Below are 275,450 nucleotides of genomic sequence, written 5' to 3'. Positions count from 1 at the left end.
AAGCCAGCCCGTTGCCTAAGCGTCAGTGGATGAATTTCGGTTGATTTCCGTGGCCCAATGCCCTCTGGGGAATACTTTATGGTAGGTATTTGTGATTACTGTAGATATACAGTGGTCGAAAACCTCAACAGCGTAGCTGCACAAGCCGTCATCCTATTGCTAGAGAGAATATTTGGACAGTTTCCATACCAAACGTTGTCAAAACCGACAACGGATCGCCGTTCAACAGCCATATTCTCAGAATTTGCCACTCAGCTCGGGTTCAAACACAGGAAAATAACACCCATTCACCCAAAAGCCAACGGTACAGAAGAGGCTTTTATGAAACCTCTAGTTAAATATATGAAAACAGCACTGGCGTCCGGACAAAAAACTACAAATCAGCACTTACCAAATTTCTTTTACTACCGAAGCACCCAGCACCCAAGCACTGGAATTTCACCATTTGAACTAATGTTCAACCGAAAAATGAAAACAAAACTCCCGCAATTTCGGTACCGCAAGTCGTAACCGAAAATATGTCGAGGAACGGGACACGAAAGTCAAGCAGAAAAAACCAAATACTACGCAGATAACGGAATAAAGCAAAATCATCGCGTTACGGCCAGATAACAAGGTAATTGTCAAACAGCAGGTGCGAAACAAACTCGACACACCGTTTTCGCCAGTTCCGGGAAGTGTCGTGTCGCACAAGGGTTCCATGGTTACGGTTCGACATAAGGATCGAATTCTAACACGCGACGCCTCTCACCTCAAGCCTGTGCTGGCTTTACCTCCATCTCACGATGACATCGTACGCCAGGAAATAGCCGCCCATCAACCCGTGCAACAACCGCGAACCGTTCGAGTCGTGAAAGAAAGCCGCCGCGAAAATACGACAATGACTAACAAACAGCAAAATGTGCCGCATGGTACTACAGTATGTGGGAAATAACGTGCGCGCTAGTGTATATTCATGAATGGATTTATTAATAATGCTCATTTAAATACAGACCGAACTATAAATACACGTGTAATAACTGCATTCATATGATACACTCTGCGCCTTATACACATATGTGTGTAATTAAAGTGATACAGGTAATAATAACTCTGTTAATCATAGAAATTGATGTAGTCCGTCAGAAATGCACTTGGAAATTTCAGCAGCAAGACTGAACATTTTGGTTGCCCTGGGGCTCAAAAGTAGATATTTATTGGACACAAATACGGTTGATGAATGTATCAAGTTGGTTATATTTATACTTAGATACGTATTTAATCCGTTAGCACAAAGATACGTATTTAACCCTTTACCAGTATCAGAATTAAACGGCTCAACGGTGTCTCTAAAGTGAATCTGTACAAGGGGTTCCACTAGCTGGAACTCTCCGAAAAATCAAGAAATATGACAGTGTTGCTAACCATGTAGGCCTACGGCGCAATAAAAGTCTCAACTTTGGAGTAAGCTTTGCGCCAGAAATATTCCGGAACGAAATCCGACAGGCTCTGACGAAACGTTAAAATATCAGTGACGACATAATAGTGCACGGCAAAACACGACAAGAACACGACACAAATCTGGAGCGCTTCTGCAAAAGTTTGCAGGAGAAGGGTCTCACCCTCAATAGACGAATGTGTGAATTCGGACAATCAAAACTCAAATTTTACGGATACATATTTTCCGACTCTGGAATCTCTCCAGATCCAGGAAAGGTCGAGGCAATCCAGAACATAAACAGGCCGAAAATCAAGCAGAAATCAGGTCGTTTCTCGGCATGACAAACTATGTTTCGCGATTTATCCGCGATTACTCAACAATATCTGAACCGTTAAGACGCCTCACTCAAGATGGTCGCGTTTGAATGGACAAATAAGCAAGAGACCGCGTTCAGACATCTCCAAAACGCACTTTCAAGTGATCAAGTGATGACATACTTCGATCCATCTAAGGACACAGAATTATGGGTAGACGCCAGTCCTGTCGGTGTTTCTGGAATACTTATTCAGGACAGTAAGATAATTGCATACGGAAGTAGGTCACTCACCCCAGTCGAACAGCGCTACAGTCAAACAGAACGAGAAGCTCTTGCCTTTGTTTGGGGATGCCAACATTTCCATTTATACTTGTTTAGCAAAGCATTTACCTTGATCAGCTATCATCGGTGTCTGGAGTCCATTTTTAACAACACAAAGCAGATCCAGTCAGCCCGTCTTGAACGATGGCGCTTAAGATTGACCACATTCAATTTCAAAGTGAAGTACCGTGCTGGAAACCAAATGATCGCCGACTACTGCTCCAGACATCCGAATCAAAAATTCAAAGCAGACAACGTAGCAGAAGAATACGTTAATTTCGTTAACACTTGGGACAAACAAATTGCTCGCAGACAGACAGCTATCGCCGTTATCTAAACGTTCGCGAAGAACTGACCGTGGTATCACTCTCAGATGGACATATTTTATTGCGTGGTACCCGATTGTGTATTCCAGAATCATTGCAGCATAAGGTCATTAACCTGGCACACGAGGGTCACCAGGGTCGTGTCCGTTGTAAATCATTGCTGCGTGAAACCTGTTGGTTTCCATTCATGGACAAACTCATAGACGCCAAATGAAAACAGTGTATACCCTGCATGTCCGCATCAAACGAAACAGTACAAGAACCAGTTAAGCCAAGCCCGTTGCCTAAGCGTCAGTGGGATGAAATTTCGGTTGATTTCCGTGGCCAATGCCCTCTGGGGAATACTTTATGGTAGGTATTTGTGATTACTGTAGATATCCAGTGGTCGAAAACCTCAACAGCGTAGCTGCACAAGCCGTCATCCTATTGCTAGAGAGAATCTTTGGACAGTTTTCCATACCAAACGTTGTCAAAACCGACAACGGATCGCCGTTAAACAGCCATATATTCTCAGAATTTGCCACTCAGCTCGGGTTCAAACACAGGAAAATAACACCCATTCACCCAAAAGCCAACGGTACAGAAGAGGCTTTTATGAACCTCTAGTTAAATATATGAAAACAGCACTGGCGTCCGGACAAAACTACAAATCAGCACTTACCAAATTTCTTTTTACTACCGAAGCACCCAGCACCCAAGCACTGGAATTTCACCATTTGAACTAATGTTCAACCGAAAAATGAAAACAAAACTCCCGCAATTATCGGTACCGCCAAGTCGTAACCGAAAATATGTCGAGGAACGGGACACGAAAGTCAAGCAGAAAACAAATACTACGCAGATAAACGGAATAAAGCAAAAGCATCTGCGTTACGGCCAGATAACAAGGTTATTGTCAAACAGCAGGTGCGAAACAAACTCGACACAACCGTTTTCGCCAGTTCCGGGAAGTGTCGTGTCGCACAAGGGTTCCATGGTTACGGTTCGACATAAGGATCGAATTCTAAGACGCGACGCCTCTCACCTCAAGCCTGTGCTGGCTTTACCTCCATCTCACGATGACATCGTACGCCAGGAAATAGCCGCCCATCAACCCGTGCAACAACCGCTGAACCGTTCGAGTCGTGAAAGAAAGCCGCCGCGAAAATACGACAATGACTAACAAACAGCAAAATGTGCCGCATGGTACTACAGTATGTTGGAATAACGTGCGCGCTAGTGTATTATTCATGAATGGATTTATTAATAACGCTCATTTAAATACAGACCGAACTATAAATACACGTGTAATAACTGCATTCATATGATACACTCTGCGCCTTATACACATATGTGTGTAATTAAAGTGATACAGGTAATAATAAACTCTGTTAATCATAATTATATCATTGTGAAACAAATGTGCCAACAACGATCTGCTGCAACTATATTTTATAATTGGTTGAAAAATGCCTAAGATTTACTATAACCGATTAAGTCTGTTCTCATACCTTGCCAGAGAAAATCAACACAATTTATTGCAGAAAGCCTGTTCGCACATTTGTTAGTAATTCGTGCTCAATCGCTTGTTCATATCGGATAATGGTTTGATCAGCGCCGTTCCCGTAAATTCAAGACAATCTGACCGAAAGCTGACCTATGTCATCAAGGAAATAAACTTTTTATCATCTCGGATCAGCCGCCAGCTCGTGGATTAATGACTGTTTTCCCAACAAGACTATCAACGTGTTAAATTAGTTTCATTAACCTCTTGTTTTGATAAACAATTTGATAGCGCGAGAACTGCATTTCGAAACTATTTTTTTTTCACGGGAAGGAAAGGACACTCTCATCTCCCAATACTCTACTTTTCGAATTTAAATTTACTTTATGTATTTTGAACAATGCATTTTTTTATTTTGAAGATAGAAGGGATGTTATTTCCAGCCGTCAGTCATAATTATGCTAAACTTCGGTTAACCCCTCCCTACACCAATCAGCATCCAGCGTTGCAGACGCAGCGTGTGTGGCGCGTGGTCGGGTTCGCTCGTAAAGATTCTCTAGTAAAACGCTGGACTGTATGTACATGTATTTCTGTGTGTGTGTGTGTGTGTGTGTGTGTGTGTTGTGTGTGTGTGTGTGTGTTATAAATATACATACAAACTCCGTCTATATATTAACCCTCCCTATACGGGTCTGAAACATTACAATATTATTATCTATTTCACTTTGTACACCAGGATCTTGTTATTACACTGTCCAACAATAATGAAGCAGTATTGCTGTTGTAGCAGACTGACCATGGTTCCTGAATCCCATCCCTCCCTGTAGCCAGAGTGGCCAGCTTCCTGATTCCCTTACTGTCAATCTGTAGGATAGTGTGGGAATCCCCTCCACTTACAAGAACCTGACCTGCAGGTGTCACATGTACACTAGTTGGAGATATCAGTTCAAGGTCAGCGAATATGGCAATGACACATCCATCCCTGGCCAGGGTGAGCAGCTTGTGTTTGGAGGGGTTTGTGACGTACAACTTTGTCACCTGTCGGGCTCACAACACATCTGTGTACTGTAAAACAGAAAACACGATTGCACTCTTTTGGCATAATTAAGAGTTAAAATGACAAAAACATACCGTATACATGTATGTATAAAAAATGATGACTGTAATGTGTTTTTAACTTTTACTTAAAGACAAAATCATTGATAAACAATAATTAAACGTTCATGTCTAGTTCTTTGTCACCAATTACAAAAGCAAGTTGATAAAATCAAAATTACACTTATTAAGTGCTTTTTTTGTTTTTTGTTTGCAACAATTTAAAAACAATTGATTGAATATAATGTATTGTTTTATTATTTATATAGCATATTAGGCTTGTTTGTTTATTTGATAACAGCAATATGAAGAACAGGTCAGAACGTGTGTGTTTCGCAGCAAATGACTTGCTCTTTATGGACAATTCCTCAAATTGTTTACACAAAGCACATGTTTATGGCCAAAGGCAATATATGTTAAAAGGGGGGATACAGTGATATGTATATAACCCCAGTAGTGTTACTTTCTGGTCGTTATTTGGAACGTCTTTGCAGCAGTTTGTTGGCTTTTTATATTTACCATACCTATCTTTCTCTACAAGGAACCTCTCCACAACAAAATGTGACCTGTTACTTAAGATACTGACGCATTAAATCCTCGCGGATATCTTGCATGTGCTGCATAGATGGTTTAATTGAAGTTTGCGACGTCACATCATGAATATTTCAGTATACAGTTACCACATTGCTTTACAATTTATTAAAATTTTATTACGGCAAAAATACATAAATATCAAACATCTTTTGTTGGAGATTTTAGGAATATTAATAACTGGGATGACACCAATGGTGTGTTTTTTTAACTTACTAACTTAAACTTTACAAATCAGATGTTTAGGTTGTTAAAACACCAAAGTTTATAGTAAAACAATGAAAAGACATTTTTGGACAAATCCCATGTTGAAAACATATCAGTGCAGTCGAAATGCCGCAAGATCTCTGTTTTGAGAAATATTTAATGAGATATGTTTGTGAAACATTAATGCCCCCCCCCCCTATCAATGCCCCCCCCCCCTTGGACTCACAAACATGCATAACTTTGTAATGATGTCTCTTTCAACATATATATAAATCAGTAAGCAATTGAAATCAATATTTTTTTATGGCAAATTTACCCTGGAGCCTAAGTGTGACCTTGACAACTGAGGCGGGGAGGTGGGTACTACACACAACACTTTGTCATCGTCAATTGTGGTAATTTATTTTTATTTTAAATGATTGACAGAGTCTAAGTCTAGAGAATCTGTTGTATGGCAAAATTTCAGTCTGATGAAGAGATTTACCTTTGGTGCGAAGTGACTTTGAAATCCATTAATATATATGGCAAAATTATAGCTGAGACAGGAACTTTCGGCTGTTTAGATGTCAAGTTTGGCGTTTTACCCCTAAGTATGACCGTGACCTATAAGGTAGAAAGACAGCTGTTACACCTGAAACGTCTTATGATAGTTTTCATTAGTTCCTACTAAAACAATCAATCAATACAAAAAAGTTATTGCCAAGACAATAATGTTCGGACAGACATCCCGAGTATAAATGGGCAATATGATTTCTATATGACTACCTCTTTCAACTGGGGGCATTAAAACTTACTTTCAGTTGAAGTAATCAATTCGACAACTCTTAACAATACCTCACTGTATATAAAGACAAATCCACCATGATTCTTACCTGTTTGATGTATCTGATTTGTCCTGGTACAGTTTGCAGACCAGGTTACCGCTCATTGTGTTACTTGTACAAGGTAGTACTGGATGTGACAAACAGGTTTTCCTGGTGGTAGGTAATACCAACACAGTTATGTTTTAACTTCAGCTTCCTGCCTGTGACGACCTGGTTGTTGATGACGGTAATAAACACGACTTCATGAGTGTTTTCTATTGCATCGACAGTCACTGCAAACTCACTGGGTGCTATCTGACATATGTCCTGTGGCCAGGCAGATACATCACAGTGATTCACCACGCGGTACTGCTCGTCCAGCCAGCTTAACTTTATTTGTGCTGTTGTCTGCAACCAGGACCAGTCTGTTGGAGAACACAGAAGGCTGTTATAAAGCATGTATCAGAATGACTTGGGATGCTCATATCATATTCAGACTTTCAGTTCAATCTTATTACTGTGTCTTGCTTTCCTTGCGCAGTCAATGTCTGGACATTGTGTTCAATAGTCCCGAGACCTGACAACTTGGAAGGTAATGCTCAATATCACTGTTAGGCTGAAAGCTATTGATGATAGTGTTTTATCAAATGTCTTCTTCTTATAGGTTTCAGACTGTTTGATCTTTTCCTGACATTTAATGTTTGCTACAAAAGATAGTTCCAGGTTGCTTTTATCAATTATGTCTTGTATGCAATCACCAAGATGTTTTTAATTCATCTTGAAGTGAGGCACATTTGTCAACATCACCCCTTAGAGAGGCTTGCGTTTGGTCAGTGCATCTTTCATTTCCTTCAGTGTCTTTTTTTCAAGCATGTCTAAGGTTGCATTTATTTTCTGCGTGTTTTCTGTATTATTTTTAACTGCCTATCGTATAAACTTTGTACAGACGCCATGCTAGCCTTCTGTTTGTCTCGAAGAATCTTCATTTCTCCCAGAATAGTTTGGATAGTAACTAACAGCTTATTCAGGTTAGTTGAGTTTGTCTTTACTATGTCCGATACAAGCTTCACCTGTTTGCATTGTCTGTAAGAAAAAATACTTTTTTTTATTAAAACAGGTAGTTTATAAATTATGCAAAAGTACAAACTTTAAAAGCTTGAGGCATGCAAATCAGATAAATCTTTTGGTAAAAATATAATTTGTGATAGCCTATATGAATTGGAAGTAATGTATATACATTATACTATTGGGCCCTACCAAACCGAGTAGTTTTTTATGTAGCAAACTTTACATGGCTATTAAGGCATCGTTGTTTGATAATTATGAAAAGAGACATGAACTCTCTAACTTTATTTTTTTTACCGAAAGTAATGCAGGATCACATAACTAATATACTATACCTTTAACAAGACTTCAAACTTGGTTCATATACATGATTATAGTTTTAAACTAAGCTTTTGAAATCAGCAGAAGATTTGCTATTGCAAAAATTAATGAATGGCATTTAAGGAAGTTTAAAACTGCGATCTTTTTTTATTCATTTGATAACAAATGTTGGTTTCTTTTAAGAAAACAACATCTGATCATAGTATCAACTTGATGTTTTGCTAAGTATTCAATTTTATTTCAAAGCAGTTTCAAACCCTATACTTTTTATCTTTTATGGGTTCTTTTACCAAAATGATCACAATACCTGTGATTGAGAAATGCACAATTAGTGCAGCACAGCTGGCTATGGTCTTCGCAATACATGTTCAGGTATTCCTCTTTATGAACACCACATTTAAGAATAAGATCTTCCACCTTTTTGGCCACTGGCCATTTCTTCATATCAACCCGTCCATGAGGAAATGTTCTTAATAAACAACTCTCCATGCATGCGATACATTTTTGGCAATAAAACTTCACGCAGGATTCAGCCGATTCAAACAGTTTTTCGTCCTTGCAACTTGAACGCAAGAAATCTTGAACCGTGTCAGATCCTTTTTCAATGGTGGACTGCGAAAAGGTCGCCATTTTGTAAAACACTGAAGCTTTGAATCTCTGTGTCTTTTATTTAACGCAAATAATAAGGTCTCTAGGCTGACTGGTTATTAAACAAAATAAAACACACCAATCTAGCTATTATTCAGTCTATCAACACATACTTTTCAGCTTATCGAGTCAAATAAAAATCCACTTCAAGTTTGTTTCAAGGTTATATCTCTAGTCAACAAAGTAACTATCAGGTATTTAACATGTCATTTGAGAGAATTGACTTAACCATACCACAACAGGGCAGTTAACAAAAACAAACAGGAATAAATTATCAACTTAAGATATGTACTCAATAGGTAATTTGATAACATGGGCTTTCAAAGAAAGCATTCATAGTGATCAGCTTCTTCAATTTGATCATTCAACCAAGAAATCATTTTTCAAAGTTGTAAAATAAAGAGATCATGTTACTTGTAAAAGAATTAAACAAGCAACAAAATAGGATAAGGTTTTATATTATTTGTACCACACAGCCGACAAATGGATGATTGTAATGCCGGACATACAAGTATGATGATGATGACTTAAAAAATAGCTGGTTTAGCTAATTATAAAAACCAGTTAATTCACCACTTAACCAGAAACCTACAAATCGACATAAAGTGCAACTGCTATATGCTGCCTGCTTTAAAGGGTTGCATGAAAATAATCTGACTTCGAGAACAATAATAACAATAATACAAACAAATAAACTGAACAATCATGGATAACATTACAGTCCAAGGGGAGTAACTGAGTAAATCTTATATCCAGTATTAATAACAGTTGTCTCATATGGTATATTTAGATAAATACAACACTGCTTTATTTAAGAACAAAGTCTTATCTAGCAAATATATAGAGGATTGAAAAGGGAGATAATTCATATCGTCTTGATATCCTGTGTGCGTTTCTTAATCGTCTATCTTTAAAATCTATATCAGAAATATAATATTAAACTTAATAAGAACAATAGAAACATCTATCAGAAATACCTTTTTTACTTGCCACATTCAATAAAACTAAATGAAATCTTCAAAATATCTATGAATCATTATTTCATACCTTAATTTTAGTTTAAAGCTAATTTTCTGACTACGATCCTATGTAGCCAACATGATTGAATACTTAATATTTATTTTAGAAAAAAAATCAATAACACAACATGGAATACCAAATTGATTGTAAGGTCATCACACGAAGATACAGACAAAGTTAGAATCGGTCTGTTGGTTTGGTTATCGAAAACATACTATTTTCAGGCTTAAGTATAAAGAATAGAGTTTGATGGATTGTTTTCTGTAGGCAAATCAATCTAAAGTGTAACATGAACAATGATTGTGAGGTACCTTTTCTCTCAGCCAACATTTGAATCTTATCCTCATAACTATTTATCATCAGTTGCGGTATTATAAAAGCGCGTGTGAAAGGGAATATGTCAGCAAGACAACTTCTAAAACACAGAGATTATTTTGCCCAAGACGGAAAGAGTAACAACCCTTCGAAGAGGTGAAAACAGAGAAATTATTTTGCCCAAGAGTAGTATCCCTTTGAAAAGAAGGAAAATTTGGCCCAAGAGTAACATCCATTTGAAAAAAGGATACACAGAGATTCTTTGCCCCAGAGTAACATCCATTTGAAGAGGAGGAAACAGAGAGATTATTATGCCCAAGAGTAACATCACTTTGAAAAGGAGGATCTTACATATCCAAACATATGCAGCCCTGTAGCCAATATCAATCTGAATCGTGCTGCTGTCATAAGATTAACATTTAATTGATTAAGATATTAAGAACCGTGAACCGTGCTTTAAACATTGATAATTTATGTACTTATAGCAGTATCAACATCGTTATCAGTGGAATATGAATTTATTAAATCTCCTCTAAACATTTTTTTTTTCAGAGAATAACCTTATTTAAAGACTGTATTTTTAGGATTAAAGGGAAAATGGGTCATTACGTTCATATTTCATAGAGTTATAGGAAAACCAGTAAAAAAAAAGCATGCACCCAGTTCAGAAATTGCTGCGAAATAGTTCAATATTTAAATTTGCAGAATCCTTGAAAAAACATTTTTCTTTTGATGTTATATATTTTTGTTTTTTAAAATTGGCATTTAGACCATCATACTAATACATACATTGTGTGTTATAACTATCAATATCCAGTGATATTATTCAGGGATAACATTTTTATATCTGAAAAAGTTAATTCACGAATATGTTACAGCACTGTATGAACTCAGTCAACCAATTGTTGTTACAGTTGATTGCCCAGTATTGCTCACCTGATTCAACTTGATAAATGTGTTGCATTTCTACTTGTGATGTTTTATCACTAGCTACTTATATGAGCCTTGCTCTGGGCAAACATGGCTTTATGCATATGCGCAATGTATTGTCCCAAATTAGCCTGCGCAGTCCGCCGAGGCTTATGAGGTACAGCACTTTCCGCTTTTATGGAATTTTTCATTAAAGTCTCCTTTAAATAAGTTCAAGTTTAGACGGAAAGATAAGCCTGTGCAAACTGCACAGGCTAATCTGGGATAATAATTTGTGCACATGCATAAAGCCCAGTTTTCCTAGTACGAGATTCATATATTCCATTTTGATGTCTAAGAATCTGTCCATAGGACACCAATTCGCTTTACTCACTCAACGCAAGACAGAATGTTGTATAACAGACACTATGGAAACAATACATAAATAAGTAAATAATATAAAGAAGGAACATTCAAGGACCTTACCTTCACAATTGTTTTTGTTACCATGCCTTATTCCTAATTGTGACAATCAGCGTTGGGCAAGCGAAATCAGGGCAATACATTAAAGACTCAGTTGATATACATTTTAACCAGATGTTTTCAAAAGAGTAATAATTACTAATGATAGCATGTTAATTAACAGTCTGAGGTCACTATGGTCCAATGTTTATCCTGTTCATAATGAAGAAACTGCACATTTATCGCAGTCTGATATGTTGAAATGATTTTTTAGCTTAAAAGTTTGTCAGCTATGAATAAAAAATGCAATAAACAAACACCAACAATCCCCTCATAATATTTTAATACAAACCTTCAATTATTAGTACAACAAGATGTGTTTGTGAAACACTATGTCCCCCATATATTTGACCTTTGACCTTGAAGGATGATCTTGACCTTTCACCACTTAAAATGGGCAGCTCTATGAGATACACATGCATTCAACATATCTAGTTGCTATCTTCAATATTGCAAAATGTATGCCCAAGATAAATGTTGACGCAAACAAACCAACAAACCAATGAACAGACAGACTGCAGTTGTCTCAAAAATGCTTGAACATTTAGTTGTCTCTCAAATTATGAAACATCTAGATGGTAACAACATACTTCATGAAAATCAAAACGGGTTCCGTGCTAAAAGATTATGCGAGTCGCAATTACTGCTGACAACTGACGAAATTTCCAAATACATGAACCAAGGCCTCCAGTTGGACATGGCGATACTTGATTTTGCAAAAGCCTTCGACAAGGTACCTCATCGTAGACTAGCCGAAAAAATGTCTTACGGCAAACGTAACAATACATTGTCCTGGGTGAGTAACTTATTAAATGGTCGCTTACAACAAATTGTCACAGATGGCGAATCTTCTAACTTCTAACTTACCCCGGGTAATGTCAAGATTACCGCATGGAACCGTTCTAGGATCAACATTATTTATTCTGTTTATAAACGAAATTGCCACCAACATATCTTCGTCCATTCGTCTATTTGCCGATGATTGTGTCGTATATACACCGATAAAATCCCAAGATGATCACAGATTGCTTCAGAAGATTGTAAACACCCTGGTTGATTGGAGTACTACCTTGCAGATGCAATTCAACATTGACAAATGTGCAATTATGAATATAACTACAAAGAGAAACCTCTTTAAATATGACTATAAAATGCAAGGAAAATCTCTGGAAATTTTTAAAAGCCACCCCTACTTAGAAGTTGAACTCAACGAAAACTGAAATTGAACCTGCACATTGAGAATATCATATCAAAGGCTTCTAATGCCTAAGGATTCTTGAAACGCAAGCTAAGTCATTGTCCTAAACAAGTTAAAGAATATGCCTACCACACATTAGTGAGACCTAAATTGGAATACAGCTCTACCATTTGGAATCCTCAACAGTATCGCAAGTGTCTCACATTGAACAAATACAACGAAATGCTGCCAGATTCGTCTTGGTAAACCTTTTAATTACCAAAACCTTAGTAGTGTAACATTAATGATCCAGGAGTTGAATTGGCCTTCTTTGGAAAAACGAAGATATAACGCTGACATAATACTTATGTATTGGTTGTTCACAGCCTAGTAGCAGTACCAACGTCGATTCTGCCCGTCCCATCAGCTCGACACCATATGAAAATCATCCCTTACCACTGTTAGATAAATGCGTACCATCATTCATTCTTCCCGCGAGTTATTGTTCCGTGGAATCGTCTACCTTTCCGCTCTATGGTTTTTGTGCTTGTCTGTTTTTGTTTCTTTTCAAGCTCGCAGACGCCGAAACAGTTTTTGAAGGAAAACCTAAACTTACACACTATTTTCAAAATATAAAAGAAAATGATACTTATGTTCATATTTTAATACTTATACAACAACAACAAAAATCCTACAATATTCTGTAAGGATTTTCTTGTGATGGCAGAGATTGTATGTGATAGCATGGAACGACAACTCTGCATGGAGATTTACAAGATGTTACAACCCTTAAAACAAAGTCATGCAAATGGATAGCTTGACATCATAGAGCGCGTGTTGGAGACTAAAATATCGTGCTTCATAATATTAACAGCAGAACAAGAATGAGCGGTTTTGAATGGGGGACCTTGATACACCTCAAATTACGTTCCAAAGGGAGATTACTGTAAATGACTGAAAACAATCACTCAGCAGATAGTTGATATATCCGACTGCAATAAATTGTCACACTGTAAGAATAATTGATTTATGTCATTACACTGGGATGCCAATTATAGAAATTTAGTGTAGCCCGTGGGACATGCACTTGGAATTTTCAGCACAGCAAGAATCAAACTTTGCCCTGGGGCTAAAGACTATTGATTTGTTGGACACTAAAATGTTAGATAAATGTATCAAGCTGGTTCTGTTTATACTTCACCAGGTTAAAGAGAGTTTACTTTTCTATTGCAATTCCCCAGTTCAAGAGACAGCTGCAGCCCATTGTATAAATATGGATAATTAGAGCCAATCAAAAAGATTACCTTTTTTAGGATTAAGATAACTGAAGTCAAATACTTTGGCTAAATGGTATTAAAATGTAACCAAAAGGTGGACTTATTCAGATATATCTTTGTTTATACAATCGCCTGTAACCAAAACAGATAGTCTCAGATTGAAGATAACCAAAAGTTATCCGCTGGAAAAGAGTAATCCAGATTTATACAATTGGCTGCTCGCGATCTGGACCTTTACCCAAAGTGATTTACTATAATTTTACTTCTGCAAATCTTGTGATTTGGACATTTAGCCAAAGTGCTTGACTATAATTTACCTTCTGCAAATCATCTCCATCAAATTAATTTTCCATGAACATTCTTTATTGGTTAAAGGAAATAGACAGCAACCTTGATCTTCTGAACTTCTTTGCAATGACCCCAACATGTTAGCCAAGTTTAATGAAAATGTGTAAAACGGTATAAGAGACCAGCTGTATTAGAAATGCAAACAGAGTGGCTTTTGACATTGAAGTATGACTTTGACTGGCTATGCATATCACCTGATGGCCTTAATATTTGATGCGAGTTTCTTAAAAATCCACGACAAGGAATTCGAGATATAGGGTTGACACATGGACACGTGCTATGGACATATTATGGAAATGATTTTTCAGCAAAGGATTCAGAACAATATCATAATAACTCGTACAATTCTGAAGTAGCCACTAGCAATGTCATCTGTGGGCTTATGATTTCTGATCGAATTGAATACCCTAGCCCCTCTTGGACGTTAATGATTCTCTGTGACTCTGTATCATCTATGCGTTTGGTAAATAAGGATTCTGTGTGACTCTGTATCATTTAGGCGTTTGATGCCAGCAAAAACAACACGTTGACAGGCTGTCATTTTTTACAGCTCTATACTTTCACATTCATTTTGTGATATCAAACTATTAACAATTATGTGGCTGAACAAATATCGCTATTGCTTATTTAATGTATTTTCTGCACATTTCTTCAAAAAACTTACATCAATACACGAGTTTCTTCGTTATTTTAAACCTTCCTGACAGGCTACCGCTTTGTTTACATATTTCGCTTAAATTTTGACGCGCGTAGGTAGGACCGTATTACCGCTTCCGAAATGTGTATTCATACTATTTCCTTCTAGATACTTATCCGATGTTTGACGGAAAGGGCCGAAAATGTGCGATTGTGGGTCAAGTTCCACACAGGTACTACTTCCCCGTACCCCTAATTTTTGTTCGTAATCAAATTTGTTCGTACCCAAATTTGTTTTCGTACCCAATTTTTTTTCGTACCCTAACATTTTTTTCGCATCATTTTATGTACCCAAAATGTTTGTACCAAAATGTTTGTTCGCACCAACATACACAATTGTATGTAGATAAACTTAAATGGATGCTTTTATATCCATCCTCTTCAAAAGCATCGTCACACCAGTGCTGTCAGTACTTTGATAAGCAATGGAAAATCTAGAGGACATTTACCAACATTTTTGTGAGTAATTAACTTTATTGCAATTTGTACAAGATAAGTATTGATGCACAGCATCAAAGGGCGTCGCGAATTTCAGTGGAAAAGGCACTTAATGAAGTTACATGGAACGATTTTTTTCTACTGTAAAAATTTATATATTGGCCGATTATTTTAAAGAAAATTAAAAAATATACTTGCATAACCATTATCTATAACCATTGTGTATGATGTGTTATAACCCCCAAATAACCATTATCTATGATTTTGTGTTGTAACCCCCAAATATTTCATAGTTCATTTTATTTACATTGGTTTCCTTTTTTACTGGCATCCGTGTGCAGTTTTCATTAATGGAACAGAACTGTGTAGGTTTTAAAAAATCTGCTTCATCTTGTAAGCGTAATTTCATATTTTTCTAAACTTCAAGGGGAGATGATTCTGAACTTATTCTTGCGTTGCTCATTTACGATAGGGGTTGAGTTATCATTTATATGAAAACACTGTAAAAGTTTGAAAACAAAATGAATGAAAACTGCATAAAGAAGCTATATTTCACAAAACTTTGACAGTCAGTAAAAGATCATAATAGATTTATTGCTCCGATATTCATCATTTTCAATAGGGTTCGAGTAATACTGATATTAAAACACTTAACAAGTTTGGAAAGATTCAGACGAAAGTTGTGAAATCTTTTAAACAAGTGGAAATTGTTTATTTTGTCAAATTTAATAGAAAAAAATCTGGACTTATTGTCCCGATGTTTCTCATTTTAAATGAGGTAAAAATGCTCATTGATATGAAGACACTCTAAGTTTGGAAAGAATCTGATGAAAAATGTTGACATAACCACCTAACTAAGCAGGTTTTCACTTTTATTTTTAAATTAAAGAGACATAATTCTGGACTTATGGTCCGATATTGCTCATATACAGTTTGGGTTAGGTCCTCATTGATAAAAAAACCTGTGCAAGTTTGGGAACAATCGGATGAAACTTTTGGACTTCGAACAACGATTTCAAAATTTCTCAAATTCTTACGAAGATAACTATGGACGTAATGGCCGGATAATGCTAAAGGGCCCATACCACCTGGATAGTAATACGTGTCGCGCTTCGCGCTCTATATGTGGTTCTTAAAAAAAAACTCCGAGGAGTGCTTGACTCTAGGGAAACGGGTTGCTGCGACACAGCTCCTCCTTGATAAGCGGCTGCTTCCTTTATCGCAACTCATTGTTACAATCAATAATACGTGTCGCGCTTCGCGCTCTATATGTGGTAGGGATAGTACTAAGGGCCTATGATAGACAACCATAAAAATACATGGATAATGATGTGTTGTTTGCATTTATTTGTTAATATAAAAACACGTGTATTTTTTTATAAGATATTTAAGTGATGTAAGAAATTTTAATTAACGTTGTCACCACGCGGCATCCATTAATTTTAATAGAAAATGTCCAATTGTAGTAAAATGGATTTAAAAATGTCTACATAAAATAAAGCTTTATTATATTTATTAACCTGACTGAAAACAATTGTCAGCCGCCGAACTGTTCCGTTCGTGCCGGTACCCGGGATTGAACCGGAGCCTTTAGATGATTGTTGCGTAAACAACTTCAGTCTAACGCTCTTTCCTCACTGAGTTATTCCGGCTGACATCATTTATGTACTGCTTATTGGTGAAGGTGTGTATAGCGATCTTTATTATATGTCTATTAATAAACTAATACATTGTACGTCATCGTACCACTACGCCTTCCAATAAACTTGCTTGCGCGATAGGTCGTCAAATATCGTACTACATTGATTCTCCACTAAATAAGCAAATTAGACAAAACACAAAATAAATATATTTTGATTATGTTTTGTTGTTATACAAAACCAGAAAGTGTCGCGTATTTGCCCAGTCCCTGTGATCTTTCCCCTGTGATCAGTTGTGGATAAGTTATTAATTGAAACAATTAGCTTTGCATTATTGGCAATAAATGTTGTTATAAATGTAATAGGCACAAATGCAGTACGTATTTACACTAATTTACACAAACAATCACCACTATGCAAGATGTTCTTAAAACAAACATATATACATTGATCCGTAAACTATCTTCTCCTCCCATAAGCGAAAAAAAATGCATTAAATACTAGTCGCCGCTCTCCAGAGCGACGCCAATCATTGTTTTGGTAATATTTTTAGCGTAAATATTGACATGTTCTCATTTTTGTTCCCAATCAGTTTATGTCATTAATCGTCGTGATTTTGAATACTCCTCGATGTGGTAGTTCCCTCTGTATTGATAAAACGCAATTATTTGACTTTTTTAAATTTTAATGTATCAATTACTGGGTAATGGTATCGAACAGTTTCATCAAAAAAAGATTACTTACAACGATTAAGTCAATTATAGAAAATGTTCACTGAGTATTATGTGTTGGTTGATCGATAAGGTGTTTGTGTCGTTTTGGAGATATAGTTCGTTTTCGTGCCGATGGTTTGGCTAGAGCATGTATATTACTATCACCTGTAATAATGATATCATTTATTCGCGTTTCTCTGCCTAGCCCGATAGAATATTTAATGGATTGCATGTATTACCTATCCGCACTGGTCGGTCTATAAAAACGTTATTGTTTTATGAAAAGATTTTAATCCATATGCATTGTGTGTTATTCAGTTCCAGATCATGTCTGCGTTTGAAAGCAATATTTTCATTACGTATATGGCAACGCCCCCACGTGAGTCAAGTGGTCGAACTGGCTGGTATGCGCCGTCGAAGAGGAGATCAGATGATGAGATAGAACTATTTAACCGTATTTCAATAATGTGGTTTATTTGTTGAAGTTTCGAACTTTTTCGTCTCTTAGCATATACCTACGGCATGTAAACAATTAAGCTGACAACGACGAAATTATTCTGGGACGGTATAAATAATAGTCTATTCCACCTCCTATACTCTCAAGCGCTGGAGAAACTTGTTGCAATTTTGAAATTTATTGTTTAAAAATCGTATCGCATCGCAATGCCGCGAGGACGAAAGCGAAAGACGCCTGCTCAAGAGATGGAGGCAGCCTTGATGGAGCCCGTGGTAGAAAAACATGCGGGTAATATCATTGATTTTGAGCAGATTACTCGTGATTCGAATATTGTTCCCTCGATATCTCATGTTGTTCAATCTGTCTCAACTCCCAACATGGTCACAGGGTGTGGTTGTGGTGCGATTGGGTCACTCTCAAGTTCCACTTTTCATCGAACTCGTTGTACGAGCGATGAGGTCTTCGGACATGTTCCAATGCAGCTCCTAGAGCGTATTTTGGAACAACCGGTTGGTAAAATTTAACATCAATGGTAAAAGTGGCAACCACAGCTGATCGGTGATTATCTGTTGATAATTCTAGCAATCGATAGATTGCAGTTACCCATGTTGCTTTTGTCTGTTTCTACTGTATGAAATATTGTTACACGAAAACAAATGTTATGCTATTTTAGAGGAAATTAAATTCTCTTTATTTTGATAAGTATCTTTTTTGATTACATTCTCTTACGAAACTATCGATTCATAACCGCGGACTTTGTTGACAATTACGCTCCGCCCCGTCTAGTTCCGGCTGACACGATGACCTGGCGTGATATGTATAGCTGCGTTTTAATTTGCGGGTTGGAGAAAGCTCATTAATATTAATGAGCGCCATCGAACTATTTTTAGAACTGATGAAATTTTCCATCAGAATTTGAATCGTAATTCTAGGTCATTCCATAGTCGAGAAATAGTCCCTCCTTCAAGTTGATCTCATTTATTTGAAAACAATATCGTAGACACAACTATGCTGCATATATCAGCTTGATCTACAAGCTCTAACAAAAAAATTTTATACCAAAATCATAATTCGGAAATAATATTTACCGACCCGCGTGTAAATTTAATACCTGTAGGTGAATGGAAAATCCCCGAAATCCACTGCTGTACACAAACGGCAGCCATTTGCAATTTCCAATGCGATTGATGGCTACGAACATATTCTAAATATCGGTGTGTATTCGATTGCAATATTCATTTGAATTCAGGACTGGGATTGTGAATTGGTAAGACATTATTCTTTTGTTAATAATTACAAAGATAAGCTGATTTTATTGAAAAATAAAGTATCGAAATTGCCCAATTTCCTGCTTACAAAGTCTGTATACATGTTCAGTTGTTGACATGTGCTATTATTACACCCCTAGTATTAGGGTAAAGATTTTTTGGAACAATGGAACCACATGCAGGAATTTTTGTAAAGTTGAATATTTTAGGTAGTACCAGCGGCAAAGTTTTAGATTTTGTTCCGCCCTACACGAATATGTATTATAAGCAGGTGGTTTAACGATACACTAAACAGTTATTTGTATTGTTTGCTAAATAATTTGGAACCACGATATGGAACACTTCCGTAGAAGTAGCTAGAATTAGATTTCAAGGGATGTTACACATGATTTAACTATGAGTGACGTAATCCTATTCGGGTTGCCTCCCTCGAATAAACATGTATACTGATTAGTTGTTTTAAATACACACGCTTATGACGATGAGTCATACAGTTAACATTGAGAGTGAATGGAGTAAACATGTTTTATGGTGGACTACTGTTCAAACGCTGCGCGTTTATTAGCTAATGCTGGCGCAAGCAGCTTTTGATATAGTGCTGAACGAGCATTTGGATCAAGAATGTTCGGTGGAAACCGACCGACTTACCGTAAGGTTTATGGAAAACGAAGAAGTCGGAGACAATATGGTCCGCGTAATAAAATAGTGCGGTCATTTACTGCTCGGAGAACGAGCCGTATCGCTAATACGATAACGATGCATTGTCTCAAGTCGGAACCGAGATGCTGTTGTGGGCCCGAGGGTGCTATTTTGGTGTGGCCAGATGTCTAAGGATTGCTGAGTATAAATCCATACTTGGGTGGTTACCTTCTGATTATTACAAAAAATTAGTTTATTACAAAAAATAGTTTTTTGCGGAGTGGGTTTTGCTCGGATATAGGTAACTCCCAGCTCTAATTTGGCTTTTATCTGGATAGTTAGTCACTTTGCGGAATTGCTTTGCATTGCGGATTTGCATATTGCGGAATTGCTTTACATTGCGGAACTTTGCGGATTTGGATAATATTGCGATTACTTTGCGAATTTGGATAACATTGCGATTCATGTTGCGGATTTGCTTATAAAAACTTTGCATTGACTGTCAGCTACTTAAAATCAGGAAGGCCACTGGGTGTAATCATTCCTGATTTACATGTAGTTTCGTATATTTGATGTTGTGGCTCATTCTCTCCAACAAAAATTTTGTTCTTACTGAAGTTTAATTATTTTAACCTAGTCCATATGTTCTAGTCATTTGCTATTGCAAAGGAAATGTAAATAAAGAAGTTATAACTTTAGTTTGTGTTATTCGAAATTCATATACTAAAATAGAGGCAATTATATCAAAATCACGTAGATCTATGTACAAAATATCAAGGTTATGCAGCAGACTTTAAATATTGTAATGCACAAAACCTGAGTGTTTTTTGCTGAAGCATTTGGATATGAAGATGAACAGTTTGCATCAATTTAAAAATATGGATTATACAAAGAATGCCCTGGATTTGCATGTACATCACCTGATTAACAAAAGGCTATAGAGGACCAGAGAAGCGTTTTAAAACAAAAAGGAAACGTTGAAAAAGCTTTTTGAGAAAATAATATCAGTTTGCATTTTTTGCCCTAACAAAACACTTTAACATGGGTGTTCGACACTAAGTGATATATTCATATATGTGTAAACATTAATTTGTAAAGAAAAGAGGCTGAAAATATTAAGCCATAAGTGATATGCATAAAATACGTGCACACATGTAGCATAAATGGAAAAATAACGATTGATCTATATACATTCATGACCGGCAATACATAATTTGATTTAAAAAAAAATCTTGACCCATTTCTTTCATAAAAATAAACGCATTGTTTTATTACGATTGACCATTTATACAAACTGCTGTTGTTACTACTGTGGTAAATCGCAGTGTATGCATGATATAACATACTAGTTTGTTTCCTTTAATTCGTAAGTTCGTATCCAGCTGGCATTAATCTTTTGACGTTTTGAAATTTTTATTTGTGTATGTTATTGGTTAACTTTATTCTTAATGACTAGTTTAAACATAGAAGACTGGATTCCAATCAACGACATGAAAACTCACGTGTTGGACTGTATAGATGATAATACTTCAAGTGATGGAGATGGTGACTATAATACAATTAATGGAACCAAACACGACGCTAACTAACTGCGACTAACGATTTAGACAGCCGATGACATGTTTGTTATTAAAGGGGCCTTTTCACAGATTTTGGCATATTTTGAAGTTTGTCATTAAATGCTTTATATTGATAAATGTAAACATTGGATCTTAAAAGCTCCAGTAAAAAATTAAGAATAAAATTTAAAAAAAAGGAAAAAACAAGTAGCCGGTACCAGTGACCCCCGGAGTCCTGGAGTTAGTCTGAAGTAAAAACGCTTTAGCTCTCTCGGCTATTCCGCTGGTTATACACAGTCAAAGTATTTTATACCTTATATAAGCAATCTTCGTAGTTTCGTAAATTTAAACGACAACAGCAGAACTCTCGAAATTATTCAATCGTTTCGCGTTGCAACGCTTTATAATTTTTAGGTTTTCAAATCGTCAAAAGATACATATAATGGCTATATTGGAATATGGTAAATGTTCAGTAATACTGTTTTCTCACAATTATGATAACTAAAACGAAAATTTGCTAATCTGAAACAACTTTTTTCAATTTTGTCAATTTACCAAACCGTGAAAAGATCCCTTTAAGACACAGCGATAAAATGCTAAGCACATGCTTTATAGATAAACACTTCACTGATGAACAGCTTAAATCATAAGAAAAAAGTGAATACATAAAAAGAGCAAACACAACTAGAAAAAAATGCATCTTATATGATGCCGATTTTTGTTTATAAAAAAAACGGCAAACGGCCAAATTGATTTTCCGAGCAAAATGACCCATTCTACTTATCAATAAGCACGAAGACAAATGATATTGCGACAACTTGCACTAAGCGTTGATTCATTAGTATGAGAATGGGTGTAAAAAATTGCACAAATAATGAAGCCTGTTAGTCCAAATTAAAAGACGTAAACTACCGATTACGTTCAAACGTTTAACGTCGTTTTCCTATAGCAAATTGATTTGAACTTATATTTTAGTTTTTCCTGTCAAATCCCAACTTTAACATAAAATTATCACTATTTAGACATAAATGTGAACGATTACCCATTTTGCAAGATTACCATTTTTGTCGATTTTGAAATAAACATCAGCAACAAAAGAAGTGTATGTGTCGGTAACACTTTATTGCATAATTACTTTGAACGAAATTAAGTGTTCATAGGCTACACAAAAAGGGCTACACATAATACTTTTAATATAATACTAAAATAAGCATTACATAATGAATAACATTAATAAACAAACGGAAAGATCAAAGTTTTAATGGTTAATTAATATGACATTCCACTTAAATTTCCAAATTATTAATTTCGTCTAAATCCAATCCTAGGTATAGACGTTATACTATACAAATTTCAATTGACACAGTGCTATGTGGCAATACATGGAATCGGAACAGCCACATTCTTATAATGCAATTAGTTTAATAATGTATATATTTTAAGTTTAATAATTCTTGCATGATTATTCTGCGCTGTAATATTAGTTTGCATCCGCTAAAGCTTCCGATATGACTTCATGTCGGGACGATGCTATTGCAAAAATTAAAACGACGCTAAACGATTTGAGGGTGATGTATATCAACATTATATTAATGCGAAAAGAAGCACATGTGCATTTGTGCAGGAATAACTAGACAACATACCAATCACTCAGCCCGAAAACAAAAGGTACGGAAGTTGAGGGATTCAGGATGCTGTCCCATGGATATTTTGGTCACAAGAACGAACAAAGCAGTATTAACTACAGCAACATATATCTCTAACACAAAACAAAACTTCATGACGTTTAAATCCCGTTCCATTTTGTTATTGTGTACTATTATTTCGAATTTACACATAACAGGATCGTTTGAAAAAATATCCAGAAGAAGAAGAAGTAGCTGGTACGTAGAAGTACATGCAAATGACGAATTAGTTATTAATAAAAACATATTGGGTATGTATGTTAAGTGCAGACATTGCAATTTCAAGTATCGATTTCTCACTTCATTTTTTCCATTGAAACGGCTCACGACAATCGCACGCCTCCCAACGTTAGCTTATTTTGAAACAAATACTGTGGAATTATATAAATGTGCATGTTGTACTACGGTTTGAATTATAGTTTAGTTCAAATAAGAATAGTTTATTATCGCGCCTTTCTTTTAAATTTTCTAGCAGATGCCAATTACAACTATAACCAAAAGCATGCTCAACAACTATTAAAAAAATAATTAAATGAATAAATAGCTCGTTAGTTGTTATTCGTTCTGAACATAATTTTAAATAGCTAAGTGAGTTGAAGCCAAAAACAAGAACATGTTTATAAAGACTATATTATTGTAGACACTTTTCAAAACAAGCAATACATGGATACAAAAGTATACATTTGCAATTTTCCTTTATTTTTGGATTGAACCATCGCAACCCCGGACGTCAAATCGCATGGAGATATGACCGTGCCACTTTGTTGGATTCACTCTGGCACACAATGCTAGCACAGGACAAGGCAGTTTATTGAGTCGTACGGTGTTCCCGTCCTTATTTGCATCAAATAACTGCAAGATAAAAAAACAAGTGAAAAGGATCAACGCTATTGTAAATAATAACGGCATTTTAAAAACGTATAATTTTTATAGTACAAGTGTTCATAAATGATTTGTATCGGTGCGCGATGGAGTATTGAATGAAGTGTCCACTTTCAGACAGGGAGGTCCAGGGTAAGATACCTACTCTGTGAGCGTTATCAAGTTCTTAGAACATGTATCAAGGAAACCGACTCAATCTTAAGTCAATCTAACTATCAGCTTAACTAGTTGAGTTTTAATACGAGTTCAATTAAAAACCAAAATGAACATGGATCCAAAATAAAAACGCTAGATTTTAAGTATATAAAATAAACAAGGCCTAACTAAAGTATATACAATATGTAAAGAAACATAATGTATATATTAATACATAGTAAACTGATTTATGCAATTATTTAATGCTGCTTGTTGGGACGTTATCATGCTGAAATGCAAATATTACTTTTCGACGAGCTGAATAAAGCGTTCATTACAAGTTTTAGATTAAATATTGTTTTGTATATATTGCGTTTTATAGCCAATAAGCCCCTTACTTGAAATGAAAGACTAAATTTAATTAAGGCTTACACAAAAATATATCCTGATAATTTCCCAAGAGTTTCAGTTTACTTTATTTGTCAGGATATAAACGTGTTCATCGTACGTACATCCTTTAAGGCAAACGTAGCCGTCAAATGTGCCTTTGTTACACACACGCTTATTATTCGTTCTGTCGAAACAGTACGGAATATCGCACGTTAATCTTGCAGTGTTATTGCCAGACGCAAAATTCCCATTGGTCAATGGAAGCAATGCAGCACAAGTCTCTGAATAAGGAATAAATACTGACATTCCTGATAGACAGTTTACGAAAACTATTTGCTTGGTACTAAATCAAACATATCCAGCTTCAAGAATTGGTCAACAATATTAACCTGGCACTGACATTTATTCATTAATATATTAAAATGCCGTTGTGAAGAATACATTTTTTTCCGTACTAGAAGCGATTTTATCATTTGAAGCATACATCAATAAACCTGTATCTGTAAACTTTAAACAAGCTCTCTGTTTTTCTACTTTTAAAGGTCATCGGATTTAAAGCGATTTATGTATAGCCGTATCATCATAAATATATAAATGCATGTAATGAAGCCTTTGTCGAATTCTACAATATAGATCATTATATACTTAATAGTTTCCCTATATAATTCAATGTAAAAGCAACAACTATAAGGCTCATTTTAAATCATTAAGCAAATATCTTTAAACTTATCGTCATAAATCGATAAATGCATGTAATTAAGACGCTTCCGAATGTTTCATTATACGTCTTTAATGACTTTACGATCTGTTTACCAAGGTGACCATGCATACGATCCAAACCGCAATCATACTATGAAACATTCATGTTTATGGGTTCGTTCATAATTTGTAGTTAAGAAGGCTCCGATGGGCATTCTGATACTTTTTAAAATCCATTATTTACATATGTTGCAAAAATTCACACAATTGACTTGAAGTGATGTCCAAATGTAATGTCCAATTAATAAACACAATTGTTGTATCGAAAATAGAACCATTCTACTAAAAAAAACATGTCGATATAACTAACAATTTCCTAAGATCCACCTATATTCAACATTGCTTACAATATAGTATAAATATAATATATTTGAATCTAATTAGATGTTGAAAGTATTACTTGGAGCATAATGGGTGGAGTACAGTTATAAATAAATTATAATTCAAAACGAGGTCAATTTACTCGCCTAAATAGCAATATCCTTTGTTATCGCAAACGCACATAACGAAGATTAACGGTATTGGTGTTGTATAAAAAGTATTTCTGATTGCCAACAGTGTCCATTGATACGTATGGGGATGATTATGTGTTTTGAATGTTATAAGAACCCGGGGCATTTCCTTGCAATCCTGCTAAATTAAATGTACAAGACCCATGAAAATAGGACGAATTCAAAATCATAGCTAAAATATCCAGCTATTTACTTTTGTATAAACACAAATTTAATGTTGGTGTGATCTTGTGCTGTTGGAGGTAGTCAGAGAAACCGGGGGAAACCCCATTACTTTGTATGTACCGATGACGAGATACGGTCACTCATCATTAAATACAATTACCAAGCATGTTTGTGTGTATCGGATATATAATTTAAACGGCAATATGGTAATTAAATGTTTCACATGGTTCTCCACGAAACCTATCGGGGCATTTACACACTTCAGGTGAAACACACTTTCCTCCGTTCCGACGTTTAGGATTACTCAGGGCTGGAAGAAAGTTTGTCAATTTAAATCAATAAAAAACACATTATCCTACTTTGTCGGACACTCTGCAAAGATGTTTCATACTAAGTGCTTTCAACAAGTATACAATTCAAACGGTTATCGTTCGCTAGAAATTCCCAACGTTTTCGATGACATCCCTCAAAGCACTTACACGTATCAGTTAATTTACTCATTTCTACGTTCTGACATTCAGCTTAAAGAAAGATATGTTCGTGGACTCTACATTTAAGGTACATGATACATCATTTTTGAAGTCATCAATCAACTGAATAAGATGGTTTACTAGTAGATGAGAGAATGTTAGTATTAGTTTGTTAGTTTTCCGGCACGATTAAGACGGTATAAAAACCTGCGATAATCTTATGTACAAATATTGATATGCGTTCATTAACTATTTTATAAAATAAAAACTAGATAACCTCTAAATGTTATCTCGACACAGATCGATAGGAATCTATTATTTCTTTAACGTAATGCAGTTCATACCAACATATTCGATTTGCCTCATATTTATAGGGTTTATTACTTCTTTTATGCTTTAACAGCTTATACGCCACTGTTACGCATAGGAGTAGTAGAGGTCTACAACATTTACATTACAAATAAGACCGTTTAATAAAATGTGAAGACTATCTGGCCGCATATAAGTAGAGCTTCATTACGTAAGTATTCAAATTACAACCTAACAGCATTCTTAAAAATAGAATGGACGCAGTAAAAACAATTATCATGACTTCCATATCGCGATCTAAATTGGGGCGCAAAATGAACATGAGTACACATATTCCTATCAATATGTGTCCAAATATCCGATTTATTGTAGTTATTTAATAAATACGCATGTCATGGAGAATAACCGATGTGTTTCGGTGTAATAAGAGAGTTAATCATCGTCTAGGTTCCCGGTGACTGACTTATTGCTAAATGCTTAGTTCAATTTAAATACAAATATAATCTCTATGCACTAATTAGTTTTTTTTTTACGCACACAATAGTCTGTTGTATAGCCAATTATACGAATCTATTGTTTACTTCATTTCCATAGAATATTAATAAAAAAGATGTGCAGGTGAATATTTCTCTCAACAATTTATATCATATAATCAAATCGCTGAATATACTAAAGTTGTTCTCTATTGCATAATCTTAGACGCAAATCATTTTTCAAAATTATCTAATAGCTTTTTAAAGTGTGAAATAAACACAACCCATTCAAATGTATAAAGAGTGTGTCTTAACGCACAGGTCGAGATATGTGTGCACTATTTATCATCATATTTATGTAATCGAGATAACTTAAACAAAAAAACAACATGTCTCTTTTTTAGACGTTCTGAAAGCATTAAAAATATGATATAAAATGGTATTATGATAACCAGTTAATAAAAAATAAAATTTTCAATCATCATCATAGTAAATGAATATTGAGGGAACATCGAGTACCTATCACACTAAGAATATAATTTCATGATGGAAATTCCCTATTCAAAACTTATTTTGACACCATATACAATTCAAAATAAACAATAAGATAATTTATGAAAATTAACAAATAAAAAAAATCTGCGAGCAGTACTTTTTACTCACAAATTAGGTACATTTAGTAATAAAGACAGCGCTGTTGACTCGTACTTTGTTTTTTATACATTACGTGTTACCCGAGTAGTTTACACGGTGTTAACCAGTGTCTGACCTTAACTTCGGTATAGAACACTCATGCGTTTCTTGGGCGTACCCAGCTTTTCACCTTAAATGACCTCTACATAACGCCAGGAGGCACGAATAAATACATTCGAATATTTGATAGGCTCGAGAGAAATCCCCTGAATTTTGCTGCATCACCGTGTATGTGTACAGCGCTAAGGATATTACAATGTTCAATGTACAGATTTCCAGATTTCTCTCTGCATGTTCAAACGACACATAGACACAAATTGTGGCCCAGTTACAATTACGCGTTAAAACCCATCTCGCATAATTTAAGGGTCAGTACTCGGTCACTAAATCGTCAGGGGAAAACATACTTGACTATCGATAAACACAGTTTTGCTTTCAAGATGAAAAAAAAACTACCGAAATAGTATAGTGTCACGTGAAGAGGAAAATCGATTAATTATCTAACCACAAATGTTTGCCGTTCTCGGTCAGCACGTCTTGCAATCGTTCATGAACGTCTAAATAGGCTACCCTAATTTGTCAGTTTGCTGTATTTGCTTTTTTGAATTCAATTTTATATCGAAATGCATTGTGCTAAAATATACTATTTACAACTAAACTCGCAATGCCATATGCGCAACCCATCATAGCTAAAGAACCACCCAGCCGGCGCATGTCTCAGTCTGGTTAAGAGATACATAATGAGACCATAAAACCTTGAGTGATTTTATAGCGGACAGCATCGCCTCTAACCAGACTACGCAAACGCACAGGCTGGACTTGAGCTACGCTGGCCGAAACGCCATAAGACCCATTTTTCCATGACGCGGTTACGACCGTGTTTTTGAATGCTTTGAAAGAAAACTGCGTGTTACATATTAACACACGATATATTTCGATGGTGGAGAAATAAATTCATAATACGCCATGTGATGACACATATGATGTTAACTCCCGTAGAATAATTTGTATCGTCTAACACTAATGTGTGGTTTGACTATAATAACACACATTTCATGCTGAGAATATGCGACTAACAAGTGAAACAACACACACCATTGTTTAACTGTTGTTTTTCAATTTAATTATTTAGAACTATAACTTTCAAATTTTATTTCAAAGTCAGCATGTTCGCCCAATATCGTTTTAAAAGATATTTCTTATGATATTTAGTTGTTTTTTATATTCGGTTTTAGCGATTATAAAGCATCTATGTCTTAGTCTATTGAACTCGTGTTCAACGTTTTATAAATTGGTAACTTTGGATATAAACAAACTTAACCTTATACTATTGCGTTGCTAAGCACCCGTGAAATCAAGGGATCGTCGCTGTCTGTTGAGAACAAAAGAACGTTTCCCAGACATATCACAAATTTAACCCCGCTGTAGTAGCAAGCACCATCAACAAGAATACGCAACAGACACGTGATAGTGTATAAGGCTCTCCATATCCCTTGTTGATGAGAAGTATTTTTATTTTCCCGCATCTATTAATAGTCTCAGATTATGAATGACATGTGCTGAGCAAAAATACCACGTTATTAAGACGCAGCAGATAGTGGACTATTTTAATCATTCATAAACATTCTCTTCCGCGAAACGTATAATACAAACATTGTTTATTGATTCTTTTCTATGTACGCTCCATTAAAAAATATTCCATTTAACACGATATTCACATTATGTTTCCATTTGCGAATGAATATAATTGAAGAACTCTACCCTCTTGCATATATGATACAACTACTTCTCGGCGCGGATGCGGCAGATGCGGCAGTAATCAGATTTATCGTAATGAGGAAAACTGGATTGAAACAAGTGGTACTAACCTTACATATACGCAAGCGAACAACTTAAATGATATATTATAGGCGGCATAGAATTGGCATTATGGACGGGTGGGCGAAGTGTGTTTTGCAAGTAAAACGTACAACTTGAAAAGAAGTTCGGGTCTACAATAAATTATTTACGTGGTCATAAGATATATGTTGTATACAATAAATGTTATTTGTAAATTGGTCATTGCGATTATATGCCTGCCAATTATATTGTAGACACACGGAGATGACACGTTGTCTCTTAAAAACAACACGTATCCTCACGTTGTTAAACAACACAAAATCCTTTGTCTGATGCCAAAATACTTCGGTTTAGCTTGATATAAAACACATCAGATGATTTCCAAAAAGGGACAACCAACACAATAGGCCGTGTTGGATATCATTGCGATTAGCTGCGGATGTGGTTTTTCAGTCGCGGGGGTCATACAGAGGCATTTATTGGTCAACATGTGTTGGTACATGTATCTTGAACGCAACACAATAGACAAAAACTTGAGTTATTGCAATATGTTGTTATAGATTTTTAAACTGGCGTCCGTTTTTGACCTCTTAAAAGTAAGAGGACAACCCTACGCCTATGATGACCCATTCTATAGATAATAACATACCGCGGAGCCGGGCCGCACGTCTATAATCTTCAATTCTGTGCCTAACGTCACGGGTTTAATTATGTTCTCAGTGTCAATAGACGCTTTAGTATTTACTTTAATGAAAACGCTCATGATTCAGTGATAGACGAAACATCCGGATAACAAATTGCATCGGGCTGTCTATGAACTTTGTAACGAACCAGTCTTGACATACTTAATTTAGATAATCCATTATTTGAGCAATATATTCACAAAATCTACCCAAAAGAACTAGTCTTAAATAGATCGTGTATATCCGATACAGACGCTGTGTATTTAGACTTACATTTAACTATTAATAATAATTTAATCAAAACTAGTTTATACGACAAAAGGGACGTTTTTAACTTTGAAATTGTGAATTTTCCGTTTCTAGATGGCAACATCCCTAAAGGACCTTCCTATGGTATTTACATTTCGCAGTTGGTACGTTATGCCAGAGCATGTTCGTGTATTAAAGATTTTAATGATCGTAATCTAATATTAACTAAAAAAAATGCTAAAACAAGGCTTTTTGTATCATAACCTAAGAAATAAATTTGCTAGATTTTACTCTAAGTATGGTGATTTAATTTCAAAATATAATGTTTCTTTAAAATGGCATTTAAATAATGGAATCTCCCATCCATCATTTTACGGAGATGTTTTGAAGCGTGTCCGCAAATTAAAATATGTTAAACCAAATGTTCATATTAAACTTTTCAATTTAATTAACTTGTTTTTATCAAAAGGATACGATGCTTATGTACTTAAAAACACGTGTTTGATGGTTTTCGATTTACTATATCTTTCTTCCCTTAAAATTTGGAATCATTAGTGATATTATAGGCATTTTTCACTGTTGAATAAAAGTGTGTCATTGTGTCGTATGAACAAATCTGCATGAATACTACATTATAGGCATTTTTCACTGTTGAATAAAATTGTGTCATTGTGTCGTATGAACAAATCTGCATGTAAACTACATTTGGACACAAATCGTACATCAAATCATTTCTGTCTTCAGTTGTCAAAACACCTATATACTGTTTGATTCCTATAATGTCGCTTTAATGGAATTACCATTTGTATTCAGTTGCTTCTTAATATTAAATCACATAAACTTGTTTTATTAGTAGCACAGCCCCATTAATATTTTTATTTAGTACTGCCCTTGGAATTTGTTCACGTGATTATGTCATTATGGATTTTTGTGACGTCATACGACCGACTTTCCCAGTTGTAATCTACATGCATAGGTCATTGGGTTTATAACGTTCCATTTTATTTATATTGTCTCTCTGATAGGCGTTTCTTGTTTGATTTAATTATTTTTAATTTGTTTAGCAGTAACATAAACAACCAAGCTATGTAATATGGAATTTTTACACCCATTATTGCTGCTTCTTCCTGTATTTGCGCGATGATTATCTGAGATATTAACTCTATGATTCTCAAATCTTTTCTATAAAGAAGGAATGTAGTTGACAATTGTTAATAGTTTTATTTGATCGTTCGTCAAAAAGTTGTAATTCTGTTACTCTTGTATCTTCAATGCAATTGAGTAATTAAATAGTAATTAAATTGAATGCTTTTTAATTCCCTTTTATTATTGTTTAATTTGAGTTACAATGCTATGACGTTAAATTTTATTTACACTTAAATGTATTATGAATATTGCTGGGCCAAGTGTGAGGTTGAGCGCTCTATAACCAGGTTTAAACCCCCAATGCTTTGCATTGACTGTTCCAAGGCGGTGACCCCAGCTTTATTCATATTTTGTGTTTATGTTGGTTTGTATTGTGCTGTTTTGTACTGTTGGGGCAATCGAATATTTTGAAGTTTTTTCCTAAATAAGATTAGAATGAAAGTCTTATTTTGATTTTTCTACACACATTCATACCCAATAGGCAGATAATATTCTAACGCCCTCGCACGCCAATTGTGAAATACCAGTAGTTCTATTATATTTATTTCTCTTCATGTTCACATGTCCACTATATTTAGGAGCACTCGGACTATAAAGGGTTTTTTCTATTCATAAATGCACTCATAGCTCAAATATGTGGTCAGATTATCTTTGATAATGCATGTCTCCGGATCTTACGTGTTTCACACTGTTTCCCGCTCGTTGGTTTCGGACATTGGCATTCATGATCTCGGATGCAGTGACCACCAAACTTGCAATAATCTGCTTGACATACAACTGCAGAAAAGTCATTAAAAAGAATTGCGTGAGGATTTTTGTGATCTGATTTTCTTATTTATGTAATATTCCTAATAATATTGTATAGTATTACATGACATCACAGGCTTAATTGACCGGTGTGAACTGTATTTGTAGGAATTCAAGAGGGTCATACAAAACGTAGACTTCGAAATACAGTTCATTTCCATAAGCAATCTTACAGAATATTTACGTAGTCGTTAGATATAAGGTTTAAACCACATAGGTATATTTAAATGTGTAAATTCTTATATATGCCTGCACATTACCTTTCCGGCATTCGGGGAATGACCCATTGTTTCCAAAATCCCACGTATCCACATGGGGCGTTTTTTAGAAAGCCATGACCCTTTGACGCACTCGAACATTCTTCTGTTTGGCTCGAAGTAAAACACATCTGATGGTTCACAAGTAAAGGTCAAAATTTGATAATGCTGTATTTCATAGCGGTTAGCCGAGATCGTCGTCGTTCTTTCGGGTCAAAAATAGTCATTCCTTGTTCCACATTTGCCGGTATCTTGCAGCCAACTATAATGAAATCCAGAATTGCGTTGATGATTTACGCCGAGTTTTTTTTAAAGTTTCTATTTAGGTAATGGATTTGTTTAGTTTAGGCACAACATTTCTTAGTCGGGCATGTCGATTGTATAGTTGATTTCTGTAGTTAATTTCTTTTTAGAAATCAGCAAAGATTCGTTGCAAATTGAATACAAAGCTTATTCAATGGGAAAGGAAACAAACACAGAATGAAACGTAGGTACATACTTGGCTTGCATTCTACATCTGTCTCCATGCACTGTAATCTACCAGTTGTGTTATGACACGTACACGAGTATCTCGAATACAGATTAATATCCATTCCGTTCTTGAACGCAGGCTGGTATTCTGGGTTGCATGTGAAAGATTTACCACCATCTGTTATTAATCCATTTTCGAACCTTGTGCACTTGCTTGGGCTACGTGACGATTCAGAAGATGACCTTGTGTCTTTACAATAAAACAAACATCATATCCGTTGTATTCATGTAACAGCTATACATGTTATTCCAACCGTTGTCATTAAGCCATATAATAGTTTGAGTCTGCTTGAAACATATTTTTATTTTTATGCTCAATTATGAAATATATAACACATGAGATGAATTATGAATGGTATTGATATCAGTAGTTATATTAAGTTCTTTGTATTTTGACATTTTTTTAAGGAACACTCAGACAATCATAGCTTATTTTTGTAATAATACACAAAGCCTGAATATTTCGTTATGATCTTTTACAACACATGGCTTCGTACTTTACGTATTCGACGCTGTTTTACTGTCGTTTGTTCCGGAATCTGGCATTCATAATCCTGATGCATTGACCACCAAATAACAGGTTACAATACCATTAAAGTTTCTGCCGAAAGTTTGAAAGACAAACAATATGGGTGGGTGTTTATTCAGCTCAATCTGGAAATGGTCAATTGTAAGATCAACAATATTATAGAATATTTCATGTTCCCATACTATTCCATTTAACCATTGTATTGGAGTTTTATAACTATAATTGTGGATTTTGTGTCAATTTTAAAGTCCAAATGTGTCCATGCGTTCATGTGTACAGGAAACAGGTTGGTACATCCGGTGAGGCGAGCGCGCATGTACGTGTGATTGTGTGTGGCGAGGCAGTTTATGGATGAAATACTACGTCTCGGTAGTGTGATGAGTTTTGTCGGGTCAGTGGGGACGATTATTGCTGATAGTTGGATGGAAAAGCTGACTGAGTCAACTGTCTCGTCTCTAAATTCTTAAATGGGAAGAAATATCCACAGACACGTACATTAAGAATACTGAGAGGAGAATCGTTGCTTAAAGTATTCACTGAAAATAATAATCATACATTCGATGATCTAAAATGTATCTTAACAAACTTGCTTCTGCCAGTCGAACGTCAAAATTGTGGATTGATATTTTTATTGAGTATTCCTAAGAATTATGTATTTTCGAGCATGAAAAGGCGGCGATTTACCGCTGCAATCGGCATCAGTTATGCTCGAGTGACCATACTTCTTTGAAGCTGCACAACCTCAAAACACAAAATTCGGCATCTAGTATGAAACGTAAATGGAGAAATTGTCCGAAAGTGTACTAGACACGTTTTTAAAGGGAGAACATGTCATGAGACATGTACCAGGTGTATGGAATGGCATATGGAGCGACATGTTATAGAAACAACTTAGATTAGATATCGCAGTAGTAAGAAAAGGATTAGAGGTGCAACACTTCAACCTGAAACTCTCATGGTTTAAAATTTGAGCCTGCATATTTGTAGAAGGATGGAAGAAGATCTCAGAGAAATTGGTAGTACCAGTTTAGTGGACATTGATTAGCAACACAAAGAAGAAAAGCGAGATATGATTAGTACATATGCTAAGAAAAAAGCAAGTAGTCGGAGAAAGTTTACAGAATGTATTGATCCGTGCATCCAAAGCAAACATTTACCCAGTTTAGTGAACATCCCGTCTGGACCGATAGCACCATAGTCTACTTTTGTTGGTCAATCCTGAGGCCAAAACCCACGTTGTGTCTAGAACGCACATTAGGTATGCATACAGCAAAGTCTATTACATAAATCTGATGTATTTAAGAGTGATACGGCTTACACGCTTTTTCACGTTAGTTGAAATTAACTTTATACTAAGCCATGAATTAGCTCTAATACCTACTGATATGCTTAATGCAACAGGGAAACTCATACAAGAAAACTCCAAAATGGGTGCTTAAGAAACAATTTAAAGTAGAAGTGTCTTAGCAGCATATTGATAATTAGATCACATGTTCTGTTATGGAATGATCCTTCGTCCTGTATGCGATTCACTGACCAATAGACGGAAAGATACATTACTACATTGACAACTGTAAGTCTTACATAAGACAAAAACTGAGGATATGTGTTTTCTACTTAGTGTTTAACTGATACATGGAGTTCATCACCAAAAGTATGGCGGGTAAGGAAGACAATACCATGTTTCTAAAGCGAGTACAAACTAAAAGGTGACATGTCATTACCGCCAAAGAATGTTATACTAGTTGTCATTGAGAACAAACACCATCTGTTTTCTCAGATTAGTAAACTGGTACACATACTACTTTATGCCTTGTGAAAAAGGTGACCTGATTTTGACCTTAGTGAACAAATGTTAAATAATACGTATTATGGTTTTTCAATTTATATATAATTTGCTTCATGACATTACAACAGTATATATTCATACAACACAAATCATATATTCCAAAAAAAGTGTTTTATACAAAGATATAATTTGTATCAAATGGACAGGATAAAGGCGATATGTTCATGTTATACTACACTCTGCAAATGTTATTGTTAAATTCATTTAATCAGATACCTAGTTAACAATTAAGTGCTACTAAATGTATATTATGTGTACATATTCATTATTCTCTGAAGCAAAATTCGGATATAATCTTGGTTTAAGCAGCAAGTGTTTAGCAGCCATCTTGATTATGGTTATGTTCGTCAAATAAAGTCATGTTTTGTTATTTGTGGCCGCCACATCAGTTGAATCTCTATACTGATAGTGGATGCATTTATATATTTCTGACTAGTTTCCAGTAAATTACCGCCTAAAAGCATTAAAAGTGAAACTTCAAGAAACATTCACACCTATCATTTATAACAAAAACTGAAATGCGTTCAATTTAGTTTTACATACAATTGCATATACATTTTTATTATTACCATTACTATTATTATCATTATGATATTATTATTATTATTATTGTTATTATTATTATTATTATTATTATTATTATTATTATTATTATTATAACGTAGTATTCTTTTTAGTTAATAAGCTATGGCAGGGTAAACGTTTGTTGTTTAGGTGTTTTCTTAATATTACCGTTTTCACAACGCAGTCCATTATATCCCTCAGGGCACTGACACACGTCAGGTGATACACACTTTCCTCCGTTCTGACATTCAGAATTACACAGGGCTGGAAGAAAGTTAGTCAATTGAAATCAATAACAAATTATTATCACTTCTTGTTGGAAACACTACAAAGATGTTTGAGACGTAGTGTTAAAGGGATCTTTTCACGGTTTTGTAAATTGACAAAATTGAAAAAAGTTGTTTCAGATTCGCAAATTTTCGGTTTAGTTATGATATTTGTGAGGAAACAGTATTACTGAATATTTGCCATGGACTAATATAGCCATTATCTGCATCTTTTGACGATTTAAATAAAATACGCTTGTTATGTATGCTTGGCAGGATAGCTCAGTTGACTAATGCGTTTTTACTTCAGGATTCCGGGGTCACTGGTTCGAGCCCTACTGCGGGCTCCTTTTTTTTTCCTTTTTTAAATTTTATTTTTTGATTTTTTACTGGAGCTTTTAAAATTTAATGTTTACATTTATCAATATAAAGCATTTAATGACAAACTTCAAAACATGCCAAAATCTGTGAAAAGGCCCCTTTAAAGTGTTTTATAGAAGTATTAATTTAAACGGCTATAGCTGCGATAAAAAAATGGTAACATATTCGACGAAATTCCTAACGCTACCGCTCATTTTAACGGTTATAGCGTAATTACCGATTTCACAGTGTTCTCCGCTAAACCTTTCGGGACAGTTACATACGCCAGGTGATACACATGTTCTTCCGTTCTGACATTTAGGATTGCACAAGGCTAGAAGAAAGTCGTCATAATGTACTCTATTCAAATCAGTAACATTATTTAAGCACGTATTGTTGGACACAATAAAAGATGTTTCAGAATGTGTATTTAAACAAGTAGATAATTTAAACTGCTATCGTTTCGTTAACAATTTCGCAACGATTTCCATGAAATCTCTTATGGTACTGACACGTGTCAGTTTATAAATTCTTACATTCAGGTTCTTAAGGAATGACATGTACGTGCAATGTAGATGAAAGATAGGATACTTCAGTTTAAACGTCATATGTTCATCTGTTTGATAGACACGTTCACTTATTTATAGACACAACACATATTTGCACCCATTAAAGGTGCATTTAATCAGCTAATAACACAAATGTTTTGTTTTGTTTTAAATGGTTATGCAAATTTGCTACATATTGCGATATGCGTCGTCTACTGGAGGATTATTCGTCAATGTGCCATCTCTGGTTTAGTAACTGTTTTGATGTTGTCCTTAAAAAACGCTAAAGAAGTTAGTTTTTTTCACACAATCATACCCACTTTGCAGGGCAAAGTCTAATGATCTCTCACGACAATTTCCAAATACCTTACGATTTGTGAATATAAATGATGGTTATGCCCCAACATTAACAATTCCTTTAATAAACTAGTTTTATTATATTAAGTTCTTTTTATGTTAACCAATGCTTATTTCTAATTTTTTAAATCAGAAAAAGCTTTAATATTTCGTAAGATCGTTCATAAAACATGTCTATGTATATTACGTATTTGACACTGTTTCCCGCTCGTTTGTTCCGGACATTGGCATTCATGATCCCGGATGCAGTAACCACCAAACTTGCAATAATCTGCTCGACACAAAACTGCAGAAAATACATCAAATAGCATTGCGTAAGAATTTGTATGGCTAATTATCTCAATTATATCATAATAGTATATTTTTATTATTTTAATTGATAATACTAGTATATAGTAAAATTATTGGCATTATGGACAGCTGTTGCCCAATCTTATTGAAGAAATGCAAAAGTCAAGCAAAACGAAGACATTGAAAAAATTCATAACAATTATGAATTGTTTTGAATGTTTTCGTTTTTGTATAAGGTGTGAAAATCAAATGACTTTTTGTATATTTATATGGTTGATTGCGATTATATGCCTGTCCATTACCTTTTCGGCATTCGGGGAATGACCCATTGTTTCCAAAATCCTACGTATCTACGCCGAGGCGTTTCTTATTAACCCATGATCCTTTGACACACTCGAACATTCTTCTGTTCGGCTCGAAGTTAAACACGTCAGATGGTTCACAAGTAAAGGTCAGAGATTGACCGTGCTGTATTTCATAGCAGTTAGCTGCGGAGATTGTTCGTCGTTCGCGCGGGTCAAAGATTGTCATGCCTTTTTGCACATTTTCTGGTATCTGGCAGCCAACTAAATCGAATCAAGAATTGCTTTGACTTTATACAAAAATATAACGTGTGTATGGGGGGGGGAGTATTTAAGTAAAGCGTATTTACAGTCTAAGCACCTATTTATAATGCTACCGGTAGTTATACTTTTTTGAGTTGATATTGTTGTTTAAAAATCAGTATAGATGGGTTGAAATTAGGTTTGGTTGCTTAATTATTTTGAAAGAAAACGAAACAGAATAAAACTTATGTACATACTTGGCTTGCATTCGACCTCTGTTCCCATGCACTGTAATCTACCGGATGTTTGATTGCACGTGCACGAGTATCTCGTATACAGGATAGCATCCATTCCGTTTTTAAACACAGGTTTGTAGTCTGTGTTGTATGTGAAAGATTTACCACTATCTGTTATCTGCCCGTTGTCAATTTCTGTACACTTGTTGGGGCTATGTAACGCTTCAGAAGGCGGCTTCATGTCTAAAAAAATAAAACAAACACCATATCCACATTATTAAGATAATCGCTAAAACATTGTTCAAACCGTTGTTATTAAATTATATTATAATTTATATAATAATTTGAGTTTTTTTGAAGCATATTTGTATTATAGGCTAAATTGCGAAATATAGAGAGAAATAAGATATACAAAAAAATTACAGTGACAAAGTAAAGGAAACTAATATGATTGCTTATGAAAAAAGAAGCAACGTTAAGCATTTCTCCGAGAGGGCAGATATTAAGTCATTTTCTTGTGCAGTTAGAAAGTTACACAATTCAAATCAATAGTAAAGCATTAACACTCAATAATGGAGACACTGCTTAGATGTTTCAGACTTAGTGCTCTATACAAGTATAAGACCCAAATGGTGATCGTTTAGTTAACAAATTACTCAACGCGTTCGATGAAATCCCTCATGGCACTGATACGTGTCATTATATAAACTCGTTTCTACGTTCAGACATTCAGTGTCGCACAGGGCTTAAAGAAAGATATGTTCGTGGAAATTTAACATACATGATACATCATTTTTAAGTAATCAATACGACTAAATAAGCAGGTTAACCAGTAAATGAGCGATTGTTAGTATTAGTTTGTTAGTTTTCCAGCGCAATAAAAACCGAATAAATACATTAGCTCTTCGGTCTGCCTCATGTTTTGTTATATTACATTACATTATATATATATTACATATTACATTTTCCTTTAACAAAATAATAGAACTGAACCAGCTTTCCACACCTTTATTTGCATTGAACTGATTACGCAATTTATAAATTATCTAACGTGACGTTATTTCTGGGACGCAAACATACAATACTATACTAAGGATTTAGGGACGACTATTCGGATGTAAGCTTTCGACCTTGGTAATTATCCGGTTAGAAGCTTAGCAAATTTCAGATTATTCCTTATACAAATATCAAGGTCTATGTATATAAATAATACATCGATATTTCCAGGTCCATTACATATACCTATACGTTATGTATACATTTTGATTCGTAATTAAAATGCACCTACTGCATTTATCCTCATCATCCCCATCGTCACAGTCCGGGACTCGGTCGCAAACCATCTTTCTTGTAATGCAGGATCCACTGGCACATTTGAACTCACATTCTGCAGTTTATTATGCGAGGTAAAACAAATAATTTCATAATATATGTGCATGTTAAATTTTTCGCCCGAAATCACACTTGTTTATAAAGAAAAACAACATGTTTTATATGTGAGCTTATAAGAGATAACTGCCAATGCGATAAGATGAACAGTACATTTTACTTCATGGTGTTTACTTCAGAGTAAGAAATAAGGAAATGATGATTGAGGTTAATGCGTCTATAAAATTACTTTTTATATGTATTTGTGTGATTAATAATTGGCTGACTGAGATTTGGCATGTGTTTAAACAGTTAGACCCCTAATATGAGGCATTGACCCCTTATATTTGGCATTGACTGTTCGGTGGTAACTCTTTTTGTATTCATGTTAAGCTCACCCTAGCACTTAGTGCTCAATGTAAGCAAATTGGGTCATCCTACGTCAGGCGTACCTACTAGTGCATCCTACGATGTACGTCATCAATTTTAGCTTGTTATTACTCTTTAGGTCGTATTTATGATCTAATCTCTTTATAGGAAACACTTATGATTCAATTTGTAAATAACTTTGTGATAATGTTTATCATAATATACATTATATTTATATACACAAGTAAGTATGTTTACCTTGACAATATATAGACTCTGTTTGATTTTGATATATGTACGTTAGGAACTAGATCACTTGGTAAACCTTTAGAAAAAACTGTATTAACATTACGGAGAAAATATTTTTTACTTAATCGTATGAAAGGTTGTCGGAATGTTTAACTTGAACCTCCTCAGGACAAGCTAGAATCTAACAAAGACTCTGACATACGGTCAGGTATTCAACAATTAAACTCAGGTGAGTGTTTCAGGCCCATGGTGGTCCTCTAGTTTATGTATTGTGTCGTTTTACCGAATAATAATTGTTCTGGTTTCAGTTAGCCGATGAATATTTGCCTCAAGCATCCAATAAATGACATTTAAGTGATAAACAATGTTTTTGGTGGCGACATATTTCCGACACTTTTAGTATTCTTTTGAAATATGATGAAGTGTTAATATGATGCAATAGGATTACCATCAGGGCATGTGTCAGCTGCCTCGTCATAACCATCGAGGCAGTCGCGTTATAAGTCGCACAACATTGTCTTATTATGACATGCTCCGTCGTCGCATTCGCACATGTCTGCACCACAGTTGTTTGGCTCTGAAATTAAGAAATGCATAACTGTAAGCCGATTTTGGAATAACCTGGCATACATTGACAAATCAAATGCGCTTCCTGGGTTGTTTTTTGTTGTAGTCGTTATCGTGAATAAACTAGATCATTTCTTGTAAGAGGGATGTTTCATTATTGCGTTATTTTCAAGTTTCTGATGTGTTATTTTATTTTGCCAAATTCTTATGATTTTTGCTACACAAACCATACTTATAAGAGTAAAGCTTGACTATAATTGATTCCTTAGAAAAGCTTAAATAAAACAAAACAAAACATCCCCTCCAAATATTGATCTGATGAATATGGGAGCATTATTATACCCTAATAACTCCGTAATTAGTGCTGTTTCATACTCCAAAAATACCTAGTATGAACAAAACATACCGACTCTTCTTCAATCCTAACATTGTATGTAAGTCAACAAAATATTCTGTTTCTAAGCACAAGATCAGAAAAGCTTCGTTTCACTGCGTAAGAATTTATGATACTAGACACAGGACAGATTGTTTTATTGGGAAAATTCTAATATTTCAACATAACAGACATACATGTTTTAATTCTATGAATGGTCAAGTGCAAGTACAACGCGCCTTGTCAACAAAACAGGTCGTGTCTCGTTCAAAACAATAATATGACGCTATTAAACTGTTAGGTAACAATATTAAGCAATACCTGCAAATGAATCAAAGTCATATACATAGTTCAGCTATAAATGTATTATTAAGCACAATGTTTTTTACTATGAGGTAATGTGACATCAGTGGGGTCTCAAAATACAATCCAACTTTAAAGTTGTTTTTTACAGTTAGCAAACACTGCGGTGTCGTAGCAACACAAGAAGAAGACATTTTATATAACACGCACTGCGATTAGAAAGTATAGCAATGCAACATAAATTGCCACTGCAAACAAAGAATATATGCAATTAATAAAACGTATTGAACTGGTTTACACCTTTCCCAAATCTTCACAGTTGAAGTTGATCCCAAAATATACAGTTATTAAAAGACTTACGGACAGTGACAATACTTTTTGACAATGTCTCAGAAGTGTCAGTGACCCTTAATTCAACATAAAGAAAAGTTGTGGCAATCGTCGTTTTGTGTTTTCATATAAATAAAATGCCCCGCCATATCGTGTATTTCGTGAATTTTGCTCTTACCACATTCACTTTCGTCCTTCTTGTCTTCGCAGTCTTCAACGCCATTGCAAACATCCTTTTTCATGATACATTTGGTATTGTCGCAAAACATGTGGGTATGAGGGCGTGCTAAAATATAAACAAAATATATGCAAGTTAATGTTAATTCAGAAGTTAGTACACAAAATGTGATAAATCTTCTTGGATTAAGCTATGGTTCACTTATCTACCAAACCTGTAAAAAAACAAGAAAACTTCTGCATTTTGATATGTCAAATACAACACCGAATAAAATATTTTTGCAAAATTATAAATTATGCCTGACAATTTCAAAAGCAAATAAAAAATCTTCAACACGTTTTTGTTTTGTGTTGTTATCTGGATAATGCGCGTGGTACAAGTACCTTAAAGTAATTATACTTCATCGAAAACCATAAGTTAGTCCATATTGTTCAATTTAACCGCTTATAACACCGGACAGCAATTGAAGAAGACAATAGAATAACAACTTGAACATTTTTAAGAAATCACATATTGCCTTTTTTGGTATTTGAAAACCATATAAAATATCACACCAAAATAATTGAATCTAAAGGAGCAGCAATCAACACTTTATGTTCGTGTGGGAATTTAGCGTTAACAGAGAAAACTAAAGGCAAGTGTTTTGGAAAAAGACGGATTCGTGGTTGTCATTTATTGTTGTAACAGCTAACCAGTTTGTTTCTTTAATAATAGGATATTTTTTCACCAACATTATCAACATCACCGTTACTTTTTTGACGCAAAAACACAAACCATGCGACATCGAATAAGACAAGACAAAATATATATACATATTGAATAACATCGTCTAACAACGATTATAAAACATCGCAAAGATGAATTATTGTTGATAAAAACGCAATAACAATTTATAAACAAATTAAGTCTTTAACACCAGTGTATGCCTAACCAGAGACCCTACAGGGGCAAACGATTGGAAATTAATATTCTGAAATACATGAATATTGTTATTTGTCTGTATATGTATAACTTGAAATCTCTTATAACATTAAGATCCATTTTCTTTATTACATCCGTCATGAAAAGTATTTATTTTAACATAGACAATACGTTGGCTTTGGTAAAAAAAATATTGCTCATAAACCTCTCACTGCTCTTCATGGGGTTTAACTGCAAAATACATTTAACGAGATAATCCCTGCTAATAAGGCTCAAGTTATGTTTGTCATGACTTGTTTACAACAACTTAACTACTGTGTTTAGATTACTTTTGCAGTGCTATGAACGTTAATTCTAATTTGTTAAAGTTATGTTAGCAAAAACTATTTGGTATGCTCTGTTCATAAATATACCATATTCCCTCGTCGGACTCAACCATGTCTTGCACGTGAAGGATGGCGTTCCTGTCGTGTGTGGTTTGGACGCTGTATATCCTAAAATAATATCGAGACTAATTTAAAGCTAACACAGGCTTAACTGACACGGATAATCATGACTGAATATATAAGGGTACCGTTTATATGAATACATTTCTTGTATAACATTTATAGTGTATCTTAGACACAATAATATCCGATTAACGTTTTATATTGTACTTGAGTTAGTAGAATTTCGTGTTATGAATGCGATAAGATTTCACAAATATTAGTTTAATGTAGGCGGACTATAATATATTCATAGCAGAGTCGACAATATATTTTGATTTAGTTTAGACAGGTATAAAAGGGACTCGTTCAAAGATTGTATAATGTTTTAAAGATTGTTATCAAATGCTTTAAATTGATAACTGTTTGGTTGGCATCACTACTAGAGAGCGCTAGTATAAAACAAGAATACAAATCATGAAAGAATTTACGAAACAAATGAACCGCACCTGGTCTAAAATGACTGACCGTTAAAGTAAAAGGCTAGCGCTTTATACCACTCAACTATCTATGCGTTTAATAAGATCGCCATATGGTATACTATACGTGGGTACGTAATGTCATAAACTAGTTCGCTAACAACAAAATTCTCCGAAATATTCAGTCGTTTCGAGCTTGTAAGTCTTTATAATTTTGTCAAATTCGAACGCTTTTTAACGTGTGAGATTATTTCATTAGTGGTATTTCGCTTACGGATGCACATTGTTCATTTATTGTTTTTAAACTGTGAAAAAAAGTTGCATTATTGTCATTTTGACATAAACTGAACACGTCCCTTTAAAGTGCAGACAACTAAAACAGTTTTAGGTACAGAATACTACGCACTGTCTGGGATGGGGTATCAAATACAAAAATACTTATTTGAATTCACAATTCGAACTCGAAATTTGCGCTAGAAATGTTGCGATGCGGAATTTATAAGAAGGCATCGACGATCAGTTCGTCGAATCGGATGAGCTTCTATTTGAAGATAAATCATTAATAGATTTATCCAGATACATTGAGAGGGTTCTTGCGCATTATGAAAGTACAACCTCTTGGTAGCAAGCGTAGAAATCACTTTGTCCTTTGTGTAGAACTGCAATGCAGGCGAGACCCAAGGTCCAGTACAATAGGCACTGCAGTACACCTGAAAGATCGACAAATACAAAGGCTGTACCCAATTAAAAAAACTGAAGTATATTGTTACATCGAGAAATGAAACAATAGGCATAACAGTTCATTAAAATAAAGACGATGTTTTCTTCTCTCAATGCAATAGATACTGAGGTACACAGCTGGTTTAACCTAAGGCTCATGGCAAGGCAATTGCCCCTTCCGATATTCTTTGCGTGGTTAAAATAACCACTCATGGCTCGTCGGAAGTTCCGATCAGCTACTTCCTACCTTTCTGAGTTGACAATTGCTATTCGCATTCTTATATCGACCATGTCTGGTATTTCTAGCCTGGTTAAACCGACCACTCAAGGCTCCGCTGTTTCCTAACTAGTTGCACCGACTACATTTTGCTCACACTAAGGAGCGTCCGGTAGTTCTAGCCTAGTCGCGCCGACAACATGGTGTTTACATGACTTAGCGTCAAATATTACAAATCGTTACGATATATAGTAAAAAATACGTCGCAAAATGGCCGTTGTTCGTATCTAGCGGGCCAATATAATTTATATCGGCCCGATTAGCCGGGCCGATATTTCATATCTGAAAAGAATCGGATCGCTCGGCTTCAACTGAACAAAATGGCGTCCACACTATATCTCAGCCAAATTTCTGTGCAATCCCTCTATGGCTTCCAAGCAATAACATTGCTGTTTGTAGTGACAACAAATTAAAATGTGTCGGCAATGTGATAATGTATAGTTGGTGATGTTTATGAGTATAAATTCAAATGCTTCTATTCTTGTCAGAATTTAAAGATATGGATGTCCATATTAATGGTTGTGTTCATGATCAAATAGAAAATATTTACCGGTAAATTGTTTTCTTAAGCTGAATCAAATCGGTAATGTGTTTCAGCCAAAATAACAGATTGAGCAAAACGACAAAGTGCGAACACCAAAACAAGTGCTCATTTTTATCGGGTATCATATGACTTCCCTTATACTGGATTGTTCACCTTAGATGTGTTTAGCATTTATATAGTTTTTTCTCCAGTAATTAAAAACGATTATTCTATGCAAAGTTATGAGGATGTTTTGCTTAAAAGACAGAATTATGCATTTAAAGAAAATTGTATTATGTTACAGGATGGACAACAGTTTACGCTCCTGATGAAGCAGTAATGCCACGGAAGAGATAAGCGTGTAACCAGCTAAGTTAATCTTTGTTGTCAACACTTTGGTAATGACAATCAATATGATCAGGTAATTAAAAAGCATTATACTTTATACTCATATTTAATTAAGAACATTGAATATGCTCTGTTCTCTGTTCCTATATGGAGGGTTTAGAGTAAATTCTAAACGAAACATGAATATTTTCATTTTGATAATATATAGAGGATATTTGTTCATGTCAGTGTAAGATCGTTTGTTATTTCACGAGTTATCATAGGAAATATATTTTCACGAGTGGCGCCACGAGTGAAAGTATTATTTTTCTATGATCACGAGTGAAATAACAAACGATCTTCCACTGACATGAACAAAATTTATGTTTCTTTTATGCCCATTTTTTACGAAAATAATTGACAGATGTTTCCCTATTGCTGAAAAGTTACCCTTTCTCCCGTTGCGTGCCTCAATAAATTTCAATACACAAAATGACGTCATTATACCAGCCCAATTCTCCGGTTAAATTCTTTTACAATGTAAAAAACATAAAATAAAATGTTGGATTCGATAGAATATGTTTTTTTAATTCACTCGTGATCATAAAAAATATGTATAAATCTTAAAGTAAATCTTGATATAATAATCAAATATAGAAAAAAGTAGTTCCGAAAATGTGTTATTTTCACCGGTGAAAATAGCAATTTGTTTATTTTCACTGCTGTTATTTAACCGCAGAAATGTCATATTTTATCATTAGGTATAAAAGAAAAAGTGATTAATGAATTGTGTGTTGTCTTCACAAATATCTAGTTTGAATAGAAAAAATAACAATGAAGAAGAAGATTGCATATCATATTGATTGTAATTGCAATACATTGTGGACAAGTAGACGGTCTCCATTGTGTGATGTATTTTTGTGTTTGTGAAAGGTTGCCTTTATATATTCAGTAATTTATATATTTTTGTATTATTGCAGATCTTCAAATATGAATTCTGCCAATCCTGATCCAGCCTCAGCTTACCAAGTTTACATCCTACTGTCAGTTTGGACATATTTTGGATGATAATTTGGGCAATATATTGTGTTCATAATGTGTTGTGATTGACTCTTTTAGAACAGCAGGTGTTTTAATCCAGACTTAATATGTAATTGTTTTATCAAGAAATAACACAAATACATTTTAATGATATGCTGCATGAATTGTGGTACATATAACCAACTATGGGTACCTTGAAAGTTTTGTAATCACTTTGTCATCCATAAGTAAACATAGTAAGCATGTTAAAATATGTTAATCATATTATAAAATAATGTACCATTTATACATTTTTAGCTCGACTATTATATATTAAATGTATATAGTGGAGCTACCCTACTCACCCTGGCGTCGGTGTGAACGTGATGTCTTACGTTATACTGTCAAGCACTCTGACAGCTCTTGTTGGCTATTTTGCACACTAATAAAACAGATGTGTCAGAAACAGTATTACATATTTTTTAATATGTTGACGCTGTTCTTAATCTGTCCAGAACTTATTTTGTGGATTTTGCTGTTACTGTTTGTCCTAAATTCTTAAAAATGGTAATACATATGAAAAAGAATATTTTTGTTTCCATGGCAACTATGAGTATTTAATGATTTATAATACTTCAATTAATTCTGTACTTTGTAATAAATTATGTTCATTGACATACGCAAACAATAGAGTTATTATCAAAAAAGAAGTGAAACTCCAGCTGCTGGAGCAGTATTGCATTCTTATTATATACAATATTGTGGTCCTTTATTTTTAGGCAAGTAACCAACACAAATTGATCAGCATAACATGGAATGTTACTCATGGAATTGAAACGTCATTCCATACAAAACAGCGTTATTCGGCGCTTGTGACATGATACACAAAAATGGCATAACTTCGTCATTTTCAGGTATTGGATGGTTACATTTAGCATTTTTATTATTATGATGTAACACTTTCATAATATATGCTTAACTGAAAAGGTCATTTTGACCAGATGGGTCGAAATCCCGTTACCAGCCACATTTATATTGATCCGTTAGATACGAATAACGACCCGCTCTCGACGTCATTTTGTTTTAATTTATAGTAACGAAATGGTAATACAGAACATTTCCGCCATCCGTTACTTCTTTCGTGTTTGAACCGACCACGCATGACTTACGTAGATTGTGGCGACCTTAAGTGGCTTGTACATAGTCCCTTTCCGATATTTCTTACCTGATTGAGCCGACCACTAGTGGCTCGCACGAAACCCCCGTCAGGTATTTATTGCCCTTGAAAGGTCACGGTTAGTGTGCAGTTTGGGGCGGCCTTGACGGCGAAACCCGACGCTAAAAAAGTAAAAGGGTTGGGCATATAAATGCCTTGATAACGAGATAGTGCAAATGCTATTGATACAATAGAACATGTTTTTAAAGCGATGTATTTAATGATGCCCATTTAATCCTATATTTCGCGAAATAAACACAAAGAGTTTTTATAGCGTAGTATAAATAATATAATAATGTGTTTGAATTTTATAATGTATTAAGAATTAATGACAAACTCTAAAGCGTTGATGCACCTTCTATTATGACTGCTGATTTGATGCATTTAAATCTACTAACAAGATAAGTATTGATGCAAAGCATCAAAGGGCGTCGGGAATTTCAGTGTAAAAGGCACTCAATGAAGTAACATGGAACGATTTTTTTCTACTGAAAATATTAATATATTGGCCGATTATTTAAAACAAAATAGAAAAAGATACTGGTATAACCATTATCTATAATTTTGCGTTATAACCCCCTAATAACCATTATTTATGGTGTTGTGTTATAATTCCCAAATAACCATTATCTATGATTTTGTGTAACCCCCACATATTTCATAGTTCATTTCATTTACATTGGTTTCCCTTTTTTACTGGCATCCGTGTGCAGTTTTCATTAATGGAACAGAACTGTGTAGGTTTTAACAAATCCGCGTCATCTTGTAAGCGTAATTTCATATTTTTCTCAACTTCAAGGGGAGATGATTCTGAACTTATTCTTACGTTGCTCATTTACGATAGGGGTTGAGTACTCATTGATATGAAAACACTGTAAAAGTTTGAAAAAAAAATGAATGAAAACTGTAAATTGCATAAAGAAGCTGCATTTCACAATACTTTGAAATTCAGTAAAAGATCATAATAGATTTTTTGCTCCGATATTCATCATTTTCAATGAGGTTCGAGTAATACTGATATAAAAACACTTAACAAGTTTGGAAAGATTCAGACGAAAGTTGTGAAATCTTTTAAACAAGTGGAAATTGTTTATTTTGTCAAATTTAATTTAATAGAAAAAAATCTGGACTTATTGTCCCGATGTTTCTCATTTTTAATGGTGTTAAAATGCTCATTGATATAAATCCACTGTAAGTTTGGAAAGAATCTGATGAAAAATGTTGACATAATTACCTAACAAAGCAGTTTTTCGCTTTTGTTTTTTAATTCAAAGAGACATATTTCTGAACTTATGGTCCGATATCGCTCATATAGAGTTTGGGTTGGGTCCTCATTAATAAAAAAACCTGTGCAAGTTTGGGAACAATCGGATGAAAAATTTGGACTTTGAACAACGATTTCAAAATTTCTCAAAATATAAGGAAGATGACTATGGACGTAATGGTCGGATAATGCTAAAGGGCCCATACCACCTGTATAGTAATACGTGTCGCGCTTCGCGCTCTATATGTGGTTCTTAAAAAAAAAACTCCGAGGAGTGCTTGACTCTAGGGAAACGTGTTGCTGGGACACAGCTCCTCCTTGAAAAGCGGCTGCTTCCTTTATCGCAACTCATTGTTACAATCAATAATACGTGTCGCGCTTCGCGCTCTATTTGTGGTAGGGATAGTACTTAGGGCCTATGCTAGACAACCATAAAAATACATGGATCATAGATGCGTTGTTTGCATTTATTTGTTAATATAAAAACACGTGTATTTTTTATAAGATATTTAAGTGATGTAAGAAATTTTAATTAACGTTGTCACCACGCGGCATCCATTAATTTTAATAAAAATGTCCAATTGTAGTAAAATGGATTTTAAAATGTCTACATAAAATAAAGCTTTATTATATTTATTAACCTGACTGAACAAAATTGTCAGCCGCCGAACTGTTCCGTTCGTGCCGGAACCCGGGGGCCTTTAGATGATTATTGCGTAAACAACTTCAGTCTAACGCTCTCCCAACTGAGCTTTTCCGGCTGACATCATTTATGTACTGCTATTTGGTGAAGTTGTGTATAGCGATCTGTAGTTTATACATGCTAATTGATAATTTATTATTTTACTTAATCAGAAAATATCATTTAAAAAATCCGAAAAAAATATATATTTGTATAAAAACGTACCGCTAAAAACAACGCAGAGAAAAATTCCCAATGATCCAAACATCTTGGCTGTTTTCTTTGTTATGCGTGCAATCCAGCACCGCATCGTTATTTATTGTCTTTGTACTTACATATATTGAGTGTGAGTACTTGAGATTGCTATATTACACAAAGAGGCATTTTCCGGTCTTGGAAACTAAAAAGAAAAGACCCTCGTTTCCTATTTAGAGTTGACACTTTCCGTCTGACTGTGTTAAATTTTTTTGTTTGAAGGAAGTCTCTACTAAACGAAAATCCAGTTAAAGGGACCTTTTCACGTTTGGGTAAATTGAAAAAATTGAAAAAAGTTGTTTCAGATTCGCAAATGTTCGTTATAGTTATGATATTTGTGAGGAAACAGTTATATTGAACATTTACCATGCTCTAAAATAGTCATTATATGAATCTTTGACGATTAAAAAACCCGAAAATTATAAAGCGTTGCAACGCGAAACGAATCAATAATTTGGAGAGTTCTGTTGTTGTCGATATATTTTGTAAAACTACGAGGATTGGTTATATGATGTATAAAATACGCCTGATTTTGTATTCGGAAGGATAGCTGAGTGGTCTAGTTGGGAGACTTTTTACTCCAGGACTCCAGGGGTCCGTGGTTCGAGCCCTCCTGAGGGTTACCTTTTTTTTCTTTTTTTTAATTTTATTCTTGATATTTTACTGGAGCTTTTTATATCCAATGTTAACATTTATCAATATAAAGCATTTAATGACAAACTTCAAAACATGCCAAAATCGTCTTGACACGTTCAGTGTACAGCTATAATTTCCATTTGAAGATGCTTTTTTTGAAAAGCGAACCTCCGCCATGTTTATTTAAGTGCGTATGTGTTATAATGCCTGTCAATGATGATTTTGAAAAATTAGGAAACGTATAGATATAACTGAAAGAAAATGTTGAATAAATCTAGAACGGGAATACTTACTTGTCACAACAAATATGTGTGCGGACTCTAACAATTTGAATAAATGCATCATTCAGTAACCCAAAAGGAATGTTAGGCCAATCTATACATAAAAGCATTTGCGATTAAGGCTCTCTTTACAGTCGATTATCGGTATAAGTATGGCATTCAAAAATTGTAAATTATACACTTTTTTTAAATCAAAGAAAATTGAACGTGGTTTCACAGGGCGCTTGTGATACATAAAACACGATTCGTGGGTAGGATTGTTCATAAATATATCAGATGATTGGATTCATAGTGAGTCAATTGCGCTTGATTGAGATACGTGGAAAAGCCCTTTGTCGAGGACTTAACACTTGTTTCCTGGACATGGTGTGAACTGTTTGTCTAATGTTCGAGTATCTCTTGACCATCTGTCATCTTTTAATGTTGCGAATCCCGCTGGTTTGATAACATATCATTTTTTAAATGAAGCCGACGGTGTTAAGCAGATAATAGAACAAGCCACTCATTTCACCCTCATGATATATATATAGCAATTTCCTTATTGAATGAGCAAACATACATTTAGTTTTCGGTCAAAACGGTCTCTTTAGACAAACTTTGAGTCTCGTCGTACGAAAATGGGTCTTATAACATATTTGACAAGAAGATTAACTGTCAGCTGTAAAGTCAACCAAGGTTTCATGGTGTCTCGACATGCACAGGCTGGTCTGCAGCTTCATCATTTGTATATGGCATAAAACCTAGTTTCGTTTGATGTGGCCCATTTATATTCAATTAAATAAATTATAAATATGATAAACATTAATTTCCATTATTGTCTTAAAGTGTATGTTAACGATATTGATGTTATTAACAAATTTCTCGCACTCGTAAACAAAACATTTGTGTGACTTAGAAAAGTTAAATAAATTATAAATGAAAAGAAATGAACAACTATTATTATCAAAACCACCAAATAACGACCAATGTTTTTATCGCGCTTCGACGCCACCGTAGCGTTTGATCTCTTTGTTTGAGAAACGACATGTCTTTTATGATGCACGAAAAGATACGCACAAAATATTGTGGAATTTCCAAGACTAAATACGAAGCGTATTTTAGATTTAATAAGACGTGTATATTCATGATTTTCATCTACTCATTCTTCCGAACATTAATTCTTGTTTACTATTCATATCTTATAACGTGTTTTATTAGTTAAATATGATCTCGTATAACCGATTTACTTTTGATTTGTAAATATTCTGCAGTGTATTCTTGTTTAACTGTGCCATTAGAACATTTAAAGTAAATTGAAACAATTTGCCAATCAATTGGTAATTCTTAAGTGAAACCATATATTAACTACTGAAAGTTAATCTGTATTGCCAAATAGATATCAATTACGATGTTTCTTCTCTCTTGATCCCTTTTCCAACTTTCGGAAAAGTGTTGATTCAATACTTTAAATATTGCGAACGCGCATTGTATTCTCGCGTTCTTTAAACAATGAGAAACAACGAATGGCCTAACGGAACACCATACAGACGATATCTGAGTCAACTACGCAGAAAACAACCTCAAAAATCTGCATCTAATCTCCTTAAAATGTATTCACTCCCACATTTCTTCGTAAGCCTATACAAACCGGATTCGGGTTCAGTTCTTATAATAAGCATAAAACCTACGTATATTATTGCTCAAATCCTGAACATGAGATCATCATATCCGGACATAGTTGACTTATCCTTAATTACAAAACATTTACTGTTGAGTCAGTGTCACTTTATATGCAAATGTATGTGGACAGTGCTCTGTGAAAAAGAGGTTTAATGCATGTGCGTAAAGTGTCGTCCCAGATTAGCCTGTGCAGACCGCACACGCTTTTCAGGGACGACACTTTCAGCTGTTATTGTATTTTTGGTTTAAAGATAGTCCATTCGTAGAAAAATCTAGTTTAGGCGGAAAGTGTCGTCCCTGATAGGCCTGTGCGGAATGCACAGGTTAATCTGGGACGACACTTTACGCACATGCATTTACCCCCCTTTTAAAAGAGCACGGCGGTAAACAAAGAACGCTGGTGTGTTTTATACATTGAAAAACTTAAAAGCAGATGCATTAAGCTAACTGTTTCAAATTAATTTTGTGGAAGTGCTAAACGGTAACGTGATTGTAAAAAAAGAGAGAATTTCTATATTTAATTGTTATGTGCTGCATGAGAGAGCAAACTCACAACACTTTGTCAGTGTGTGTGAACGTGCATAGTAAAACATAGCTTATGATCTGAAAACAGTACAAAACGGCGCCATGGTATATAGCCTTTTATTGTAAAGTCACGGTTTACCCGTATTCAAAACGAACACCCGCGAAACAAATCATGTTTTAGTGACATAAATTTTTATCGTTAAAACTACCGACCATTATCAAACATTATTGCATCATTTTGTTGTGTGAATGAGATGTAAACATGTGCATGTATGTATGTAACATATTGATGACAATCTCTATCATAACGGCATATGATCAAAGAATTAATACATGTATATCTAAATGGTTGTTGGAAGCTCTACACAGCTGCTAAGTGGTAGTGAACATAAACACGTTTTAACTCATCCTCAAGACTTCAATGTCGAAATAACACTTGCGAATGATACGCGCCGTGCAATGTCATCATTTTGTTGTTTAAATGACGTTGTTTTATGTTTTTCGTGTTTTTGAAACTTTTTTAGTATCGTTCACATTTTTGGTTCACATATCACATACATGTAATTAGGTTATTGTTGATAAACTTGTTTGCTTGGCAGTGCGAACAATATGACATCTCGTAAAGACTAATATCGGGTTATAAACTTATATTTATGCAACACCAAGCTAGATCTTTGCATGTCATATTAAAAAACCAGTTACCTATATCGAAAGATAATATACATTGTAATATAAATTTACCATAATTTTCTGTTTATATTTCGACTCACTTGACATCATTTTTTTTTGAGTGGAATCGATAGCATACCGTGGCCGCTTGAAGACCGCGGTGTGCTCGATTCCATTACAACATTAAAAGCGGTCTCTGTATATCTCCAATACTATATCTATTTTCTTCACAGAACACAACCTTAAATGTGTCAGCATCATCCATGCACATTCTTTAAATGAAATCGAGTTTAAATAAAATGTTTAAACTTATTGTTGACGTTTCAAAATGTGAAATCCATGCATGCTTGTACACAAATCTTAACTCTGGGGTCCCCAGAACATTCTTATCCTCTAACAAACTTGCATATACATTATATATATACATTTAAAAGAATATAGACAAATCATATAGCTTTGGAAAGCTTTCTACAGATGTATGTCTCTTGCAATACCTTTAGAAGTTAGTATACCGTGATTCCGTTACTTAATCACTTCTTTGCAACAATTGATATCATCAAGCAATAAAACGATTATCTACAAGTAGTAAAATTTTAAAGTTTAAAATAGTTCTTATAAAATAGTTCAAGGCGGTGACCCCAGCTTTATTCTTATATGTGTTTATGTTGTTTTGTATTGTGCTGTTTTGTACTGTTTTGGCAATTGATCACTTGCCTTAAATGAAGGACCAACTAATTGTATATAATGAGAATGCAATACTGCTCCAGCAGCTGGAGTTTCACTTCTTTATATTAAATTACAATCTATGTTGTTGTTTTTTAGAACCTTTCGCAGGTGAGTTACCGTCATCAATATATATCGAACGCTGTAGTTGTAGTATCACATATCATTGTAGTTTCGGTATGTAAAACACGGGCGTTTACGGAATTAAACGCCCTACCTTAATGTACGGTTCGATAGTATATAAAACATTCTGTTACACCCTCACGTGTATTGCAGTGGATTCATTCGTTAATTTTAAGTTCCGATATAAGTTGATTTCATTTGATTTCTTTTGTCGCTTAGAAAATGTACTGGATTAAAACGATATCATTAGTTATTTTGTCTGGTTTTGTTGCAGGTAAGTTTCATTATGAATACTCAAACTCGTTTTTTAATTAAATAAATGGAAATACACTTTTACCAACCATTATTCGTTATTGTTATGTAACTATAATATAAACAAATAGTTTTTCATAGACTGACACAGAAAAATAAATATTGCTATTATATGTTTCATCGTTTAAAATATTAATGGAATACTAGTAGGTTTCCAGTGAAAAGGGACGTATCCTATGATAAAAGCTTACGCTTCTGAGCGGCGTATAGCTGTACAGTCGTCTATTAATCACATGTTCAAATAAGTTTTCAGTTATTAATTGATATTTTTCTTTAGGTATTTCAAATCGACAGTCTATATTTATTTATATTAACGTCACGATAATGTTTTGTATTTTTCTTTAGTTAGTAGTTCCAGAATAGTTTATAAGATATTTTTTGTTTCATCCTGGAAATGCCTGCGGCAACCTACAGGCTAATCTTTGGCGACTATTTCAGCGTTTAAGGAAATTTATTAACGAAAATCTATTCTAGGTGAAGAGTATCGTCCCAGATTATGCTAATCTTTGGCGAAAAATACGCACATGCAATAAGCCCAGTTTTTCAAGAGAATGGACAACTTCGGCATCCAAATTTATGAAGTTTTCAACAATTAGACCGTTTTTGATGTTCGGTCATAAACGTGGGAAAACATATTCGGAACATTCTCGAACCCTCTCGGAAAGCCGTTTTCTACAATTCCTTACGTTTTATACACCACGTGTTCCTGGAGTATCTGATTTCCGACGAAGAAAAACAGTGAACGAGTTGTATCTCATGTATCGGGCAATACCTGAAAATATAAGAATAATGTATGCTGGTACCACTTACATTATTATCTTTAGTGAAAACATTATAACAATCTACTACAATATATTGGCATACAATAAGAAGGGCCAGTTACTATCACATCATTCCAATAGTAAAACTAGTAAATTAGCATGCGATAAAAAGGGCCTACTTTCCTCCTGCAAGTGACTCCAAAGTGATCCAATCTTCCCAACGCAATTTATTGCGGACAAATTACACAAACAAATCGGAAACTTACCGACACAAAATTAGAAACCAGCGAATTCACGTGTCGACGAGATAGTCATTTTTTTAAAAACAACGAAATATCATGACGAAGGAAATAAGCGGTATCATAGTATTTGATTTGTTTTTTGTTTGTTCCTACCATATCGTGAGTGAATATATTAGGTTACAAATCATCTGAACTCATGACTAGTTCGTATACATGCTCCATATCGGTTTGATTAGATAACCCCTGTCTGCGGTATTCAACTAATTTTTATTGAGTCACAAGGTTAACTACCTTGACTAAGACGGTCTCGCATCCGCTCATGATTTGCTTACCAACTTCTTTAAACAATTTATTTGAGACAGCACTCTTCCACTAAACATCTTCGTGTACCTTTCTGCAGTCACATCTTGCAGGTCCTGTGGTGGGTGTCATTTGGTAAATACGTCAATATAGCGTCAATGATGTCGGTTCGGAAGAATCATTAAAGGGGCCGTTTAACAGATTTCATGGTTTGGTAAATTGACAAAATTAAAAAAAGTTGTTTCAGATTCGCAAATTTTCGTTTTAGTTATGATAGTTTTGAGGAAATAGTAACAGTGACCATTTACCATGCTCTTAAATATCCATTATATGCATCTTTCGACGATTTGAAAACCTGAAAATTATAAAGCGTTGTGCGACGCGAAAGATTGAATAATTTGGAAAGTTCTGTTGTTGTCCTTATATTTTGGGAAACTACGAGTATTGCTTATATAGGTAAAAAATACATCCGCTCTAAGCATGAGAATATATGGTCGAGTGGTCTAGGCGGGAGACTTTTTACCCCAGGACTCCAGGTGTCAGTGGTTCGAGCCCTGTTGAAGGTTACTTTTTTCCTTTTTTTAAATTGTATTCTTGTTTTTTTACAGGAGATTTTTAGGTCAAATGTTTAAATTTATCAATATAAAGCATTTAATGACAAGCTTCAATACATGCCAAAATCTGTTAAACGGCCCTTTAAAGGAACCACATTCACGAATTTTTAGTTACTAACGTGACTTTTGCGTAACCGGAAGTTTTAATAACATATTCTGTCTGAATAAACATTATTTTAGAATGTGTTTAATAAAATATGGAGTAAAACATGAAGCACACACTGACGATCCCAACATGTTCATTTAAAATAAGTACTAATTTTCGTGTTTTACGCTTGAAAACATACGTCCTGCTCTTACCAAAAAACATCAACACCAAATGGACGCCATATTGTCAGTCAGTTTCAAATAACCTTACTTATACTACGAAATAAAAAGCTTAAAATTGAAAAATTAAAATGATCAAAGTTTATACTACCTCACCCTTATTCAAAACCCCTCTTGACCGAAAATCATCGGAAAATCGGAAACGCCCCCCCCCCCCCTGGGAAAATGCATATAACGACAAGGAATATGTAACATAGTTAAATAAGTTTTTATCTGTTTTAGCGAGAGAAATACGTTGGTCGAAAAACGACTATGTTGATGGGCTGAATGACTCTCGTGATGTGTATAGTTAGTGACGCTATTGGTGACGTATATACTTTGACGCTGACGAAAGATGGCGATGCAATAGCTGATTTTTCTGACGTCATTGCAGTAAGCGGAAGACATATACATGTAAAAGTGTTTCTTTTACTTTTATTTTGCTGTGTTGTTTTTTCATTAAAATATGCATTCATTCGTTTTCAATAAGATTTTATATTAAAATATTAACAACTGTTTGTTGTTTTACATTATCACTGATTTCTTATTGAATTATCGGTGTATACCATTTATACCGTGCGAGTAACCGACTTCTACCGGATAAAACGGCACTATAACGCATTTGTACCGGACAAAACGTTCTCCCAAAGTGAGAGAAACGGAAAAGTACCGAACACCAGCGTACAAAAAACGATATCCTCAGTATCATGTGGAAAAGAATCAGGTTCTGGCAGGTCAAGGTCTCCGTTCTCAGCTGCTGCCTTCAGGTCAGACTCGTTCCACAACTGTGCATCGGATGCAGCACCACGGCCTCCAATGTCAGCCCAGACGAACTTGTAGTCAGAATCCACCAGAGCTAGCAGGGCAAAGGAGAAGTACTTCTTGTAGTTAAAAATATACTACTTGATAAACAGTGCTTTATTGTGTGCATATAAAGATATGCGCCAAAGACAGTACTAATGGTAATATACAATTTAGGTTAGTGTTATAGTGCGCGCACTTATTTATTTGCCTTTTATCCTATACCAATAACTAAACACAATACAATTAATTTAAAATAATGATAGAAGTAGACATTAAAATATATAAATGTATTAAAATAACTAACAGGACCCTTTAAAATTAATTTTAACACTACAGGGAATAAAGCGGTACTTACGTCTGGCACTAGAAGAGAAATAGTATTGTGGGGTACCCTCCAGCCGAATCGCGTATCACGGTACTTTGAACCAGACACAAGATGCCGCAGCGCAATTGCTAGCTTCATCCCTGGTTCAATTGGAAGTCTGTAGTTGTTGCGCTGTTTCGTTATCATTGAGCCCACTCGTGCGAGAATCTCATCAAACATCTCGGGATGCATTCTCATGAAGTTGATGAATGCGCGTTGGTCCTCTCGTCGTAGTTCGACCATAAGTTGGTCACACAGACCGAACTGACGCCTCCGCTCCGGGCCCAGCCAAGCCCTGATCCACCATCTGCGCTGCCTCCGTCTCCTTGCTCTCCTTTGCTCGACCGACAGGCTAATTACGGTCAACAGTTTTGTTCCGCCAAACTTCTCGAACTTTTGTATACGTTAGCTGTACGTTATTATCTGTTGAACATGCGTAAGGTGTCCGGAACGGTGCGGTTTATCTGTTGCAAGTCTGGTATTAATCCGGTAGTTGTCCGGTGGTGGACCAGGACAACCGGACATAAACGGAAATAAACGGACATAAACCGGATACGTACAGATGGTGTAACGCACGAGTTCCGAACAAACCGTAAACAAACGTATGAAGACCGCACGTCAAACGGAGGTCTCTGTCCGTTTTATCCGGTGGAAAATGTTGAACATGCTCAAAACTTCCCAACGGACGGAACGGATGTCACCGGACATCGCCGAACATGGAGCGGATTCAACGGATATGAAACGGGCATTAAACGGATTAGAACGGACACGAACGGATAAAATAATTCTATGTCCATTTCTCGTCCGTTACCTCGGTGTGACCGGGCCTTTAAAGAACCGGATCCGTAGTCATCAACGACTTCTTAGACTAAAGTCTTAATCTAAATCAGTTATGTTCAAAAGTAATGAACGAATATTATATGGCATGATAGTTAACACCTCTAACAGACCAATCCTTCGTTTAGAACAATAATTTATGACGTAAGCAAAAGTTGTAGCCTGTATACATTCAAACGCCGACCGAATATTTATTGGATATAAGTCTGATATTTAATTTTTAAGTCTAAGAATCAGATGGTGAAAACTTGCCTTGATGCCATCATTATAACAAATTAAGGGAAAGAAGTAACGAGGGGCTATTTAACGTCAATACAAGTTGTCGGATGTTTTAACCAATCAAAATATGGCATTTGATATTTGTTTCATATAGTCATCTGTATTGTTAGACCTATGGATGCCAAACTATTTTATATGATATCGTGGATTATACAGCCAAAATGCGGATATTACGGGGAAAAACACAAGATGATGATATAATTTCCCATTTTCCATCAAGAGTGCGTTAAGACTTACGGACCCGGTCATATGCCTGTGCGGATTATTCTTACAACTTCCGGCATTGACGTGAGCGTAGAACAGAGACGATGAATCGAAATTCGATTGTTTTTTCCTTCAGGTGTATTGTGTAGCCTATTGCTCCGGATCTGGAGCATATATAATATATAGATATATAATATGAAGCCGGCGCTTACATTCGAAAAAGATGGCCGCCCTGAAATCCCAGATATTAGGGAGGTACGTATCACACTAATATTAGGGCAACTGTATCCCGACATTACCATACGTACGCATTTAGTATATAAGGATAATGGTAGTTATTAGCGCCCATTTTTTATCCGCTATATATTTATACTCGATATTGCAAAAAATGTCTAAACCATAGGCTCGGTTCATGTTTTTTTTAACATCGCTTACTTTGTTTCTAAAAGCTCCCAATTATGTATTGGCAAGTATTTTAATAGCAGGATTTGATGGAACCGATTAATATAATTGACGTTGACTCTTATATCGGCATGATTTAGCGCAAATGTAAACTGCCCTTATTCCTTTGACATCCGTAGCTCGTTCTAAATGTTAATTATAAATGTCATGGATTATTGAATCTAATTGTTAAAGGCACCTTATATGTTCATTTGTTGACCGCAAATAATCTACAAAAAAACAATCGACAAATACTAAATGCTCTAAGATAGTGGATTGTATAGGTTGAGATTCGGCTTTGGCTATTTCATAATTGTGTGTTCATATTGTTATTTCATAAAATCAGCAATTTGAACGTTTAGTTTATATTTACATAATGTTTTGTTCGTGTTCACATAGACAATCGTGCATCATAAGGATAACCGTGAAAATACCGTGAGTACTTTAAGCAATGAGATATATAATTAATGTGAATGGTTTGATATGTTACTTTAAATGTTATTACATATGTACACTACAGTGAAACAATAAAACAATATTACATATGTACTTAAGATTAAAAAAAAAATGGTTATGATTCATGTTATTGATGTTATGAAATAGTCAACATAAGTTAGATTGAAAAAAAAAACAATATTCAGGGATATTGCAGTAATTTGCTTTCAGAAAATGTCTGAATCTGCCGGTGGATATTGGTTTACCAGCCGTCCATCGATTGACTACACAACAAAAGTGTTTATATATAAACACTTTTCGATTTTTTTTAATGATTTTTCTAGGGTTCACTTTGAAAGCTCGACATTGGAACCAAAATCAGTGTTGCAAGTGCTCAACATGCAGGCATCCTAGGCCTAATTGATCCACAGTCGCCAATTTGTATTCTATGTTTAATTGGATTGAGTTGTTCAAGCTTTGTTGCCCTGCTTTTTAGCCCAACTGTAACTAACTTTTGAAATTGAGTTTCCTGGCTTAAATCTACTGGCCCCAGGCTAACAGGCAACCACTAAACCTGTAAGTTATTCATGATATAAGAAATGACAGTGTATTGAACTCATTCAATTTGCAAGTCTGAAGACATTAAATGGACCTTTTCACGTTTTGGTAAATTGACAAAATTAACGATTTAATAATTTGGAGAGATCTGCTGTTGTCGTTTTATTTTTTTCATACTACGATGATCGCTCATACATATAAATTATAAAATACATCTCTCATTGTATGAGTAATAATGGCCGACTGATGTAAACGATAGACTTATTCCAGGGGTCAGTGGTTCGAGCCCAGTTGAGGGTGACTTTTTTTTTCTTTTTTTTTAAATGGAGCTTTTAAGATCCAATTTTTAAATTTATCAATATTAAGCATTTGATGACACACTGTGAAAATGTCCCTTTTAGATGTTTACTAAAAAATGACACAAGGTAAAAATTTAGAACTCATTGGTTGTTTATTTGATTTAAAAGTGATATTGTTTATTTGCTTTGTCAGCGAGGTTATTTTGAAGTTATTATCACGTTTATCCTTGTGTTCAATCATTAATAAAAAGATAATTTAAGTTTCATTTTGGAAAAACAGGGCTTAATGCAAATGCATTAATTGTCATCCCAGTACCAGGGACTCTCTTTAAAAGAAAAACACCATAAAATCAAAAAGTGTCGTCCTTCATTAGCTTGTGCGCATTGCACAGGCTAATCAGTGTGCACAGGCTAATCATTTTTGACATGCATTAAGCCCCGTTTTCTCTGAAAGCAGCCAATATGTATATGATTTCAATGATAAACTGGCCCATGTCATCGCACAAGCTGTTAAACACTTTTGATTACATACACGATCTGCTATCTGCAGTGTACCAGTGAAGTATAAACAGGCAGATGCGGTGGTTATCGTTCCTTGCGTAGCTAACAGCAGACTGACTTGCAAAACTCCATCTAAATTAGTTGCTCGCTAACGCGACCAACTAAAAAGAGCTCTGTAACCTGTAAGCGTGCATGTTATGAAATATTAGTAATCACTCCAACTTGCTCTACGTGACAATAATTATTGAAAATGTATTAAATTTGGTAAGTGTAAAAACAAAACAATAAACATCAGTCTTAAATAGTATATTAGAACAACGACAACAACAAATTTATTAGCTCTGAAGCATTCAATTGCTTTTTAGTCAAATGCAAAAACTAAATACACATGTGTAATGACATGGATGATAATAGTTATGACAATAATGTAAGTGAAGGTGGTTTACAGAGATTTTACTGATAAATCACATAAGATATGTCCCTTTAACATTCATAATGACTTTTGTCAATAAAATACAGAGACAAATAATACACCGTACTATATAAATAACATCGCTTTAATATTGATACTGACTGCTGTTAATAAAATAATGAAACAAATAATCTGTGCTACATAAGTAGTGTCACTTTAACATGGATATTAATCATTTGTCATCAAATAATGGGAGGAACACGTCGAAAAACTATTGACTAGTTAAATTTATTATTTGTTTCTATACATATAATGTGAATTGTTTACGGAACAATTTAGGAACAAATTGATTCATTAAATTCATTCATATAAGATTTAAACAAAACGAGCGATACTTTGCATAATATCAACACCCTTATATTAAACATCAAACTTATATATAAAAATGACAACAACAAAATTTATTTCAGCAATAAAGATAACAACAAAGCTTCTTGTCTACAATAGTGAATAAACAAATGAATTGAACATATTGTTATGATCGTTTAACGTTTATTATCACTATACGCATAGTATATTAGTGGGAGAACATGTTTGCGAACGAACATGGTACAATTTTACATATTTATCAAAGTTAGAAATAACTTATGTTAAGTAAAACACACTGAACAGAAAAAAATGACTTGGCCGACCAACATATATGCCTTTGTACTTTTGGAGATGTTAGTAGAAGCAAGCAATTATTTGACGTAAGAGTATATTTTCGTTTAAAAGTAAAAATCTGCATGTGTGTGTACGATTAAGCAAACAATATCAAAACATTTGTATTAACCTGTCCTGTATAACATATGGAAAGGATTATGAGCGATCCTCAATATAACATGCACAATCCTTACAGTATTGTGAAACAAACTACAGTGTATTTATTAAGAATAATAAACATATCAAATAAAATTTTGAAATATATTCATGATCGAAGCCTGTATATAAATGAAAGAAACAAATAAAGCTTTGTTTTAGTTATTGTTTCCTGCCGTTCATTATTTAGAGCTCTAGCAATTGTTATTTTAGCTTCTACACCAATTAAGTTATAGCAATTTCAATTTAAATGCTGTTCTTTGGTCCGATTTATTAACAGTCGAATCCAAAAGAGCATCACATAATATAGACCAGTCAGGCTCAATATGGCTGCCATTTGAATCTGAAATCCATGACGCATGCGCGTACCTGCTAAACAACTTCCAGAGAACTTAACCCATCTCGTCCGGCTCAACCTTTTTTAAAAACAGCAGTACTATTGATTTATTTTGATCGTAAGTTTCCTGCACTTCTTTCCTGCATTCCTTTTGGCAGAAGTGCTTAGACACCGCTAGAATAATAACTGCCGAGTCTTCAATACACCGTATTATCTACTCACCAAGCGCACATCCGTTGTAACATACATTCAACACTTTAAGATTCGCCAACTTTCCAATGTCGAAATCTAGCGAAGATATATTATTGTGAGATAGATCAAGTACTTCTAATTTTGAATTTGTTACCAACATATTGAATGCGATTCGAGTAATACCGTTTTTTCTCAATTTCGACACTTTGAGAATAGTATTTTCCTTTTTTAGCAGTTCAAACTGATCTTCGTAATGTTCTTGCATCTTGTGATGGTGGTTACTAGATAAATCTAAATATTTAAGATTTATTGAGGGCGATATAAACTGAGGGGATATGAATTCGAGAAAGTTTTCAGATACACTTATCTATTCTTAACCATTTTTAGCCGTTTAAACGTTTTTTTTAGCTCCACTGGCCAAAGGCCAGCGGGGCTTATGTCATGGTCCTGTATCCGTCGTGTGTGCGTGCGTGCGTGCGTGCGTCCGTGCGTGCGTGCGTTAACTTTTTCTTAAAACATCTTCTTCTCCTAAACTACTGGTCCGATTCTGATGAAATTTCTCAGGAATGTTCCTGTGGTGAACCTCTTTCAAATTTGTTCAAATGATGCCCCTGGGGTCAAATTTGACTTTGCCCCTGGGGGTCAAAAAATTGAAAATTTGCTTAATAAGGCATATTTTGTGCAAACTTTATAAATCTTCTTGTCAAGAACTATTGGGCCTCTACCAAGTTTGTTCAAATTATGCCCCTGGGGTCAAATTTGACCCTGCCCCGGGGGGTCAAAAAATTGAAAATTTGCTTATATAAGGCCTATTTTGTGCAAACTTTATAAATCTTCTTGTCCATAACCATTGGGCCTAGGTCTACCAAATTTTCTATGTAGTGACATCTTATAGTCCTCTACCAAGTTTGTTCAAATTATGCCTCTGGGGTCAAATTTGACCCTGCGCCGGGGGGGGGGGGTAAAAAATAGAAAATTTGCTTATATAGGGCCTACTTTGTGCAAATTTTAAAAATCTTTCTACCAAGTTTGTTAAAATTATGCCCCTGGGGTCACATTTGACCCTGACCGGGGGGTCAAAAAATTGAACATTTGCTTATATAAGGCCTATTTTGTGAAAACTTTAAAAATCTTCTTGTCCATAACCATTGGGCTAAGGGCTACCAAATTTGGTATGTAGTGACATCTTATTGTCTTCTACCAAGTTTGTTCAAATTAAGCCCCTGGGATCAAATTTGACCCTACCCCGGGGGGGTCAAAAAATTGAAAATTTGCTTATATAAGGCCTATTTTGTGAAAACTTTAAAAATCTTCTTGTCGATAACCATTGGGCCTAGGGCTACCAAATTTTGTATGTAGTGACATCTAATAGTCTTCTACCAAGTTTGTTCAAATTATGCCCCTGGGGTCAAATTTGATCCCGCCCCGGGGGGTCAAAAAATCGAAAATTTGCTTATATAAGTCCTATTTTGTGCAAACTTTAAAAATCTTCTAGTCCATAACCGTATGGCATAGGGCTACCAAATTTGGTATGTATTGACATCTTATAGTCCTCACCAAGTTTGTTCAAATTAAGCCCCTGGGATCAAATTTGACCGTTCCCCAGGGGTCACAAAATTGAACATATGCTTATATTGGGCCCATTTTGTGCAAACTATAAAAATCTTCTTGTCCATAACCATTGGGCCTATTTCTATCAAATTTGGTAGGTAGTGACATCTAATAGTTCTCTACTGAGTTTTTTTCAAATTATGCCCCTGGGAACAAATTTGACCTTGCCCCAGGGGTCACAAAAATGAACATACATGTATGCTTAAATAAGGCCTATTTTGTGCAAACTTCAAACATCTTCTTGTTCTTAATTATAGAGCCTAGGGCTACTAAATTTGGTATGTTGTGATATCTAATAGTTCTCTACCAAATTTGTTCAAATTATTCCCCAGGGCTCAAATTTGACCCTGTCCCGGGAGGTCACAAAACTGAACATATGACGTTTACCAGGGGAGATTACTGCGGCCGTGTGGCTGTGACCAACAACAACAACAACATCTTGTAAACATGAGATAAAACCCTGTCATTTAGTGCCATTTTAGATCAGATGGTGACTGCTTACAAAGGAATTGAAGAAAAACATGTGTTCTGAATGTTTTTCTTATAAACTGAAAAAAGTCGGGATTTATTTAAATATGTCGAAAGTGACCATATATCCGGGTAAAAAAAAATCCGGATGACATGTTTATTTAATGTCTTTTTTGTAGTGTTTAAACCAGTTTAATAATATCTTATTGATTTTAAAACACAACTTCCATGAACATAATTATTTCCATAAAAGTCAATATATGATTATGCATTGTAAACTCAAACTTTGTATCCAAGAGAAGGTGTTGGAATTAATGAAGTGCAATGTTCTTAACTGTCTATATGCTGCTTTTTAATAACTAATGATTCATTGTTCCATTTGTGAATTGTGACTCATGAATTGTGGAGATATGATTGTCAATTGCTCAACGATCTATATAAATTTCTGATCATTTTATAATTTTCTTAATATAAGTTATGAATTGATCTTAGAAGTCATATGTATTACTTAATTAAATACATTTATAAATATAAGAAATAATCTTAAGATTATCATAATATTCTCAGGTCTGTTGGTCTAAGGGATGTGTGGGTTGTTAATTATATGTATGCCCCTCTTCGAAGAAGAGGGGGTTTATTGTTTTGCACATGTCGGTCCGTCCGTCATCCGTATGTCCGTCCACCAGATTGTTTCTGGATGATAACTCAAGAACGCTTAGGCCTAGGATCATGACACTTCAAAGGTACAGTGATCATGACTCGCAGATGACCCCTGCTGATTTTGAAGTCACTAGGTCAAAGGTCAAGGTCACGGTGACCCGAAACAGTAAAATGTTTTCCGGATGATAACTCAAGAACGCTTATGCCTATGATCATGAAACTTGATAGTTGCATTGATCATGATTCGCAGATGACCCCTATTGATTCTCAGGTGAAAGGTCAAGGTCACTGTGACCCGAAATAGTAAAATGTTTTCTGGATGATAACACAAGAACGCTTATTCCTAGGATCATGAAACTTCATAGGTACATGGATCATGACTCGCAGATTAACCCTATTGATTTTCAAGTCATTAGGTCAAAGGTCACGGTGACTCAACTTAGAAAATGGTTTCCGGATTATAAATCAAGAACACTTACGCATAGGATCATGAAACTTCATAGGTACATTTATCATGACTCGCAGATGACCCCTATTGACCTTCAGGTCACTAGGTCAAAGGTCAAGGTCACGGTGACTTCACACACAAAAATGGTTTCCGGATGATAACTAAAGAAAGCTTACGCCTAGGATCATGAACATACATAGGTACATTAATCATGACTCACAGATGGACCCCTATTGATTTTCAGGTCACTAGGTCAAAGGTCAAGGTCACAGTGCCAAAATATGTATTCACTCAATGGCTGCCACTACAACTGACAGCCCATATGGGGGGCATGCATGTTTTACAAACAGCCCTTGTTTGAGATGATTCTTTACAAAGAAAGATGCTACTATTGTATTTGTTATCAATGTGTGAAAGGCTCTAAGAAGGAACCAGAGATTATTAACCCTTTACCAAACACCAACAGGATTTTACGGGTTTATAGCTGACGACTTTATAAAAAATTATGATAAAATGAGAAATTGCTCAAGATGAGCAATTTCTCCTTTTATCACAATTATTTCTACCCTACCTGATTATTTCCTTAATATTCCATTACAATTTAATTGTCGTCTGCAGCCTTTTTCAAATTGGGAAATTCCAAAATGTGTCGTTTGGTAAAGGTTTAAGACATTTTGATTCCTACGGGTCTTGTGAATCTGTTTCAAATCAAATGCGTATATTTGATCTTCAGCATCTAAAAATATGTGAAATAGAAAGAACGACAATATCTTTTGGAGAGATAAATGTACTTACGTTATAAGCAATGGGACTCTGCTTCAAAGGAACAATTCCCGGGCTTTTTAGTCTGTTTAGTTAACACGGTAGTAACTTTTTCCATATATAAAAATGCTCACACTTCCAACTTTAAGCGCCCAATGGGACGAGGGATAGACAGAGAAAGTCACATGCTTGAGTACATTTCAACCCATGCGCATTGCGCGTTTTTTCGCATAAAAAACAGTAGAGCGATACAGGGCCATCATGGCCCTCTTGTCTCCGATTGCCCAACTGTCAAATCCAACAGTGCATCGCACAATATAGACCAGTCAGGCTCAATATGACCGCCATTTGAATCGGAAATCCACGACGCATGCGCGTACCTGCTAAACAAATGCCGGAGAACTCGGCCCATCTCGTCAGGCTCAACTCTTTCCAAAAACAGCAATACTATTGGTTTACTTTGATCGTAAGTTTCCTGCACTTCTCTCCTGCACCACTCTTTTTGGCAGAAGTTTTTAGACACTGCTAGAATGGTTACTGCCGAGTCTTCAGTACACCGTATTATCTCCTCACCAAGAGCATATCCTGGCCTAAAATGGCGATCGCCAGAGCACACTAAAACACGACTTGTTCCCGTCTTAAGCTGTAGCTCTGAATTCAGTCTCGGTATGATGGTGTTCACGACCAATTCGGAATCATCGGAGCTAAAGGACAGAAACGCTACAAACTTCTTTGGAAAGTCGCCAACTTCAATCTGAGACAGAAGATTCTGCCGTAGCCGTCGCCTAATACTTTGGATCTTTAAGAATACACGATGTACTACTAGTCCGATTAACAGACACACGCACACTATTGGAAGAGAAATTGCGAGATCGCACTTTACTTTTTGTATACGACAGTAAGACTTTGTCTTTTCCAACGCATTATAGAAAATGTACAACCGTTCATCTTGTAATGTACACATATAGTCTTCTCGGTGACCAATAAACGTGTCGCGATTTTTGTGAATCCATTTGATCGTTTCCATGTGGTTATCATCACACGAACACATGTACGGCATATTGGACAGATCTATTAGAAGCTTTTGCGATTTCTTAGCTGCTGCTAGTTGCTCCTTCGTATCCTTTGTTTGTGCATCTATGGAAGATATCGCGTTGTAGGATAAATGCAACACTTTAAGACTTGTCAACCGGCTGATGTTGAAGTCTAGCGAAGACAGATTATTGTTAGAAAGACCCAAAACTTCGAATACTGTATTAGTTAAAAACATGTTAGAGGGGATGCGAGCAATACCGTTTTGGTTCAATTTCAAAACATTTAGCTTGGTATTGTTCTGAATAAGTAGTTCAAACTGATCTTCGTAATGTTCTTGCATCTTGTGAAGCTGGTTACTAGACAGATCCAAATATTTAAGATTAAACGATGGTGATAGAAACTGAGGGGATATAAATTCGAGAATGTTTCCAGCTAGACTTACCCATTCTACCGTTTTCTGGGTGGCATTGTGTAGTTTTACGGTTTAGTTCAACCGTTTGATCAAATTATTTTCTAGGCTGAATTTTTTCATTTTGTACGGACATGAACTCAAGTCACCATCGCGGTCATCTTGCAATTGTGGAGTCATCATGTACTTGCCTAGGCCATTGATATACAGCTCCTCAATATTAAAGTAAAACATAGTAAATCTGCAGAGAAAATCTATTTTAGATATTGTAAAATCGAGCATGATGTTCGGAAGTAGCGAATCACTTATGTCGAGTACCTTCAACCTGGAACAAGTTTCTTCCGCAACATATCCCTGTATGTTTAGAAACGTAGCATGCCTAAAATAAACCTCATGAACGAAATCACACAATCCGTTCTGAATGAAAGCCTGAAAATTAAACTCTCCAAAGGTGACGTTAGAAATGTCCAGGTAAGTAATCTTCCTCTGTATGTCGAGACCAGCGATACGCTGAAAGAAATTGTAGTCCGCATTGATGGTTTCGACATAATACGAGTGCAGACCAGTCAGTGTTAATTTATTCAATCGCGGAAGGTTCTTCGAATACATGCTGATCAAGAAGCTTCTTGTCTGAAGACGAATATTCGTGGAAAAGTTCAGTTCTTTAAGATGGTCCAAAAAATAAAATGCATCATATTCCATATAAAACATGTGTTCATTGTGATAGCCAAGGTAGGTAAGACCGGAAAGTCCTGTGAAAACACGACTTCCGAGAGATACGCCGCCATTCGCCCATATTTCAGGAGATTCTATCTGCGACCATTGAGGGTTGGCTGAAAATGTGTTGTTAGTAAGCATCGATTCATTAAGATCTTGCAAAAGCACTTCGCGAATATTTTCACTGAGAACTAGTCCACTGGGGTCTGGTGTTCTACACGTCGTCTTATCTTTGATGCAAACACAAGAAGTCGAACATGCTGATGAGCATGCAATAAACATGCAAACAGTGAGTGACAATGCCACTGTCGGATACATAATTGCTTAATTTTCTGTTTCTAAGGCTAAATACGTTGTATTGTCTGTTTATTCCGATCTTTCGTTTAGCACTTAAAAAATTCAAATAAATTGCCCGGTTAAGCTCCGATGTGAAGACTTGTCAACGGATACCAGACAATTACTAGAATTCCCCCATTAGATTCATTCAAAAGAAGATTGCATATCAAACACTTGTGACCCGGAAGTAATGATGGTCTTTTCATGCAAATAATTTTCGCAAATGTTACACTAATTGCCAAACTAAGTATGATCGTGACTATTTAGATTGAAAAACAAGGTTACTCGTAACATCTCAGTCAAAACACTATTTGCATAAAAATCCGCTGATTTAAAAATTATCACTGCGTCACTTTATTCAAAAGAATGTTACCGTTCACATCAATACAAACAATGTTTACATTTTATCTTTGTCAATTAAATAATACCGTTTCACGTCGGGCCTACACAATAGTCACCGTTAACCTTTATTCAAACTCAAACGGTACCCGTTATGAACATGCACACAATTCTGCCTTGGTATTTACTGCATGACTTTATATGTTCATGCTTCAGAATATTCCGAATGCAACCTGCAGGCGATGGTTCATTTGTTCTTCTGAAACAGAAATGCTGGCTCATATCACTGCGCATTAAAGAACTGTTTTATCGTTTCACTTTGTTTGCCCGCAAATAAAGCCTTGAAGCTGAATTCATATTGAACATGATCCTTCGCAATTATGCATTACAAAACACACTTTGTTTAGCGCCCTTTAAACCTTTCTTTAAACAACGTATCACTGTGAGTCTCACTTGAAGATGAACCTCACTTCTTAATGCATTAATTAATTAACACGTGTTATAAAACTGAACTGAACACGATCTAATTATTCGTTCTGTTAAGCTCAATTTATTTCTTGAACAGGAAGTTTAGAGGTGCAATGAGTGGTTAGTGAAAATAAACATTTAATTGTTAAACAAAGACTTTAAATTTATATTCACACACATGAATGTAAATGGTTCGTGCGTGATAAAACTTAATCAGTATCGTACGGGGGAAACGGGGAGGGTTTTTCAATACGGTACTTTAAGTTGAATTTTAATTCTTAAACCCCCTTATTTTGTGATATAAATTTATGGAATATAACAAGTAAATCAGCACCTTTCTGATGTTTAAAGCTTTAAACATTGGTGTAAAATTTCACACTGATGTTTAAAGCTTTAGATTTCAGAAATGTATGATGTTTGATGGAGAAGGAAAGCAATCTTAATAAATTCCTAATAAAATGTTCATCATCTACTTCACATTTTTACTTCCACCATCATCAACACAGATAAACCATCCCAATCGTATGCAACCCCGACATAAGATTACACTTTGAAATATTCTTATATTAATCTTTTCCGTTTTTTACGTAACACTTTCAGATATTAAGCTATTTTTTTGGGGAATGTGAGTCACCCTACATGACCTACAGATAAATTATAAAATTCGTTCCGGTCCATTGATTTTTGGCGATGTTATGGGTATTGGACTTACAACTTTAATTTATAATTACCGTTTTCCGCAGGGTTTTTTGACGCAGCTCTTTCAGATATATAGCTGCTTTTAATGCCCCCGGTAGGGTGTCATAAAGCAGTAGGACTTTCCGTCAGTTCCGTCCGCACGTCCGTTTGGAATTTCGTTTTCCGGACTTATTTCAAAACGTGACCTGATATTTGGTGTATAAGTCTACCTACATAACTTGCAGATGAAGTATAAGTTTCGTTCCGGTCCATTGATTTTTTTTGCGAAGTGATAGGACTTACACTTAGACAAAAAAAACTATCCTGCCAAATAAATGACGATTATCCATAGTACCTCTTTAATTGCTTCCACTTGTATTTGTTTTGTTTTTTGTTTTTGTTTTTTTGTTTTAAAGTATTAACGTCAGACCTACGACCTACTGCATCAGTTGCTTACATCCGCTGCTTCTCTTCCTTGGCCAGTCAAAATACGTGTTACATCAACCATCGAAAGTCTACGCATACAGGATCACATGAGGATAAGGCGAAAACATTGCCTAATGGCTTATCTCCAATGGCGAGTAAATTAGCGCTATTCCGCTGATTATCAGGGGCAATAACACACATCTGCTCTATTGTGTAAAGGAAAAGTGTACTTGGGTAATTTTCATGATTGAAAACTGTGCAGTACCCGGTCAGCCCATTATTTCCTTATTCCAAACTCGACAGCCAGCCTGGCCAAAGCATGGGCACGGGGCCTGCATGATTAGACAAACCAACTAGAACAATCGTTATTTATTGACTATCTCTGAATAATTCGAAATATTGATTGATTTATGCAATACATTGTATGCTGACACGCATATGTTCTAATAGTAGTTAAAACATTCAAATCCTAATGTAATTCAATGTAAAACCCATTCTGTCCAAAGGTGTCGCATTTCAATTAAATTGTGCGCTTATTGCTGTTTTATGATTTGTAATTTACCATATTACTTTTTGCATGTTGCACCAACCCTAGCATGAGGCGCCTCTACTATACGACTGCTAACTGTTAATTGGTTGGACGTAAAAATATCTATGCACTCAATCTGTGCATCATCTGAATTATTTTAAAGTGCTTATCCACCACATTTGATTGATAAACAAACGTTCATGCTTGCATACGTATTCGGAAATGAAAGTAGAAACTACATGACAACTTTTTGTATGCAAATTGTTGAACATCATGTATGAAGACAGTGTGTGTGTGTGTGTGTGTGTGTGTTTGTGGTATGTTTTGAAGTATTAGCAATGTTGAAGTTATTACTTTAACATGACTTAAAATGCAGGAAAGTATGGCTTGTTTTAAAACACAATTCTTTCGCGGACAATATGTTAGTGTTTGCAGATGGAGAAGAGAGAATCACATACATAATATACATTTATAATCTTTAGCATCATATTTAGTTTAAACCTTTTTATTTTAGCTCGATTTGCTTCGAAAGTCTAGGACGTATAGAAACGCTCTGGAGTCCGTTTCCTGGGCCTATAACCAGTACTTCATATCAGAGGGGGTAATCAAGTGATTATCAAGATGGCGACGTCCATGCCGAGGCCGGTATTTTTCGCCATTTTATATCCTTTAATAACTTGTTTTATTTTTTAAATTACCGCCCACTTTCCAGCCATATGAGCAAGAAAATTACTGGCGTTCATTTCATAGTAATATTCGCCATATATCTCGACTTTACTCGGTGCGAAATTTCTTAGCGGGATGGCCTAATTAGGGCTCCACTAAGAAAATTTGCGGGGTGTACAGTCGAGATACAAATCGAATTTAAATACGAAATAAACACTAATCACTTTTTACTGATATGGCTGGAAAGTGAGCGTCGTTTAAAAATTAAACAAGATCAATAAAGGGTATAAAACGGCGAAAAATAACTGTCTCGGCGTGGACGTCGCCATTAAGACTATCACGTGATTTCCCTCCTCTGATATAACTATAAGGTGATATTTGATAATTTTAACAAAGATTCGTTTACATTTGTGTCGCGTATAAATTATGTACTATCATGTTGAATCTTACATTACTCTGATAACTCATTTCACCAAGTTAAATTTTAACCAGCGAAGTGAGCACGCACCACCGCATTGTGTTATGAAATGTTATACTAGACAAGTCTATTGTCAAAACATGAATAAATTGAAACCACATATAGATGGAATGCGGATGTTAATAATGACTTTTAAAATGGATAATTGTCGAATATGTAACAATTAGACAATTCTGCATCAAGTATTTAAACAACTTGTATTACTGGCGTTGTGAGTCAATGTTCATTCCTATAGAAAGACGTCGCTGAACCACGTTTTGCACACAGTTTTTCAAATCGCAATATGTCATTTTGCTCGGTGGTCAGTTGCTAAGCATGCAGAATGGTTTGAAAGTGATTTTATACAAGCCAGATAAAGATATGAAGCCTGTTTGGGCATTTGTAATCAACGTATGACGTTTATTTATCGATATCATTTTAGTGATGCAAAAGTCCTTAGAAAAATTAACATAACAGAAAAAGAACTTGTTTCAGTAAAACAATACTTATGATGTCGAACACTTGAAAAAGAGTAAACCGATATATTTGTTTTAACTATTTTTACAAAAAGAAACAAATCATATAGATTACTTAAGATGATTTTCATAGACTCTCTTCAGACTAAGAACAGGATTTTTTTTCAATTATCCAACGAAACGTTGGAAAGTTTTTGAAAAAAAAAACAAAAAAAAAACAACAACACTATTTTGAATGAGATGGCGATTATAACGACGAAGTCGATTTTCAATTATCAGTAAATGAAGTTCAGCAGGCAATTTAAACAATAAAACGTAATACGGCATATGGTATAGATTGTCCATTCAATGAGTATTTCATGGAATGTAAGATATTCTCTAGCAGTTTATTTGTAAATATTTAATGCGAAATTAGTTTCAGGTGTTTTCCGGAAATTGGACAGAAGGAATTGTTATCCCATTATTTAAAAAATTGTATCATAGTTATGTTGCTTACTACAGATTTATCACATTATTTAATTGTTTTTCAAAGTTTTTTACTTCAATATGGAATTACAAAAGTGGGTCGTTTTGTGAAAAATGAACATATTTTCCGATGCGTAATTTGGTTTCCGTTTTGATTTGAAGTCCACTATTTGTCTGTTGTTCAAAATTATCTGAACAGCAATAAACGGCTATGTGTAGCACATATTGACCTTTAGAAGTAATCTCACAGAATATATACCAAAACAATTTGGTATAAATTATTAAATGCTGATTTATGTTGTCAATTATTGAAAATCATTTTAAAAATATGTATTTTAATGTAAAATACCTTATTAGATATTGTAATAGTCTTACTGAATAATTCGAATACTCTATAAACTTAAGACAAGGGGAAGTTATATCCTCTTGACTTGTGACTCTTTTTGAGATGATTAAGGACAGTTTTTTAAATAATGCACATGTTGGTATTGAACTGTATGACAATGTTTTAGTGGATTTATATTTTGCTAGTTGTCAAAGACAAGTATGCGTTGATTTGAGCCTTATCGTCCGAAGACTTAAACACACTAAAATAATTTGACAATGTTTTGTTACACGTGGCGTTTAGAAGTCTGTAGTTTGAAGAATAGAATAATGGGTTTCTGAAAACGTGGTTATTCATTAACATCTGACGCACCCCAAGGACGTCATTGGCGTCGCACTGAAGTGCGGCGACTAGTATGTAATATGTTTTTTGTCGCTTATGGGAGGAGAAGTTATTTTACGGATTAATGTATATATTTTTGTTGTAAGAATATCTTGTATAGTGGTGATTTTTTTGTGTAAATTAGTGTAAATATGTACTGCATTTGTGCCTATTACATTTACTACAACATTTATTGCCAATAATGCAATGCTAATTGTTTTAATTAATAACTGATCACAGGGACTGGGCAATAATAAAAGATCACAGGGACTGGGCAAATACGCGAACCAGTGAAACTTTCTGGTTTTGTATATAAACAAAACGTCTTTGTTCCACTATCCTAGCAACCACCTAGTTATTAATAAAGGCGCTATAGAGCGCGAAGCGCGACACGTATTATTAATTGTAATAATGAGTTTTGATAAATACGCCGCCGCTTTTCAATGAAGAGCACCATCACAGCATCCCAGTCTCATTACTATCAAGTCCTCCTACAGGTTTTTTTAAGAACCACATATAGAAGGCCGCAGGCCTGACCCGCATCTTGCCAGTGGTATGGACCATTTGGTATGGACCTGAAACCCCGCTCACTATCCAGCGTTTAAACTTCCGGGTTCGCATATAGAGTTGTATGCTTATTTTCGAATGTCGAGCTGGCTCGGCATTCCAGCTCGACATTCAGTTCGGCATTCGCATATAGTGTTGTATGCTTATTGTCGAATGTGGAGCTTGCTCGGCATTCCAGCTCGACATTCAGTTCGGCATTCGCATATAGTGTTGTATGCTAATTTTCGAATGTCGAGCTGGCTCGGCATTCCAGCTCGACATTCAGTTCGACATTCGGAGATAGTGTGGTACATTTTTTTAATGTCGAGCTGGCCCGGCATTCCAGCTCAACATTCAGTTCGGCATTCGCATATAGTGTTGTATGCGTATTTTCGAATGTCGAGCTGGCTCGGCATTCCAGGTCGACATTCAGTTCGGCATTCGCATATACATGTAGTGTTGTATGCTTATTCTCGAATGTCGAGCTGGCTCGGCATTCCAGCTCGACATTCAGTTCGACATTCGGATATAGTGTTGTACAATTTTTTTTGAGTGTCGATCTGGCTCGGCATTCCAGTTCCACATTCAGTTCGGCATTCGCATATAGAGTTGTATGCTTATTTTCGAATGTCGAGCTGGCTCGGCATTCCAGCTCGACATTCAGTTCGGCATTCGGATATAGTGTTGTACAATAATTTTTTATTCGACATTCGAGCTGACCGATGGACGACCGACCGACGGACGACCGACGCCCGACCGACGGAAGGGAGAGGGACAACCGATGGACGATCGACAGACGGATAAGGGACGACGACCGATGGACGACCGACGGACGGACAAGGGCAGACAATGGACGTCCGATGGACGGCCAAGAGTTGGACAAGGGACGATCGATGGACGACCGATGGACGATGGACGATCGATGGACGACCGATGAATACCGACAGACGGGAGAGGGGCGACCGATAGACGACCGACAAACGGATAAGGGACGACCGAAGGACGACAGACGAGCGGACAAGGGCAGAAAATGAACGACCGATGGACGGCCAAGAGTTGGATGAGGGACGTCCGATGGACGAACGATGGACGAACGATGGACGTCCGACGGTAAGACGAGGGACGACCTATGGACGGCCGTCGGTTATCCATCGGTCGGCCCTCGCCCAACAGTCGGTCGACCATCTGTCGTCCATCTGTCGTCCATCGGTCGTCCATCGGTCGTCTATCGGTCGTCCATCGGTCATCCATCGGTCGTCACTCGTCCAACCGTCGTTCGTCGAAATGTCGTCCCTCGCCCAACCGTTGGTTGTCCATCGGTCGTACATCTATCGTCCCTCGTCCATCGGTCGTCCCTCGTCCAACTGTTGGCCGTCCAATGGTCGTCCATTTTATGGCTTTGTCCGTCAGTCGGTCGTCCATCGGTCGTCCCTTATCCGTCTGTCGGTCGTCCATTGGTTTTCCCTCTCCCGTCCGTCGGTCGTCCGTCGATCGTCGGTCGGTCGTTCATCGGTCAGCTCGACATTAAAAATTATTGTACAACACCATATCGGAATGTCGAACTGAATGTCGAGTTGGAGTGCCGAGCCAGCTCGTCATTCAACAATGATTGTACAACACTATATCTGGATGTCGAACTGAATGTCGAGCTGGAATGCCGAGCCAGCTCGCCATTCGAAAATAAGCATACAACGCTATCTCCGAATGTCGAACTGAATGTCGAGCTGGAATGCCGAGCCAGCTCAACATTCGAAAATAAGCATACAACACTATATGCGAATGCCGAACTGAATGTCGAGCTGGAATGCCGAGCCAGCTCGACATTCGAAAATAAGCATACAACACTATATGCGAATGCCGAACTGAATGTCGAGCTGGAATGCCGAGCCAGCTCGACATTCGGTAATATGAATGTTGAGCTAATGTCGAATGTCGAACGGCGAGCCAACTTCACGCACCTTCTTTAATGTTTCATTTTTAAAATGCAGTCGTACTTATTCTGAGTCATTAAGAAAATAATTGAACATAAACAAATATATTTATAAACAGTTACCGGCACATATAAACAATACAATATTGGCTTTCAAAAATTAAAACACATGTCTTCATTGAAGAGGACAGCACAGGCTAATCTGGGACGACACTTTACGCACATGCATTTATGCCCAGTTTTCTCAGAACACGACTCAATTTAATAACAAAACTAATCAAAGGGCAACGGCTCTAAAAATATTTTAGAACGAATTATAGTTATTTTGCACTAATTATGTTCTTATTGGGATTAACCTATCTCTTAAGTCTCATGTTTATACCTCTTATAGATTTTGGCCTGGGGCGAAGCCCTTAGGCCATAGTAATGATACAAATTTCTGAGACAGTCAGAATTTGCTGGCTGCCAAAACATCCACGAAAGAATGAATTCCCTCCGATTTACCACTTGGCGGTCATTCATGCGCAATCAAAGAAGAGGGACCTATACAAACAAATAGGTCACTGCAAAAAAGTTCTTCGCAGATCTCAATAACCCGCATTGTAAACACAGAACATCACTATATAAAATGACAGTGTCATAAAACGTGTAAAACATATTATTTAAGCAACATTGCTAAGCATTGGGTGCGACATTATTTATAGTTTTTATTATTGTTTGCATATTCATGCAAAAATAAGTTCCTCACTTGACGGTCTAGGCCGAAAATATACGAGTGTCTACGGAGACAGTAAGAAGATTTTTTTCTGATACATTTTTTTAAGGTATTAGCACTCTAATGAACTTCGTGCAATATCGCATTCTTTCGTACATATCCGTCACTCCGAACGTTATCCGGGAATGTGCGGAAAACTACGAATATTCTATAAATACGCTATGAAATACTAAATGTAGGACCCGCAAGCTAAATACAATGACAACAAATATGGCCGACATTGTACCTGACAGATTGGGTCGTTTAAAGAAAAAGCAATTTGCTATATTGAAAGAGAAAGATTAATAAAAGTGTTATTATTGTTCATATAAATGTGACTGGAGTTAATGATAAATGTCAACTAATGCATGGCAGTGTTGATATTTATGAAGAAAACGATTCCTGGAAATACGAATGTCAAACGCTTGAACATTTTGACCACTGTCAAGAACAATGTTTAGAACCCGTGTCACTTACACAATTTAATATTGTTGGTGAGCAGTAAAAAGGGATAAAGTGGATTTATGCTTGTGTGATGACTGTAGCCATGTGAACGAGTTATCGTACGGCAAAACCCATCACGTAAAGAAGAGTCTTCAACTTTTCAAGAAAGGAATGCCTTGTTTTGCTATCAACACAAAGCTCGGAACAGGAAGTAACATGGATTATGCAATATTTTTTTCAGGTATAACAGTTTCATTATTCATAATTGGAGTAAAGTAGATTTTGTAGGAAAAGTGCAACCTGTCAGTGATTTTTACCACATAATCAGGCTCATATTTGCTTTCATTTTGAAAAAGAAAATATGCCATGTAAGGAAAAAGTTGTGTTGTAAATGCATAGAAATCAAGGACAGCATATTTGAATTTTATGACAAAGTAATGATGTTTTCCTCAAACAAACCACAAAAAAGTAAATTATGTCCCAAATACTAAAATTACTATTCTGAAAATGATATGCCAATGACTGCTACTTGTGTGATCACCATAATTATGTTTTATGGTTATCCAAATTAAAATGCTGCATATTTATTATCTTTTCAGCAATGATCAACAACATTGGTGGTCCAGGAACGGTTAATTACTATTTGTCAGCACTGTATGTTCAAATGATCAATTGAACTTAAAGAAAATGGAAATACATGCGGGAAGGACCATTCATCAAGTTTCAACTATCTCCTTTATAGCAGACAGGCTTATAAGATGGAAACGAAGTAGGCATTTCACTGATTTATGTGATTGTTAATGTAGAACCAATGTTTAAAGTAATAAATAAAATGTAACGTTAATAGTCAGTTTCATATCCAGTAGGGATAATACATGTATTTGGTATTAACATTTGGATGAAGAATATATATATATATGGTGTTTAAACTTACTTATTAATCCAGTTTAAAAGGGTGTATCATATAAAATACTAGTAATGACATGCTATGTCGTGAATGTCTGGATAAATAAAAACGATGACGCATATCAGAATGGATTATGTCACACTTCTCATGAAACACTAATGTCAGTTCTTACTCCTATACAAGTGCTTGTGTATTTGACATCTGTATATGATTGTTTTGTTAAATAACATGAAGAAAATGTTGTCAATTTAAAGAAACAACTTTGATAAGGCTTATTGAAGCCAAATAAATAAGAAAAGACCAAATATTTTTATTTTAATAAATACAAATGGTTAAAATTATTCATACACAATTTGCAATTATGCATAATTTTCTTCGACTGAAACTTATTGAAGTTCTTATAAACCTGCCTGAATATAACTACATGTACTAGTCAAATATCAACTTTAAAGGAACAATGGTGCTATCTTTTCAGTGAAACATTGTATGCTGATTACCTGTGCAGGAGGAAAGTTAAACCATACAGATTATGGACTCAAATTCAACCCAGAAAAAAGCTAAGAACTTGTAGTCACTGAGTGTTCTTGTTTACAGTTGTCATATATGGTAATGTAATGGACACAACTCGTATTGTCTTGTTAAAGCATGCAGTCATGAGTTATTTGTATTGAGGTTTATATATGTGTGAATATATGAATAAATTCAGTTGTGAGTTACCCATCAACGAGTTCAGAGTTATTACATGGTGTCAGAATGGTTGTGAATAAATAGCTGGAATACAGAAAAGAATAGATGCTAGACATTTATTTATGAAGTTTTAGACAACTTGGAACAATGTGGCTGCAAAAGGAATTAGAAATTTGCAGGAATTTAATTCAGCAGATGCAGGAGCCGCAGAGTGGGAGATTTACAAACGTAATTTCCTAGTTCACCTGGACGCATTAGGTCTGCATGACAAACCAGGGCGTCGAAAAGTTGGAGTTTTATTATCCAATATGGGTCGTGAATGTGTCAAAATTTATGATTCTTTTGTATGTATGCCAGAAGTGTTGGCAGATCAAGACAATGGTATTGCACACAGACCCGCATAAGATAGATATGATTTGGACAGTGTGGTAACAAAATTTGATCATCATTTTAGTGTCCACAGCTTCAGAAACATTAAGCGGCAGGAATTTCTTAACACTAAAAGAGGTCAATTATCTGTTATGGATTACATAGCAGAATTGCAACGAAAAGCTGAGTACTGCCAATATGGAGCGCAAAAGGATGGTTTCATATGTGACATGATTATTAATGGAATAAACGACAAAACGTGTTCGGAAAAGCTCATGGAAATTCCAGCAGACCAATTAACATTGGAAAGGGTCATTCAAACGTGTCGTCACATCGAACTCACAAACGCTCACATTAAGACTTTGCAAGAACATCCAGCTGTACACGTGGCGCGTCCGGGTAAATATGGCAAACGTGGTGCGAGACAAAACAGTTCAACCAGTGTGTTGCCAAAAGTGTTGCAAAATGCATGCCATTAAAAATTGTCCAGCATTCTACAAAAGATGCGATGTATGTGGTACAAAGGGACATTTTAAGGCGTCAAGGTATTGTTGAGGACGTGCAACAAATCGAGGTCGTTGGCAGCACCGTGGTGGTACTAGGCCAAGCCGTGGCTATGGTCGTGGTCGAGCTAATGTTCGTGTTCACTACTCAGAAAAAGACGAACTATCTGATATGTTCGAACAAAACACATCCACACATGATGTTTACACAGTACAAAACAATGGCAATGAAACGAATAACACAGAGTGGACAGTAAACATGAAGGTCAACAACAAGCATTTGCGTTTGGAGATAGACAGTGGTGCACAATGCAACGTGCTTTCGAGACACATCGCTGAGAAATTTTGTACGGATTCCAAATATTAAAGAGTGATGCCCGAATAAATGGTATAAGCGGAACGCTGATCAAGGCATTGGGAAAAATAACTTTACCATGCGAATACAAGAACACGAGGCACAATTTAACATTTCAAGTGATTGATGGACAAAGAAATTTAAATCTGTTGGGCAGATATGATTCAATTAAACTAGGCCTCATCATGAGAGTACACAGTACCCAGATGGAAATAGAGCAACTGATAAAAGAATTCAGTGATGTTCTAAATGATCAAATTGGTTGTTTGCCAGGAGAGTAAGACATTAAGATCAATGAGACAGTGGCACCTGTGGAACATGCACCTCGTGCAGTTCCAGTAGCTATACGGGGTGAGTTGAAAGACAAGTTAGACCATCTTGAGCGATTCAAAATAATAGCAAAACAAACAGAACCGACAGAATGGGTAACTAGCATGGTGTGCGTGAGAAATAAGAATGGCAAAGTTCTCATATGTATCGATCCAACTGATCTGAACAAGGCGATCATGCGTGAACACTACCCGATGAACACAATTGATGAAGTAGCAACACGATATCATGGATGCAAATATTTCACTACATTGGATGCGAATATGGGTTATTTTCAGGTGAAATTGACTGAGAAGAGCTCAAAGCTTACAACATTTAACACACCATACGGTCGATACCGATACCTTAGAATGCCAATGGGTGCACGATGTATCAGTGAAGTGTTCCAGAGAGAAATGGAGAAGCATTTTGGAGCAATGGACGGTGTAGAGATCGTTGTCGACGATATTCTAGTCCATGAAAATACCATAGAGGAACATAAATTAAGGCTACGAGCTGTACTGGAAAAAGCCAGAAGCATTAATCTAAAACTCAACAAACAGAAGTGTGTTTTTGCACAGCCTGAAGTGAGTTACGTTGGTCACAAACTGACATGAGGGGCTGAAACCGACAGAGGAACGCATTGCGGCGATTGTAAAAATTAAAGAGCCCGAGAATCAGAGTGAATTGCTTTCGATACTAGGAATGCTTTTCTATGTTGCTAAATTTAATCCTGGATTGAGTGAACTGAATGCTCCTCTACGAGACCTTAAAAAAAGGGAAAATTGGAATTGGACAAACGAAGCTAGAGAAGCCTTCACAAGGATAAAGGAGGCGCTGACGTCAACAGAAGTTTTACGTTACTTTGACGTATCAAACCGGTTACGTTAACCGTAGACGCATCTATGAGAGGTTTAGGAGCTGCAATAATTCAAAATTATGGGGTAGTAGCATATGCATTTCCTGCTCTGACATCAGCAGAACAGAAGTATGCTCAAATAAAAAAAGAAATGTTAGCGGTAGTATTTGGCTGCGAGCGATTTCACAAACTACTGTACGGGAATACAAGGATCACAGTGGAATCCGATCATAAACCACTACAACTACAAAAACAAGCTAGCAAAAGAGCCATTGATTATGCAACCTGTACTAGAATTACCATGGAGCAAAGTTGGCACAGACTTATTTGAAGTCAATGGTTTTCATTATTTAATCAGGGTAGATTATAACTCAAACTTCATCGAAGTATCACCTTTGCAACACGATACAAGAACAAGCACAATAGTAAAACAAATGAAGCTAGCATTGCAAGATATGGCATCATGGATACGCTTGTGAGCGACAACGGTCCACAATTTTCAAGTCAAGAATTCAAACAATTTGTGGATTCATACAACATTAAACATGTGACATCATCTCCACTATATCAGCAATCAAACGGTTTAGCTGAACGAGCTATTCAAACGGTGAAAAATCTCACAAAGAAATGATTTTAGACATGTGATGATATTTACTTGTGCTTGCTAGAATTGCGTATACTCCTCGAAATGACGTAGTAGGTTCGCCGATGCAGAGGCTGATGGGTCGGAGAGCAAGAACTCTCATACCGATATCGAAAGGAGTGCGAAAACCCCAAGCTGACCAAACAGAAAGATGGCATCAAAATTGAATGATTATAGATGCAAACAGAAATTCTACTACGACGGACACACAAAGGTAAAATAAGACCTTGAGCAAAATGATGCAGTACGAATCAAAACACCAACAGGATGGAGACCTGCAGAATATGTGCGAAAATCGCCATATCCTCGTTCACACATCATTAAGGCTGGCGAAAGTGGACGTGAGTATCGGCGTAACACGTCTATGCTCATAAAAACCCAAGAGTCCCCACATGTCATTGAAACACATGATGAAAGAATACCAAAATTACCAATGGTTTCCAGAGATTTGCAACAAATCAGTAGAGAATTGTCAATAAGCAACATAGATTTGGCAAGGAACGACAGCAATTTGCCAACAAACAACAAAGAGTTGCAAAGAGAGCAGCTACCCGTGCAACACCATACAGCACAGCAGCGAAACAAAGCGATAGAACAAATACGTACGCGTTCAGGACGAGCAGTGAAAACACCAAGTTATCTCAAAGATTATGTGTGCTAAAGTGTGACATGGGCATAATATCTCATTACATAATAACTGGTGTGAAAAAATAACACAAAAAGTCCGTGTTGTTTTATTATATTATATTACATTATATATATTATATATATATTATTATATTATATTATGTAGTATTGTATTATTATCATAGTATTTGACAATATAGCATGTTATATCAAAAATAATTATTAGTTTTGATGTTTTTTGTACATTTTATTTTATCATATCAAAATCTTGGTTAATGTTTAAAGATTCAGTTTTGTTTCTCCTAATAACAAGATGTTCATAAAATTCTCTTCTCACGGAAATCCAATACTTCATTTATTTAGGTGTATCTACTTTCTATCTTGTTTTCGGTGTTATCACAGTTTTTTTATCATTTTCTAGCTAAAACCCGACAATTAGTGTGTCTGGCATTTGTCATAAAGATATTTTGTTCTGTACATAGCCTGAATCTGAGATAACAGGGACAATTTTGTGCAAACTTAGCGAACATGTATTTTTTAAGTCAATAATTTTGTCTTACATGTTGTTATATTGTTAAGTTGATTTTATGAATTTCATTCCAATATTTAATTTAAAAAAAGTTCTTCATTGAGTAAAATGAATTTGGTCATATTGAATGTTCTATTTTCAATCTAACAATTTAAACTCAGAGGTTTAAAAGTAAAATTATCACTTTGTTTTAATTAAAAGAAAAGTTTATAATTTAATACGACAGGTTATATTATTTTCTTTCTTTTATATATCTATTCGCATATGTAACGATAGAGTAGTTGAAGTATCATGTATTTATAATTTTAAAAAAGAAAGAAAAGGGGATGTCATGTATGGTAATATAAGGGACACAACTCGTATTGTCTTGTTAAAGCATGCAGTCATGAGTTATTTGTATTGAGGTTTATATCTGTGTGAATATATGAATAAAGTCAGTTGTGAGTAACCCACCAACGAGTTCAGAGTTATTACAACCGTCATGTGTTCAATGCTGCAACAACATAAATATTATAGCTGGCTCTGGACTCAACCTTATGCATCTTAAAATGACCTTTGAACGCGATGGTCTCAAGAACATTTTCATAATGAATAACTCTGACGGTCAGCCCAGGGTCACCAATGCCAAGCGTCTTTTGAAGACACTTATTCCAACCTGTCGAAGTTCTTCAAAGAACTACCATGACAATCATGTATTTGTTTTGTTTGTCATAATAAGTTTAATGTTTAATATCACTAGTATCACTAGTCATTGATAAATTGATAAATCTATTTTCATTTAAACGTGTTTGATTAAATGATTAAATGTGTCTTGCTACATAATTATTAATGTTCTTATTTCCCTGTAACATTTTCAAGTCTTATTTTTAGAAGAACGCATTTCACGTGCAATTTCAAACTTGGTTAGCAAATCTCACTGCACTGAGTAGGTTCCATCTCACACATGATATATGAGATGTATTTATATTTATATGTTTATGAGTTTATTATAGGCTTTTCCTCTTTTTTTATCTATTTATAATAATTTTTGAACATTTAGCTCATCTCTATGCTCACATATAAAAATCTCAAATTCAGTATGGCGTTTCTGGAAAAGGGGGGTAACCTTGATTGTAAAGCGGGAACTTTTCTTTTTCACTGGTGACCCCCATATTTAACTCGACTATTATATATGAAATATATATAGTATATATATATAGTGGAGCTATCCTACTCACCCCGGCGTCGGAGTGAGCGTGAGCGTGCAAATGTTAAAGTTTGCGTAACACCCCAAATATTTCCTATGTGCCTTGACATATTGCTTACATATTTCGCATACTCCTTTACCAACATGACCCCAACTTATAAACAAGAGCAGACAACTGTATCAAGCATTGTATAAGAATTATGGCCCTTTGTTCACTTAGAATATGCATATTATTAATGTTAAAGTTTGCGTACCACCCCAAATATTTCCTATGTCCCTGGATAAATTGCTTTAATATTTTGCATACTTCTTTACCAACATGACCCCAACCTTTAAACAAGAGCAGATAACTGTATAAAGCATTTTGTATGAATTATGGCCCTTTATTCACTTAGAATATGCATATTAATAATGTTAAAGTTTGCGTACCACCCCAAATATTTCCTATGTCCCTTTACATATTGCTTTAATATTTTGCATACTTCTTTTCCAACATGACCCCAACCTTTAAACAAGAGCAGACAACTGTATCAAGCATTTTGTTAGAATTATGGCCCCTTTTTTCACTTAGAATATGCATATAATGGATCAATCTATGTAAAAGTTTGCGTACCACCTCAAATATTTTCAATATCCCTTGACATATTGCTTTCATATTTTGCAAACTTTTTTACCAACATGACCCCAATTTATAAACAAGAGCAGACAACTGTATCGAGCATTTTGTAAGAATTATGGCCCTTTTTTGTCTTAGTAACTGAATATTTTCTTAAAGTTTGTGTTTAAATCCACATTACTTCTAAAGTATCAAAGCTATTGCTTTCAAACTTCAAATATTTTCTTACTACCATTAGGGTACTGTACCTGGCAAGTTAAATTTGACCTTGACCTTTGAATGACCTTGACTGTCAAGGTCACAAGAATAAATTTTAGTTAAATTGCCATAACTTCTTTATGTACGATTTTATTCATAATTTGACAATACAACACTTACCTGAATACCACAATGGACTCCACCCAAACAAAACAATACCCCACACCCCAACCCAGAATCCCTGCAACCCCCCCTCCCGCCCCCCCCACCCCAAAAAAATATTTTTTTTATTTTTTTATTTTTGAAAGATTGTCTAATAAATGACCACTCCCCACATTATACCCCCGCTCAACTCCCCCCCCCGTACCCAACCCAAAAAGAATATTTTTTTCTTTGAAACATGGTTAAAAAAACAACAAATATTTATTTACTTTATTTTTGAAGGACCGTCCAAACATCCCACCCAAGCTATTGCTATCAAACTTGAAAAAAAAATCGTATTAGTTTGTTTTACGTCTTTACAAATGTTCAATAGATTGTTGAAAATATACCTGAACTATTACCTTGACCTTATTAAATAATTTGAACAATTTCCCCATGATGGCTTATGTTATACTGTCAAGCACTCGAATAGTCGAGCGCGCTGTCCTCTGACAGCTCTTGTTTTCTTTATTTTTCATTCAAGCATACATTGTAGATGATTTCTATGTTCGAAGATTGTAATTTCCTTTTGCCTTGTTTTTTTTGACAATTTATTAAAAAAAGACTCGTGACTAGAGATTGCATTTTTTCTCGTTTTCGAAGGATGATGACATCACTTGTTTGTTCATTTTTTTCTTTATTCCTTTTGTCACATGTTATTAACTATCATATTTGTATATATTATGAATTTATCTATTAATACATACTAAATCAAAGTACTTGCAGAACTGGTGTGACGATGCTTTTGAAAAGGAATGATATAAAAGCAACTATTTAAGTTTATCTACATCACCACAATTGTGTATGTGGGTACGACAATTTTGGGTAGGGAAAAAAATGGGTACGAAAATTTTGGGTACACAAATTATGCCAAAAAAATGGGTATGAAAAAAAAAATTGGTTACGAAAACAAATTTGGGTAGGCCAAAAAAATGGGTACGAAATAAAATTTGACACGAGCACAAATTTGGGTACGAAAAAAAATTGGGTACGAAAAAAATTGGGTACGAAAAATGTAGGTTACGGGGAAGTAGTACCCGTGGGGAACTTGATCCATTGAGCGAAACTGGGAGGCGGGTTACATTCTCGATCAAATATAACAAGAAATATCTTTAAAAAGATATTCGACGTGTATTTTCTGTACCACTTATCTTTAAAAAAACGTTCTGTTACAGTAAAACGTTTGTGGGTTATAACATTACGTTTCAGCATATAAATTAAAAACTTGACATGCTCTTTAATTACATCATGCTCTTTAATTTCACATGTATATTATACCAAACTTTATACTTCGTTGTTTCCTTTCCTAAGTTAATGATGCTATGTGTACGGACGTGATTTCACATGCCCATGTGCATGAACATATACTTTTTCTCTTTTGCTTTTTTTCTCTAATTCAATAAGCTTAGGCAGGTTTGTTCGTTAAGTACGGCAATAATTTCATGATGATTCCCGAAAGTAGGTATGAGCATATAGTCGTAAAAGCACTTGAATACGTGAGTTCGCCCATGAACGCATGGTAAGGTTAACTAAATCTCCGAGATAGACCTAATATGTGTTTAAAACAGCAACCAATATCCAACAAACGAATGAATTATCAAACATAGTATGTGCACTGATGTGGCTCTGTAATTTCTGTTTGAAAAGTTTATTAAATATGCAAAATGAATGAGCACGCATAAAAGCGAGTTTCACAGATATCATATGGCTATTATGCTGTTTGTATACCATATTCGCTACAACGTTTACAAATGGCAGGTTCGAAATAATTCGTTTTCTTTACACTCATGATCGCGTTGAAAGTTAATTATACACGTTTTATTTCGCAATTTATTTACTGAATCACGACAAATGTCAAATACAATACAGAAAATGCATAGTTGTTTCATTGTTCTATAAACATATAATGGATTGAATGTAAATGATTTAAAATTCACGTTTTAAAACTATTATTAAATCTTTTTCCCAGAATATGCTGTCCTATTTATAGCTGAGCTTCCTATACTTTTATCAATTATAATCAGCGAGGTATGCCGATTTGAAAAAATGAGCTATCTCAATCGGACTGGCTTGGTCTTTTACATAGGTCGCCATTGTGAATTGTGAATGCTTCGCAGCATCGTCAAAAATCAACAAACTATCGTCTATATTCAAGCCAGATGTGATGCTATGGTGTAGGTAAATTTCAAGGTCTTAAACAAATAAAGAAAACACAATCGGCGACATAACAACCCCTTGCCATAGTCCAACGGCATAACTAAAATAATCTGAATAAGAACATGATTTAACACGCGACTTGACATTGGCATACATATCCTTAACTATTCTAAGCAATTTGCCTTACATACCAGACTTAAACATACTCAACCATAAGTATTGCGGTACATGTATATACTATCAAAATATTTTAACCTATCGCCGTATATAACATACACATGTTTATTTTCTTTTAAATAATTTTGAACAATTGGCATCAGTATTAAAATTGGATCAACAGTCGAATATGCTTTCCGAAATCCCAACTGTGCATCAGAAATAATTGTATTTTCATTGCAAAACGTTTTAATACGCTTTTTAAATTCGTGGTAATTAATTTTGAAAACAACTAACTAGAGTAATCCCTCTATAGTATTGACATCATTTACCCTACCATTTTAAGTCGTTATAACCTCTTCTGTCCCATTATCGAGAAAGAAGCCCGATACAAAGATACAGTTAAATAAGTCACACAAATGGGAAGATAAAATATCACTACATTCATTTAAATAGCCATTCAAAATATAATAACTTCCAGATTTATTAAGTTTTAAATGTTTATTGCATAGTTAACTTCTTCAAGAGATATAAGTTCACGTCAAGTTCTGGAAATGCTGAACTTTCTAAGCCAAAATCTTTCTTCAAACAGAAATCTGCTTCTGTATTACAAAAATCAGACATATTGATAAATAACTTTGTAAATTCCTCTAAGAATATTTTGTTATTTATGGCGCTTTTTTATATGAAAACATCGCCAAAAGTCTCTTGTTTGTGTTTCCATATATAAGTAGGTCACTGTTGGGTCAAAATAAGTTAATGTACAACATCAAAGTAATACATAGAGCGGGGAAGAATTCGAACCTTCTTAAGAAGTAATATAATGACGCGTTTTAAATTAGCTCTGGTGATTTTGGTGTGTTGAAAGTGTTTTAACACATCATCTATGCAAGTATCAAAACATTGAAGGAAAAATTAGTGCTGTTATACAGAACGTGTGCTTTTAGTTTAACCTCATACGGACAAACACACATGTAAATCGCTTTATACTTGTAGGCATCAGAAGACGCTGCACGGGAATTGGGGCATAATTCATACAATTACAAGTTGAACTCTGCAATTCGCAAAAGTCACCAATAGTTGCAACTTTTGAAAGATACATTATCATGTGGCTGTAATTATATCTACACAATCGCCCATAAAGTATCCAAAGGGATAATAAGACCTGAAAGCTAACTTTGTCTACATACAATTTCGATGCCGATGAGACTTTTTTATAAGCATTTCATTTATATTTATATTTCCTTTTTTCAATAATTAAACATATTTATGCTTTAAAGGGACCGTCAACCACGACCACGAAGAAAAGAAAAGTTGTAAAATACCGTATTTTTTACAATTATTAGTTTATATTGATTTAAAATCACGACTGGTATATTACATTACTTGAAAATAGTTGTTAAGTTTTCATATTTTCGGTATTTTCGGTAATAAAGTTTACTGGGTATGTGTACCAGGTAACTACCAGTTAACTATAAATAACGCCAGTAGATTGATCATCACTGTCACGTGGTAAACCCTGGAATGCAAATTGTGCTTGCGTAGTGTATTGTATATATTTTATATATAAAATGATCAATCTACTTGCGTTATTTATAGTGTGTATATCGTTATGTCACCTATTTTCGCAATGTATTTTCGATTTCACATCGTAAATTTTATTACCGAATTTACTGAAAATATGAACTATTTTCAAGTATTGTAATATACAAGTCGTGATATTTTAATCAATATAAACTAATAATTGTAAAAAATACGGTATTTTAGAACTTTTCTTTTTTCGTCATTTGTGGTTGACCGTCTCTTTAAGACTATACAGATTTAACATGGATCCGCTAAGGTTAATACGATAATACCATGATATAAGCGTAAAATAAATAGGTTTGTTATTTAAAACTCCTTTTCCAATGGGCTATACGTGTTAAACAAATAGATTCGGACAAACTGTTCGCATTTAAACGTTGACGCTGTAATAAAATTATATATATGTATGTATACATATATATTCCATAGGTGCTTAAGTAACCGCTGTGATATAGCTTACACCGAAGAAAAACAAACTTTATGCATCATGGAATATAATAACTAAAACAGTAGATAACATAATCGTTATGCTTCTAGGTGAACTTGTTAAAACAGTACACAATCCAAATCCGCATCTAAGATCAAACTCCGACTAGTTAGAACAGTTCGAATCACTCTGTAAAGCAACTTAAAATGGTGTTGTTTAACTCTTTTCTAGAGAATTCCCTTTACCGCCAGGCCTACCGCCGTAACCATTTTTACGAATACTTCCATATGCGGAAACTGACACTATGGACACTCATGCCTCTCGTAATATCTAGGAAATTGGTCCTGTACTATTGAACATTGATTTCTTCCTATACATGATAACGTAAATTAATATACGTCAACAGTGAGATTGTCAGATACGCATTTCAATAAATGATGGTCCCACCGGGATCGTGCGGGTTAAAAGCTTCTGACATATCATCTCGACTATTCCCACGATAATTTGATTTTAGATAATGTGTGTTTAGCTTTTCAACCATTATGCGACACACATTAAAAAAAATACAGAAACGACCACAATAATTTATTCCTTTCTGATTGTAATGCATTCAATGTGTATCAATTATATAACGATTTTGTTTTAATGAAAACGTTATGTTAGTTTATGACTCTGCTGTAGGAAGTGGCATTTGCTCCAATGCCTGCAATGTCCTTTAAACCTTTGACAAAACGATTGAAATTGTCAATTCGTGAATTCTGAGAAAAAGATGCTTCAAGAAAAAAATTCCCACAAAAGCTGTAAAAATCGCTGCTGAATATCAAATTTCCAATACAGAATCATCGGTAATTATGGTCTATACACCACTATACATTTTTCATTAGCTTTGGTTAGTTTAAGGTTAAACGACATTCTGCATATCCTTAAAAAGTGGGACAAAGCTGCGCCACATTTGCATAAACAACGACATTAACTGACTCTGAGGCGCCTGCGCTGAAAGTCCGTTTCCGCTTTGTTTTATATGTATAAATGTGTATATATTGTTGAATTTGAACTAAATTATACTATGTCCATAAAACTTCTTAATCAAAGAAGAGATATGGTTTGTATTGGTTTAGTTCACTTTCATCGTGCATCAAAAAGTTACAATTGTATTGCTGTGGTTTGTCTCTAACCATTGAGTAGTTTGATGGTAATTAAATTATATATATTAAAATAATGATTTAAATCGAATATCAATTTCCTTGCGCATTGTATGAAAAGGGAATATAAAAAACCTGTAACGCGGTCGGTTTTCTACTCAGAATGTTTACGTGAAGATCTAAATACATAAGTATTTTACCATGACTCGCGACATGTTTTCAAGAGATAAATAAAGAAAAAAAGTGAGAGTTATTGTGCAACAAACCATGGTCGGAGTCTCATGTTCTGGATAAGTTTCTGAAATTCCATTTAAATACAATGCAGTTCTTCCACGAATTCATATAGTATGCATCTGTATAAATTTAGAACTATTTTTCCGATTGAAACATAGAAAAACATGCGTTTCCGAGAAGTTAACGCATTAATTCGTGGAAGAACTGCCCCTATTTTCAAAAGCTTTCCTAGAACACGCCATAAAATATGTAAACAATCATCATTTATAATTCATTTGACAAGCTGATTGTCTCAACGACCGTTATAATATTTCAAAATATTGCTAGCTATTTGATAGGCGCGATGATTTTATTGCATTTGCTACCTTATTGTTTAAAGAATCGTGTTCAGCATTATCAATTTATCAACACGATTTAATGCGCGCGCTCACCATAACATGTTAACGTGTCATACATCTTTTTAAGGCTAGAAAACAATAGCATCAGAACATAATAAAAAGCACAGTGTTAAATTTGATACGTATATTTAAAATCAGCTTCAGCACTTGTGACAATGGCACGTGAATATTTTAAGTGCCATATTCATGTCTTGATTTTACAAACTTAACACGCATGTGATTTAAAACCATACATTTGAAATGCAATACATTTGAAACGCAAAATTAAATTGAAAGCAAGCAGACTAGTTATCCTATACCATTTAAGTACAGTCCAACCTGCCCGAGCGACCGCCTGTTAATAGCGACCAACAGTCAATAACGACCACACCGATTTCCTCCCGAACGATTTCACTATATATTGAACCTGCGAATAAAGCCCACCTGTGAACAAAGACCAACGACCACCCTTTTACATTCCCAAATCTCCATTTTGATAGCTTACAACGACCACTGAAATCATGAAAATCAACGATTACGCAACTTTGAGAAAACAAAATGGCCGCCAGGACGCTGCGTAGTCACGTGATACACATCTTACCAGTGGACTCGTCGGTCGCTATGGAGATATTGACAAGTGACAGTTTATTGCACTCGATAGCAGTTGTTTGTTTATTTAACATGGATTGCTAACTGGTAGTCGCCTGCTTCTTTTATGCATTTGACAGTTTGTCAAAAGTGTACAAATTTGCCTTTGTATTTAAGAGACTCGCGATTAATGTACTAATTGCCGAAATAATCAAAGACAAATTTGGGGCTTTCATAAACTCATTAAGGAAATTAACGGTTTCATATCATTTACGATGCCTATTAAAGACAAACACTTTGATAGTCATTCTCTTCTTAAATTTCTCCGTAATAAGACGTTCATAGATTATAAAAAAGTAAATTGTCAGTTCAAGTTAACCATCATGGCTTCCAAGCGTAAGTTCTTGACGTTGGAAGAATGCGTTAAGGTCATTAGTTCGTTATGTAAAGGACACAGTTGTATACGAGTGGCTAGTAATCTTGGTGTTGGAAAAACTCAAATTCAGAGCATTTTAAAGCGTAAACATGAGATTATGGACGAATTCGAGGAGAACGTAAACTGTGAAAGTAAACGCCCTAAGCGTGAGTCGGAATTCGCGTCAGTGAATGACTTAGTGCATAAGTGGTTTGTTGACGCAAGTGCAAGGCTCTTGCCTGTGTCTGGACCTATTTGCTATGTTATGTGTATTGTGTACTTTGTTCTTTGTAGAATTACATGTACATGTACGTATACATGTATGTCAATAGTAATTTATACAGTATATGATAAATTAAATAAATAATAAAAACATAAGGGAATAGAAAAACAACATGTAATAAATATACAAATGTAAAACAAAACTGTGTTTTCAATCCTTTATTTCATTATACATGCATAAGTATTTAAACATTTAAACAATAGAGCACATACACAGATAAGGTACCTGTTAAAAAACTACTAGCATACATGTGTATATAAGTTTCGATCGACCCTGCGAATAAAGACCACCTGTGAACAAAGACCACAACGACCAAATCCCTTGAGTGGTCTTTATTGACAGGTTGGACTGTATTTAATGACTCCTGGTAATTCCAGCTACCACGAACAATGGTGATAGTTGTTTATAAAGTTCCATTGGATACGCAATGTGTCATGTAATCCAAATGGCGCCATGTATAATTAATGTGACATTGTTCATTATCAGCACATGTCTATTGCAAAAGCATTAGGCATCAAATTGTGATGTGGTTTTAAGTCCTTGGATGAACCATCACATCATATTAATGCTATACTAGTGTGCATCAACAACTCGAAATGTCCGTTTTATATCCATGTATAATTATCTGATACAACAAGGAACCATGTGCAAATTTATTACCCGAAATATGCATTTACTATAGGTCAATATACATTCTCCCATGTAACAATATCAATTGGCTTTTCCATATGAAAATTAACCCCACGTTTATGTACTAGTTTAGTATTTAACTTTCTAAGGCTAGTGATTGATTTACTTGATATCTGTTCAACGCAATCAGAATATTCTTTGCTGTAATGCTAACATCCCCTGGGATCACGTGAGTTGTGACAAACTAGTCTAATGGATAGGGATATGTATGTATGTATTTCTTTTGACCTTGCGGTCAAGGATAAACCATCAAAGTGCACGCACTTATTTCCAATGGGGTCCTTTGGTTTTTGCTGAAGAGACAGCAAGAAGAAGAGACATTATTGGGATACAAGGAATCCGGGTGCGATACCCTAGCTCTTTGCGAATATATCCCTTGGTTCTTTTACGTGCTCAGTGTATAGCACCGATACACGCGAGAATTACCTGGGTTTCATACCAATACATCTCTAGTTGGTTGGGAAACACTTCAAGAATTTCTGAAATTTCCAGTGCCCCGGCCGGGAATTGAACCGGGGACCTCTGTAATGGCAGACCAGAGTGTTACCACTCGACCACCGCACCACCCATGACGTTAACAATTTTGACTAAAGACAATCTGAAGCAAAATGAATAAATATTGTAGCGTACTGCCCCGTTTTGTACTACCCCGTATTGACTTAATTAGTTAGTCGTAACAAGTTTCAAGCAAAATAACGCCGCCATAAGTTTAAAGATTTATTCTGTATAACGTACGTCGATTGTTGGATTACAACAGCGGATAACTCTGGAATATCTGGTTCGTGGAGCTAAGCAGTTATTTCTTCGTAAGGCCTAAAAAAAAAAATCGTTTGTTTCCACTGACATGGCCAAAAAAATTAGGGTAGGTAGGTAGGCAAATAATTTTATTTTTAAAAATAATTTTTTTTTTAGAAATTGTCGTACATGGTGCATTTTCTTCTCATGTTTTGTGTATTACTGTATGTACAATAAATTTGATGATGTCTGTAATGCTATATGACTATATTTAAATGCTTTTATGAAATAAAAACTTGCTGTTCATTAATATTGAATGTGTTGCTTTCCTTAATTCCGAGTTTAATGTTGACTTCTGGCAATGGCTTAAATATACCATTTTATGACCAATAAAAGGCATAAATATAACAAGTCACAGAGAGCTTGACCCTCAGTGTCTATAGGGATTCAGTGTTGTTATACTTTCTGGTCCTTTGGGTTCATGCAGTGTATTCTATATTATTTATTATTTATAATATATTAAATACCTCAAAAGCAGTGCTACGGGAACGCCAGTGGTGTTGCATTTAACATTATCACCATGGAAAGACCCAATCAAACCGGATGTGCTTTTATATTTCTTGGATGCAGTTAATGTTCCCAAAGGACCACATTTTCAGATTATATTATGTACTGGTGGCGTGGGGTCTATCTACCCATGAATTTCAGGAACAGAACAGAAAATTTATTACGACTTGTATTATATACATACAATTACACACACAAAAATCAATAAACAAGCACAAAATCAAATCACACCAAGCACAGAAAAGCAGACATTTAATGCTTCTTGTATCAAACTATACTTATAAATTTAAACAAGAAATGTGTTTGTTAGAAACACCATGTCCCCTACTGCGCCGCTTTGAAGCTAAATCTTTGACCTTGAAGGATGACCTTGACCTTTCACCACTCAAAATGTGCAGGTCCATGAGATACACATGCATGCCAAGTATGAAGTTGCTATCTTCAATCTTGCAAAAGTAATTGCAAATGTTAAAGTTGGGGCAAACAAACAAACAAACAAATGAACCAACATACAGGGCAAAAACAATATGTCCCCCACTATAGCACTATGACTGTGCTTGCCCTGAAAATGATAACATTTTTACTTATTAAATATAACTAGAATTTTGACATGGACAATTATGCTTGGACAGAGACAAATACACTATATATACAGTAGACGAAATGAAAAATGGCTGAACTGTTTGCAGTCAGAAGTCCTACCATAATGATCATCTTTACATTCAGCTGTGAAAGTTGAAGCAAAATTTGTCAAGCAGAGGAGTTGAACACACACAATTTTGTAATAATAAATTCAAAAGTGAAAAAAAAGACAAAGGACCATAATCCTGCCAGAAATAATTCTAGGCAATATTCATTTCTTGGAGATCCAATGTAACAGTTTAGTAGAGATGCACCCAGTCGTTAAAGAGGATTTTAAAACATGAAATCTTTAAACTTTTTATTCCATTGTGGAAAAAAAATTGCTATCTTGAATTGCCAATTACAAAACCATCCAGCAAGCTATTAAAACAGTCAGTTGCAGACCATTTGAATGACTTAAAATTGTCAAAACGTTGGCAAAGACACAAACTGGTATTACTTTTTCCTTCAACAGTACAGTCAAGTTACCATTACCGGATCAGTAGCGTAATTAAGTTGTGCTGGTGAAAAACAATGAACGGTTTGAGACTTCTTTAACACCAGTTTGATTAAAAATTACCGTTGCTAACTGATTCAGCACATTGTCTTATTTTTACACGCAGACAAAATCTTAAACATGAATCAAAACTGAAATGGACTTTTGCATGCCGAAAGACTACTAAATGGCCTTTAAAATAATGGGTAAACTTCTTACTTTCCAACAGAGTTATAGCAAGTGGCCACAAAAAATGTTCAACCTCGATTTGGAAACGATGCAGAAGTCAACAAAGTCGTATATACATGTCAGCAAAACATACCGAAATGTTTGACAAAGAGACGCTCCAATTACGACTCAATCAATGCGTTTAAATAATAGGCCTTGAAGATGCTATGTGCAAAATATCATCTAACAATATCAACTATTTATCGCAAAACGCAGTCTTGAACATCAAAGTGATCCGCTATGCGTAATGATCCGGTAATGGCGCTGGGCGCCGCCATCTTGTTTATGTTGAAAGTTTAATGTACGGCGCCGATAACGTTGAACGCTTATTGAGCGCGCCGAAAAATACGCGGTCCGATTTTTTTCGAATTTTGGGCTCAAAAAAGATTAGGACCGGCGGCAAAAAATTAGGTAGGGTCGGGCCACCGGAAACAAACAACTTTTTTTGTTACGCCTAAACAGAAAACGTTAATCGACTTAAAAAATGAGATGAAGAATCTGTATCTCGGATGGGTCACCACAGGATGTAAACAAACAAGTCAAAAAATGAGACAATTCATGAAGTTGAACCGATTGAAATTTCAAGCGAAACAATTACAAGAAAGAAAGTAGAAAACCTTATCTGCAAACTGGATCGGCGATTCAAGTTTAACTGTTCTCTTGATCATCCACCGAATAGCACCTCTTTAGTTCGTATGATACAAAAATACGACCGTTCTTCGTGAAGGCTCGAACCGGAATGATCCCAAAAGAACGCTGATCTTCCTTGGTCGATTCAGCACCCGGTCGACCCGACCTATGATCGAACGACCAACTAAGGCAAATCGACCCGGGTCGACAAGTTCTAAGAATCCAAGATGGCCGCCGTAGCGAATGTAAACAAAGCTCTGATGAGGACTTACCATGAGCAAATTTTAGTAAACTGAGATATATGACATAGAGGAAACTAACTATTAAAACTCTGTGGTGAGTTGTAATGGATATACATATTACAAAAAAATGGAAACTGCTTCGCTCCTTACAAGTGTTTAGCAACAATAAAATAATTAAACGTTTATGGAAGCTAAAATTACAGTGAGGGGGGTTTTACTTATAAAATGCATTCTGTATAGACATAATAAATATGCAGTCATGTATTTGTATAAAATTCCCTCACTGGTGATCATCAAAACTCTTGGAATGTTAATACATGTATTAAAAGGTAAGTGTTCATTTACTACATAAATAGTATAATTTAATAACAAATATTAATATTCAGAATATCATTGAACAAAAGGTGGGGCGCATCATTACCCCCTCCTGCAGGAAGGCTAAGCTCCTGCAGCCTTAACAAACAATGAGGTACCAACAATGATATAACTATTAAACTGTTAACAAGAACAAGCAATATATAATAATTGAGATCAATTACTTTTGAGATCACAAAATCACTGTTCACTTTGAAAATGTCACCTTCCACAGTGTATTCATACACTTAAGAATGTCACTTGAGGTTCACACACACAAGATGTCACTTGACGTTAAACACAATATAATTGAATAAAATTAAGCACTCTTATGTATCACAGAAATCTTACACAGTGTATTCATACACTAAAGAATGTCACTTGAGGTTCACACACACAAGAATGTCTCTTGAAGTTAAACACAATATTATTAAATAAAATTAAGCACTCTTTTGTATCACAGAAATCTTAAAACACATTTGTTTTTAATTGTCCTGACACTTTGTAATAGTTTGTAAGTTAACTGTTCATGTTGTATAAATTAAATGCCCATATTTATTTTCACAGGTAAAGGTCTTCAAGAAGAGTCCACAGGTGGGGGGGGGGGAAATACCCGTACCATGCCCCCATAAGCGACCAATGCACAGTACGGACTGACCACCCACGCGGTGATCAGCGAATACCCAGATAGCACCAACTGGTACTACGTGGGCCCGCTTCCCAGCAGGCGCGACGAATACCCACCAAGTGCCCGCGTGGATTACCAGCACTTAGTGGGCCCCTGCAATTCAAGCAGAAGGCGATCATTTCCAAGGCATAGTTACATTTTGCGCGGCCTCATGTTTTCCTTGTCCCGCTTTCGACTATCAATAGCTCTCTCGATGGAAGTTACTCTGCGTTCCAAACGACGAAGCTCGTCCAGTATCCTTTCGGTGTTCCTGGCGGTGGCTTGACAGGCTTGAGCAGCTGTCTCCGATGCTCTCTGGATAGCCTGCAGTTCGGCATTGGGTTGTCCTTTCTCTGTTTGAGACGCCTTTTCTGACATTGATATTATCTCATAGAGAAGCGGATCCGCCTTGTCCTGTTCTGTAGGAAGAATGTCCACTGGTTCGTCCTGGAGAGGTGTGGCTGCCTGGGCCTTAGGGGATGACTGTGGTGTCTTCAAGGTTTGGACCAGTGCTGTCAAAGGATCTTCATCAAAGCTAGGGGCCGTGTACAGTGCTGGGTTAACAAGAGCAGTTGATTGGTCAGGGAATATTTCCTGGGATTCTACCATTGATCTGGGTAGCACGTACCTCTGATCTGTATACTGCGGACTTAATGGAAGCGACATGGTTGATGGTGAGAAGTCCGCCTTCCTCTTCAACGGCCTCACATCCAGGAGCCATGGTGGAAGTGCTGGTTCCTCTGGATCCATAAACATGTCATCGTCTTCTTCCCTTATCGGGGTCATATCGTTGGCTGACACAAACCAAGGAACGTTGGACTTGATCAGTATCTGTTTAAGGTCAATGTTCTGATTGCTGCCAACTGCCCTCACATGGCCCGCGTATTTGGTGAGGTGTTTTAGTAAATCATCCCTGGTTTCACACCGGAACTTGCATAGGGTGCAGAAAAAGGGAACTTGCTTTTCTGGTACGTGGTCTCTCAGTATGTGGGCAACCAGTCTCCCCTTTCTGTCCACTTTGCCGCAATGGCTACAACGATATGCGAGACCCCCATTGGATAACCTGTTCATCTGAAAATATAGCATTTTAAAGAAACGTTTAATGTGGAGCGATAAAACTTGTAAACCTGTGGTGACTCCTGTGTATAACTGTTTGTTCTGTTTTGCTTTGTTTAAACTGTAAATGATTTCTTTACCATCTGAATTTGGCGCGGAAAAAATTGTTATAACGTATGTTACAGCTCGGCTCTAATTATTTTTTGTTTTCTGTTTCAGATTATTGGCCAATACTTTTGCCCATTTAGGTGCGTTCTGGCCCCGGTAGGGTTTCAGCTTGTTGTGATGTGTGTTGCGTATTGGACCATTCTTACCCATCTGGATAGTGAAATTGACTGGGGACCTCTTTTCTATCACTGGAAACGGACCATCATACGCTTTCTCTAACTTTGGGTTTATACCTACCTGCCGGCCTTCATGCAAGAACCAAACTAAGTCGCCCACCTGGTATTGCAGGAAATTCAACTTTACATCGTGTATCTCCTTGCTTCTTTCGGCCGACTTCTTTAATTGTTTCCGGACCAGGTCATGCGTGCGTTGGAGCCTCGCCTTAGTTTCTATTACAAAATCGACTTCTGAAATATCATGGTTCTGTGCGGGGTTCACATGTCCAAATATTACACTGCTTGGTAGTCTCACCTCTCTCCCAATCATCACCATATTTGGTGATAACTTCGTGCTTTCATGTGGTGTCGCTCTGTACGCTCCTGCTAGAGCTTCAAGGTGCAAGTCCCATTCATCTTGTTCGTCTGCTAGGTTACACCTTATCATCCTCAATAATGACCGGTTAAACCTTTCTACCTGTCCATTCCCTCTTGGGTTTCTAGCACTAGTTCTGGTTTTCTTGATTTCTAGCAGTTCACATAACTCCAGTATTAACTTACTTTCAAATGCTGAGCCCTGGTCACTGTGTATCGACAGTGGTGTCCCCCATCTACTTACGATTTTGTCCAGAATGACTTTTCCACATGTCTCAGCTGTCTGGTCTGGTACTGCTACTACTTCTACATATTTAGAAAAAATGTCTGTTAGAACTAAGACATACCTGTTTTTTCTTTCTGTTATGGGAAAGGGACCTGTGAAGTCAAGTGCAAGCACATCCAATGGAGCTCCAACTCTTATGTGTCCCAGTGGAGCTTTTGGCTTTCTTGACGGCTTCTTATCGGCTTCGCAGATATCGCAACGGTGGACATATAGCGTGACGTCACTTTTCAGCGCGAACCAGAAGTAACTTTCCAGGATTCGGTGTTTGGTTCTCTTGATGCCCATGTGTCCAGCAGTTACTGAGTCATGTGCCTGTTTCATCACATCTGTACGTAAAGCTTGTGGGACCACTAGCTGTAAACGATCATCACCGTTACCTGTTTTCTGAAACCTTCGATACAACGTACCAGAGTGTATTTCCAAGGTGTCCCATATGATCCAATAGTGCCGGGTTTCTGGACTTTTGTCGAGCATATCCTCTTGCTTAGGTTTGACTCCGGCCAACTTCGCTTCAAGGATTGGTCTGATCTGTGCATCTTCCTGCTGTTTCTGACTCATTTCTGCTGTGCTGAAGATAGCTGCCCATGGTTGTCTGCTTTCGGGTACCATTTGATCTTTCGATGTGCCGGGTGTGTTTCGATTACCATTTGAAACGGCTCTTACTGGCTCAATCTTTTTGCCATCTTCCTCATCCTTGACCTTGTCATGAACTGCGCACTTTTGGTCCTCCGTTTGGTCACTTACCTTTCTGTCCAGAGCCATTGTTTCGGATCGCCTAAGGCATTTCTTGCAAGGTCCACATTTGAGTGGTTCCATCATGTCTACATCTGGACAATTGCAGTCTTTGGGATTCGTACATCTGGACAATGCGTCACAATGCCCCATCCTTTTACCTGCCCTGTACTCTATTGTGAAGTCATACCTCGACAATATATCGATCCATCTCGCGATCTTACTGCTCGGCTCTTTCAAACTGAACAACCATACAAGTGCCTGATGGTCGGTTCTTACTACAAAGTGCCTTCCCAATAGGTACTGGCGGAAGTACTGTATGAAGTAGACGACTGCTAGGAGTTCTTGTTCTGTAATACAGTAGTTCCGTTCAGCTTTATTGGTTGCCCTGCTGGCGTAGGCTATCACGCGCTCCCGACCTTCCTGCATTTGAGAGAGCACCGCCCCAAGTCCGATCCCGGAGGCGTCCGTGTCGAGGTAAAAGCTGCCTGCTTCATTCAATGGGTAGCCGATCACATCTGGACCAATTAAGGCTTGCTTCAACGCATTGAATGCTTCCTCGCATTCTGTTGTCCAATGAAAGGCACTGTCGACCTTGGTCAAGTTCGTAAGGGGCCTTGCAATCTTGGCAAAGTTTTTTACAAAGCGCCTGTAATATGACCCAGTTGCCACAAACTGCTTTACCTGTTTTGGTGTAGTAGGCCTAGGCCACTCTACTATTTTGGCTATGTTGGAGCTTTCGGGGCGCACCCCCTTGCTGCTAACAATGTGACCCAGGAAGACCACTTCCTCTTGTAGCAGGTTGCATTTATCCGGCTTCAATTTCAGTCCGGCTTCTTTGATGCGTGTCAGTACCTCTTCAAGTCGTTGCATATGTTGCTCCAGGTCAGATGCATAGACCACGATGTCGTCAATGTATACAAGGCATGTTTCCCACTGAAGACCCTGAAGAACCAGCTCGATGACTCTTTGAAAAGTACTGGCCGAGTTATTAAGCCCAAATGCCATTCGCGTCATTTCGTATTGTCCAAATTTACATACAAAGGCGCTTTTTGGAATGTCTTCATCCTTCAGCGGTATCTGGAAATACCCAGATGTGAGGTCGAGGCTACTGAAATACTTTGCTCCTGCGACTGCATCAAGACACTCTTGTACTCTGGGCATGGGAAAACCATCCGGCTTGACAAGGGCATTCAGCCGTCTGTAGTCAACACATGGTCTGATTGATCCGTTCTTCTTTCGTACTAGTACGATAGGACTTGCCCAGGGGGAGGTACTTTTCCTTATGACTCCCTTTTTCAGCAGATCTTCAATAGCTTGTTTCTCCTCATTAGCGTATGCTAAAGGTACAGGTCTTGGTCGCTGTTTGATTGGTGCCGCACCCTCAGTATTTATGCTATGTTCAGCTAAGTGGGTCAACCCGAGATCCCACTCATCTTTACTAAAGGTGTCACCGTGTTTAGCCAACAGGCTTGCTAGCGCTTTCTTTTCGACGTCAGACTTACCTTCACTAGATTTTCGCAGTAATGATTCTAGATGCGCTGGGACCTGTATTTTTCCATTTGGTTCATCATTAACCACTTTTACCTCGGCTGACCTTGTAGTGATTCTTCTTACGGCCACCAAGTTGTCACTTTCTGCTTGATGTTCTGCTTTTGTCAGTACTGAGACTATCTTCTCCATCCTCTCTGCTATTCCTATTTCTGCATCCTGTCTCAGGTTTACTTCCGTTGGATAAGGGTTAAGAACTCTTACCTTGCATGTTGGAGCCTCATTGAGGTTCACTAATGTGGTTGCCATTTGCAAAGGGTACCTCTCTTTAAATAGCTGGTTAGGCTCGACTACGTAGTCAGCCTCCGTATCGTCATCATCTGCTTCAAACCTTTCTATATAAACACTTACCACGGCTTCTGCATGGCCTGGTACTGTCATGTTTTCTGCCACCACTACTCTCCTTGCTTTTCCAATCTTCCCTACCTGGAATATTGGTATCTCCATGCCGTCTAACAGAATTCTGTTCTGACTCAAAAGAATGTCTGCCGGCCTCCCATTTTGACCTTTCAGAATATCATACCCAAGCAGAGCATCATCCTCGATGTCCGCCACCATGATATCCCTTGTCACTTGTAGAGGTCCAAGGCTAATATCTAACTTTGTTTGACCAACATCTTTTATTGGTGCTCCTCCTGCACCAACCAACCGGTCAGTTTTATAAACTACGGGACATGCATGCGGGTTTATCTGTTTAAACACCCTGGTTGACACTATGGTCCTTGTCGCTCCAGTATCGGCTGTGAATGTAACAGGAAACCCATTCACTGTTCCCTTTACATACACCCCATCCGCTGATGGCCTGGACCTCTGAACCCGAGCACACTCCTTCGTAACTTGCTGTGTTTTGTCATCTTGATTTTGGCCTTCGGTACTTTTTACTGGGACCTCCCTCTGGCCACAAGGGCTGGTCCTTGGAAGTTTAAAGGAGCAGACTTGTCATCGCCATCGACCTTTGTTACCTGATCACCATACAAACATTTGTCGGGGCACTCCCTGGCAAAATGACCTTTCTGTTGGCACCGGTAACAAACAACATCTTGCTTTCTGTTAGGCTTTCCCTTTTTCGCAGTGACATACTTACTCTCTAGATCATCCAGTCGCTTCAGGATCTTTGTTAGGATCTCATCTTTAGGTTCATTATATTCCCTAGGCTGCTGATTACTGTACGAAAAGCACTTACCACCTGTATCGCTGGACCACTGCCTTCTTGTTCCACTACTATCAAACTGTGGCTCTGAGAGCTTCTCTGTAGCCCGACGTGTAGGTCTTCTGTAACGCCTTTCATCTTGCTTTCCTCGCATCTGTAGATAAGTTGCTACGTTGAATACCGCTTCATCTACTGTTGTAGGCTCCTTGTGGAATTCGACTTCAAAACGGGCCTCTTCATCTTGTAGCCCGTCGAGGAAGCGGCGTACAAGATCTTCTTCCCTAGTTCTTCGGTCTCGTTGTGGATGGGCACGATCGTAGAGCATCTTTAACTCTGACGCGTAGGCTTCAACGCTCTCATCATGACGCTGATTTCTTCTTGTAAACCTTGCCTCGAAGATTTTTGTCGTTTCCACCAACTGAAATCTACTTGATAGTTCAGCCTTGAGGTCTCTGTAGTTGTGCAACACCGTGGATGGTAGAAGAGTGAATGCTACTGTGGCGGCTTGCCCCTCCAATCGCTGTAAGAGATGGTCAAGGCGTTGATCCTCGTCCAACTGGAGGCGATCTGCTATCGTCTCGAAGCGTGTTACCCAGACTCGCCATTCTTCTTTGCCGTCAAACGCAGGGACCTTCATTAGATCTCTTGGTCTCTGCCTGTAAGGTTCACTACATGCAAAATCATCTGATCGATTATAGAAATGTTGCCTACCATGATCGCCCATGTATTGGTAGCCCGTGTGTCTGGGATTATAATAATAGGAGTTACCATTAAGGTCTGCTGGTGCTGGGTCTGTTGGATTCCTGCTTACAAAGGGTGGGCTGTTGGTATTCAGTCGAGGGTCACTGGATGTAGTCTGTGCTTGAACTTGCGGGCCTTTTGCTGTACCTGTTCTTTGTACTTGCTCTATGCGGGCTTCAAGCTGTGTCTGTCCAGCACGGATATCCTTTACTTCTGAAACCAGATCCCTTAAAGCCCCAGTAAGCCCTTCTAATACTGACCTTGTCTCACTGCTTCGCTTAGGTCTCCTCCTTTCGTTCACCCTATCGGATCTGACTTGTGACTCAGACCCGGATTCCGGTTCGGTGTCTGCGTCACTTACCTGTTGTTGTTGGTCAACAGGTCTGTCTTCCTCATCTGAGCGGAAATTTGTATTGTCCCTGTTAATTCTGAAATAAACCTCAGAGTCGCTTGATACATCATTATTTTCTTTGTTTGCAGCCATCATGGACCAATATAATGATATATATACCAACAATACTCTGAAATAATATTTGTCACGAACAAAATGAATATTATGCTTGTTGTTATTTATTTTTTAAGTTGTTATTGTTGTTTGTTTCGCTGAGCAATAAAGTCTTTAAAACGTATTGTGTTGACTTTGTATATCCAACGTTACAATAGCTGATTGACAAAGCTGCTATATAAAGGCTTATTCTTGACAGCTGTTGTAATAACTTTCGTCTGAATGTGAGGCTCTCAGTGCTTTGATTTCTATAAACTGCGTGTAGGACTTTCAGGATTTAGATTTTCACTATAAGGGTTCATATCACGGGATCCACATTTAAATAATGGGATCCCACCGCCGTCACCAAAAAGTTGTAGCGTACTGCCCCGTTTTGTACTACCCCGTATTGACTTAATTAGTTAGTCGTAACAAGTTTCAAGCAAAATAACGCCGCCATAAGTTTAAAGATTTATTCTGTATAACGTACGTCGATTGTTGGATTACAACAGCGGATAACTCTGGAATATCTGGTTCGTGGAGCTAAGCAGTTATTTCTTCGTAAACAGAAAACGTTAATCGACTTAAAAAATGAGATGAAGAATCTGTATCTCGGATGGTTCACCACAGGATGTAAACAAACAAGTCAAAAAATGAGACAATTCATGAAGTTGAACCGATTGAAATTTCAAGCGAAACAATTACAAGAAAGAAAGTAGAAAACCTTATCTGCAAACTGGATCGGCGATTCAAGTTTAACTGTTCTCTTGATCATCCACCGAATAGCACCTCTTTAGTTCGTATGATACAAAAATACGACCGTTCTTCGTGAAGGCTCGAACCGGAATGATCCCAAAAGAACGCTGATCTTCCTTGGTCGATTCAGCACCCGGTCGACCCGACCTATGATCGAACGACCAACTAAGGCAAATCGACCCGGGTCGACAAGTTCTAAGAATCCAAGATGGCCGCCGTAGCGAATGTAAACAAAGCTCTGATGAGGACTTACCATGAGCAAATTTTAGTAAACTGAGATATATGACATAGAGGAAACTAACTATTAAAACTCTGTGGTGAGTTGTAATGGATATACATATTACAAAAAAATGGAAACTGCTTCGCTCCTTACAAGTGTTTAGCAACAATAAAATAATTAAACGTTTATGGAAGCTAAAATTACAGTCAGGGGGGTTTTACTTATAAAATGCATTCTGTATAGACATAATAAATATGCAGTCATGTATTTGTATAAAATTCCCTCACTGGCGATCATCAAAACTCTTGGAATGTTAATACATGTATTAAAAGGTAAGTGTTCATTTACTACATAAATAGTATAATTTAATAACAAATATTAATATTCAGAATATCATTGAACAAAAGGTGGGGCGCATCAATATATTATGTATTATCATTATTACCACCGTTACGCTCTCCTGTTGTTGTCAAAGCGTGATTGTTTATCTATTCTTCGTTCAAAACTGACTCGGCGCATTAACATTTAATGAGGTTAATGACGTGTCACCAGTTGCTGTTGAATAATGTTGTTTATATCCAGTTGGAATATTTCATGTTTAATCATCATATGACGTGAGCGTTCCTGTTCTAAATCAAATAAGCGTATTACTGTTCAGGTTGTTCCGTGTTGTAGACGACCATTACAGAATTGTCAATTGCTATAAACAATTATACTGCAAATAAATCATGAAGACCTTTGATAACAGTATTTGCATAACTCAACGTTACAATATTGTGCCACGTACTTTATGTTTGGCACAGACACACACGTTACCTTAATTTGACGTTTAGTCTATAACTAAAAACAATATGGGATCACTAAAGCCATTGTGATAAAACGAATAACTTGAAAATGTACATAACCATTTTTTCTTGTTCACCAAATATGACTGACTTCGCATTAAGCTTATTGTAAAATATGCAATTATCCGAACATGACACGTCTATTGATTGTTTTTTTATGTATTTTTATAATTTTAAAAGAAATACATAGAATAAAGTATGATGTATGTAGTATAGCTTACACTGGCCACGCCTACTTGCAAGACACGTCTCCGGCATGAATGCCTCTTTGATAGCATGCACACCGGGAGACTGATTTGTATGCTTGACGTGTACGGATGTAAATAAAACCAGTATAACTTTCAATGGTGTTTGTTCCTTAAATGGTGTTCCTTTAATGGTGATAAATAGTGTATTATGTGGAAGAAACACCACTATTGGCACTTAAGGATTAAGGGGAATTGTGTGAGAACATTGCACGTACTAGCGGCATGCTATTTTATTTTCGTGGATAAAATGTTTTCATTTGTAATGTTTTTTTTTATAAACTTTGTTTAGATTGTTTGATAAATGTATTGTGTAATTTGTTTGTGAATGTATGGGTTTATGTTTAGAGTATGTTTTCGTAGATCATGCATTAATTGGTTTAAATCAAAGTACTGAAAGTACTGGTTTGGGATGGATATATAGAGGATATTTGTTGGATTCGGTGGAATATCGATTTTCCCAGAAAAACAGCGAAAAATATCGATATTTTCACTGTTATTTTTCACTGTTTAAAACAGTGAAATACCCGTTTATTTCACTGATATTTCTGTATAAATCACCGGAAACCATAAAATAAATAAGCATCCATTTAAGTTAATCTACATCACCGTAATTGTGTAATTTTTATTGCTTGTCATTTATCCGCAGGTCAATAGCTTATGGTTGTGGTGCAGTCGTTTTCGTTCTTGGACACTGCACTCCCTTCAATGAGATGTATTTACTTAAATATCTCATATTTGAACTTACAATTCTTTTGGGAGTAATGGTCCAGACAACTGGATAAGACAGTAACAATATGCTAACCCATTATTTTTCGGGGAGCTAAATTGAGAATTCCTGTGCTAGCCCCCAATCACAGTATGTTGGGGTATAATAATAGTCAAATTTTGTTTTTCTTCTCAAAAGATTGTCGTAGATTTTAAGTTGAGGAATATATCATCCAAGACTACAACTTTTAGAAAGCCATTATTTATTTATTTTTATTGATAAACAAGGTTTTGTAACAATCTATACTATACATAGATAGTTTGAACAGCACAATGTGGCTCACCTGAAACTGATTGTTTCCTAGTGGTGTTAACTAATTTTTCATGAAGATCTAGAACAAGAGGGCCAAGATGGCCCTAGTTCGCTCACCTGAGAGGAGTCGGTTCATTCAATATTTACCAAACGTCAAACCTGACCTAGATATTGTCCAGACAAACATCCTGGTCAAGTTTCATCATTATTGAACCAAAACTCTGGCAAAAGAGTGTTTTTGTTTTTGTAAGATTTGACCTGGTGACCTATATTTTGAGTTGACCCCCCCCCCTTACCAAATATCAAACTTTGCTTACACAAATAAATATTATTATCATGATTCATAAAATCTGAAACTAAATTGTGACCTCTAGAGTTACAAGGATTTTGTATAATATGATGAAAATTTGGACAGTCTAAGGGCAATAATTATGGCATTAATTATGTGATATATAAAAAACTAATCTTTGTACCAAGTTTCATGATGATTGGGCAAAAAATGTGATTTTTAGAGTGTTCACAAGCTTTTTTACGATATAAATATAAGAAAACTGCCCCCCACTCGCCAGCGATGTTATTCAACTGACAGGAACCATTTTCAAACTCAACTCTCATATCAAGGAAACAAATGTTCTGACCAAATTTCATGAACATTTGGCCAAAAATGTGACTTCTAGAGTGTTTACATGTTTTCACTATTTATTTATAGAAAAAAAATGCCCCGCCCACTGGCGGCCATGTTTTTTCACCAATCTGGACCATTTTCGGACTCGTCCGAGATATCAATAAAACCAATGTTTTGACCAACTTTCATGATGATTGGGCAAAAATTGTGACTTCTAGAGTGTTTACAAGGTTTCTCTATAGCCAAATAAGGAAAACTGCCCCCCCCCCGGCAGCCATGTTATTCAACTGACCGGAACCATTTTCTAACTCAACTCTCATATCAAGGAAACAAATGTTCTGACCAAATTTCATGAAAATTGGGCCAAAAATGTGACTTCTAGAGTGTTCACATGTATTCACTATATACGTATATAGAAAAATGCCCCGCCCAATGGCGGCCATGTTTTTTCACCGATCTGGACTATTTTCGAACTCGTCCGAGATATCAATAAAACCAATATTTTGACCAACTTTCATGATGATTGGGCGAAAATTGTGACTTTTAGAGTGTTTACAAGGTTTCTCTATAGCCAAATAAGGAAAACTGCCCCCCCTGGCAGCCATGTTTTTCAACTGACCGGAACCATTTTCGAACTCAACTCTCATATCAAGGAAACAAATGTTCTGACCAAATTTCATGAAAATTGGGCCAAAAATGTGACTTCTAGAGTGTTCACATGTTTTCACTATATACATATAGAGAAAAATGACCCCACCCCCCCCCCGCACTGGCGGCCATGTTTTTTCACCGATCTTAACCATTTTCGAACTCGTCCGAGATATCATTAAAACCAATGTTTTGACAAACTTTCATGATAATTGGGCAAACATTGTGACTGCTAGAGTGTTTACAAGGTTACTCTATAGCCAAATAAGGAAAACTGTCCCCCCTGGCAGCCATGTTTTTCAATTGACCAGAACCATTTTCGAACTCAACTCTCATATCAAGGAAACAAATGTTCTGACCAAATTTCATGAAAATTAGGCCGAAAATGTGACTTCTAGAGTGTTCACATGTTTTCACTATATACATATAGAGAAAAATGCCCCGCCCACTGGCGGACATGTTTTTTCACCGATCTGGACCATTTTCGAACTCGTCCGAGATATCAATAAAACCAATGTTTTGACCAACTTTCATGATGATTGGGCAAAAATTGTGACTTCTAGAGTGTTTACAAGGTATCTCTAAAGCCAAATAAGGAAAACTGCCCCCCCCCCCGGCAGCCATGTTATTCAACTGACCGGAACCATTTTCAAACTCAACTCTCATATCAAGGAAACAAATGTTCTGACCAAATTTCATAAAAATTGGGCCAAAAATGTGACTTCTAGAGTGTTCACATGTTTTCACTATATACATATAGAGAAAAATGCCCCGCCCACTGGCGGCCATGTTTTTTCACCGATCTAGACCATTTTCGTACTCGTCCAAGATATCAATAAAACCAATATTTTGACCATCTTTCATGATGCTTGGGAAAAAATTGTGACTTCTAGAGTGTTTACAAGGTTTCTCTATAGCCAAATAAGGAAAACTGCCCCCCCCACCCCCCTGGCAGCCATGTTATTCAACTGACCGGAACCATTTTTGAACTCAACTCTCATATCATGGAAACAAATGTTCTGACCAAATTTCATGAAAATTGGGCCAAAAATGTGACTTCTAGAGTGTTAACTTGATTTCACTATATACATATAGAGAAAAATGCCTCGCCCGCTGGCGACCATGTTTTTTCACCGATCTGCACCATTTTTGAACTCGTCCGAGATATCAATAACCAATGTTTTGACCAACTTTCATGATAATTTGGCAAAAAATGTGACTTCTAGAGTGTTTACAAGGTTTCTCTATAGCCAAATAAGGAAAACTGCCAACCCCACTGGCAGCCATGTTTTTCAACTGACCGGAACCATTAAATAAACAAATGTTCTGACAAAATGTCATGAAAATTGTGCCAAAAATGTGACTTCTAGAGTGTTCACATGTTTTCACTATATACGTATAGAGAAAAATGCCCCGCCAACTGGCGGCCATGTTGTTTTTTAACCGATCTGGACCATTTTCAAACTCGTCCGAAATTTCAATAAAACCAATGTTTTGACCAACTTTCATGATGATTGGGCAAAAATTGTGACTTCTAGAGTGTTTACAAGGTTTCTCTATAGCCAAATAAGGAAAACTGCCCCCCCCTGGCAGCCATATTATTCAACCTTCCGGAACCATTTTCGAACTCAACTCTTACATCAAAAAAACAAATGTTCTGACCAAATTTCATGAAAATTGTGCCAAAAATGTGACTTCTAGAGTGTTCACATGTTTTCACTACATACATATAGAGAAAAATGCCCCGCCCACTGGCGGCCATGTTTTTTCACCGATCTGGACTATTTTCAAACTCGTCCGAGATATCAATAAAACCAATATTTTGACCAACTTTCATGATGATTGGGCAAAAATTGTGACTTCTAGAGTGTTTACAAGGTTTCTCTATAGCCAAATAAGGAAAACTGCCCCGCCCACTGGCGGCCATGTTTTTCTACGGACCGGAACCACTTTTAAACTCGACCAACATATCATTAAGGCAAACATTTTGACAAAGTTACATGAAGATTGGGCATGAAATGTTACTTCTACAGTGTTTACAAGGTTTTTCTCTTTTCTTTACCTAGTGACCTAGTTTTTGACCCCGCACAACCCAGTTTCGAACTTGGCCGAGATTTTATTGGGGCAAAGCTTTTGACCAAGATTCATGAAGATGGAACAAGAAATGTGGCCTCTAGAGTGTTTACGAGCAAATGTTTACGGACGGACGGACGGACTTATGACGGACAAAGACCGGTCAGAAAAGCTCACCTGAGCAATCAGGTGAGCTAAAAAAAGGCATTGTGAGTATGAACAAACTATTTGCGTCTATCCGATCTAGTTGAGCCTTGTTACCGAGTTCATACTTTTGTTTATTTGAACATTCTGATCAACTGCCACGAAGATCAGGTAAAAAATGTAAGTGTTAACATAGATTTTAATGATTTCAATTATTGATCAAATGCTTGGAAGCACATCACCCACTTTGGAACGTAATCACTGAGACTAGAACTTGTGACCTAAATGTTGAATATGCTACTTTCAAGCTTGACTTTGAAATCATTTAAAATAATGTTCTAACCAATTTACAAGTGGATCAGAGAGAGAATGTGACCACTAAAGTATTAACAGACCTTTTCTTATATTTGACCAAGTGCCCTTACTTTTTGATAGAATATGAAACCCAAAATGACATATAGGTGACTAGTTTCATAAGAATCTGGCAATAAGGTGACACCCAAATTTAATCATTGTAAAATGATGTCTTATGTGTTCACAATAAACTGTGGATAAAATACAAAAGACAAAGAGTGATAACAAAAGCTCACCTTGTCACATCATAACAAGTGAGCAAAATAACCAAAACTATGACATCATATAATTGCTCAGTTACTTCCAATAACAATAAAGGTCATCGTGACCTTTAACTTTGACCTAGTGACCTCAAAAGGGGTCATCTGCGAGTCATGATCACTGTATCTATGAAGTTTCATGATCCTAGGCATAAGCGTTCTTGAGTTATCATCCGGAAACCATTTTACTATTTCGGGTCACCTTGACCCTGACCTCTGACCTAGTGACCTGAAAATCAATAGGGTTCATCTGCCAGTCATGATCCATGAACCTTTGAAGTTTCATGATCCTAGGCATAAGCGTTCTTGAGTTATCATCAGGAAACCATTTTACGATTTCGGGTCAACGTGACCTTGCTCTTTGACCTAGTGACCTCAAAATCAATATGGGTCATCTGCGAGTCATGACCAATGTACCTATGAAGTTTCATGATCCTAGGCATTAAGCATTCTTGAGTTATCATCCGGAAACCATCTAGTGGACGGACATACGGACATACGGACCGACATGTGCAAAACAATATACCCTCTCTTCTTCGAAGTGGGGTATAATAATACAGTAGCATGAACCAACAAGGGAGGCAACTGGTTATGTCACAATTTGGCAGTGTATAAAAAGTGGTACCTAGTTATCTCGCTAAACATGGGTCTCAATTACGTTTAAAGCTATTTTCTGATTGGATGAAACAGTCCGAAATGATCCAATAAATAAAGTCGAGATATTTATCTTGCGGAACATGCAATGCCATGCCGCATGCAATCTATTTATAAAGTAAATATCGTAAATCAAAAAGTTTGTTATGTTTTTTTTCGCGGTCATAGACAGTGTTCCTGGCTGAAAACGATGCACTATTACTTTTAAATCACTCATGCATTAGTTTTTAGCAAAAAAAGAGGTAGAATATTATTTTAAAACAAATTTTTTTTTATTTAAACTTGTGTCTGCTACAATTTAACGAGTGGTTACGGAAATTACCGATTGTACAGATGTATCGACAGACATATGCAAAACGAAAGAATAGCTTGCATATTTAAAGTTTATCAGCCTTGAAATTACCTATTAATCAAATGATAATCGAAATTATTAAAATATAAACTAGTAATGTTCGTTAACACCAAAATCTTTGGGCACAACCATCATATTTTTGGAAACCGTGACGTATTGTTTTTCGGAAACCGACGATCGGTTATTTCCATAACCATATGGAAAATTTCAAGTTTCGTTTCTAATGTTTTTCTCAAATATTCTACCACAAAATTATTGTATACCATTACACAAATGAATGACAAGTAATAATTCCTTGATTTTGGGGAGGGACACTGTCTATAAATACTGATAAAAACGCATTAAGGCTAAACTTAAGTGCATAAAATATTGAAAAATAAATCATAATTCAAGTGATTCAAGTGTTCGTTTTATCCGATATATTCATTCATCCACATTGCTCAGACACTCAATTATATTGGAAATTATTACGAATATCTGATAAAACTTGCATTATTTATTTTTATCCTTAAACTTCCATTTCATAAATGTTTTTTTTTTATAAACGTCTTCAATTATTAATTGTATATAGATTTCTCTATAGTTTGAAAATCATTTAGGCAAATATTTCTTATGTAAGATAAAATGCAAATAATTAATAAAATATTCCCTTTTAATCAGTATGTTGGTTTATCCGTCAATAACAATATCACTTTGAACATTGAATTATTTAAAAGTTATAACAAACAATAAATGTTCTCTGAACAAATGATTCATAACACATATAACAGATTGATAGGAAGATATGAACAAATCAAGGTTGCTAGGTTGCCCGCCTAGAATGGTCCTGTCATTATGGAAGTACTTGATATATATATTTATTAGCCTGTCGGTGTTGTAAAGACATAAAATATTTTATGAATGTCTCAAAGTGTAGTGGCTGACAAGAACTTGTGGCTGAATACAACTAAAAAGAGGCATTATGCTTCTTGAAAATAAAAGTAAACATCATTATATATGAATTTTCTGATCAAAAGTGTTATTTTTAGCGAAGAGGGGAAATATATTTTCAAGAATAAACAATATAATTATAAATGTTTTGGCAAAGTGCATCATAGTATTATCATAGTACCAGTTTTGGTCTAAAAACCCAGTAACATTTTTTAAATTTCATAACCCCTTGTTGCAAAAAAATAATCATGAAAAATAGAATTTTCAGAGTAACCTATTAAAATAAAATAAAAAAGGCTTAATTAGACCCTAGATATTATTTTTGCAATCATTTGTCATCAATAACAAATGTTTTAAAAAATTATTGTTTCATGCTACTCATGGTACCAGTTTTTTGTCAGAAAATTAATTACATTTTTTTTAAATGCGTTACCCCTTGTTGCCAAAAAATTCACAAAAAATATAATTTTCAAAGATATCCTTAAAACAAAAAGCCTTCTTAAACCTTAAATATTATTCCTTCAAGCATTTTACATCAATTATTTATGTTTGAAAAAATCATTGGTTCATGCTAAAAACTGTTTGATATACTGTAAATAATGTAACTACACATCCAACTAGTGAGTCCATCAAACTATTGCAACCGAAACACCTGGTGTGCCAAGGCACCAGCCGAAGTCAAATGCCATCTGACGTAGTGCATTTTACTATTTATATTTGTATGCATTTGTATGTGTTCGAAAAAATGTATAATCTTAAATGACATCTTCTGCCCATGCATGTCCTAGATTTCAAAATCCAGGCCCTGGTCTGACACATTGGTAACATTAACGTTAAACTGTTACCAGGCTTCTGAATTTAATTAGCCAGGTCACAGGAAAAGGGCAGTCTAATCAGTATCCAATTAAACTATTTGTCATTGTCAGAAAACCGCTCTTAAGCAAACAGCTTTCAAGCAACTGCATGCTGAACTGGATCTAAACTGGCCACAATCGCCTTAATGTCTCTTTTACTGGCATACAGTTCATTTAAAGTGATATTATGGGCATCTAACAGTTTATAGGTGTCTATCGCAACCGTTGTTTATTTTTGGTGTTTTCATTTCATATTCACTTATATGTTAATGTAGCATCAACATACTCAAACAATATCCCGGAAAGAGAATGGTTATCATACCTTAGACGATGCTGTTCCAGCATCGCCAAAAAATGTTGTTTGTTCAACATTTGAATGAATGAGAGTGAATTTTGTAAAAAAAATGGTTCACAAAAAATGGAGAAAAAAATTGGGGGGTTCAAAACTGAAAATGTAAAAAAAAATATTGTACGGTGAATTGTATTTAAACTTTAATGATCAATAAAGAATACCACAATACTTAGAAATATGCGAAGAAAGAAGAGAAAATCAACATGTCAACACCCTCAATCTGCGCAGAAAGCGTTTTTCATACAATTTTCTTTTCTACCGGCGACAACCGGGGCTCTGCCGGGGCTTGACCGGGATAAACCGTAGCCAGTCCGGGTTGACCTGGACTCTGCCGGGCTGTTGACCGGCTTCAACCGGGGCGGCACCGGGAAATAGTGTGACTGCGTTAAAAAATGTCTACGAATCATCCCGGTCCTCGCCGGTCGACCGGCGAAAGCAAACCGGGATGGACCGGGGCTCTACCGGCAAAAGTGAGACTTGAGCTTACACTCAAAGTATAGTGATTTAATTTCAAAATATAATGTTTCTTCTAAATGCCATTTAAATAATGGAATTTTCCATCCATCATTTTATGGAGATGTTTTGAAGCGTGTCCGCAAATTAAAATATGTTAAAGAAAATGTTCATATTAAACTTTTCAATTTAATTAACTCGTTTTTATCAAAAGGATATGATGCTGATGTACTTAAAAACACGTGCTCGAGGGTTTTTGATTCACTATATCTTTCTTCTCTTAAAATTTGGAATCATTAATGATATTATGGGCATTTTTTACATTTGAGCATAATTGTGTCTTTGTGTCGTTTGCACAATTCTGCAGGAAAACTACATTTAGACTCACATCTTACATCAAATCATTTCTGTCGTCAGTTCTCAAAACACCTATATACTGTTTGATTCCAATAGTGTCGCTTTAATGGAATTACCATTTTTATACATTTGATTCTTAATATTTAATCACCTAAACTTGTTTTGTAAGAAGTTCAATTTTGCAGTACCGCCCCATTAATATTTTTATATTACTTTACAGTACTGCCCCTGGATTTTTTTCTCGTCTTTGTGTCTTCGCTTGTCAATTACATCATAACTCTTTCTCTGTTCCTTGGTACATTGATTTTTGTGACTTTATACGACCAACTTTCCCAGTTGTAATCTACATGCATAGGTCATTGGGTTTATAATTTTATTTTTATTTTCTCTGTAACAGGCGTTTGTTGTTTGATTTATTTTTTAGCAGTACATAAACAACCAAGCATTGTTATATGGAATTTTTACACCCATTATTGCTGCTTCTTCCTGTATGTGTGCGATGATGATCTGAAATATAAACTTTATGATGCTATATTGTTTAATCTTTTTCTATAAAGAAGGAATGTAGTTGACACTTGTTCATAGTTTCATTCCATCGTTCCTCAAAAAGTTGTAACTCTGTTGCTCTGGTATCTTCAATACCATTGAGTAATTAAATGGTAATTACATTGAATGCGTTTTAATTCCCTTTATATATTGTTTAATTTGAGTTACAATGCTATGAGGTTAAATTTAATTTACACTTAAATGTTATGAATATTGCTGGGCCAAGTGTGAGGTTGAGCGCTCCAAAACCGGTTTAAACCCCCAATGCTTTGCATTGACCGTTCCAAGGCGGTGACCCCAGCTTTATTCTTATTTCTGTTTATGTTGTTTTGTATTGTGCTGTATTGTGCTTTTTTTGTACTGTTTGGGCTGTCGGTCACTTTCCTTAAATAAAGGACCTACTAATTGTTTATAATATGAATTCAATATTACTCCAGAAGCTGGAGTTTCACTTCATTATATTAAGTGGATTTTCTTTTGTATACACATTACCAACGAAGTATAAGTGTTTTTCTGATCTGTTAATTATGTAATAGAAAACTATTTTAGGCTATTGAAAGGTATTTATTTGACGCCAACAATAACAGTTTTTTTGCGACCATGTTGTTGTTGTAAATCTTCACCGCCTATGTAGACGAACCTCTACCAGATCTGTAGAGTTGAACAAAAGGTTATCGATCCCACAACCAGTATCGTGTTGTCCTCCACCGTCTATGTACACTGTAGTATATACACAACCATTGTCTTTTCATGCAGTCTCTGAGCTTATGCACTCAACCGCTAGGGTCAATCCGTATAAATTCGGACAAAGGGAGAAATTCGGACAAAACATCCTAAATGCATTTTACGTCAAACTTAACCTAGCCCCAGGCCTTCAGCGCCCACAGCGCTTTGATTTAGATATGCCCCTGAAAAGAAAATGGTACACACATTAATCCCACGACGCAAGCGTTCAATATCAAGTGCCTTGATATCGACCGATTTTAGTATCGTCAATTTTACCGACCGTTTTGTTGCATATTCATTCATAGGTATTGCTAAGTGTCGTTTTACAACTTTAAAGTAATGTGTTTCGTTGACTGTCCCATTAAAATTTAAAGTGTTCTTTATCGTTTCAATTTCTGCATGAATCGTACACAATGACAGAAATATAAATTATACTCAGGCATTGAATATCTGTTGACACTGCGACAATACAAATTCACTGTTTCTTGATTATATGGAAGGAAAAAGCCCTCTGAATTAACTGTATTAGCGGTAACCATCAGTCCATAGAACATATTGCGCATTTGGCAAGATAAATATTTATATTGTAATGTTGTAAATGCTATGTTTTACCTTAAATGACGATAGCGCATCGAAAATAAACAAAAATTAATAAAACATGTTCTTATAAAAAAGTTTCTTCTTGTTGTATTTGGAGTAGCCTTATTTTAAATTATGCACATGTGTAGCACATTTAATCACAGTAGTTTTGATTATTATTTAATCATTTTATTAATTCAATACATTTCATGAAGTTCTATTTTCAATTAATATTCAAACAAATCACATGCTGCAAGCTAAGTATGCCATTATGAGAGCTTGCAGTAATGTAGTATAAACAGCATAGTTTATTATATTATGTGTAATAAATTGTCATAAAGAAACTTATGCATATACATGTATGGTAAACCTTTTGACGAATATTATATATGTAGGCGAGTAAACGTGGAAATATGCAGTTGAAAACATGTGTCAATTATTTGGTGCTTTTTAGCACACATGCTCGATATTGTCGTATTGGTAATTTTATTCTGCTGTAGCGTAAAATCTGCAAGACCTGTAAATATGCCAGTGCGCATGTGCATTACGATCAAACCATGCGGCGCAGAAGGTGCAAGTTGTAAATGTACAAACATCAATAAATGTACGAAAGGTGATAATTCTGAACATTGTTATCCTGGTATAATTTTAGCCTCATTTGCCATGCTATTCACAACACATGGAACGATGATGTAACGGTTAAATCTACGGTTTTACGGTGATAAATGGTGACACATACCCACATGTTAAACCCACATACACTCACACTCATGCTCTCCTAACATACCTTACCCTCATGCTCCTACGACATAAGCCACCCTCAGATTCCATCCACAAACGACAACTACATGTTCTATCCGCATACACTTATGTTCCACCCAACCATCCCACCCTCAATCTGCAGACATATACCCCTACCTCATGCTCCATCCACATACCCCACCCTCATGCTCATGACACTTACCCCACACTCATGCCCTATCCACATACTCTCACATCATTCTCCACCCACACATCCCACCTTCATGCTCAAGACACAAACTCAACCCTCATGCTGAAAACACTTACCCTACTCTCATGCATCATCCACATACCCTTACATCATGCTCCAGCTACACATACCACCTTCATTCTCAAGACACATACCCTACCCTCATGCTTCATCCACATAACCTTAAATCATGTTCCGTTCACATACCATTACATCACCTTCGATCCATAAAATCCACCCTCATGCTCCATCCACATACCCTTACATTATGCTTCACCCACCAATCTCACCCTCATGCTCAGAACACGTACCCAACAATCATTCTCCATCCACATACCCGTACATCTTGCTCCACCCACACATCCCACCCTCATGAACCATCCACAAACATCGTACACTTACATTATGCTACACCCACACGTGCCATCCTCATGCTCAAGACACGTACCCCATCCTCATGCACCATCCACATACACTTACATCATGCTCCATCCACAAATCCCACCCTAATGCTCAAAACACATATCCCACCCTCATGCACCATCCACATACCCTTACATCATGCACCATCCACATACCCCACCCTCATGCTCCATCCACACATCCCACACTCATGCTCCACGAGCATACCCCACCCTCATGCTCTATCCACATACCCCGTCCTCATGCTCCATGCACATACTCCACCAACAAACGTCATCCACATACCCCATCCTCATGCTCCAACCACATACCCCACCCTCATGCTCTATCCATATACTCAAACATCATGCTCAACCCACTTGCTTTTACATCATGCTCCAACCACACATCCCACCCACATGATCAAGACACATACCCCTATCCTCATGCTCAATACACTTACCCCACCCTCATGCTCCTTCCACATACCCTTACATCATGCTCCATCCACACACTCCACCCTAATGCTCAAGACACATACCCCATCCTCATGCTTCATCCACATACCCCATCCTCATTTACCATCCACATACCCTTATAGCATGCTCCATTCTTATACCCCATCCTCATGCTTCATCCACATACCCTTACATCATGCTCAACTTACACATCCCACCTTCATGCTCAAGACACTTACTCCACCCTCATGCCCCAGCCTTATACCCTTACATCATGCTCCACCCACACACTCCACTCTCATGTTCAAATCACATACCCCACCCTCATTCTCCATTCACATACTCTTACATCATGCTCCATCCACATACCCCACCCTCATGTTCAAAATACTTACCCCACCCTCATACTCCATCCGCACAACCTTACATCATGCTCCACCCAAACATTCTACCCTAATGATTAAGACATTTACCCCAGCCTCACGCTCCACCCTACCCTCATGCTCCATCAATATACCCCTTACATCATGCTCCATCTACATACCCTTACATCATGCTCCACTCACACAATCCCACCCTTATGCTTAAGACAATTACCCCACCCTCATGCTCCATCCATTTACCCTTACATCATGCTCAATCCACATACCCTTATATCATGCTCCACCCACTCATCCCACCTCCATGACCAAGACACTTACCTCACCCTCATGTTCCATCCACGCTTGGTCTGCCTGGAGGCTCTTGTATGGGGGACATTTGGGTCTCCACGCTGTTAACTGAAACTAGACAAAATATACTTTGATTCACAAAGACAGTTGGGCTTCCTCAAAACAGTGAACGTATAAAGATCATAAGAATATAAAGAAGTGAAACTCCAGCTGCTGGAGCAGTATTGAATTCTTATTATATACAATAAGTTGGTCCTTTATTAAAGAAGCTTTACTTACATATTTTATGGCATATAACACATTTTAACAAGAACATAGCACACATAAACAGTGCACGATTTAAATTACTACTGTAAAACTACAACCCAATAAACACAGAAACTTGAGTGTGACGAAACTGGAGTTTGACAAAAACCTTCATAATTCCTAAACAATTAGCTATGGCCCAATATGCAATTCCCTCAGTACGTCCTAAAAGAATAATGCCCAAAAATTATTCTCCGCCGAATTGTCTGTTCTATACAGGAGTTTTTTGCCCAATATTAAAGATACGAATTCTAACGGCACGATTTTTTTACGGAGCGTAGCGTAAAATTTACTTGACCGGAACTTGTGGTTTTTGCGGGTCTTGCAGATTTCACGCTTCACCGTCATGAAAGTAAATGTGTTTGTTTGCAAGGCGCTTAATGTAGTTACAACAATGAAATTGGAAGCAACCACTTAGTTTCTCTAACGATTTCAATTAACGTTCATTGGGCTACAGGAATGCAAGAATTTGCTGTTGAATAATGTTTAAGTCCCGTGGGTACAAATCATATTTTAATAATCATATAATTTGAGCGGCCCTATTTTAATGCAGACATGCGTATTTTATTTGAGGTCGTTCCGCGTGCATGTCAATGCAGCATTGTCAATTGCGTTTACAAATTGTAATGACAATGAATTATATGGACCTGCCATTGCAGCATTCGTCTTTATCACAAAATGAATTGAAACTGTTAGGTGTTATTTGCATAACTCAGCGTTATTTGCAGAACAGAACGTTAACAAATACAAATCGTTTTGTTTTGTAAAGTCGCACCCATGGCATTTATTTTCCGTTAAATCTATCACAGTACACTTCATGTAAATATCCACAAAGGGCAAATATTTTGATCGTTGCTCTACGTATTGTCTGTACGCATTGTCTTACCCTACATTGTACACTAATTGAATTGACATTCCATGGGTGAATTCACATTGTGTAACTAATGCATGCCATTGATCTCTAATACATACACCAAATAACCTTTATAAAGTCTAGTTAAAACATAACGCCTAGGTAAAACATAACGCCTCGTGAATATGAGCATTGTATTTGTGTGCTGGGACACATTCACAAAAAACGTGATGTGGCATATTTAGATTAAAGTAATGCGAGCGTTAGTGTTTGGGTTGTAAACAATTATTTAAAAACAAAATCGATTGTCAAAATAACAAGTAAAAAGCGTAATGAATGATTGAAAACTAATTAAAACGTCTGCGTCAGCAGTAGTTAATGGCGATTAGATAAATGACGTTCTTGCAGTGTGTGACTCATGATCATGCGAAATTCAATCGAGCTAATTAGTTGATTATATTAAATGCAGCTCGGCGGCAGTTAATGTTTGTTTTTTCAAAACTAATACTGTATGCCGTCATAGGATTGTTAATAACGTTTGAAAATTCTAAGGTAATCAAGTATGCATATTTTGTCGACTGCTGCCCTAAACGAAATAAAGCACATAAATAACCTAATACGTCTTAATCCACCACCCTCCAGAAAATATTGCGTTGTGTATTTTATTGGGGGCAATATATTTACATAGCTATGTCCAGTTATGTCGAGTATCTAACCAATTATATAAATGTTTTACATCAGCCTAAATATCATGACAGAAGATTCTCAATATGAAAAACAACAGATTTGTATGTCAAGCATTATCTGATTTTTTTTCTTTTTCCGTGTTTACATTTTGTGCAATCTTGTGAAGAGTATGAAACATTTAATTTCAATACTTTGCACTTTGTGTGCCAAATGTTTGCAAATACTAACAACAAATCGCATAGCAAATGAGTGTTTTAGGATGAATTTATAAAATAATGCATTATTATAAAGATGGGAGTTATATATTTTGGCAGATTTGTACCAATAACTGTGGTGTTTACGCACGACAAAGAAGGACTTCGTCTTTGTAAAAACATGGTTTTCTGATGTTAAATTGTTGTTCGTTGGCTTTCATGAAGTCTACATAAATAATCAACTCAGCTTAAAACTGTTATTTAAATTCGAAATTAAATTAAATGCGAAATATGTTGAACAAAAAACATATAAAACTTACTCTGTAGAATTATCCGTGAATTTGCAAAACATCTGGTTGTTAGCGTAACCTCGGAAGTCGCATTGGCTCATTTATTGATACCGTGCAAAAGGGGCCGTGTGGTACAGAAATAACTTATAACAATACTTGCTTCGCTTCTCTAATTTCTGTTAATTTTTCTGCAAAATATCTTTTACTAGATAGTGAAGACGTTTGAAAGATCAAGCCATTTAAGTTTTAATACGATCATACGTTACTCATGACGATTATTGCAGCTGATCAATAGACGCTAAATACCATCCCGCATTGCGCTATCTGAAATAATCTGCATGGCAAAATATCAATGCATAAATATTTCACATTAAAATTTCCAGACGGTCCCGGGGGAACATGCGTCAAATACCTTTTAATCATTAATATGGTTCCAGATTTCATAATAATACTACACATGTGGTATTAAATAAAATCGAAGTTGTAAAGGTTCTTTGTGTCTTTTCAAATAGTAATTGCCATTCATTGGCAGGAAACGTGCCAAAGTTTCCAAACAATCATAATTCGCATGAATAAATGAGTTTTTGCATTTTTCATGATAGGTTTATAAAGCATTTTAATCTCATATATTGTTTCATTCGGGAACGTCAGTGCGACGAAAGGATTCAATCATGTTCCAGTAACCAAACAATCATTATGGAGGCGCAGTGTTTAGGCACATGCTTTATAGTGATAGGCATTTTGTTTGTACCACATTGGGGCGTAGAATTTGTTTCTGCCAAAACAAGTAAGTAGGTGTTGTGTATTGTTTGCTGTCTCTAATAAAAAAGTAATCGCGATTTAGATTTAAAAATAAACTGGCGTAGACAATTAAAATATTATTTTTTTTAATTTAAAAATTTAAAAAAAAATCCTGCATATACTATATGCCCTATAAAAATGGCAAAATGCAATCAATTTGATTGTTTAAATACAGATTGTCTTTTACGTTCATGCGTTTGTCTTGGTATTAACTGATAAATGACAAATCTTATAAACGCATGAGAACAGTAAACTAATGCTTTTTAGGACTTAAGGAGGTCCAAAATTGACCAAATTTTGAAAACAAAAGTGACAAAGTTAAAGGCTTTTTTTTTTGTTACCATGTATTTTCATTTAACTAATTTTTAGCGTTTTATCATTTAGCATCTGTGGCAAATTATTTGATAAATGTTTTCTAATTAAGAAAAAATATAAGCATGTTATTAATCTTATAAATAATAATATAATGCTATTTTCGTCTTGTAAATCCCCATCTGAAGATCCCCGCCATTTGTCACTTTAAGATTGAAAAAGCAATGGCAAAAAATGATATTTGTGTGCGTGTGGGTTTTAAATATAACAAAAGAATACAGAAAAGATGCACTTTTAGTATAATTTGATATATAACGTATAACATGACATAAGTGTATCGGTATATAGAAAAATAGAGAGGACATATGGTGTCTAACTTGTTTAATTATGCCACGAGTGCACACTTACGTTTGAAACGCTAACCCAATATTTAAAAAAAGATTATTCCCCTGACCGATTACACGAATTAACTCCACCCATTTCTAAAATTATCATGTACCTTACCGGTCACATAAATATGGCCCCGCCCGCCATTTGCGATATTAAAATGGGATTAACAAACGCATTAATATCTTTATAAATATTTGGTTCATACTATCAAATATTGTTCAACGTACAAAATCCTCATTTATATAATATATCCATATACTGATTGAATACTGTAGAACGCATCACGGCTTACATATAAATTAAAGTACTAATATTGCCTACATAAATAAATAAAAAGACAATGAAGGTGTAAACGTCACACCCTTTCTGATATATGTATCGTTAAAGGGATCTTTTTAAGGTTTGGAAAATTGACAAAATTGAAAAAAGTTGTTTCAGATTCGCAAATTTTCGGTTTAGTTATGATATTTGTGAGGAAACAGTATTACTGAACATCTGCCATGGTCTAATATAGGCATTATATGCATCTTTTGACGATTTAAAAACCTTAAAATTATAAAGCGTTGCAACGCGAAACGATTGAATAATTTGGAGAGGTCTGTTGTTGTCGTTTAAATTTGTGAAACTACGAAGATTGCTTATATAACGTATTAAATACGCGTTCTATGTTTACTTGGCAGGATAGCTCAGTAGGCTGATGCGTTTTTACTTCAGGACTCCGGGGGTCACTGGTTCGAGCCCTGCTGCAGGCTACCTTTGTTTCCTCTTTTAAATAATATTTTTAATTTTTTACTGAAGCTTTTAAAATTTAATGTTTACATTTATCAATATAAAGCATTTAATGACAAACTTCAAAACATGCCAAAATCTGTAAAAAGGCCCCTTTAAAGACAGGCGGGAGTAAAAAATAGCTTCAACAATAAGATATATATCATGCTACAAATAAAGTTTATTATTCAATCGTCATTGTCGCGTTCCCTTAAAGCAAACACACTTGACGGTTTGTCGCTAATATGTTATATACATATACACAGTTTTGGTTATTTCGATATCATTTTTTTATTTGCCATACCCTAGAAACGCAATTAAAGCAACCCGAGCTTGAACATACATTAATAAAAATATAATTGCATATCGTTGTCTAAATGTACCAACGACTGTTGTCAAGTTTTCAAGGTTTGATTGGTGGGTTTAGAGTCGGCATGCATTCCATTGTACAACTCATGATTAAGACTACTAATGGATGCCAAACAAGTTTAAATAATGACTCTGATCAGATTTCCATATTGAAATGAAGAGTTGACTGCTAGCATTCACTAATGTGACTTTCGACAATACATTTGCAAATATTAACGTCGTTAAAATGTATTTGAAAGGTGCATAAATAATGAATTTAATTGCTATGTTCTGCTAATCGTTAGACCACACATGCTATAAATATAAAGTCTCTGAACAAGGGGTATTGCCACATTTTTTCGTGGAACATTTGACGAAAATGAAGTCAGCAAGAAATACTTTTTTTTACTTTTTGGAAGTGTTGTTATGTGTATGTGCTCACTTGCTTTTAATAAGTTTATATCTTCAGACGGGACGTTTCCTGGAGAAAATGACACTTTTGTCAGGGCACTGGTGGAGGACTTTTGGAGGCTATGTCCTTTCACAGACCAGTGTTTCCGTACAGCCAAAGAATCTGCGGAACATATCTACGGGATCGCATGTTGTAAACAATGTAGGTGTGACCAGCATTGCGGAAACGAGTGTTGTCCCGATTATCTAGCATCCTCCTTCTCTGAGTCGGAGTGGTTTCGCATGAAATACGATCCAATCGAGTGCATATACCCACAGTTCCGTTCGTATAACATCGATAGCCTCAACTGGAAAGAATCGTATAACATGATATCCCACTGTTCTCCGGATTTTCTTGACGACCAACAAACGCAAATGAAATGTGAAAAACAGTATGACGAATTTAACTTTGGTGATCGGTTCTCAATGTTAATTCCTGTGTCTTCTTTGCAACCTATCGCTGTGACGTACAAGAACATGTACTGTGCTATATGTAACAACGCTGAAAGGCGTGATCTGTTAACATGGTTACCCACTTTACAGTGTTCCCGGACAGTATATGAATTTATTGAGAGCCCAAAAAAACATCCCCAGTTTTCTTGACTCCAGACCATACTGCAACGTCATTTTCCAAATTCCCAACAACACGGAATTCTATCCTGAGACTTGCCAGGTGAAAATAAACAAATGCAATCTGACCACAAAATGGCGCGATTACGACAGTTTCATCGATAAAGCGTGCCTTTCATATACGTCAATATTTAAAGACAAATACAAAAATGTACACTGCTTTCTGTGCAACGAACACAGTGATGATACAGAATTTAGCGCAGCAGATACCTGTCTCGACTTCGAATATTATGAGTATGAGATACCGTGGTTAATTTCATTCACTTCTCTTCTAGACTTTTCTAAAGACGGCGATTTGACTGTTGACGCCACCGAAGATGAGTCGTTAAGTCATGATTCGTGCGGTTCCGACGCTGTGATCGATCCTTTTACGGTATAAAAGTATCCATATTTTCAATAGATGAATAAAAGTGTTGTTTAAGTGCCGCCTACCGTAATTACTCTAAGTTTTCGGACGCTTAAAAATAATTATTTTCTGTCATGTCCGAATATTTCGACACAACAAATTGTTAAAAAAACATGTGTCCAAAACTTTAGAGAAGAAAAAACATCAGGTATAAAAAATATGGCTTTGAACATCGCATATGGGTATGCAGTGTGTATAGCGTCGATTGTTTCAACTACTAATATCACATGCGTGTGGAATACCACGTCGTTTAATATAAATTAATATGTTTAACGTAAAGCTGCTTGGCGAAACCATTGTTTATTACCGGTATACATAGTTATTTACTCAATAACGCAAATGTGATAATCCATCGCCTTACAGGGTAGAATTCTGGTAACATAGCACTATACAATAAACTGTCCGAAAAATTAGAGTTATTAATTATGGACGAAAACCCGTTTGTCCGAAAATTAAGAGTCATAAAAATCATTATGTTGCTAAAAACGGGTAAGTCCGAAAATTTTGAGTAATTACGGTTTATACAGACATGTATTTAAACATCCCATATTTTCTCTGTTCAAGTCAAGTTACAATGTTGTATTGATGAAATCGTTAAGAAAAAGCATTGACACAGCTTGAGTGAGGAAAACATTGAATGCATCATTTTTAAAGATAAAAATATTTCAAAAGTAGCTTAACTGATATGAACAGAGATGTAAATAATCTGGAAAGTATTATTAATGATTTGTCGCGAAATCATGTGTTGCATTTAAATGAAAATTTATAACACAGAACAAAGCAAAACAGTTTAAGAGCGATAAAACAAGGTTATTAATTGAATGAATGTGAGTCGTTATCAGATTGTATTGTTTTTTACGACTTAGTTACCTTCAAATTCAATTGATTGTGGTGACCAATGTTCATGTTAATGGAGTATTCAGATGAAGCCAAAACTAAAATATGTGTTTTCGAAAGATGGAAATCAAGAACTAATACTACAGAAAGTTTAACAATACTGACTAATTATGGAGAGTTTGTGTTACCTTGTTATGAACATGTATTATAACAGGAATCTCGAATATGCTATAATTGCACTAGAGAAGCAGGTTCCGAATACGTATATTAGCTTTATAGCATTGTTTATTCAAGTTCAATAAGATATAAAACAATAAGGAAAGTTTTATTTTAATCGACCAAAGCAATATTATTGTTAAGGATTTTATGTTTGTTTTATAATCTCAAAAAGGTTGACAAACACATTAAAAATTAATAAGTACAATATGTGTGTTGGTTCTCAAACCAAACACAGCAGCCGTCCTTGGTAAATAAGCAGAAGCCATTACCAGAAAAAATCTATACACATATGTGCGTTATGATATTCGTTCGATTTTACGTCAATATAACATATGCGGTAATTAATTCACTTTTTATTCACTTTTTCAACCGCCCTCATCCTATCACTGTGTCAATGAACACAAACTTTGGAAAAAACAAGAATCTATGAATACAAACAGAGATGACATCTTTTACTAACCAATTGGTCTAGTAGTTTCGGTCAGATAATCACTTGTTATCAGGTGTGTACTTCTAAAAAGAATTTACGAGAGTTTATTTCAAAAAGGTTTTAAATTGAAGGATAAATGTGTTTGTTTGTTTTATAAATGCATTAGAATACGGTATCGAGCATCTGTTGGCGGAAGTGACTACGCTTTATACTAAGTAGTTCTTTGCTAGAAAGGCTAAGCTAGACCACCATATTGTGCATAGGTTAACTTGCCGCCTTTATGTGACTGAAATACGGTTTCAAGAAACCTAACGCAGATACAAAAACACACACATATATTCGATTTGATAAAGACAAATTATATCTTCGATTAAAAAGTGTTATTTATTGTTTAATGCGTGTATTGTATATTGACAGTAATGTACATGTTTCGCATGTGCCCATATTTGAGCATTTGAGCTGTCCATCGCAAACTACATACAGTTATATTAATGTGCACTTCATTTCATGTAATATTAACGCTTATTATACAAATTAATATACATGTGTACAATTGAATTAATATTTGCTTTAAACACATATAGATATGGGCGTGGCTTCATTTTCAATTGTAAGAGGTAATTTTGTTCTGCAATAGCAATTTAATTTTCTATAATAATCAAAATATACTTATCAATATGTATTGAAGAATGAATAACAGTTTTATATTTTCAGAACACGTGTCGCCAACTGTCTTGCGCAAAAGGTTTTGCAATCTCACAAAATTATGATCGATGTACTCCTGAAATCAAAGGAAGGATCGCGATCTTGGAGCCTTTCTATGGGATGAATATCCAACTTCAGATTGTGCCAACCAAAACAGCACATTTAGACGACATTTTAAGCTTAGCGGAGTTTGTGGAGTTTACTGATCGAGACCTTAGTAAACTCACACTGTTCTTTTCTGAAAACACTGCTTCAATCTGTGGCAGTAGATCATTTATTAAGCTAAAGAAACCTGTAATGGCAGCGGTTGGCGATATTATTGCCAATGGCACATTTGATGAAAACATTGAATTACTTCTCTTCGACATTTATCTGGATGCCATAAATGTCAATGTTATTAATCTTACAAACATAATTCAGGAGATTTCTTCTTTATTAAGAAATCAGATGATTGGGCTATATAAAATAGAATTTGTTCACTTTAATCAGAGCAGGTTCGCGCCTCACGTAAATCCGGATTTGTCACAGTCTGCATTAACGAACATTTCAAACACTGCGCCCGTTAATCAAAGAGTGTTTCTAAAAAGAGGGTTTGGATACTCTTTTAATGAAGAATTAAGCGGAAATGCTATATTACCAATTTATCCAAATTATGTACCTAAATGTTCTACCAATATAATCATCACTCCTTCGCCATTTTGTTCTCGTATAACACTAACACCCGACAATGAATCTGAGTACGTTCCTTCTACTGGAGAAACATTACTTACTAACGTCACAATTAGCAAAACTATTGTTTCTTTTGACTCATATATTCGTATGTTGGATGGTAATATATCAGTTTGCTGGGAGGTTTACAGGGAGAAACTTACCAAATCTTTGCAGAAAGTCTCGCCAAGTCCTCTCCAAACCACTATGGTATTCGGCTATATCTCGGTCATATGTTTGTCAATATCAATAGCATCGCTAATTGCTACTCTTATCGTCTATTCGTAATTACAAGAATTACGAACATTGCCTGGTTTAAATATAATGTCATTATCAACATGTTTACTAATGTCCAACTCGCTGCTGTTTGCTAACAATTTTGTTATTGTCGACATTGAATGGCTCTGTAAAACACTCGGTCTTCTACTTCATTTCACTTTGCTCTCTGGATTCTGTTGGATGTTCATATGCACATTCCACATGATGCGAACAATAACCAGCCTACCATGCACTAACAAGAATGCGCAAAGTTTATTCAGAGCTCACTTGAGATACGTGGCTGTCGCGGAAATGTCAGCGGTGTCACTGACTGCTTTGCACATACTGGTTTCAATGCTAATGGAGAACACACTTGGCTATGGCGGGCGTCCTTGTTATCTCACCAATCCTAGGATGATACTTTTCTTTGTTGCAATTCCTGTTTCTGTTGTAATGATCAGTAATTTGGTAATGTTCGTTTCGGTGATCGTCAAGATTATTCGTCTCCCTAAAATGGGCAAAAGTAAATCTAAAGAAAGAAATAATATACGAATATTCATCAAAATGTCAACAATCACTGGACTGACGTGGATATTAGGCGTCGTTTATCAGCTTACCGACGTAGAGTTGTTTGGATATCTTTTCATATTGTTTAACGCCAGTCAAGGGGTTTTGATTATGTTCTCATTTGTGATCAACAAACGTGTTGCCAGCTTGCTCTGCAAAACGACCTTTTCTGCGTCAAGAGGCTTGCGCCCACAGAAGTTAACTCGTTGCTCTACGACGGAGAAAGAGGCATCCCAACACACAAATGAGCTGCAAGAAATAGCTGTAGTTATGATCGACGGTAACACCTAAATACTTGTGTTTTGATGTTCACCTAACGGTTGCTTGATTTAGAATTGGTATGAATTGACGAAATATAAAAATATTAATTATTATGGGTGTGTATTTGTAAAGTCTACCAGTATATGAATATTGTAAATTATATGTAGTTATTTTTTCTGTAAAGTGTATATAACACGAATTTGGCCTCGAGCTATAGATGTGCACGTGATTATTATATAAGTTTAATATTGTGATTCTGTTTATGTATAGCACTCGCTTATTTATTCAAAAATACTTTAAATGCGATGCTTTTAACCCCTCTACGGAGCTTGTACAAGAAATGGCTGTTTGTTCTCTCTTTTTATGGATTAAAAACATATGAAGCCCATTAGATGGTCAACTTGCAAATTCTTAAAAATGTATCTATTGATTATTTATTGCGTGTTCATATTATGTAAATATTTTCTTTTCGGATATTATTTCCCAATCTGCATTTGATATGTTTTGTCTTAAATATAACAATCACGTTCGTAAACAGTAACATACTATCCTTCTATGATACTTTGCAGCAGCTAAGTAGCTGATTTTACACAAAAATTGTTCCTCTAAAATACTCCATATGCTGTTTCCTATGCTTCATGACATTGTGTAATCATATAATTTATATACGGTTACATGTTGTCGAAAAGCGTGTATGTTTATTCATTTATTTATTGTATTATGTGGCATTTGGATAATAAAAAAGATTTATTCTGTTTTGTATTTGTTTGTTGTGTTTATGCCATCGCAACCTGATAATTAGGTTAACGTAGCTCTTTGTGCATCCCTTGTTTTCTCTATAAGCAGTTGTCTAAATGAGTCGAGTTCTGAGAAAACTGGGCATAATGCATGTGCGTAAAGTGTTTTTCCAGATTAGCCTGTGCAGTTACTGAAACTTGATTTTTTGGTAAGGAGGGACTTCCTTGAAACTAAAAAAAACCATAAAAGCGGAAAGTGTCGTCCCTGATTAACCTGTGTGGACTGCACAGGCTAATCTGGGACTACACTTTACGCACATGCATTATGCCCAGTTTTCTGAGAACGCGGCTCAAACGTTTGTTTTGGCATTCAAAAACGTGTAAACGTAGGTGTGTGTTTCCTATGTAATTATTCCGTGTGTATGAATTGAGATATAACATGTACTTTTTTAACTACTAGTACATTTGCATCACGATTCATTGGTATGCTCAATAAATAAGGCATACGCAGTAATATGTGCAGCACATACAAGATATATTAGCGTGAAAAAAGTACGTTTAACAATTCAATTATTTCACCAGAAAATAAATTTTAAAAACTCTTCATATTGGAAACTACAAAGTAACATTGTTTTGTTTTAGTGCAAAATTAGTACATGTTTATAAAATTAAGTAAAATATTTACAATAATATATAGGCGTTAAGCACACAAGTACGACACTTAAACTGATGAGTTCCAGGCGATCTGCCTCGAAATACGTCCTACACAATTTCATCGTTTACATTCTAGACGATCTGCATCATCTCTATCTTCGATATTTGAACTCTAATTTGAAGTGTGAAATTAAACACATTTAGTTTTTAAATGATGGTAAATAAATTGTTTTCTTTTGATTAATTTTATGATGTCGTTATTTTAAGAACGTTTCCTATGACATAGGATGTCTAAAATGACCTTGACAGCCATGGCATACAAGTAACTATTCGTAGGATCTGCTGCACCACATATAACAACCTTGTTGAGAAGTAAAAGCGTTTATTTCCTGGTTACCAGGTGGGAAACATCCAGTTCATTGAACACACTTAAGTGCGCATCTGTCGAATTTCCAAATGGTTCACGGTTAGCACGGTTGGTATACTTCGGGTGTTTCCTTCAAACAATTAGGGTCGACTGAAATAGTCAACGAAATAGGGTGTACAGCGATATTATCCAAATATATCAAGTGATATACATTTCTTTTATATGTAATGATATTATATGACCTTTCTGCAGTGAAATAACAGCAGTGAACATAAACAACTTGTTCTTTTCACCGGTGAAAAGAACAAATTTTTCGGAACTCCCTTTTCTATTTTTAGATTATCATAAATAATTATATATATATTTTCTATTATCACGAGTGAATTAAAATCGACATTTCACCGATTCCAACACATTTTCTTTTTTTATGCCTTTTCACCGTTTATTTACATTTAAAAAGAGTAACTGGATAATTTCGCTGGTATAATGACGTCATTTCGTCACACTAATGACGTCATTTTGTGATTTGAACTGTATTGAGGCACGCCACGGGAGTAGGGGTAAATTTTCAACGAAAGGGAAACAGCTGTTAATTATTTTCTTGAAAAAGGGGCATACAACTTTTACTTCTACTTCTTCAACTACCATTAATACTACTACTACTCCTACTACAAATACTACTACAACAACTACTACTACTACTACTACTTTTACTACTACTACTACTACTACTACTACTACTACTACTACTACTACTACTACTACTACTACTACTACTACTACTACTACTACTACTACTACTACTACTATTACTACTACTACTACTACTACTACTACTACTACTACTACTACTACTTCTACTACTACTACTACTACTACAACTACTACTACTACAACTAGTATTACTACTACTACTACTACTACTACTACTACTACTACTACTACTACTACTACTACTACTACTACTACTACTATTACTTCTACTACTACTTCTACTACTACTTCTACTACTACTACTACTGTGATTATACATTTTACGAGTGGCAATACGGTTTCGGAGTATTTGTTTCATCAAAAAGGTGGCTCAAAATGAGTCACCTTGAAATCTTTGATTGTTTTAATTCGGGATAATTTTAGATTTTAACTTAATTGTTCAAATAAGCCTTAGCTTAAATAAAAAGGTTTAACGTGGTGTAAGAATTGTAACAATTCAAACCATTTTTGACTGCACAATCGTGAGGCTTTTCTGTTGTGGTTTTCATTTCTAAATAGTTATTATATTAATTATTGCATGATACGAGTTGGATGTTGTGTAAAACGGCATGGTATATAAGCAATACAAACAATTCATGTTTCCTCTTGTCATCTTTATTTCACAATTACACCAAGTTTACAAAAGTATCCAGTTACATAAACAATTTTAGGAATGTTCCCACAAACATTCAAATATAGATTTCCAAACCATAAATATACCAAATACTAAAAAATCCTAAAAAATGTATTTTGATATAACTCTGCAATTCAGATAATGACCCAAATAATTAAAATAATCACTGAGGAGGTTTTTTGTTTTGTTTCGTTGAAAGCCTCTCGGTCATGAAATCTGTTTCTCTCCTTTACTGGATACAAAAAGCAAAATAATAAGCAGAAGAAGCATTAAAAGAAGTAAATATATCAACTACAAACCAAACCAACTAAATTCTGCTAAATGTTATTTACAAACATTAATTATATTAAAGCGTAATCAATTATAAAGGTTCATTCATAGTTATTGAGTACACCGTGCAATAAACAACATACAAAGAAATGTCCCTAGATATATTGAAAAAATCAAAGTTAGTATGGACGATATTCATTATTACGGAAATAAATAAAATTCAGAAAGTTCTTATCCGATGTAAACGATTTTCAGTTTTTGACTATAACAAATTACCTTCATTATGAAGGTATCATTTTATTGTTTGCGCGACAAACCGTCATATTCTAGAAGATTTACAATCGTGCAAAGTTACTTCAATGTCCCTCGATGTAATTGGAAGCGGAGTATAATATGGATATATGGACGAAGAAGTGTACTAGAGTTTCACTGATAAGGCTTTTGGTTCATGGCTGCTTTCGTAAAAACAGCCAAGCTTCGATGCGACGAGAATACATGCGAATAGCACAAACAGTACAGCGTCTAACATGTTGACGACCTTTTTCCACGAGTAATTGACGTCAGCAATAGACGACTCATCTGTAATTATGCTTTCTGTATCGTGAAATTCGACCACACGATTCGACACAACGTAGTCCTTTTAGAACATGATTTGCCGTTCAAACATCAATAAAACCAGGATGGTGTGTATTGCCACCGTTTCATTAGAACTATACAATTGCAGAAGGGCCAATGCGAGGATGGTTATCATTGTGCTGCAGATAGATTGGATAATGAGAAAGAACGCAGTCAACAACACGGATTCAGATTTCTGTGGCAACAATAGTAAGGAAGACATCGAAAGCCAAGAACAACCTTATGGCGCAGGAGGCCTTTTCACCACTCGTGTTCGGCAGCAAAAAACACAGATGTTCAGAATTTCTAGCGTCATGATTGGCAACATAACTTCCAGCACAAAGTACAGCGGTTAACTTCTTATTGTGAACTTAAAGCGTATGGTGCTGTCAATGGAGTATTCGTCAACTTTCCAACCGGATTCAATTACATGTATATCCCAAAACCGAATAGGGTTCGTGATTTGTCGTTTCGATTCCATACACTCTATCTTTCATGTCAACTTTAACAACATATAATGCAAATGAAGACAATGTATTTTCAATCTGAGACAACAACAAAAAAGCTTTTCCAATGCTTTTACACTGTTGCATATTCCAACTAATTCACGTTACCTAACGTTTGATGTCGATTGAATACTTAGATTCAAACACCTTTAACCATATAACAAAATACATATTACCATATTTATATGCGCAATATTGAAAAATTGATGTAGCCATATTCTAATGTTTTATATTTGTATGTATACAACTCAGGCAAATTTGCGGCATTACATACCAAGTTAAACGAACGAATGTGTAGTAATGTTCAATGATTTAATAATCAATAGCTATATGCATATCGTATTTCATTTCTTGTTATGCAATACATATTGATTCAATTATTTGCGAAAAGAGCAATTGAATATGAGCATAAGATTCTCTGGAAATTAAGGTAGAACCAAAATCCAAATCTCCACTTGCTAACACATTCAGCGTTGTATCAATAAACCACAGGCGTTCATTCACGCGAAATCCGTTGGCTCCTGACGCGATTAACATGTACAATATTCATACGATAAAATTATACGTAAAGTGACAGCTAACTTTTTGAACGGGATATGTTTCTTTTTTTCTAATTTATTGTCGTCATCTTATTCATCTTCAAGGGGCTGTAAAATGGTTTCTGGCATGGATGGGATCGGGAAACCCAACCACAGACTTGATTTTGCTCTTCTTGCAGGTACGAGAGTGAGCATGCATTTGAAACCGTACAAGATCAGCTAGTTTGTCTGACTTCTCACAAGTGACATACTGGTAAACAAAGGCAATTGCTTTCGCTTCTTCATCCTTATCCAAGTTTGAAGCGTCTTTAATCCAGATCAGCATATGAATATGGGGCGATCCCCTTATTTGAAACACCACCTTGTAAAAAAAGTCTTGAATCTGACCTATTGGGTTGGATGTGTTGAGGAGTACGGATGAGATGAAGGTTCTAACCTGGTAGTCGAAATGTCTGGCACAGGTAAATGGATCCTTTTTTACCAACTTCTGCTTCTTAAACCATGTAAACTGTTTAACCTCTTCCTTTGTATAGTTTTTGTTATCGACAGTTTGGAATAAAATCTGTAAAAGGTGTATCCATCTTGTATCTGCTGAGGAAAAAGATGCGAACCATGTTGGAAAGCAAAAAGGTATTTTATTTTACTTTTTCCCAATATGGTGGTGATCCACTCAGTTCTCTGAATATACGAAATCCTAAATCTGTGTTGATGATGTTATAAAGATTGGTAGTAGTTTTAAGGAAGCCAGCTGTAAAGTTCTGATTTACATTGCTTGTCTTCCGAAGGTAGATGGAGGCTTTGTTTAATATATGTTCCATTTGTAATTGCTTAAGCTTGAAGAAAATGTCACCAATATGACCTGCAACCCGTCTATCTGCCCTGCGTAATTCCGACTTGTACAGGTCGCTGGTATAAACCTTGGCTTCATAATTATTTGGTTGCTTACGTCGCTCACCACAAAACAGAGTTGGGAAATCTAGGGATTCAGCATTCCTGACCAACCAGTGTATTGTCTCCTTGACTTTATTAGGTCTGATGTATTCATATAGATAATGATGTTTATAGAAAAGTTTCCTTTTCAATTTCACGGCAATTCAGTCATGAATGTCCTCTAAACGAGGTAAACTTGTAACAGTTCTGTTGACGTTTGTTGGAATATTGACTATGTTACCCGAAATGCACGCTTGTCCTCCCCTATGCAGTTCTCTGATTTGCATGAATGGAATCCAAGCAGAGACCAATCTCTCTTACATCTGTGTCAGATTCAACTGTGTAGGTTCTTTTTGGAAAATATACCATTCGCTTTACTCAATGATGGTAACTTGTTCTTTGCTAGGTATGTCTTGCAAGTAGAGCATAGGTCTTGTTACTTGGAACCATCATGACTTGTGATACCTGTTAATAAGCACTGCTTTTGCCTTTCATTAGCAACGAAAGCGGTAGTTACTTTCATGACATTGTTCCTATACCACAGTTGCTCGCAGCAGGTACATGTAAAAATGGGACCTTTTGCTTCATTTGAATTGAGCTGTTGAATCATGTTGGTGTCTTCTTCTCATTTCCTTCTAACGCTAGCAAAACTGGAAACTTTATCTTTGCTGTCGTTTCATTACTTTCTCATTGTTAGCAAATTCTTGTGATTTACGTTGGCTATGTTTACACTTGATATATTTCTCTCTTTGTTCGGAGAAGAAGTCATTTTCTTAAGTCTATTTGTGTTCTCTTTCCCTTTATATTCAGATAACGATCTTTTGCTTGTTACCGACTTCTATCTTGTTCTCTGTGTTCAGAAGAGGTTCTCTTCCCAAGTCTATTTGTATTCTCTTTGTCTCTATATTCTGATGCAGATCGCTTTGCTTGTATATAGATACTTGTCTAGTTTCTGTATTCAGCAGGGGTCCTTCTAGATTTTTTCTGGATATTCTCTTGGTCTCTGTATTCAGCAGAGGTCCTTCTAGATTGTTTCTGGATCTACTCTTGATCTCTTTAGTTTTCATCTGTCCTCCTTAATTGCATTCGTAACATATGTTCTTGTGTTGCCATTGTCCAATTGTTCAAAAGTTAACCATTTTGTGGTTTGTTATAGAAGTCTTCAGGTCTTCTCTTATAAAGGATTCATCAAAGGGGATAATGGTAGGGTTAATATGTTGACAGCAGTAACAGGCAAATGCTGCTGAAAATGCTCCACAATTTGCCAATGTGTGTTGGGTTACACAATGTTCATATACAACTTGGTAACACTTTGTGTCATAAAACTACTGTACACGTGGCATGATGTCTTGGATACGTCTGTGGAAATATTTAGAGTCAAGTATATGAAAAGTCATATCACAAGGATCCTGCCAAGAAGTAATCCAGTGACCGTTGGTGAAGTGAATGTGAACAGCATGACTATTGGTTGGAACTCTTGGAGGAGGTATATCGGTGTACAGCATGATGACATCAACATTAGCAGGCATTTTATCACCAACTCTCACATGTGGGTAAGATGCTCGAAGAATCTTAATTACAGAAGAAATGAGATCATCTGCTATCAAAACATCTCTGTCAATCATTCTCGTTAACTGTTTTGGGTCAAAATTACAGACAAATTGTATTAGGTTAAGAGTATTGCTGTCTTGGATTCTTGGCATACATTTGTGAGTTTTGAGTCGCTGGAATGTTGTGTGTGTTATTCCACCGTTCAGGCAATGTGCACACTAGTGATCCAAAAGTCTCTTGGCAGATGAACATACTCGTCCACAATTCCCACATTTGTGTTCCCCATTGCAGGAATACATATGATCACCCTTATTCCCAAGCAGGTATGACATGTGCAAAGGTAAGACTTATCTGAAAATGAACAACATTTAAAGGATAATAAGTATGAAATAATGCTGGCATCAGTCAACCATTATATAAAATAAAGCTGCAATCGAACACAATAAAATAAAGTGACATGTACTATTGAAATTAAAATTGCGTTGTATCAAAGTAAAAGTTTATCATAAACTGTGTTTACCTGACGGTGATGAATTAGCAGTAACAGTGAGAGAGTGCATCATGCTGTGGGAAAAGTAATCAGATAAATATAGAATTTAGTTAAAATGTTAAAACAGTAAGATTGAACAAAATTATTGTACAGGGCCTTTTGTATTCCTTCTATAAGGTGTCATTGTTTCAGGAGAATGAAAAAAAATCATGGACTTTTGAACAAAAGTTAAATGAACATAAAATTGTCTCCTTGCAAAATATCCATGTAATTGTCCTATTATTTCAGAGGGTAAAGCCAAACCCTTTGTGCCAAAAACAGAACATCTGTTACGTTCGGTTATGTTGGGTTCTATGTGCAAAAAAAAGCCCTGATTGATAATTTGTAAAATTACTTTGTTAGTTGTAATGTATTTTAATAAAAAAAAGTGATACTGTAAGGTTTTTAAATGTTAGAAAGAACCGTAGAATCATCAATATGCTTAATAATCATTTTGATTGAGAAGTGACATGAACTTTGCAGGATGTAGTGCAAAATGATACCAATAGCATACAAGTACAAGCATAAAGTATTGGAGGTATAGAAGATTATGGTCCTGCAGATCAACAGACATTGTCATGAATGGCAAAATGTAATTAATGATAATTTATGGCTGAATATGCATTTGGTATTTGAAAAACAATGAACTAACTAATTACATACTCACGATAATAATGTATTTGTCTGATAGAAAACAACGAAAAGAAAGACTAGAAAATTAAATAAAGTAACATAAGGTGACGACTTAAAATTTGCAAAGGCTTTTTTGTAAAATTTCCTCAGACTGTAAGATAAATGAAATTTGGGTAATGGACACCACAGTATGACCTTGATGTTTGACATAGTAAACTGAAAGAGGATATGATGGTTGTAAAGGTCATTAGGGTGCTTAAACTGTGAAGGCTGTAGATGGAAGAACTGAAGCTTTCTGGTCTCAGCCGTAGAGTAGTATGGAGACAACGAGTGACTTGAAGAGCCTGTACTTGTGTGGAAGCTGGTGGAACTGCTTGTCCAAAACCTGCTCTGTCTAGCGATCGCTGCAGTTACCATGGCGATTCTTATTCTGACCTCAGCGGTGCTGGTACCATCCTTGGATAGGTTTGATCAATAGTACTTGAAGGTGGTCACTTCTTAAAGTTTCTCGCCGATCATGGTGATGTCATCGTTGGTGTTGGTGTCGTGCTATTCACCAAGATCTTCGACTTCTCCGTGCTGACCTCCTTCTCGTATGCTCCTGCTCTTTCGTATAGCTTTTAGGTGAGGTCTTGGAGTTCACTGCTGGTACCACCCATTTGGCCAATATCATTGAGCGAATCTTAATTTGGGTTGGGTTATCCACCGATGAAGATGGAGGTGTGGTGGTCTTCGAGACTCTCGTGCACTGCATTATCGTTTCAAGGAAAAGGTTTAACATGACGGGGCTGAGCAGACAACCCTGACGGACGCCCACTGATGTCCTGAAGGAGTCACCCATTTGTCAATTTAATAGTTCTGCGCTGCTGACGTTTCCGTAGAGTTCTTGGATGACGTTAACCGGCCCTTTGTCAATGTAGAAACCTCTCAGAACCTGCAATAAGCCATCATGTCTCAAGCGGTCAAAAGCTGTCTTGAAGTCGACGAAGTTGTTGAAGAGCTCACGCTGGTGTTGCATGTCTTTCTCAATGATAACTATGCAGTTGAAGATATGTCCCACTTTGAAAGAATAAATCAATATTTTAAAGACTATAAACTGTTTTATTCAGTATTTCAGTTCAATAGATGTCGCGAGTGCATATTTCATGAACAAACAATTCGTCATCTGTCACTGTGATCAGTGTACCGAACAAAGAAAATTCACATCAACTTGAACATACCACATGACTAAATCGTTGTCATATTTTCGCGCTTAATTTGCACGCTTGTTATGGACACTCAATCACAGACGCAATCAAGTATAACGAAAAGATATAAATGCAGAATATAATATGTATGTTCATGTATACGTGCACAATTTAACATAGACTTTAAATAACTCATTACAGTAAATCCATTTTCTTATCTTACATGTATAAACATTACGTTCATAGTTTTCTCCCATATTCGTTTACTTTTCTTGCCTATTATATATCGACCCTGCCTCTGTACATTTGCTTTATGATATGACCTTAGTTCTGGGAAAACTGGGTCTTACTCGTGTGCTTTAAGTGTAGACCCAGATTAGCCTGTGCAGTTCGCTCTGGCTAATAAGGGACATCACTCTTATGATAAATTCATATAAGGGAGATTATTCAAAAACTAAGGTAGATAGAGTTATGGTTCTTGGTTAAAACACTTCTCCTAGTTGCCATATGTTTATATTCTAAGTTTGAAGTAAATCCATGGAATACATTTGGAGTTATGCTCTGGACAAAGTTTCGGACGGAAGGACGGACAGACGGACGCAGACTATTTATATATCCCCTTCCGAATATTCATTTCGGCGGTGATAATAAGCATGTGTTCTTGGCCAAAAATTCAATGTTTACAGCATTCATTTACACAGTTATGCTGCGCACAAGGTGAAATTTTGGCACCGATAAAAGACGTATTCAATTATGTATTCGTAAATCTGAAATGCTGCTGATATGGTAAACATGAAATAAATGACTTGTTTTTAATTCAAGCACAATGTATCACAACATTGAGGGAGCCCGTTCGACCACTTTAACCACCAAAAAACTGGCTTACACGCTTGTCGAATGCGTTCGTAATATTTTTAAAATGAATGGGCTTGTTTTTTCTGTCCGACGCTCAGTTCTGATGTAGAGAAACGGATGTGATGAATGGTTAAGTTCCAATCCGAACAAGCTCGGACGCACGCGCACATTGTCGACCTTTGTGACTGATATATCAAACTTTACGCAAGCGGGCTCGTGGAAAACAAATCGTGTAAGTTTCATTATGTTTCTGTTGTTTTTTGCATGAGTGCTTTTAACGGGAGATTAAAACATAACATGGAGAATGTACGTGATTCAATCACAGGAGGGAATCCCTTTTTTAAATATATGCTATAAAAACATGAGGAAGATAAATATGTCTTACATGCAACGCGGTGTCTTATGACAGATAACTTTTGTGAAGTTATTTTAATATCCATCCGTGTGACAAAGGTTTGGCCGAGACAGGGTTTTTCACGCTGTATAATGGCAAACATGTACCTTTGACCGCTTAAGTGTGGCCTTGATCTTTGAGAGACGGGTGTTATACGCGACAAATCGTCGGATGATGGTTTACATTTGTTGTGCCAAATTATTTTGTTCTTCGATCAATATACATGTATGGTAGAGACAGGAAATTTCAAGCTGTTTTGTCGGTACTTTCCTGTCGGTGTAACATTGTCCTTTGATGGGTGTTACATTCATTGAATAATCTTATGTGGTTCAAAATATGAGCGTTATTATTTTGAAATCCATCAATGTAAGGCAAAGTAATGGCTGATACAGGATTTTCAGACGGGCATCGGACAGTACGATTGCTATATTCCAACTTCTCTGAAACGTGATGTAAAAACTTTCATGATCCGCCAAATACAGGCTCTTTCCGTGACCTTTGGTGGTTCAATATGCCTTAGGCATTCAATGTTATCAAGTTGAATACGTTAAATATTACGTGTCAAGTGTGCAACACAGAAGATCCTTGTTCGGTCTAAACATTGGCAGTTTTTTTTTCGGCATAGCTGTATTAAGCCAGCTTTTCACCTTACCTGACCTTTGTAAGTGTCCAATAAAATTCAAATAAAATTTCCCGCGGCTAGGTACGAATGAATACACTTCATTTATTCCATTGGCTGATTTGAGTATACCACCAGAACATTGGAAACATATCCGCGTCTTTGTAACACTGATTTACTGCATGAAACAATTTTATCTCTAATGAAAAGGCTTAATAGATAGATCAGTTTTACACTCAATTCTCGACATTAATACAGTTTGTGCGTGCACCTTTTATTTTCAGAGAATTACCAGCGCATAAGCGTTTATACTTATGTTCTCATATTTAGTACTTACTTCCATATTCCTGTCAACATGTTAACATGTAAAAGTATAAAGAGCAGTGGAAGCGAGGCCTCACTTTAATGCATTATCGGGTCAATTCGCGGCCAGTGTGTGAATATCAGAGTTAATATACAGGTCATCACCGGAATTCGCGGCCAGTAAAATAATCGTTATATAATAAAGACGCTATCCGTGAACTAGGTGACCTGGAATTTTCTTTAGACCAGAAACGTTAAATGAAGATATTCAGCAATATAATTATGGTATGTCAATAATAGATTCTTAATGTGTTTTCAACAATACAATGATAAATACTATTTTTGATTAATTTAACAATAATTATTCCACCATATTGACTAATGTATTAAGCATGAGCGCGATGATTCTCGATACTGTTAATAATCGAATCAAATAGCAATGCCCGACAAACCACTAAAACAAGTTTGTTCGAAGAACGCGCCTATAAATACGGATACTTCGCGTGTGGCCGGTTGACTAATGTTTTAATTTCACTTCCATTCTTCTTTTGGTTTTCTGTTTTGTATCTATAGATTTATGACCAGCAATATGTTATAATGTAAAATAAGCCTCGAAAACTCCGCGTAACATCCCGTACTGCGTGTGATGCAGCTAAGAACTGCACAGAAAAAGACATTCGCTATCCTTGATCTCATTCATTGAACTATCAACGCCGTATATCTTTTTTAAAGATATTTCTTGTTTAATCTTTCCCAATCAGTCAAGTTCTGGTACCTCCCAGGAGCTAAGTCTATTAAGTCTTTGGGTAACAATGTAATCAAGCTTATACCGTTAGATTTTCACTAAAATAAACGGTATAAAAACAAGAACACACCATTAAATAAGACATGTTTAATGCAAAGCACTTTACGGCACAGAATTCAGACTAAACAATGAAGTATACGTTGAACTTGCAAATATAGATTAAAAAAATTGTAGATACAAAAAGTTGAAATCAAATGTCGATATAAAAATATTTAAACATTACAATAAAATGAATGACCTACGATTGCCTTTTATGTTCAAGAATTGAATTTTATATAGCATACATATCTTAACATATCTACGGCATTTACATTATCAACCAACATACATTTATGATATCAACAAGTTACCATTCGCTCTGTTTTACCGCTATCAATTCAATTCAATATACAGCACAATAACATACAAGTATATATATATATATATATATATATATATATAGAGAGAGAGAGAGAGAGAGAGAGAGGGTATTTAATAAAGCATTCACAAATTTACTGGTTATTCTTAAATACCATAAAACTCTCTAAACTACACTCGCATATTTTTTATTAATTACTTCAAATAAGTTATGTAGTGTACACTTACATATACTATGTAATTTTCTATATAATTCAGGTGTCTACTGACATTTTGTTGAGGTTGTTTTTCTTTACAAACCATGCAACTGGCAACTCATTTAAATAAATTGTCTTAATGTACCGGTAGATATTTACAAAATTATAAAATCAACAATTGTTTTTTCTGCAAATATATGCAATGATATTGTAACAATCAAATTTATTACATCTTAAAACAACATTATGTATAATTTCTTGCCCACATAAAAATGCTATGAAGTTGACATCGCTTAATGTTAAATCAACCACCGTACCAAAGTGGAATACCCTTTGGTCTTCTCAAACGATGTATAAACCCATTGTCCACAATGTTTGCATCTTTTTCTTCATCATTCTCAAAAACAAAAACAAAAATACATTTTCCTTCATCCCTCTCAAAAACATACCAATAGAAATACAATCAACCATATTTTTATATTCTCATATATGCGTACTATCAAGCTGATCCTAATTTTCATGTTCAGTCATAAACCAATAAAGGTATTGTATTCACAATGAGTAAAGGGAATCCTTCAAACCATATCATAATATTTGGATAAGACCTTTATTTCATAGATTGTATGCAGATTTTGTGCCTGTTGGGTGCATACAATAAATTCATTCCACCAATTCAAAATGTCGAGACAATTGGCTTATTTTTCATTCTAATTAAACCTGGACACATATTCTGCACTGATGCAATTACCTCTGCCACCCAAGCTTTTACCTCATTCACAATCACCATTGCCTCTCAGTCTCAAAACAGGCTCGCTATTCACGAATGACAAAAAGAAGTGCAATTGTGGGAATAAGTGTAAAAGCAATCCCATACCCCACACAATTACTGCATTGATATTCCTCTTGATTTTATATTTTTCCCTAATAAAATCAATTATTCCCTTCTAAATTTCCAGGTTTCAAGTTCCAAGATTCTCCTCATCGCCTCCTCCGACTCTCCTCCACTCTCCCTGGCCTCCTCCTCTCATCCCCCCTTTCAAATCTGTCCCCTTCCTCACCCCTACCTCCCCTGCTGATCCCCTCCCTGTCATCACGACCCCCCTCTCCTCTTCCCCCTCTCCTATCATCCCTCCCCTGATACAATTCATGGTACTCCTCCCTGTCCCTGACCATTTCCAAGTTCCTCTGCCTTTCCTTCTCGAATTTATCCTCATAGATGTCTAGCCTTTCAAATGTCCTCTCAACATGGACCCTAGCATCATCTTTGTCACCCACAATCAGCTCGCCTCTTTTGTCTTTCTTAGGCCTGTCTTTGTCTTTTCTTTCTTTTCTTTTTCCATCCCCTTTTTCACCTCTACCCTGCTGCCGGTCATCCCTGCCATCTCTAACCCCGCGCCGATTATCCCTATCACCTGACCCCCCAAAACTGTCGTCCCTTCCGCTGTTACGATCATCCCTTCCACTGTTACGATCGCTTCGGTAATTCCTGGCATCCAGTGCATCACTGCTATCTGGGCTGCTATGCTTCTCATAACTCCGCTGCATTGCCCTTCTTGAGCCTTTCTCTTCTCGATCTCGATTTTTTTGAGACCCATCAGAAAAAACATCTCCCTGCTCACGATTTCTGTCTCTTCGATTTTTACCGACCCTAATTGCATCACTATCTACGAACTCCTCTCTAGACGAATCTAAATCTTTTTGTTTTCTTTTTTCCTTCTTACCAGCTTTTTTCCTTGATTTTTCTTCCTGAAAACCTCCAGGGGGTGGCAAATTATCAATGTCACCGTAATTGGCCAGTTTTGCCAATTTTCTGAACTTTTCTTCTTGCTCTCTCTGCACGTCCTCCTGGCTAGGTTGCTTTGGTTTCTTCTTGTTTTTCCTCTCATCCATTCTCCCATTGCGGTCATGCTTTCCATTTGCTCTATCGATATTGCGATTTAAAGAACCTGAGGCAGGCGATTCTTTTTTCTTGCTCGTTTTTTCCATTGGTCTGGTTTTTCCAGAGTCCTTTTTACGTTTTACAGATGGGTCTTCATCAGCTGATTCTGACTCTGCAAGCAAATACATTTTTTTTTAATTGATCATTATTGACTATTACATTTACAAATACGTACAACAAACAAAATGTTTACAATAGCAAAAAGCCTGCAAAAACACAATATGAAATGTCTTATTAACTTAACTTCTAGTTTAAAACTGAAACTATGTGTGGTTCCAATATTATATATTTTTAATTATGTTTCCTAAATACTAAAACTGTTTACATAGTTTTGTGATACTACCATGAATAAATGAAATAATATCTCTTTTGAGAAAGAAAAGTTCAAACAGGACCAAGATTTTGATAAATTCATATTCCACTCATGCAAACATTATATTAAGTATAGAAAAATTGGCCAATTTGAATTATGTCTAGGTCAAAATTTAGGTCAAATTTAAGGTAAAAAAACAGGTCAAGTGATGTGGGTTTGTTGAATATATTCATGGATAATATCCATACAGATAATATCTAGGAAACCCCACCTGCCTAGTAAGGAGACCACCAACCAAGCTCACATATACCCAAAACCGGAAGTGAACTAGGGTCACCTAGCTGAGAAGGGTGTGTCCCAATCACTGCACACCCCCAACCTGACAGCACAGTTAGCTTTTATCTAGATACAGAATATGAAAATGACCCTCGTTCTGGGAAAGCTGAGCTTATTGCATGTGCGTAAAGTATTGTCCCAGATTAGCCTGTGAAGTCTGCACAGGCTTATAAGGGACAACACTTTTGGCTTTTATGGAATTTTTGATTAAACGGAAGTCTCTTCTCAACAAAAATTCAGATTAAGTGGAAATTATAATACCTGATTAACCTGTGCAGACTGCACAGGCTATTCAGAGACGACACTTAACACACATGAATTAAAGCCCAGTTTTCCCAATGCAAGGCTTGAATACAGATAATAATCTAAAATTTACCTGAAGAACTATCAGAGTTGCTGGAGTCGTCACTTTCATCATTAGACTCCTCAGAGCTCCCGGATGACTCAGACTCCTCCACTGCCGCCGCTGCAAGCTCCTGCTGCTCCTGTTTCTGCTGCATAAGCTTCTTGGAGACGTTCTTCAGGTGCTCACGGAGGTCATCTCTGTGGGCAAGATAAAACTGACAATGTGGGGCTGGGAGATATGGGGGCAAAGCAGGAGGGGAGGCCTAGGCAAATTTTAAAATAAGATTTTCAATTCTGCCTTTTCCTCCCTTTTAAGATTTTGCTCTTCTAATTATGCATCTTAACGTTTTGATACAAACAAGAGAACCTGAAAGGCCCAAAGTCCCTCACCTGAGGAACTGACCTGTTCTGTGCAGCCCAAGATATCATTAGAACAAATCCTCTGACCAACAAGGTTTTACTATAGCCATATAAGGATAAATTCCCCACCCCCTGGAGCCCATGGTTTTCAGCAGACCAAAACCATATTCAAACTAGTCCAAGATATCATTAAAACAAATACTTTGACAAAGTTTAATGAAGATTGGACAATAAATGTGACTTTTAGAGTTTTTACTAAAGTCATATCAGGAAAAATTCCCCACCCCCTGGTAGCCATGTTTATATACCAAACGAAAACAAGATGTGTTTGTGAAACACAATGTCCCCCTATATGACGTTTGACCTTGAAGGATGACCTTGACCTTTCATCACTCACAATGTGCAGCTCCTTGAGATACACACGCATTTCAAATATAAAACTGCTAGCTTCAATATTGCAGAAGTGACATTACATGAGCAATTTTGACCCATATATTTGACCTTGAAGGATGACCTTGACCTTGACTTTTCACCACTCAAAATGTGCAGCTCCATGAGATACACAAGCATGCCAAATATCAAGTTGCTATCTTCAATATTGCAAAAGTATTCATAAATAAGCGATTTGGGCCACATATATTTGACCTCTGACCTTGAAGGATAACCTTGACCTTAACCTTTCACCACTCAAAATGTGCAGCTCCATGAGATACACATGCATGCCAAATATCAAGTTGCTATCTTCAATATTGCAAATTTATTCATAAAATAAGCGATTTTGGCCACATATATTTGACCTCTGACCTTGAAGGATGACCTTGACCTTTCACTACTCAAAATGTGCAGCTTCATGAGATACACATGCATGCCAAATATGAAGTTGCTATCTTCAATATAGCAAAAGTTATTGCAAAATGTTAAAGTTGGTGCAAACCAACCAACAGACCAACCAACCAACAGACCAACCAACCAACAGACAGGGCAAAAACATTATGTCCCCCACTACTATAGTGGGGGACATAAAAAAAATTCAACTCATCATATTATTGGAACAAATCTTCTGACCAAGTTTTTTGCAGATCAGAAAATACATGTGGCCTCTAGAGTGTAAACAAGGTTTTATTATTACCTGATGCCTTATATAAATGATAATTAATTATTTTTTGCTATTTCCTCGTAGAAAAAGAAATTTGCCATGTTTTAAACTGTTACCGGTGAATATCGAACTGTTGACCAGTCAACAGTTTGAACTGTTGGCCGCTGGAATAATGACGTCATTTCGTCGAAAAAATGACGTCATTTTACAGTTAAACAGTCAAAATTATTTATTTTATCGATTACTGTTGTGTGTAAATAAAAATTTAGTTTGCTGTTTTTTCTATGTTGGAAATTTGATCAGGTAATAAAACACTTATTTCATGGATGCTTGGTGAACAGTCAAAACTGTTGTCCCTCGGTATCAGTGCTGACATTTGGAACTGTTGCCCTCGGCCTATCGGCCTCGGGCAACAGTACCAAAGTCATCCCTGATACCTTGGGAAACAGTTTTGACTGTTCACCGCGCATCCATGAAATAAGTGTATACTGTTGCCATATATGGAAAAATGCCCTGCTTCCTTGCGGCCATATTTTTCAACAAAACAGAACCATTTTCGAACTTGTCCAAGATATCATTCAGACGAATCTTCTGACAAAATTTCAGGAAGATTGGACACAAAAGCTCACCATGAGCACATTGTGTTCAGGTGAGCTAAACAGAGGTAACATCCCTATAGACTACTCCAAAATGTAAGAGTAAAGTTTATGCAGTTTATGGAGACATGCCTGATACTGCATTATGTGAGGAGTGTGTCCCAGGACTTCTACTTAATTAACTATTTGACTTATGAAAGATGGGACAATTTTTTAAATTATAGCTGCAAATTGCAGCTATTTGTTTTGACTGAAATACATTTGTTATTAAGGTGTGTTTTGTGCTGCGGAGGGAAGCAGGAGTAGACCAGAGGAAACCCCACCTGTCTCGTATGGTGACCACAAACCAAATTCAAATGTTTGCGGGAATGGGATCGAACCAGTTTGCCTAGGTGAGAAGCCTATGTACCAACTACTGCTCTGACTGGATAGGGTATAACAGGTGGGAGAGCGGATATAAGGGGGAGGGGGGGGGGGGGGGCAATGAAAGATGGAGGGGAGGCTAAGAAACTTTTAAAATCTTTCTTTGGTTACATTGAAATGTCTTGCTACTGTTTTTATGCTTCTTAACTTTTTGATGGTAAATATAGGATTTGGCACGAGTTGTCATATCATACCATATTTTATTAAACGAGTTGAGGAATTCTGTTAGTAAGTGAGACTTTGGCGAGTTTACTAACGAATTTCCTGGACGAGTGTCATAAAATATGGTATGATATGACGAGTGTCAGATCTTTTTTATCACATGCTTTTAAATGAGCAAATTAAATAAATATTTACGCAAACATAATGATTAATCCCGAATGTTGTTTACATTTCATGACGTCATTTGATGTTGCAACGTCATTTCAGCAAAATAAAAAAATGCGATTGGTCAATAAACGAAAACTAAGCCAATGAAAACGTTTAACAAGAGCATCGCCTTGCGGGTGCAGACCGCTCATCTATTTTTTTTTTTAAAGGTGAAGGGACTCTCATTTTCAATCACAAAGGAGGGAGGGGTGGAGTGAAGAGGGGTGCATTGTGTGGGGGTGTGGACATTTATTACATTATGTTCCAAAAATGCAAAAAAAATGCAAAAAAAAATTGGGGGGGGGGGTGGGGTTGGTGGGGGGGGGGTGGGGGGGGATTCTTGGGTGCGATGGTTGGAGGGTATTTCAAACATAAAATAATAAAAATAAATATTTGTGTTTTTTAACCGTTTCAAAAAAACAAATTGGGGGGGGAGGTGAGGTGGGGGGTATAGTGTGAGGGTGTGGTGGTAATTTGTGAGATCTTAAAAAAAAATATTTAGGGGGGGGATTCGGGTGGGGGGTGGGGGGAGGGGGGGTGGGGGAAGATTTCAAACATAAAATAATCAAAATAAATAGTTTTGTTTTTTAACCGTTTAAAAAAAAAATTGGGGGAGGGGATGGGGTGGGGGGTGGTATAGTGTGAGGGTGTGGTGGTCATTTGTGAGATGATCTTAAAAAAAAAAAAAAAAAAAAAATAGGGGGGGGGGGATTTGGGGGGGGGGGGGGGGGGGAGGGGGGGAGGGCACGGGCGATGGTTTGGGTAGAGTCTATTGTGGTATGTCAGGTAAGAGTAGTTTTGTCAAAGTATCAATCAAATCTAATCATAAATAAAGAAGTTATGGCAATTTTAGCTAAATTTAATAATTTGACCTTGAGAGTCAAGGTCATTCAAAGGTCAAGGCAAAATTCAACTTGCCAGGTACAGTAACCTCATGATAGCATGAAAGTATTTGAAGTTTGAAAGCAATAGCCTTGATACTTAAGAAGTAAAGTGGATCGAAACACAAAATTTAACCATATATTCAAAGTTACTAAGTCAAAAAAGGGCCATAATTCCATAAAAATGACAGAGTTATGCAACTTGTCCTTTTACTGTACCCTTATGACAGTTTGCGAGTGTTCCAAGTATGAAAGCAATAGCTTTGATACTGTAGGAATAAAGTGGACCTAAACACAAAACATAACCAAATGTTCAATTTTCTAAGTATAAAAAGGGCACATAATTCTGTCAAAATGCCAGTCAGAGTTACATAACTTTGCCTGCACAGTCCCCTTACGATAGTTAATAAGTGTTGCAAGTATGAAAGCAATAGCTTTGATACTTAAGGAATAAAATGGACCTAAACACAAAACTTAACCAAAATTTTCAATTTTCTAAGTATAAAAAGGGCACATAATTCTGTCAAAATGCACGCCAGAGTTATCTAACTTTGCCTGCCCAGTCCCCTCATGATAGTAAGTAAGTGTACCAAGTTTGAATGCAATAGCATTGATACTTTCTGAGAAAAGTGGACCTAAACGCAAAACTTAACCGGACGCCGACGCCGACGCAGACGCCAAGGTGATGACAATAGCTCATAATTTTTTTTCAAAATATAGATGAGCTAAAAATGTTGTATTACACATGTGTAATATAAAAAAATCTGTAATGGTTGTATTACATGGGAAACAGGGTATAGCATGTGATAAAAATAAAATTGGAAACCGTCCCATAAAACTACTCAAAACTGCAGGAATATTGTGGCCTTCATGAATGGAAAGGTTACTGTATTATTTGAATATCGAAACAAATAATGTAACAGAAAGTACATGTACATACGTGAGACCACCCAGCCCAATGGTTGTGAAGAAGTTGATGGCGAATCTCGTGTCCCGAGGGTTGTCTCTGGGCATCAGACCCGCATAATACTCTTGAAGAGTCCTGCAGAAAAGACGTGTGTGCATTCAATTTCTTTTGCTCTTCATTGCACAGAAGACAGAAAAAAATTAACAAAAAAGCAGTGTGTGTTTACAATTACTTACGCTTTTCGTGGAACTTATGTCAGAAAACAAATAATTTTTATGTCAATTAAAGTACACTTGGCCAACTACTATGTGTTGATTTTTTTTTATTGATAAAGCAACAAGTTATAGAATACTACGCATAATTTACAAAGTGCTCATTTTTAACCATGTCTTACAAAAAAGAGTATGTGTGTTTTATGTTAATGATTTCGGATGATCTGAAATAAACTCTAAAACAACAGCTTACAAGTAATTTAGAACTATTCCATGCAAAACATGTATCATTCAGTTTTAAACTCGGAGACTAAAACAATCAAAAGTCCTACTGCTAAAATATGAATTAGCTTCCTCAGATTCAAAACTTCATATAACCAGTATCACACAACAAGAGCACCGCATAACGGGTGCCACGCTCGGCTGCTAAAGCTTGTCAGAATTTTTTTTTTTTTTTTTTTTTAGAGGTCACAGTTACCTTGACCTTTGACCTAGTGACCCAAAATGGGTGTGGCATGTAGAACTCATCAAGGTGCATCTACATATGAAGTTTCAAAGTTGTAGGTGGAAGCACTTTGATTTTAGAAGCCATGTTAAGGTTTTTGTTAAAGTTTTATATTAGAGGTCACAGTGACCTTGACCTTTGACCTAGTGACCCCAAAATGTGTGTGGCATGTAGAACTCATCAAGGTGCAACTACATATGAAGTTTCAAAGTTGTAGGTGGAAGCACTTTGATTTTAGAGCCTATGTTAAAGTTTGATATAAGAGGTCACAGTGACCTTGACCTTTGACCTAGTGACTCAAAAATGGTTGTGGCGTGTAGAACTCATCAAGGTGCATCTACATATGAAGTTTCAAAGTTGTAGGTGGAAGCACTTTGATTTTAGAGCCAATGTTAAGGTTTTAGCACGACGCCTACGGCGGACAGCGGATGAGCTGGCTATGACAATAGCTCGTGTTTTCTCCGAAAACAGCCTCACTAAAAATGGGAGTTATTCCATAAGGAGCAATTGGGCAGGATGGACTGGAGCTCCTCTGGCTATTGGCCACAAAAACCTTGTGCGAGTTTAATGCAGTCAGGGAAGATCCTGACTGCATGATTATGCAGGCATAAGACCCATTTTTGCATGAGGCGACTTACATAATCTGATGAAAAAAGTTCAGTAACAATTCAAAAATCAGGCTTGCATTTTCAAAATGCTTAATTCGATGATAATGTATTGATAGTCACAACAGAGATAAACACAGGACATTATGGTAAAATAAGTTTACGTATGTAAATGTCTTTGTTAATTGATCGTATATACATATGTTACCAAATAAATAGTCATTTAACCAGGAAAAAAAACACTGACAGAATTAGATAATATATAAATATATATTAAGAAATGAATAAAATCATTTAAACATGGGGAAAAAAGAGTAAATAAAATAATTCGACGACAGTGAACAGACAGGTTTTTTAGAGTGAACCTACGGGTCTTTGAGCCTGTCGTTGAGCTTGGGCAGACCCAGATACTCCGAGAGCTCCTGGAACAGGATCTTGATGAAGATACGGCTGGCCGACGTCGTGTCATCCTCGTTCAGCTTGATGTTGGCCACTACCTGATATGGGAGTAGAACAGACTGGGTCAATATAGGAGACTTGTTTTAGGAAAACTATGCTTACTGCATGTGCTTAAAGTATCGTCCAAGATAAGCCTGTGCAGTCAGGGGCGACACTTGTGGAAAGTGTCCTACCTGATTAGCCTGTGTGGACTGCATAGGTTAATTATAGGATGACACTTTATGCACATGAATTGAACCCAGTTTTCCCAGAACAGACACGATTGCTATAAAGGTACGTAAACTTATTAATTTAAATAATTGCGAAAGATTGATAACCAAATTTGTCAATACAGACAGAAGGAACATGTAGCCAACTATGACTGAATAAGCATGCTCATATTTGGATCGGTATTATTACATGTGAATACATCGTCCAAACTGGCAATAGTTTTGCTAAGTTAGCTAATATATGTAACATGTATGTAAACAGGTATGTGTTCAATCACTCATAAATATTGTACTGAACTAACCTCGCATTTCTAGTTAAGAGATCCTCTCATTTTTCCAAATAAACAGGGATTTGTGACGAAAACGCATCAATAATTTCAAGCCAAGCATTGTTACAATTTGCAGTTATTGGCAAATGGCAGTGTAAAGAGGAAAGGAACCTTGCTAACATAGGTATCAATCCAATCCTATAAACTTAAGATGTGTGTAAATTATGTTGTTAAACACATTCTTGAATAAATATGTTTAAACCAAGTGGCAGTGTAAGCCAGCCCCCTAAACTTACTGCCCACGAGATGGAGTCTGTGAACAGCAGGTGAGCAAAGAACTTGGCCACGTTCCTCAGTTTGTTGGTCTCCAGGCGGTGAATGGTCTCGTACTGCTCCTTGAACATCGCCTGGAACGGCTCCACGTACTTGCGGTCTAGCATGCAGAACCTCTGTAACATTGAACCATGTGTCAATGAAAGGCTCCTTATGGTAAAACTGGGCTTAACCCTCTCTCCAATAAGAAGCCAAGTGAAAATGGCTTTAGCAAACAGCATAAAACCAGAACAGCCTGCGAGTAACTCGCAGTTTGTTCAGGTTTTATGCTGTTTGCTGCTCTTCATTAACTAAGGGTTTGAAATGAAACCTTTAAACTTGAACCTAGTAAGATAGGTATTGAAATATAAATGTAAATTGCTAAGGACTACAAATGCGTCAAAATACCTATCTCAGTGGTAAAGGGTTAACTTACAAACATACAAATGGGTCAATCTAAGGTAAATGTTTCAACTTTGAAAGTTTCACAGGTGTGAGTTATAATTATGTGGTCATCAAAAATAATGGCCTGAAATAAATATAACAAAATAAAAGCCAGTCAGTGACTTTTTCTGCAGCACTGTATGAAATCAAAGCTCTTGATGGATCTACAAAAACCTTCCAGCACAGTTTCTATGTTATCACCCACTGCTGCTTACCCCAGCAGGGTTTTTTTTCCTTCTTGTGACCCGCCGAAAAACGGCCCTTTTCCCTCGGGATTTTTTCCCCTCAGCAGGTAAATTTTCCACCTTATTTTATGTTCCCCCCCCCCCCAAACATTTTTTTTTAAATCTTTAAATACATAAGTTAGCCTTATCCAGTGTATAAAATAGAACTTATTGCATAATTAAATTATCTGTTGCCTTGAATTTGTTTTAAAAACAGTAAAATATGTTAAATTGATTATTTTAGACTTTCCTTATTTTCCCCAAAAATCCAGCGTTTCGAGTGATTTGTTTCCCCCAAAAAATCCTGCATTTCAATGATTTTTTTCCCCTTAAAAAAGGCAATGCCCTTTCCCCAAATTCAGATAAGAAACCCTGCACAGCCAGCAGTCCAGTGGATATGGTGTCGACTAGCGACTGGGAGGTCATGGGTTTGATCCCCACTGTGGCAGCGTTCTTTAGATATCTCCCCCCAAAGCCACCCAGTGCTGGTCCTCCAAGGAAAGGGACTTGAGAGTGTCACAATTAGCCTTTGGCTTTCAATGTAATTGAGCAAAAATGACAACGTTTAACTTACCCCCGCCAGCAGTCCAAAAAACTTCTCATAGGTCCTCATCTGGGCACAGCAGTCCAGTATCATGTAACACAGCTCCACCTGTGGGTATAGACAGGAGAGTTGGTTTTAAATATATGACTTTTATGTAAGCATGTTTGTGTAGAAGGCAAAGTGAACGTGGCTAAATGTAACCATCATAAAACACGCGCAGCTTGGGAGTAACTTGAAGTCTCTTGAAGGTTTCAAGCTGTTTGCTGATAATCAGTATCATAGGATTGGAAATGAAGGCTATACAACTTGAATCTAGTAAGAAAGGTCTTCAACTTAATTTGATTTTCTAAGGAACTACAAATGCGTTAAAGTGTGTTTTTAGCTCCACTGGCCAGAGGCCAGCGGGGCTTACGTCATGGTCCTGTGTCTGTCGTGCGTGCGTGCATCTGTCGGTGTGTTAACATTTTCTTTAAACATCTTCTTCTCCTAAAGTACTGGTCCAATTCTGATGAAATTTCTCAGGAATGTTTCTTGGGTGAACCTCTTTCAAATTTGTTCAAATTATGCCCCTGGGGTCAAATTTGACCCCGCCCCGGGGTCACAAAATTGAAAATTTGCTTATATAAGGCCTATTTTGTGAAAACTTTCAAAATCTTCTCGTCAATAACCATTGGGCCTAGGGTTATCAAATTGGGTATGTAGATACATCTAATAGTCCTCTACCAAATTTCTTCAAATTATGCCCCTGGGGTCAAATTTGACCCTGCACCGGGGATCACAAAATTGAACATATGCTTATATAAAGCCTATTTTGTGCAAACTTTAAAAATCTTCTTGTCCATAACCGTAGGGCCTAGGGCTACCAAATTCGGTATGTAGTGACTTCTAATAGTTCTCTACTTAGTTTGTTCAAATTATGCCCCTGGGGTCAAATTTGACCCTGCCCCGGGGGTCACAAAAAGGAACATATGCTTAATATATCTGCGGCCCGCGAAATCTCTCTACATTTTAAACTGGTAGATTCTGCCTAAGCATTTTTAAAACGAGCAATATAATTGGCTGTCGTTTCCCAATCTTCCAATTAAAATCGGTTTCATAAAATGTGTTTGGTATTTCGTATGCAAATGGCGCCATTGTGAAGCGAAAATTAAAATTATTGAAATGACAAATATCAATCGAATTAACGACTGACATCATATAGTTTGATAGGAATAATGAAATGTGTTTGTCAACCAAAAAGACTACGTTTTAGATACAAGAAACACATATTTTGTTTAGAAATGAGCACAGTGAATTTGTGTCACGGAAACCAGTGTTTCTGTTTGCAAATTGGGAGTTCAGTCTATTCGCGAAGTAAAACAATTTAGAAGAGGATCTTTCGAACATGGAAATAGACAAACATGATTTGATTTATATGATAGTGGATCTGTGTATAATCAGATTCATATGCATATTCTGCTTTATTATGTTTGTCACGCTGTTCAGTTAATTGAAATAGCATTGAACTAAAGATGTGAAATGCAAGACATTGAAAGGTAAACAAATTACATATATTAATTTAACTCAGTTTAATACATCTTTAACACAAGAAGAACACTCAAGTGTGTTTGATTATATTTAGTCCATTAACCTTGTTTGTATATATTTTGTAAAAAATTTGTATTGATTTGTTTGTTTTCACCAAATGGTTAGTATTATTCTTTTATGTTAACGTTCTCAAAATTCTTGTTTTATTATAGGCCCTATTTATGAAAAAAAAATTGAATGACATTTAATGATTTATAAACAGATTGCAAAAAATATTTGTTCAAGATAAACTTAACAAAAAATTGTTACATTGTAATTAAGTGATTTTAATATTCAGTAGCAAAAAAGTAAGGAGAATCCAACTTAAAAAAGATGTATCTATTAAAAATATATTCTACCTATGCCGTGAACAATCCCCTTGTTTATAATATGACTGCCGCTAAGTCGATTACTAGAAACCTATCAAAGAATAGGTCAGATACCTTATTTCAATACAGTGCTCCAGCTAGGCCTAAATCGAAGGGCGCCGCGCCCTGCCCTCCCGAACCTCCGCCCTGCCCCCCCGAACCTCCGCCCTGCCCCCCCCCCCCCCTAAAAAAAAAAAAAAAAAAAAAAAAATTTTTTTTTTTTTTTTTTTTTACATATGATAATTCATAAATCCCTTATTACATTGTAATTAGTTTAATCCTCATTGTAGACATTATCTTAGAATGGTTTAATAATAATGGGAATAATACAATTATTTATAACATGCAATAGGAAGCATTCCAGAAACACCCGTGCGCTCGAACGTGCCCTTTTCACAAAATACTGCGCGTCGAAAGTGCCCTTTTGACAAAAAAGCCCCCCTGCCCTTTTCAAATCCTAGCTGGAGCACTGCAATATATATGGCAATCCTAGTATTTTTCAAAAACAAATATGACAGGTAACCAATGTCAGATGGAAAAAGTAAAGGAAAGTTAGGTCAAGCTAATTGTTTGTCATGATATTTCTTTAAACCTCACGCCATATGCAAGTAGTGTTGCCATGATCGCAACATCTTGATATATTATAATTCAATTTTTTGTCTTATAAACATTAACTTTGTTAAACAAACAACCTCTACAAAGTTATCATTCCTACCGCCTTTAGGCACCTCATGAACCTGAAAAACTCGTAACTTTATGTTTCCTCAGGCAAATATATTCTCTGTACAATTAACAATTTCTTCACCACGTTAACAATCCTGCTACACTCGCTAATGCCTCAAGAATGAAGTAAAGTTCAGGTGATCTAGGTCAATAGGTATTTTGCATATGTCATGAACTATATAAGTAACAGAAACTTTGAAACCTACAAACACTTTTTGGAATTTTGGAAAAAGATTCATGACTGAATGAAGGAACTTTCATAAATCTTGTAGAAACATGTGTAGATTTGATCTTCAGCATCTAAAAATATGTGAAATAGAAAGAACGACAATATCTTTTGGAGAGATAAATGTACCTACATTATAAGCAAAACACCTGTGCGACAATTCCCGGACTTTTTAGTCTGTTTAGTTAACACCGTAGTAACGTTTTCCATATATAAAAAATGCTCACCCTTCCAACTTTAAGCGCCCAGTGGGACGAGGGATAGAAAGAGAAAGTCACATGCTTGAGTACATTTCAACCCATGCGCATTGCACGCTTTTTTCGCATAAACAAACAGTGGAGCGATACAGGGCCACCATGGCCCTTTTGTTTTACAAGTTGTAAGAACACCCCTCGAAATCCAGACTGGAAAAACTAGGCTAAATGCATGTGTGAAAAATGTCGTGCCAGATCTGCCCATGCAGTCCACACTTTACACACAAGAATTAAGCCCAGCTTTCCCAGAACAAGGCTCAGTTATCTCTTGCCCATGTTGAGCTCCATTTTCTTGAGCTTGTTCACACACTCCTCATGTTCCAGGCTAGGAAAACTACCGGTAGGTTTATTGCACGTTCAAAAAGTTGACCCAGATCAGCCTGTGCAGACCGCACATGTTATGCACACGCATTAAACCCGTTTTCACAAAATGGTGCTCAATTACCTCTTGGCCTGGTTTGAGCTCCATCTTCATCAACTTATGGGCACACTCCTCAAAGTCCAGACTGGACTGAATGGTGAGGTAGATAGTCCTCTTCAATGCCACCAGGTTTGTCTCCGTCTGGTCGATGATCGTCTGCTTAGCGGCTTCCTCTTCTGATGTGAGCCATACAGAAGAATAACAGGTGAGTCTGGCATATTATTGACATGTTTATAATGCCATACTTAATAAAAGCTGATCTTATTTTGCTTAGCCGCTTTTCTTCTTGTTTAACAGATGCCAACAAAACTAGGTAGGACAGTAATGCACAATTCAGGATATAAAACCATGGTAGATTTTTTAGTTTTATTTTCCATGTTAACACTGTTTGACAAACAGTTCTTAACTTTACAGGATCTGTAACAATGTAACTGAACTCTGTTAGTCGCTTAGGACATTTGCCACCCTTGTCGGATTTCTTGAATCACACACCTTTTAAGAACATCCAATTATTGATTTTATGAATGATAATTTTTTTGGTGCAAGTTTTATAAACTTTTTTTTGTTCAACAAAGAAAAACACAGTCATATGACAAAATGGTACCAATATACCATTAGTCACACTGTGGCATGGAGGATATGGTGTCCGCTTAGCGACTGAAAGGTCACGGGTTGGTCTCCCACTTTGGGAATGTTCCTTACATCTCCCAGAAGATACCAAGTACTGGTTTACCAAGGAAACGGACTCGACTGTCTCAATAAGCCCCAGGATTTTGATACAATCAAGCTTAAATAAATAGGTTCAATAAACTTATATTCCTCGATTATATGGCACTCACCTTCGTTATCACTGTCTGACTCACTGTCCGAGCCACTGCCGGAGCCACTCTCACCTTCCTCATCTGAACTGCCTTCACCAAGGATCTCTACAAAAACAATCACACACTCTTAACTAAGATAAGCGCAGACATCAATTCAATCTGGTATAATTGTCTGTACATTATGCCTTTTTACAAATCACACTATCATTCTTAAACAATAACGCTCAGTTTACCGGTGTGGTCATACAGACCATAATAACCACAGTGATATTTGTTCCCAATTGGGCAAAGTACCAGTCCTGTACCAGCAAAATTAGGAAAATTGTGCGCGAAAAAAACTGACATTGGGAGAATTCGTATCATGAAGTCTTCATATTGGGATATTAGTATTTTTGAGTTTTTGCTCCCAAATACTTAAATTGAAAACTAAATACTTTACAATTGAAAACTAAATATTGTTGTCACTATTATATTGACCTAGGTTCAAGCTATACAGCCGCATAGGGAAACTTAATTAAATCTTGCACTATATTAAAAAAAAATATATTATGGTTTAGAAACCTTCAATTTTGATTGTTTTTGAAAGCAGTTGGGAAATTTGTAGTTTTTTCCTCATTGGGAAAATGTTTTTTTCCGGTACTTCATATAGATATAAAAAAATCACTGTACCACCAAGTATTTTTGCAATGACCATGGCGTAGTGTTCAATGACATGTGCTTAAAAATCACTACAGATCACTTACAGACAAAACAATCACTTATAATTAAAGGATATCAAATCATGCTGTTGGTTTTTTTGGCTGATTGTATAGCTGTTATTGGATCATAATCCCAATGGCAATAAATATATTTTTTCCAAAATCTAGTAAAATATCCCAAATTCGATCCTTTGATTTCTTAGTGTCTTTTACATGTAACAAAGATTGGTCAAGAAATAAGTTGGAGTTTGGAAGTTGTAATATCTTTTTTAATTCTATGAATATGTTTCGAACTTATTAGTTTATGGAGGTTTTATTACTAGCGCAAAAGTTCTACATCAAATAATTTCACGCAATTTCCCAATTTAGAGTAAACTGACCATCAAATTCATAATTCACAGTTACAGGTCATATTCTAAAAATGATAAGAAAAAGCACTGCCCGATGTTCAGACAAATACTTCACTAATTTTTGCTTCAACATTTATATCATGCAATTTAAAACACTCTTAACCCATTTCCACTCAGATGCAAAGTTACAATGGCCATGTGAAAACAGCATAAATCCAAAACAGCCTGCGAGTAACTCACAGTCAGTTCAGGTTTTATGCTGTTTGCTGCTCATCAGTATCTGAGTGTTGCAAATGAAGCCTTGAAATTGAATCTAGTAAGAAAAGTCTTCAATTAAAATTTATTTTCTAAGGGACTACAAATGTGTCAAATTATGTATCTACCAGGTAAGTGGTAAAGGGTTAAGACAGTTTATAGTATACCTTTCTTCAGGATGGCATATTTTTCTTCGTTCTCTTGGAACTGTGGATCTGGCTTGAACACGTCTACAGAACAAAAATACATAACAGTGTGGCAACATCCGATAGGCTTTGAATACATGCAGACAACAAAGATTACAAAACTTTAATTTATTATAAGCATTGCTCTTGAAGTTTCATAATGTATTACTTTGTCCAACAATGCTTTGTCAAACTTGTCTGTAAACTAATAAATTATATATTAAATTCTGTAATTTTTTTAACTTTTTGCCACCACTGTATCAAGAGGCACTGTCCAGTTGAGATACTGATATGCTATCATAGAAGTAACAAGAGCACCGCCTTGCGGGTGCAGACCGCTCATCTATTTTCTTTTTAAAGGTGAAGGGACTCTCATTTTCAATCACAAAGGAGGGAGGAGTGGAGTGAAGAGGGGTGTATAGTGTGGGGTTGTGGACATTTATTACATTATCTTCCAAAAAAGCGAAAAAAAAAAAAAAAAAAAAAAAAATCGGGGGGGGGGGGGTATAGTGTGAGGGTGTGGTGATAATTTGTGAGATGATCTTAAAAAAAAAAAAAAAAAAAAAAAAAAAATCAAAAAAAAAATTTGGGGGGGGGGGGGGGGGGTGGGGGGGGTGGGGTGGGGGTATAGTGTGAGGGTGTGGTGGTCATTTGTGAGATGATCTTATAAAAAAAAAAAAAAAAAAAAAAAATTAGGGGGGGGGGGAGGGGGGGGAGGGGGGGGAGGGCACGGGGGATGGTTTGGGTGAAGTCTATTGTGGTATGTCAGGTAAGAGTAGTTTCATCAAAGTATCAATCAAATCTAATCATAAATAAAGAAGTTATGGCAATTTTAGCAAAATTTAATAATTTGACCTTGAGAGTCAAGGTCATTCAAAGGTCAAAGTAAAATTCAAGTTGCCAGGTACAGTAACCTCATGATAGCATGTAAGTATTTGAAGTTTGAAAGCAATAGCCTTGATACTTCGAGTGGATCGAAACACAAAATTTAACCATATATTAAAAGTTACTAAGTCAAAAAAGGGCCATAATTCCGTAACAATGACAACCAGAGTTATGCAACTTGTCCTTTTACTGTACCCTTATGATAGTTTGTGAGTGTTCCAAGTATGAAAGCAATATCTATGATACTTTAGGGGTAAAGTGACCAAAACATAAATCTTAACCAAATTTTCAATTTTCTAAGTATAAAGGGCCCATAATTCCGTCCAAATGCCAGTCAGAGTTACATAACTTTGCCTGCACCGTCCCCTTATGATAGTTCATAAATCTTGCAAGTATGAAAGCAATAGCTTTGATACTGTAGGAATAAAGTGGACCTAAACACAAAACTTAATCAAATTTTCAATTTTCTAAGTATAAAAAGGGCACATAATTCTGTCAAAATGCCAGTCAGAGTTACATTACTTTGCCTGCACAGTCCCCTTATGATAGTTAGTAAGTGTTGCAAGTATGAAAGCAATAGCTTTGATGCTTAAGGAATAAAATTGACCTAAACACAAAACTTAACCAAAATTGTCAATTTTCTAAGTATAAAAAGGGCACATAATTCTGTCAAAATGCATGCCAGAGTTATCTAACTTTGCCTGCCCAGTCCCCTCATGATAGTAAGTAAGTGTACCAAGTTTGAATGCAATAGCATTGATACTTACTGAGAAAAGTGGAACTAAACGCAAAACTTAACCAAAATTTGCAATTTTTTAAGTACAAAAAGGGCACATAATTCTGTCAAAATGCACGCCAGAGTTATCTAACTTTGCCTGCCTAGTCCCCTCATGATAGTAAGTAAGTGTACCAAGTTTGAATGCAATAGCATTGATACTTTCTGAGAAAAGTGGACCTAAACGCAAAACTTAACCGGACGCCGACGCCAACGCCAACGCCAACGCCAACGCCAACGCCAACGCCAACGCCGACGCCAAGGTGATGACAATAGCTCATAATTTTTTTTCAAAAAATAGATGAGCTAAAAATGGTCTGTGGTAAATTGATTGTTATCATTTCGAAAATAATCAAAAAGTAGCTGGATAAGACACAAGTTTAAAAAAAAATACTTTTTCAAATAAACAACTTCATTCGTATTATTGTCCATATAAACACATATTTGATAATAAATAAGAGATGTGTTTGTCAGTAACACAATGCCCACTATTGCGCAGGTTTGAAGCCATGAATTTGACCTTTGACCTTGAAGGATGACCTTGACCTTTCACCATTCAAAACGTGCAGCTCCATTAGATACACATGCATGCCAAATATCAAGTTGCTATGTTCAATATTTAAAAAGTTATTGCAAAACTTTAATGTAAGATTAAAGTTTTTTGTTGCTGTTTTTTTTACCTTTGTCCTTGAAGGATGACCTTGACCTTTCACCACTCAAAATGTGCAGCTCCATGAGATACACATGCATGCCAAATATCAAGTTGCTATGTTCAATATTTCAAAAGTTATTGCAAAACTTAAATGTAAGGTTAAAGTTTTGATGACAGAATGACGGACAGACAGGCCAAAAACAATATACCCCCGATCTATCGATCCGGGGGCATAAAAACTATATCAACTTTGAAAGAAAAAGGTTGCAACAACTCCACAATTCCTAGGTTGATGTATATCAACAAATATAAGCGTTTGGTAAAGATTTATACCATGCAAAGATATTGATCAATCAACTTACTGACATGAGATCAAATATACAAAAAAGCAATCATCCAGTGAATGAATCAAAATAATTTCAAACATAAAATAATCCATCTTAGACAATATAAACACTGCATATATCCTTTTTTTTGGTAAATAAAATTGTAGAAAAAACAACAACATTGCACCTTCATTGAAACAAATATTTTACAAATTGTTATCCTAACAAGAGATGTGTTTGCCAGAAACACAATGCCCCTATTGCGACGCTTTGAAATAAAATTTCAATATATCATTTCGCAGGTTTATAAATTATCTCCCTTTTAAAGCGTATTACTTCCCTTGGATTGTATTTCTTGACTTATGACCTTGAAGGATGACCTTGACCTTTCACCACTCAAAATGTGCAGCTTCATGAGATACACATGCATGCCAAATATCAAGTTGCTATCTTCAATATTAAAAAAAAAGTTATGACCAAACTTTAAGGAGGGGTAAAGTTTTAGGTAAGAAAAATACAATGATATTTGACCTTTGACCTTGAAGGATTATCTTTACCTTGACTTTTCACCACTAAAAATGTGCAGCTCCATGAGATACACATGCATGCCAAATATGAAGTTGCTATCTTCAATATTGCAAAAGTTATCAAAGGGGGTATACAAATGTAAATATTTAAACATATTATACTGGATTTTACAGAATTATATAAAACCCTAACAATAGAGAATCCAAAATTATTAATCCTGATCACATTCAAAACAATTCTGATACAGCAAAACTTTATGACCTCAAGTTATGACAATTATGCTTAAAAAGTTTGAAAGTTTATATCAAATTGTGCAACTAAGATATGAATATTTACTTTTTTGCAGCACTCTTCATGTTGTTGCTTGTTTTAGATTTTAAATTCATAATCTTGAATCTTGTTTTCTTCATAAATGGTTTTCCCTTTCCCTTAATCATGTGTTTTTTAGACTTAAGGATGCTTTTCACTAAATATTATCAACAAAATTATATCAGTGTAGTTTAACTAAGTTACATAGCATACCACCATCATACATAGCAAAAACTACATATGCATTGTTAAAATGTATTATCTATGATGTAAAACATTGACACTTTGAAGGGTCCCATATATATATATATATATATATATATATATTCACACATATGGCCAGTTACGGGGTCTCTGATTTAGAAATAGGTTATGGGGTTCCCACTTTAAATACATGTATCTCCATACCCTTTTTTATCCGATATAAACACGAATTAAGGTATATAGGGGTACCTACTATATTATTGTATATAAATACGTCATTTATTTAACGTCTTATACAAGGAAATATATAGCGAACTTATTTGCGAGGTATATACAATTTCAATTTCAGACGTGATTGTGGTTTTCGATTTAAGACCTTATTGTGAGATTTGATTGCATTACCTCCCCTACACCCCCCTCATAGTAATTAAAGGAGCCTAGAATGCGGGGTTGTATATAGACCCCGTTTTTTATATTGACCTCGTAAGTACAGTCTGAAAACTACCGAGACCCGCGTAACTGGCACTATATATTGGTATATATATATATATATATATATATATATATATATATATATATATATATATATATATATATATGGGGCGTGCTCTGTGAAAAGGGGGTTTAATGCATGTGCGTAAAGTGTCGTCCCAGGTTGGCCTGTGCAGGATAATCAGGGACGACACTTTCTGCTTTTATGATTTTTTTGTTTAAGGAAGTCCCTTCTAAGTAAAAATTAAGTTAAGGCGAAAAGATTCGTCCTTGATTAGCCTGTGCGGACTGCACGGGCAAAACTGGGACGACACTTTACGCACATGGGTTAAACCGCCTCAGGGCCCTCAATCTATCAAATCTGCCACCGAATTTCCGCGGCAGTCCCCCGACTGTAAAGTATATTTTTTTCCCCTAAAAACTGATTATTATTCCCCTCAGAAAATGAAAAAAAACAAAAACACTGATTTATATTTGAAAATTGACTCCAATATATCATGGTCCGTTATATTGCGTTTTCCAATATATCGCGAATCCGCTATGGCTCCTGACGAGAATAATCCCTAAATAACATGTTTTAAACTGAGAATTCGCTGAGATAAAATCAGTTTCAAGCTAGTATTTTACCCTATTTTTCACCCACTTAAATTTTTTGTTTAATCCGATATCATAATCCAGTTTTGACCAGATTGTTTGCTTTCATTGTACATCACTTTAACACCTGTGTACTGCGATAAACAATAACCCCACTTGCCAAACATCGCAGGTCATTTAGGGTGTTACCATTCTCTCTTGAATTTGCTTTGAAATGCCGAAACACACCATACATGAAGGTGTATACAATTATAACTGTAAATGTCACAAGTCAATACTGACCTATCTCAACAATCTTTGCGCGTACGATACAGTGAAAACAACTTGCTTTTAATTTAGAGGTAAAGATCCCTCAATTTGTCCAGATGCACTACTATTAAAGCCCATGCTTTCCAGGAGGAAAATGACGTCATTTTGTACATGGGTCTAATTTGTGCATGCTTTCTTGAACAATAAAACTTGGCAATCATTTTTGGACAACAAATTTAATTATACGCATTTGAAAATACTTAAATGGAATAATGTTTTGTGATAAACCAATTAATAACATATGGATATAACACATACTTAAATAAGGTAGGTAAATAGTGTGTTTTGAGATTGCCAAACTATGCTTATGCATACAAAAACATGCATGAATACCCTGACAATTTTTATCGCGCGCTGGATTTATCACGATCGCGATCTTTGGACCCCTTCAACCGTGATATATTGGAGTTGCAGTGAATACAAGTTTAAGACAAACTTTTCATGCAACTGGACACAGCACTAGCTTGTTTTAGGAACAAAAAGGACATAATGTTGGACTTTTAAATATTAGATCTACTGTTAATATAGATTGAGTAAAAGTCCACCTTTCTTTCCTATAGACAGTCACATATATAGAAATAAAAATATATGTTTATAACAGTTAAACACAGTTGCTGTTTCTTGCTACAAAAATTCCTCCATTTACAAAATAATTCCCCCTCCTAAGGGCTGCGGACCCCTTCCCCCAAAGTAGTGTGAGGGCGCTGCCCCTTTTACAGAGCATGGGTCATTTATGACAATAACAAAACAACCTATTAATACCTTGTAGATTTCCACCTACAGGGGTAACCTAATTACCTCTTGTCTGAATTTCTTGCTGTAACATCTTTTCGAAAATTATATTATTTCATGGTTCTAAACATGCCAAACCTAGCCAAATCAACACATGTAAACGTAGGAAAAAATATACAATTTTACACAGACAAAACAACATACATGTTTTTGGTGCATTTTTTTGCCCAATGAATGCACATCTTCCAAAGAATAAAAAAGCACAGTTACACAATACACCATCTTCAATTTCACAACTTGGTAAGAATTATATAACAGTTCTAACTTCTTGCTGCCAGATAATGATTCTTCCTATTTTTTTCCTCAATGTTCTCATGACAACAACCCTAATCCAGCATGACGTAGTGACATCAGTGCTGATGAAACACTGTAACAACGATCCATCTTAAACGTTTTAGAATTTATGACACATTTTTCACAATTTCACATGAATTATTTTAAAAAAAAAACACTGAGAAAATACACTATGAACATCTGACAGAGGTTATTTTCTAGAAGTTTCGCAACCAATATAAAGAGGAGCAGTCATCTAATGGAATAAATGAATATGACGATTGAAGCAGCCAAATGGATGGGTAAGCTTTTCTTTTTAAAGCTGCTTTGATTGGATATTCTAGACTTCTAGGCAGCAAAGCGTGCGAGTACATCAACTGCCTGTTTCCATCTGAAATGAGAATAGTAATTACTAAGTATATCTGCCTGAATGTGAGAAATACTTAGGGCTAAAACTGGTTAAACAAATGTATTTGGGTCAGGTCTGTGGGTTAAAATTTATACACCTATGCATTTTCTGGTCAGATTTGGTAAGGATTTAAATAAGATTATACAAAAATAAAATATCATTTCATCACTTGTTCTTTTCTTAGATCATTACATTTTGGATTTTTTGAAGAGTAAGAAACATACTTTATCAATATATTACAAAAAGTAGTACAATAAATCAAATAAACACAAACAATCAAAAGTATGTAACTATTTACAAGTACCAATTTGCTGAAAAAAAGTGTAATTAAATCACACAAAGGTCATTCATTAGACATTATTTACTGGCTCAACAATAAAAAGCAAAACATTTTTTTTACCAAATATTACAGATTCTTTTACTTTAATTTAAGACATAATATATCCCAAAATAAAGCCTGTAACTTTCCATTTGATAACTAGCAAGCCATCATGGTGTCATAGGAATTTTTTTTGGCCCATATCCTTGGGCCCTTTTTTGGACCTACAAATCTCTTATTTAGGGAACCTGTTAGAGCCATATTAATTATGAATGATATAATCATTTCCATGTTATTTTTTACCTCACTACTTTGTTGATCAACATGATGTATGCCTAAAGTCTTCATGGTTAAGTTACAAAACTAGTTATAGTAAAAATTTCTGGAATAGTACCATGACAATTTGATTAAAAAGTCTGGGCAAGTAACTGAAGTCTCTCATTTAACAGCAGTTAGCACCAAATTCTTAAATTTTGTAAATATATACATGTAAAGTGAAAACATCATAATTAGTTGGAAATTTGATAAAATCAAGTTGAAGACAAAAAATCGTTCATAAATTATTTCCTCTCAAGAATCTTGGAACAGTAAAGTTAAATGTTTAGTTCTATATTACCAATTACCAACATTTCCAATTAATTAAACAAAAACATTGAACAAACCACATGCCTGCTATGATATCTTCCTGCAGTGATTACAAACGGCATCTAGTAGTCATGACAACAGTTGCTGGGCAACAAAGACTGTAGGTAGCAGCAGAAGACTGGGTCCAGGATCCATTGATGATCGCAACTCGATTCTTGCTTAGCTCACCTAAATGTGAGCTCAGAACCTTGAAGATCTTGCTGTTCTTTTAGCCTGACTGAATCAGTGACTGTGAGCTGTGAGGTCTCAACCTTGCCTTGCCAGTAGCGAATGACTGCCGATTGCGTGTAGTTTCATAGCTGGAGCTTATTACACCGTATTCAGCACATCAAAACATCTAATGAAGTGATTCTTGGTTGACTTGGTCTTGAAGACATTTCAGGTATCATGTGAATGTTGACTTGGTCTTGAAGACATTTCAGGTATCATGTGAATACCTGGTATATTCCTGTTTGACATCCTTGTTAACAACATGGTCTAACACACTGCTGATAAACCTAACTGCACATGACACCATTCGCAATAGCAATAGATATTTCAGAAGTAGTACACAGTTATCTGACCTCAATAACTGATATTCTTTACACATGTACTTTGTAAACTAATTCACTGAAGTGCTTGTTTCAAACACAAATCATATAACTCATTCTATTTAAATCCAGAATCATATTTTTTTCAGCACATTTACCACACACAAATTGCATGAATATCGCTATGAAACAGACTTGTACAAAGCTTTCATATCTTCAATTCTTGCACTCACATATATAACCTTTAAACACACTTCACAACACATTTAATTCCATATTACACATCACAATCTGTAGTTTTCACAAACCAATAAAATTCTGCAATGTATGCCCTCCTTTCTGCAGACGCACACACATGGCATATTACACTTCATAATGCAGTTGCTGAATTCCAGAATAGCCAGGAGTGCATCCAAAGTTATCAGCAGAGAAGATGCATTTCTGTAGATGATTATTCTATCAGAAGTGACCAATGGTTAAGCGGCTATTTTATCATTCACAGTCAAATCCGATTTGGATGTGACTTGTGTAGTTGATTTTTCATGCCAATCATTATGGCACGACGACCACAATTTTTGCTTGTGACAAACATAAAATGTACCTAACAACAGAATATTTCTGATTCAAAGAATATCATTTTGCAAATAATATGAAAAATAATAAAAATGCAAGTTTTAGCACATACTTGGAAAAACTTGAAAAGTCTATATTAAAACGCCTGAGATTCTAAAATATACAACTGTAAGGTTAATTAATAATATAAACTAATATGACTAAAAGCATAAAGGTGCAATACCTGATAGCTGTTTCGAAAAAGAATTTGAATCCTACACTATTAAAGATGTTTAACAACAAATAACCATACAGAATAAAAAATGTCCTAAAAAAATGAAGAAAATAAGAAATATAATCCTAGGACACTGTGGAGTGTAACCTCAAAATATGGCAGTGTAACCCATAAGAAGCAGCCCTACTGAGGATATCCTCAGGGTTCACAGCGTCCTCAAGGGTGAGCAGGTGGGTGAACTGGTCCTCCTCCTCCACGAGATCCAGGTCCTCTACGATGGCCGGGAAATCCTGGTAAGTACAGGGGACCATAGTGAGTAACAAGCACATCATTATGATATAGGATGTCAATTGGAAATATGGGCAACCATAGTGAGTAACAAGCAAACCATTATGATATAGGATGTCAATTGGAAATATGGGCAACCATAGTGAGTAACAAGCACATCATTATGATATTGGATGTCAATTGGAAATATGGGCAACCATAGTGAGTAACAAGCAAACCATTATGACATATGATGCCAATGTAAATTATGGGGAACCATAGAGAGAAACAAGCATCATAGAGTAACAAGAAAATCAAGGGAAATATGGGGAGTAATGAGCACAACATTATGATATGGGATGTCAATGGGCAGGGGTGTCAATTGGCCAAAATCTAAAATCCTGAAAATAGGCCTATCGTTTTGGGGCCAGAGCAAAAAAGGGTTCATAATTCATGTAACTTTGTTTACTATTGTATATAACTTATGTAACTTTGTTTACTAGTGTATATAACTGTGTAAACAGTATGTCAAAGTAAAATAATTTGTGTTTAAGATGACATTTTGTGACAATAATCTTACAATTCCAGAAAAAAATCCTCTGATTTATATCAATATCAAAATCGGTCCTTAAGGGCCAAAATCCTGATTTCCTGATTTCAGGCATAATCCTGAACTATAACGCCTCTGTATGGGAAATATGGGGAACCATAGTAAGTTACAAGCACATCATTATGACAGGATGTCAATGGGAAATCATAGCAAATAACTAGCACATCATTATGACATAGGATGTCGATGGGAAATCATAGTAAATAACTAGCACAATATTATGATATGGGATGTCAATGGGAAATATGGGATACCATAGAAAGTATCAAGAAAACCATTATGACATAGGATGTCAAATTGTCAATCGGAAATACGATCGTATACAACCTGTCATTTAATTACATGTACATATTATCATGTTTACCCGCTAAAAGTGTATTTGCACACTATTATAAAGAAAAACGGCAAACTGTTGGCTGTTTGATACAAAGTCTCTATACATGTAGGAAACAGAATTTAATGCATGTGCAAAAAGTATCACACATGTGCATTGATGACTGTTACCCGAGAGCAAGGCACGTATGTACCATGACGTACTCCATTGCCTACTATCATTGTTACCTTGAAGTTGTCCTTGCGCACTGCGAACATGACCTCCACCATGTACTGAACTCTCAGCTCGATCTGTCCCTCGTGTAGAACGGTCCGCAGACGCTCAAAGATGGCTGGAAACCAAAATGAGTATTGGCATTATATGGCTGTTGTTTTAGCTCATGAAGTCTTTAAGCAAAAAGGGACATCCTGTTTAATGGCTGTTTGCAGATGAAAGGTTTTTAAATGCTTAATCACAAAGACAATTATTTGTTTCACAAGTTAAATAAATAAAACTGATATGATACATTTAAATGGGAACATGTGGTTATTTTTTTTAACCAGTAATTGGATTTTAAATGCGCAAATCTGAAATGACAAAATCCCTCATAAACAAGAAATGTGAATAGTAGATCATGCAAATCAATTTCATAAATGGATAAAGCAACAAAGTATTTAGTTCCAATGACATTAATCTCGTTTTTAACTGCCAGAAAGTTACAAATACTTTCATTCTATAATTGACCTCAGAACTATACACCAACAGGAATTAGTGAAAAACAATTTACAGTTTGAGCATATATTACACATTAAAATTCAATACAAATAACAATTGGAGAGCTGAATGTAAACACTTTTCAAAAGTACGCAACAGTTTCTTGTTTATGTTCACTTTACTTACATAACAGCTGCAGACAATGATAATTTAAGGTATATAGCAAAGGCATAAAATGGGAGTTCTCAAATTAATTATTTCTACACTGCGCAGTAAAGAAAACACATACATGTAAAGAAATAAATACAACATATAAACATCAAAACAACTAAAATTATGCTTTCTTCTAATACTTACCAGATGTGCTATCAAATAAGCCAGCATACAGATACATGTACTTATCGCATGACCTCTAAGTTGACCTTGTATTTAATGTCCATTTTGATGACCAAGGTCAAACAGAGGTCAATGAAGCGTATACGATTTGCTGACCTTTGCTGAAGAAGCTTTCCTGAGCAAAATATCTGCCCAAGAACTTGAATCAATACTGTGATGATCTTGTATCAACCTGAAAGGTACTTCACTTGATTCAACCTGTTGAACCTTGTATCGACCGAACAATGATGTGCGTTGGCAAAGTGTGACACTTGTATCGACATTCCAACGAACTAGTATCAATCAAGTGACACACTTTTACCGAAGTGCTGACCTTTGACCTCTTAGCCGGTAGAAGCACAAGGACCCAATAAGGTCCCTGTGATCACATGTGTTGGGCGAATAATCTGGTTGCCTACACTGGTGTAGAACTCGAAAGCTTATTCCAAGGTAACACAACACATTAGCAAAGATTTACTTTTCTGCCAGGTGAAGAAACTTCCACATCTTTTGAAGATCCGATCACTCGTTGCCAGTGGCCAGCTAGGTTTCACTTTCCCGTCGTTAGCATCATCACCACTGAAGCTAACTGAAGAGACCAGCGCATTAAATACGCAAGATGACGATCTTCTATTTAGAGGACACTCTGCAGACGATGAAATACTCACTGGACACAAGGACAACGAATCAGCCGAACTCAGCGCTACCTTGACTACCGTCAAGATAACTGAGCCCAGCCAATTCAAAAGGACCAGGGAGCCTGTAGACTTATACCATTAATTCCACGGGGCGAAACTTCCGTGAGTTTCTGTCCACACTCTTTGAGGAATCCAATGGCGACCTCCACGGAGTCGTCTGTTGGGGTCTCCAGTAAGAGGGTCAGTATCTCCAGGGAGAGGACTTCATGGGCCTGTAGAGAGGGACAGAAAATGGGGTTTAATGCATGTTTGTAAAGTGTTGTCTCAGATAAGACTTCATGGGCCTGTAGAGAGGGGAGAAAATGGGGTTTATAGCATGTTTGTAAAGTGTTGTCCCAGATTAGACTTCATGGGTCTGTAGAGAAGGGCAGAAAATGGGGTTAAATGCATGTTTGTAACGTGTTGTCCCAGATTAGCCTGTGCAGTTCAAACAGGCTATTCAGCTATGACACTTTCCACCTAAACTGGATTTTTACTAAGAAAGACTTCTTTTAATCAAAGAATTCCAGAACAGCGGAAAGTGCTGACCCTTGCTGACTGCACAGGCTTATCATTGGGAGGACACTTTACAAACATGCATTTATACCAGTTTGGTAATAAACATCAATGAACAAATTCCATAAAAGGGGTTAGTATCTTACCTGATAAGCCTGTGCACTACTTGGACCTTGTTATGTTTATCGCAATACAGTACTAAATGAGCTTTCTTTAAGTGTTGTCCCAGTTCAGCCTGCGCACAGGGTTGGAAATGAAGCCTTTAAAACTTGAATCTAGTAAGAAAGGTCTTTAATTAAATGTAACTTTTTGAGGGACTTCAAATACGTCAAAATAAGTATCTAAGTAGTAATGGGTTTAAACACTATAAACACTGTACCACTTGCTGGTTGACGAGGTGGGCAATGAAGCGTGTCGCGGAGAGGCAGATGCTCTTGTCGTTACGTTTGTAGCCGCGCCGGAACTGAATGATCAGACGCTTGAGCACCAGCTCTCCGTTCTGAGGGAACTGTATACAAGAGGGAATGTTTAGGTACATGTATAAGAACATCTTCAAAATATTTTGTAACCTTGGAATCTTTCATGGGGAAGATTTTAACAATAATCATGTGGCATAATTTTCTGGTTCATCTAACTGTAGAAAATTTACAAGAAAAATGAATTATCAGGTATACGAACAATGTCAACATGTTGAGTCACTTAGTTATAACAAGGGCATATCTTTCTCTGCATTCTTTTGTAATAATAATGTGGAGTCATTTGAAATACATTGAGGAAAAATAATTGGGCACACCCTTGAATCAGTCTCTGTAAAACAAGGTGAAAACGCCAGCTTTATGTAAAGACCAGAGATCATTACAGGTATTTCAAGTTGTAGAATCTAAGAAGTATGTTACTTACTTCAACCTTGAAGTCAATCCAACCCGATTGTATGGAATTCCATTTTTGTAAATGGAAACAAACAATAAACAATATGTGCACTTATAATCTATTATTCTTTTCCAAAAATACATTTAATACAGCAATTTTCTTCCCCAATTAGGAAAAGTACTTGTACCATATCAATGAGGAAACATTAGCGCGAAAAACCCTGAAATTGGGAAAATTCACGCAGTGAAATCTTCTAATTGGGAATTATAGGTTTTTTTTAAATTGCTTTGTATCAAAAGCAAAAATCAACTCAAATATTGATTTACATTCATTTTGGCTTAAAATGTTCAGTGTAAGACTGTAAGTGCTCACTTCATTTGTTAACTTGCAGATAATGCACTTTTAGGACAAAATTGACAGAATTTGCCTTCCTTTTGGGAAATTTTCAGACAGCAATTGGGAATTTTGTAGTTTTTCTTCAATTGGGAAAGTACCCTGTACAGGTACTCTATAAAGAAGAGGATAAATCGCTGTAATACCTCCTCACACTGAGCAAGAATTTGAATATTTGTCCAGGTAAAATTGAGAACACTTTTATTCACATTTTTAAAGTATTTGTTTGCAAAACACAACACTTATTTCCCAATCCAATGGACCCAGCCCCATTTCCAAAGTGGTGGTGGTGGAAAAAACACTGGTTACTGTTTGTCCAGTTACCTTGGTGTTGACGATGGCTACCAGTGCAGCATAGACGTGGGTGAACGTGGGAGATGCAGCCTGGGCCTGTATGATGGACCGGGCCATCAACCCCCTGTAAAACAGTGGTATAAAATGTGACTCATTGGATATACCGGGAAAATGGGGCTTAATGCATGTGCATAAATGCATTTTCCACCCAAAATGGAATTGGGTAAGAAGATACTTTTTTAACCATTTTTTTTTCAATAAAAGAGCAGAGTGTCATCCCTGATTAGCCTGTGCAGACTGCACGACTCATATATTATATGTGGCTGGATTTATCAGTACATGTTTACAGTCTAATCACAGCAGACAGATAACCAGCAGTGCTCCAGCTAGGCCTAAATCGAAGGGCGCCGCGCCCTGCCCTCCCGAACCTCCGCCCTGCCCCCCCCCCCCCCGAACCTCCGCCCTGCCCCCCCCCCTCAAATAAAAACAAAAAAAAACAACATTTTTTTTTTTTTTTTTTTTTTTTTTTTTTTTACATATGATAATTCATAAATCTCTTGTTACATTGTAATTAGTTTAAGCCTCATTGTAGACATTATATTTGAATGGTTTAATAATAATGGGAATAATACAATTATTTATAACATATAAATTAACATGCAATAGAAAGCATTCCAGAAACACCCGCGCGCTCAAACGTGCCCTTTTCACAAAATACTGCGCGTCGAAAGTGCCCTTTTCACAAAATACTGCGCGTCGAAAGTGCCCTTTTGACAAAAAAGCCACCCTGCCCTTTTCAAATTCTAGCTGGAGCACTGTAACCAGCCTACCCTTCTCTTAAGAAAGCTTAGGCAATATATGTACAATCCTAGATATCACTCAGTGCTACATATAACAGCAGTAGCAATTGTACACAAGTGTCCAGGCCAGGCATCAAACAATCTTGGATTTTAAGTCGATTGCCATCCTGAAACATCTTACCAAATTTATATCAGTAGGGTTTAATAAGTCATCTTTTTATTAGCTGTCTGATTTCAGCTGGTTTAAATATACATTTTTAGATTACAATTTATAAAGGGTTAAGTTATTGTTTTTTGTTTCTTTTTTAAGGTGTTGGCCTTAATTCATGGTTGACAACTTTAAATATAACTAAAATCAACTACAATCAATATCTTTAGAGTGCAAAAAACAAGTTATAAAAAAGTTCCTACTTTCCCCTGACAATATTTTCCTGAAAGATCTCTCGCACGATATTCTCGATGTTTCCCACGTTCACTTTGTTCACGAGACCGTTGATAGACTTCTTGAGAGCCTCCCAGGATATCCGCTGAAACTCCACACTGAAATGAACGAAAAGATAGTATGATTCCCATTACTGAGGATCTTGTATTCAATGATCAGTCAAATGATGGTGTCCTGCCGGCATAGTGTTTTACAAAAAATACAAGTCATTTGGAGTTTAACTTGTACGGAACAAACAAATGTAAGGTAAGGCTAATCGCTAAACACCTCTCTGCATAATTCAATAGATGCCTGCAACGTATACCAACACATGATGGACTATGCAAGACACTTTATCTGACATATTTCTGCAAACAATTTGTTCAGTCACACAAACCTTTTTTTAAATACAAGATTTATATAAAAATATTTTTTTTTTTGTCAAATCTAAGGTCTTCACAGTATGTCAATGGGCCTTGTGCATCAATAAATAGATAAAAAGATAACACGTTATACCTTAAATTTTAATTAATTTGTAATATTCGCAAATACTCCCCACTGATTGACTGAAACAAATACAAAACATCGTATTCAAATTTGTAAGGAATTTTTTGGTAAATTATTAAGGACTTAAATTAAGCCTGTGATATAAGCCTGGGAGTTACCTACCTTGACTTGACAGTGATATTAGCCATGGAGTTACCTACCTTGACTTGTCATTGATATTAGCCTGGGAGTTACCTACCTTGATTGGTCTGTGATATTAGCCTGAAAGTTACATATATTGACTTGTCAGTGATATTAGCCTGGGAGTAACCTACCATGACTTGTCTGTGATATTAGCCTGGGAGTTACATATCTTGACCCGTCAGTGATATTAGCCTTGGAGTTTCCTACCTTGACTTGTTTGGGATCTGAGCTTGGGAGTTACCTACCTTGACTTGTCAGTAATATTAGCCTGCATGGCTCTCAGCCTGGCCGGTGGGATGTAGGCCCCGCCTGTGCGCCCAGTCAGGGCTTCGATGCCCGCATCAGTAGGCTTGGGCTTCTTGGGTACTGGAGACCTTGACACTTCGGGCTCTGGGTCAGCTTTCCTAATAAACAAATGTTTAAATGATTTGGAGAATCAGTGTCTATTCTAGGACGAGGGATGGCGGCGGATTCACCCACTTTTATTGAAGATCACCCCCATATTTTTCATGGGAGGGGGGATGTTTTACATACTCAAAGAAGAAAAAATGTCATCAATTTTTTGTATACATCAGAATTATAAGAACATTTCCCCAATCTCTTTTGAATCCCAGACTAGACACTGGAGGATTGTATTTCCATTTATTGTTTTCATTAAATCTTGTGAAATTAATCTAGTTTTTGTGATCAAGAGTTTTTTTTTCATCTTAAGAATCATCAGCATTCCTCTAAATTTGAAATTTTAGCTTACCCGTACTAAGGATTTTTCATTCCCTACTGTTAAAATCTTACCCTAAATGCCAAAAATAGGAGGGCCCTTATGCTTATTTTCAGCTCTGCCAGCTTGATTATGCAATCAAACAGAACCACCTGATCAATGTCATGTTTAAATGCTGATTCACTTATTGATTAGGCTATCCAGTTATTGATTCAGGATCAAAGGGGCCTTTTCACGCTTTGGTAAATTGACAAAATTAAAAAAAATGTTTCAGAATCGCAAATTTTTCTTGAAGTTATGATATTTGTGAGAAAACAGTAATACTGAACATTTTACCATGGTCTAAAATATCCATTATGTGCATCTTTTGACGATTTAAAAACCTGAAAATTATAAAGCGTTGCAATGCGAACGATTGAATAATTTGGATAATTCTGTTGTGGTCGTTGTATTTTTTATACTACAAGGATTGCATATATGAGGTAAAAAATACATAAAAAATGGTATAAGAGCGGATGGTCTAATCGATAAAGCGGTAGACTTTTGCTCCATGGCTCCAGGGGTCAGTGGTTCGAGCCCTGTTGAGAGATACTTTTTTTTTTTTTAACTGTATTCTTGGTTTTTTTCCCCCGGAGATTTTTCAATATAAAGCATTTAATGACAAACTTCAAAACATGCCAAAGTCTGTGAAAAGGCCTCTTTAAGGAGATATCATATCATTTGAGTTTTCACTTTCATAACTTTGTTTCAAGCTCCTGCTCACTACATCAGAGTTTTTTTCTTCACCATGTTGGGCATGGGGCCGGGTCCCTTTCGATTGGGAAATATTGTGTCTTTTTTTAATAAAATTGGGTAATTAATATAGTTGATTTTATGCTTACAAATACTTTAAAATTGATAATAAAGGTGATTTCAATATTATATTTGGAGATAATTGACATGTTCAGAAAAAATAAAAAAAATTTTTTAAAAACTTTCAATTCAAAATTTTCAGGTCTATTTGTGAAATTATTTTTTTTTCCAATCGGGAATGGGTTCTCCTACCAGACCCAAATTTGAACGAAACAAGAAACCGTCGGAGACGGGTGATGCTCTCGAAAGTTTTTTTGGTCACAATATTGCACTATATATTCAGATAAACGGAAACATCTTGAGGGCACAGTAGTTGGCGGGGACAAGAATTTTTTATATAAAATTTCAAAGGGCCATAACTCTGTGAAAAATCATCCGACCAGAACTCGCTGATAATATGCACATCTCCTCTTGGTAGTGAAGCTTTCCATAAAGTTTCATAGAATTCCGGTCATTAGTTGCTGAGAAATATCCCGGACAAGAATTGCACTATATGTACAGTTAATGGAAAATTTCAAAGGGCCATAACTCTGTGAAAAATCATCTGACAACAACCCGTTGATAATATGCACATCTCCTCTTGGTAGTGAAGCTTCCCATAAAGTTTCATTGAATTCCTGTCATTAGTTGCTGAGAAATTATAGCCCAGACAATAATTGCACTATATGTACACTTAAAGGAAATTTTTTAAAGAGCCATAACTCTGTGAAAAATCATCCGACCAGAACCCGCTGATAATATGCACATCTCCTCTTGATAGTGAAGCTTCCCATAAAGTTTCATTGAATTCCGGTCATTAGTTGCTGAGAAATAGCCCGGACAAAAATTGTGCACAGACACACGGACGGACAGACTAAGCGGCGACTATATGTTCCCCCCAAACTTTTTTTGGGGGAGCATAATAAAAACACTGTTTATCTATTTCAAAATACTGGAATGATTTACTATACACACCACCCAAGAAACATAACTGCAAAATGTAATCAAAATTGTCTTCTGTTCTTGGTTAAAGAGATTTCCTTTTAAAGATATTGTTGACAAACATCAAAGACAGGCAAAAAAAGACGGCCCATAACCAGAAAAGTTCAACCATCAGCCTTCATACTCCAACGATGAATGTCAGCTATTTTTTTCCTTCTTTATAAAGTACATCAAGACAGCACCTTCCCCTTAGGAAATAACTACAAATTTCCAAACTGCTGGCATAAAAATTCCCAAAGTGAAGGTTTCTCAACATTTCTTTTTATTTTATAAATAAAATGCAACATTTAGTTAGTTTCCCTATGCACCTCTATGGCTTGATTCTAAGTAAAAATAATATAGACAACTTTACAACATTTAGTTATCTATTTTAAAGCATTTGGGAGCAAAAAATCAAATACACAGATTTCCCAAAATGAAGACTTCAATATGCTAATTTTTCCAATATCTGGGTTTTTCGCGCACAATTTAGCTAACAGGCTTGTAGCAGTACTTTTCCCAATCGGGCAAAAAAATCGCTGGATTTTTTAATTATTTTTGTACATTGCTGCATGAAGTTGAACTCATGCATGAATTACTCAACTTATCAAGCCCACACAATCTGATATGTTTATGTCCCCCAGTGACAGTCTATACTGGGACATATAATTTTTGCCATGTCTGTTTGTTTGTTGGTTTGTTTGCGTCAAACTTTAACATTGGCAATAACTTTTGCAATATTGAAGATAGCAACTTGATATTCAGCATGCATGTGTATCTAATGAAGCTGCACATTTTGAGTGGTGAAATGTCAAGGACAGCCTTCAAAGTCCAAGGTCAAATATATGGGGGGGGGGAGACATAGTGTTTCACAAACACATCTTGTTATAAGTAGGAAATCAAACAAATCTTGCTGATGTATCAAAGGCAGTTAGACTTCTGTCCAGTATTATAGTATTACAATAGTTTGTCCAATATTATAGTATCACAGTTGTTTGTCCAGTACTCTAGTATCACAGTAGTTTGTCTAATATTCTAGTATCACAGTTGTTTGTCCAATATTCTAGTATCACAGTTGTTTGTCCAGTATTCTAGTCTCACAGTAGTTTGTCCAATATAATAGTATCACAGTAGTTTGTCCAATATTCTCGCATCACAGTAGTTTGTCCAATATTCTAGTTTCACAGTTGTTTGTCCAATATTATAGTATCACAGTTGTTTGTCCAATATTATAGTATCACAGTAGTTTGTCCAGTATTCTAGAATCACAGTAGTTTGTCCAGTATTCTAGTATCACAGTAGTTTGTCCAATATTCTAGTATCACAGTAGTTTGTCCAGTATTCTAGTATCACAGTAGTTTGTCCAGTATTCTAGTATCACAGTAGTTTGTCCAATATTATAGTATCACAGTAGTTTGTCCAATATTCTAGTATCACAATAGTTTGTCTAGTACTCTAGTATCACAGTAGTTTGTCCAATATTCTAGTATCACAGTAGTTTGTCCAGTATTCTAGTATCACAGTAGAGTGATTAATTTTGTTCATTTGGGATCAGTACTGGTACCTCGCAAATGGGGAAAAATAAATATGAACAAATGATGTGTTTGTGAAACACTATGTCCCCATATATATGACCTTCAGGGGGTTTTCTGCCTATTTTGGGAAAAGGAGTCTGACCAAATTGGGGAATTTTTATCGACAAAATAGTCCATTTTGGGAATTTTTGCTTCGATGAAACGGCTCATTTTGGGAAAACATTATGGATTTATCATGCTTAAATAAATCAGTGGTTTAACAAATAAATTTGTTTTTATTTGTTATTTTGTCTTCTTTATATAAACACATGCAATATTGGGCATGTTCAACGTTTATTCAAGTACTGCAATTTTGTTTTTCGGTTACAGTTACACTCTAAGATAAGAACTGTACAGTCAAAAACTTATGGCAGATATTTTTTACCAAAACAAACACTGGTTAGTCACACAAGTTACAGCAAAATTGTTCTCTGCTTTCTGTTTTTGAAAGCATCACACAGCTCCTCCAATGTTTTGTCATTCAGGTCTAGACTTTCAATGCAGGTAAGCATCAGATGAGTATAAGTTTGGTTTGTGTGAATGTGCTGTGTAATGGGGAATACAGCAGGTTCATGGTGCTGAATCCTTGCTCAACCACAGCAGTCAGGGATTTCAATAGATTTTAAAAACCAGGAGTCAATGACCCCTGGACTGAAATTTTGAGGAGTCAAATTGAAAAATGCTGGGGTCAATTTCGAAGCGCGTTTATTGTGTTTTTGTCTGTATTATTCATGTTTTTTTGATAAACATATGCTCTAAGAGTAACACAATATCTTAAAAAGTTATACTGCTTTATTAAATAACAATACCATGATACATAACACAACATTTTTTTATGGTAAACAAAGATAATGACAAAACATAAATAATTTGTGCGAACAATATCCACATTAAGTTTTTCATTTCACAACTTTTATTATTTCTATCACTATACTATGTTTATTTGTAAAAACAATAAATGCTCATTAAAATCTACTTCATCATAACATATTTAAGTCTTTTAACACATTTAAGTAATTTAAGATATATGGTAGCACCAGGGATCATATTTTTTTCGGTTGTGTCGGTCCTAGACCGATTGGGGTCATGAAAGACCGATTGAAAATCCCAAACAGTGGGTCCGATTCTGTTTGCTATTAAAATTCCCATGTCATGAAATCGATTACACAGTGTACATGCTAACACACCCTAATGACATTCTTATCTCGATTAGGTGTAATAACCATTCGCTGCAGTCTCTTAACCGGTCAGGACCGGTTTATTGCGCGTCAGACCAAGAATCAAAATCTTGTGTACAGCGGATTAAAGACGCATCCGAAAAGACGCGTCTGAATGCACGCGCTGTAACTAAACAAAACATGCCGATACATTTTCCACCAGCGTAATAATCCGGCAATATAATATGAATGAAAGTCGCGGATCTGATCGACAGAACAGCCGAAAGTTATTTTTATGGGCGGAACTTCATATAAAATAGTACACAAGAAAAATCATATACATTGAATAAATCTTTAATAAAACCGTGTTAGAATCGAAATAATTCGTGTACTTTATACTTTGTTGTTGAATAACTCACGACCGGATAATTAGATGCGTGGTTTCAAATGCTTCGCTCTCGTGATTAAATCCCTACGCATCTAAACTATCGGCCGTGGGTTATTTGACAACAAATTATTTATTAAATATTTGGTTGTTGTTGTCAGTAGCCAACCTACGCACAGACATGTGTTTGGTTCAGTGCAAATTTCGGTTTTGGATCTGGTCCATTTGCTTTGGGAATGCCTCCGTTTTCCGGAGGTGCAGACAGTGCTGAAAAAACCCTGACCTTTGACCTTGCATGCAGCTCCTTGAGATACACATGCATGCCAAATATCAAGTTGCTAGCTTTAATATTGCAAAAGTGTACATTTAATGAGCGATTTTGACCCATATATTTGACTTTTGACCTTGAAGGATGACCTTGACCTAGACCTTTCACCACTCAACATGTGCAGCTCCATGAGATACACATGCATGCCAAATATGAAGTTGATATCTACAGGAAATTATGGGTCTTTTTTAATTGCAAAAACCTATTTAACCATTAAAATATTCTTTTATGTGACAAAACTTTGCTTGAAATGCTCAGTTACTTGAGTGCTAATTATTTTTCTTTACTTGCAGATAATGCGCTTTAGAACAAAATTGATGCACTTTTCCTTCCTGTTGGTAATATTTCTGACGGAAATAGGGAATTGGTAATTCATCCTTAATTAGGAAAGTACCTTTTACAGTTACTTAATAAAGAAGTACAAAAATTGCTGCAGTACCTTTTACTGGCCTTGTCCTCCTGAGATTGAGCCTGTTTCTCCCTCAGTATCATCTCTGCCTTGCGTTTGGCGTTCAGGAATCGCTCATCCTCCACAGTAGCCGGGTCAAACTCCTCACTAGGCTTCTGTTCAAACATAAACATATTCCAAGTCTGTATATAGGACCCTCCAATTTTAAATCAATGACTTTGTGAATAGAACAAAGAACTCAGAGTTTCAGATAAAAATTTGGTTAAATTCTTATTTACTCCTTATTTTAAAAATGAATTCTTATTTTACGCCCTATTTATAAAAGTAATGATTTTTCAAAAATAATTACCAAATAATTGTGTATTCATGGTTTTTGACACATCAATAATTTAAAATTTTGGTTTATAGTCTTGGAAAAGCCTGGCTTTCCTTTTGTTTTTTAACTGCTTTAGATTCAGTCATATACGCAAGAGCTTACAGGGCTCGACATTAAAGGTAGTCCGACTGTCCGGTACAACCAAATTGTTAGTCCGGACAAGTAAATAAAGAATTTGCTTGTCCGATGGGACAAGTGGTCATTATAATTGTATAACTTAGAAAAAATGCCTTTAAAGCCATTATTTCTGTGGAGATATCACTCAACTTTTCCGAGTATATTTTGTATATGTTAATCGTCGAAGCCCGAGATATTCCGATAGTTCCATTGGATACATGTACTACAGTGTATTGTTCACAAGGGAAGCAACCCTTAACATTTTTTTCTTTGCCAAGATAACAAAAATATTCTCCCTTGTAAAGAATATGCATTTTACGACACCGGTACACACCGATCTTACAGACAATTAACGTAATGACGTCCTCTCCATGTTTAGAATGATTTTGTTCTTTTTAAATATCAGTTAAGTACTGTACATATACATCACTTTTAACATTTTCTGTTTGATGTTGGCAGCACACAAGTTTTTGTGAGGTATTATGGCTTTGTATAATGTTTAAAAATCAATAATCTTGAGTTTTCCTGTTATTCTAGTCAGTTCTTTTTGTATTGAAATTGCCTACAATTATGTTTACATGCATTTTGAACGATTCAAGTCTTTATGATTTGAGCATTTTGTATTATTTCATTATTTTGCAAAGTACTGAGCAGAATAAGATATAATGGTCAGGACAAGTTGCTTTTGGTCTGGACAAGTGAAATTATGGTCTACTTGTCCGACTGGACAAGTGGCTTCAAAAGTTAATGTCGAGCCCTGGCTTATACATTCATCAATTATTGACGAAACCATGCTTTGGGTATTTGGTTCATGAGAATCTAATTGAAAGAATGCATGCAGGGTGGATTTTTGACACTGAAATGGCTTTTTTTTGCCTTCCCCGCTTCGATACACCGCTTCGGTCGGCCATTTTGATTTTTTATGTAAAACGCTTACTGACACTTCGGCTTATGTCATAATGGCCTGTTGGTCGCCGTTAAAGTCATATCAAAAACTATATTTAACATTTAATTTTAATGACATTTTGAATAGGTATACAGTATATTACTTGTGTATAAAAATTACAATAAGTGTAATTAAAAAGGTACAATAGCAGTAATGACTCCCCTTGCAATACTTAGGAGAACAGACCGTTTTCCATTCGACTGTTCTTAGGTGTGGCTCTTTTCCTCACAGCAAACGCTGTGTGACGTTGACTTTATGTTTTTATTGAGCGCCTAAATGAGTCAGAATTGGGATGAAACGTTTATCGTATATAATTTGCTACTGGAACTTTGACGCATGGTCGAAAATGTCAAATTAGTGTTTTATTTTTTCAACGCGTAACTTTACGCAAAGATTTTAAATCTAAATCGTTATTTAAGAAAATTAATTTGTTTTTACGCCTTTACGCATGTTATCTGGAGCACTGAAAGAACCATTGTTTTTTCTCCATTTTGGGATTGGGGCTAGGTCCCTCTGAATAGGGAAAAATCGCTTAGTTTTGGCTATAATTGGGAAATTAGTATTACTGTCTTTTGGCTAAAAAATACTTACATTTGGAATAAAAGTGATTTGAATAAATTAACTGAGGTTTATCTAATAGAGTTGATGGGAGGGAGATGAACTTTATTTAGTGTTTTTTTTTATAAATAATTTTTTTAACCTTCCAATGGGAATATTTAGGCAGGGGACATAAATATTTCTTAACTGCACTCGTCCTTGAGGACAAGTGCATTAAAATGTTCACTCGTCCTGCAAACACATGCACTCGTCCTTCAAATATGTGTGAAATAAAGATTGCAAAGGGCTGATATGACTAATAAAGTTTCCGATATCACTGCTAAAATGCTACATGTACTTACTCAGTTATTAATGCCAGCTGATCACCAGCTAAAACAGTACACCAAAGTTAACGTTAACACCAAAAACCCAATATTTACTCGGGACAGTCTCGCATAAGAACACATACCTGCTGTATGAAATTTACAATTACAATTTCAGTTTCATTCGCATTCTACTTGTGGAATAGACATGCTTAAGAAAATGATTTTATTCAATGAAAAAGATTCTTACTGGTACAAAAATACATATTTTAACATCAGCTTTTTACACTCGTCCTGTAGGGCGAGAGCTTTTGGGAAGCTCACTTGTCCTTTCAAGATTTCACTCGTCAATACAAGCGGACAAGTGGAAAATTTGTCCCCTGTTAGGTTTTATTTGGGAAAAAAAAAATACTTTTTTTCCATTGTCATTGAGAATGGGTACCCTTACAGGCCCCAAATTTTAACCAAAAAAACAATGTGATTTTTATTTATCCTCTGCAAAAGGCAGAGGGATATACAATCGGCATGTTCCATCAGTCATTCCAATCGATCGTGTCTATCACAAACTTATCAGGTCTATATCTCAGAAATTGTACAAGATATCAACATAAAACTTCATGGGTGTATATAATAATATATCACTGAAAGAATTGTAATGCATAAAAACAATAACTCCAGGGCCCTTGCTACACTTTGGGGGATTGGGGCCGGGGCCCTTAGAGGGGGGAATTTCGCTTCGTTTTGGGCAAAAAGGGGAATTTAAGAAGATCTTTTCACCAACCATTCAACACTTGAAATTGCTATATTTTAATATAATTTACATGAATATACATTGAATCAAAGGTTTATAGCACGATACCTGCTGGCAACATAGGTAAATAAAAAAAAATTTAACAAATTTTTGGAGGGGGGAATTCAGTGGGTTTTTTTACCTATAGGGGAATGGTGGCGGGGCCCGTCCAAAGGGGAAAAACGCGTCGTTATTTTGGAAAAGGGGAAAATTAAGAATTCATTCTTTTATATGTAATGATATTTATTATATGAATACACATGTATGTATGAATGTAATATTAACAGCTGAATGTCTCTGTTCTTTTTCATAAATATATATCAATGATTTGTTCAACATTAGTTTCAGTCAGTTCAGCTGTCATGCACAGTACAGTAGACTCTCTGTAAACCGGACGGTCTCAGGACCGGCCTGATCGTCCGGTTTTCAGAGAGTTCCGGTTTACCAAGAGTTTTCATATTGCCGAAATATACATGGTATGCATTGTGTACAGAATCACATAAAAATAAAACAAACCATATGCATTTACATGTACCATGTGATAACTGTACGCAGGTACTGATGATTTTATTTGCATTCTTAAAAAATGTGTTTTTAATCGATTAAAAGCACAAAAAATCCATACCGACTTGTTTTCATTAATCCCAAAGTGAGTGTGGTGCTTTATACATGTACGTACGTGGCATTTGTCATATAGGCGAGTGACGACACAAATAAGATTGTTGTAGATACACGATTTATTATTCAATACATACATGTACCACATTTCATTAAACATACACACAAGCAAAAAACAGCGTCATCATTATTTTTCAAGATATTCATAATCTCAAAACCTACTAATTCTTGAAGTTTACGATTCACGAAAAAGTCCAAGATCACTCTCTGCTTGAAAGCACATTTCTCCTTTACGAGCTTATTTTCTGTAATCTAACAGTTTACCTGACAAACAAACAAACAAACAACCATTTCAGCGTTAACAACATGGCTATAAGATCTTTTAAAATACCCGAGAAGATCACACAAAAGTGCATTAATTTTTTAATTAAATTGTTTATCATAGGCGATAATAAATAATTAATAAAACGATCGAGTGAATCACTTTTTGGTGTTACCGCACGTCTATTATAGACATTCACAGTTTGTTTTACATTACTTAATCGGACTCCCATAGCGCGGTAACGACTTGACACCTTTATGGTATGTTTAATCCGATTATCGATAATTGCGCGAGCAAAATGTGTGACACCGCACTCGCTCTGCTGACTAGGTATTGTTATTTTCACGCCTCGGGCATCTTGAGAATTTAGACCGTCCGGTATACTCAATGTATTTTACGTTGAAAATGACCAAATTTACGGAGATACCCGTCCGGTTTCCGGTTTTCAGAGAGTTCGGTTTATTCAACATTTTTTAACAAAGAAATAGAAGGAGAAAATACGGGACTGGCCCGACCGTCCGGAATCGGGAGAGTTCCGGTTTTCAGAGAGTCCGGTATTGGCAGAGTCTACTGTATCAGTTTTTCAAGCCAATTAGAGTCTAATTGGGATTTTTTAAATCAATAAAATGGCAAATTTGAGCATTTTTTATCAATAAAATAAGCCAAATTGGAATGTTTTTATCAACAAATATTGACACAATATAGATACATCAGGCCTTTTCTTGGCCATTTTCGAAAAAAAATTAATTCATGAAGTCCACTGATTTGGGAAAACCTAATTTAATATAACTCTTTATAATAATAAAAAATCATATTAATTATAGTTATATACCTTGTTAGATGTTTATAAAAATGAATTTGAGATATATCTATCATGAGGCAGTTGTTTCTTAAAAAAAAAATTTTTTTTTTTTTTTTTTTTTTTTTTAACTCTTTGAGGGGATTTTTTCAAAAAAAATGGGGGAAAATATGTACTATTTTTGGAGGGGAATGGGGCCGAATATCCGCCCCGAAATTGCCATAAAAAAAACACTGGAATTTTTAGCTGAAATAAGGGAAAAAAGTATACTATTTTAAGGGGGGAATGGGGCCCCAAAAACAGCCAAACGAGGGTCGGGGACCTGAACTAGTGTTTTTCCCAGGAGGGCAAAGGGGCATGGCGCATTACTTTCAAAAAGGGCATTTTAGCGCCCAGTTTAGGCAAAAAAGGGCAAAAACGTTCCCTGAATACCTGAATAAAGGGGCAACATGTAATCGCATCTGAAGCAGTTGTGGAAAAAATAACATATAAACAAGCACATTTAATGGTAATTGATGTATTTAACTTACTATGATTTATATTAATATATTTACCTTGCAATGTACATTTAAGTTCCATGCTGTTTCAATAAACTGTACAGCACGACAAACATAATAAAGCAATATATGCATATGAATCTGATTATACACAGATCCACTAACATATAAATGAAACCATGTTTGTCTTATCCCATTTTCTAACAATAATCTTGCCAGATGTTAAAAATAAAATTGCGAGTAAATTGATCGCTAACAATATGCAAACACTCGTTTCCGTGACATACCGGTACATCCACCAAGTACATTACAAATAAATAAATAATGTTGTTGCTATCTAAAACATTTTTATGCATCGTTGATTATCACAGGCATTTCATTAATTCCTTCTTAATGTATAATCTCCATTGTTAATTCGATCGTTTACGACGTTATTTGCCATTTTTGCCGAGTCGCAATTTAATTCTGTATAGTCCGCCATGTTGTTCAAATGTCAAATGATGTAAGCGACAGGTGCGCATAGCAACGTTAAATCGTATACGCGATTCGCATTTTGTTAAATTAGTATACGTCTCAGTAATTATTTCAATAATTAGATCTAAATATCTTAAAGACGAAAGCGATAAAGAATAAATTGGTTTGTGTTTTTAAATGTAATTATGCGTAAAAATATATGTTTAGATATAACTAAATAATGCATGCAATGCACAATTGCCACGAAAATTACATTGAGTTTTTCATCAAAAGTCTCCGAAGTAACGATTTTATCGAGTACACATTGCCGACCGAAAAGTGCGCTTGGTATAACATAGCTTCTGGCATTATCAATTGATACTGACACGGGGTTATTCACGCATGACTAATTCACAGCTTTGGAGCAGTCTACCTATAAATCGAGCACTGTAATAGATTAAATTTGCTCAAATAATATAGTCGATAAGACGTTGAAGTCTCTCGAGTAAATCAAGCACAGTCGGAGCGTCACAGACAATCAAGGACGCTTATTTTGCGGACCAAGTTAGATCGTAAGGCAATAAAGATGTTATCGATAAGGGCGTGGCGAAATTTGCCTTTGAAAAGAAGGGCGTGTGGCGAAATTTGCCTTTGAAAAGGGCAGCGTGGCGATCCGGGAGGGCGGCGTGGCATTTCGCCACGCTAAAATGGCCTGGGAAAAACACTACCTGAACCCTTATAATTAGTTTGGTATCCGTCAATTATCTGTATGCATTTTGCGGGGTATATAAATTTGATGTGACTTTAAGAGGCATTTAAAAAGGAAAAAGACATACATGTACTGTACACTCTACGCGTTTTCCCAAAAAAACACGCTCACTCGCGTTTTTTTACCTGCAAGCCAGTGTTTATGCGGAGTTTGAAAGCAAGGTAGAACGTGGCGTTCCGCCGAGTTCGCTAATACCTGCGGCGTGTATTACTTTAGCCTAGTCGGTAAATGCAGACAATTTCCGTTCTTATCAGCGACCGCCGCGCAACACCGCGTTAGCAGTGTGCTACTGGGCATGCCAAAAAAAAACAACATTGTTATTAAAAATTGTTTAAATACTGTATAAAACAGTGATTTTTTTTGCTCAAATTTACAGCCGATTTTCGGCTGCTTCCCAATTGCAAAAAAACACGTTTTTTCCCAAAAATCTGACCAAAATTTCCCAAAAAAAAGCCCAACTTCCAAAAAAAAAAAAATTTTTTTTTTTTTTTTTTTTTTTTAGAAAGAAGTCTCATATAACTTAATTATGATTTCATAAATCTAGGTCTCAACTTTATTTTTAAAACATCTTACAAAATATATGACTTGAATTTAGTCATTTTTGACCATAAATCATTCCCAAACTTGCCACTTTTATTGATTAAAAAAAATCCCAATTTGACCAGACTCCTTTTCTAGAAAACTCCCTGAACATGCACTTAAAAACAATATCACTTCTGTTACTTATAATCCTATTTATAATGCTTAATTTTTCCCAATTTCGTGGTTTATCGCGCTATTTTTCCCAATTTCATGGTTAATCGCGCTAATTTTCCCAATTCAAAAGGCACAGGCTGTAACAAATTAAAGCAAAAAAATCACTGTAAAAATTAAGAAAGTTGTATAGAAAATTAATACGTATACAAATTATGTTTTTTTTAATTCACAGGTACGTCTACAATATGAATGAATATACGACATGCCAAGCGTTTTGACAAATTAATATTTAAATCATAACACATATAACACAAGGATAAATGTTCCGTAAAATTTCCAAATGAGAATAATAATAAGTTATCCGAAACACACTACGATTTTTAATGTTAACATGGTGTTTACAAGTGCTTCCAATATACAGTCATCATGTATATTTCCCGACAAAAGCGCGCGAAAATTATGCTGCAATGTGCAAGGTCAAGGTATACTCCTGCAAAGTGTGCGTGTATTGATTTTTTTATACAAACTTTGTAGCGCAAAGAACGCTTAATTCTGTTGATTTTGGTTAAAAGTTTCTGTGGTATTTTTTAACAAAATTATATCGCGAATAAGTTGATATTTCTTCCAAAATAATTTCAAATCGAACACGCCGAATCTTTATCGTTACGGTATTTTAGTAGAGTAATTATTTTAACAGTAATTGTACTGTAAACTGATTAAAGAAGACATCTGGGCGGAACTGGATTAAGTGTTTGACGTTATGAAAACAAGCAAAGCTTGTCTACTGACCTATTGTGTAGACTGCTGTCTGCGGTGTTTTGACAAAAGGGATTAACATGTGTGAATGTCACTCTGCCGATTTGGTCCATAATTACTGATAAACATTGTTTTGAATGTCAACGCAATTAGAATACAACTGTGAATATTTAATGCAACTATCAACTCAATAGTTACCACCTTCTTTTAGCAATCATTTGAATAACCTACCTACAAAAAGAAAATAAATGCATTAGTGAGTAGAGAATCGACTTGGTTCTGACAATTAAAACCATTCCTTATGCATTCGTTGAACGTGTTTACTTGAGTAAGTTATGCCTTCAGACAGGAAGCGGCTTTCCTTTGATAACGTCAAACTGTCAATTCACACAGATTTGCGAGACTTTTAGGGTCCTTGGTCATTTGTATACATGTTCAGTATAGAAAAAACACCTGCTTACATGAAAACTTTGGATTAAATTATCAAAATAAAAACAATGTTGCAAACTGTGATTATATTAATTGGTACGTATCAGTTTTAAGAAGACGTTTTGTTTGTCATAAATCAACGTGTTTTCTATACAACTACTTCTACAACCACGTGGGGATCGATCTATCTTGGTTGTTGTTTTTTTAATGGTATATTATATATAAATAAATATATATATATACTTGTAATAAATGTAATTTTATTTGAAAATCATGAAGTCAAACAAAGTTAAATTGATCGTTATCTCGTAAAACACTGAGTTTCCCAGCGTTGCCAACGCCGAGGGCCGCCGCGTCGGCTTATCAATTTTGCCGATCGTTCAACGCGGCTTCCAAAATCATGCAAACGCCGCGTATCGCGAAATTTTCTTAATCTCCCTCGGCCTTACTGCACGTGGCGTATGGAGTAAAATTGGGGAAAACGCGTGGAGTATACTGTACAAAAACAGACATAGGAAAAAATGAATATGCAGGTTTATTAAATTAACAAGTTTTTATATTTTAAGAAGTTGATTTTCAAATTTTACGAGTCTTAAGTAAGAGAAATTTTTTCTTGGTTTCAATGCCTTTGAATGGGTGTTGAACAATGATCTCATTATTTGAAAAGTAATTCCCCTTTTCAGTTTTGTCTATATATGAATTTTTATGCCCCAACATGGAATGCGCCCTCTCCAAAATAAAACAAAGCCTTGGCAATTATTCCTTTCTCCCATAAGAAGCTAAGTGAAAATGGCTTTTGCAACCAGCATAAAACCAGAACAGCCAGCGAGTAACTCACAGTCTGTACAGGTTGTATGCTGTTTGCTACTCATCAGTATCTTAGGGCTGGAAATGAAGCCTTTAAGACTTGAATTTAGTAAGTAAGGTATTAATGGGACTACACATGCGTTAAAATAGGTATCTTAGTTGTTAAGGGTTATTCTCTACACCCCTTAGTCAATCATCCACTTACACTGACAAAACTCCTGACAGCCTTGGGTCCCTTGGCTATCTCATCCTCACTGTCTGTCAGCTCGCCACTCTCCGGCTCGCTCTCAAATTGGGCCATGTCATGCTTGCGACCAACAGATCTGTCAGAAAAGCGCCATGTATTCACCTCTGATCGTCCTGACCTATATTTAAACAACAAGGTGAGATTTGTATCCGACCCAGACCAAGCCTTCTGTGATTGCTATAATAATCATCATGAGCCAGATATTGTTATAAGCATCAAATAAATTAGAATATTGAAAGTCAATAATAAATGAGTCCCTAAAATATTTGAATGAGAAATCACTTCAATAAACAACTCAGTTACTATCTGCTTAAAACCTTAAAAAATCCTCTTCAACATTCAATTGTATTAGTTACGTCTGTTTGCAAATTGGTTAATAAATTATGATGTTTTAACACAAGTAAATAATTGTATTCACCTCTCACGAGCACTTGGTGACTTTTCTGCTTTCTTTGTCTTTTTTGGACTTGGGGAACTTGATGTGTCATTGAAAGATGAATTTGTGGAATCAAGCTTATCTTTCTTTTGTTTCTTTTTGCGACTTGTTTTTCTGCTTTCTTCCAAAGAATCGTTTTTGTCTTTCCTTTGCTTGAGAATTTCTGTGTCCGAAGAAGTGTCTAGTCTTTGACGCTTAGAGCTTGGCTTTTTGTTATTCAACTCAGAAGGACTAACAAATTCAACATTTTCTGGCTCTGGAATATCAAAATCACTGGAATGAGAACCAAGGAATTTTTTACTTCTTTCAAAGCTGTTTTCAAGGGAATCATCTTTGTCCGACTGCTGGCTTTTCTTTTTGTCCTTACTCTTTTGTGAGGTATTCGACTTTCTATCAACACCCCCATCGCTGTCACTTGAATGTGCTCTTTGCCTTTTCTCAGACTTATTACTCATTTGAGTAAGATCTCGAGAATTCCGGATAGTTGATTCTGGTTCCCGGGAGTTTTTCTTGTTCCTAGAACCAGATTTTTCATTAGTGTCACGATTGCTTGTCTTACTTTTTTCTTCTGGAGATTTGGACAAAACTTGTCTTTGGCTTCTACTTTTTTCAACTGGCTTCTCTAAACGCACACGTTCATTACTCAATGATCTGTTGGACCTTGTAGTTCCTGACTTTCTATTTTGTTGACGTGGGGATGGAACACGTTGTGACAATCTGTCATCAGCAGGTGAAGTCCTTTCAACAGGGCCTCTTGAGCTGGAATATCTATCTTGAGAACTGCCACGCTTGTTTCTTGGACGATCATCATTGACCTCATTCAATTCGCGTCTTTTAAGTGTCCCTTGTTCTCTGCGATCAGGCTCTTTGAGATCTGACCCAAGTGCTACAGATCTTGGTGCTTTGTCTGTTCTGGACACATCTTTGAGACTTCTGACTTTTACTGGACTGGCATCACTGGATTCAGAATTCTTCCGGTTTCGTCTGCCATTTGTTGATGATCTTACATTGTGATCCTTTCTACCATCTTTATCATGGCTGGTGTGTGTTTCACTGTCGGGACTTCTAGTTCCATGCTTGAAGTCTCGTTTTCTGCTTTGTTCTTTCCTATTTTGATCATCACTGCTGTCAGATGCAGAGGTGGATGAGTCATGTCTTCTTCTAAAAATGAATTATTTCACATGCTTACTAAATTTCTCATCTGATTTAAAACAAGACACAGGAAACGTATTTACATAAAAAAATCAAGACTGGTCTCATACTATTTCAACAACCAACATGGGCAACAACAAAGGGAGAGAAGTCTTGCCTATTTCTGAATTGCTGTCAGTCGTAATACAACAAAAAATCTCGTTCCATTTACAGACATATTTCAATCTTCATTTTGGACTATAATAATGAAAAGTGGTCACAGAAGTAGAGTGTATTGTAATTTGAGTTACTTATTTAATTTAAATAAATTATAACATTAAAAAATTTGAATCCACACTGTATCTCATCCATTAACTTTTAATGTTAAACGTGGAAATCACAATTTTAAAACAAACGTAGATTATTCGACAATACATTGTGCTTATTCCAACCTTGGCATTGCTGTATGACCCGTCCAATATACGAGTTTTAACGATTTACAACGTCTACGTCTTATTCGGGCAAGTACCGTTCCTTCAAGATGGCGATGTAAGGTACAACCGATTTGAAAATAATAAAACGGATAAACCGGTTCGTCGTTGCAATCACAGATAAGTGTTAAAACTCTCTACATAATGTGCAAAAAAAGAACACTTTTCAAAAAGCAAATATTTTTAACGTCACCATATCTTATTTCTTAAATTAATTACTGTTATATTGAATTAGGGACGATACGGACCAGTTGTTCGCACCATACGGGCCACATTTATTGACCATAAGGACCATGTCTGAAATAATATATATTTCGTGTTCTTTCAATATATTGTTTTCATAATTTAATAAAATATAAATGTTTCTGTAATAAAACGCATGTGTTAACGTTATTGCGTTGTTTAACTACAAAGATGAGTCCCCAGACAGTCGCCTTCCTGTCATAGTCAGCAATTGACTGTAGGAAGTAAAGAAGTAGAAGTAGAACGGCAATAACAGTCAAAACGGCCCCAAGTCAAAAACGCCCCTAGTCAAAATGACCGAAAACTTGGTCAAAACGGCCTCACTTTGATCAAAACGGCCCCAAAGACAGTTTTTAAGTTGGTCAAAACGGCCCCACATTTGGTCAAAACGGCCCCACATTTAGTCAAAACGACCCCACAGATAGTCAAAACGGCCCCACATTCAGTCAAAACGGCCCCACAGATAGTCGAAACGAAATCGAAAATCAGAAGAAAAGATATATATGAAATGTACTTCTGTTATTTTCTTAGTTAAGTCTGCAATTACAACTTTAAAGAATTTAGTTTATTTACGTATGAAAGGCTGTGCGTTTCACTGAGGCCAGGCCGTGTTCAGACATGTTCAGGTAATCATTCCATATTTTACTAGTACCACTTAATTTGGATAATTTCGGTGTTTATTAAAATGAAATAATTTCCGGTTGTTTGCTTCTAATGTCACATTTTCGAATTATTCATTAATGTCTAGTTGTGTTGACTTTTTTATTTTATTAAATTACAGAGCCTAGGGCTGACTACCGAGTACATGAGCGAGACAGGCACTTATGCCTTCATTCGACAGATGCTCTGCCTTGCGCTACTACCAGCGGAACACATTCGTCCGACATTCGACATGATGAGCGGACTGAACACGGCGCCACACATCACCCCATTGTTAGAGTACATGTCCAACACATGGATAAACTCAACGGTGTGGCCAGTCGAGTCCTGGTCCGTATATAGACAGACGGTGCGAACCAACAATGACATGGAAGGTAATTTTTTTCTTTATTTTAAATATTATTGTTATTATTATTATTATTATTATTATTATTATTAGTAGTAGTAGTAGTAGTAGTAGTAGTAGTAGTAGTAGTAGTAGTAGTAGTAGTAGTAGTAGTATTATTACGTATGGACACATTATGCTCATATTCTCATTAACTGTAATATATTATTAGGTTGGCATAGACGCCTGAATTGTCGGACTGGCTGCGCTCCACCACTCTATACCCTCATCCGAACCATCCACGAAGAGGTGATGGAAGTAGAGAACATGATTGCGCTTGTCGATGAGCAGCAGCTGCAGAGGATCCAGCGGTCGATTCAGACCAAGTTGTTTGCTGCTTGGGATTTGCGCGATGATTATCTGAGATATTAACTCTATGATTCTACATTCTCAAATCTTTTCTATAAAGAAGGAATGTAGTTGACAATTGTTAATAGTTTTATTTGATCGTTCGTCAAAAAGTTGTATTTCTGTTACTCTTGTATCTTCAATGCAATTGAGTAATTAAATAGTAATTAAATTGAATGCGTTTTAATTCCCTTTTATGATTGTTTAATTTGAGTTACAATGCTATGACGTTAAATTTTATTTACACTTAAATATATTATGAATATTGCTGGGCCAAGTGTGAGGTTGAGCGCTCTATAACCAGGTTTAAACCCCCAATGCTTTGCATTGACCGTTCCAAGGCGGTGACCCCAGCTTTATTCATATTTTGTGTTTATGTTGGTTTGTATTGTGCTGTATTGTGCTGTTTTGTACTGTTTGGGCAATCGGTCACTTGCCTTAAATAAAGGACCAACTAATTGTTTTTAATGAAAATTCAATACTGCTCCAGCAGCTGGAGTTTCACTTCTTTATATTGGGAAGAGTAAGTAGAAGATATCAAAATAAAATTTTATTGGTGTATTATTTTTTATAAAAGTTTGGTACACATAACCGTATTTCATTTAGTGTAATTTCATTCTTTAAAAAGAATTCTTATATCTGTGTAACTAATTCTTTCAAGTATGGTTTAACGAAATGTATCATGGTTTTAATTTTGTTATTTTAGATACAGGGCCGGGACGCTGTCCACGAGTGGCCTCTTGAAGAGGTGCAGTACGTTCTACAGACCAGTGGTACCCAAGAGACCAGAGGAAGTTGAAATGAATGAGTGATGAACTTATTAATGACTGAAATCAATCAAGATATTGATTTAGCTGGACGTTTGTGCGTTTGTTTTACAGTGTTGCTAGTGTGAAACACTGACACATTTTCGTTTTTTCTTGTCAATTATTATGTTCGACAACTATTAGAATGTAATTGATACAAATAGAACATTTTTTTCACAGAAATCATACTTATATATCTCTTTTTTTTCTTTCTTGTCAATTATAATGTTTGACAACTATTAGAAACTATTTGATAATTATTATGTTTTACTATAAAAAATAATCATATTCTTACTCATAAATATCTTTCTTGTCAATTTTTATGTTAGAATGTACTTATATACAAATAGGATTAACTCATTTTTTCAAAGAAATCTTACTTATATATCTCATTTTTCATTCTTTCTAGACAATTATTATAAACTATTTGATGCTTATTATGTTTACCAACAATTATTATGTTTGATTATTCAACATGCATATCTTCAAATAAATACAATATTGAACAAAGTTCTTTGTTACACAATGGGGCCGTTTTGACCAACTTAAAAACTGTCTTTGGGGCCGTTTTGACCAAAGTGGGGCCGTTTTAGAACATATTTATTTTAATGTGAACCTGATTTGCGGACATAATATGTATCTCATGTTCATTTAATATTTATTAATAAAGTTAATATAATATTTAAATTTGCAGATACAAATAATATTTTAATGTTATTGCACATTTCTTTATGTTGTTGCAACACTGCTCTAGCAGTAAGTTTGTCGAGGTTTGCTTGGTGACTGTGTTCCCGAGCGCCTTTAAATGATCATCCCCAGTTTGTTTCACTGCTGGGCAAACGATTATCTTTCCTCGGACGCTGCATCTCCAATCCGTTACACCAGGCTTAAATGTTAGCATCAATACGAAAGCAGAGCCATAATTATTATAATAAGCTTATTCCAGGATATTTTCAGATTTGAAACTTATTTTAATTGTATTAGCAATTATTTATGGAAGCAGAAAGCATCGCGTAAACCAGAACTTACATTGATAAAATCTACGTTTATCAAATTGGCAAATGATACTTTAAAATTGAATCGATGTCAGGTTGTGACAACGGTAATTATTTCTAAAACTTGAAATTTAAGTTTAAATTTTCTACATATCTTGATATAGTGTACACATATACTTTTATCTTACGAAACAATAACATACAAACAATAAATTTTAGAATTATTTATATTTCAATAACACCAAGTATTCATATCAAATTTATGTATTAAAGTTTAGCAGTCAAATTGATATTTTTTTTTCTCGTGTCACCATATTTTAATGAATCATCGGATAATGTTTACATCACGGATAGGCTATGACACCTACTGATTTATCTTATCAGCAACGCTTATTTAGCGGATTAGTCTTTAACTACCAATAAAAGGTAATGTGGGGCAATCGTTATTATTGTGGTATTGTAGTGTGGAGATACGAGATTTTTGTTTGGTTTCTTGTCGTAAAATGTGTCGATGTCCTTAAAATTTGCAATGCGTTTCTTGTACATTCGTTTCTCTATACTTGTAACTTGTTAGAAATGTATTTTATACTGATATTTACTGTAGAGTTTTTTTAACTTGTATGATGGGCACGTGCCTAAATAGGTCATACTCAAACAAGTATGTTAAACACATGTGACATCAAACGACGCAATAACGTAGACATTTGTCGCGTATTTACAGAAACGGTAATCGTTTAGCACATTGATAAATACAATTTTGAATGAAAACGAAATTAATATTATTTCAGACATGGTCCGTATTGTCCACACATGTGGTCCGTATGGTCCTAAAATTTGTTCTGTATTGTCCCAACAGTAGTTCTATATGGTTGTAAAATCTTGTCTGTTTTGTTTGGTCCGTATTATCATGGACCTATACAAACAAATATAGGTCCATGGTATAATCCGTATACCGGTACAATGAATTACCTAAATTCTAAAACGAAACACCGAACACATTGCTGTCTAAATCAGGTGGTTGATTCAGTATATGACCAACACTTCATATATAAATATTGTTAATTGATAGTGCCAGAGACGTAGATGTCATCTACGTTTCTGATAGTGCTTTGATATCACCTGAATTTTTATATTTCCTCTATGACACATTTAATCCACGAGGGAATCTTTGTCGTCCTACTAAAACGCAGACGACAAAATACACACTTAAGATAATTATCGTTTTCAGACGCATACAAAAGACACAAAGGCGTAAGACCAAACATTTTCTAAATCATCTGTTAATGTTTTTGTTCAAACTGGCAACATACAATATTCATTTAATTGACGGAAATGTCATGATATACTATTTGTTTATTTGGGTAAAATTGAAACATCAGTAAATTATCAATGTAAGATATATATATTCATTTATATGTAGTAACACTATAATCAGTTTCGCGTCTAAAATACGAGTGTCCAACCGTAATTAATATAAAACCGTTTCATATATACATAATTCTTCACCTTTGGTAGCGATGTTTCTGATTATACCTTTAATTTTAGTTTAATGTAACCTTTAGTGAAATCGGTTAATTATTTAGTCCAGATTATAGAATGGAGCGCCCTATTGATTTTCAAAACAAACATGGCTGACAACATTTAGCAAAATGTTAGATTTCCATCTATTGCCACGTTGTGCATTCTCTGCATGTACGCATCCATTTAACAAATATTAATGGGTTCCATTTTCTTGCAGCACACATTTTCCCCCCAAAATTGCTATTGTTTCCTTCACAATTGGTATGAGTGCATGTTTAAATCAATATGAAATTTTAATCATTAAGTCTAAGATCATTTGTCAATATGCTAAAATAAATTCATTATAAGCATAAATAACCTTTTTTATAAATGAAACTGTGGTTTGATTGATTCATATCATTGATTATTCTTTGAAACAAAAAAGTGTTAGTCCAAACCAATAACCATAATGGGGAAAATATAAAGAAATTCAGTTTAAATGACTGACAGGAAAACAATAATACAATATCGTCGACTCGCCTATATTCGCGTCTAACCTAGATTCTCTGATTTCGTTTTCGTCACGTAACCGGTACCAATATTTGTTTCTGTGCTTGCGTGATCGTGGCGATATGCAAATGAATGTTTACTCGATTGGAACGATTGAAGATTTGTGAAAAATAATGCGTTTTATACAAGTAAAACGTGTGAATTAGAATCAATTAGCAAAAATACCATATTTTCTTAACACCAATAATACCCGACATTCGAATTTCATATATATTGAGTAAAAATCATATATCACGATTTTTTGTTGTCGTCTGCTGTTGTAGTAGCATTGCCATATATGGAAATGTTACGCTTCGAAAACATGAGAAATTCCAACACATGATTTATTGTGTGTTTCTTAGACCATGACAATAAAGTTAATTTCTATTTATTTTTTGTTTTGTTAAGGCCATCCCTAAGCATTGTCGCAAGAAGTATAGGCTTTAGTCACCGACTTCCTTGATAAATGCTTACAAAGCTGTTAAGGACAAGAATATGTCCGTTCTTAGAGCCTCAAAATTATACAGATTGCCTGAAAATACATTACGTCACAGGGTCTTTCAAAAATCCACCAGACACAGTTGTTATGTGAGCTGCTCCCATTTTCCATGCAATTTACCCTGTTCATATGTTAATATTGTATTGTTATTTCGTGTTTGACTTTTTTGTTAAATGTTTCATTTGCAGCAGAAACCAATTGAAACTGTTAAAAACAAGTTAGCTTGGCCTAATTACTCGACATTGCAATGAATTTTTGTATGACGTCATACCCGCGAATCAAGGGTAGTAAAACAAAATGGCTGACGCTTTACACTTATGTCAACAATATGGACATTTAAGAGCTTTAAAAACATTGTTTGGAAATCACAATGGAACAAATCAGCGAAGAATTAATTTATTTTAAAAGGTTAATGTTGGTTTTCGTTGTTTTTTATGCGTTATTATTTTAATATTGGCATTTAATGTTATGGTCGCGAATTTACGGTAATCGAGGATAATTTAAATCATTAATATTTGGAGATTCATGTATAATGACAGCCTTAAATCCTATTAAAGTCTGCCTTAAATATCTTAGAAAATTGCATTTATTTCTCTGAAAAAAAAAATATTCAGTTTAACAGACTTGTATCTTACGTAAAGACACTAACCTTTGTTTTGGTTGATTATATAGCCATTATTGCGTCATATTTTCAATGGGAAAGTCCAAAATTCATAACTACTTGAAATATTTATGTTTCGTAAAAGATATGATACAGGGTTCTCAATAGCTTTTGAGCCAACAGGCCAAAATATGAAACCAACTGGCCTTTTAGGGGTTTCTGCTGGCATGCCCCCTGAAAATTTTTTAATTGAGCACTTGATTTCCTGCATTTTGGGCTATTTTATAGCTATTTTAATGGCCAACCAGGCCTTAAATTTGAGCATTTTTTGTGCATTTTATGAATTTTAGTTTTTTTTAACTAACAAAAGATAAATGAAAAAAGCTCTATTACTTTCAGGGCCCTCAATCCAATTTAGGGGAAGCGGGTTGCTACATGTACCCTCATGAGGGGGAATTTTCGCGGCGTTTCCCTTTTTGGGAGATTTTTTTAATTACTCTCCAATTATTACATTTGTACATGTTTGCACTTTATTCATTTCTTTTTTCATAATTAAGTATGTTTGACAAGATTAAATTGAAATAGAATTGAGATATAATAATCATGAGACACATCTTTAAAAAAAAAAAAAAAAAAAAAATTTAATCAGGGGGTAATTCCCCCCCCCCCCCCCAAAGGGGAAAAAAGTTTACTTCTCAGGTGGGGGGAATGCAGCCGAAATTCGGCCGCAGATTTGATAGATTGAAGGCCCTGACTTTTGTACATTTTTAACTCATATTTCTGGACATTTACTAATCATCCCAGTCACCATTACTGTCATCAGATTCACAGCCACTTAGTTCAGCATCTAAGAAATATCTTTGATGACAGACCTTATCTCATTTCTTGGGTTGCAGATAGACACGTCAACCATGCACATTTTGCGTGACACTTCTAGTTTGAAATGTAACTGAATTAAAATAAACTTTCACAACAACAAAAACTTTGTATTAACACAAAAAACGCAAGCAAAAAGGAACAAAATCTCACCATGTGATGAAAACAACGTCAAAATATTTAACTGCTTTTTGACTGATTCAAAATCTGATTTCAATTGGCCGATTTGGCCGGCGGCCGGCTCTTATCGAGAACCCTGTGTTATATCAATTTAAAAAGAGTTGTAATAAGAATTTTACTGCTATTAAGGATTTCAGTAACTTTTGAAAACCAGTATTCAAATGACCCTGTGCATGAAATTTCTTCGAGTCAAATACAATTTTTAGAGTCAACATACTGAAGTCCAGATATTTTATCTCTGAATATTTTTTATTTTGCAAATATTAAGTAAGTATTAGTTAAGTATGTTACATTAAAAAAATCACACAACAATTTGTGTATGTTAACATTCATGTTTGTGTTATTAAGGCATATAATTTTAAAGAGTCAAAAGTGACAATATTTAATGTTAAACGCTTGCATAAAAAAGCAGCATGCTGCTTCAATTGAAATCTCTGGATATGTTTATGTGTGGACTTAACTGCACTTTGCAAGTAATCAAACAATGACATTATTTTCCCAATAAAGAGAAACTTGACTCTAAAATTCCCAGTTCTACGGGTATAGAGAATACTCCTGAAATGATACAAAAAAAGCCTTGCGTGAATGTGTATGTTCAAACGTGCTTTTTATATGCATGTTTTTTCAAAACGGGACGTATTATAGTTTTACCCTTTGCAGGTGGGCGGCCTCAACAGCAGTGTCCACTCTTTAATTCAAATAGTTTTCATCCGATCTTCACCAAACTTGGTCCGAAGTTGTATCTAGGTCAAGTTCGAATATAGGTCATGCCGGGTCATAAACTAGGACATGGGGTCACTTAGTGCATTTCAAGGATTTAGCATGGTGTCCGCTCTCTCATTGAAGAAGTTTTCATCCAATCTTCACCAAATTTGGTCAGAAATTGTTTCTCAATGATATCTAGGTCAAATTCAAATATGGGTCATGCCATGTCAAAAACTAGGTCACGAGGTCACTTAGTTTATTTCAAGCATATAGCATGATGTCCAAAACCTTCAAATGGACGTATCGTGTGACAGTTTGGCACTCTTGTTTATTCTTGAATCTAATATTTTTCTCATAGTATGCTTGGTGTGTTCCATTAATTACTAGGCATCACTAGCTCCTAATAATTACATGATTAATAAATACCTAGTTAAATTGTATTGTAGTTGGTAATAATACTAAGATTTCCATAAAGAAGGATTTCTGGAAAATTCCTTAAGTTATTCTTTAAGGTTTTTGAGGAGTAATAGTTAAACTAGGCATTAATCAAATTAATCCCATCACAAAATAATGAAATCCTTTGCAACACTTCAAATTTCATGATAGCAGAAGCTTTGTGGCCAAACTAATGGGTCTGAGCTGTCAAATAAGCTTATTTGTTGTTATTTTGCTTTTATGTATCAGAAGTGTATTTGCTTAGCCTTTATCAATTTTGCAACAGCAATATGTTTGTTTATTTCAGAATCATCATCAACAGAAATATTGAAAATTTGATGCTGTAGTTGAGAGCCAACAATGTCGTACGTTGAAAGCTTTTGAACCTAATGTGTATTAAATTATTAATTTTTGAATTGTTGTTTTAATTTAACTAATTTAATTAATCAGCTTGAAAATTGTCTTTTAATTAAACATCAGACAGTTAGCTAGCCAAAAACGGAAAATATAGTAGATGATTTTAATTTTTAAATGAAAAAGGAAATAAACATTTATTTATTAGCACCCTTATGTACCTTTTTGTTGATAGATATTTACAGAACAGAAAAGAAAGTTTATTGCAGACTTAAGCATATACGGCTCACTGTCAAAAACAATAAAGCACTTATGTTAAAATAAAAAAACGTATTTGTCAAAATAAAAACAAAAATAGAGCAAGAAAAAGTGGAAATACAGAATCATGATTTTGTTTCATTTTTACCAGGTCCCATGGTTATTCAGGCAGTAGTTACGACAGGTTTGTGGAGCGACGTGAGACCTCTACGCTGCACAAGTTCAAGGAGACATTCTGGACCACCAAGCAGGCCGTGATCCAGAAGCTTGGAAAAAAGGAGGACGAGCATGTCGTAGCCTCAGACTCGGAACTTGATGCTAAACTAGAGGTAAAGATGTTAAATTTGTAACAGTAGATGGGAAAAATGACTAAGATTTTTCAAAGCTCATTTCCAGAAACAAAATTAAGGCTGTGTAAAATTGAAATAAAGTATAAAAAATTCCATGTTCAATTAAAATATTTTAAAGAAAATGCATGCTTGTAGTTAACTGCATGTATATGACACCTACAATTGTTCCCTGCTTAAGAGATGAAAAAAGTTCCTTTGGCAAAAAAGCAGAAAATGTTATTGATATGAGTATTGCTCTGGGAAAATGGGGCTTAATGCATGTGCATAAATTGTCGTCCCAGATCAGCCTGTGCAATCTGTAAGGCTTTTCAGTGATGACACTAAATATTCCATAAAAGTGGAAAGTGTGGTCCTTGGTTAGCCTGTGCAAACTGCACAGGCTAATCTAGGACAATACTGGACTCACATGTATTGTACCCCAGTTTTCGGAGAGTGAGACTCAGGTGTTATAAGTGTTTTGTTCTGAGAAAATTTGGCTTAATGCATGTGCGTAAAGTGTCGTCCCAGATTAGCCTGTGCAGTCTGCACAGGCTAATCAGGAACGACACTTTCCGCTTTTATGGTATTTTTAGTTTCAAGGAAGTCCCTCCTTGCCGAAAATCAAGTTTAGGCGGAAAGTGTCGTCCCTGATTAGCCTGTGCGGACTGCAAGGCTAATCTGGGATGATACTTTACGCACATACATTAAGCCCCGTTTTCTCAGAACACAACTCGTTACTTTACACAGGTGTTCAAGGCGATACAGAAGTCTTGTATGGAGCTGCTGAGATCCATAGAGAAGTACCAAGACAGGCTTTGTGGTAGGTGGTCACACAACTTCCAGGAGAGTTGATTTAATATGTCCCACTAAGAAGCAAAGTGAAAATGGCAATATACAACCAGCATCAAACCAGAACAGCCTGCGAGTAACTCGCAATCTGTTCAGGTTTTGTGCTGTTTGCTGCTCATCAGTAGCTCAGGGTAGCCCGTAAAACTTAAGTCTTAAAGGTGGTTTAATGCAGTCGGCACAGGCTAATCAGGGACGTCACTTTCTGTCTAAACTTGATTTTTCCTAGGAAGAGACTTTCTTTAAATCAGAATATAAAGTTAATATAAAGTTTGTGCTTATTTGAATTTCTGTGTAAGTTGTATACAGGGGACAAGGAAACACATTATTCATAAAATAAACAGTAATTATTGAAAACAATTTAAACACTTATGTGAAAGTATACCGGATAATACTTGGATGTGATTGCTTTTGAATCCATCTGCAGGCAACACATAACACTTTTCCTGTTAACAAAGCTGTTGGTATTTCTCCCCTGTGAAAGTATGATACTATGATGTGTCTATGGTTCCCAGCCCTGTCCATGGAGGAGAATGCAACAGGACGGTTCCTGAAGGCAAACAGCGGGCAGGACAAGACAAGGGCGGGAAAGATGATGGCAGCGGTCGGCAAGTCGCAGAGCTTCTCGGCCCAACAGAGGTAAAGTGATTTATCTATACAGGTAAATGATTTTTTTTAGAAGAAACTATATATATATGTATATTATAAACTTATGCTTTACATGCCTACGAGCCTTTAACTGCTACTTTATATACAAAGCAGACTTTTTTACTTTCCCTTAGCAGTCAGCAAGTCACAGAGTTTCTTGGCCAACAAAGGTATAGTGAAATGAGCCTTGCTTTTGGAAAACTGGGCTTAATGCATGTGCGTAAAGTGTCATCCCAGATTAGCCTTTGCAGTTTGTACAAGCTAATCTGGGACGACACTTTTCGAAATTATGTTTTTTTTTCCTTTAAAATGAAGTCTCATCCTAGCAAAACAAAGTTTATAACATGTGGGACGTGAGATCAAATCGTAACTAAATTCTCCATACATCTTCCTCCAGACTTGCGCTGAGAGTGCCTCTGGTGCGCCTGTACCAAGAGGTAGAGACGTTCCGGTACCGCGCCATCTCTGACACTCTTATGACCATCAATCGTATGGAGGGGGCTCGGACCGAGTATCGGGGGGCCCTGCTGTGGATGAAGGACGTTTCGGAGCAGCTTGACCCTGACACGTACAAGCAGCTAGAGAAGTTCAGAAAGGTGGGATTTTTTTAAAGTAATAAAAAAACACTTTGTAATTTTTTTTTTCTTGGCTAATATTCAAATATTACACAGCTTGACCCGGACATATACAAGCAGTTCGAGAAGTTCAGAAAGATGAGAGCTGTGGGTCATTGCTGCATAATATGGCTGACAATTTTTTACCCTCAACAAAAGGCGATAAAGGGATATACAATGAGGATTGTCCGTCTATCACAAAACTATTCAAGGCTATATCTCAGAAACTACACATGTATAATAGATATCACCATGAAACTTCATTGGTGTATAGATATCAATGTTGAAAAGTGCCATGCACAAGAACCATAACCATACACTTTCTTTAATAAGTGTGATTGCCCTTTGTTTGCTTTTTATATGATATTTATTTCAGGACTATATCTCTGATACCATGCAAGATTTCAACATGAAACTTAATGGGTGTTTTGATATTCATGAGGAGAAGTGTCACGCTTAAGAACCATAACCCTTCACTTTCTTAAATAAGAGTTATTTTCCTTTGTTGTTTTGTATGATGGAACTTTTCAGGGCTATATCTCGGATATGATACAACATTCCAACATGAAACTTCATGGGTGTGTAAAAATCAATAGGAAAAAGTGCCATGCACAAGAACCATAATCCTACACTTTATTAACTAAGTGTTATTGCCCTTTGTGGTTTTTGTATAAATTAATTTTTTCAATGCTATATCTCAGATACGCAACAAGATTTCAACATGAAACTTCATGGGTGTGTAGATCAATGAGGAGAATTGCAATTCATAAAAACTATAACACTATACTTAATTATAACCTATTAATTATTACCATTCACTTAATGACTATACTGTATATCAAGGGATTTGCACTGATCCATAAAAAAGTTCATTTGGCACGGGATATCAATTCAATAAATTCACTTGTTTTAAATAATTTTGGAAAAAGAAACATTGTAGTTTGTTTTTGCCTTAGCTAGTACATATGCCTTTAAAAGGTAAAGCATTTTTTTTTGTAAAAGATAGGTTCAAAGAATTCTATAAAAAAAAAAAACTCTTTGGGAAATTAGTTTTTCCTTGGTTTTTATTTAATTCTTAAAAAATGTAATTGAAAAATCAACTCATTAAAAAAACAATTGTACAGGATCTTTGTTTTTCCTCGGCTAATATTAAAATATTGTAAAAAATAAATTGAAATCACATTTTTTTTAATTATTAAACAAATATTTCAAATAAAACGCAACTGTGTTAGATCTTTTTTTTTCTTTTGCTGAGTTATGCTAAAATAAAGTGTTAAAAAATCAAAATGAAGTTTGCTGTGTAGATGTGGTAACAACTTTATAATTAAGCGATCATGATTTTCATCCCAACTACAGTGTTAATAGCCCTGTGTAGCACTGTTTTCTTTTTGTTCCAAGAAACCCATAAATTTCGAAAACTAGCTTTAAACTTTATACTTGTGTTTCATTTATTTTCATAGACATGAAACATGTTGGATTAATAAAATCTAGCAGTTTCGTTTGATCTTAAATTCTTGTATTTTTTTTTATTAAGCTTTATAAATGTGACCCATATCCATATATTATTTTCGTTTGACTTGAATTTTCATGATTATGTGAATCCATCATGTCTTCATCAGGTCCAAGCGCAAGTGAAGAAGACCAAGGCCCGCTTCGACAAGTTGAAGCTTGACGTGATGCAGAAGATTGACCTGCTGGCCGCCAGTCGCTGTAACATGTTCTCACACGTGCTGGCAAACTATCAATCCTCCCTGCTCCATTTCTGGGAGAAGACCTCCCATACCATGACCGCCGTGGCTGAAAGCTTTAAGGGCTATCAGTACTATGAGTTTAATATCATCAAGGTATGTTTGTGGACCCGTTTGGTTTAAGTTGAGTAATGTGGTTTGGTGACTAAATTTTTTAAAGATGGATTATGTAGATATGCTGTAGTTACACTCTAGTTCCAATATAACACAGATAACAAGGTCCAAGGAATCTTGGTGATAATGGGACAATGTTGTTAGTTTGGTGCATATTCATATTATTTTTAATGCCCCTCCTTCGAAGAAGAGGGGGTATATTGTTTTGCTGGATGTCAGTCAGTTGGTCGGTCGGTCGGTAGACCAGTTCGTTTCCAATCAATCACTTGTCAATATATTGACCGATTGGCTTGATACTTCACATGTGCATTGGCCTTGGATAGTAGATGACCCCTATTAAACATGGGTTCACGAGGTCAAAGGTCACTGTCACAATAAGAGTGAAAATCGTTTCTGTAAGTGTGAAACAATTACTCATCAGCTATTAAAATTGGGTTCACGAGGTCAAAGGTCACTGTCACAATAAGTGTGAAAATTGTTTCTGTTAGTGTGAAACAATAACTCATCAACGAATTGACAGATTGGCTTGATACTTCACATGTGCATTGGCCTTGGACAGTTGATGACCCCTATTGAAATTGGGGTCAATAGTTCAAAGCACTGTTTAGGGGTCATATGTCTCCGACCGCAGAACTAATATGACCTAGGTTTTTGTTTCATTAGCCAATGCATGTTCATAAACCGAATGGTATTGAATACTGAAAACATAAGTTTTTTCTTGAAAAGGCATTTGTGAGTGTGGTACTTTAAATTATGATGCACTTTGTTACTATGTACAGGACATATCAACTGAAAAGTTACCAAACAACGTGGACATAGGTGCAACACCACCCGAATATTGCACTTCCAAAATTGTCCTCTATTGTATGAATTTAACCTACATGCTTCACCACTTAAACAAATGGAAAATGTGATTGGCAGTAGTTTTTTAAGGCCCCTTTGATATTTACAATTCAGATTCATTGCTGGTATTATAACACTCAACCCTGGATTTTTTTCTCTTGAAGATGTGAAGCACTCGTTATTATTTTACCTCTGATACTTGCCAATGCTGGTAAGTTAAGCCTTTCCACAAATCTGGTTCCCCATTTCAGGATCTACAAGAACCTTCCAGTAAGCTGTGTGACAACACAAGGGAACTGGCTGAGAGAGATATTGAGGAGGATTTTGACCCAGAAAAGTAAGAAAAATCGTATATCTATGCATGCATCCAAAAATGTGTTGTATTGTGAAACCAAGTTAATTGGTCAGACACTTATTGGCGTACATTTTTGTGGATGCTCTCTCTCAGAGACTAGCATTATAATACACCTTTTTGGCAAAAATATTGCAAATCCAGGAATATAGGTCCAAGGAATATTTTTAATTGTACAAATCCGTACAAATCCACACGATTTCAACTCCATGAAAGCAAAAAAAGCACAATATGTAAATGTGACATTAAGAATGCACACTTGTTTTGAGAACATAATGGGCCATACAATTCTGATGGTCTGCTTGGTATGTGGTGTAAATATTTGTTATGCCCCCGGTAGGGTGGCATATAGCAGTTGAACTGTCAGTCGTATGTCAGTCTGTCCGTCCGTCCGAAAAAAACTTTAACATTAGCCATAACAATTTCAATATTCAAGACAGCAACTTGATATTTGGCATGCATGTGCATCTCATGAAGCTGCACATTTTGAGTGGTGGAAGTTCAAGGTCAAGGTCATCCTTCAAGGTCAAAGGTAAAAAAATAAAATAATTTCAAAGAGGCGTTCTCATGAAGCTGCACATTTTGAGTGGTGGAAGTTCAGGGTCAAGGTCATCCTTCAAGGTCAAAGGTCAAATTTTTTATTTTTTTTTCAAAGCGGTGCAAAAGGGGGCATTGTGTTTCTGACGAACACATCTCTTGTTTTAATTTAACATGTAACCAACGAAAATCTAGGTAGATTCAACAATAGAACTAGTCTACCATGTAATAGTGCTGTTTTGCATGTATTTAACAGCTGCTTAATATATCAATACTTGCAAATTTTGTTTTCTTTTGTTTTTAGTTCACTATGTCAATTCTTATATTTTGTTACAAAAAAAGGTTTTTACCTCAATGTATGTGATATATGACATGCCTTGATCACCGTTGATCAGTTATATGATTGTTATGTTATGTGTATTTTGGAATCATGGGTATAGTACTTTTTTCCCTGAATATAGATCCATCTATATGATATCTTGCCAAAATTGACCTGACATGTATGAATTCTAATGGTATAAATTACACACTTGCATAGTGTCTCTTTTATACATATTTTGTTTTGATTGTGCAAGTATTTCACAAGATAACTGACAACATACCAGTAAGTTTGCAGAATGTTCTTTTTATCTATGAAAGCTGTGTCTACATGTAGTATGAAATAATGGACATTTTTCGTCTAGTACAAAAAACTGATGAATTCATTATAATGGACATTTTTTGTCAAGTATGAAAACTGATGTATTCATCATAATGGACATTGTTTGTCTTGTACAAAAACTGATAAATTCATTATAATGGACATTTTTTGTCTAGTACAAAAATTGATGAATTCATTATAATGGACATTTTTCATTTAGTACAAAAACTGATGTATTTATCATAATAGACATTTTTTTTGTCTAGTACGAAAACTGATGTATTTATCATAATAGACATTTTTTGTCTAGTACGAAAACTGATGTATTCATCATTATGGACATTTTTCGTCTAGTACGAAAACTGATGTTTTCATCATAATGGACACTTCGTCTACTACGAAAACTGATGTATTCATCATAATGGAACTTTTTAGTCTAGTACGAAAACTGATGTATTCATCATAATGGACATTTTTATCTAGTACAAAAACTGATGTATTCATCATCAGACATTTTTCATATCTCGTGTCAGGTCAATAATGGGGAACCATACTTACAATACACCTTATGTAAATTCCTGATTATCCCTTTCCCACTCTGAAGCAATTTGAAAATTGATATGTGCAAACAGCATAAAAACAGAACAGCCTGCAAGGTTTTATGCTGTTTGCTGCTCATCCGTATCTAAGGATTGGAAATGAAGGCTTTAAAACTTGAATCTAGTAAGAAAGGTCTTAAATTAAATGTAACTTTCTAAGGGACTTAAAATGCGTCAAAATATGTATCTAAGTGGTGAAGGGTTATAATTGTATTACCTGCCTGTACATTTCTGCCACTAGGTTTTTAGAGGAGAGTAAACCTTCAGACCATACTGGTCAAGTCTGTGATAAATGCAAGGACCACCAGGACAGGTACTTTAGTTGCTGTGCAGCTTTTTAAGTCTTTCTGACTGCTGTCTTTACATTCTTACACCTGTAGCTTGACAGCTCAACTAACATGCTGGGACACACACATAATGCAGCCTCAGGCTAGGAAGGACCTCCTGAACATTGAAAAACATTTACTTATATGCACTGAAAAAATCTTAGCAGATTGAGCTTTAATAATTCACGTTCTTTATTTCATTAACACAATATTTATAAAATAAAGTTCTGCTACCACTACTACTGTTATAACATTTCTCTGTTGTCAACTAACATTTAACTTGATTTGTGTGTAAGGGTTACAACAACATGACAGCATATCATTTTCTTAATAAAAAAAAAATGTGCTAATAATGCAAGAATTTATTTAAAAAGTCTTTTTTTTCCATGTAACTTTGGTTGTAAAATTGTGATGACATTGATTACTTTATAAATGGAAATCATGCAAAAAAATGTCTTTAAAATTAGAAAGCCACCTACCTCCTGTTCCTGGACCATGTATTTACACATACTCGTCATGTGGAAAATTATCTGAATTTAATTTATTTTCCCCTACCCATTTCACCAGAGGGGACTTATGGTTTGCGCTCTGTGTGTCTGTCAGTCTGTCTGTCAGTCCGTCAGTCTGTCGCCTTTTTCTGGATCCCGCGATAATTTTAAAAGTTCTTCATATTTTTTCATGAAACTTGAAACATGGATAGATGGCAATATGGAGATTATGCACGTCATTTCATTTTTTTCTTACGTCAAAAATTCTGGTTGCTGAGGCAACAAATAAAAAAATTAAAAATTCTGACCATGGTGGAGCCGGTAGGGGACATATATTGCTTGACAATAGTCTTGTTATCAATGTTTTTGTTTCGTGCCAAGATTGTCTCTTAGCAGATATAATATGGGTTGCGCTCTGTGATAACTTGGCTTAACGCATATGCTCAGATATTGTCCACTTTTATGGAATTTTAAGGAGGTATCTTCTTACAAAAACCCAGTCTAAGCAGAAAGTGTGGTACACCAGTCTAAGCAGAAAGTGTGGTACATAACCCAGTCTAAGCAGAAAGTGTGGTACACCAGTCTAAGCAGAAAGTGTGGTACACCAGTCTAAGCAGAAAGTGTGGTACACCAGTCTAAGCAGAAAGTGTGGTACCAGTCTAAGCAGAAAGTGTGGTACATAACCCAGTCTAAGCAGAAAGTGTGGTACACCAGTCTAAGCAGAAAGTGTGGTACACCAGTCTAAGCAGAAAGTGTGGTACACCAGTCTAAGCAGAAAGTGTGGTACACCAGTCTAAGCAGAAAGTGTGGTACCCAGTCTAAGCAGAAAGTGTGGTACCAGTCTAAGCAGAAAGTGTGGTACCAGTCTAAGCAGAAAGTGTGGTACCCAGTCTAAGCAGAAAGTGTGGTACCAGTCTAAGCAGAAAGTGTGGTACACCAGTCTAAGCAGAAAGTGTGGTACCAGTCTAAGCAGAAAGTGTGGTACCAGTCTAAGCAGAAAGTGTGGTACACCAGTCTAAGCAGAAAGTGTGGTACCAGTCTAAGCAGAAAGTGTGGTACCAGTCTAAGCAGAAAGTGTGGTACCAGTCTAAGCAGAAAGTGTGGTACCAGTCTAAGCAGAAAGTGTGGTACCCAGTCTAAGCAGAAAGTGTGGTACCAGTCTAAGCAGAAAGTGTGGTACCAGTCTAAGCAGAAAGTGTGGTACCCAGTCTAAGCAGAAAGTGTGGTACCAGTCTAAGCAGAAAGTGTGGTACCCAGTCTAAGCAGAAAGTGTGGTACATTTTTAGTGTGTGCAGACCTCACAGGCAAATCTAGGGCGATACTTTATGCATATGCTTTAAGCCCAGTTTTGCCAGAGACTGTGGCCTGTACTACTGCATTTCAATTCAGTATGTTGAAATGTTGTTGAAGCCTATTTCTTGGTAACATTACTAACAATTGTGGATTGTCATTGCATGTATTGATTGCATCTATGTCTTTGCATTCATGGATGGCATCTATTTCAGATTTTTAGGGAGGCTGTTTTCGGAGAAAACCCGAGCTATTGTTATAGCCAGCTCGTCCGGCGTAGCCGTCGTGCTAAAACTTTAACATTGGCTCTAAAATCAAAGTGCTTCCACCTACAACTTTGAAACTTCATATGTAGATGCACCTTGATGAGTTCTATGCGCCACACCCATTTTGGGTCACTAGGTCAAAGGTCAAGGTCACTGTGACCTCTAATATAAAACTTTAACATAGGCTTTAAAATCAAAGTGCTTCCACCTACAACTTTGAAACTTCATATGTAGTTGCACCTTGATGAGTTCTACATGCCACACCCATTTTTGGGTCACTAGGTCAAAGGTCAAGGTCACTGTGACCTCTGATATAAAACTTTAACAAAAACCTTAACATTGCCTCTAAAATCAAAGTGCTTCCACCTACAACTTTGAAACTTCATATGTAGATGCACCTTGATGAGTTCTACATGCCACACCCATTTTGGGTCACTAGGTCAAAGGTCAAGGTCACTGTGACCACTAAAAAAAAAATCAAAAAAATCTGACAAGCTTTCGCAGCCGAGCGTGGCACCCGTTATGTGGTGCTCTTGTTTAATTACATGTTTATCTTTGCATGTTATAAATTATATGACAGTGTTGTTTTTTTTGCTTTATATTTTACAGCCTGTGCCTTTTAGATTAGGAAAAAAGGGTTATAAACCATGAAATTGGGGAAAATGAAACACTATCAATATTTTTTTTAATAACAGTATTCAAATTCTTTAAAAGTGCATGTTCAAATGCTTTTTAAAATTTATATTTAAAAAGGGCTACATAATTATATTCTTAATCTCAATAAACCCATTATTGAGTTTGGCATCTTTTTGAAATTATGGTCAGATTTTTGGGGAAAATTGTTATGTTTTGCAAAAAAAAGCCTGTAAGAGGCTTAAATTGTGGACCAAAAAATCACTGCTTTAAGTGCGTGCATGCTTTTACATGATTAAATCCCTGTGCTACCTTTACATGCTATCTTCAAGCAGTAGTTACAGTACATACATATTTAAAAAAAGAAATGAAAATAATCAGTTTTAGACATCTTGCTGATAAAAAAATAAAAATAATGAATTAAATATAACATTATAATTTTGTTACTTGTGTACATGATATAATGAATAAAAATAAATATCACTGTATTCTTTAATCACATAATTTAAAATCATTTTCAACATTTTCATTTTAACTTATGTGATATTATAATGATTATATAAATGAAAAAGTGTTATCAATTACTTGTCCATTAATTGCCGAAAGTAACATAAAGTTATAAAGTTCTATTCTCACTTTCAAATTTGGACATGCATTGTTATTGTAAAATACTTTAATCACCCATTTTTGTCCCCTACCGGTGAAACCGGAGGGAACTTATGGTATGCGCTCAGTGTGTCAGTCAGTCTGTCAGTTCGTCACACTTTTCTGGATCCTGCATATTTAAAAGTTCTTCATATTTTTTTCATGAAACTTGAAACAATGATAGATGGCAATATGGAGAGTATGCACATCATTTCATTTCGTTCCTACGTCAAGAATTCTGGTTGCTATGGCAACAAAATATATATAAAAAATTAATAAATTTACTGACAATGGTGGAGTTTCACTGGTAGGGGACAATATTGCTTGGCAATCTCTTGTTATAGATTAAAAAATCCACCATTTAACTGATGAATCAATTAAAAATTTCTCCACTGTTTACCCTAGCATGAATTCAAAATTCCTTGGTCATCCTTAAGTCAAATTAAAAATCACTTTAGAATGGTCACCATTGAACATATTAAAAAGTCCTCCATTTTAGACTGGTCTCTCACTTTTGTAGCATTTCATAAATCCTCTATTTTAGACTTGTCACCCTTGATGAGGACACAGAGGGGGAAAGGGAGGAGACCAGTCTACAGAATCTCATCACAGAAACCCATGCCATGAACCAGTCAGGTAGGTTTGCTTAAATCCTTCCCACTCAGAAGCAGATTGAAAATAGGTTTATGCAACCAGCATAAAACCATCCTTGTAGCAACTTGCAGACTGTTCAGGTTTTTTTGTTTGCTGAAACATTAAATTGTTTCACATATACGCTTATTATAAATTCATGCACACAGTTTCACTTATGCCTACACATTCACTTATGCCTACACATTCAACTAAAAAGACATATACCTGTAAATGTTTGCTGACTAATGGATATGTTATTGCCCCCTACCGGTTTCACCGGAGGGGACTTATGGTTTTCGCTCTGTGTGTCCGTCTGTCCGTCGGTCCGTCATTCTGTCACACTTTTCTGGATCTTGTGATTACTTTGAAAGTTCTTCATATTTTTTCATGAAACTTGAAACATGGACGGATGGCAATATGGAGATTATGCACGTCATTTCATTGTGTTCCTACGTCAAGAATTCTGGTTTCTATGGCAACAAATAGACTAGAAATACTGCTGCAAATGGCGAATCCTGCACACTTTTCTGGACCCTGCGATAACTTTGAAAGCTCTTCATATTTTTTCCTGAAACTTGAAACATGAATAGATGGAAATAATGACATTATGCACATCAATTCATTTTCTTCCTAAGAAAAATTCTGGTTGCTATGGCAACAAATAAAAAATTATTTAATAAAAATTCTGACAATGGTGGAGCTGGTAGGGGACACAGGGCTTTCCTTAGACCTCAAATCTCAAGAGTCAAGGACTCTTGGGACCATATTTTCAAGAGTCAAAATCAAACTTCTAAGAGTCCTAATAATAACGCAGGAGAGTCAATGATTTTTTGCAATTTAAGCAAATAACTGAGATATAATATATAAAAAGCAACAAATTAAAAGATGTGTTAACATTTATTTCTCACATTGTACTGTCACTACAACACTATGCATTTAAACACAATATCTCAATGATTAATAAATACAAAACATGTATTCTAATACAACATTTACTTCATGTATACGTATACAGCAGAGTAATATGTCATATGTTCTAAACAACATCTCAAAGAGCAATATGTCATATCATGTCTTACACATCATTTCAAAGAGCAATATGTCATATGTCCTACATAACATCTCAAAGATTACATACAAAATATGTATTCTAATACAACATTTACTTCATGTATACAGCAAAACAATATACTCAAAACTCATACTCCTTCAGCCATTCACTCCTAAATTTTCTTTTCTTTTTTGACTTAGTGTCGCTCACATCTTCTTTCGCACGTTTGGGGGTGTTAGGAGCACTGTCATTTAGATCTAAAGTACGCTTTGTTGTTGGCGTCGTACACACACTTTCAGAGTTTCTACCGATTCCGATTTCGAAAAGGTTTCTCTGCGACATTTTCCGAATGCACAAGCACAATTACACTTTGTCCAATAACTTTGTTTGACCGTTTCGCGTGGCTATTAAATTAAGAATGAAATACAAAATGTGAAGAAAAAAAACATTTCCGCTGGCTATCACAAAAAAAACATACGTGTGGCACCTAAACACAATAGCTTATATAAATCGGTAAACTATAAAAGGAAATTATTTCTACTCACCGATAAAGGTGCCTCCGTATTTAATCCCATAAAAAATTCCGACACCCTTTAAATATTTCATGTGCCATCTTCACTGAAGACGTGCGACAAACACGCCGTTATCTATGCCACCTCAAACGATCAATTATTACGCCTACATGTTTTTTGTAATCAATTAGCACATGCAAAAATTGTCACTTTGCCACAAGGTCAGTTATATCGGTTATATCGTTATTTTAAGCAAAGCGTGTAATTTGACGTTGTACACAATACATATGCCAGCATAACTTTCGCGCGTCTTTGAACTGAGCAAACATAAAGTAAAACAGTGATGGGTGCATTCAGCTTTGGAAATAAATTCTGACATACTCTGGAAATATCTCAAAATATGCTTTACAGTGTACTGTGGATATGGATGTTATTATTTTATATTGAATATTATTAAAACTGACGCGAATGAGTCCATTTTGTTTTGGTGGGTTTATAGTTCTTAAATGCTCTGAGCTTTTAAGAGTACATACGTACAGCTCAGAGGGTCAATAGCTGGGAGTTGGATTAGGTTACAATACACTAAATGATCACTACATGAATGATCGCTTCATGTAGGGCTGTACTCTCTAAAAAAATATCATAGTTGACAGGAAGGCATGTTTTACACTTTTTACCATTATTCGGGTGTTATCTTGCGGAGATAATGGTAGGGCATGAATAGGTGTTCACTACTGAATCCCTGAAATATGATACACTTGAAGACTATAGTAAACCATTGCACTAGAAAAGGTTACATTCCACTAAGAAACGGCCGAAAAAAAAAGTTGCAAAAACAGTCGATTTTGATTTGTGTCAAGTTCTTTCTTGCATTGTACATGACATATCTTTTTATATTGCATAAATCGATTCCGCTTAGAATGGCCTTTAAGAAAAGGTATGGTTATGGGGGTCTCTATGTGCAAAATGTTGCATTTATTTTCGCTCAAAGTTGTCGCTTACATTGAATTATATAGGAAAACTATTTGGTGTATTATGACCATTATTGCAACTAGGTGGGTTTACTACACGTCTTGTCCGCAAACAGCTGATAACAAACGCTATGATTAATAATGGAAAGTTAATACACGTGTCATCGAACCAGCAGTGTTTTAATTGGTCAATACTAGATTTCTCAATTAACCCAACTCCGCCTACTGGATGGACTTGTGCTTCGATGATTAGAAACGGGCGTTAACGATTAGCGTCTACTAAATGAGATACTCCGCCCCGAGCCAATTATCGCTTAGACTTTTGATCTCGTTGACGCAAGTCGGTATATTCCCCCGGGTCAATGTGACGCATGACGTAATTTTCTCAAGAGTCAAAAATGGGTTTTCTGTAATTTTCAAGCGTCAAAACCCGGGAGCTCGGGTCAAAGGAAAGCCCTGGGACATATATTGCTTGGCAATAGTCTTGTTGTGTATAATATTATGTCAAGGTTGTTTTTTTAGAGTTGAGTATACACAGGACTTCATGAAGTACCGGTAACCACAATCAGAATCTGTTTAATAGAAACCTGTCTCACAGTAATGTCTTTGTTTTTTACATATTTGTATAAAAACAGCTAGTTTAATACTCACATGTGTTTCTATTTTTTTATTACACAAGAACCTGTTGTAAAGGTTGCAGTGGTATTACAGATATGGTGTCCGCCTGCAACAGGGCTGTCCTGTGTTTGATTCCAACTGAGGGTAGCATTCTCAAGATTTCTCCAAATAGACCCTGGCTAACAGACTCAAGAGCATTTCAATAAGCCATATGTTCTAATTGCAAACAAGCTTAAATAAATAAGTTAACCCTTTCCCCTTTAAGAAGCAAAGTGAAAATAGCTTTTGCAACCAGCATAAACCAGAACAGCCTGAGAGTAACTCGCAGTCTGTTCAGGTTCATGCTGTTTGCTGCCCATCAGTAACTAATGGTTGGAAATTAAGTCTTTAAAACTTGAATTAAGTAAAAAAGGTATTTTTTAAATGTCTCTTTCTAAGGGACTACGAATGCATCAAAATACGTATCTAAGTGGTAAAGTGTTAAAACAGTACATGTTCTTCACAGGGTTACCCTCAAGAGACCTGAAAACAGCGGATGACAAGTCGTTAGAAAATTTCCTGGACTTTGGTCCAGAACCTACAGACCAGGGCCCAGAGGACATTGACCTCACTGGGAAACTACAGCTTCAGCCTGTACCCAAGAAACATTCAGCAAACAAAGGTAGGATGGCTTGTCTACTGACTGATGGTATTGGGGAAATTGAGTATGATGTGAAAATTATGGAAAAGGATTTAACAAATAGTTTTAATTGGGTATTGAATTTATGGAAAAGGATTCAACAGATCCTGGTGATTGGGTATTGACTTAATGGAAAAAGATTCAACAAATCGTGGTTATTATCCCCCGCCATGGGCGGAGGGATATTGTTTTGGCGTTGTCCGTCTGTCCGTCTTTCCGTCTGTCCGGCATTTTTGTGTCCGGAGCTATATCTTGGAAGTGCTATGGCGGATTTCATTGAAACTTGGTATGAGTATATGTATGGATAAGAGGATGCTGCACGCCAAATGGCATTGTACACCATCTGTTAATAACAGAGTTATGGCCCTTTGTATCTTAAATGCTTTTTAAATGTCAAATATAACTTTTTTTTGTCCAGAAGCATAATGGCGGGGGATATCAATTCAACGAATTTGCTTGTTGGGTATTGACTTTATGGAAAAGGATTCAACAAATCATGGTAATTGGCTATTGACTTAATGGAAAACGATTAAAAAATCATGGTAATTGGCTATTGACTTAATGGAAAAGGATTCAACAAATTGTGGTTATTGGGTATTGACTGAATGGAAAAGGATTCAACAAATTGTGGTTATTGGGTATTGACCAGGGCTCGACATTAACTTTTGAAGCCACTTGTCCAGTCGGACAAGTAGACCATAATTTCACTTGTCCTGACCAAAAAGCCGCTTGTCCTGACCATTATATCTTATTCTGCACAGTACTTTGCAAAATATTGAAATAATACAAAATGCTCAAATCATAAGGAATTGAATCGTTAAAAATACATGTAAACATAATTGTAGGCAATTTCAATACAAAAAGAACTGACTAGAATAACAGGAAAACTCAAGATTATTGATTTTTAAACATTATACAAAGCCATGATACCTGACAAAAACTTGTGTGTTGCCAACATCAAACAGAAAATGTTAAAAGTGATGTATATGTGCAGTACTTAACTGATATAAAAAAAACAAAATCATTCTCTACATAGAGAGGACGTCACTACGTTAATTGTCTGTAAGATCGGTGTGTACCGGTGTCGTAAAATGCGAATTCTTTACAAGGGAGAATATTCTTGTTATCTTGGCAAAGAAAAAAATGTTAAGGGTTGCTTCCCTTGTGAACAGTACAGTGTAGTTACATTTATCACATGAAACTATTGGAATATCTCGGGCTTCGGCGTATAAACGTATACAAAATATACTCGGAAACGTTTAGTGATATCTCGACAGAAGTAATGGCTTTAAAGGCATTTTTTCTAAGTTATACAATTATAATGACCACTTGTCCCTACGGACTAGCAAATTCTTTATTTACTTGTCCGGACTAACAATTTGGTTGTCCCGGACAGTCGGACTACCTTTAATGTCGAGCCCTGTTGACTTAATGGAAAAGGATTCAACAAATCATGGTAATTGGGTATTGACTTAATGGAAAAGGATTCAACAAATCATTGTAATTAGGTATTGACTTTGTATGTTGAACGAAACCCAGGTAACTTGTTTTTTTAAATAAGTGTTATATTGATTAAAATTCATGTTTTGAATGTGGTCTATAAGCATTCAGGTGAAATGATTTACAGCTAAGGATACTATTTACTGTCTACTGTAGTTTTTGGAGTAAGAATTGGTAGTTGTTTTTTTAGTATACATGAGCTCAACTTGCTCAAAGTAAGCTTATTTTTGGTCACCGTTTGTCCATCACCTCGTTTATCATCCATTTTACACCATCCGCAGTGGACCTTACGTCATCATTTACCTTGTGAAGTCTCTAGTGGTCACTTTTATGGCACAATCTACATGAACGTCGGTCAGAACATTTTCATTCCTAAATTACATGCATTTCAGATTGGGTCAAAAGCTTGGCATTCGGTCAAATTAAATAAAACCTTTTTAACTCTAAGAGTCCTAGTTTTTGCCAAATATTCATGAAACTTGCTCACAAAATTTGTTTAAAATACGTCTTGGCCGAGTTCAAAACTGGTTCTTGTCTCTTGAAAAACATGACTGCTAGGGGGAGGGGCAGTTTTTCTTCTGCCTAAACAAAAAATGTGGTTTGTTTCTGGTATCCAACCTTATATTTACTGCACAGTCTGTTACTGTTTGAAAATCAAGATAATATTATTTTTTTTGCATTTAGTTCTTCAATATATTTACGAATTAATATTTTTCGTCAAATTAAAGAAATAATATGTACTTATTTTAAAATTGCAAACACTCTAAATTGTAACCTAAATGTAATGTTCATGTGATGTTTACAGATTCCTGCCCCAAATTAATAGTTTTAGGGTATTTTTTTTTGTAAATTGGTTGTCCTGATTGAAAGCCTGTGAAAATGGAAAGTCATTTTGCATAATCAGCGTGAACAAATTTAAAAAATTGACCTTTTTCCACTAAATAAGTTAATATAAGCCTTAGTCTTTCGATGCGATCGAGCTAAAATAAATAGGTTTAAATCAAATATTTTGACGCATTTGTGGTCCTTTAGAAAGTTAAATTTAATTTATGACCTTTCTGACTAGATTCAAGTTGTAAAGGCTTTATTTCCAACCCTTAGATACTGATGAGCAGCAAACAGCATAAAAACTGAACAGACTGCGAGTATATTTCACATTCATTTCGAAATAATGGCTTATGATGTGTACTTGTAGTTGTATGAAATAATGGCTTATGATGTGTACTTGTAGTTGTATGAAATAATGGCTTATGATGTGTACTTGTAGTTGTATAAAATAATGGCTTATGATGTGTACTTGTAGTTGTATGAAATAATGGCTTATGATGTGTTCTTGTAGTTGTATGAAATAATGGCTTATGATGTGTACTTGTAGTTGTATGAAATAATGGCTTATGATGTGTACTTGTAGTTGTATGAAATAATGGCTTATGATGTGTACTTGTAGTTGTATGAAATTTCAAAGTCATGGAACCCAATAAATAGGTACATACAGATCTTCAAATTTGTAAATCTTTGGTAAATTTGTTTGTCTGAAAAATATGTTACCAGAAACAAACCATATTTTGTTTTGGCCCTATATGGATTTGGGGAAACCTTTTAAACATTGTAGAACTACAAGTCAATTTTTTTTCCTATCTTTCTCAGAGCATTTGTGGTAATGATATCTCAGCTGAGTTTGGAAAGGGTTTTGGTTCGTTGAAAAAACATGGCTGCCGAGTTGCAGGGCAGTTTGCCTTATGTGGCTATAGTTAAACCTTTCAAACAATGCAGAGGTCAAATTTTTTAGTCCTGAAACTTCATCACAATATTTGTTCAAATGATGTCTTTCAGCTGAGTTTGATCAGTTGAAACACGCGACCATCAGGGGGCAGTTTTCCATGTTAGTCTTTATAGTGAAACCTGTCAATACACAATGTATTATTTTGTTTAGTTGGAATTTCTTAAGAAACACTGAAAATCATTAATATTAAAATGATAGGGAAAAAAAGGGCTACTAATCCTTTTGACAAAGAACTGAAATGATTTAGATCTGAAAACATTATGCACAACACATTGATTCATGGTGGATTAACAACTTTATTAAGCAAACTACTATCATCAATACTTTTCAAAACAAGTATATGTTTAAAAAGCATTATTAAAAACTTTAACATGGAAAACAAATAAATAAATAACAAGTAGTGGACGTGCCAATACTTTTTGTTGACTGTTTTACAGTGTTTGGGCTATTCTTACCATTTGGTTGATGATTACAACAGAAATTTGAAAACTCCCTCTTCCATTTTTCAAATGTATGCATCAAAATAGCATTTTTAATAAAAAAATAACTAGGAAAGTTATCTGAAAATACTATAATAACCATTATGTCAATATAATCATCAATATATTATACCTTTAATGAATTGAATAAATCCAGGTGCCAAAAGGCAACCACAAGTAAAAAATGTTGTTCACTTTAAAGAAATTTAAGTGCCTAAAAGCTGGCGCATCACAAATACTTGTAAACTTTGATTTTCCCAAGTGCCTCAGTTATGGCCAAACAGCCATCGGAGGTAATCGCCAAACCCATTGGATGCCAGCAGTTCTCGGTCTTGGTGACAAAGAACTGCTGAAATTTCCCATCAGGCAACAGTACGTGTATCCTGTGGTTGTTATTATCAGCCACGAAGATGTACCCGTATTCATCACAGCAGACGCCATATGGCTGTAGAATCTCGTCCTTTCCAATACCGTAGTGTCCGTACCTAGCCAGGTACTCCCCAGTGGGACTGAAGACCTTCAGATTTGGTGAGGCTGTATCCGTGACGATAATGTTGTCCTGTGGGGTGACAGTGACGTAATACGGGTCTACCATGACCTTTGTGTTTTTATTGTCCTTACCTTCAATTGTTTTAATTAGATTTCCAGTATTGGGGTCATGGACTGTCAGTTGGCGTAGCTGACAGTCCAGAATTATTACCTGCCCCTTTGAGTTCACAGTTACACCCCTTGGATACTTGATCCCGTCCTTGATTGTCATGACATGCTCTCCCGTTGTTCGGTAGACTTTGACATCTTCAGCCTCGTGATCTGTTACTGCAATGTCCCCAGATTTCAGCACCGCAACATCGAATGGCGTGGCAAGCTTGTTCTTCTCTTGTCCACAGATTTCTTGTTTAATGTTTCCACTTTTGTCATATACCTTCACGATCTTGTTGTCTCGGTCAGCAATGACAAACTCCCCAGCCTTCGTCACTGCAATTCCAGTTGGCCAGACTTCTTTGGTATCAAACATGCCCTTGGCCTCGAATTCATTTATCAGTTCAGGTGTGTTACGAATGCTTGGCAGCATGTTGCATATTTGCAAAGCATTGTGGGAGGCCAGACCAGAGTCTGAGTGTGTGAAGTAATCGTGACTGATTGACATCTTCCCAAAAACAGTCTGAATGTTGCGTAGTGTTGAACTCCCTGTCTGAAAAGTGGCTTTTAGCCTCGTGGAAATTCCATCCATCTGCATGTGGGTAAGAGCTGTAAGACGCTGGTTGATTGGTCGATGGAGCTGTAGAATTTCATCTGGCTTGCCATGCTCCAATAGGACTCTCAGATACATCTCGTTATTTTCCAGTGATATTGCGGCAGTCTTGAGATTCTGGCTCCTAACTTGAAGCATGCATCTTTCCTTATCAGTTTCCATGTTGAGTGCTTCAATACAAAGAGACTTTTGTTCCTCAATTTGTTTGTGAAGTGCTTCTGCGTGCTCCTTGATACTGTTTGCAGTTTTCTCTCTATTTCTCTCCAGAGAAGCATCATAGTTGGCCAGAAATTGTATATAATTGTGTATGGTGGGGATCTGATGCTGAATTCCTTTGTGAAGGTTCCTCATTTGTATCTCATATTTGGTTAGTGCTTTCTCATTAGGGCTCCATTTGTGTTTGTCATGTGATTCTACCTTGCAGTCTTTGCAAATCAATACTTCACAAGTATCGCAAAAAATACTCAAATGCTCGCTGTCATGTGTATCACACAACTGGACTTGATTGCGCCGGATATCAATATCATATAAACCCTTCTGAGCCTGAGCGTAGGGGATGACCTTGTGATCGCGAGTGACCTTTGTGCGATGATGGGCCCCTGTGCAGCCTTGGCACATGTTGTCATGACAATCAAGACACAGATGAGAGGCACCCACAACCTTGCCTTCAAACTGGCAGTAGTCACAGTTGCGGTGCTTTTCATGCTTGTACTCATACATCAGGCAAAGGTCATGCAGGAAAGTGTTCTGAGGAAAATTCACCTTCTTTGGATTTTCAACGGATATTTCTGACTTACATATTGGACACTGTATTATAGTTTCTTCAAGTGCAGAATTGGTCATAGCTTCAGTGTTGCCAGTGTCATTGCCCTGCTGATTGTTTTCATTGTATTTTCCAGACTGGTTTTTGTTTTCCACAAAATTGTCTATGCAGTGCTTGCAAAATGTGTGTAGACATGGTAGCAGTCTGGGGTCATCGTAGACTGCTTTACAGATCTCACATTTTAGGAAACCAGTCTCCAGAATCTCACTCAAGGTCAGCTCACTGTCGGCCATCTTAGATTCCCCAGACATGGCTTCTAGTTGTAGATTCTGAAACAGAAATAGCACTCTGGGTACTAGGGTAAATATTTTGCTATGCATCAGGCAATATAATTATTCCCTTATTCAGGGTGAGGGTGGCAATGGGCTGTCTCAGGGAAATTTGAGTATATATCTATCTAATTAAATACAACATAATTTTCACAAAATTAAGAATACATCGTGGCACAAACATTCTAGGGTTGTGCTTGAAGTTTGTACAAAAGCCCTCTACATGAATATTGGTTGCAATAAGGTAGTTAGCTCATGACATTTTATCTAGAAAATAAATGATTTCACATCTGTTCACTGCCAAAATAAGGGATAATAATTATATATACATTAAAAAACAATTTGCAAACACCTCTGTTACTATATGCGCTGACTTTTTAGTTGTGAAATTCAAAGATCATTGGCACTAGATTTTGATTTGAAAATGTATTAAGTTCTTAGTTTCTTTATGCCCCCGGATTGAAAGATCGGGGGCATATTGTTTTTACCTGTCTGTCTGTCATTCATTGTGTGTGTCCCAAAACTTTAACCATGGTTAAAGTTTTGCAATAACTTTTGCATTGTTTAAGATAGCAACTTGATATTTGGCATGCATGTGTATCTCATGGAGCTGCACATTTTGATTGGTGAAAGGTCAAGGTCATCCTTCAAGGTCAAAGGTAAAAAATATGGCTTCAAAGCAGCGCAATAGGGGGCATTGTGTTTCTGACAAACACGTCTCTTGTTTAAACATTTTTATGCTCCCCCAAAATTTATTTGGGGAGCATATAGTCGCCGCTTTGTCTGTCCGTCCGTGTGTCCGTCGATGCACAATTTTTGTCCGGGCTACATGTTTTTCTCAGCAACTAATGACCGGAATTCAATGAAACTTTATGGGAAGCTTCACTACCAAGAGGAGATGTGCATATTATCAGCGGGTTCTGATCGATGATTTTTCACAGAGTTTTGGCTCTTTGAAATTTTCCATTAACTGTTCATATAGTGCAATTCTTGTCCGGGCTATTTCTCAGCAACTAATGACCGGAATTCAATGAAACTTTATGGGAAGCTTCACTACCAAGAGGAGATGTGCATATTATCAGCGGATTCTGGTCAGATGATTTTTCACAGAGTTATGGCCCTTTGAAAATTTCTATAAAAAAATTATTGTCCCCCCAACTACTGTGCCCTCAAGACGTTTCCTTTTATTTGAATATATAGTGCAATATTGTGACAAAAAACCTTTGGGGAGCATCACCCATCTCCGACAGTTTCTTGTTAACACTGCATTGATAATAAATCATAGGTAATTAAATTTTGAATTAGGTTTTGCTGTAGGTCAAAAAATAATAATATCTATTGAGAAGATAAACGATAATAGTTGCATGGTTTAACTTGAAAACCTATTTGTTGCATGAGCAGAATAAGAAATGAACTCTTGTTTGCTTGTACAATCAATATCCATACACTACAGTGACATCTTAGTTGTTGAAGTAAGTGAATAATTGTAAAATCAATATTGTTAAATCTACTATTTATACAAAGACGGTTAAAATAATTTTACTTTTGTTGAACACTATACCAGTAAATATGTTTTCATTTATTGGTACACAATTACCATTCAAAATGCTTTCATGGTAATATCTGGCTTATATATTTATTATTATGCAAGTTATCATAGTCATGGTTTCAAAACACAGTGGAAGTAAACTTTTGTCTGGTGTTACATCTGAACAAGCAATCTCAGATTAAGATGTAATCAATATCATCTTTCATCTCTTATTGATCATCCTTCCATCTGGTCACATTCATGGCTGGAGTTTTAAGTCCTTTTAAAGCTTTTAAGCTTTTGTAATCGATCAGGTTCGAATGATTTCGAAATACATTGGTAGAATCTAAAATAATGACACCCCAGTGTCTTGTTAAACTTCACCTTACACAAATTAGAATTCACATTATATAAGTATTATATTTAGTCTCCAGCCCAAATTTATTTACCAAATTAACTCTTTTCCCCTCAGAAGCAAAGTGAAAATGGCTATGTGCAAACAGCATAAAACCAGAACAGCCTGCTAGTAACTCACAGTCTATTTAGGTTTTATGCTGTTCGCTGTTGATCAGTAACTAAGGGTTTGAAATGAAGCCTTTACAACTTGAATGTAGTAAGAAAGGTCTTAAATTATATTTAAATTTTGCAGAGACTACAAATGTGTCAAAATACATATCTAAGTGGTAAAGCGTTTAACAGTTTTGGTAGCATTCTAATGACTAACTTTCAGATTTTCTATACCTAACGAATACAATTATCATTCTGAAACTGCTTTATAAACAACACAAAATAAGCTCTGATCTTTCACTATAGTGGAGTATGTTTGTTATATTTTAACTGTTAAAATATTTGACAGATCATGTTAATATAATGATTATATAATTATCATTGTTTATTGGTCAATATAGAACCTTTTGTCATTGTTGTTAATTGACTGTTTGACCACTCAGACCTCATGGTGTAATTTTTAAAAATCATTGTAACTGCAAATACATATGATGGTTAATATAAAAACAATTACATTGATAATTAGTTTACAATAAAAGAAAAACAGCATAATTTAATAACATGTTCAGCTGTTGCTCTAGTTCTGATTGTATGAAAATGAACTTTTCTAAATACTTTTACTAAATAAATAAAAATATGTACCTGTGAATTTCATTAGATTTCCTCTTCTTTGAAAATTGTTTCATAATTGTTCATTTTATGCTAATGAGAAATTTCATGGCTATATCTTGTTATGAGTTGATAAGGCACGCCAAGTTTAAGAAGTTTTTACCGTCTAAAAGTGATTGAATAGTTGTATCTCCATGCAGATTGTTAACAAAGCCCCCACATCATCATTGATCTGTATGGATCAATTTTTACTTACTAGCTTTTTAAAGTTATGGGCTGCTCAAAGGATAGTGAGGCCTAGTAGAATAGCGCATTTTATCCCATTACCTGAGCCAAATTTATAGGGTTACAACTCATTTTATACACTTATTCTTTATTATCCCTTTCTCACTTAGAAGCAAAGTTGAAATGGCTATGTGCAAACAGCATAAAACAAGAACAGCCTGCGAGTAACTCGCATTCTGTTCAGGTTGTATGCTGTTTGCTGTTCATCAGTATCTAAGAGTTGGAAATGAAGCCTTTAAAACTTGAATCTTGTAGGAAAGGTCTTAAGTTAAATTTAACTTTCTAAGGGAATAAAATGCATCAAAATACCTATCTGTAAAGGGTTATTATATACTTTCTCAAGGATTTCAATGAATTTTGAAAACCAGGAGTCAAATGACCACTATGCTTGACAATTGCATGGTTCCGAGGAAATTTTCAGGGGTCAAAGTACTGAAGCAACCAGTAATTTTGTGTGCACATCCTAGTGAAATTCTCTGTTGATGTTTCTTAGTTAACATTTTAGTTAGATACTATGACTTTTATCAGAATAATTATATACATTATATAACTGATTTAGTTTTCCAGTAGTATTTGCATCAAATCTATGCAAGGCACATGATTTGCAGGAGTCAAACATGGGAACATTGCCAAATGCTTGAGTCAAACATGGGAACATTGCCAAATGCTTTAGTCAAACATGGGAACATTGCCAAATGCTTGAGTCAAACATGGGAACATTGCCAAATGCTTGAGTCAAACATGGGAACATTGCCAAATGCTTGAGTCAAACATGGGAACATTGCCAAATGCTTGAGTCAAACATGGGAATATTGCCAAATGCTTGAGTTCAACATGGGAACATTGCCAAATGCTTGAGTCAAACATGGGAACATTGCCAAATGCTTGCGTCAAAAAGCAGGATTCTGCTTCAATTGAAATGCCTGCTTTAGCTTTTTCTAGCCCTTATTTTTTTATGCCATCAGTATATTTAAGAATGTGATAATTTATTGGTGTATAAATATTATGTTTAAAGCAAAAAGGTTGAACTTCAATGTATTAGGAACCCAATTTTATTGATACTGAAATAATATTAAAATTAATTGTTTGACGCCCACTTGGCATGAAACCTAAATTCTAGCTTTATCATTTTACTACATAATTAAAAATATATAAGGAGTAGTATATTTTACTACAGAAAAGTATATTTTCTGATGATGTAAAGTCATCACTAATAATAGTGTTATCACATGGGTTTACTGCAAAACAAGTGTAAAAATTCCCAATTGAAGGTTTCCAAAAACGAATTTTTTTTAAATAAATCGTAACATGTCATTCATCTCCAAATCCAGCTCTATAAGTTGAACCATAGGAAATATAATTTTGAAATTTGTAAGCATAAAATAAACAATGGTAATTTCCCAATTTTAGTAAAAAGGGTGCAATATTTCCCTATGCAAATGCATCCCGCTCCGTTCATAGAACAGTAAAAAAACAGTTAAAAGATGCAATAAATTTACCCCCAACCCTTGATCAGTGGAACTCATGAATATGATTTGTGTTTTTTCTTTCACTTTTACAAAATGTCAAGCCTGTAACTTTGAAACAAATAAATACATGCTCTTGTTGTATTGATCTTTTCTCAACCCTTTGCATGCTGGGAAATTTGTCGTCTGCTAAAATGTCGTCTGCTGAATTTCTATAATTAACATTTTCTTCGATTTTTTTCAAAGAATACTATCAGAATAGCAAACAGTTTGGATCCAGATGAGACGCCACGTTCTGTGGCGTCTCATCTGGATCCAAACTGTTTGCAAAGGCCTTCAAAATTCGGTTCCAGCACTGTAAGGGTTAAATAATGTGAACATTGAAATTGGATGTAATTTATTTTCATGCGAATTTTTCTTCTGCCTATCGCAGGTACCAACTTTTTTATTAGCCCTCCTTAAAATTTACTGACAGTGGCCGTTAACCCCATAATCCATTGTAGAGGTAATACTGTTTGTACTGGGATTTACAACATAATGCTTCTGTTTGAATTGTGAAGAAAATTTGTCAGCTCTATACATATTAGACGTTCTCCATGTTTGCATGAGCAGTAAAAAACTTTTCAAGTAGGAAATGTAATTTCAGTAGTCTAAAATGAAATTAAATTGTAGACCTGTGTCATGAAAGCGGTATAATGAATTGGGCACCTATTTAACTGAATGGAAGGAAGTTTACACCATTTTAATAGTTCAGATTATATTTCAGTTAATTAAACATTCTTGAATAGTTTTCTGCCAATATTGAAATTTCACAGCAGTTTTATAATTTAAAGAGGTAATGGATTAAATTTACACGTGCAAATGATCCTAACATATTCAATGATTAATAAATGCTTAATTCAAACTTCTAGAGAACATTTGCATTCAAAACATTATTTTTAATTCTTAACAGTATTTTATATGAGGTATAAGAAATTGGCAGTTATGTTGAAAGTGCTAAAAAAAATACTTATCAGCGCATGTAAAAAAAATTTAATGATTAATTACAATGAGTATTGTTATAACAAGTAACTACATGTATGTTCCTCAGTATGTATTGCCATTAAAAAAAAATATAACTTTATGTAAGAGTTTGCAATTTAAAGGAACTTGAACAGTGATTTTAATAATTTTTTATATTTTTATTTTAAATGGCATAAAATGTACTTCCTAAAAAAAGACATTTTTTAATGTAAAATATGTCAATCAAGAATTTTTTTAACCCAGGCCTTGTTTTCTAATTGACAAATAAAGTTGTATGCATTACATTCTACATTGGCATTGTGAAACCATAAAACGTACACACAGTGTTGTGATCTTACACGTCTTAAAGTCATCATTCATTTACTTAATTCTTTAACATTATTGAGGAGCAATGTTTTAAGTGCTAAGGGGCGGTGCATGTTGGTGCTTGCCCAATTGCTAAAATTCACTTGTTACAATATAACATCAAATCAAGGACATCTCTTCCAATAAGTGAATGGGTTTGAAGGTATTACATTTGTATGGAGCACTTATTGGGTCTATATTTTCTTCATTTCTATGAGTAAATTATTTTAATACAATGCAAATGGGAAAGGCTAATTTCAACAAAATATAATAAAATTATTATATTATTTAAGTGACAAAAATGATAATTTTATATTAAAACCTTCAATAAATGATCACAAAGAAGTATTTTAACACACACTTTTTCTAAAATATGGATATCTAAAAGCAAAAAAGAGCTAATGCTTGCAATACTTTATACAATATGCATATCTAAAAGGAAAAAGGTACTAACATTGCGATACTTTATCTATAGTATGCATATCTTAAAGGAAAAAGGTACTTACATTTGCAATACTATATCTAAAATATGCACATCTAATAGGAAAAAAAGGAACAAAAGTTTGCAAAATTTCAATTCACTTTCAGCTCCAAAGGACCTGCTGTCAGATGACCTTGAACAAGACGACTCGGAGAAAGATGACATGACGATACTGAACGAGATCCTGAATGCCCCATCTGCTGTGGGGGAGGACGACTTCTCACACGAATGGCAGGCTGTGTTTGGGCACACCCAGCTGGGGACCGGTGCGATTCTCACACCTGGGGAACCAGACAAGGGGAACAACTCCTCAGCCAGGTTCATGCCATCGGATTTGCTGGACCTGAATCTACTTGGAGACAAAAATATTAATGCTATAGGTTTGTTTCTCTTGTCTGAAAAGAGGGCCGTTTTTATGCTCCCCCAAAATTTATTTTGGAGGGAGCATATAGTCGCTGCTTTGTCTGTCCGTGTGTCCATCCGTGCACAATTTTTGTCCGGGCTATTTCTCAGCAACTAATGACCGGAATTCAATGAAACTTTATGGGAAGCTTCACTACCAAGACGAGATGTGCATATCATCAGCGGGTTCTGGTCGGATGATTTTTCACAGAGTTATGGCCCTTTGAAATTTTCTATATAAAAATTCTTGTCCCCCCAACTACTGTGCCCTCAAAACGTTTCCTTTTATCTGAATATATAGTGCAATATTGTGACAAAAAAAACCTTTGGGTAGCATCACCCGTCTCTGACGGTTTCTTGTTTTAACTATGTGCTGTAAAGTATTCTTGTTTTTATGTGTTTTATGAATTAAAACATTTCCAAATTTCCGTTGAAATATTGTTTTTATGACCCCGAAGGAGGGCATATAGTGATCGCACTGTCCGTCCGTCTGTCTGTCCGTCACACTTTGCATTTAGGTTTAGAAAAATGCTCATAACTTCTATGTCGCTTCAGCTGTAACCTTCATATTTGCTATGCATGTGTATATGGGCAAGGCCGTTCCATACGCACACAAATTTTGACCCCTTTGACCTTGAACTTAGTGTCCGCGTTTAGGTTTCAAAATCTGCCTTTAGATTTCGAAAAATGCACATAACTTCTATGTCGCTTCAGATGTAACTTTCATATTTGGTATGAATGTGTATAATGTATATGGGCAAGGCCTTTCCATATGCACACAAATTTTGACCCCTTTGACCTTGACCTTGAACTTAGGGTCCGCTTTTAGGTTTAGAAATATGCGTTTAAGTTTCAAAAAATGCTCATAACTTCTATCAAAGAGTTTTTCGGGGCATATGTCATCCTATGGAGACAACTCTTGTTTGTTTTAGAATTAATGAGAATAATTATCTCCATAAAACTGTTTGCTCTTGTGATTTCGCAATGTTATCGGATCATGTAAGAAGAGAAATAATTCTTGCACAATCATTATTTGCAAATAGACTACTATTGTCCTTTTCATTTATTGTAATTGTCTTTCACAGTTCAATACTAGTGATAACATTATCATAAATTAATTGAAAAATCACAATTTGTCAATATACCAAACTGATCAACCATATATTGCTGTATTGCTGCATTTTTGTCTGACATTATTATGCAAGACAACTGAGTGGGCTGAACAATTCATGAGTGGGTGGCTTGTTAATACCTATGCATCCTAACTCTGAACTTTTTGAAACTCATTTTACTATATTAGCTCTGGTAAACCCTTTGATGTGAGTCCATGCTATGGTCCTTATTCTGCAGGTTCCAAGTCTAAGCCAGCCCAACTGGGCCCTGCACCTTCAACACAGCAACAAGCCGATAACCAGCCAAAACAGATGGGAGCCAGGCCAAAACAGAAGAAGGTCTGCAAACTATATTATTTGTATTCATAAGTGCTTGTTTGTTTTCACTTTATATACAATTTATATTAATGAAAGAGACTTGTTCACAATGTGGCAAAATGAACATTTTCAAAAGAATTGTCATAGATTTAAAAAAAATGTATATATGAAATGAGTTCCTTTCTACAAAAACGCTGAAGTTGGACATGTCTGCATAGTTCTCCTATGGATTATCATCATTAGCAATTTGTAAAATAATAATGCGTTGTAACGCTATGTACTGACTGGCCATTCCAAGGGAAAAGTTTTAAGATATTATTTCTAATTTGACAAAAAACAATATGATTTTTATGCCCCCCTTCGAAGAAGAGGGGGTATATTGTTTTGGACATGTCGGTCGGTCGGTCCGTCCGTCGGTCTGTCCACCAGATGGTTTCCGGATGATAACTCAAGAACGCCTAGGCCTAGGATCATCAAACTTCATAGGTACATTGATCATGACTGGCAGATGACCCCTATTGATTTTCAGGTCACTAGGTCAAAGGTCAAGGTCACAGTGACTCGATATAGTAAAATGGTTTCCGGATGATAACTCAAGAATGCTTACGCCTAGGATCATGAAACTTCATAGGTACATTGATCATGACTGGCAGATGACCCCTATTGATTTTCAGGTCACTAGGTCAAAGTTCAAGGTAACAGTGACTCGAAACAGTAAAATGGTTTCCGGATGATAACTCAAGAATGCTTACGCCTTGGATCATGAAACTTCATTGGTACATTGATAATGACTAGCAGATGACCCCTATTGATTTTCAGGTCACTAGGTCAAAGGTCAAGGTCACAGTGACTCAAAACAGTAAAATGGCTTCCGGATGATAACTCAAGAATGCTTACGCCTAGGATCATGAAACTTCATAGGAACATTGATCATGACTGGCAGATGACCCCTATTGATTTCCAGGTCACTAAGTCAAAGGTCAAGGTCACAGTGACTTGAAACAGTAAAATGGTTTCAGGATGATAACTTAAGAATAATTAGGCCTAGGATCATGAAACGTCTTACGTACATTGATCATGACTGGCAGATGACCTCTATTGATTTTCAGGTCACTAGGTCAAAGGTCAATGTCACAGTGACAAAAAAAAAGTATTGACACAATGGCAGCCACTATAACTGACAGCCCATATGGGGCGCATGCATGTTTTACAAACAGCCCTTGTTCAAGTAACATTTCTTTTCAAAAACTTTATAGACGGTCATTTATTATGGAATATGTTAGGTGATTGTCGAGTGTCATAGCTTATGTGGCATTGATTGTTTATTTTGAAATTGATTGTTAATTTTAAAAGGCCACAGCAACATTCAATGTGGCACAAACCAGATTCATTAGTTATACCCATGTGAACAAGGAAAATCAACATAAGATAAGAAAAGGCAAATTATTTGCTGACTTGTGATATCATTATAATACAAACATATATCACCTATGCATCCATTTATCACAGCTTACAAAGCCTATGTGATAAAGCAAATGTTACAATATACATTTTTAGCAAATGTCCCACCTGTTTTTCAGGGTCAGAGGTCGGACATGTCTGCGTGGTTCAATCTCTTTGCTGATCTAGATCCCCTTGCTGATCCAGACTCCATTGGAAAACAGCTGGATAACAAGCAGGATGAATGCATGGGATAGTTTCACCTGGGAAACAATACTTGCAAGGGATGGTTTCACCTGGGAAACAATACTTGCAAGGGATGGTTTCACCTGGGAAACAATACTTGCTAGGGAAAGTTTCACCTGGGAAACAATACTTGCAAGGGATGGTTTCACGTGGGAAACAATACTTTCAAGGGATAGTTTCACCTGGGAAACAATACTTGCTAGGGATAGTTTCACCTGGGAAACAATACTTGCAAGGGATGGTTTCACGTGGGAAACAATACTTTCAAGGGATGGTTTCACCTGGGAAACAATAATTTCAAGGATAGTTTCACCTGGAAAACAATACTTGCAAGGGATAGTTTCACCTGGGAAACAATACTTGCAAGGTATAGTTTCACCTGGGAAACAATACTTGCAAGGGATAGTTTCACATAGGAAATGCTACTTGCAGGGGATAGTTTCACCTTGGTTACGCTACCTGCATGGAATAGTTTCACCTGGAAAACACTACTTGCAAGATATACTTTTACCTAGAACGTTTCTGCAAGAGATAGTTTTACCTGTTGAAACCTTACTTGCATGGGATAGTGTGTATAAGACATAATATGAAGTTGTTTTTATGCCCCCGGTAGGGTGGCATATAGCAGTTGAACTGTCCGTCAGTCAGTGTGTCTGTCCGTCCGTCAGAAAAAAACTTCAACGTTGGCCATAACTTTTGCATTATTGAAGATAGAAACTTGATATTTGACATGCATGTGCATCTCACGGAGCTGCACATTTTGAGTGGTGAAAGGTGAAGGTGAAGGTCATCCTTCAAGGTCAAATGTCTAATATATGGCGTCTGTCCGTCCAAAAATTTTAACATTGGCCATAGCTTTTTCACTATTGAAGATAGCAACTTGATATTTGGCATGCATACTGTGTATCTCATGGAGCTGAACATTTTGAGTGGTGGAAGTTCAAGGTCATCCTTCAAGGTCAAGGTCATCCTTCAAGGTCAAAGGTCAACAATTTTTTATTCATTTTTTTCAAAGCAGCGTTCTCATGAAGCTGCACATTGTGAGTGGTGCAAGTTCAAGGTCATCCTTCAAGGTCAAGGTCATCCTTCAAGGTCAAAGGTCAACAATTTTTTTTAATTTTTTTCAAAGCGGCCTTCTCATGAAGCTGCACATTGTGAGTGGTGCAAGTTCAAGGTCAAGGTCATTCTTCAAGGTCAAGGTCATCCTTCAAGGTCAAAGGTCAAAAAAAATAATTCAAAGCGACGTTCTCATGAAGCTGCACATTGTGAGTGGTGGAAGTTCAAGGTCAAGGTCATCCTTTAAGGTCAAAGGTAAAATAAATAAATCAAATTGGCGTTCTCATGAAACTGCACATTTTGAGTGGTGGAAGTTCAAGGTCAAGGTCATCCGTCAAGGTCAAAGGTAAAAAAAAAAATTTATTTCAAAGCGGCGCAATAGGGGGCATTGTGTTTCTGACGAACACATCTCTTGTTTTTGACAATTTCGATTTGGTAACACAAAACCACATAAATACGAAATTTGAAAATATTTTTAAATTAAGAATGTGTTACATAAATAATTCATATTACACAGGGCAAACATGCTGAATTTATGTTAAATGAAACCTTTGAAGTAAAAAAAAAATGCAATAAAATGTTTTTTCCAGTATGGGCAATTATATAATATTGTTCAAGGTATGTAAATAATGAATCTCCAATCATTTAAGTTTATCAAAGTATTTGTTTGAACAGCAGATAAATCTATGTTGTCATTTTTGCAGAAGACATTGTGGAAATTGCTACAACATTTTAGTAGAATAGTACATGTACTGTTACTTATGTTTTAAGCATGACTAATGAATATAGTCTGTTATAATTTTGTGATAAAATGATTAAATAGCTTTACTTGCCTAATTAATCAATGTCCATTTGAGGGTCTGGTATAATAATTAAGCATATTTAATGTTGAGGTGTTAATTACGATTATAAAACTTGTGGTCAAATGAAAAATAACGGCATAGGTGCACATTGTGTTTTTGAAATACATGTCTCTTTCAGATAGGAGATTGATTAGCAGTAAAAGCATGCTGTATTAACAAGGTATACACTATTTAACCCATTTTTTATTTTTATAAATAAATCATTTTTCAGCTTGCATGAAATTACGGCAGAATTGATTTCAATATAGATACCATAGAAGTAGCAACAAATTGATAATTAATTTCTCTAAGCTTCATTCCGATTTTACATGTATCTTCACAATATAGATTCATTCTGAGTGATTGGATTTTGAAACTGATTTGTTGAAAAACATATGCAGTGATTCTGTTCTGTATACCAGTACAAATGTTTTTGAATTCTCTTAATATCTAATGTATAATGAATGCTATTGTTTAAAGGGTTTGATGTATTGCGCTGTGCAAGGCATCAGAAATAAATGCCAATGTTGACACTCATGTTATTTGATTTCATGTTTACTCTTTTGTTCTGTAATTTTGTTTATATGTTATTATAATTGTTTTATATTTTTTTCTATTTTCAAGAAGAAAAGAAATAGTCTGTCCATAGATTTATACAAATATTCCGTTCTAAAATGTGTACAAGATTTTTGTGAAGCCATTGTTCTTTAGGCTTGTCTTTAAAAAATGTCCTGAAATCTTTATGACGAGGGATTGATTTACTGATTGATTGTGTGATTTTGATTGTTATAATTGGACCTTAATTTTTCAGTTAAGAAAGTTGTAAATATATCATAAACTAGCTGAAAAAGAAATGGTAGAAAAACATTTAGTTTAATTTATACAATATTAGGATATAATGATCTGCATTTACACAAACAATGTGTTCTATTTATAATAGTTTTGTTTTTTACAATGTAAAGTTTACCTCTTACATGACATTCCTGTATTGTGTCGTTCCTTTAAGACTTTTTTATTTGTTCTATTGTTGACAGTGTTTAGCTCAACAGTGTTTATTTACAATTTAGAAATCCAAAAATGTGCATTCCAAATTTGTTTATATTTACATGTAACTGACCAAATTTGATATTTGAAGTTTATTCATGTTACTGCATTGTGTTAATTGATCTTTTACATAGAGAAATGAACACTCAAACATCATTTGACAAGGATAGTAAACATTTCCATGAAAAGCTTGGTTTTGTATGCATATATGAGCTGGTTGTTAAATTCTGGTGGTATAATATGGTATGACTATGTGTGAACATTAAATAATGAAACATCCTAGATATATATATTTTATTTATGAACATTTATGAATGAAATATTATAGAATTATATATGGTAATCCTTAACAGTAGAGAATGAAAAATTCTATAAATATATATGGCATTTGTGAACATTAGAGAAATTAACACATGCATTTATAAATTGGTTAAAATAGTAATAAAGTGGTCTCATGTTCAATATATGGACTGAGTAATAATGTTTAATGTTTTCTGGTAAACATGTACCCATTAACTGTATTGACTTGTAAAAGATCTGTGAATAGCTCTACTTTTGCCTGTCATGTTCATTTGTTTACGAGTGTTCATAGGTATACTATGTGCAATAGAGAACTGAAAAGTGTGTGGGAAATTAAAATATTGATCTGATGAGTGCATTTCTTTTTTTTATTTTACTGCAATATACCTGTGTAATTCCATGACTTACAATTTGCTTTTAGTTAATCCATTACATGTTAATTTATCTTGACTCATTTTACTAGAAGAATTAGGCAATTTTACGCATACTAAACATATTTTGCCATTTTCCTTTTATGTTGAAGTTGCATATTATATTCTATATGATTCAAACTTTTTTATCTTTCCACGTGTCTTACAAAAGTAATGTGCAATGAAATGGTTGTAAATTATTTTACAAATATATCAAATATGTTTAGTTATACAATTTGTGAAAGGAAAATAAATTTAATGTGAAAACCATAGCAGTTTCAAAGAATTGGTTATTCATTCTTATTAACTTCAGTCTAATTTTATCTTTACGTTCATCTTTTAATGATAACATCCTGTTCATGTTTACATATTGAGGTTGTTAACAAATCTAGCAAGATTGAATGGGTATTCTTTTTGTGAGGGTTTTATATATTGTCAACAATACATATAGGAAAGTTACAGATGTGTTGAAAAGTTAGCAAGTAATATTATTATTGTTTGTGTATGTTTTATTTAAATGTTTTATGTCATTGCTGTCAGTTATTTAAAATTTAAGTATCTTACGAAGGGTATATTTTTGTTGTTTCTTTTTTTCATGTTTTGTTTATGAAAGAAGTTAATATCATCCTTGGTTGTTTCCATTTTTCCATTTTTGTTTATTAAAGTTTATATTTTCCTTGGTTGTTTAACGATTGTGTAGCAGTTTACATGATATTAAACTATAAGTAAGTTTGTGAGGTTGTCTTTATTAATTAATTTTACTGAAATTTAATCGATGCTTTACAAAGTTATGCTTTGAACAAAGTTGTACAGGTAAATTTGACCTTGAAACGTGACTGTGACCTTATACCTAAGAACCTGGGCCCCATTTCAGTTAGCTACTTATGTAAGGTGTAAACTTTCTCATGCCATTCTTAATTCATTACTGGAAAATAAACTTAAACGTAGCCGGGAGTTCTAATGCCGAGTTGGATGTTGTCAGCTTAAAAAAAAATTATGACCATATATATGTCAATATTTTGTAAAATGACCTAAATTTTATCGAAACTCGTACTCAAAATGCATGTTGAGGTAGGTTTTGCTCAAAAAGAATTTTTGTTTCTTATCCTGTGGCGCGTTTTACAACATTGGATTATGCGCAGGAATATAACTTGGGTACAGGCAAAAGTGATTGGGTATGTTTCAGTATATTATACTTACCCGTGGTACATTTAGGTAAAGAGTCCACAATGACCAATCAAGCAGCAATTACGTCACTCGTCTGCATGATTTTACTGCAGGTATTGACTGCGTACGAGTGCTGTTGCGCCTGCAAAGCATGCACTCTCATTGGCCAATATTGATTTTTCCAATACATCGACACTGCGTATTAAGGCCGGCTTAAGTTTGGGCAACTCTCAAAATATTCGGCAAAGTCTATATCACTTTAATCTTAAGAAGGGCTAGTTGCAAACAAAAATCAAAAATTGGTAAATTTCAAGTGCACCGCTGACTTGAATTTCAAAATTCAAGTTCCCTGGCGAGGGAACGTTAATGGCCTGTAGAAAGCATTGTGTTGTCTAAGAAATTATTTAGTGATTTTTTTTTAAATCCTTTAAAACAAAAAGCAATGCCTACATGTACCTATAAAATTATTCAATTAACTGAGAGAAAAGAAAAGTTACACACAGTTTAATTCACTTTTTTAAGAGAAATACTAAGTATTCTTATGTATGTGATTTGGTAATCTGTAATAACACCGCTATATATTTGTTATAAGTACAGATGAACATTATATATAATATGAATACACCTGTAGGCAATACATTATTAAACTAAGTCAACTATAATGGAACTGCATTTGCTCTTTAAAGTTTAGTGGAGCTCTCAACATTTTCTTTAAAGGCTTGATCACAGGTTACAAATTAATGAGCATTTTTTAACTAAACAAGAGCTCTCTCCATAGGATGACATATGCCCCCGATAAACGCTTTGATAGAAGTTACGAACATTTTTCGAAACCTAAATGCGGGCCCTAAGTTCAAGGTCAAAGGGTTCAAAATTTGTGTGCGTATGGAAAGGCCTTGTCAATATACACATGCATACCAATATGAATGTTACATCTGAAGAGACATGGAAGTTTTAACCTTTTTTCGAAACCTAAATGCAAAGTGTGACGGACAGACAGACGGACGGACAGTGAGATCACTATATGCCCTCCTTCGGGGGCATAAAAATTAACAAAGTGAATCTTCTTCTGCACCAGCAGGAGAGAAACCTTGTGTGCAGATTTTTATAATAATACACTGGGAATTTCCCATTTTGCCATCGTCCCCACAAAACTTTGGTTACAGAGCATAGTGCGAGTTACAGGAGACGCACAGTTCCAGAGATAACCCTTGGTCATTTTGTGTGATCTGCATGAAGTTATATAACAACTGAATAAAATGGAAAATAAATTACTAACAAGAGATGTGTTTATCAGAAACACAATGCCCTCGACTGCGCCGCTTTGATTTATTTGATTTTTTATCATTTGGCAGGTACAGATAATTTTTACAAGAAGTAATATTTTTTAAAGGGATATAATTAAAATATTACTTCCCTTGTAAAAATGATCTGTACCTGCCAAATGATAAATAGAAATTATCTACCTTACAAGCTTGTAACTTCCCTTGAATTGGTTTTTTGACCTTTGACATTGAAGGATGACCTTTATCTTTCACCACTCAAAATGTGCAGCTCCATGAGATACACATGCATGCCAAATATCAAGATGATATTTTCAATATTTCAAAAGTTATGGCTAATGTTAAAGTTTGCGGACGGACGGACAGATGCCATATATTTGACCTTGAAGGATGACCTTGACCCTTCACCAATCAAAATGTTCAGCTCAATGAGAAACACATGCATGCCAAATATCAAGTTGCTATCTTTTTGGACGGACAGACAAACTGACTGACTGACGGACAGTTCAACTGCTATATGCCACCCTACCGGTGGCATAAAAAGTAAGAAAGTTTAATTTATTCGATTACTGTTGTTAATATTTCTACAAATAATCAGACATTAATTTGATGCTGAAAGGGTTGACATGTTCAGTTACAGGCTAAAATAACCTCGGCTAGTATAATTAGAATTCAAAATTGCTGAAGTTTATACTGTACATAAAACTTAAGATTTAATAATGTAATCCCTACATACAGAAGACTACAGGTGTTTCAAAAGTAAAGACCAATTACATAAGGTAAATAACTCTGACACACAAAAATTAAGTACATTGTGCAAATACTGAAGGCAAACTAATGTACACGAAAAAGCAAGGTAATACTTCAATGTACAGTGTATTTAGAAAATAGTTATAACAATATTATATATGAAACAAGGGACAAAATTGTCAAAAAACCAGGTTTTCAATTTGAAAAAAAGTCTGATAAAGGGAGACAACTTAAACTGAACTGATTATTTATAATTAACCCCATTTGTTTCAAAATAAATATATTTTTAATCGTGGCGACCTTGACCTTGGAGATATTGACGTAATTCTTTTGTGTCACACACTGCCTAATGATGGTGAACAAATGTGCCAAATTATTTTAAAATCTCACAATGAATGACATAGTTATGGCCCCGGACAAGCTCATTGATGCCAATTTTTTACCTTTAAACTCAAAGTGTGACCTTGACCTTGGAGATATCGACGTAATTCTTTCGCGTGACACACCGTCTAATGATGGTGAACAAATGTGCTAAATGATTTTAAAATCGCACAATGAACGACAAAATATGGCTCGGACAAGCTTGTTCGCTCGCCCGCCCACCCGCCGACATTCGCCAATCTAATAACCAGTTTTTTCCTTCGGAAAACCTGGTTAAAAACTAAATTTTTGCTAGGCAGATCATGGTATATGTGGTTGTTCTTTGTAGGTTAATGTTTAAACAAAACACCTACATGTACATACAGTTTATTATTTGGATGTGTTCAGATTCATGGTGTAACAAATCACTTCAGTGTATTCCCTGAGAGCAAATATATTTTTTCCTCAACATACAAATTGGTTATTTATACGTTGAAGCGACTACATGGTTCAAACAAAAATCTCAAACCTAAATTCAAGCACTTTTCAAGGACTTTTTAAGGCCAAATTTTCATTTTCAAGGCCGAGAACCGTATGTTAGTTTCCTTTAAAAAATGCATTTTCAAGCCAGATTAACACAGTATATATCATTAATTTGCTCTAACACATTAAAATAATTTCACAATAAATCATTTGTGTTATTTCTAATTATTACATACACATAAATGTTATCCATCCTTAACTCAATAAGTCTCACATATGTATTTACTTTTTAAAGTTATTACAAACAAACACACTGTCTCTTTATATGCTCACATCAAACAGACTAGTTCATTTCATTTAAACAGAAGTCAGTTACTATAACATTTTGTATTTCACAGGGCTGTTGTTGTTAATGTCTGTTTTAGATTGCACAGTTTTAACAATAGCACCTTCCTGTTTCACCAAAAAGCACAATGCAGGACCCCTGTTTGCTTCTCAATTTCATGTTTTCTTTGTGGGTTTCCCCTTTATCGTGGCTTTTCAAAGCGCTTTCACCCATTCCCCCCGACACCAATGGTCTTTATATAGACCCAACAATGTGCTTTTCAAATGTCATTTGTTTTCTGTTCCGAGGAACATTCATAAGTTTCGCGCAAAACATAACGATAAACGTCATTTTGACAACTTCTTTATGACCAGAAAATAGCGCCATGAATATTCATGTTTAAGGAATGTTGACGTATCGTATAAGTTGAAATTATTTAAGCATTTTTCTGCATATCATCGGTGTTTATGACCAGAAAGTAGCGCCAGGAATATTCAGTTAACCACTCTGGTTTGAAACGACACTTCCCCATCGCTGAATTTTTACTCGCGAAAATTGATCACAATGGCGAACCTCTGACGTAGTACACATAATCTGTGACGTGTACACTTAATGTTTCGTACCCAATAGTGTACGAAACTTATATTTTGGTACACATTTTTTGCGCGAAGGAATTTATGATAAATGTTCGTAATATTTTCCATAAGAACGATTTAAGTTTATGGCGATGATAAAAGTAATTTTGAACAAAATAAAAATTTTCAAGGCTTTTTTACATGAAATAAGTACTTTTCTAGCACTTTTTCAAGGCCAACCTTTGTTCAAGGGCTTTTCAAGCCTAGGACTCGTTTTCAAGCACTTTTCAAGCCCTGTGCGAACCCTGGACTAGAATACTGTAAAGCTGGTATTAAACATGTATTTTGAAAAAAAAATCTTAATGTTAAAACCCAAAAATATTAACAATTTTTCACAAGTAAATACAGATTCCTAATGTAAAAAAATTAACACTAGCGAAGAACATATAACACTATTTTTACAATTGCATTACATTTTTATTGTGAATGTTCATAAGCATCAAATTGACCATCTAAAACAACATTTTGTTTATAAGAATACTAATTGACATCATTTCATCACCAATGACACAAAAATTACCACAGTATGTGAATGCCATCATTTTCCATTTTTAATTTCAAGAGTTAAGCTTGAACTATTATATCTAATATTATATCTAATATAGAAATATTAAGAATATATAATATTTCCCTTTCAAACGTTTCACTTATGGCTCTGAACATGCACTTGAAGAATCCAGCACTAGAAAGCCTTAGCAAGAGGAAATTGAGATCACAGAATCATCCAGGCAATAAGTGAGTATTCCTTTATTTCACCATTGCTCTTCATCCCTAACTCAGTCTCTGAATGCTTAGTCTAGGACATCACACAAGACTGGCCAAAGAGGCATCCTTGGCATGATTTTGCATTGAAAGATGATGATTCCACAGGGATATCAACACAGTTACAAGATTTCGTATTTCCTGCCGGTCATTATCTCTCACTGAATCCCCTTTTCAAACCAGTGGTGGTATGCAGGGTGCCACATTTCTTACTGTTCCACTCTTACTTATTCCTCCTTCCAAATCACTAGTTGTCAGTGCAGTTCTTTGTTTTCCACTGGTTGTTCATCTCTTGCTAAATCCCCTATCCATATCTGCAGTGGTACGCAGGATGTTGTGCCGATTTCTTTTGATTCGATCCTCCACTGAGCTGTTTTCTGCATGCTTTGACATCAAGGGGCTGAAACAAAATCTTTGTGTTTGAGCTTCATGTCTCTTAAACAAAACTTGTATATGAGTGGCATTTAGATAAAACTGGGTATAATGCATGTGCGTAAAGTGTCGTCCCAGATCATGGACGACACTTTCCGCCTTAAGTGGATTTTCGTGTAGAAGAGACTTCCTTTGAACGAAGAATACCATAAAAGTGGAAAGTGTCATCCCTGATTAGGGACGACACTTTACGCACATGCATTATGCCCAGTTTTCTCAGAACGCCACTCATATGATGAAGGGATCAATCATTTGTGATCTCTGTATATTGTGTATACTTTAGAAAGATTACGGTAAACACTATTGTTATTAAACAGCACTACAGCGATAAAGAAAATTTATAAATAGTGAATACGGATAATACATGATAAAAGCTATTTTGACTTTCACAGAAACAAAATCTTCAAAATTCAATAAGTGCATGCACAAACAATTAAATAATAAATTCATCTTTAAGCACTCACTGCATACAAATGGAAAAGCTGGAAATCAGCAGAAATGAATGAAGCACACTTGTAAAATTCGGAATAAAAACAAACTCTGAGTTGCTTGTGATCTTGTACAAAGTTCACAAAAACTTAAAACTAGGGATGCAAGAGGTAAACCGGTTAACCTAACAAAACGACCAGTTAACCAGTTATATTTTCGAGAAAAGGTTAACCTGGAAAAAATATTTGATTATGTTTTTTTCATGGAATAAATTGTACGATTTTACTTTTGCGCGTGACATACTGCCAACTTGCGCTGGCTACTAGTTAGAACAACATACCGCACCATCGACGGTTATAAATAACGTGTCAACAATTAAGTAATAAAATCAATGAATCAATACCTTTGTGAGAACAAATAGGAGGTACGTTTTGCTAACTGACACTATTGTTTAGTTTGACTAGCGTAAATTTAACTAGCAAATTGCGGGGAGTCGGAGCAATTAGCGACGACGTAATTGACTCACTGATTGCTCGCGAAAATTCCGTGTTAATAAGTAATAATTGTATTAAGAATTGCATACGTAGTTAAATTTTTGTCGAGTTAACGTCGTTTTTGTTTATCAGAAATTATTATTATTATTATAATTTACGTCCAACGATTCCACCATTACTGTCCGAGTGTTATTTATCAAAGCAAATTATTAACTAATTAAATAATTAAACATTAATAAAAAATATTTAAACAAAATAAAACCGTGAAATTTAGTGTTTGTGTTATTGATTAAAATTTGCCCGCTATGGTACGTTAACAAACATACGTAATTATCAGTATTTGAGATCATAATACTTAGCTACTTCCCTATTAAATAAATGCACTGTTTAAATTATTTAACTTACATTTTGTTCAAAATTAATTTAATTTGCATTCGTGTCCTTTATTTTACCCACATTTTTTAATTGTATAATGAACATCAAACGACAATACTTTGGCTACAGATGCTAAAATGCAAACAACAAAATATTCAATTATCGAATAAGAAGAGATGCTGATCGTTGAACACACATGACCCACTTTACGTCGAATTGAAAGGGCAAAGCACATTTCTATATTGAGAAAATTTGAGTTTCAAAAATTAAAACAGAATGAACAAAGGAACACACCATTTTTGTTAGCGATACGACGCGAACGTAATATAAGCGGCCCAACCAAAAACAGTTAATAACACATGTAATGAACATTGTGTAGTTCTTTAATTTTTTACTCCTTTGCATTTACGCAGGAAAATTAAATAAAATATATAGCATACATTTACAAAATTGTTAAAATAAATTGCATAATACATTTTATTACAAAACTGGCAAGTTATCAACGCAAGTGATTTAAAATTAAATTTGTTTCTATCGAGCGGTGCGAGCGGTATGACATTTTTGACGTACCGGTACTCTAAAAAATCATTTTAACTACGTATAAGGCGTTTTGTTTAACCGGTTAATAACCGGTTACAGAAAAAAAATAACCGGTTAATGATTTTTTAACCTCTTGCATCCCTACTTAAAACTGTATAATTATTTAACAAAATTTCAAGTTAAAACTAAAAGTACAAAAGAATTTGGGGGAAGTGTTCAAGAAAATGGTAAATTTTCCAATATGATTTGTAGTTGCTTACCCAATGAAAAATTCAGACGACCCACTAAATTGTTAATGTAATCATTCAATTTAATCACCAACTGCTAACAAAAAATAAAATTTACAGAAAAAACTAAGCAAGTTGTTATAAGTTTTAGTTTTCTAATGTATTCAATTTACGCCTTTGTTGAAAAATAGAATGCCCAATCCAGTGGAAAATTCAGCAAATTTTAACAATTGTAATCAACAACACTACATGTACCATTGCTACTACAGTAAGGAAACACATGTACATCTGTTTCTCAAATGATGAAGAAAAGAACACTAACAGCTTCAAAAACATAACATGAGGAGAAACAAGGGTATCAGTTATAATGATGGATGCTCCCCAATGATGCTTTGTCGATATATGGGTTAATTGTGTGGAAAATAGTGAAACCTTGAGAAAATCTATTATTAGCCTCAGTGACCTGGACCCCAGTGACCTCAAACCTCATCAAAAGGTAGAGGTCCATGCAAGGTACCTACATGCCAAATATATACGAGATCGGTCAAATATTGAAGGCGCTATGAGAAACTGTAACAAAAGTGTGAAGGAAAATCTATTATTAGCTTTGGTGACCTTGACCCCAGTGACCTCAAAAGGTAGAGGTCCATGCAAGGTGCCTACATGTCAAATATAAAAAAGATCGGTAAAGTATTGAAGGTGCTATGAGAAACTGTAACAAAAGTGTGACTGGAAAAATCTATTATTAGCCTTGGTGACCTTAACCCCAGTGACCTCAAACGTCATCAAAAGGTAGAGGTCCATGCAAGGTACCTACATGCCAAATATGAAAGAGATCGGTAAAGTATTGAAGGCGCTATGAGAAACTGTAACAAAAGTGTGAAGGAAAATCTATTATTAGCTTTGGTGACCTTGACCTTGACCCCAGTGACCTCAAACATCATCAAAAGGTAGAGGTCCATGCAAGGTACCTACATGCCAAATATGAAAGAGATCGGTAAAGTATGGAAGGCGCTATGAGAAACTGTAACAAAAGTGTGAAGGAAAATCTATTATTAGCTTTGGTGACCTTGACCTTGACCCCAGTGACCTCAAACGTCATCAAAAGGTAGAGGTCTATACAAGGTACCTACATGCAAAATATAAAAGAGATCGGTAATACTAAAGAATTGAAGGTGCTATGAGAAACTGTAACAAAAGTGTGACGGAAAAATCTATTATTAGCCTTGGTGACCTTGACCCCAGTGACCTCAAATGTAATCAAAAGGTAGAGGATCCATGCAAGGTACCTACATGCCAAGTATGAAAGAGATTGGTAAAGTATTGAAGGCGCTATGAGAAACTGTAACAAAAGTGTGAAGGAAAATCTGTTATTAGCTTTGGTGAACTTGACCCCAGTGACCTTAGGAAGATAGTTATGGTTCTTAGTCACTGCACTTCTCCAACTTGTCATCTGTTTATATTTCAAGTTTCAAGTAAATCCATTTAGTAGATTTAGAGTTATGCTCCGGACAAAAATTTACTTTGAAATTTTATAAAGGGAGATAATTCCAAAACTAAGGTACATGTAGATAGAGTTATAGTTCTTAGTCACTGCACTTCTTCTACTTGCAGGCTGTCAAGTGACCTTTTTTCAAAAAGTAGGAAAAAATAGGAACTACTTTTGCAAGAAAAGTAGGAAAAAAGTAGGAAAAAGTAGGAACTTTTCCCTCAAAAGTAGGAATACATAATACTTATTTTTTAGACACAGGTCCAGGAAACATAGCTTGAAACAGAGCAGGAGTGCAATCACATGTTCTGTATGGATACCCACTTGAAGCTACCTTAAGGGCCCAGAAGATTTCAGCCTTTTGTACCTGTTCCTTGTGTGATGGATGTACTTGCATACAGATAGATTTATCCCCACAACCCTGAGAGCTGCTTGGCTTTTGGGCACTTCCAAACAAACGCTTTTGTGAATTATCATGCATGTATTTCATGTTTTCCTTGTGTTTTTATCCATCTGCATGACTTATAAGTTGATTAGCACCAGAATTACTACAAGATGGACTTCATTCAGACATTACAATATCTTGCAAACTCATTGCCGGTATCTCTCTTGCACCATGATCCCAGTGTTTTTCCATTGTTGTCCAACTTCTCCATCCATGAAGGGTTAAACTTTGTTTTCCCACTAGGAATTTTAGCACTTATAGTGTATCTATGATAATTAAGTTTCAAGCAAAGCTACCCTGATAAAGAAGTATACATGTAATTAGATGATGTTCATTTTGGTGTATCATCAAATAAGTGGTTAGAGGTCTTCTGTGTATCGATATAAAAATGGTAATTATATTGTGCATGTTATATCCTTAAGCAGAAGACCAAATTTATTTAGTGATACACCAACTTGTTGTACAAGATTAATACTAGTATATAAAGCAGTGTAAATGCTCTGCTACAGCTACATTGTGAAACCTTTAAATTGACAATAGGGTGCAGTTATAATGACTTAAGTTACATTCAAAATGACTGGTCATTGCAGAGCAGATTATGCAACTGGAGATAGGACCTTATCACCTGACATCTTTTATGACAGCATTGATTGGGCAATGAAACAGTTGCACTACATTGTTTATTCCAGTTTCAAATAATGGCTTTTACATTATTGATGACTTTGCGGGAGTGTAATAATGCCGTTTAATAATTTTAATACTTCGCTTTAACACCTTGAAATTACCTCACTAGCAATGGCATCATTAGACAAGAATTGTGTTTGTCCGAAACACAATGCCCACTATTGCGCAGCTTTGAAATAAAATTTCAATATATCATTTGGCAGGTTTAGAAATTATCTCCCTTTTAAAGCTTATTACTTCCCTTGGATTGTATTTTTTAACTTTTGACCTTGAAGGATGACCTTCACCTTTCACCACTCAAAATGTGCAGCTTCATGAGATACACATGCATGCCAAATATCAAGTTGCTATCTTCAATATTGCAAAAGTTATGGCCCATATTAAAGTTTTCGGACGGACACACACACACAGACAGACAGACAAACGGACTGACAGTACAACTGCAATATGCCACCCTACCGGGAGCATAAAAATGTATCAGGGCATTTAGGCTCTGTGCATTTATCTTTAATTACTAAACATGATGTACCTATGATATCAATAGAAAATCATATCCGTTGTCATGTAATACAGAATTTATTACATTATATTTGTAAATGATGAAAACTCGGCAAAGCATCAGTTTTATCTTTTTTCCAATAACTTGTGTAATAAATTCCATATTACATAACCACTCATACAATACATGTATCTCTATATCTCTACATTCCAAACAGCAATATCATGTAAACATGCATAAGGTTTGGTCAAATTGTTGTCAATGGAAACAAAATAAAACTGGAATAAACAATGGGTTCCCTCAGCTCTTGCATCACTGGGAACTGTGTAAGGTAGTGAAGTCTGCAGCATACAAATGCTAAGGAAGTAAACAAGGCACTATTGTTACTTAAAAAAAAAACTTGTCAATTATTTTAAAAGTTACATAAGAAATAAATATTTATGCTCCTGAAGAGGTGCTAGCAGACAGTCAGCATGGGTTGTCAGGTCTCATCTAGATGAATGCACATTAACAGGGATACAGTCATGCCATAGATTCATTCATCCTGCAAGTTTACTAAATTAACTCTTAAAAAAAAAATAATTCTCCATTGAAAATGAAAAAGTAGGAATAGTAGGAAGATTTGGTAAAAAAATAGGAAAAAGTAGGATCCTGATGAAAAAGTAGGAAATAGTAGGAAAAAGTAGGAAAAAGTTTGACCGCTTGACAGCCTGTTTATATTTCAAGTTTCAAGTAAATCCCTTCAGTAGATTAAGAGTTATATTCCGGACAAGAATTTAGTTCGTACGGAAGTAAGGAAGGACAAACTGGAAACTATATGCTCCCCATATATATATGGGAAGCATAAAAAGCAGAACATTTATTCTCGCTCTGGGGAAAAGGGGACTTAACGCATGTGCGTAAAGGGTCATTCCAGATTAGAAAGGCCTATCAGGGACAAGACTTTCTGCCTAACTTTATTCTCATTAAGAAATTAGAGACATCCTTCAAAAGAAACATACCAAACAAGTGGAAAGTGTTATCCCTGAATAGCCTGTGATAACTGCCTAGGCTAATCTGGGACACAACTTTACACACATGCATTAAGCCATTAAGCCGCTTTTTCTCAGAAAAAGGCTAAAATTAGCTGCATTTTCCTACATATTCAATGTTTTTGAAGCCACTTGTGTTCTTTTCTTCACTATTCTAGAAATGGTATCGGAAACTGGAAAAACATTTCTCCCTTACTTGACAAACTCTGAGCTGCCGGTGGTCTCGTAGTTCCTCGACTGCTTTGCCTCTTCCTCCCTGTCCTCCTCCCGGTATCGTGTAACGTTGCCACGGCGCTGGTCTTCACGCCACCGCGCGTTCTCCTCCATCTCTGCTAGCCTGCGCTGTCTCTCCTCTTCAGTCAGCTTCCTATGGGAGAAAAATACATAACATTTGTACTTTAACCCTTTGAATGCTGGGAAATTTGTCACCTGCTAAAATGTCGTCTGCTGAATTTCTAAAATTAGCATTTTCTTCGATTTTTTTTCAAAGAATACTATCAGAATAGCAAACAGTTTGGATCCTGATGAGACGCCACATGCTGTGGCGTCTCATCTGGATCCAAACTGTTTGCAAAGGCCTTTAAAATTCGGTTCCCGCACTGAAAGGGTTAATGCATAACATACAGTGTCTCTTAATTTTCTGATGTACAAATATAAAAAAAATTAAGTGTCCAAAAACTTATAAAGTAATGAACATACTGAATTTGTGTATTACGGTCTTAATTCCTGTCTATTTATCTGTCTGTCTTTAGACAAAGCTTTTGTTCATAAGCAGGGCTTCCTCTGGCTCATAATTTTATGTAGCTAAATTTTCCTTTTTTTATGTCTTTATTCTTATTGTTTTGGATATTTAATGGGTGATAATGTAGAAAACCTTGTAGCCAAATGGATTTTTTTTGTAGCCGAATTTCCTTATTTGTAGCCATTGGCTAATTTGGCGAATGGCAGAGTAAGCCCAGAATATATGAGCCTTGCTGTGAGAAAACAGGGCTTAATGCATGTGTGTAAAGTGTCATTCCAGATTAGCTTGTGCACTTTGCGCAGGCTAATAAGGCAATACACTATTCAATTTTATGATATTTTGTTTAAAGAAAGTCTCCTATTTGCAAAAATCAAGTAAGGTAAGAAATTGTTATAACTGATTTGCAAGTGTGGACTGCACAGGATTATCTGGGAATACACTTTACCCTTTGCATGCTGGGTAATTTGTCGTCTTCTAAAATGTCGTCTGCTGAATTTCTAAAATAAGCAATTTCTTCGATTTTTTTCAAAGAATACTATCAGAATAGCAAACAGTTTGGATCCTGATGAGATGTCACGTTCTGTGGCGTCTCATCTGGATCCAAACTGTTTGCAAAGGCCTTCTAAATTCCGTTCCAGCGCTTAAAGGGATAACAAATATGCAAAGGATGCTGGTTTTTAATAACCTTAAGTCTTCATACAGACAGATGATCGGACCAGCATTAAAACCAACAGAACTGATTTCAGTGTACCAAAACTACATAATAATTGTTAAGACACTTACTTTTTTATTTGGTTGTCCAAAATTTAGAAAACAAAAATGCTCCAAAAATACAATGTGGTGAATAAAGAGACACTATGCCAACATGATTGAAGTTTGGATATTCCTATGTGTAACATCAGTAGCAGAATGGTATCAACCAATGCTAGTGTGTGCTTGTATAAAATAAATACAATGCAGTAATTACTCAATGTTAAGATAGGTTTAAAATCAGCTATTAATCAATTAATATCATTGTTTTCCTTTAAATACACACAGATTGAGCACTAACCATACACAACCCATGTGAAAGACAAAACAATCTTACCGGACATGAGGTCTGACAGTAGAAAATACCTTTATAGTGTTTATTTTTTATTGTTATGACGTTCACAATGTTAAACAATTCTATATACAATAAATACAATAAAATAACAATTTAATTTAAACCTGTTCTATAAAAACATATGGTAAAACATTCAGTCAAAAGTGAAGAAAGATTTGGGATTTTTTATGCAGTTACAAGTAATTTTAAACAGCAATATAAAACAGTATAGCTTTTAGAGGGGTAATCCCGTGATGATTAAGATGTTGATGTTTATGCTGAAACAGGTATTTTTCGCCGTTTTATACCCTGTATAACTTTTGTTTAATTTTTAAATACCGCTTATTTTCCAGCCAAATCAAGAAGAAAAAGATAAGGGTTTATCTGGTTTTAATATTAGCTTTATATCTCGACTTTCTTCTTGATGAGTTTTTTTTGACGAGCAGTAATTTTGTGACCTCGCTCAGAAACTTGGTAGTGAGTAAAAATCAATACAACCAATCAAAAACTTGATGTGTCGCCTATGTCACAAAACAAGGTGCAATATTTGACAGGTGCAGAATTGCGCTTGGAGTTTGTAACGTCACCATCAAAAATAGCCAGTTTGACCTGTTTTATACTGAATAGAAGTAAAATAAAGATCAACAAGTCCATATTTTTGCAAACATATTCCTAATTTCATGTTCATTTGCAACCAAACAAAGTTTTACTATGCCTTCGTAATGCACTCTATCAATACATGAGTAAGATTTCACAATCCAATACCATGTCCATTTGCCACAGCAGTATAAACTTTTGTTTTCCATATGTTAGTTTGCTATCAGTCATCACTGTTTTCACTGTTAACAAAATGATGGAATGAGAGATGGTAGGCAAGTCTGAGAAACATTCCACAAGTGACACAAAATAGTAAAATATGAATGATGAGAACGGTTCCACAAACCTCTTTGGTTGTTGTGGTGGTGACCTTTTTTCGTCAGTCCTTCCAGCTGGTTTCAACCTTCGATCTGGCGACCTTGAAGTTGACCTGTAGTCTCGTGTAACCTTCACTTTCGACCTGGCTTTTATATGCTCATTTTCTGGATTCTGAAAGAAATGAGGCTGTGAACTACAATGCAAACTCATACAAACAATAGCTGTTCAGATTAATATTATTCAACGAATACTATCAATTAATTCATAACCATTACCATACTTCAATAATTATTTACACAAGCTTCCAAATGTAAAGCGATGTCATTATAAATTGTGTTGCCTCGTTATCTTGACGGTAATTTTCTTTCCAACTGTTTTTCCTGCTTTATATTTTTCTTTCGGATCTTACGAGCATATTTTCCGGAATTCAGTAACGAAGCAGAGATTTGCTGAACAATGACCAAATTTAGTCTATAGCCCCCACATGTTGTAAGTTTTGAGGTTTTTATTGTTGTTAAACGTATGATTATATTATTTAGAAGCTTCTGTTTTCAGTCACTAGTCAGTCAGTTTGTTAATAAGTCAGTTGTAAGTGGTTTCAGTGAGACTGTATTTTCAGCTTAAGTTTTGACTGTGTTTTAAAACTTTTAATGGATCAACATGACAATAATTTCATTAAATATATAAAGTCTTAGAGTAATTTTACAAATAAGTAAAGTATTTCTCTATTTTCTGTTTCAGCATTTTACCTTAAAAGTTCAGATAAATAAATATTGAAACTGGAACTTTGGTTGCTGTTGAGTCAAAACATAAATCTTAACATCTGAATCCCTTAATTTCACATTAACCCATTTATGCCTAGTGGACTCTCCCATCCTTCTAAATTGGATCAATTTCTTTCCAAAATAAGGGATGTCTAGTATATTTATTTCTATTTTTAGAATATTTCTTACCAGAATAACCAGCCCAAAGCTCTTCTTTTTCATTGGTTTCTCCCTGTCACTGTCATCTGATGATGCATATTTTGAAGCTTGCCTGGCTTTGACATTTGATTCGGAATCACTCGAACTTTCACTAGATGAAGCATGAGTCTTCAAACTATGTTGTTGAGATCTCCCTGAATGTTTTCCTTGCTTTAACCTTGACCTTTTCACATCATCTTCTGACAAAGAGGACGACCTATTTCTAGTGGGTTTCACATTTCTTGAAGAAGTCTCCATTTTTATTTTCTTATTTTTATCAAACACCTTATCACTCTCTGAATCACTTGAACTGGAGCTTTTTCTCACTGAATTTCCTGCTTGCTTACCATTGTTTCTAGTATGCTTGGACTTTGCATTGTTATCTTCATCAGAATCTGAATCATGCCTTCGTTTTTCATTTCTATCAGACAGGTCCTTGTGCCTATCTCTACCATCACTATACGGCTCTCTTTGATTTCTCCCAGACCAATCAGTATTACCGTCTCTGTGAGATCTGTAGCGATCAGGCGACCTTGACCTTCTTGCATCTCTACCTGACCTTAACCTTTCACCTTTCTCTGACCTCTGTGCAACGTCCTTTAATCCTATTCATCCTTCTATTATCGGATTCAGCATCATTGTCAGACTCACTGGAACTATGCCTTCGTTTTTGTTTACCCTCAGGTCTTTGCTCTGAATAACTATCCATTTGTCTTTTTTCTTCTCTGCCAACTTGTTGAGTATTTACTCTTTGTCCAGTTCTTTCCCTTGCTACAGGACTCACTTCCCTTGCATTATTAACGCCTTTTTCCTTAGTTTTCTGAACGTATTTTCCTTCCATGTCCCCACCTTTCTGCTTTGATTTGAGAATATTTAGATAAGCTGACATCAGATCATCATCGCTTCCATCTGAATCAGACTTGCCTTTCTTGTGCTTCTTCTTCTTTGACTTCTTGTGTTCAGATTTATTCTGTCTCTCCAACTGAAAACTACAAGAAATACCCAAATCGCTGAATATATTTAACTCTTTCAGTGCTGAAACCAAATTTGAAGGCCTTTGCAAACAGTTTGGATCCAGATGAGACACCACAGAACGTGGCATCTCATCAAGATCCAAACTGTTTGCTTTTCTGATAGTATTTTATGAAAAAATTGAAGAAAATGCAATTTTTAGAAATTCAGCAGACAACATTTTAGCAAACAACAAAGTTCCAAGCATGCAAAGGGTTCAGATAATCGTTCTGGGAAAACTGGGCTTAATGCCTGGGCATAAAGTGTGGTCCCAGGTTAGCCTGCACACTCAGCACAGGCTGATCAGGGAGTTTACTTTTGGCTTTTAGGAAATTTGTCATGTGAAGAAAGTCTTTTCTAAAAGAAAATACAGTCTAGGCAGAAAGTGTCATCCCAGATTATTATTTATTAATGAATTATTTATATTGAATTGATTACTGAGTAACTGATTACTGCATTATCAATTATGAATCATAAAAAGTACCTGAATCAATTTTTTACTATGGGGCCACTATTTTAAGTTGTATTTAACTTGTATTTAACCTATTTCTAGTTAGTTAAACAAAGTTTATAACTGTTTTTGTTTGCTCATATACAAAGTCATCAAAAACATGCAGTGTTTATTTTCACCATTTTGGGAAGGGCGGGTTCCCTTTGGATTGGAAAAATTTGCAGCGTTTTGACTAACATTAAAAAGTTAGTGTTGTTGTTGCTTTGCTCAAAAATGCTTCAAACTTGTGGTTACAAGTGTTTTCAGTATTATATTTACTTAGGTTGAACTTATATGGATGGGAGTAAGAGTTGAACAAAATATTGAGATCTAAAAAAAATTTTTGTTCAAACCTTTCATTGGGAATTTTTTAGCTCCCATTAGGGAAAATATATACTTTTTCCATTGGGAATGGGGAAAATTACTGGACTGAAATCGAATGGAACAAGAGCTGTCTCCATAGGATGACATATGCCCCCGATAAACGCTTTGATAGAGCTTTTGAGCAGATTTCGAAACCTAAACACGGACCCTAAGTTTAAGGTTAAGGTCAAAGGGGTCAAAATTTGTGTGCTTTTGGAAAGGCCCTGTCCATATACACATGCAGACCAAATATGAATGTTACATCTGAAGCGAAATGGAAGTTATGAGCATTTTTCGAAACCTAAACGCAAATTGTGACGGACAGACAAACGGACGGACAGTGCAATCACTATATGCCCTCCTTCAGGGACATAAAAAACCCTCTAACATCCCCTATACAAACAGCATCTTGCAAGTGCCATAGATGTTGGTGTGAGAATGGACTTACTGCTTTTTGCAGCCTCTTCATTTTCACAGGGTTTTCCAGCAGTTTTCTCTTGGCATCTTCCTCCTGTTTCCTTAAATAATACAACAAACAAACATTTATAAATGTAATAAGGTGTTTCCAATATGAAATACGTTCTTTTAAAATATTTCTAACATAAGAAGACACGAATATCTGTCAGATAACACAAAGTTTTAAAAACCAAATCATCATGTTCATCAGGATAACAATGGGTTCCTTTAAAAAAATACTTCCAAATAAAATCAACAGGAAAAAATTATCAATCATTTCCATTCGCTAGACTGTATTTTCTTTTAGAAAAGACTTCCTTCACATGACAAATTTCCTAAAAGCCGAACGTAAACTCCCTGATCAGCCTGTGCTGACTGTGCAGGCTAACCTGGTACCACACTTTATGCAAATGCATTAAGCCCAGTATTCCCATAATAAGTATCTGATATATTATTCCTTAAATATATTCAGCGCTATGATATAAATATGATGTAACCAGCATGCATGTGTAATTTTTGTTGAAATTGTTAGTGATCCATTCAAATTGTTTATAAAAACTGCAGAATTTATAAAAGGAAACATTTAAATGTGCGATGACCTTGAATGTCATGCATACATGTAAAGTCTGGAAAAACAGTTCAATGAGTCACAGATCTCATCCTTAATTTTTGAGGATATTACCAAAGTGAGGTAAAATTTACATCTGTAAGAAATTTGTACAGGTAACATGTAATCTAACATCACATCAGCACACCAACCTGATTGCAAACAATGGATCCTCACGCATTTTGGCTTTGGTGTCCATCTCAATGATGTGTTTAGTCCGTTCCTCCAGAATCAGGGCAAACTGATCTGAAATGAACAGACATAACTTCAAAGGCTATTGGTGGTACATGTACCACAATGTTCATAAACCATCTTTACACAAAACAACCTAGCGATTTAAGTGTTTTACATGTACATACAAAAATCTACAATCTTTCGTTCTCAAGCCACTCATTAACTTAATTAAACTTTGCTGCCTTTTTGGTGAAAAGTATCACTTTCAATTAATTTGTATAATTTCAAAAGTCTCGTATTTACAGCATTTGAAAAATCTGGGATCTGAAGATACTAGCAAAAGGAGCATAACTTATGCTTGCTTTTTAATAATTTGTGTATTCAGATACAAGATGGGTTACCGATACCTAGGTTAGACAGTTGTTAGTTATTTTCCTCAATATATCAAACACATATATATACATAATCAAACATTTTTGTCCTATTTGCTGAATCATTAAACACATTTTTGATGAAAAGTATATCACCATAAGAATTTTATTCAATTCTATTCCGTACATATCCTAATTGAAACTAGCTTTTATATCTGGCTCAAAATTCAATGAGACCAACAACAATTAATTCCACTGAAATTCTAAAAAAAGAAACCCTAGGTAGGACAGCTGCAACATTTTTTATGCTTCCGCATTCTCTAATTCACATTTTATTTTTTGTAAATTGAAAGTTAGCAAGTATAAAAGAAGGTTTTAAATGTTATCCCAAATGTCCTAGTTATTTTGTGAATACGATTAAGCAAAAATAATTCAAAAACTTAACCTTGCCAATGAAAAAAATTAAGGGTCATCACCAAAACATAGATTTGTTGAAGTTAGTGGGAACAACTTTTTTTAAACAGAGTAATAACAGAATACCTTGTTTGATATCATCACTTTCTCTAATCTCGTCTATCCTCTTTAATTAGAGAACAGTGCTCTAGCTAGGACTTGAAAAGGGCAGGGAAGGGGGGCTATTTTGTCAAAAGGGCAGGGAAGGTGGGCTATTTTGTCAAAAGGGCAGGGAAGGTGGGCTATTTTGTCAAAAGGGCAGGGAAAGGGGGCTATTTTGTCAAAAGGGCAGTGAAGGGGGGCTATTTTGTGAAAAGGGCAGGGAAGGGTGGCTATTTTGTCAAAAGGGCAGAGAAGGGGGGCTATTTTGTCAAAAGGGCAGGGAAGGGGGGCTATTTTGTCAAAAGGGCAGGGAAGGTGGGCTATTTTGTCAAAAGGGCAGGGAAGGGGGGCTATTTTGTCAAAAGGGCAGGGAAGGTGGGCTATTTTGTCAAAAGGGAAGGGAAGGGGGGCTATTTTGTCAAAAGGGCAGGGAAGGGGGGCTATTTTGTCAAAAGGGCAGGGAAGGGGGGCTATTTTGTCAAAAGGGCACTTTCCATGCACACTATTTTGTCAAAAGAGCACTTTCGAGCCCACTGGGGTATCTGGAATGCACTCTGTTGCATATTAATTTTTATGTTTTTAATATTTGTTAGAATATATCAATCCCATCATTATTAAACCATGCAAATAAAATGTCTACAATGAGGAATAAATTAATTTCTACGATACATTAAGAGATTTTTTAATTATCTCATATAAAAAAAAATCGTTTTTTAATACATAAAAAGGCAGGGCGGACCCTCTCTTACGGCAGGGCGGAGCGCCAGATGGGCAGGGCGGAGCACCCTTCCATAAAGCTAGCACTGAGAGAATAACTTGTTTGCTATCTTCACTTTGTCCTATCTGGTCTACCTTCTTTATTTAGAAATTACCTTGTTTGATAACTTCACTTTCTCTTACCTTGTCCATCCTCATTAATTAGAAAAAAATACCTTGTCTGATAACTTCACTTTCTCCTCTCTTGTCTACCCTCTTGAATCACAGAATACCTTGTTTGATATCGTCACTTTCTCCTATCTGGTCTACCCTCTTTAATTACAGATTACCTTGTCTGATAACTTTTTCCTATCTTGTCTTCCCTCTTTAATTACAGAATACCTTGTTTGATATCGTCACTTTCTCCTATCTTGCCTACCCTCTTTAATTACAGAATACCTTGTTTGATATTGTCGATTTCTCCTATCTGGTCTACCCTCTTTAATTACAGAATACCTTGTCTGATAACTTTACTTTCTCCTATCTTGTCGACCCTCTTTAATTACAGAATACCTTGTTTGATATTGTCACTTTCTCCTATCTGGTCTACCCTCTTTAAAAACAGAATACCTTGTTTGTTATCTACACTTCCTCCTATCTTGTCTACCCTCTTTAATTAGAAAATATCTTGTTTGATATCTTCTCTTTCTCCTATCTTGTCTACCCTCTTTAATCAGAGAATATCTTGTTTGATATCTTCACTTTCTCCTTTTTTGTCTACCCTCTCTAATAAGAGAATATCTTGTTTGATATCTTCACTTTCTTCTATCTTGTCTACCCTTTTTAATTACAGAAAACCTTGTTTGATATCTGCACTTTCTTCTATCTTGTCTACCCTCTTTAATAACATAAAACCTTGTTTGATATCTACACTTTCTCCTAACTGGTCTATGCATTTTAATTACATTACCTTGTTTGATATCTTCTGGTATCTTGTCTATGCTCTTTAATTACAGAATACCTTGTTGGAATCTACACTTTTTCCTATCTAGTCTACACATTTTAATTACAGACTACCTTGTTTGATATGTACACTTTCGCTTATCTTGTCTACACTCTTTAATAACAAAATACCTTGTTTGATATCTTCACTTTCTCCAATCTTGTCTATCCTCTTTCCCAGCAGGAAGTCCTCTGCATCTGGCTTACTCTCCTTGTACATCCACTGCAGTGGTACATCACCTTTCCTGTTGGTTAAGACAAATACACGAATCTCGCTCTGGGAAAACAGGGTTTAATGCATGTGTTTAAAGTGTTGTCCCATATAAGCCTATGCAGTCTACACAAGCTATTCAGGGATGACACTTTTCACCTAAACTAGATTATCAATTTGCAGAAACTTTCTTTTATAAACACACCATCAAAGCGGAAAGTGAGGTCTTTGATAAACCTGTTCGGATTACACAGCTAATCTGGGACTGTACTTTACACAAATGCATTAAGGCCAGTTTTCCAACAGCAAGGGTTAAATGTGTCGATGTTTTACTTCAGTATCTCATAGAAGATTCTCTGTCTGTTTTTTAAAAACATTTTGTGACTTGAAACAAATTTCTTCCAAGTTTCACTTAGATGCTATGAGACAAAAAGGATAATATGGTTCATTGATTTTCCCACCCCTGAGGATAGTAAACCAACAAATGGAACATAAAATATTTATATTTAACATTAAGTCCTTAACAGTGTTCGTAAAAAACTTACTCTTTCTCCCGCAACAACTCCTTCATTTTCCGACGTTCATTGTTATCAGCCATGTCTTGCTCTAAAATCATCAAGATACAAAAGTTTATAATGAATCTGGAATACAACTTTGCACAGGTAGTCTTATAAATGAGGTTTCCTTGAAATTAGCACATCCACTAAGCTCACTTTGTCAATTAACTGTAACTATTTGTTGTTTGTAATTCAAACACATTGTTTCCAAGGTTAGTGGACACACAGTTTTTATAAATCCATACTAAATATATGATGTTATTCGCAAATTCCATTGTTATTTTAATTTAGTCTTCTTTGCAGGAAATTATTATTTTTTTTCTTTAATATTTATCATCTTATAATATTGACTGGAGCATAGCAACATAAATTCAGTCTTCATTTGAGACCAATATTTTCATCCGATAATGTCCTCTGGCAAAGTGTATACATGTATTTCCATCAACATTTGCAAACAAATAGTTTTGTCTTATGTCATTTGGCAACAACTCAATATGCTCTGTTAACAATAATAATGATAAATAACACATGAGCATTGAAATGTTTATGTGTTAAACATAAAGTGTGTTAAACATGCTAAACATGTACATGTAACAATTTGTTTGCACATGGATCGCTTGAATCACATGTTTATACCCCTTTTATTTAAGTTTTTTACTCAGAATTTGCAGGTCATCAAGAAAAAAAGTGAATTCTGAGTAAAAACACTGTGGGGTTTGCTGATTTCACAAGGTAGATTTGTTTGGGCAATTTATATTGTTTTTTTAAGCCTGTAGTCTGGATTCAGTATTTTATCAAACTGCTCAAAAAAATGTTGCATCACTCTCACTCGGAATAGAATAAACATACATGTACGATCAAATCAAGGAAAACACACATTAGTAATACATGCAACAAAGACCCCAAAAAACATAACTTTTATTAAAACATCTAAATAAATGCAATGTAGAAGTGAAAATCAAGGCACTGAGTCTCTATTACAAGCACATTATATATTTCTCATCAACTTGGAATCCAGATGTCAAAAAAACAAAAACTTTTAAGGTGCAATTCAAGGGAACCTGTTTTGTACATTGTAACATGAAATATCTGGTAAGACATATCAAAACAGTGAAAATCTTCTTGAAACCCTTTATTAGAAACCAATACGAGAAAGGCATGAACTTAAAAGCGAGGTGATAGCTCATCCTCTAAATGATCATTGATACATATTATCCAAAGATGAATTTGAACAACGAGATTATGCCATTTTAGTACACTTCCAAGGTACAAGAAGACTACTAGTATGTGGAGCTTTCATCGAACCATTTATTGTGAATAAACCTGTTATTGTTGTACAAAAGTACATGTAAAATTGGTTTGCAATTATTACGATACAAAGATAAAGCAGCGCCGTACATAAAATGAAAACACCGATGAAATTTGACACATTAACTGCACATCAACTGCTTAACAACTAAGTCAGACATGTCTTATATCGCGCTCCGGATATATCGGGAATGCGATCTTTGGACCCCGTCAATCGCGATATAATGGAACTGTTGTGTAATACCCGCAAGAGGAGTTAGACAGTACAGATAGATAGATAGTATAAAATATCTAATCCTGCTTTGTACTGTAAGAGATTGGACCTGCATTCTTTCAGACCTAGTGCAGATGACATTAGCAGACATGAGACAAGTTGATTATCTGTCAACCCTGATTCTCTGTCAACCCACATATAAATTATAAAGCCTTAACTGTTAACAGCAGAGATGGTTTCTTTTATTTCATTAAACATATGTAACAATAATTATAATTTTCCGCCTTGATGGAGTCAATCTTCCGTCATCTTTTTATCCTTGATAGTTATCCCCACGCTTTTTGAAAAAAAGGTGGGGATATTGTGGTTATCTCCGCCGTCCGTCCGTCCGTCTGTCTGTCTGTCTGTCTGTCCGTCCTGGCCACTATCTCCTCCTACACTAAAAGCACTAGAACCTTGAAACTTACACACATGGTAGCTATGAGCATATGTGCGACCCTGCACTATTTGGAATTTTGATCTGACCCCTGGGTCAAAAGTTATAGCGGTTGGGGTGGGGCCGCGTCAGAAATTATCACTCATTTTTTTAGGTTATTTTACATTTACTTCTTTATTTCTACACCGATTCACTTCAAATTGATACTGGACCTCTCTTATGACAATACGGTCAATCTCAACCATGCATGGCCCCATTCCCAACCCTGGGGCGCCCCGCCCACATAGGCCACACCCACCAAAAATTTCCATTTACTATAATTTTTTCATTTCTACACGGATTCACTTCAAATTGATACTGAACTTTTGTTATGAGATTAGGGTCAATCTCAACTATGCATGGCCCCAATCCCAACCCTGGGGCGCCCGCCCACATAGGCCACACCCACCAAAAAATTCCATTTACTATAATTTTTCATTTCTACACGGATTCACTTCAAATTGATACTGAACTTCTCTTATGACATTAGGGTCAATCTCAACTATGCATGGCCCCATAACCAACCCTGGGGCCCCGCCCACATAGACCACACCCACCCAAAATTGCCTTTACTATAATTTCTTCATTTCTACACGGATTCACTTCAAATGGATATTGAACTTCTCTTATGACAATACAGTCAATCTCACTATGCATGGCCCCATTACCAACCCTGGGGCGCCCCGCCCACATAGACCACACCCACCCAAAATTGCCTTTTACTATAATTTCTTCATTTCTACACCGATTCACTTCAAATTGATACTGAACCTCTCTTATGACAGTACGGTCAATCTCAACTATGCATGGCCCCATTACCAACCCTGGGGCCCCGCCCACATAGACCACACCCACCCAAAATTGCCTTTTACTATAATTTCTTCTTTTCTACACCGATTCACTTCAAATTGATACTGAACTTCTCTTATGACAATACGGTCAATCTCAACTATGCATGGCACAATTACCAACCCTTTGGTAATTACCGCCCTGCCCACATATGTCACACCCACCCAAAATTGCCTTTTACTATAACTTCTTTATTTCTACACCAATTCACTTCTAATTGATGATGAACTTCTCTTATGACAATACGGTCAATCTCAGCTATGCATGGCCCCATTACCAACCCTGGGGCACACCTAGGTCAAACATTTGGCGTGGGGATACGCGTCGGCCTCTGCCGCGCCATTTCTAGTTACTTTTAACTTAGTAACAAAGTAAAGAAGTTTAACTAGAAACGTAGGCATTGAGAATAACTTAGTTCTGGCTACCATAACTTTAAATGTCGCTTTTTATGATTTTTGACTGGCGCGACTTTATAGTTATGGACCAACCCAATTAGGAAAGTCAACCAGAAATTCCCGAAAATATGACAATTAACAAAGACCGGTCCAAAACAGCTTTTAAATGCAGTTATTGGCACAAATCAACCACTTGATCGGAAAGATTGACATTTTTCACATTTAACTGATATATTCTTTCACAAAGTACTATCTTAAACATTTAAAATTTATCTATTCTGCTCTTACATATCGAGAAAAACAGCGATGTGACAGACTTACATGAAATGCGAATCTCCCAAGATTTCACGGTCATATATCGTTATTTCTATTTTTAGTAACATACCATGAGCTCATGTGTTTTCAAATTCAGAATGACATTTCCCGGTATTTTAGATTATTCTGGCTTGTTTTGTAAACAAATTGTAGTGTAAATACAAACTCAAAGTAAATATTATTTAAAACTACCTCATACACACTGAAATCAGTCTTATAATCCACCAGACGTAAGTTGTTTATCACAAATAATAGACTTCAGAAAACGAAAGTAATGTTTACAATTTCAGCAAAAAAAGTGTGCCTGAAAACACAGAATATTATTTAACTTTATAGTAAACTACATTTTTTAGGGTTGCGTCATAGTTTTGTTAATTGTGTTACGTTTCAGCTTTTCTTCTTTTAAGAAGACAGTTGGAAAAGGTGAAATGTGCGAATATCTTAAAACCATATTCCACTTAAAATATTTAATTTATCCTTTATCACATTGATTAAAATGCTCAACATGTCGATTTAAATTTGATAAGAGCCTAAAGATGAGAAAGAATTGCTAAGTAATTACCGAATTACACAGTCATTTAATATTTAATTGAGGACCAAATTACACTTTTACCGAATTCCATTCCACTCCCATATTTACCCGAGAAACGAATTACACATTCAGTTGGGTGTGTGATTTGAAGGTGTAATTCAAGTAGTTGAAAGTTATAAATGGAGTAACCGAAAAAGCAATAATAGTAAAAAGCAAATGGATTGAGTTAAGCAAAATGGATCATATTTGTTAATATCCAGCTTCACATTTAATTAGCGCCGTCTTTAATTAGATTATCTCTATACTGTGAACTTAATAAAAAGTTCACAACGGTGATGTGGCTTCATTCCCGTTTTTTTAAATGTACACAACAATTTAGCAATAAAAGAAATCAGTTATTTTAGCAGTATATAATTTTCCAGGACAGTAGCCAAGGGCCTGTGTATTGAGCTGATAAGATACGGATCAACACAGCAGATTGCTAATACACAGTGTAGACTTCCCCTGTTTTAGTATACTAATTGTTATTTGCCTGATATAAATGAATGGTATTTATTTGGGTCTATGGACTTTATGTTAAAAGTCGTTTAATGTGAAAAGCTGGGTTTCTTACATAATTTCAATTTTGTACTGACAGAATAGTATTAATTTTTAATTATGTGTAATATAATTATTACAATTTAGCAGTCAAATTATTCATATTCTGAGATTTTTAACTCATTTGAATTGTGACATTTATTATTCCTATAATCAGTATGCATCACGCAAACATGCACTTTTATGATTAAAATCAATTTTTATAAAATTGAATTAATAGATGCAGCTTGGTGACGTTTATTAAAATTTCTTTCATCACTTAAATATTTTACAAAAATACACCCGTGTTTCTATCTTAAAAATTCTGCAAACAATGCAGTCTGTTTTATCCATGTATCTTTTTATCAAACACTTGTTGATATCTATTTCATACATGTTATTCAAAATTAGCAGTCAAACGTTTTTTTAAATGTCAATACGGGTATAATAACACTTGCATTATTGACTCGTATGTTTGCATCTGGAATACGCCCTATTTATGACACTTACTGATTGTTGTGAAACGCATTATCTATTTCATGTGTTGCGAATATACCATAAATGATTAACACGTCTGTAATTACCAATTACTAAAGTGCCACAATCGTTCTTATTGTAGACAATATCGGCATGTTTGCATCTCGAGGACGCCCATCTTGTTTCATGTTAATAATTTCACTAATTGATAATTGATGTGTTAGTTAACAATGAAAAACAAGAAATATTGCCGTTTATGGCCTCGTCATTTTTATATTTTAAATTGTATCATATCTTGAATGAACATAAAATGCTTATTAAAGCGAGATTATACGATTTTTATAAGTGTTTAATTGTAAAATATTGGTAAAAATATGTTTCTATAACACTGAATAGGCATGAAAAATTTACATTGAAGACTGAAGACGAATTTCATAAAATGCAGCAAAAAGAAATTAGCCGCTGAAAGGAATATTAAAATAAAACGTAAAATTTACATTGAAGACTGAAATTGAGTTTCATACAATGTAGCAAAAAGAAATTAGCCGCTGAAAGGAAATTAAAATAATCCGTAAAAGTTAATTTAGATTCATATCGTACATGCATGATAAACACGCTGGCAAATTATATTGTACTGACATTTTAAATTCAGATTGAAAAAACCCTGACTTTTATTACATTCGAAGGACAATCATCAAACAAATCGAAATTCTTTATTGGCCAATTAGATATTGTATTCAATAAACACTCAAAATAATAATTTATTCTAATTAGTGAAAATCAGCAATGAATAAAACAATGAAAAAATATCCAACTTTCATTTATTCAAAAGGACAATCATCAAACAAATCAGAACTCTTTTATAGCCAATTATCTATTATATTCAATCAGACGTAGTGTCAAAAACTTGTGAATAGCGGATTAAAACTCGTCACGTGACAAAGTGACAATGGTATCAAAATTGTGAATTTCAGACTGATGAGAGTTATTTTCACATATTGTAAGATGCATTTGAAACATTTGATTTTGAACCAAAAATAATCCCTGATGCAGTAATTTGTATTAATTCACCAATATATGTAGAAAATTAGCTTTCTTTGATTTATAGCGTGACATAAATTTGTTAAGACTCTGGTTGACTTTCGATACGGGGTTGGCTTCAGCGTACAGGTCTGTCAATACTATATAAACTGTACGCTGAAGTTCCTTTAGCTAAGAATAACTTAATACAGAACAATCGACATCGCGAAAATATATGATAGTATGAACAAAAATCAAAGTTTTATTTTTAAAAGAGACATGCATAATAATAATTGTGTAAGCATATATTAGAAAACATAATCAAATATAAGCGACACACATTTTGCTTACTTTAATGTAAAACCTACGAATTTTATAAAGCAAAATACAATAACTAACTAAATTTCATGTGTAATCGTCATCGAGATGCGTGTACTAGGTAGGTTAAACTCCACTGTATGTTTAATAAAGAAAGCAACTTGTGTTTGCGAAAACTACTTTGGAATCTCAAAGCCACTTTGTTTTTCAATATAATTATATCGAGGCTTTTTCAGTTGTAATAAAACTCATGAAAAGAGTCAGCATTTTAAATCAAAATCAAATCAAATTTGATATATCGAGTCTTTTTTTAGTTGTTATAAAACTCATGTTTTTAAATAAGGGTTCCAAATAAAGCAGTTACTATTTATAGAAATATTGATAAAATGCTGATAATCATTTTTGTATCAAAACATCTTGCAATCTATTTGTCGTACAGTTAAGCGTCAATATACACATATTGGCGCTCGATTGGTCAATGTCATACATACACGGTCACCTTACACTATATTCGCAAATATGGCTCGATTATATATACGTACCACACAAACCGAGAAATGTTATTTTAGCGAAAACAACATACGGTTTCATACAAAATCACATACCAAAAACATCGCGCCAATATTTATTAAGGTCGAATTAAGCATCAATTCTTTAATACCACTTTTTATATTCGTTTAAGAGCATGGTTTACTAATATATGTATAATTTTATGGTATTTCTTTTACGTTGGTTACAAATTAATGTATATGATTGTCGCATAAATAATCATATTAGTTTTTACTGAAAATACGTGCAGATGCCTTAATAGACTTAAATACATACACGGCCATCGTCACCTGACAATAAATAATGTTTTATAAACACATAAACAGTATTTAAATAAAAGAGAATTGAAAAATAATGATATGTTTTATATAGAACAAAATACTAAAACAGTTTTCGTTAACAAAAGTAATTGTTGTAAACAACTACTATTTTCAAAGGAGTGTATAAAATTGAAATATAAATACAGATTTCTTTTAATATCTCATTGAAATTTAATCGAACTGCTCCATGGTTCGTTATATTATCAACAGACGAGAAATACTACTCTAAAATATTAAAAGATTGACCTGAGCATCCCTTTCTGGTTGCTTAGTATTATGTCAACACATTAAAGGGGCCTTTTCACAGATTTATGCATGTATTGAAGTTCGTCATTAAATGCTTTATATTGATAAATGTAAACTTTGGATCTAAAAAGCTTCAGTTAAAAAGCAAGAATAAAATATAAGAAAGAAAAAAGTAACCCTCAACTGGGCTCGAACCAATGACCCCTAGTGTAAAAGTCTATCGCTTAGACCACTCGGCCATCCGTGCGCATACTATTATTGTTGTGTTTTATACTTCATATAAGCATTCCTCATAGCATCCCAAAATATAACGACAACAACAGAACACTCCAAATTATTCAATCGTTTCGCGTTGCAATTAACGCTATATATTTTTTAGTTTTTTAAATCGTCAAAAGATGCATACAGTGGATATTTTAGAGCATGGTAAATGTTCAGTATTAGGGTTTCCTCGAAAATATAATAACTTCAATGAACAATTTGCGAATCTGAAACTTTTTTAAAATTTTGTCAATTTTAGAAAAACACACACCTGAAAACGCCCCTTTTATGTGATGATAGGTTGTAACATTTATTTAATTGATAACACATAATATCGATAAATGTCCGTGAAATGTGCAAACATTAACAAATAAGGATATGCATATCAATTTCCCATAGTGTACACAGGATTGCTGGTCGTGTCTTAAAAACCATTTTCAACTTATTATGAAAATGAATGATATATTGGGTGATTTGACGGCATAAAAAGGTTAGTTATTTACGATTTAATATTGATGTAATGTATCTTTTGCATGAGCAATACTCAAATAAAATGGTTTCATACATTAAACGATCGACCCCGATTAAATAGTAAATATATAATTTCATACCCGCCCGGCTTTAATCAAACACTTTAACATATATTTTCCGATCAGACTGTTCGAAAAGAGATTATTATGAGAACATTGTTTCAATAATATTCGAATTCTTTGCACCTGCAGCACGAGGAATCCACATCCGGACGTTGTTTAAATGTGTCAGGGCGTAAACATGTAGACATATTATCTCAAACAACCACATATGGAAGCTTACAAACCTTATTCCGAAAAGAAGAGCAAGAACATCGGCAAAGTCGACGTCTTCCAACTATTCCGGAGTGTCCACTGAATTCCATTCCGCTTTTGCTCCGTCGATGTCTTCATTACCCAGTCTATGGCCAGCAGGAACAGGAAAAGTGAATGTGAGAAGCCTTGCCTCACTCCGGTTCTCCCGTCGAAAGCATCAGTGAGATGTCTGCCATAATCGATCCTGCAGGTCATCACTTCGTAAGACATCATAAGACTGACGTTGGTGATCTTTCCTTGCACTCAATAGTGTCTCAGAAGACTCCAGATGGACTCTGGGTCAACGCTGTCGAACGCATTTTCATAGTGCATGAGGTTGACATACAGGGGCGAATTCCACTCATGGGATTGTTACAGAATGACGCGCATGGTTGCGATCTGATCCGTGCATGATCTCTCCTTTCAAACGCCGGCTTGTTAATCACGGAGATGCGGGTCTATTGCGTCTTTCATTCGGTTCAGCAGGATGCGAGATAAAATACCTTTCGTGGGATGGACACCAGCTCGAATCCTCTGTAGTTGAAGCAGGAACTGAGGTCGCGTTTTTTGGGGAGATTAATGAGGGGATCCTCTTTCCACTCTGTTGGAATTCCTTCTTTTCCCCATATCTTGCCGAAGAGCTGGAGTAGTAGCACCACACTGGTCTTCATGTCAGCCTTAAGCGCTTCTGCTGTTATGCTGTCAGGCACTGCAGATTTGCCGTTCTTTTATTGCTTGATGGCGCTTCTGAACTCATCCTTCGTGGGAGTGCAGTACCTGATTAGCAGATCGCTTGTAATTGGCGGAATCTCCGGTGAGTTTGCATGAGCTGGTCTGTTGAGTAGCTCCTGTAAGTTCTCAATCCATCTGTTCGTCTGCCCTTTGTCATCTGTTATTACTCCTCCATTGTTGTCCCTCACTGGCCAGTCTGCTTTGGCAAACGTTAATTCCAATCTCTTGGTAATGAAGTACAGATCGTTAGTTCTGTTCTGATAGGCTGCCTCTTCGCCCGCTTTTGCAAGCGTCTCTAGGTAGTTCCACTTGTCTGCTTTATACTTCGCTTCACGCTCCTATTTGCTTCCGTGTACTATTCTTGTGATTTCACTTTTGCGGCTCGTGTTCTGCTGTTGTTAACACTTGCCATTTTTTATCGTTGTTCTTCAACTTCGAAGCGTCTCTGCTGATACACACTCCTTGTGTGTGTGGAAGTAACTGCTACTTTCACTCTCTGCCACTTCTGCACTATCCACTGTTCTTTAAGCAGCTCCTCTAGGGCCAGAAACTTGTTGGAAAGTGACCTTGAACTCTTCTTGCTTCCAGATGTCTTTAAGTGTAGAAGTGTTGTTACGTTTGCATTGACTGGGCCCCCTTGTCCAACTCTTCTTTAGCTTCAGTTTCAATCGGGCGACAAGGAGATGACGGTACAAAGCCACGACTGCTCCTCGCTTGACCCGTACCTTTTGAAGAGAGCAACGAAACTGTCTTGCGATGCACTGGTGGTCGATCTGGTTCTCCGTTGATAGCTCTGGTGACATCCAAATTACCCTGTGTATCCTTCTGTGATGGAAAACACATCTACCGATGACCAGGTTACTTGTGGTGCACAGTTCGGCGAATCTCTCCCCGTTGTCGTTCATCTCGCTAATCCTTGCTTCCCCATGATCTCCTCATAGCCTCGGTTGTCACTTCCTATCTTTGAGTTATAGTCACCCATTAGAATGATGATGTTTCTCTTTGGTCTGTCTTGTTTGATGGTTGACAGTCTATTGTGCAAGTTTGTCCTGCTCGCCCTCTTCAATGTTGTTCTGCGAGGAGTAGCCCTGTATTATGTCCACGCTGACTCTCTTCTTCTTTGTAAGGAAAGATGCCGTCATGATACGTGTTCCGTGCGCCTCCCACCCGATGAGCGCTCTCTGTGCCGACTTGGAAAGCATAAGGCCTATTCCCTGTGTGTGTGTGTGTGTGTGTGTTGTATCCTCTTGCGCATGCCGCGAGAACAAAAGTAACTCACCGGAAGTCAGTCACTTCTACCAGTCAATCTTATTTACTGATCGCTAGGATGGTGAGGTTGAACTTCCTAATCTCTGCGGCCACTTATGCTGTCTTCCAGGTCTCGTACATGGTTCAGAATTTCATGTACCGATTGTGGTTGTGGTCCTGGAGAAGATGATGGTCTTTGGCCTGATGGCTTCCATTTGACAATCGCTTTCACCGTCCGGCGTCATACGTCCTTCAGCTGGAGGTCCACCTTCTCTCAGGTCCGTGATGTCTGTTTTTATTCTGTTTTGCGTTTCTGTAACAAGGTTGCAAAAGGGTAGGGTAGCATTTTCAGCGCGGGTCTGGGACCGTCCATGGCGGA

At 35.6% G+C, this 275,450-nt stretch overlaps 4 protein-coding genes and 1 long non-coding RNA gene across 16 annotated transcripts; 1 reads left to right on the top strand and 4 right to left on the bottom strand.

Moving 5' to 3' along the window:
- Positions 1-36,706: 36,706 nt before the first annotated feature.
- On the bottom strand, positions 36,707-38,882 carry LOC127847665 (uncharacterized). Its single transcript, XR_008034108.1, has 3 exons — positions 38,626-38,882; positions 38,220-38,318; positions 36,707-36,765 (listed from the first exon to the last, which is right to left on the bottom strand). It is a non-coding gene; the product is annotated as an uncharacterized LOC127847665 (long non-coding RNA).
- A 107,239-nt stretch (positions 38,883-146,121) lies between these two features.
- Positions 146,122-197,571, bottom strand: LOC127847647 (pre-mRNA-splicing factor CWC22 homolog). Its single transcript, XM_052379688.1, has 20 exons — positions 197,472-197,571; positions 195,871-197,049; positions 195,411-195,570; positions 186,001-186,125; positions 179,833-179,991; positions 178,888-179,016; positions 177,707-177,800; positions 176,499-176,627; positions 175,701-175,836; positions 174,086-174,189; positions 172,835-172,937; positions 163,801-163,863; positions 162,349-162,435; positions 161,534-161,685; positions 157,982-158,059; positions 156,724-156,876; positions 155,860-155,987; positions 154,202-154,303; positions 149,568-149,734; positions 146,122-148,654 (listed from the first exon to the last, which is right to left on the bottom strand). Exons 1-20 carry the CDS (start codon positions 197,477-197,479, stop codon positions 147,582-147,584), a joined length of 4,329 nt encoding a protein of 1,442 aa, XP_052235648.1. The 5' UTR covers positions 197,480-197,571; the 3' UTR covers positions 146,122-147,581.
- A 4,966-nt stretch (positions 197,572-202,537) lies between these two features.
- LOC127847650 (islet cell autoantigen 1-like) lies at positions 202,538-242,540 on the top strand. 12 transcript variants are annotated; one of them, XR_008034100.1, is made up of 16 exons: positions 202,539-202,639; positions 206,600-206,657; positions 207,056-207,233; positions 207,981-208,053; positions 208,595-208,718; positions 209,125-209,323; positions 210,961-211,185; positions 212,298-212,383; positions 214,416-214,487; positions 218,367-218,458; positions 222,113-222,268; positions 234,744-235,016; positions 236,389-236,489; positions 238,049-238,171; positions 238,304-238,369; positions 238,501-242,540. XR_008034100.1 is itself a non-coding variant. In XM_052379698.1 (16 exons), the coding sequence occupies exons 2-14, from the start codon at positions 206,653-206,655 to the stop codon at positions 238,163-238,165; spliced, it is 1,701 nt and encodes a 566-aa protein (XP_052235658.1). In that variant the 5' UTR covers positions 202,539-202,639; positions 206,600-206,652; the 3' UTR covers positions 238,166-238,171; positions 238,304-238,336; positions 238,501-242,540. The 12 variants fall into 12 exon arrangements, 8 of the variants coding, with proteins under 8 accessions (XP_052235657.1, XP_052235658.1, XP_052235656.1 ...); XM_052379698.1 differs by having other exon boundaries at positions 238,304-238,336; XM_052379696.1 differs by having other exon boundaries at positions 238,304-238,336; positions 238,370-242,540.
- LOC127847649 (E3 ubiquitin-protein ligase TRIM71-like) lies at positions 225,846-231,237 on the bottom strand. Its single transcript, XM_052379690.1, has 2 exons — positions 231,070-231,237; positions 225,846-228,392 (listed from the first exon to the last, which is right to left on the bottom strand). Exon 2 carries the CDS (start codon positions 228,372-228,374, stop codon positions 226,278-226,280), a length of 2,097 nt encoding a protein of 698 aa, XP_052235650.1. The 5' UTR covers positions 228,375-228,392; positions 231,070-231,237; the 3' UTR covers positions 225,846-226,277.
- LOC127847659 (pre-mRNA-splicing factor CWC25 homolog) lies at positions 241,629-271,028 on the bottom strand. The gene is given in 10 exon segments (XM_052379714.1): positions 241,629-247,971; positions 254,413-254,583; positions 256,986-257,128; positions 257,911-258,488; positions 258,490-258,901; positions 260,232-260,301; positions 260,999-261,092; positions 263,777-263,889; positions 264,401-264,461; positions 270,973-271,028. Coding segments are annotated over 10 exon segments (1,767 nt in total). The 5' UTR covers positions 270,983-271,028; the 3' UTR covers positions 241,629-247,856.
- Positions 271,029-275,450: the final 4,422 nt, after the last annotated feature.

This window comes from Dreissena polymorpha, chromosome 10, assembly GCF_020536995.1.
Source record: "Dreissena polymorpha isolate Duluth1 chromosome 10, UMN_Dpol_1.0, whole genome shotgun sequence".
In the NCBI taxonomy this organism is placed as follows: Eukaryota; Metazoa; Mollusca; class Bivalvia; order Myida; family Dreissenidae; genus Dreissena; species Dreissena polymorpha.
Note: the sequence above shows the minus strand (reverse complement) of the source record. Positions and strands in the feature narration are given on the sequence as shown.

Bases quoted from the DNA above. Each gene is read 5' to 3' on its own strand.
- LOC127847647 (XM_052379688.1), bottom strand. The intron at 149,735-154,201 runs GTATGTACATGT...TCTTGCCCACAG, and splicing joins ATTGGGCTGGGTGGTCTCAC to AGATGACCTCCGTGAGCACC. The intron at 148,655-149,567 runs GTAAATTTTAGA...ATTTGCTTGCAG, and splicing joins CAACTCTGATAGTTCTTCAG to AGTCAGAATCAGCTGATGAA.
- LOC127847650 (XM_052379697.1), top strand. The intron at 208,054-208,594 runs GTAGGTGGTCAC...TATGGTTCCCAG, and splicing joins GTACCAAGACAGGCTTTGTG to CCCTGTCCATGGAGGAGAAT. The intron at 222,269-234,743 runs GTAGGATGGCTT...ATTCACTTTCAG, and splicing joins GAAACATTCAGCAAACAAAG to CTCCAAAGGACCTGCTGTCA.
- LOC127847649 (XM_052379690.1), bottom strand. From the start codon at position 228,374: ATGTCTGGGGAATCTAAGATGGCCGACAGTGAGCTGACCTTGAGTGAG.